This window comes from Bufo gargarizans, chromosome 3, assembly GCF_014858855.1.
Source record: "Bufo gargarizans isolate SCDJY-AF-19 chromosome 3, ASM1485885v1, whole genome shotgun sequence".
Lineage (NCBI taxonomy): Eukaryota > Metazoa > Chordata > Amphibia > Anura > Bufonidae > Bufo > Bufo gargarizans.
The window spans coordinates 159,342,583-159,593,332 of record NC_058082.1 but is presented as its reverse complement, the minus strand read 5'-3'; the positions used below and the strand labels follow the sequence as shown (position 1 = coordinate 159,593,332).

At 44.1% G+C, this 250,750-nt stretch overlaps 3 protein-coding genes across 5 annotated transcripts; 1 reads left to right on the top strand and 2 right to left on the bottom strand.

The window, feature by feature from the left end:
• Window positions 1–35,313: 35,313 nt before the first annotated feature.
• MCRS1 (microspherule protein 1) lies at window positions 35,314–50,523 on the bottom strand. The gene is made up of 13 exons (XM_044287031.1): window positions 50,268–50,523; window positions 49,050–49,188; window positions 47,794–47,955; window positions 47,596–47,705; window positions 46,164–46,272; window positions 45,520–45,658; window positions 45,340–45,415; window positions 44,032–44,060; window positions 42,550–42,642; window positions 41,682–41,764; window positions 37,953–38,040; window positions 37,094–37,221; window positions 35,314–35,703 (listed from the first exon to the last, which is right to left on the bottom strand). The coding sequence occupies exons 1-13, from the start codon at window positions 50,381–50,383 to the stop codon at window positions 35,617–35,619; spliced, it is 1,359 nt and encodes a 452-aa protein (XP_044142966.1). The 5' UTR covers window positions 50,384–50,523; the 3' UTR covers window positions 35,314–35,616.
• A 6,563-nt stretch (window positions 50,524–57,086) lies between these two features.
• On the top strand, window positions 57,087–71,507 carry LOC122931456 (protein S100-B-like). The gene is made up of 3 exons (XM_044285526.1): window positions 57,087–57,145; window positions 60,413–60,548; window positions 70,950–71,507. The coding sequence occupies exons 1-3, from the start codon at window positions 57,087–57,089 to the stop codon at window positions 71,091–71,093; spliced, it is 339 nt and encodes a 112-aa protein (XP_044141461.1). The 3' UTR covers window positions 71,094–71,507.
• Window positions 71,508–81,139: 9,632 nt separating this feature from the next.
• On the bottom strand, window positions 81,140–249,686 carry ITGA7 (integrin subunit alpha 7). 3 transcript variants are annotated; one of them, XM_044288288.1, is made up of 26 exons: window positions 249,300–249,686; window positions 167,293–167,420; window positions 163,197–163,276; window positions 136,862–137,117; window positions 134,113–134,244; window positions 124,935–125,142; window positions 122,967–123,160; window positions 120,941–121,029; window positions 118,742–118,869; window positions 116,303–116,398; window positions 114,951–115,012; window positions 112,174–112,343; window positions 110,740–110,889; window positions 108,087–108,202; window positions 104,163–104,352; window positions 103,864–103,947; window positions 99,850–99,929; window positions 98,772–98,849; window positions 98,511–98,613; window positions 94,800–94,982; window positions 94,589–94,693; window positions 89,932–90,045; window positions 89,745–89,843; window positions 86,336–86,461; window positions 84,706–84,822; window positions 82,936–83,038 (listed from the first exon to the last, which is right to left on the bottom strand). In XM_044288288.1, the coding sequence occupies exons 1-25, from the start codon at window positions 249,470–249,472 to the stop codon at window positions 84,709–84,711; spliced, it is 3,258 nt and encodes a 1,085-aa protein (XP_044144223.1). In that variant the 5' UTR covers window positions 249,473–249,686; the 3' UTR covers window positions 82,936–83,038; window positions 84,706–84,708. The 3 variants fall into 3 exon arrangements, with proteins under 3 accessions (XP_044144221.1, XP_044144220.1, XP_044144223.1); XM_044288286.1 differs by lacking the exons at window positions 84,706–84,822; window positions 134,113–134,244 and adding an exon at window positions 132,590–132,709 and having other exon boundaries at window positions 81,140–83,038; XM_044288285.1 differs by lacking the exon at window positions 84,706–84,822 and having other exon boundaries at window positions 81,140–83,038; window positions 249,300–249,684.
• Window positions 249,687–250,750: the final 1,064 nt, after the last annotated feature.

The following is a 250,750-nucleotide window of genomic DNA, read 5'->3' as shown; positions in this document are numbered from 1 at the left end:
TAGCCCTGACAATCTGATCTAGGGTGTCAACACCTGCCTTATGCCACTTTGAGAGGTTAATGTTCTCAATATTGTTTTCTAGAATTCGGAGAGGAATCAAGTTATATGGGAAAGCGTCCAGATCTCCATGGGAGCGGTGGAAGCGTTGCCATAGTGTCCCCGCATATGCTATAGTTAGGAGAGTGGATTTGGCAGGCGTGCGACACCATAAAAGCTGCACAAGGTAGTTTTTCAGTGAGTCAGGATCTATAGAAGCTGACTCAATTTGAATCCACTGTTTGCTGGTGGAATCATTCCACCATTCCCTCAGAAACGACAGACCAATTTCACAGTGGTAATCCTTTATGCTAGGAAGACCCAGACCCCCAACATTTCGCCTTCTAGTCATCAAATTGTGAGCTATTCAGGGTTTACCCAATTTCCATAAGTAGTTATTCAGGATTGTTTGCGCTTTCTTAAAGAAGGTTTCTGGGATAGGGATGGGAAGTGCTCTGAACTTATATATAAGTTTGGGTACGGTCATCAGTTGGAATGCAGCTATTATTCCCATCCAGGATATTTCTTTAATAGCAAAGCTGTTGAGGTCAAGCTCAAGGGTATTCAAAAGAGAGTCATAATTTTTCTTATACAGGAGGGAACAAGGGGTGGTAAGTTTGATGCCCAGATAAGTTAATTCTGACATTTGCCAGTCCAGAGGGTAAAGGGTTTTCAGTTGTCTTATTTCGGAAATAGGGAGTGAGAATAATGTCATCTGCATAAAGTGAGATGGTGTGGGTGGAGGGGCCCACAACAAAGCCCTCTATCTCATCTGTGTTGCGAATATGTTGGGCTAGGGGCTCCAAGGCTAAAATGAAAAGTAGGGGCGAAAGTGGACATCCCTGACGGGATCCGTTGGTGATTGTGAAACTATTAGATAACACCCTATTCACAACGACCTTTGCAGTAGGGTTAGAGTAGAGGCTGGAGATAGCATTCAGTATGGGGCCTGGAAAACCCATCACGTCTAGGACTGAGAAGGCAAAAGACCAGTGAAGGTGGTCAAATGCTTTCCCAGCATCCAGGGTCACCGCTAGGAGGGGGGATTTGTGGATTTCAGAATAATTAAAGAGATCTAATACTCTGCGGATATTATCGGAGGCTAACCTGCCCTTAAGGAAACCTGTTTGGTCAGATTTGATTAGTAGGGGGAGAATGGGGGCTAATCTAGAGGCAATTAGTTTAGCAAATAGTTTAATGTCGGAATTCAATAGGGAGAAAGGTCTGGAAATTTGTGGGGTGTCAGTGGATTTGCCCGGTTTGGGAAGTGTTATGATCAGGGCTTGCAGCATTTCTGTAGGGAAGGGTGAACCCGACAGATATTTTTTGAAAATAGCTGTTAATTGGGTTGAAAGCAATTTGTGGAACTGTTTATAATATTCATTTGAGAGACCGTCAGGTCCAGGGGATTTTACGTGAGGGAGGGACGATATTAATTTTTGAATCTCCAGGTCAGTTATAGGGGCATTTAAAGCTAGTTGGGTTGGTGAGACGGAGGGTAGGGAGGCTTTCACTAGATAGTCTGAAACTAGTTCACCATAATTCTCTGGCAAAGTGATTGTGTCCCTGAGATTGTACAAGTTCATGTAGAAGAGTCTAAATTGTTTGGCAATAGCTCTCGGATCTATTAATTTTGCTTTGGTGAGAGGGTGAGTAATATGTGGGATCTTGGATTTGGCTTGTTGGGATTTGAGTTGTCTGGCTAATAAACGTCCTGCCTTGTTACCTTACGCATAGTATTTAGATCTTAATCTAAGCAACCCCTTCTCATACTCCCATAGCAGCAGTGTTCTCAGTTTATCCCTCTCTAGTTTCAATTCTTCTGTTAGTGGGGTGGAAGGTTTTTGTTTATTCATCGACACCAGTTTAGTGATTTTTAAATTTGTGTCTTAACTATTAGTTCTCTTCCTTTCTTCTCTATGTGGTTTATCTTAATAAGTTAGCCACGGGTAAAGGCTTTGTGGGCTTGCCATATAATAAAAGGGTCTGCTACTGACCCTTCGTTGAAGAGAAAGAATTCTCACAGTGACTGAGAAATTTCTGCCTAATAATTTGGGAAGTGGTATAGTGATGTGTTATTTCTCCATACTGGTGCAATCTGATTTTGGTATTGGTCCTCCAAGGTAATTGTAATGGAGGCATGTTCTGACCCACTAATTACTCCAATTTCAGAATTCTTGGTGTGGAACAGAGTGGTGTGATCCACTAAAAATAAATCTGTGGGAGTATGAACCATGAAAGAGAGAGAAAAAGGAGTAATCTCTCTCGTGACTGTATTGAGGACACCAAATGTCAATTAGACCCTCAGAGTGGATGAAGGAAGCCAAGCCGCTTGTGGGTGGAGTGCCTGGAGGAATTAGTGGAATCTAAAGAGGGATCTATGATGGAGTTAAAGTCACCACATAGAATTAGTTTACCCTTTTTGATTTTTTGGATCTATCTATTTAATTTATAAAGGAATGACATTTGGCATTTGTTGGGGGCATAAATGTTGACCAATGTGTACACATTGTTATTGATAGGACAAACCTAAATAACGTATCTCCCTCCTTGGTCCACCTTTTGAGAAATGAGAGTAAAAGAGACCGAGTTTCTGATAGCTATGAGAACCCCCCTTGCCTTTTTAGAGTGGTGTGTGTGAGTTATTATAGGGAATAGGCGATATCTTACACTGCTAGCATCACTGTTTAGGAGGTGGGACTCCTGGATGCATAAGATGTCTGCATGTTGCGTCACTGCCTCCTTCCATAGAAAATTTCTCTTTTGAGGACAGTTTAAACCCTTCACATTCGATGACCTTATTTTAACACCCATGGTATATAATAAGATTTATGCTGGGAGTGAAATATTGCTTAAGAGAGTTGGTCTGGTGAATACTTGAGTGAATCAATGCGTTTAACATAAGAAAACAAAAATAGTATAACGTGTGGAATACGAACATATTAACCAGTACAGTGTTAGACGTTTGTAGGTAGGAAGGGTGGAAAGTCCTTTCAATGAAACCGAGAGTATAAAGGCTGACCGGTGGTGCAGGAGGGTGAGAGGACCGCACCTATGAAAAGAACATATTAAAGAGAGAAGAAACTCCATAAATGCAAGCTGTGTGACCCAATGGTTGTCACGCTCCCTAAAAGGGAGTACGGGAGCTTTGAACCTGTAATTTTTCTTTTTATGGCTTCTACCTCTTCTGCCATGTCGTTATGAGCATCTACAGACGTGGACAAAATTGTTGGTACCCTTTGGTCAATGAAAGAAAAAGTCACAATGGTCACAGAAATAACTTTAATCTGACAAAAGTAATAATAAATTAAAATTCTATAAATGTTAACCAATGAAAGTCAGACATTGTTTTTCAACCATGCTTCAACAGAATTATGTAAAAAAATAAACTCATGAAACAGGCATGGACAAAAATGATGGTACCCCTAGAAAACACAGAACATAATGTGACCAAAGGGACATGTTAATTCAAGGTGTGTCCACTAATTAGCATCACAGGTGTCTACAACCTTGTAATCAGCCATTGGGCCTATATATATGGCTCCAGGTAATCACTGTGTTGTTTGGTGATATGGTGTGTACCACACTCGACATGGACCAGAGGAAGCAAAGGAAAGAGCTGTCTCAAGAGATCAGAAAGAAAATTATAGACAAGCATGTTAAAGGTAAAGGCTATAAGACCATCTCCAAGCAACTAGATGTTCCTGTGAGTACAGTTGCACATATTATTCATAAGTTTAAGATCCATGGGACTGTAGCCAACCTCCCTGGACGTGGCCGCAGGAGGAAAATTGATGACAAATCTAAGAGACGGATAATCCGAATGGTAACAAAAGAGCCTAGAAAGACTTCTAAAGAGATTCAAGGTGAACTTCATGCTCAAGGAACATCAGTGTCAGATCGCACCATCCGTCGTTGTTTGAGCCAAAGTGGACTACATGGGAGACGACCAAGGAGGACACCATTGTTGAAAACGAATCATAAAAAAGCAAGACTGGAATATGCCAAACTACATGTTGACAAGCCACAAAGCTTCTGGGAGAATGTCCTGTGGACAGATGAGACAAAAATCGAAGTTTTTGCCAAGGCACATCAGCTGTATGTTCACAGACGAAAAAATGAAGCATATCAAGAAAAGAACACTGTCCCTACTGTGAAACATGGAGGAGGCTCTGTTATGTTCTGGGGCTGCTTTGCTGCGTCTGGCACAGGGTGTCTTGAATCTGTGCAGGGTACAATGAAATCTCAAGACTATCAAGGAATTCTAGAGAGAAATGTACTAGCCAGTGTCAGAAAGCTTGGTCTCAGTCGCAGGTCATGGGTCTTGCAACAGGACAATGACCCAAAACACACCGCTAAAAACACCCAAGAATGGCTAAGAGGAAAAAATTGGACTATTCTAAAGTGGCCTTCTATGAGCCCTGACCTCAATCCTATTGAGCATCTTTGGAAGGAGCTGAAACATGCAGTCTGGAAAAGGCACCCTTCAAACCGGACACAACTGGAGCAGTTTGCTCATGAGGAGTGGGCCAAAATACCTGCTGAGAGGTGCAGATGTCTCATTGACAGTTACAGGAAGCGTTTGATTGCAGTGATTGCCTCAAAAGGTTGCGCAACAAAATATTAAGTTAGGGGTACCATCATTTTTGTCCATGCCTGTTTCATGAGTTTATTTTTTTACATAATTCTGTTGAAGCATGGTTGAAAAACAATGTCTGACTTTCATTGGTTAACATTTATAGAATTTTAATTTATTATTACTTTTGTCAGATTAAAGTTATTTCTGTGACCATTGTGACTTTTTCTTTCATTGACCAAAGGGTACCAACAATTTTGTCCACGTCTGTATTACTGCATTTTGGGAGATAGCAAATTCACCCATTTTTGACTCCACATGTAGTACCCTGTCCTCCACCTCTTGAATTCTGGCGGACATCGGGTTAATCAAGGATACAATGTCCTTCTGCAGAGAGGTTTTAACATCTGTTTTAAAGTTTCCTCTGAGGGCGGTTTATCGGAGGTTGGGAAGCTGCTAAATTAATCTGTTTGTGAACTAGGGTACATACTGGGTCCTTGTGAGGCACTGACCTGAGTATTGTCAGAAACGTCCATCTGTGGCTTCTGTTTTTTTTAGGGATGGTGAGCGGAGACGCTGAGGGGTGGTCTTGTCTAGCACCATGATGGAAATCCGCTTCTGGTTGCGGCGGAGGTCTTGTGTCTTCTGGCGTAGGTGGGAGAGAAGGAGGGGTAATCTCTTGAGAAAGAGGGGAGTCAGCTCTCTCTGGTGGGGAGAGAGATCCAGGCACTTGTGCAGGGTACATGCTGCGGATGGAAGCCGGGGAAGCTGCCTTGCTGTCTGATACTGCGCCATCTTTGATTTTTCCCCTCTCAAAGAAAGAGTCCAAGTTCGCGCTGTTGAGCCTTGGAAGGGTATTTTTTATACTTCCCCATGCTGTCAGTGGGTATACTGGTTAGGACGGTCTAGATGAAGGTCCTGCTGTGTAGAAGTCGCTGTGGTGCAGGAGCAGATCTCTCACACAGCCATCATTCTTGGCTGCCAAGCCACGCCCCGTAGCAGCACATTATGGAAAACACAAGCCACTAAGTAGATGTGTGTGCAGCTGTGATTGGAATAGTAGTAGTGGAGACTGTGTAAGGGTTATAATAGGGACTAGAGGGGACTCAAGTTCATACATGCAGGTGGCAAATTGAGGCAAGCTGCATACACAGTGTATCCTGGTAATAAAATAATTTGACCTCCTTTTTATCAACAGGAAAACATTCCCACATTTTGCTTTGATAGAGAAGGTCGAAAAGGATGGGTATCCAGTAATCATCAGATTGCATGATGGTAAGGATACGCCTGTGTTGTAGAAAAGGGTCAGCACTGCCAGAGTGGTTGCGGTGCACGTCTCAATAGGCGGGCGTCCCAACTTGTGATATAGAGAAGGAAGACCGGCACTCGCGTTGATTTTCTTGGAAAATCAACGCGAAGGCCGGTCTTCCTTCTCTATATCGGTAAGGATACGCCTGTCAGTACGTAAGCAAGCAAACAGCTTGCCATGCTAGCCAGCATGCCTGAGGACCAAGTTCTTTCTAGCTCTGCCCCCAATCAGATAATTGGTCATCATGTCCAGTGTCCTCCTCCAGTGGTAGCTCCTCATCCTTGACTTCCTCCTCAATGGGACAGGTTTTTCTGAAGAGCTGCCACTGCCTGACTTCAGAACAACACACACTTTGGTCTGGTGCATGACAAAATCCTTTACTGCTTTATGCTACTCGTACAGATGCTCTAGCATATGCAGGGTGGAATTCCCACAAGTTGAAATGTGGAGGATCAAGTGGTACAATAGCAGACCATTCTCTCACTTCAAGTGCAGGAGGAAGTTCCTTGTCACATAAGAGCAGCTGAAATGAGAGGTCAGTCTCCTGGACATGGCTGGCACCCTCTGCAAGCCACCTTACTTTAGAAAAAAAACGTTGCATGACTAAAGTCATCATATGTGCCATGCAGGAAGCATGTGTTATTTCCCACAACTGCAGCGTGGCTATGATGTTCCTGCCATTATCACTAGCCACATTGCCCAGTTAGAGTTGGCATGGAGATAGCCAGCAGGATGCTTGCTGCTTGATGCAATTTAGCAACTTATCGGCTGTGTGGCTACTCTCAACCAGGCTGATCAGTTGTAACACAACACTGCATTGCCTCACTTTACACATATGATAGGAGGGAGGGGGAGCAACTCTCTGCCCTGGTTCTGTTGGAGACAGGAGGATGTCCATGGAGGAAAACGTGGAGGAGGTGGATAAGCCCCTGGTGACCGAAACAAACAAGGAGGTGTTAATAGAACTTGGCCTTGTTGCTGCAGTGCTGTGTCCGCTACCGCAGAAAACATCTCATTCTCATTGTCCTAAATAATCATGTGGTGCTGATCTGAAGTCAGGGAGAATTGTGGCCTACTACTACTACTAATATTGACCATATGGCTGGTGCTGCTGTTTGCATTACTACCCACATTCTGAATCTCGGATGATGAAGTATGGATCTTTCATTTCCCAGTCTTCCATTTACAATGTAGAATAAGCCACGGCACTCCAGAGGGATTCCAATCAATTTCTTTATTACACCTTATGTAGCAACGTTTCAACCTAATGGTCTTTGTCAAGCTTGACAAAGACCATTAGGTTGAAACGTTGCTACATAAGGTGTAATAAAGAAATTGATTGGAATCCCTCTGGAGTGCCGTGGCTTATTCTACATTGTTTAATACGGAAATCCTAGGACCAGGATTTAATGCTACAGGCACCACCACGTACTGGATTTGCTACAATAATAGTGAGTAGTGCTGGCCTATTTTTTATCTATGTAGTGTTCCATTTACAAGACATTTTATTATAAGGCCTATAAATGAAGCCACAGGTTTGGTACACATATTATTAAATAGTAGTAGCAAAATTGGCACTACTATTTTTTCTGTAATTTAAAGACAGACAAGCAATTAAATGTCCTTCCTCTTCTACAAACACACTGCACACTGCTATTGATAATTTACAAAAGTAATAACGCCGTTTTTTCAGTAAAATGTGTTTGCTGTAACTGAACGGTATCTTGCAGTAATAGTTCACTGAAACGGGTATAATAATGCCATTTTTGTAGTAAAAGGTGTTTGCTTTAACACTTAACGGTATCTTGCAGTAATATACAATGCATTTAATAACATGGGTATAATGGCATTATTGCAGTAATATGTGTTTGCTATAACACTGTACAGTATCTTGCAGTAATACACAAAGCATTCAATAATAATGGCATTACTGCCGTAAAATGCTTTTGCTATAACACTGAACGGTACCTTGCAGCAGTATCCAACGCATTCAAAAACACGGGAATAAGCATTGATGTTCTTGCAGTAAAATGCATTTGATATAACACTGAATGGTATCTTGTAGTGTTGATCGAGCACCATAGTGCTCGGGCCGAACACATTGGGATGCTCAGGTGCTCTACTAAGCACCCGAGTATAATGGAAGTCAATGGGAGAACCCGAGTATTAAACCAGGCATCCCCTGCTCTAAAGATGGGAGGGTGCATGGTTCATAGGAAAAGGTCAGAAATTGATGGAAACACCACCGAAATGGTTTGGGAACAGCATGGGGAGGATATATGGATGCATCTTGGACTCCAAGGTCGCTGCTGGAAAACAATGTTGTCCAAGTAGTACTCCTCTTTTACAGACTGACAATAATAAGCACAAAACCGAAGATAAAATCGTTTTTAGAGGAAAAATTGTTAGGAAACATTCTTTCCTAACAATTACAAGGAAGAGGCACTCCGATACAATCTGTATATCACATAAAGGAGGGCCTCATTAACATTGTGGTACAATTGTTCATGTAGTGGAACTCCTATACTCATAAAGCCTATGCACTAAGTGAAAGGGCTGCCAAAAATTACAAGGAACCGGCACTACAATACACCCTTTGTTACACATAAAGGAGGGCATCATACACAGCCTTGAAAAATTATGATTGTTGGCCTGCTGGTGACCATCAAAAACATTTGGAGCAAGGGCCTGCTGATCTGACCATCTAAAACATTATGGGTGATGACCTGCTGCCGCTTTGGTGACTCTAGATAACCTGGGGTCGATCGCACATCCCTGTGATGGCGACGATCCATTTAAATGTCTGGCCTATCAACTTTCGATGTTATTGTCAGCGCAAACCATGTTGACTACGGGTAACGGGGTATCAGGTTTCGATTCCGGAGAGGGAGCCTGAGAAACAGCTATGGCTACCATATCCAAGCAAGGCATCATGCGTGCAAATTACCTATTAGGTATAATTAGGTGAGGGCCTGCAGGTGAGCTGACCCTGTAAAAGATTTTAGATGTGGGCCTGCAGGTGAGCTGACCCTGTAAAAGATTTTAGGTTCTGGCCTGCTGGTGAGTTGAACCTCTAAAAAATTATATGCGAAGGCCTGCTGGTGAGCTGACCCTGTAAAACATTGTAGGTGAGGGTCTGCTGGTGAGCTGACCCTTTAAAAAATTATATGCGAGGGCCTTCAGGTGAGCTGACTCTGTAAACAATTATATGCAAGGGCCTGGTGGTGAGCTGACCCTGTAAAAAATTATATGTGAGGGCCTGCTGGTGAGCTGACCCTGTAGAACATTATATGCGAGGGCCTGCTGGTGAGCTGACCCTCTAAAAAATTATTTGCGAGGGCCTTCAGGTGAGCTGACCCTGTAAAAGATTATAGGTGAAGGTCTGTTGGTGAGCTGACCCTGTAAAAAATTATATGCGAGGCCTTGATGGTGAGCTGACACTGTAAAACATTATATGCGAGGGCATGCTGGTGAGCTGACCCTCTAAAAAATGATATGCGAGGGCCTGCTGGTGAGCTGACCCTCTAAAAAATGTAAATATATGCGAAGGCATTATATGCGACGAATAAGCATGTTGATATAATGAAAGAAGAGAAGGAGGATGAGAAAAGGAAGATTCAACCATATACCCTTGTTTTTGGTGGAAGGGGTGCATGGGAATACAGTGTATTCAGTGCATTAGAAACAACACATATAAAGTGCCTTTATGTTCATCAGCTTTCCCCTGGTGGAGTCGAGAAGTCATGGTCAATCCAGGCCTTGTTCATTTTTATAAGGCGGATACGCTTATCTGTTATAATGCCACCAGCAGCACTAAATACTCGCTCCGACAAAACACTGGCGGCAGGGCAGGCCAGCACCTCCAAGGCGTAGAGCGCCAGTTCGTGCCACGTGTCCAGCTTGGACACTTAGTAGCTGTAAGGCACTGAGGGATAATTGAGGACGATGACAAGGTCTGCTATGTACTCCTTCACCATCTTCCAAAATGTTTCCCTCCTTGTGACACTAGGCCGCACATCAGGTTGAGGGTGCTGGCGGGATGTCATGAAACTGTCCCATGCTTTGGAGGGTGTTGCCCTGCCTCTGTTGGAACTGCTGTGTGTTCCTCTTGTCTCCCCTCCTCGTTTGGCCAAGGAACTACGGACTCTGCCGCTAGCGTTGTCAGATGGAAAGTTTTGGAGCAATTTTTCAACAAGGATCTTCTGGTATTGCACCGTTTTGCTTGTCCTCTCCACCAGAGGAATGAGAGATGAGAAGTTCTCTTTGTAGCAGGGGTCGAGAAGGGTGAACAACCAGTAATCCGTGTTGTCTAAAATGCGTATAACGCACGTGTCGTGTGAAAGGCAGCCTAACATGAAGTCAGCCATGTGTGCCAGAGTACCAACAGGCAACACTTCGCTGTCGTCATCAGGAGGATCACTCTCAATCTCCTCATCCTCTTCTGCCCACCCACGCTGAACAGATGGAATTAAACTTCCATGGGTACTACCCTCTGTAGCGGAGACAACCGTCTCCTGATCCTCCTCCTCTTCATCATCCAATTCGCGCTGGCTATCACCCTGTGCAATGTCTTCCCCCATTTCCACCTCTTTCACATGCAAAGCGTCGTCCTTAATTGTGAGCAGCGAGCATTTGAGTAGATACAGAAGTGGGATGGTTACGCTGATAATAGCGGCATCGCCGCTCAGCATCTGTGTTGATTCCTCAAAGTTTCTTAAAACCTCACATCAGACATCCATGCCCACTCCTCGCTTGTGAATAGCAGAAGCTGACTGGAAAGGTGACGACCATGTTGCAGCTGGTATTCTACTACTGCCCTCTGCTGCTCACAAAGCCTGGCCAACATGTGGAACGTCGAGTTCCAGAGCGTGCTCACGTTGCACAACAGCCGGTGAGCTGGCAATTTCAAGCGCTGCTGCAGCATTGCCAGACCATCGGCAGCTGTAGATGACTTTTGGAAATGGGCACCCACGTGGCACACCTTCACCAGTAGCTCAGGAAAAATTGCGGTAGGTTTTGAGAAACCGCTGAACCACAAGGTTGAACACGTGGGCTAGGCATGGGATGTGTATGAGCCTGCTGAGCTCCAAAGCTGCCACCAAGTTACGGCCATTATACGACACAACTATGCCTGGTTGTAGGTTGAGTGGCGAGAGCTCAGTCTGGTCTCTTATCCCCTGCCACAGCTCTGCGGCGGTGTGCTGTTTGTCCCCTAAGCATATCAGCTTCAGCTCGGCCTGTTGGGCTTCCCTGCTTCCCCACTGCAGTGCTACACTGCTTCCAGCTACCGACTGATGACTGACTGGTGCTGCACATGGATAAATCAGAGGTGGAAGTGGAGGAGGAGAAGTGGGGTTTGGAGTCCCTAACGTAGGTGCTGGCGGAAACCCTGATTGACGTAGGGCCCGCAATCCTTGGCGTCGGTAGCACCTATGCCATCCCAGGGTACGACTCAATCCCGGCCTCCACAACATTCACCCAGTGTGCCGTCAGAGAAATATAGCATCCCTGGCCATATGCACTTGTCCATGTGTCCATGGTTAAGTGGACCTTCCCAGTAACTGCGTTGGTCAGGGCACATGTGATGTTACGGGACACATGTTGGTGTAAGGCGGGTATGGCACACCTTGAAAAATACTGCCGGCTGGGCACTGCGTAATGCGGGGCCAGTAATTTGGAAAGCTGTGCATTTAGTGTTATGGCCTGTGGATGGGTGTCTGGGTATTTTCGCATGCGTTAAAAGGCCTGAGGTAAGGATATTTGTACGCTGCGCTGGGACACGGAAGTGGATGTGGTCGCTGATGGTGCTTGCGAAGGTCCAGATGCAGGGCGGGAGGCATCCGGGCCTGCGCCTTTGACAGGGGATTGGCCAGCACGTAACATAGGGGAAGAGGAGGCAGTGGTGTGATCCGCAGACATAGATTGTGGACCCAGGCGTTCGTCCCACTTATTACGGTGTTTGGATGCCATGTGGCGGATCATGCTGGTGGTAGTGAGATTGCTAGTGATCACGCCCCTTCTCATGTTCGTATGGCACAGGTTGCAAACTTCCATTCTTTAGTCATCCGCACTTTCCTCAAAAAAGCACCATACTGCAGAACATCTACCCGTTGGCAAGGGAGATTTCCGCAAGGGGGTGCTCCATGGAACAGTTGCGGGCCTGTTTGGTGTGGCCCGCCTTCTCCCTTTTGCCACCCCACTGCCTCTTCCAGCCAGTTGCGGTGCTGCAGATCCCTCCCCCTCTGTACTGCTGTCCTCGCTCGGCTTTGCACCTCCCAGGTTGGGTCAGTGACCTCATCGTCCACCACCTCCTCTTCCACTTCCTCACTCTGATCATCCTCCTGATTTGTCGACCTAACCACAACCTCAGTAATTGACAACTGTCTCTCATCCTCTTCATCAACCTCTCGAGACAGTAATTGCAGTTAACTCATTGGCAACTGTGTCTCATCATCATCCACCTCATTAAACACTAATTGCCATCCCCATCGTCATGTTCTTGTGAATGTGGATGCTCATGAGTTTGGGAATCAGGGCACAAGATCTCAGGTGCCTCGTCAAGCGTGCTTGGTGAGAGGGCCAAATCAAGTAATGGCGATGAAAAGAGGTCCTCGGAATATCCAAGTGTGGGATTACTTGTTTGGCAAGACTGTACATGGTGGGAGGAAGGAGGATCAGGGTGAGGATTGTGTTGACCAGACTGTTGGCTACTCAGACTGGACTTGGTGGAAGACAGGGTGGTGCTTAAACGACTGGAACCATTATCTGCTGCAATCCAACCGACTACCTGGTCGCACTGGTCTGACTTCATGAGTGGTGTCCTGTGCCGCCCTGCAAACTGGGACATGAAGCTAGATATTGTGGATAATTGTTTTTCTTTTGCTCTGGCAGTAGGCACAGTTTCTCCGTGCCCAGGGCCACAGCCTCTGCGTGCACCATCAGCATCACAACTACTTCCCCGTCCCTTACTGCTCACCTTCTTCATATTAAATGTTATACATGCTTGAAAGTTTGTCACACGTACAGTAGAGTAGGATTTGAAAGTGTATGCTAAAAAAAAATTACAAAGGTATTTGTGATTAGGAAACGTTATACAGGACAGGTACCAAAAGTAATGTCACTGTTCGCAGTGTCTACGGAAAAAGGTAAACTGGATGTTACTGATATTTTAGGGATGCGTACACTTTAAACAGGAGATGTGGCGCAGATAAATTAACTGTCCTCAGTGGACACCGTCTATGGATAAAGTACACTGGATGTCACTGATATTTCAGGGATGCGCACACTTTACACAGGAGATGTGGCGCAAATAATTTAACTGCCCGCAGAGGCCTATTACACGGTATTTAGCGCCGGATGCGCTAAAAATATATATTGCTGCTGTCACACACAATAGTCCTTAAAAGGAGTCCTTACACTCCCTACACTGTCTGTCCCTTTGTATGCACAGCTCTCCCTAACACTGAGCAATTTAGTGCAGGTTGCGTTACAAACATATATTATTGCTGTCACACACAATAGTCCTTACAAGGACTTTTGGGTCTCTGAAACATTTTTGTACAAAAAAAATATTCAATTACACTCCCTACACTCTCTGTCCCTTCCTATGCTCAGCTCTCCCTGACTACGAATGAGCCGAACATGCGTCATCTGGTGCTATATAGCACCTGATGACACGTTCCGGCCAGCCAATCACTGTAATGCCAGTAGCCAACATGGCTACTGGCATTACAGTGAGAGTAGTACTTACCTGCACGTTTATTGGCTGCATAGCAGCCAAGAAACGTGCGGGGAGGAGACTTGAGCATGGCGCTCGAGCACATGCGGTACTCGGCCAAGTACCGCCATGTGCCGAGCATCAAGATGCTCGAGCCGAACAGGGGTTCGGCCAAGCATGCTCGATCATCACTAGTATCTTGCAGCAATATACGTGTTCAATAAAATGGGTATAATAATTGCGTTACTGCAGTAAAATACTCTTGCAGTAATACTAAATAGTATCTTACCATAATATACAACACATTCAATAACACTTGTATAATGCACTGAAATGTCCAATTACAAATAGTAAATAGAATTTTTATTTTTAGAAAAACTAAAGGGGCAATTCCACAGTGTTTGCAGCAGAGTGTATGCTATTGGGGTGCTGTCAATACGCCTATGAACTGTAGAAAAAAGAAGAGCTGGCTGGTTGTTGATGCAGAAGAATATGAGTTTCTTGCAGGATTAGGCTCAGACTGGCCCACAGGTTAACAGGTGAATTCCCCGGCCAGCCCCTAGTTGCCCAACCCCTGCACAAGTGGCACAGAAGACTGACTGCAACACATTCAGAGCACACAGCATCTCAACCAGCATATGTTCATATAAAAAAAAATTGGGTAGATTATTTAACAAACTACTCAGTTTATTGCTATATATGCATCAGGTCGCTGTGATAACTTCTAGGTACAAAGGCAGGTCAGCCAGTATGCATTTTACCCAGGGACCCACCTTCTCAAAGTCGCTGCATGGATCCCATAATTAGTGTTGAGCGAAGCAAGCTTCGGATGCTTCATCCAAAGTCGCTTCGTTCAAAACTTCGGAATAATACTGTACGGAGATCCGTATCCCTACAGTATTAGAATGTATGGGCTCCGATGAGCTGAAGTTAGTTATTCACGAAGTCGCATCTGACTTCGTTGAATAACTTCAGTAGATGATTTTTTAAGTGGAAAACCACTTTAAAACTGAACTCGGCTTCAGTTCCAACTAGTACCTCGGCAATGAAGCCAAGTACGGTTTCAAGTTTTAAAGTGGTTTTCCACTTTAAAAATCAATCACAGAAATTATTCAACGAAGTCACGGGCTGAATTTTACTGGTGGCCATAGGCACCACAGTCTGACACGGCAGGATTCTGTATTGCAGAACTTCCCAGCAGGCTGTATGAAACAACCAGGGCCGTATTTACAAATAGGCACCCGAGGGCACGTGCCTAGGCTGGGGCCGGAGCCAGAAAGAGTTTAACATTTAATTTTTTTTCACTTGTCCCTTTCCCCCTGTCAACTGGGGGGAGGGGGGCTCTGGTGCTCTGCAAAGACCTATCAGAATAGAATACTGACCAGGATTAGTTCTCTATTTGCAACACAGCAAGAACTGAAGGACTTGTGGTGATGTCACCATCATGTGATCAATGTAGGAGGGGCCAGAGTTCATCAGTGGAAGTAAAGGACCTGTGATGATGTCACTGTTATGCAATCGGTGAAGGAGGGGGTACATCCAAAGTCGATTCGCTAAAACTGACTAAAGTTCTAATACTGTACAGAGATCCCGGTACCAAGGTTTTTTATAATAATAATTAATTCACGAAGTTGAAGTTATTACACAAAGTCTTGCGCGACTTCACGAAGTAATAACTTCGGCTCATCGGAGGCAATACATTCTAATACTGTACGAAGTTTTTAGTGAATCGACTTCGGATGTACTCCCTAGTGGTGAGCCTGAGAAAAGATTGAAGTAATAGTCCTCCCCTATGATACACTCCTTGTAATATCCTCTGTCCCATAATAATGGCCTGGGCATGCTGGGACTTGTAGTCCTCTCTCCTTGTAATGTCATCTGTCCCATAATAACAACCTGGGCATGCTAAGAGTTGTAGTCCTCTCCTCTTATACACCCTCCCTAAAATATCCCATAATACTGGCCTGGGTGTGCTGGGAGTTATAGTCCTCTGCTCTTATACAACCTCCCTGAAATATGCTCTGATATCCTATAAAAATGACGTGGCCATTCGGGGTGTTGTAGTTCTCATTGTCTCCTCATATACCTCATCTTTTAATATTCCCTAATACACTATAACAGTTTAAGTTTTCTCCTCATGCCACCTCTCTGAAATATCCTCTGATATCCCATAATAATGGACATGCTGAGAGTTGCAGTCCTCTTCTATTACACCACCTCCATTCCTCTAAAATCACATAATATCAGCCTGGTTATGCTAGGAGTTGTAGTTCTCTCTACACCCCTCCCTTCCTCTGATATTCTATAATATCAGCTTGGGCATGCTGGGAGTTCTTATACTTCCTCCTTGTAATGTCCTCCTACGCTGTTATATAGATTACGGTTTCCATTCTGTGTATTTTATCGTCACCCACTGTCCCGGGTGTGATGTCCTCCTTTTGGGGGATATAAACTGGTCTCCTTGATTGCGGTGCTAAGTGTTAAGATGATTGGTGGAGCAGTGGTGAGCAAGAACTACTACACCACCAATCTTCTCAGTCATACATATCGGATGCAGTGCCTAAGAGAAAGCAGGAGCTATGTGACTACTGGCCCGCCCGCCTGTGAACACCACCGCCACCTCCTGCCCCTGACTGAGCAAGAACTTAAGTCTGAGCACTGCAGCAGCCACAATGCCCCGCCAAATCTGACTAATGCCTGAGATACGGTAAGAAATGATTTCTAATGATATCTATGAAAAACAGTGCCCACCCAATATAACCACAAAGGACACCCGTGATTTGTAACTCGGTACAAGCTCCCGAGTATAATAGCAAAAGAACAAGAAAATGGAGCTCATAGTACCAAAAAGTAAAAATATACTTTATTGTAACATGATTAAAAGATAAGTAAAGAAACAAGTAAATATTATGCCAATTAAAAAGTGAATGGGAGCAGAGAGAGCGCCACCCTGGGATAGCACACAGGTCAATTGTAAGGCATGTATATATGGATCAAGGGAATGCTAGGTACAATCAGTGGCGTTGCTAGGGCTGGTGTCACCCAGTGCGGTAGAAAATGGTGTCACCCCCGGAAGCAATAATTTTTTAGTCATATAACCAATAATTTAGTTATATAATGATTTAGTTATATAATGTGGTACAATAATTTAGGCTACTTTCACACTAGCGTTCGGGTGTCCGCTTGTGAGCTCCGTTTGAAGGCTCTCACAAGCGGACCCGAACGCATCCGTCCAGCCCTAATGCATTCTGAGTGGATGCGGATCCGCTCAGAATGCATCAGTCTGGCAGCGTTCAGCCTCTGCTCCGCTCAGCAGGCGGACACCTGAACGCTGCTTGCAGCGTTCGGGTGTCCGCCTGGCCGTGCGGAGGCGAGCGGATCCGTTCAGACTTACAATGTAAGTCAATGGGGACGGATCCGTTTGAAGATGACACAATATGGCTCAATCTTCAAACGGATCCGTCCCCCATTGACTTTACATTGAAAGTCTGAACGGATCCGTCTGAGGCCATTTTCACACTTAGAAATATTTTAACAATATAATTTAGACGGATCCGCTCTGAACGCAAGTGTGAAAGTAGCCTAAGTTAATAATAATTTAGTTATATAATGTGGTACATAATGTGGGCAAAATATACCTAATTACATACCATTCCCAATACATAAACTTATTTTTATGTGAAAAATGGCTATTTTTTATTTTTTTTTTTTAAAGTGATACACTTTGGTGCCAGGTGGTGTACCATAATAAAAATGCCAGGGTACACCCCCTGGCACCAGAGTATCACTAATAAAAATGTAAATAGCCTTTTTTCACATAAAAATAAGTTTATTTATTGGGAATGTTATGTAATTAGGTATATTTTGCCCACATTATGTACTGTGGGACTCTTTGTTTATTATATATAAATATAGGGGACACGTACTGTGCAGTAAAAATATTGCTATTGCCAAAGTCAGGAGGTAGGCAGGCTGGCAGCTCCAACAGCCCTCCGATGCGGCCCCACTGACGGACTCAGTCACACCTCCTTGGGCCTGAGCACCGCACGCACCGCACGGCACACACGTAGGCTGGCACGTAGGCTTACACAATTTAGAGATGGGAAGTTCGGATCGTTTTCATGAATCGGATTTTCGGTTCACTTCCTGAGCCGCCAGAAGCAAGTGAACTGAAGATCAATGCGCATGCGCAGCTCATCGAATCTTCGGTTCACTTGCTGAGTCGGCTCTCAAGTGAACCGAAGGTCTGGAGGGACTCGCTCCTGGCAAACACAGCTCTGCTGCAGTGAATGCAGTGGAGCAGACTGATGTAATTACACTGTATAGTTATTGCAGGGATTTAGATAATTGTCTAAGAGTTTATTAGTTAAAAGAATCCTGTCACCGAGTCCCTGCCAGGCTTCCTACTCTGCTACAAGCACCCTATACACACACAGTTACACACACAGCTCTGCTACATGCAATCTATACCCCCCTATAGCACCCTATACACACACAGCTCTGCTACATGCAATACACCCCCCTCCCTCTTCCTTGTCAGGGGACAGGGAGCCGCAGGAGCCTGGCAGGGACTCAGTGACACGATTCTTTTAACTAATAAACTGAGACGATTCTCTGAGTCCCTGCGACTCACCCTGTGCTGTGAGTCAGTGCTGGACTGCTGGCTGCCTCTGATTGGTTGGCGGGGAGGGGCGGGGCTAGCTTCCACTCTCGGCTCCTATTACACTGCCTGCTGCTGCCGGCTATCTGACTGAGCTGTTTCACTCGATCAGCTCAGTCAGAATACACATAGTAAGTCAGTTCGGCGGCAGGAGGGGGCGGGTGACACCCCATCAGACTGGTGTCACCCGGTGCGGCCCGCACCCCCCGCACCCCCCTTGCAACGCCACTGGGTACAATCAGGGGTGGGATTCAAATTTTTAACAACACGTTCCCTACTCAGCGGTGGATACGCAGCGCGTCACGAGTCATGACACATATATACATACACCATATATATGCAACACAGTCACGACATATTTACATACACCATATATACACTACACACAAATACACTATATATACACTACACACATACCACTCAACTTTTAAAAAGCCTTAGGCCCCCTCTTTGTTATTACTGTAATGGCCCCCTCTTTATTATTATTATAATGGCCCACTCTTTATTATTAATATAATGACCCCCTCTTTTTTATTAATATAATGGCCCCCTCTTTATTATTAATATAATGGCCCCCTCTTTATTATTAATATAATGGCCCCCTCTTTGTTATTACTGTAACGGCCCCCTCTTTGTTATTACTGTAACGGCCCCCTCTTTGTTATTACTGTAACGGCCCCCTCTTTGTTATTACTGTAACGGCCCCCTCTTTATTATTATTATAATGGCCCACTCTTTATTTTTAATGTAATGGCCCCCACTTTATTATTAATATAATGGCCCCCACTTTATTATTAATATAATGGCCCCCTCTTTATTATTAATATAATGGCCCCCACTTTATTATTAATATAATGGCCCCCACTTTATTATTAATATAATGGCCCCCTCTTTATTATTAATATAATGGCCCCCACTTTAATAACAAAGAGGGGCCATTACATTAATAACAAAGAGGGGGCCATTACATTAATAACAAAGAGGGGGCCATTACATTAATAATAAAGAGGGGGCCATTATATTAATAATAAAGAGGGGGCCATTACATAGTGGAGTACCGCTTAAAAAAGCTGCTCTTACTCTGTGGGCAAAATAGATGTGTTTCCCTGTGTGTGGCCACCTTAAATATTGTCATCAACCCCATCCATAACTCTTGTTTGGCTAAAAGAATCTAAACATTGGGTCAGGATGAGGGGAAGGTGGAGTAGGCACCTGCTTAGGAGAAATAATTAATACTTACCTCTCTCTCCTTCACAGCTTGTGGCATCCTGGTACAGGCGGTCACCAATGCCTCGCTCACTGTGCCTTCCCGCGCCGCGTCATCGCGTCATCTCGCGAGATCCGCCGCAGGAGGTCACAGTGAGGTACGTGACTAAGTCCTGCGTCGCACCTCAACTGAAGCCGCTCCCCCGGCCCCTCCTCACTTCGCCTGCCCAGCTGCCCTGCACAGTGCGCGTCACACAGGGCCTCTCCTCTCGGCTTCCGCTCCGCCCCCACCCCTATAGCTACGCCACTGGTGCAGGCGCAGCTGCAGGACCGGGTCGGGATCCCTGCTTCTCACCGGTCCTGCGAACCGCCTGTAATTTTAACAAACGGTTCGGCAGAACCGGCTGGATCCCATGCCTGGGTACAATGACCAACCGATGACCCAAAAGCAAGGTACAGACCTAAATATACAGGTGAGTCAGTAGTCAGAACCAGCAGAACTGCAGAACTGCACGGCAGTAAGACAGGGTTTGTTAGGCAAGTGCAGTATGGAAAATAAACAACAAACCACAGTAGAGACCAGGTGTGGTGAAAACACCTGAGTCATAAATGCCGTGCAGATGATAGAAGGGCAGAGACTCACCTAGAAAGAACCGTGTGCTATGTCAACCAGGATGGCGCTACCCCAACACGCGTTTCGGCGTGCCTTCGTCTGGGGGTAACGCCATCACTGTGAATCAAGGATTTACTGACTCTCTCAACCAATGAGAAGTTGATTGTACTCACTCGTCCCCAGCTGTGAATGTATGGTGGCACGCGATGCTCCAGTCAAACCGCGTCCGGCGTCCTGCCAACATGCCCACATCACGTGACAAAGTCACATGATCAGACGATTGCGGCGTGAGGACGCTCAGGCGCGAGGCGCCAGGGGCGGTGCTAGGCAACGCGCGCACACATCACAGGAGGGGAGGAGGAACAGGGCACCAACCTAACAACATGCGTTCCATCAAAGGACATGATTATCTCCTCGGAAAAGCATCATACATGAATGAAGAATAAAGCATGAAATACATAGAACATAATGCGCACCTATGTGTGCTGGACAATCCAGTTTTTGCTGAATACATATATGAACACAGGAGTACATGTACCAAAATAAAATATATATATACATATTACAAGGTGAAGAACAAGTACAAATATCACAATATATAAGATGGTACAAAAAATGAATAATAATAAGTAACTAAATAATAGTGAAACCACAATGAACGTGACATTGTACAGGCATACATATACAATCACAATGATAATTTCATACTATGAGTGTGTTAAGGTAAAGCCTACGGTGCAAGTGCTAGTGGAGCTATAGAAATGAAATACATCATTTATAATAAAAGCACTGTAAAGTGAAAATGTGCATAGAAAGAATACATGGAATATGCCATATTACCAGAAATCTGGGAAATAGGCTGTACAGTAAAAGGGTATATGAAAGTGCCCAAAGAGAAAAAACGCTGCGTGATACCGCAGGTCCAAAAAACCCCATTGGACATGCATATATGGTCTCATAATGTCTGGAATCAATCAAGGTATGTAAGGTGCCAATGTGCATTGGAAGGGTACAAAAAATATATATAAACCGTAATAATACAATGGGTGATGTGAGGTGTGCAGGGAGGGAAGTGGGGGGGGCGGGCGGGGGGCGCGGAGGGGGTGGAAGGCAAAGCGGAAGAGGAAATGGGGGGGCCTGGATAAAGAACGGGGGTGAATGGGTAATATGAAAGCCGGCACGCATTACGCATGTACAGACGTGGACAAAATTGTTGGTACCCTTTGGTCAATGAAAGAAAAAGTCACAATGGTCACAGAAATAACTTTAATCTGACAAAAGTAATAATAAATTAAAATTCTATAAATGTTAACCAATGAAAGTCAGACATTGTTTTTCAACCATGCTTCAACAGAATTATGTAAAAAAATAAACTCATGAAACAGGCATGGACAAAAATGATGGTACCCCTAACTTAATATTTTGTTGCGCAACCTTTTGAGGCAATCACTGCAATCAAACGCTTCCTGTAACTGTCAATGAGACATCTGCACCTCTCAGCAGGTATTTTGGCCCACTCCTCATGAGCAAACTGCTCCAGTTGTGTCCGGTTTGAAGGGTGCCTTTTCCAGACTGCATGTTTCAGCTCCTTCCAAAGATGCTCAATAGGATTGAGGTCAGGGCTCATAGAAGGCCACTTTAGAATAGTCCAATTTTTTCCTCTTAGCCATTCTTGGGTGTTTTTAGCGGTGTGTTTTGGGTCATTGTCCTGTTGCAAGACCCATGACCTGCGACTGAGACCAAGCTTTCTGACACTGGCTAGTACATTTCTCTCTAGAATTCCTTGATAGTCTTGAGATTTCATTGTACCCTGCACAGATTCAAGACACCCTGTGCCAGACGCAGCAAAGCAGCCCCAGAACATAACAGAGCCTCCTCCATGTTTCACAGTAGGGACAGTGTTCTTTTCTTGATATGCTTCATTTTTTCGTCTGTGAACATACAGCTGATGTGCCTTGGCAAAAACTTCGATTTTTGTCTCATCTGTCCACAGGACATTCTCCCAGAAGCTTTGTGGCTTGTCAACATGTAGTTTGGCATATTCCAGTCTTGCTTTTTTATGATTCGTTTTCAACAATGGTGTCCTCCTTGGTCGTCTCCCATGTAGTCCACTTTGGCTCAAACAACGACGGATGGTGCGATCTGACACTGATGTTCCTTGAGCATGAAGTTCACCTTGAATCTCTTTAGAAGTCTTTCTAGGCTCTTTTGTTACCATTCGGATTATCCGTCTCTTAGATTTGTCATCAATTTTCCTCCTGCGGCCACGTCCAGGGAGGTTGGCTACAGTCCCATGGATCTTAAACTTATGAATAATATGTGCAACTGTACTCACAGGAACATCTAGTTGCTTGGAGATGGTCTTATAGCCTTTACCTTTAACATGCTTGTCTATAATTTTCTTTCTGATCTCTTGAGACAGCTCTTTCCTTTGCTTCCTCTGGTCCATGTCGAGTGTGGTACACACCATATCACCAAACAACACAGTGATTACCTGGAGCCATATATATAGGCCCAATGGCTGATTACAAGGTTGTAGACACCTGTGATGCTAATTAGTGGACACACCTTGAATTAACATGTCCCTTTGGTCACATTATGTTCTGTGTTTTCTAGGGGTACCATCATTTTTGTCCATGCCTGTTTCATGAGTTTATTTTTTTACATAATTCTGTTGAAGCATGGTTGAAAAACAATGTCTGACTTTCATTGGTTAACATTTATAGAATTTTAATTTATTATTACTTTTGTCAGATTAAAGTTATTTCTGTGACCATTGTGACTTTTTCTTTCATTGACCAAAGGGTACCAACAATTTTGTCCACGTCTGTATTTATGCAGATGACAAAATCCGACAAGAGCTCAAGTAACAAAAATAACAATAACAAGCTGAAGAGAAGTCCAGTTGTAACAGATATAGGTCAATGGCAGGCATGGTGATATGGAAAGTCCCAAGGGTCCAAATCCAACGGCTCTCCATTTGGTCTAGCCTTTTGGATACATTGCCTGCATGTAAATCAACCTGGATACAGTCAATCCCTCTGACCTTAAGAAGTCTTGGGTTGCACAAGTGAAATTCTTTGAAGTGCCTCGCAATTGGTTTGAGGACCTCATCCTCCTTTGTTTCCTGTGCATTCAGAATGTCCTTTACATGTTCCCGTACGCTGACCTTTAATTTGCGTGTTGTCAAACCCACATATATCTTGGGGCATGGGCATAAAGCATAATATACCACCCGCGAAGTAGAGCATGTAAGGGACTGATGGATCTTAAAGGACCTAGTTCCAGAGGAATTCATGAAGTCGAATGATCACTCCATATTAGGGCATGCGGCGCATCTGCCGCAAGGTCTAAAACCAGTCTTTGGACTGCCTTGTCCAACAAAAAGTTGAGGAGATATTGGTTGTAGGTAGCTTCTAACTAACTTGTCTCGTAGAGTGTTGGCCCTACGTGCCGTAACAAGGGGTTGTATAGACAGGAGTTTCTCCAAGACGGGATCCGTTAGTAAAATGGGCCAATGCGAAGCTAAGCACTTCCTCATTTCGTCCCAATGTGAGTGGTACGTACTTATGAATCTATTTTTTTTGTCAGGTACCTTATCGGGTTTGTTCTTGTACCTTGGCTCGCCAATAAGCCTTTTTGATGGAGCGATGGCTATAGCCTCTCCTAAGGAAACGGTCCTTTAACTCACTGGCCTGTCTTTCAAAAGTCGCATTGTCGGAATATATCCGACGAATGCGTAAAAATTGGCCAACAGGGATGGCAGAGATGATAGTTTTGGGGTGCAGAGAGGTTGCATGCAAATAGGCATTACCAACCGTCTCTTTACGAAAAACGTCAGTCCTAAGATGGCCACCAGCATCCCTGAACACAGATACATCCAGAAAATCAACTCTCTGTTTGTGGTACGTATAGGTCAATTTAATATTTCTGGAGTTGGTGTTAAGTAACTTAAAGAAGTCATGAAGTTGTTCCTCAGTTCCCTGCCAAATCAAGAAAACGTAATCTATGTACCGCACCCATAAAATGCCGCAGTCCATGATGATGTGTCTGACAGGAAAAGGTCCCTTTCCCACAGCCCCAGGAACAGGTTTGCATACGAGGGCGCACATGCCGCCCCCATAGCTGTCCCCTTTAGAAGTTGTAAAAGAAAAGAAGAAAAATCCCCTGGCAAACTGCTGGCAGAGAGAAAAAACTCTACTGCCTGAAGACCATCCACGTGTTGGATACTGGTGTAGAGAGATTCTACATCACAGGTCACCATGATATGATCCTCATCAAGGTGGATCCCCTGTATCCTCTGCAGGAAGTCAGATGTATCCCTGACATGCGAAGGTAGAGTTTCCACAATTGGTTTAAGGTGGAAATCCAATAGTTTCCAAATATTTTCTACCACACTATTGCACCCAGATATGATGGGCCTACCTGGAGGTATAGAGGCGTTCTTAGGGACCTTGGGTATTAGGTACAAAGTTGGGATGGACGGTTCCTGAACAATAAGAGCTTCATACATCTATTTGGAGATGATATTCCTCTCCAGTCCAGTGTCCAAGATTTTCATTAGTTCACCTCTAAAGGAAATCGAGGGGTTAATGGTTAGTTTATGGTAGCAAGTTTGATTTTTTAATTGCCAGTATGCTTCTGCTAGATACATATTACGGGGCCAAACCACCAAATTTCCCCCTTTGTCGGAAGGTTTATAGATAACATCCGACATATTTTTGAGTTTGCAAAGACTTTGTCATTGGTCCCTGTCAAGATTGTCATGTCAAACAGACGTAGAGATTTGCTCGAAGTCCTTACTGACCATCTTGACAAAAAGGTCAATCGCAGGACACAACGACAAAGGGGGAAATTTCTTGGACTTCTTTCTTTCTATCTCCAATGGTATCTCATTGGCAATGCTGGTGGCAGGTCCCTCCTGTTCCAACAGCAAATCCTCCAAAATATGGAGAGCTTGCTGTTCATCCTCGGTGTTGAGGGCCCCAGAGAAGTCACCCCTGGTGTGCCACCTCTTCATCATCAAAGAGCGCCCAAAAAGGTGCAGCTCTTTGATGGCTGTAAAACAATCAAATCTAGAACTTGGTGCATACGATAGACCCTTTTCCAACAGAGAAGTATCTATACTGGAAAAAACATGACCAGATAAATTGATTACCTTAGGCTCATTATCTGGATGTTTGGCATTAGGGGTTGACTCCGGTTGCCTTTTTCTCCCAGGTCCATTCCCATGCTCCATCTTTCTCTTGTTACGAGTCAGGCGAGTTGGATTAGTGCCTTGTGGCTGGGAATGTCCTACTGACGATACAGAGGATACTGAGGAAGATCTGCTACGGGACCTATTTCTGTTGAATTCTCTGTTTTTCCATTTATAAACACGATTTTGCTGCGCATCATTGCTATCCCTAGCAAATTTCTTAATTTTTACATCCTGGATTTCTTTTTCCCAAATTGGATATTTTGTATCTAGTTGTTCCTGGAAGTTTTTCAAAAGTTCTGTGCTGCATTCACTAGACAGACGTGCCTGTAATTGGTCGATTTCTATGTCCATCTGTTCCAGACTTTTTTTGGTGTCAAAAGCTCCATAAACTTAAATGAGCCCTGATTGCAGGTCTCTTCCCATTTGGAGACAAAATTGTCATCCTCTATGGGAAAGGAGGGAAAAACTTGTATCCTCAGGCCATGGGGGATAAGGCCTCTCTGGAGATATTTTTCCAGGAAGGCGTTATTCCACCATGTGTGTGCTCTTTTGTGTAGCAATTGTTGCAATGAATTTTGGACTGTATCCAGGTTGATTTACGTGCAGGCAATGTATCCAAAAGGCTAGCCCAAATGGAGAGCCGTTGGATTTGGACCCTTGGGACTCTACGTCCCAGGGGCCTAAATGATAATTTGGCCTTCTCATCTTTTCTGTAACCGCTGGGCCCACGACTGTGGATCCCACTACTTTTCTTTTAACTTTTTAAATTACTTTTTATTAACTTTTCTTAATATGTTCTCTCTCTCCATTACTTTGTTCCTTTGCAGGACGCCAATATCACCATGCCTGCCATTGACCTATATCTGTTACAACTGGACTTCTCGTCAGCTTGTTATTGTTATTTTTGTTACTTGAGCTCTTGTCGGATATTGTCATCTGCATAGATACATGCGTAATGAGTGCCAGCTTTCATATTACCCATTCACCCCCGTTCTTTATTCCCCCCTCCCCTCCCTGCACACCTCACATCACCCATTGTATTATTCTTCATTCATGTATGATGCTTTTCCGCAGAGATAATCATGTCCCTTGATGGAACGCATGTTGTCTGTACCTTGCTTTTGGGTCATCGGTTGGTCATTGTACCTAGCATTCCCTTGATCCATATATACATGTTTTACAATTTACCTGTGTGCTATCCCAGGGTGGCGCTTTTTCTCTGCTCCCATCCACTTTTTAATTGGCATAATAGTTACTTGTTTCTTTATTCATACATATCTTTTAATCATGTTACAATAAAGTACATTTTTTACTTTTTGGTACTATGAGCTCCATTTTCTTGTTCTTTTGCTAATGATATCTATGGCATAATCAGAAGCACCTTAGCTGATTATTTATTGTCTGGATTTTTTGCAGAATATCATGGGTAGCAGTACACTACTTGTTAAAGGCGTTTTCTGAGATTTTGGTATCGATGAGCTCTACTCAGGATAGTTCATCAATATCGGATCAACGAGGGTCCGACGTCTGGCTGTTTGAAAACGCCAGAGCGCTGCGACCTCTTCCCAAGCCAGTGACATCATGTTCATTAGTCCCGTGGCCTAGGTGCAGCTCAGACCCATTCTTGGTAAGCTGTGAGGAATCTCTGGTGCTCACTGGAGAGCTGCAGCCTCCTCAGATAGCTGATCGTCAGGTGTCGCAGGTGTCAGACTCCCACCAATCTGATGATGACATATCCTGAGGAAAGATCATCAACGTCATAATCTCAGAAAATACCTTTAGGGTATCACATGACCATATCTGCAAAATACAGATGCAGTCCATGTATAGCCCACACTTTTTTCAGTGGACCCCATTGAAAAAATGCCTATCCTTGCCGGGAAAACACACAAAAATCCGACATATCCTATAATTTGCGGCTCGGCCACACAGATGCGGACTTAGATGACTTCCGTGTGCTGTCTGTAATTTTATACTGTATAGAAATTAATGGGTCCATGTTTGATCTGCACTTGTAGGTTGCAGAAGCTGGGTCCCAGTTGGTTCTATAAATGTTCGATTAGCGGTAAATCTGGTGAGGGAGCAGGCCAAGGAATTGTTGTAATCTGTGTGAGACATTCCTGAGAAGCCCCTGTGTAGCCTAACATTATCCTGCTGAAAAATGCCACATGGAAGCCCTGCCATGACAGGTAACACATGTGGCTGCAGGATGACCTGCACATATTGCTGAGCTGTTAGTTTCCCTTGTATCTCTACTTTTGCATGCAATGGCTCCCCAGATCATCACAGTAGGTTTCTTGATCATAACACCACTGCAAACTAAAGTGATGGTGGCTTTGGAAGTCAGGGCCAGACATGATCACATTTTTACTGCCTGGTCCTGTCAACCAAAATGCAGAAGGCGTGACAGTTGCAGAGACAGCAGAGCCTCTAGATGTAACAGCAATGCCCCCATAGCATCTAGAGGCTCATTTGCATATATTAAAACTTCATTTTTCTCAGCAATGCTGGCACATATGAACATGGTACCAACACAGATGCCTTCAGCTGCCAAGTGCACATGTAACAGGTCAGCCAGTGACATAGGGACAAATCTGCTGCCAGATGCCCTTTAAGAATTGGTGAAGGTCTCAGCACTGGAAAGGTTGACCTTCCAACAAGACAATGTCCCTTAAGCACACAGCCTAGACAACACAGTAGTGGCTTAGGGACAACTCTGTGAATGTCTTTGAGTGGCCCAATCGAACATCTCTGGTGAGACCTGAAAATGGCTGTCTACTGATGTCCCCATAAAGCCTGACAGAGCTTGTGAGGATCTGCAGAGAAGAATGGCAGAAAATCCACATATCAGGGTGTGCATCATACCCCAGAAGACTGAAAGCTATTACAACTGCCAACGGTGATTCAACTAAGTCCTGAGTAAAGGATCTGAATACTTATGTCAATGCAAGATTTTCATTTTAACTTTTCAATAAATTAACAAATATTTCAAACACTGTGTGTGGTATGTGATAACTGTGATAATGAGATGACTGCTGAAAAATGATCTGTACAGACCAAGAAGTGGCACCTATTTTAATTTTATTTAAAAACAAAATTACCAAAGAAAGTGACATGGAACTTTAAATATTGCCTTCAAAACAAATCTTTAAAAATATGGTTAACCCTTTCATGACCAAGGGTCATTGATGCCACTGTGACCACATCTAATTTTGCAAATCTGACATATGTCACTTTATGTGGTAATAGCTTTGGAACGCTTTTACTTATCCAAGACATTCAGAGATTGCTTTCTCGTGACATTGTACTTCATGACAGTCATACATTTTAGTCAATGTATTTCACCTTTATATATGAACAAATCCCAAATGTACCAAAATTTTTTAAAAATTTGCAATTTTCAAAATTTCTATTTCTCTGCTTTAAAAACAGAAAGTGATGCCTCATAAATATTTATTACTTAACATTCCCCATATGTCTACTTTATGTTGGCATCATTTAGTAAAAAAATTTTTTTTTTTTATAAGGCTTAGATTAGAAGTAATTCTTAACATTTTTAAGAAAATTTCCAAAACTCACTTTTTAAGGAACAGTTCAGTTCTGAAGTCACTTTGTGGGGCTTACATAATGGATACCCCCATAAATGACCCCATTGTAGAAACTACACCCCTCAAGTTACTCAAAACTGATTTTACAAACTTTGTTAACCCTTCAGGTGTTCCACAAGAATTAAAGGAAAATGCAGATGAAATGTGTAAATTTCACATTTTTTGCAGATTTTCAATTTTAATCAATTTTTTCTTTAACAAATCGAGGTTTAACATCCAAACAAAACATTATTTATGACCCTGATTCTGCGGTTTACAGAAACACCCCACATGTGGTCGTAAACTGATGTAAGGGCACACGGCAGGGCGCAGAAGGAAAGGAATGCCATATGGTTTTTGGAGGGCAGATTTTGCTGGACTGGTTTTTAGATGCCATGTCCCATTTGAAGCCCCAGTGATGCACCCCTACTGTAGAAACTCCCAAAAAGTGACCCCATTTTGGAAACTAGGGCATAAGGTGCCAGTTTTATTGGTACTATTTTGGGGCACATGATTTTTCATTGCTCTATATTAAGTTTTTTGTGAGGCACTGTTTTTATTTTAGATTTTTTACAACATTCATCTGACAGGGTAGATCATGTGCTATTTTTATAGACCAAATATGTCTACTTTACTTCGTTTGGTTGTTTCAGTTTAACATAATAAAGCATTTTTGAAAAACAATTCTGTTTTTGTTTCCATTTTCTGAACTAATTTTTTTATTATTTTTCTGCCGATCGTCTTGTGCAGGGGCTAGTTTTTTGCAGGAAGAGTCGACGTTTTTATTGATACCATCTTTGGGTACATAAGATTTTTTGATCATTAATTATTACACTTTATGGGGCAAGGTGACCCAAAAATTGGTTGTTTTGGAACAGTTTTTTATTTATTTATTTTTACAGTGTTCACCTGAGGGGTTAGGTCATGTGACATTTTTATAGAGCAGATCGTTACAGATGTGGTAATAGCTAATATGCATACTTTTTCTTATTTAAGTTTTACACAATAATAGCATTTTTGAAACAAAAACAATGATGTTTTAGTGTCTCCATGGTCTCAGAGCCATAGCTTTTTTATTTTTTGACTTGTCTTAGATAGGGTCTTATTTTTGGCGGATTGAGGTGACGGTTTGATTAGTACTACACTGCTCAAAAAAACAAAGGGAACACAAAAATAACACCTCCTAGATCTGAATAAATAAAATATTCTTCTGAAATACTTTGTTCTTTACATAGTTGAATGTGCTGACAACAAAATCACACAAAAATTAAAATTAGAAATTAAATTTTTCAACCCATGGAGGTCTGGATTTGGAGTCACACTCAAAATTAAAGTGGAAAAACACACTACAGGCTGATCCAACTTTGATGTAATGTCCTTAAAACAAGTCAAAATGAGGCTCAGTAGTGTGTGTGGCCTCCACGTGCCTGTGTGACCTCCCTACAACGACATTGCACAGGGTGGATGTCATATTTATAGACCCGGTTGTTGCAGACACAGTGTTACCTAATATGTGTAGTTTATTTTTCTTCATTTTTTAATCTCTTATAAATGAGAGGATATAGGAAAAGGCAATAAAAAAAAATAAAAAAAATGTATTTACATTTTATTTAAACTTTTTTTTATTTTCACACTTTTTTTTTTTTATCAAGTCCCACTTGGATCTTGAAGATCCAGTGGGGCTGATGACTGTACTGTACTTCGCAATGCTCTTACATTGCAAAGTATAGTACTATCCGGTTTCCTGATAGAAGGCAACACCAGACGCCTTTGCAAAGCGTCCAATTGCCATGGCAACCATCCGGCGCTGCCATGGCAGCGCAGCAGCCGGATGGTTGAGAGAGGGAGCCCCCTCCCTCTATTGACCCCATGGATGCCGCTGCATCTAAGGGGTTTTAGCAGAGTGCAAGCATAGAGCTGACACTCGCTGCTGATGGCGGCGGCTCCGGAACATAGCCACTCCCATCACATGCAGCAGGGTGCACAGGTGAGGGATAGGGACACCGATGGGGCAGAGGACACTCATGGGAGCAGACATCGTGGATTGGGGCAGGAGGGCACAGATGCTGGAAGTAAGAGCGCAGCACAGATGCCGGAAGGGAGAGCCCATAGCCGGTAAACTGGTTGAAGGCAGGGCGCCCTGGGTAAGGGGGTGCGCACAGATGGGGCCAACAGATCGGGGGCACGGAGCACACACTGCCTGATTTCAGTCTCATCTGCAGAGTGCAGGCACTTTTACACTGCCGCGATCCGATTGGTTAGTCTGCACAGACTAACCAATCGGACCGATCTCCGGCAAGGGACCACTCTGATTGGTCCCTTGCCAGCATTACTGGACTGTATGCTGTCCGTGAAGAGTGTACAGTCCAGGGGTAGAAGCTTTAATCCAAGCGTTTTGCAGCACTTGGATTAAAGGGCCATGACGTCTATACACATGCTAGCTGCACGGAGCATGATATAGCCATATTGCAGTTGGGAAGGGGTTAATGTAAATACTTGATTGAAATAATAGGTTATTTACTGATGATACATTCCCTTTAATCCCCTTAGGACTCAAGGAGCCTGTCATGAACCAGCAGGTGTGAACCCACTGTGCCATGTAACCAACCTTCTCTAAGGGCGTTGTCTAAGTGAACCCCTGATGGTGGGGATAGTTTCCCAAGAGGAACACCAGGTTGCTACCTCTTGAGGAGAATTGGCACACGAGGCAGCTGGTCCAGACGGACCAGGAGATACAAGACGTAGTCAGCAGGCTGAGTCGTAACCAGGAGCAACAGTGCTGGACCAAAGGATGAGGCAGAGGCAAAGTCAAATAAGCAATGCGTTAGGGCAGGCGGTAGAGGTCAGGCAATCCAGGTAAGCAGCAGGAGAGTCGAGGCAAAGTAGGCAGGGATCTAACAGGTAGCTGAGTTCAGAAACACAAGCACAGGTCAGGTCTACAGTAACACAAGCACAGGTAACAGCAACCTTCGCTGGACACAAGGACCTTTGACGCTCAGGCACCTGGGAATGGGGCTGGACCACTAAAACAGGTGCAGGATGACTGGGGTCGGTCACCCGTGAAAAACCCTTACATCACAGGAAGTGATGCACACCAGCCCTTACCAAGGTGCAACAGGAAACAGGCATGCTGTATCTAAAGCAGAAAGGAACCTGTGGAGTGGATTCCAGACGGTACAGCATCTGCAGGCAGAGTCCAGGACCAGAGCAGTGCATGAAGAAACACCGGCAACAGATCACCGCTGCTACCTGCCCTGCAATGCCGTTGGAAGCGGGCAAAAAGGGAAATGGCCAAGGAGAGCAGTGCTTGCCCGAGCACGGAGACTGTGTCTGTGGTGGCGAGTAGGCGAACACTGGCCATTCGCAACTGCTGGTACAGAGGCAATCTCATGGATCCAATACACTTCTCTCTGGAGAATTCACTTAGTAAGTTATTCTGTAGCGGACCCTTCTACCTCTGACATTACGCTTCAAAATAGAAAGTGCTTGGCTACAGCAGTCTCACAAATCTTCCTCCAATTGATATTTCTCATCTCTTACTTTTTGTTGGTTTTACCGTCTCGTCTTTCGTTTCTGTGTAAATGTGCAAACGACTGATCCATGCTCATTGAGCCTAATCCTCACTGCACAACTGCTCTATCTAATGTATACCTTACCACATGGGCATTTTAACATATATATCGTGTTTTGGGGATCACAAGTAGTGTTGAGCGGATCTGCCTCAAAAAACGGATTTGCTCTGGATACGTTGCGTGTGCATTGCGGGGAACCCGCACGAGTGCACACGCAATTTAGTCAGTTTTGACTGCAATTGCGTTGTTCAGTTTTTATCGTGCGGGTGCAATGCGTTTTGTACGCACGTGATAAAAAACTGAATGTGGTACCCAGACCCGAACCCGGACTTCTTCACTGAAGTTCGGGTTTGGGTTAGGTGTTCTTGTAGATTTTATTATTTTCCCTTATAACGTGGTTATAAGGGAAAATAATAGCATTCTTAATACAGAATGCTTACTAAAATGTCGATTGAGGGGGTTAAAAAATAAAAATAAATAACTCCCCTTATCCACTTGATCGTGCAGCCGGCATAGTCTTCTTTCAGGACCTGCAAAAGGACCTTTGATGACGTAATCACGCTCAGGTGACGTAAGCGCAGGTCCTGCAGAATGAAGATAGAAGATCCTTCTATCTTCATTCAGCAGGACATGCGCTGACATCATGCCGACTGCGCGATCAAGTGAATAAGGGGAGTTAATTATTTTTATTTTTTAACCCCTCAAATCGACATTTTAGCAAGCATTCTGTATAAAAAAAATCTATTATTTTCCCTTATAACCATGTTATAAGGGAAAATAATACAGTGAATCTACTTTAATGGGGTCCAGCGTTGCTCATCACTATCCTCTCCTAGCAACCACATGTGAAAATCGCACCACATCCGCACTTGCTTGCTATTTTCACGCAGACCCATTCATTTCTATGGGGCCTGCGTTGCATGAAAAACGCAGAATATAGAACATGCTGTGATTTTCACGCAACGCACAAGTGATGCGTGAAAAACATCGCTCATGTACACAGTCCCATTGAAATGAATGGGTCAGGATTCAGTGCGGGTGCAATGCGTTCACCTCACGCATTGCACCCGCGCGTAATTCTCGCCCGTGTGAAAGGTGCTTTAGGGTGCTTTCACACTTGCGTTTGAGGAATCCGGCAGGCAGTTCCGTTGCCGGAAATGCCTGCCGGATCCAGAAATCCGTATGCAAACGGATAGCATTTATTTCCGGCTCAGTCTGACAAATGCATTGAAATACCTGATCCGTCTCTCCGGGGTCATCCGGAAAAACGGATCTGGTATTTTTTTTCTTCTTCACGTTTAAAGGTCTGAGCATGCGCAGACCAGGAACCCAGATCCGGTTTTCCGGAACACTTGGTTACAGATCCAGCATTAATACATTTCAATGGAAATTAATACCGGATCCGGCATGTGTTCCGGAATTTTGGCCGGAGAAAATACTGCAACATGCTGCGGTATTTTCTTCTGCCAAATACCGTAAGAGGGACTGAACTGAAGACATCCTGATGCATACTGAACGGAATGCTTTCCATTCAGAATGCATTAGGATAAAACTGAAGGTTTTTTTTTCCGGTATTGAGCCCCTGTGACGGAACTCAATACCGGAAAACTGAACGCTAGTGTGAAAGTACCCTTATTTGTAACCCTGCACATTAAAGGAATTTTAGTTGACTTTCCGAGGAATGGGCTCCGTGTAGCAGGGTCACTTGGGTCCCCGGAGTTCTCCTTGCATCTTGAGTTTTTTTCTGCCTCCTCCGAGTCAGGTCAGGGCAGTGTGCAGCAGCTTGGATAATTCCATTACCCGCTCTAAGATGTGTTATGCTCTGTGCATAGCCTTTCCAGGTTATCAAATATAACCAGATACTACCCCCTTGTTTTTACGGTCCTTCCTGTGATGCCTCTCCCCTTTTCCATTTAAAGAGCCATACTTTCTATCCTACCCCAGTATTTGCTTATGGTACTTTTGATGCCGTTTGGGTGGGAAATCAGGTCTAATGTATATAAGGTGTGAAAAACTAATTGTTGCACAAACCATTTAGTGGAAATTTTGTATTCATATTATCCGTAAGGCCCCTTGACACATGAGCGAGTTTTCCGCTTGGGTGCAATGTGTGACGTGAATGCATAGCACCCGCACTGAATCCTGACCCATTCATTTCAATGGGTCTGTGTACATGAGCATTTTTATTTTTCACACATCAGGTCTGCGTTGCGTGAAAAACGCAGAATGTTCTATATTCTGCATTTCATGCAGCCCTGGCCCCATAGAATTGAATGGGGCGTCAGTAAAAAACACATTGCATTCGGAAGCAAGTGTAGATGCAATGTGTTTTTCACTGATGGTTGCTAGGAGATGTTGTTTGTAAACTTTCAGGTTTTTTTTATGACGAGCGTGAAAAGCGCATCAAAATGCATTGCACTCAAGAATTGAGCTAAATAGCTATGGGCTAATGGTCCTCTCTCTGTCTTACACTACTTTTTATACATTAGATCTATTCTGTTAACTATCTATTCCTAGTAGGATACTTCATAACTAGAACATGTAAGTATTTAGTACAGATCTAAATATTACATGGGCAGCATATAGAGCCAGCGTTCATACTACATACATATATTAGGAACTAGGGACATCACTACCTTTAAATGACCCAATAATATGCATATCTAGAAACCGTGTCAGGTTGCAGAGTTACTCGCCTGTATAAAAATTCACTGCGTAAATCTTAAAGCCTACGACCAAGACATGTTTTATGAAAATATTTAACAGCAAAGTTTGATAAATAAAAATTTCTTGTTAGTTATTTGCCCTTGAGAGTATACATTAAAACACACTTTTCCTTACAAAGCACATATCATTTAATATACGAGTGCAACTTCATTAAAAAAAAAAACTTATAACAAAAACATCCAAAAATATGAACAGAAAACCCCTAAGACTACGTACAGAATGGTGCATGAGGAATGAAGGATGGGGTGGAGTCCAGGCCTCAATAACAGTCTGTCTCTGGTTGCCCACTTAGTTGGCACAGACAATAGTTGAGGATCTACCTGAAGAGTATTCAGAGAAGGTCTTGGAGCACAGTGTAAGAGGACACATAAGTTATGTACAAACTCCTGAAACAGTTCATAAAGCGCCTTTCTTCAAGACTGAATCATCTTGGCAGCTTCCGCTTTAATGAGAGCTATGAGATCCTGATTGATGAGGAACACAAATCGAAGGCCAGAAATCTAAAAAGTGGAGACAGAAATTGTGAATGGTTGTTGCTCCCCATAAAAAGGCTAAGTTTAACCCATACACATCCTCCTCTCTAATAGTTTAATAGCACCAGCGCTTTAGTAGCAGCTCTAATAAAACAATATCGATCTAAAGTTAAAAAAAAAAAAAAAAGTCTGGGTCTGGATACAAACTACTTTATATACACACAGAAAATACCCTTTAAAAGGGCTGTGCAGTGTGATGATATTTATGACCTATCTTCAGAGTAGGTCTTAAATAACAGATTGGCAGGGGGTCCGACCTCCCGACTCAAGAGAATGGGACGAGCAGTTGCGAGTACACTGCCGCGCGCAGTTCAACATTAAAGAGAATGCAGCGCTCGCACGATTAACACGACTCCTTAAAGCAGCTGATCGGCAGGGGTGCTGGGAGTTGGACTCCCGACGATCTGATATTGATGACCTATCCTGAGGACAGGTAAATCGATATTACTCTACTACACAACCTCTTTAAAAGGGAATATATATATTTGTTTTTTATTAAAATAATTCCTGACATTTTCTAATCTTTATTTTCCCCAATTGTGGACATTTCTATTCTATTTTCTGTGCATGATTACGGGAGTGGCCATTTTGCCTGAGATGCTACTCTGTTAGACCAAATGCACACGGCCGTGAGCGGTCAGTGGTATCCCGGCCTGGAATCCTGCTAACAGCAGGAGCACACAGCGTCATTGGTTGCTATGATGCCGTGAGCTTCATGCCACCGCTGCACTACAGTAATACACTCGTGTGCATTCGGCCTTAAAGGGGTTTTCCGGGATTTTAATATTAATGACCTATCCTCAGTGAAAGGGACAGCTTCTTGTAATTACACTTGCTGCGATGTCAACGGTGAGCAGGTAAACAATGAAGGGAAGGCTGCTCTCACACTGAGCACAGCCTTCTCTTCAACCAGCTGATCAGCGGGGGTGCCGGGTGTTGGACCCCCGCCGATCTGATATTGATGACCTATCCTGAGGATAGGTCATCAATATTAAAATACTGACATATGCCACACAGCAGCTCCATGGACCATAGGGACCTGTACTGTGGAGAGGACTGTAACATCTATGGGAATGTTCTAGACATTCTTTATGACCTGTACAGAGGTCACCGTGTAGAGAGGGGCAGGAGGGGGCTGTGACCATCACATAATGTCAATGGTGGATTCAATGTCCCCTATACAGAGGTGATACCTTTCATAGAGATCCAGTCTGTGAGAGGCAAACATTGCAATTTCAGAATTATAGGCAGTGACATGGGGAAGGGGGGACTGGAAAAAAAACCCTTTAATTTTATTTCTGACCATGCATACATCCACACAGCCTCACAATAAAAATTGTCTGAAATCCAATTTTACCTCCACGACAGAGTTGTGACTTAGCTTCCACTTGCTCCCTGGCAATACAGGTCGACCATCAATATAAAGCGCTCTTCTTCCCTCATTCGCAATGAAAAAGTCACCATTGTTCTTCAGCTTTATAACACCTTCATGTGCAGAAAATACAAAACAGATTCAATGTGAAGTGGACTGCAATGTTGAGAAACTTTTCCTTTAGAAACTGCAAAAAGCAGTAAAGTACATCTAAAGTATATGGTTCAATATGCACTTAAAGAATACAAGTAGTGGCTATTCGAGCCTCAGTTCTGCCTACGTTTAGGGAAATAACCTCTCACTGGTCTCCTGGGACATCTACCAAAACCGTGGAACATGCAATCACCAAGTGGTATATTCAGGACTGAGCTAATGTCAAGAATGAAAGCTGTAGATCCAACAACTGGAGCGTCCATTTCTAGCAGCATTATGGTCTGTAAAGCCTCCAAAGCAGGACTACCTGGTCTTTCAGACTGTCCTTTCTACAATCAACCGGCCTCATTTAGCAAAGCTATCTAACAGGAAAAACAGGCATATAGCAACCAATCAGCGCTCACCTTTAATTAAAAAAATAAAAACTTTAAGAAATGAAAGGTGAGCTCTGATTGGTTGTGATGGGAAACTAAGAGAGTTTTCCTAATGGACAGTTTTGATAAATGCGGCCCAACGTGTTTTTAGTAGACAGAGAAACTGCCATAACATTGCATGCTTTGCAATGGCCATGTAGCCATAGCAAGATAGCAAAATTAATCACCTGAGACATACCATCTTTTAAATGTGGACATAGAGGCATTATACAAAATCCATGCAGATGACCTAGTAATAGTATCAGACCATAAATTACCTTGTTTGCGAGAAATCTTCCATGCTGGGCCCTCTAGCGACAGGTCCACGTCAATCTGGTTGTCCTTAGTGGCTCTACCTAGTGTTATCTAGGATAAAAGGAAACATGCTGCTATTCAGAGAACATGCACACTACAATAAAACCACTTCCACCACTCTAATCTAAAGTTAGTACTACCTGAATGTCATCAACAGGTCTCCTGCCATACCAGAGGGGATAAAACCTTGGACCACGTCTATACAAACAAGGTAACGCCCCTCCCCCACCTGGGACAGTCTGATCACCTTTCTTTGTTTCTCACCCCCAAGTATTCAACTCTTATCAACAGTGTGAAATCATCAGTGAAGACCATCAAAGTGTGGCCAGCGGGGGTAGATTCCTTACTCCAGGACAGGTGTAAAGACACGGACTGGAGCTTGTTTGCCTCTCAGGCCACCTGTGGTTCTCACACTAAGGCCTCTTTAACACGAACAATACGAATTGGCTCCGGATGCGTTCAGTGAAACTCGCACCATTTTGCAAGCAATTTCAGATCGTTTTGTCTGCGATTGTGTTCAGTTTAGTTTTTTCCGCCCCGGGTGCAATGCGTTTTGATGCGTTTTTCAAGCGTGTGATTAAAAAACAAAACGAAGATTTACAAACATCATCTTCTAGCAACCATCAGTGAAAAACGCATTGCATCCGCACTTGCTTCTGGATGAAATGCGTTTTTCACTGAAGACCCATTCACTTCTATGGGGCCAGGGCTGCGAGAAAAACACAGAATATAGAACATACTGGTGTTTTTCGAGCAACGCAGAACTGATGCATGAAAAAAAAGTTCATGTACACAGACCCATTTAAATGAATGGGTCAGGATTCAGTGCGGGTGCTGTGTGTTCATGTTAGGCATTGCACCCCCACGCAAAACTCGCTGGTGTGAAAGGGGCCTAAGGGTCCAGTCACACGTCCGTAGTGCATTGCGGATCCGCAATACACCCGGCCGGCACCCCCATAGAACTGCCTATTCTTGTCCGCAATTGCAGAAAAGAATAGAACATGTACTATTTTTTTCGGGAGCCGCGGACCGGAAGATCGGGCCCGCGCTCCGGAAATGCGGATGCAGACAGCACACTGTGTTGTCCGCATCTCTTCCGGCCCCATAGAAAATGAATGGGTCCGATTCATTCCGCAACGTTGCGGAACGGACCCGGACCCATTCTACGGACGTGTGAATGGACCCCAATATCGATTCTTATACGTACTTAGTACTGGAATACATCAAACACCACAATTGACAATCAGAAGCAATGGATGAACAAGGAAGTGCGGCTTCTACTAAAGGCACGTAACAATGCCTTCAGATCTGGTGACGCTCAGGCCTACAGCACGTCAAGGGCAGACCTGAAGAGGGGCCTCAAGAAGGCCAAGCACAGCTACAAGCTGAAGGAACACTTTGTTAACTCTGACCCACGACGCATGTGGCTGGGCATTCAGGCCATCTCAGACTATAAGCTCAGCAATTCCACACAGACAGCCATGACTGTGTCCTCCCTCAATGAGCTAAATGACTTTTACGCTTGTTTTGACAAGGACAACAAGGAAAAGTCTGCCAAAACCTCTGATGACTGCCATACCTTCACTCTCACTATTTTAGATGCCCAGAACGCACTGAGCAGCATCAACGCTCGCAGAGCTGCTGGCCCTGACTGCATTCCTGGACGGGTGCTTCGAGCATGTGCTGAGCAGCTCTGCGTGGGATATATTCCACCTCCATTGTACCAGTGCCAAAACACTCATCACCAACGTGCCTGAACGACTACCACCCTGTAGCACTCACGCCTATAGTTATGAAGTGCTTTGAGCGACTGGTCCTGGCACACCTCACGTTATGCTTGCCCCCCACACTGGATCCTCACAAATTTGCGTATTGAAGTAATAGGAGTACAGAGGATGCTGTATCTACAGCGCTTCACTGTGTACTCTCACAACTGGACAACAAGAATACTTATGCAAGAATGCTGTTTGTTGACTTCAGCTCAGCCTTCAATACAGTCATTCCTTCCAAGTTGCTCACTAAACTTGTGGATCTTGGAATCAGTAACTCTATTTGTAACTGGATCATGGACTTTCTGACCAACAGACCCAAGCATGTTAGGTCAGGAAATAACTGTTCCTCCTCCATCACACTCAACACTGGCACTCCACAGGGCTGTGTGCTGAGCCCGTTCCTCTACTCCCTTTTCACCTATGACTGCAGGCCTCGGTATGGATCCAACCCCATCATCAAGTTTGCAGAGGACACCACGGCGATCAGTCTCATCAGTGACAACGATGAGTCTGACTACAGGGAGGAGGAAAAGCACCCATCTGTGTGGTGCGCTGACAATAACCTGCTCCTGAATACCAGCAAAACAGAAGAGCTCATTGTGGACTTCAGGAAGGAGGAGAGACACCCATGACCCCATCCACCACATAAATGGCACGGCCGTTGAACGGATCTCCAGTTTCAAGTTCCTGGGAACCCACAGGTCTAAGAATCTGTCCTGGTCAACCAACATCTCGAGCCTGGGGAAGAAGTCACATCAGCGCCTCTTTTTCTTGAGGACACTGAAGAAAAACCACCTGTCTGCAGAAACATTGGGTAACTTCTACTGCTGTGCGATAGAAAGCATCCTGACCAATTGTGTAACAGTCTGGTATGGGAATTGCTCTGTGGCTGACCGTAAGGCACTGCAGCGGGTGGTGAAAACCGCCCAACGCATCATAGGGACTCCACTTCCCGCTATTGAGGATGTTCACAAGAAGAGATGTCTACGTCAGGCACGCATCATTCTTAGGGTCCATTCACACATCCGCAAAATGGATCCATTCCGCAATTTTGCGGAACGGGTGCAGACCCATTAATTTCCAATGGGGCCGGAATGTGCTGTCTGCATCCACATTTGCGGATCCGCACTTCCGCATCCGTGCTTCCGTTTCCGCAAAATAATAGAACATGTCCTATTCTTGTCCGCAATTGCAGACAAGGCATATTCCATTAGTGTCGGCAATGTGCGGTCCGCAAAATGCGGAACGCACATTGCCGCTTTCCGTGTTTTGCGGATCCGTGGCTCTGTGTATCCGCAAAACAGGTTGCGGACGTGTGAATGGAGCCTTAGGGACTCCACTCATCCTGCCAATAAACTCTTTCAGCTTCTTCCCTCTAGAAGGTGCTACAGGACCCTTCAGACTAAAACCAGCAGGTTTAGGAACAGCTTCTTTCCCACAGCTATCAACCTACTGAACTCAGTCCCCGATGAACCTTTCCATCCACAATCATTTAACCCTCTACACTCCTCCCCCCCTCCATCCATCCCATGACCATGACTGTCAGTCATTCTCAATATTCACTGTATGTTCCCATTGGTTACTGCTATAGTTTGGGAGACTGTCATAGCATAAGTCTCTGTTAGCACATCTGCATATACGTATACATCAGTACATCTGTATATTTGTCCATAGTACATTTGTATATTTGCTCTCTGTATAGCAATAAACACCTGTATACTTAACTTATTTGTACATAACTAGTCCTACCTTCTACACTATCCTTACCTGTATATAACCTGTTTTTATTGCACTTGCTGCTCTTTGCACTTCTGATTAGATGCACTCTGTATCTCTTTATTCTGTATTTATACATGTGTAAGGACCATAAAAGTTGAATCAAATCAAAAGCCATATTTCTGCACTAATTTTTTATATTACCTCTCGGGACCTCATCAGATATCGTACCATGCGCCCACGTAAAACCGCCAACGTCTGTGTATCAAAATCTGGAGAGCTCATTCCTATACAGGAGAAAGCACACAGCAGTCATGGAGATAGGTCTATTCAATCTATCGTTAGCACTGCTTTCTCATGAGGAGGACATTTTTACCACAATAAGGAGATCTAGTCCTGGAAATACTTTGTATCATACTGATAATTATCTGAGGGTGAAGACCATCACAGGACAAGGCAAATCAGCTGAAAATAATAGTACCCTGTATGTATAAACCAACAGTATATCAGTGGTAAACTAGGCTGGGTAACCATGGTCAGCCGAACAAGCTCTGACGAATACTATAGTATTCCGGCATGTGACAGGGTACTTCTATTTTCCCATCTCCTGGTCCTGTAACCATGTCACTCTTTTGAACATTTACTAATCTTGCAATTAATGGATAGTTCTAAGGGTACTTTCACACTAGCGTTTTTCTTTTCCGGCATAGAGTTCCGTCCGAGGGGCTCAATACCGGAAAAAAACCTCATCAGTTTTATCCCCATAGAATTGAATGGGTCTGGATTCAGTGCGGGTGCAATGCGTTCACCTCACGCATTGCACCCGTGCGGAAGTCTCGCCCGTGTGAAAGAGGCCTTAAGGCTTCTGTTTGACTGATACAGTGACTAACCAGACTACTCCATATACCTAATGCTGAGGTCTTATGGATAAATGTCACACAATCTCATGAAAAACACTGCAGAAAATGTGCTGCACTGCCTGCTGCAATATTCATAACTACAAACAGATTATCACTTCACTAAATTATATATAAAAAAGGTGACAGGGCTGAGGAATACATAAAATACTAACCTGTTATACTGTCCACCAGCACTTGCCAACGATGCAGCTCCTGCTCTAGTTGACGGATCTCACGTTTTTGTCGACGGTCAGCAACAGTAAGCTCTGTAAAAGGAATGTGATAAATATACAGCACTAGCTGAAGGACCCGGCTTCGCTCGGGTATATTTAATCTATTTCATTTAATGTTTGTGTGTCGTTAAAAGATATCAACACTATCCACTATAACAGTGACATCTAAAGCACCCCGCCCCCTTAACAGTGACCTCCGCTGACCCCCCCGTGGGCCTCCACAGAAGGCCACCCCCTTAACTTTGACCTTTACAGCAGTCTTCCCCTTTAACAGTGAGTTTCACAGCATACCACACCCTTAACAGTGACCTCCACAGAGGCCTGCCCCCTTAACAGTGGCCTTTACAGCAATCTGCCCCTTAACGCTGACCTCCATAGCAGACAATCCCCTTAACTGAGACCTCCACAGCAGCCTGCCCCTAGGGTGGCCAGAGGTCCAGTTTTACGCCGGACAGTCCGGCTTTCAGACTCCCTGTCCTCCTGGAGGGACACAAGGATGTTCTTTTGAACAGCTCACTCTTAGACAGCAGCACTGTGCTGTCTGAGTGTGAGCTGTAGGAAGAAAGTCACCATCCCTCCCACCCCTGTAGCTGACAGAAGTAGTTTTTTAACTTAATTTTTTCAATCCCTGTCGGCTGAGTTGGGGCGTGGCCTAATCAGATCAGGGCGTGGCTTAGCGGGACCTAGAAGTAGATTTTTAACTTTATTTTTTCAATCTGTCGGCTGAGGGCGAGTGGCCTAACTGGATCGGAGGTGTTGCTTAGTGGGGCGAGGTTTTAAGTTAGTCTTTTGAGGGTGGACACATTGTGGCAGGGGGCATGTCTGGGCTCCTTCCTGCAAGAGCGACGCCCCTCTGGGCACCTTACTGGCTCATTTGCATACCAAATAAACTGGATTTTCAGAGGATAAAAACATCTATTGCTGGAACAAAGGCACATCTTGAAATAAGGTACTAAGTGCTATTAGGCCATGGCTTTACTTCAATAGCGATTATCCCGGTGACAGACTTCCTTTAAAGCTCTCCTACAGCAGTGAACATAAATGGCTCGGTTGTTTTGGAAACCTGGAGTAAAACTGTGTGTATGTGGAGGCTAACAGCCTGCAAGCTTCAATTGGCTGATAAGGGTCATGTGACCAAGCTTCTATTGGCTAATGCATTTTTTGGGAATATCTCAGGAACGGTACATCCTAGAGAGCTGGTACACCTGATGTACCTATGTGCCAAATTTCGGGATTGTAAATGCGACAGTGCGGATTCCTTTAGCGGACACACACATACACTCAGCTTTATATATTAGATGGGATGATTTTTCAGGATAAGCATCAAAGCTACTTAAATACACAACAAATTGATCAAAATATGCACCAAGAACATCACATGTAAAATACCAAAATTATACATGTTTGCACAGGTTAACTTACCATGCTCCAGAACTTCATCGCGGGAGTCCCTACAAAAATAATCAGAATTCTAATTTATTTTATGCACTTATATAGCACTACTATATTCTGCAGCGCTTTACAGACCTTAGCATCACGCTGTCCCCAATGGGGTTCACAATCTAAGTTCCCTATCAGTATGCCTTTGGAGTGTGGGAGGAAACTGGCAAACCCGGAGGAAACCCACACAAACACGGGGAGAACATACAATCTCCATGGAATGTAAAGTACCCAGGACTAGGAGATGTCCTCTATGTCTACTCCAGGATTTTTTCCCCCCTGACATGAGGAAAGTTGGCTTCTACTACATGAGTGTTTTTTAGCTTCCTCTAAGTCAGCTTTATACTACAAAACCTATACGGAGATTGCTTATTTAGAAAAACTGATCACCAAATTCTCGTGGCTCAGAAATACTCTCCCAGCTCCTGGAGGTTTCGAAGTTACAGACTGAGGGTCCATTCACACGTCTGTTTGTGTTTTGTGAATCCGTAAAACACAGACACCGGCAACGCGTGTTCCGCATTTTGCGGACCACACATCGCCGGAACTCTCATAGAAAATGCCTTTTCTTGTCTGCAATTGCGGACAAGAATAGGACATGTTCTATTTTTTTTGCAGAACGGAAGTGCGGATCTGCAAATGCGGATACGTACAGCACATTCCGGCCCCATTGAGAATGAATGGGTCCACACCAGTTCCGCAAAATTGCGGAACGGATGCGGACGTGTGAATGGACCCTAATACTGTCCCTTTGTTAAATTCACAACATACTCCATAGTATTCAGTAGTGGGGGTAGTTCCAATGGGAATGTGTGTGTGTGGAGCTGGCTGAATTGAATGGGAGAAGCACTGCAGTAACCAGCTCCATCCACTGCATAGTGAACAGAGCCATGTAAGTCCCAGTGCCTACTTTCGGTACCGGAGGTCCTAAGAAACAGATTATCACAGGCATGCAGACCCCCTACCAACCAGACACTGATGACCTATCCTTAGGTTAGGCCATCAGTATTAAAATCCTGGATCCCTTTAATGTTCTTTGCGTTGAAAGTTTGGAAGCTTCAGTACCAATTACTGGTTTCATAACATTTAGCTATGGTCTCAGGTTACAGTATGTTAGACCTAGAACAGTTGTCCAGGGACCACTCAATATTGTAAGATGAGACAGCAATATATTTAATTCAGTATCCTCCACAGATTGTTTGAGAGTTACTTTTCCACTTCCTTCATCCAAATACACTGAAACTCAAACCCTACACATCAAATTATTAGTCTTTACAACCAATTCCTTACCTAAGTTTGGAGTCATCAAGCATGTCCTCCGCATCAGAGAAGTTTAGGACTTGATCCCCTTTGGGTAATGGCTGAACTAAATTATTGACAATAATAAATAAATAAATAAATAGGATTATTCATGAGTCAGCAATTAACTGCATGTGTGCAATACAAAGGTGAATGCCATGAGCTAGATACCTGTTTGGTCCTCCAGAAGATAGTACTGCTTCATAAGCTGCCAATGCACCTGAAGAGACTTGGCTGTGCGGGACATATAGAAAACCTCGGGATGTTTGCTGAGTAGATCTTGAAAAATCTCCAGTGTAGGCTGAGAGCTCTGTAAAGAAATCCCAATAGCACCGGCAATTATTTACTATGCTACTCTAGTTTTCAGCATCACCCCTCTACTAGAGTTGTTCTGGCACTTTTTTGGCGACTTAAAATAAAATAAAAAGTCCAATTCTTAAATCTGGAGTAAAACTCGTTCAGAGAGAACTACGTCCACCTTTCCAACTGCTTTTCAAAACTGGAGGGAAAATGTAGAAATGCAAAAAGTCGCAAACTGTTTGTGCAAGCGAGTGCAAAGCGAGCCCTATTTTTACGACTTTTTGAAGAAGATTTTGTCATAGTAAAAATATTTGGCACCTTTAGCTGTAGACATGGTGTATGCATCAGATGGTACAACCTCCAAAAATCTATTTTAATTTCAGACAAAACAAGAAAAACACCAAGTGGAGAATACTTTTGCAAGTCACTGTATGCCATGGTATTATCATGCATCTGCTTGATCACTTGAAAATGAAAGAGCAGAAATATGTTTTGTCAGGATGGCTCCTACTTACAGAGCTGATTGTACTGAGCAACTGTTCCTCCGCTTTACTGAACAGCACCTTGCTTTGGATCGCAGCGATGGCCTCTGGATGTAGCTGTCGGATTGCCTGGCATGCTAGCCTACCGAAAATCATACATTGCTTGAGTCATTTTGCCCATCCTACATTCCTCTGATGCTAAATTAATATAAAAACCTTAAAGTAGCACTCCCACAAAAATGTATATTCTCTGACCTTTTAGAAAGATCTATGATGTAAACTGCAGAGAGGGTAATCTTCTCATCGGTGACTGTATTTGTGAGTTATAGCCTCTCGTCTGATCTCCAACAGACAAGACAGTAAGGATCCATTCAGACGTCAGTAGAATGGGTCCGGATCCGTTCCGCAATTATGCAGAACGGGTGCGGACCCATTCATTTTCAATGGGGCCGGAAAAGATGTGGACAGCAAACAGTGTGCTGTCCACATCCGCATTTCCGGTCCGTGGCCCCGAACTTCCGGTCCGCAGCTCTGCAAAAAAATAGAGCATGTCCTATTCTTGTTCGCAGCTGCGGACAAGAATAGGAATCCTCTATTAAGTGCCGGCAATACGTGGACCGCAAAACACTACGGGCGTCTGAATGGACCCCAAGTCAGTTACTTCTCTATTCATGTCTATGGCACTGGCTTCCTGTCCACACATAAGATGCTGTGTTATTTGGAGAGTCAGAGTGATGGTCACATGACACAGCTGAGGATAAGAAGGGAGGTTATAACTCACAAATACAGTCACTGTTAAGAAGATAGTCTTTATAAAAATAACAGTATGGATCCTATCAAATTCATTTTGAAAAGGTACGCTTTTTTCCCCGAACTCCCTCTGTTCTAGTGCTGCTAACCTTTATTATCTGATGGCAGTGGTGACATAAGCATATGCCACATGTAACGGCAACCAATCACTGGCCGCATGCCATATAATGCTGAGGCTAGTCACTGAATCCAGCAGTCACTGCTGTGGCAGACGGGGTTCAGACATTAAAGGGAACCTGTCACCGGTATTTTGTGTATAGAGCTGAGGACATGGGTTGCTAGATGGTCGCTAGCACATCCGCAATACCCAGTCCCCATAGCTCTGTGTGCTTTTATTGTGTCAAAAAAACGATTTTATACATATGCAAATTACCGAGATGAGTCCTGTCCCTGAGATGTGTCACGTACAGGACTCATCTCAGGGTAATTTGCATGTGTATCAAATTGGTTTTTTTTTGACACAATAAAAGCACACAGAGCTATGGGGACTGGGTATTACGAATGTGCTAGCGGCCATCTAGCAACCCATGTCCTCAGCTCTATACACAAAATCCAGGTGACAGGTTCCCTTTAAGGTTTGATTCTTTTTCAATAGATAAATTAAGACATACACATAAATTAGATACATAGAAACATCAAATAAAATGTTGCTTACTTGGAGATGACAGGGTCATAGAGAAGCGCATACCACCGCTCCTGTATTTCATTGAGGGTGAAACGACAGCTGAACTTCACACCAAGATGTACAGCCTGCAGATCATTTGTCTGAAGATTAAAGCAACAACATAATGCAGGCTCTCCAGACACCATACTAAATTGGGGAACGACAGGAAAAAACTAAAGGGAGTCATACCTGTAGCACTGTGTTGATAAGAAGCAAGTCATCGGCCGGTTTCCATCTCCCCAAGTCCTTGGTAACCTGAAGTGGCTGCTTACTCTTTTTTATCCTTTTGGTGATGCTGGGGCTCGGGGCAGGGGATGGTGGCGCTGGCGCAGACACCGTTTTGCAGACTTGCTGCAATAAAACACACATTGCCGTGTTCCATCACATACGAATAAGGCTACTGTACACGTAAACCAGGGATCGGCAACCTCCGGCACTCCAGCTGTTCTGAAACTACAACTCCCAGAATCCTTCTTTCACTTCTATGGCAGTTACAAGAACAGCCAAGTCCTGGGAGTTGTAGTTTCACGGCAGCTGGAGTGCCGAAGGTTTCTGATCTCTGACCTATACAATTCAACTAAGGAAGAATTCATTTCTTCACAGTTTATTTCCACATAAACTATCATGTGCATTTACTGAAATATTTCTTCTTAGCTTTAAAAGGTAGTTTTTCTTAAATAGAGTCAAAACGGCAAACGATCCCCGACTCTTGTTCTGATGCGTTCTAGGTTCCTGCTGGTTTCTACTTCCTGGTCCCTCAACACACGGTAAAAGACCTCTCAGCCAATCACAGGCAGAAGGTGAGCCGCCGCAGCTAGTGAATGGCTGATCGGTCTTTCGTATGGGTGAAGAAAGAGCAGGAAGATCTGCCACTTATTCAAACTTACTTACTGGCATCCATACAGATGCCAAGCGCTGCAGACGCAGTTCTCTCTTCAGCACTGTTACACATGTATCTGTATGGACTGCCATAGCCTCTTCAGAATGGTCTGTAAGGAGAGGGATCCTATTTGAGCACCATGTTATCTATTCTGTACCAGAACCAGGGAAGCCTCAGAAAAGAGCGACGAGTGACAGGTCACTGCTTTATGACAGTCAGACCCTTTAAAAAAGGTTTAATGGCCAAATAACCACTTTAACCCTGATACAGTGGGGCAGATTAACTAATCCTAAGCCTTAAGGCTGGGTTCACATCATCGTTTAGCTTTCCATTCTTCTGATCCGTCAGAAGAATAGAAAAATAATAATAAAAAAAAATAATAAAAATTATCCGTTATTTTGAGCATCAGTTTGCATCACTTCTGTCAGAGATCAGGTACTTTGTGTCCTGTCAAAACTGCTGCTCAAGGTAACGGATCCGTTTTTCTGTTGGATCAGGAGAACGGAAAGCTAAATGGTTATATAAACCCGGCCAAAGAGTGATGGAGCACGAGTCGTTTGCTGACCTTCTTCTTCTCGCTGGACGAAGGTTCGCTGCCAGATAATCTCCCCGACTCTCCTCCACTGGGGCCTCGTGGACGACTGGAGGATTTGGCAAGGCTGCTCTCAACCAATTCGTCATCAAATTTCTTCCTTTTGATAAATCTATCAATTCAAGATACAAAACACTGTAACCATTATACTGAATATGTTCCTGTCACCACATAGTCTGTATTCATACAGCGCCAGCATATTCTGCAGCAGTTTACAATCAGAGGGGGGATCAGACAAATCACTACAGAACCAATCAACAATTCGAGTGAGGGCTCTGCGCACCAGAGCTTACAATCCACAGGAAAACAGGAGTGACATACTCTAACCGTCGCCAGCACAAGCAGCAAGGGAATACCGGCTGTTACTGGCACAGAGAGGGGGGGGGGGACGCCGCCCGTCACTGGCACAGAGAGGGAGGGGGGGACGCCGCCCGTCACTGGCACAGAGAGAGAGGGGGGGACGCCGCCCGTCACTGGCACAGAGAGAGAGGGGGGGACGCCGCCCGTCACTGGCACAGAGAGAGAGGGGGGGACGCCGCCCGTCACTGGCACAGAGAGAGAGGGGGGGACGCCGCCCGTCACTGGCACAGAGAGAGAGGGGGGGACGCCGCCCGTCACTGGCACAGAGAGAGAGGGGGGGACGCCGCCCGTCACTGGCACAGAGAGAGAGGGGGGGACGCCGCCCGTCACTGGCACAGAGAGAGAGGGGGGGACGCCGCCCGTCACTGGCACAGAGAGAGAGGGGGGGACGCCGCCCGTCACTGGCACAGAGAGGGGGGGACGCCGCCCGTCACTGGCACAGAGAGAGGGGGGGACGCCGCCCGTCACTGGCACAGAGAGAGAGGGGGGGGACGCCGCCCGTCACTGGCACAGAGAGAGAGGGGGGGGACGCCGCCCGTCACTGGCACAGAGAGAGAGGGGGGGGACGCCGCCCGTCACTGGCACAGAGAGAGAGGGGGGGACGCCGCCCGTCACTGGCACAGAGAGAGGGGGGGACGCTTGTCACTGGCACAGAGAGAGAGGGGGGGACGCTTGTCACTGGCACAGGCTGTATGATAAAAGGCAATAGGTCTCTGAGCTGAGCCCATGTCTCTAGTTTACTCAGAGGCTTCTAGACGCACAGCAGCTGCCAGGGCACATTCACACTATGTAGCAGAAGCGATGAGGAAACACCAGCGGCGCCTACGTCACCTGGACGAGCTCCTCCTCTTGGGTATCGGGCCAGACCCCTGGGAGAGGCTCCTCTTATGTCCGGCGGAGGAGTCCTCGTCCTCGGAGCGGCTGGCGCACGCCAGCAGGGACTCCATCCCCTCCGCTGCTCTCCTCAGAACATCCGGTGACCGGTCTACCGATTAATCCACCATTATCCTGCAGTGACCTGCACCGCTTCCCGGCCTGCGCTAGGATCTGCTCATTTCACCATGACATCACTTCCGGCGGCCGGAAATACAGCTGAGGGCGGGGATTATTCATTGTCCGCTGGTACGCGGCTTGTAATGCGCTAATGTCAGGGGTCTGGAGGGCTTCAGAGCTAGATGTGCGGGCTGGCCTGCCATACAGTGTTGCCGTATTGCATCTCTCGTGTATAACGGCAGTTTTACTAAATTAGTGGAGCCCTTTCTTCTATAGAAGCTGGAATTGTAGGACTTCAGCAAAATGGCGCTCAGATCTTATAATGCGCTTGCGCAAAAGACCTTAAAGCAGGGGTCAGCAACCTCAAGCACGCCAGCTGTTGTGAAACTACAATTCCCAGTATACTCTATTCACTTCTATGGGGTTTCAAGAATAGCCAAACAAGTGTGCATGCTGGGAGTTGTAGTTTCATCACAGCTGGAGTGTTAGAGGTTCTGATCTCTGACCTAAGGTGTAAATGACGTCCAGAACCTCAAATAGCCCTGCTGCAAGTGTTAGGTTTAACCCCTTAGACTATTTTGGATTTGTGGTTGTGACTTTTTTTTTATCTCCACATTTCAAACATCTTTGATTAACTTTTATATTTTCTGAGTTTATAGCCTTTCGAGGGATTGTTTTGTGGGACAGGTTGTATCAGTTTAGTGGCACCATTTTGGGTCACATCTTATGTATTGACACATTTTTTTGGGGGGTGATGGTATGAAGTAACACAGCTATTCCACCATTGTTTTTTGGGATTTTTTACAATGTTCACCCTATAGGATAAAATGTGATAATTTTATTGGACAGTCATCGCAGACGCAGCGATACCAATTTTATATTTATTTTTACGTAAATAAAGGCTTTCATAAGCAAAAAAGCTAATTTTTTGTTTACTTTTTCGAACACTTTTTCAGACTTTTTATTTTTCCCCAGTTCATCCTCTGATTACTGGTTAATACACAGGAATAATTCTGTACTGCAGTGTATGTCGGTTACTGAGAAAACTGAGATAATGCTTAGTCATCCCTGCCATATCTACCCCATATGAGATGAGAGAGGGAGCCCCCTCCCTCTATCTAACCCCTTAGATGTTGTGGTCAGCATTGACCACAGCATCTAAAGAGTTAAACTGCTGGGATTGGCATTAGCTCAGGTAGGCACTTGCTACTGGTGATGTCATCACAGCGCCATACTATTGTGGTAGCGAGCATTAAACAGGATTTGTCACCAGTAAAACTCACTGAGTTACACATAGCATAGAGGATGTGTGTCATCTCTGGGGGCCCCTTCTCCCCTCTTTGAATGAAGTGGCGGTCATGCATGCACACTGCCGCTCCGTTCAGCTCTATGGGGGGGCAGTTCTATATGGACAGTACTGGCAGCCTATTAGACTATTAGATCAGAACCTAATAGGCTTGCATGCATGACACACCGTGATGATACTGTTAGGTTTCCAACTACCATGGCAATCCCTCAGCACCCAGCAATCACTTCAGGGGTGAGAAAGGGAACGCCCTCCCTCTGAAACCACATTTAAAGGGAACCTGTCGCCTGGATTTTGTGTATAGAGCTGAGGCCATGGGTTGCTAGATCGCCGCTAGCACATCCACAATACCCAGACCCCATAGCTCTGTGTGCTTTTATTGTGGAAAAAAAACTATTTGATACATATGCAAATTAACCTGAGATGAGTCCTGTCCCTGACTCATCTCATGTGCAGGACTCATCTCAGGTTAATTTACATATGTATCAAATAGTTTTTTTTCCACAATAAAAGCACACGGAGCTATGGGGACTGGGTATTGCAGATGTGTTAGCGGCGATCTAGCAACCCATGTCCTCAGCTCTATACACAAAATCCCAGTGACAGGTTTCCTTTAACCTCCGCTCCACCTAGCATTGCACACTCATGTAACAATACATCTCTGTGATAGAAGGCACAGCAAAAGTGCATATTGGGGGTTGTTTTCTTTTTTAAAATGTACCTTAGGCCACCAGGACTTCTAGTCCCCAAAACTATGAGAAGCAGGTGTATATTCAGCAAGACAGACTCTAAAATGCTGCATACTGTATCTGTCCTGAGTGAGATCAATTTCTCCAGTGTCGATGCAAGACTGGTGCAGGAAGAGATATCAACCTGTGCATGTCTGCTGGTTGGTAAAGAGCACTGCAGGACCCTGGGGTTTCTATAATGTATGATAGGGACACTGCTGAAGCACTGGTTTGCAAGGAATGACCTGGGGGCGATGCTTGGATTGAGCTACTTATACACTGTAGTTTTCTGTGTCTTCTGGGCTTCCATGATTGAGAAGTATCTAACTAGTACTGTGGCTCCCAAAAGGCAGTCAGACAGCCATCCCTTATAACTTTTTTAGGCCTCATGCACTCGGCCACTGCTCGGCCGTTCTGTGCACTGTGGACCGCTCTTTGCACGGGCAACATACGCGCTGGATTCCGCAGACGGATCCAGTCCCATGTTGTTGGAACCATCTGATCAGATACTGATGATAAAAAGTCAGAAAAACCCTTAAATACTGATGACCTATCCTCAAGATAGCTCATCAGTATCTGATCGGTAGGGATCTGACACCTGGCAACCCTACTTGCAGCTTACCAAGCACAGTGCCGTCCATTGTATAGTGGCTGTGCTTGGTATTGCAGCTCAGCCCCATTCACTTGAATAGCACTGAGCTGTGCCTAGGCAATGTGACTGAAGAATGTGACTGTCACTGGCCTAGGGAAAGAACGCCGGGCTCACCGGAGTAGTCATGGCTTCTTAAAACAGCAGATTTTTAGGGGTGCTAAAAGCCAGACCCCCACCAATCAGATACTGATGATATATCCTGAGTATTAAACACTTGGACATCCCCTTTAATCACAAATATATGAATGTCCAGTAAAAGTATTAAAACCAGTTATTTCCTATCTCCAACAAACAATAAATGATTCAGCAAAGACATTAGTCAGAACAGTGCATTAGATAAGTCATGATAAAACAGGATGGGATCATTATTAATGCAAAGCTCTAAGACCATGCATTATTCTAATGACCAGGAGTGATTTCAGCTCTTGGGGCAGATTTACTAATCCTGTTAAAAAGGAAGACATTGTAAGCATGACCAGCCTAAGATGCCTGAAATTTATCCTAGTGGCTCATAAAGGGGTTGTGTTACTTTAGCAAGTGGCATTTATCATGTACAGAAAGTTACTATAAGGCCCTTACTAATGTATTGTGATTGTCCATATTGCTTCCTTTGATGGCTGGGTGCATTATACACTTCTTGTTTCCATGGTTACGACCACCATGCAATCCAGCAACAGTAGCCATGCTTGCACACTGTAGTTAAAAAGCGACGCCCTCTCTGGTGGCCGGGACCATGGGAGTGCACATAAGGATGGCGCTGTTTCCTATAGTGTGCAAGCATGGCCACCACTGATGGATTGCAGGGTGGTCATAACCATGGAAACGAGCAGTGTATAATGTGATGGAAAAATAAATCCAGCCAGCAAAGGAGACAATATGGACAATCACAATATATTAGTAAGTGCCTTGTATTAACTTGTCTACATAATAAATGCCATTTGCTGAAGAGAGACAACCCCTTTAAGCCTAGACAGGCAGATCAGCAAGCGATTGTCGGAAGGGAAGCGCTGCCTCCCAGCAATTGCTTGCTAGCTAGCAGAGGAGAACGCTACTATTTCCTCTGCAGCATGGGGAGGAGCGATTGCTATGCATTTGCTTGTCCCCATACTAGTGGTTTGCTGGCGGCAGATCACTACTAGACAGCTCAATCTGTCGCCAGCAAGCGCTGATTTTTAAGCATGCTTAAAAATCTGAATTGACCGATGAACGTTCCTCGTTCATCTGACAATTGGCGGCAGTATTACACTGCCAGATGATCGCTATCAAGCGCTCATGCGAACACTCGTTAACAATTACGCTGGGTTCAGACCTGAGCGTACTTGAACGTACGCTCTGTATGCGCGATTGTACGGGCGTTTGCAATCGCGCATACAGAGACAAGCGAACGCCCATTGTCGCGCGTTCCCGCTGAAGTCTGTGTACGGGAACGCACGACAAGACGCCCCAAAGAAGCTCCTGTACTTCTTGGGGCGTCGGGCGTTTTACAGCGCGATCGTACGCACTGTAAAACGCTCAGGTGAGAACCATTCCCATAGGGAATCATTGGTTCTTGCCTGTTGAGCGTTTTACAGCGCGTAGGAACGCGCTGTAAAACGCTCAGGTCTGAACCCAGCCTTATGAGCCAGTGTAATACAGCCTTTACTATAAGATAAATGGTGCACAGCTAGAAACTGTTGTCTAACTTTACACCAACTAGTGGTTGGTTTACCTTGCACCAAAAATTTGGCACAATGGGGGAAATTTATCAAAACTGGTGTAAAGGAAAACTGGCTTAGTTGCCCATAGCAACCAATCAGATTCCACCTTTCATTTTTCACAGCTCCTTTGGAAAATGAATGGTGGAATCTGATTGGTTGCTATGGGCAACTAAGCCAGTTCTACTTTACACCAGTTTTGATAAATCTCTGGTGCACTTACTTTATAAATAGGTCCGTCCAGTGAATGCAGTCTGCCAACATAAGCACTGCACAATGGGGGAGTCTTCTTCTGGCCATGTTAACTGTTTAGTTTTCTGCACCGGCTGATCCTGAGGATAGGTCTTCAGTAATGCCAGGCTGAACCATGAGATACTTTTTTTTATCCATAAAAACTGTTTAAGATGTTACATCTGTGGATAGGCATAATAATATGTACAGCCACCTGTTAGCACATATACAGTATAGCGGGGATCAGCAACCTCCGGAACTCCAGCTGTTCAGGAACTACTACTCCCAGAATGCTTAATTCACTTTTGGAGGAGTTAGAACAACCGAGCATGTTTGCATGCTGGGAGTTGTAGTTTCACAGCAGCTAGAGTGCCGGAGGTTGCTGATCCCTGCAGTATAGAATATGCTGTAACTGGCAGGTTCACAGTAACGTCAGAGAGGGAACAACCTTCTTTTTATTAACATCCTGCGAAGCATTGATTCTGGTATGTTAAAGGGGCTATTCCATTAGAATAAAAAGTTTGGCCATGGGCTATCCCCCTCTGCTACCGTTCTACTGGTGGATAGGATCTCGCTGTTCTCCATTTCCTGCTCCTGTCCTAACACGGCAGAAAGTGGCTCATCCAATCACCGGTTGAAGAGGGTCAATCACCAGTTGAGGAGGGTCAATCACCAGTTGAGGAGGGTCACTTGAATGGGAGCTGAGCTGCAGTATGCTGGAACGGCCGCTACTCAATGGACGGAGCCTTTTGCTTCCAGCTCGGTCTACTGTTTAGTTTCCCAGTGGCTGCGAAACAGCTGATCAGTGGCGGTGCAGGCTGTTGGATCCCCACAATCTGATATTGATGAGCTACTCAGAGGATAGGCGATAGGAAAAAAGTTAGCATACCCCTTTAACCCCTTAAGGACTGGGCCTATTCTCATTTTTTTATTTTACCTCCCCACATTCCAATAGCTATAACTTTTTTAATTTTCACATTACCATATGAGGGCTTATTTTTTGCATTTTATAATGGCACCATTTAATTCACCATGTCTTGTACTAGAAAATGGAGAAAAAAGTATTTGTGGGGAAAAAACAAACAAAAAAAAAAAACAATCCCTACAAGGTCTTTTGGGTTTTGATCACTGGTCAATACGATTGCGACAATACCAAATTTGTATAGTTTTTATTTTATTACATTTACAAAAAATAAAACCCTTTGGAATAAAAAATCGAAAATTTCTTTGCATTGCCATTTCTGACAGCCATAACTGCCTCACACTGTAAAACCAGCAACATAATGGGCACATCGGCCTCCATCAGGTAGGAGGATCCCAAGAACCAGAATCTGTCATGAAGGGAAGAAGCGGTGTCGGCCCAGGGAGCTTCAGAACCGTGAGTACAACTACTGCACCCATCCAGCCACCCACACTCACACTAACTATACAATATGCAGATATTTCTGGCTTTATAGTGTTCCTCCAGAATGGAGCTCTAGATAAAGAGCATGCTCAGGAGGAGCCAAGGCGTGTAGTCGTGATGGCCTAGCTTGTGCCATGAAACTTCCTGGCTCAAGCTGGTAATTTAAACCACTTATTATGGAACCTTGAATCTTATGAACAATTCGCTGATGCACTTTCTTAGAGCAGAACTGAAAAGTGAATTAGAGAAAACCTTGTATTTAAAGAAAAAAGACCTTGTAATGATGTATCGGCCAGTTCCAGCTTCTGCCAATGTTTGGATTCCCATCTGACCCACTTATGGCATATCACTATTAACATACCGTAATTGCTATGATTTATATGATACAGCTGTGGGAAAGTACCAAGCACCCGGCTCGGTGTGTACAAAGTCTTAATGCTAAGCCTCTCCCATATAGAAAAATACAAATTAGCCTTCCATTATGCACTCTGAGGTCCTGCGCCTGTTTATTGACAGGAAGGAATTACAGTTAAGTGGTTATTGATCAGGCAAAGAGCGTATAATGAACAGTTCGGGGTGGGCGTTCTGCTCAGTGCAAGGTGTGGTGAGCACGGCGAAGGGTCCACAGACCAGCTCCAAGGATGGATTCACTGAAGCCAGAAAGCACCTGCCCTTCAAGTTTTCCAAGTTTACCAGATGGGTAATTATTACAATGATTAATAATTGAATCTTTCAAATGCATAAATTATGTTTGTTACCCCCTTTAAGAAACAGCAGCCAGTGTTAGATGTTCTAGCTGCTTGTTTCATAATCCATGCCTTCTCTAACGCTGATCACTGAATTATGGATCTTTGGATCTTGACAGATGTCAGAGACAATAAGCTAAAGCCGGTGTCATTTTTCGATTTATTTCCACATATACAGGTTATGCACGTAAATACTGATAATCAGCATGACCACTGTCCTATAGACGGACGTACAGCTAGACGGTCACTAGTGGAAGGAGATCTGGTGAAGCTGTGGATCATCTAGAATAGGCAGTTCAGCTCTGAGCCTCCATCGGTTTATAGTAAGGATGTCCTGGCGTTAGGGTGCTGCCAAACGTTCAGGGGTTTTTTATGCAGTTTTTGAAGCCAGAAGTGGATTGAAAAAAGTGGAGAAGTTGTATCTGCCCTTAATGCTTTCTCTCCTGTTATAATGTAAACGCCTGAACGTGTGGCAGCAGCCTTGGGCTCCGGAGAACCTCAGCTGTTTACATTTATTTGGTCTTGGGGGCAGATGACTGATGCAGAACATAAATTGGCACAAATACATAAATCTAAAATGACATCTACTAACAGAAAGGAAAGCACAAAAGGGAGATAGGTAAATAGTAATGTAAGTACATAGGATTTTAGGATAGTATGATTTTTATATATTTTACTCTCACGCCAGCTACTATGGTAAATGACCTCAGTATTGCTAAGCTTGGTCTGAAATCACATATAGCCATTGTGCCCAGTCCTAGTTATTCACAGATTTAAATTAGCTTCTTGCAGATTAAAATAGCTTTTCTTTCACTTGTAGCGGGCATATGAGGTGGTTAACCTGCAAGTAACATACTAGACCCCTTGCAAAAGTAAGTTTGTTGTCTGCATTGTGACATGTTTAGGTGGTTAACGTATTGCATTGTTACTGCCATGTAACCAAAAAGGCGCCTCTGGCATGTTGCAGTAGGAGTTGGTGAGCCACTGATTCAAGATCACCCCATTTCTATGTTGGTTGATGACTCCGAGAGTGGTGTCCCTTGGTGCCATACCGCATGAGGAGGATCGTGTCAGTCAGCAGGGGCCATTATTTAGGGCCCTGTGTAGACTTGACAGTGGACATTGCATTACTATAAACATGTGTTTGGCGTCTATGGTGACTGTGCGTAACTGGCACCTTAGTGACAGGTGGAGGACTAGATAGCCACTAAAGAACACACTGGTGGGGTCTAAGAAATAGGCCAAAGGAGTGACTTTAAAGGCTATGTACACCTTTGAGGGCAATTGTTTATGATTGCATAATTGCAGAATCATTTTTTCAATTGATCTTTATTAAAAATATTGAAGCTGTTCTGTTTTTCTATCTGTGTGACTGGTGCTTTCACTTTGTTCCGGTCATCTAATAACCCTCATCTGTAAATGACAAAAAGGTCATAAACACTTATTTAAGCCACATTATTATCAGTAAGATAAGAATTGAGCTATAATGAGTGTTTATAAGGTAAGAGATAAGGAGCCCATCAGCTCCCTGCCTGACGGAGCAGAGAGCAAATTCAGAACCAGCTACTAGATATACTCGGAGCTGTGCAGGCAAACTGCTCAATATTTTTAATAAAGACCAATTGAAAAAAAGATTTTTAGCTCAAAATGAGTACAATGCAATAACAACAAAACATTCTCACCAAGCGTGTACATAGTCTTTAAGCCTAAGGAGGAGTGGGGTCTATGGAACTGCTGTGTGAGGATGGTATACACTTGAGTGTGAGTCAAGTCATAGAGCTGGTAGCCATCAGAGCTGCCATTTGGAGATTGTGGGATAGTCGCAAACACTGGCGAGTCTGAGAGATGGTTGCAAAGGAGGGGGTGGCTGCATATTATCTGGATCGTCGTTAAAAGGGGTTGTCTGGTTTTCTCATACTGATCTATGTCAGAATGGTGGGGGTCCGACTCCCGGCACTTATGCCGATCAGCTGTTTGAAGAGACTGCGGCACTCCTTCTCTTTACTGTATATCTGCTGTCAACACTGCAGCAGTGGAGCAGTGTAACTACAACAGCTGTAAACTGCTGATTGGCGGGAGTGCGGTGAGTCAGACCTCCACTAATCTGATAATAATGACCTATCCTGAGGATAGGTCATCAATATAAGAAAATGGATAACCCCTATAAGCCCCAACAAGTTGAGTATTGTGCTAGCACTGGTAAACCCGAAGCTGCAATGGGTCTGTGTACATGCGCGCTGTTTTTTACGCATCATCTTTGCATTCAGGAAAAAGAAATCACAGCATCTTCTATAGTGTGCAGTTTTTCAGTCAGCTCTGGCTCCATAGAAGTGAATGGCGCTTGCACGAAAAACGGAAGGCATCCGAATGCAGTGTGTTCTTTACTGATGGTAGATTGTAATTCTACAGTTTTTCTTCACGCGCTGAATATGGTATTGCTGGCCCTGTCTTCCATCAATTTGGACCCAACTGCAAAACGGGGCCACGTTTAGTATTTTTTCCAGGGCCACTTTAAGTTCCCAGTCCACCCCTGGACATAAGCCATATCGCTCGTGTGAAAGAGGCCTTAGTAAAAACCCAAGATTGGGAAAGAGTCAGTGTCAGTAATTACTCTCCTCCGGCAAGTAGAGAAAGGTTCAAGAGTCAAAGTGTCTCTCTGCAAGAGGCAGTAATCCTGTTTGGACTGTGTGACCTGTGGACTTGAACTGTGCTAGGGACCACCGTGGAAAAGCCTCAAGTGTTATTGGCATGCATTCTACATACATGAAGTTGGTCATGGTGATTCTGGAAGCAAGTAGTAAAGTAGCATTTACAGACACCCATGGAGATGCTGGAGCATTGTATACAATTGGCTGTGAAAAATGTCAAGCAGGGCATGCAGCCGTATGAAAAATGTAAGGCGGAGCATTTCGGCAATAACGGTCAGCCACCTTGGGTGCAATCTGACCAATAGACCTCACCAGAAGACTGTAATGGGCTGCAACTGTTCAATTGTTAAAGGGTCGATGCCCACCAACTGTGAGAGGAACTGTGTGCCTCTTCTAGAGACTGTGACCATCATGCGTATGTGCCACTACAAGTGACAGTAACCATGAAAAGTATTGTTCCTCTATGTGAGAAAATAACCGATTTCTGTTTGCACAAAGTGTCTGCAAGATTGCAGTCCTGATAATGTCACACGTGTTATCTGCATTTTATATGATTATCTCTCTACCTTGTAGACAAGCGCTGACAGAGCTGGAAAGCTCCATGGTAAATATCATACGGATCTTCCATTCTTATTCTAATGAACACTGCAAGCTGAGGAGGAAAAATCTGAAAGAACTGATCAACAACCAGATGTCAACATTTGTGAAGGTAAGCAATCACTTTGTAGACTTGTCCAACAGTCACTTCAAACAGCTGATCGGCAGAGGTGCTGGAAGTCGCCTATCGGAGGACAGGTCATCAATATGGGAAACTAGACAACGTCTCTTTCACGGGCAGAAAAAATTATAGGTGAAACGTCCCCTTTAAAGGGGGTTTCCATAAATGACATTTACTAATATCAACCTCCTCTGATCCCTAGAACACATTATAAAAGCAGTGGAAAACCTTTTAGGGTCCATTCACACGTCCGCAATTTCTTGCGGAACGGAATTGCGGACCCATTCATTCCTATGGGGCAGCACGATGTGCTGCCCAGACACGGAATTGCGGACCCGCACTTCCGGGTCCGCAATTCCATTACCCCAAAAAATAGAACATGTCCTATTCTTGTCCGCAATTGCGGACAAGAATAGGCATATTCTATAGTTCTGGCAATGTGCGGTCCGCAAAATGCGGAACACACATTGCCGCTGTCCGTGTTTTGCAGATCCGTGGATCCGCAAAACATGTTGCGGACGTGTGAATGGAGCTTTAGAGAGGGAAAGGCATACTGCCTACCCTCTTGGGGTTATCAAGTGCTTCTTCCTGTTGGCCTGTTCAATGCAATTTAAGATAAGACCAAAATTTCTATTATACATGCGGGGGTATTGGCTATGCCTCGTTCGCTTTCTCCACTTACCTTAATACCCTCCTTCGAATTCCCATTCCCCACCATTACACCTCCTCGCCACCATTCCCCAATACCAAAAAAGACTCGGACCACCAATTGGAAATGTAATGGCCACAGCAGCCGTTTATTAAATAACAATTATAAAATAACCACAACATAACACTGGTAATCCCCAATGGGGGGAGGTCCTTGAAGCCCCAAAACATCGAGCTGCCAAACCAGGGTGAGCCATTCTTACCTCCAGCCGTAACACCCAGCTCAAAGGCAACAACGAATGACCCCCCTCGATTCACCACAACCGCTCGGTACACCTGGGAGTCCAGCCCCAACCGTGGGGCCCCCCAATTGTCCTCAGATTCCACCGTGACCAACTCCAAGGTCCCCCACCCCACCGCCACAAGCCGCCGTGACATGATCACTCCCCACTGAACCCCTCCCCCAACCACAAAACAAAAAGGGAAGGGTGGGTGGGAGCTTTTCTTCTATCTAAAATGGCGCCCTGGCTTCTTCCTCCCTGCCTATTTAACCCCTTAACTGTCACGACTGAGGATGGGGGAAACCCTCAGCCGTGCGATGCTCAAAGATGGCCGGTCGCTACTCGGTCAGGGCAACAGAATTAGGGAGCAGGTCACCTCCTATTGCGTCCCTAACACTGACCCTGTCTCCTGTCCGTATGAGCCGACCCTGATGGTAGGAGGGCTCATACTCTGGAACCTAATAGTCCCTACAAGCCCTCAGGATGGCCCTGAACTAAGGAGCAGGGTAAGACGACCTACTCCTCCTAGACACGGAGGAACAGGAGTCTCACTGGCCAAGCAGCATGAAAGAAGGGGAACATGAACAGATCTATGAATATGACAGGTGAACCAAACAGTTCCACACTAACCTACCACAGCCTTGCTGACTGGAACCCGTGCTCAGAAAATGCTGTCCACATAAACATTAGACAAACAGCACACACATAAGAACACACAGGAACCAGGACATCCATAGCTGCAATAAAAACCAAAGGCATAGGACATCAACTAAACATCAGGGATTTGGATTTTGTGACCGGAATGGTGGCCTTTACTGGAAGGATGGTAACAGGATACCAGGCGGACGACTCCAGCAACATGCCTGGAGTACCCCTCAAGCTTCTGCCATCCAGCAGGAAGCTAAATAACCCAAGCGGCCACACCCACACACACACACTAGGAAAAGAGTTTAACCTTTCCATCACCAAACCAGGTAAGTGTCACTTAAAGGGGAAGTGAACACACAAGTATCACAGTGCAGCTGTTACCACTGGCAACGACATGCGTGGCAACCAAGTCCTGAAAACAGAGGGCCAAGACACTGCCATCACATGTACAGAGACAAACAACCGCAAGTGAAAGGAACAACACAGTGCACACACACACATATAAACCCCGTGCACACCAAAGGATAAAAGGCACACCTATAAAGAGAGGTTGCCAGGTGCAACCGCATGCACATTGCAGCAAGCTGCCTAGCACAGCTCAGGCTGCTTTGCTGCCACATAAACAATGTTGCCAGCGGCAACCACAGGTGAGGCAACATACTACAGCCCTCACCTGTGATTGACAACAAAACCAAGACCGCAGGCAACTGCTTGCGGTTACAGGAGTCACGACCATGACCATGGTCGTGACATTAACTTCACCCCCCTTACTCAAACTGACCTATCCTGACCCTTCTCCCTCCCTATAGCCCCCCCTCTCCCTCCACCCCAGCTTGCTAAACCCCGGCTCACTAACCCAAACCCCCATCATGGGGGCCTCCCCTAAAGGGGCTCCGCCCCCCCCTCAGTCCGGCCATTGCTGTATTTTGGAGGTCAGCAACAGAGTGCATCCAACCAGGTTTAAAGGCATAGAGCATAAGTAGATAATAGAGAGGTAGTTCTCACTTGAAGGCACTGATTCAAACATTATATATTATTATTATTTATTATTAAGGCACCATTTATACATACATAACACAGACAATTGCACTAAGCATAAACAAGACGTGTTAGGCTACTTTCACACTGGCGTTTTGGCTTTCAGTTTCTGAGATCCGTTCAGGGCTCTCACAAGCGGTCCAAAACGGATCGGTTTTGCCCTAATGCATTCTGAATAGAAAATGATCCACTCAGAATGCATCAGTTTGCCTCCGATCCGGTCTGGAGGCAGACACCAAAACGCTGCTTTAAGCGTTTTGCTGTATGCCTGACGAAGCGGAACCAAACACAATCTGACACAATCTGGCACAATAGAAAACGGATCCGTCCCCCGTTGACTTTCAATCGTGTTCAAGACGGATCCGTCATGGCTCTAGAAGACATAATAATACCGGATCCGTTCATGACGGATGCATGCAGTTGTATTATTGTAACGGAAGCGTTTTTGCAGATCCATGACGGATCCGCAAAAAACGCTAGTGTGAAAGTAGCCTTACAGACTGGTACAGAAGGAGAGAGGGCCCTGCCCGTGAGGGCTTACAATCTACAAGCTAAAGTTATCCACCACTCTGGAAACATTACACTGGCTACTGTGTGAACTGATCCATTATGCAGGCAACCTATGCCACATTAAAACGTTAGCAGTGCTATATAAGATCTCACAACAAAGGAGAAATGCTGTAATAAACTAACTACTTCATCCTCTACTCTGTTCATGTAATTAATTGCCATCTTTATGCATGTTACTAATTGGTGTCTTGCTGCATTTCACCTGCAGTATCCCCTGCGGGCAACTCACGGGACATGAATGATTGATCTGACCGGTCATAAGCTTTAGGCGGCCACAATAAGAGCAGCATATGGCGGCTAGGATGGCAAGCATTTATGGGCTAGAACCTAGCTCCAACCCTGGAGGGGATACTGGACGTGAAATGCCTTGAGACGTCAATTAATACAATGTATAGTGATGGCAATCAATGACATGAACCGCGTAGAGAGGCTAGAATTTTCAGGTAATTACAGATGAATCGCGTTGAGTGAATAGGCAAAGTATTTTCTTCTCTGAACTCTAGTTTTTAAGCTTTTTAAATCTATTTTTAAAGTTTTTCATCCACAAAAATTCTTTCTCCAAAGGGAAAATTCTTTTATCTGACTATCGGTCAAAAATTAACAAAGCTCACTTCTTTTTAGAGAATCACACCGAAGAAGGAGGCAACACAAAGGGTCAATTGCCAGAAATGAAGGGATTTTATTGGATCACATATCTAGTGATGCAAAGTTTCGACATAACACTGCCCTTTTCAAGCATGTGTGACAAAAATGGACTGTAGGCTGGAAACGCTGCGGTTTCTATCTAGATCAGATTTATAAGAAAATAAAGGCTAAGACCTAACAAGACCAAATTCACCTTTGTCAGACTTCTACCCCTTCACATACAATGGGGGCATATCGCTAGGGTATTACAAACAAAAGGGAGGGGGGTCAGCACATCCCAGCGCGTAGGTGCACGTTGCTGTGGCTGCAAATATATATCTGACAAACACATAGTGCAACAGCACTCTACAAACCAAATAGAGGACAAAAGTATATTACATCGCCTTGGCGTTCGGCAGACGGGCTCAAATGATTTTGTACAAAATTTATGTGCTAAGCATCTCTAAGTTAATAGCATAACATTTGCAATATAATATACTTTTGTACTATATTTGGTTTGTAGATCTATATTTTGTGTTTGTCAGATATTGCTAGGGTATGCCCCCATTGTTTCATAGGTGCGGGTCCCAATGAGAAAATTAATGGAAGGCGCACTGTGCATGGGCAGCCGCCCTCCATTCATTTCAATGGGGTCGTGGAAAACAGCAGAGCGTTGGCTTGGCTATTTCCGTCTGCCCCATAGAAATGAATGGGAGCAGGGGCCGCGCGTGTGCAGTGCGCTCACATTGCACTTGTATGAGAGAAGCGGAGAGCAGTGCTTGGTGGTGCTCCGTTCTCCTTGTCAGACAATGGCGGCATAGCCTAGCGATATGCCCCCATTGTATGTGATGGGAATACCCCTTTAAATACAGAATGGTCAGTGAAGGCTTCTTCAAGATGTACTGTAGTAGAGACAGAATAGGGTTACTAACTCTGCCTATATGTCTGATAGTTTTTTACAATAAAGTCTTCCCAGTACACAATACCTTCTCAGGGAGAGGCAGACCAGTAAATAATCCTACATAGGATTAGGCATACCCTCATGCTGACATACCCCCTCATAATGACAGCAGATTCTTCTCACCAAGCTGTTTCCCACCTGCCCAATTCACAATGTCCAGCAGAGTATTGACTAGAGATGAGCTAATCTATTCTACTCAAATCAATTTGTTATGAATTTCACAAAGCTTCGGTTTTCAGCGAATCTGAAACTTTTGGCCACCATTTCACAGATCAGAAGACGGAGAAGATGAAAAAGGATCACTTGACCCTAGGCAGCGGGCTTGCCCGTGATGCCTTACAGGCCGCCTCAGTCACTCATGAGAGACTATACAGGGAGTGCAGAATTATTAGGCAAGTTGTATTTTTGAGGATTCATTTTATTATTGAACAACAACCATGTTCTCAATGAACCCAAAAAACTCATTAATATCAAAGCTGAATATTTTTGGAAGTAGTTTTTAGTTTGTTTTTAGTTTTAGCTATTTTAGGGGGATATCTGTGTGTGCAGGTGACTATTACTGTGCATAATTATTAGGCCACTTAACAAAAAACAAATATATACCCATTTCAAATTTTTTTTTTTTACCAGTGAAACCAATATAACATCTCAACATTCACAAATATACATTTCTGACATTCAAAAACAAAACAAAAACAAATCAGTGACCAATATAGCCACCTTTCTTTGCAAGGACACTCAAAAGCCTGCCATCCATGGATTCTGTTTTGATCTGTTCACCATCAACATTGCGTGCAGCAGCAACCACAGCCTCCCAGACACTGTTCAGAGAGGTGTACTGTTTTCCCTCCTTGTAAATCTCACATTTGATGATGGACCACAGGTTCTCAATGGGGTTCAGATCAGGTGAACAAGGAGGCCATGTCATTAGATTTTCTTCTTTTATACCCTTTCTTGCCAGCCACATTGTGGAGTACTTGGACACGTGTGATGGAGCATTGTCCTGCATGAAAATCATGTTTTTCTTACCTTGCAGACTTCTTCCTGTATCACTGCTTGAAGAAGGTGTCTTCCAGAAACTGGCAGTAGGACTGGGAGTTGAGCTTGACTCCATCCTCAACCCAAAAAGGCCCCACAAGCTCATCTTTGATGATACCAGCCCAAACCAGTACTCCACCTCCACCTTGCTGGCGTCTGAGTCGGACTGGAGCTCTCTGCCCTTTACCAATCCAGCCATCTGGCCCATCAAGACTCACTCTCATTTCATCAGTCCATAAAACCTTAGAAAAATCAGTCTTGAGATATTTCTTGGCCCAGTCTTGACGTTTCAGCTTGTGTGTCTTGTTCAGTGGTGGTCGTGTTTCAGCCTTTCTTACCTTGGCCATGTCTCTGAGTATTGCACACCTTGTGCTTTTGGGCACTCCAGTGATGTTGCAGCTCTGAAATATGGCCAAACTGGTGGCAAGTGGCATCTTGGCAGCTGCACGCTTGACTTTTCTCAGTTCATGGGCAGTTATTTTGCGCCTTGGTTTTTCCACACGCTTCTTGCGACCCTGTTGACTATTTTGAATGAAACGCTTGATTGTTCGATGATCACGCTTCAGAAGCTTTGCAATTTTAAGAGTGCTGCATCCCTCTGCAAGATATCTCACTATTTTTGACTTTTCTGAGCCTGTCAAGTCCTTCTTTTGACCCATTTTGCCAAAGGAAAGGAAGTTGCCTAATAATTATGCACACCTGATATAGGGTGTTGATGTCATTAGACCACACCCCTTCTCATTACAGAGATGCACATCACCTATAATGCTTAATTGGTAGTAGGCTTTCGAGCCTATACAGCTTGGAGTAAGACAACATGCATAAAGAGGATGATGTGGTCAAAATACTCATTTGCCTAATAATTCTGCACGTAGTGTAGGTGTCAGTTATTGATTACTCAGAAAGCCCACTTGCAGGCTGTAAGGCGGCCTGCTCGCCTGACACACGGTCTTCAGACCTCAGCGCAGAGATCTTCACAGCTCCACTGTCAGAGGGAGGTAATCCACACCACCTGACAGTGCTGACTGCTTTTAAACTTGCCAAGACCCGGCCTGGAACGTGGGGAGAAGCCACCCACCCAGCACTTTGGCTACTCCCAGTAAAAGCCGTCCCAGGTACAGCTTTACAGCCATACTAAACAGCTGAAGTGTCAGACTGCAATCTGCAATACTGACACTTCAGGCCAGGAACCTCAGTAACACGTACCGACCATCAATGACGGCCCTTTGTTCCTTCCTACAATATATTATAATAGATGTGAGAGAGAGATAAGAGTCAGACAGGCTCAGCCAGTCAGTGTCAGTGTGTTAGTCAGGCAGGCTGGCAGCCATTTATACCATTCAATTTCTTATTAATGTGAATCACCCCGATCTTCATCACATCATTCACAATCACAAATCCTCTACAATAATAATTAGGCTTGGTGCTGATAGTGTGCCTGCTGATACTGATGTGAGTGACGTCATTGATTTGCATATATCTAATTGCCAATAGCACCACACAAAACCATTGTTTCTTCACCTTTCAGGATGATCAGGCACACTGCACATGTCGATACTGTATATATATATTTTTTTATAACACTATAAAGGTATTATTTTTGGACAGCTTGTTAACAGAAAGTCTCTGCTTCTTCCGATACTGTTGTGTGTGTAGAAACACCAGCAGGCATCTGCCCCCAAAAAGGCATCATTTTTGGACAGCTTGTTAAAAGCAAGCCACTGTATTTTCCAAAACTACTGTGTATATATAAACACCAGCAGGTATCAGCTCCCAAAAAGAGATCATTTTTGGGCTTCTTGTTAAGAAGCCTTTGCTTCTTTCAGTAACACCTGGAGGGAGATTTGTCCCCTGCAATGCACAACTCATCATAAACGAGGCGCATCATCAGTTCCTGTCCCTAGACTGAACTCTGTGGCAGGTCATAACTTTTTTTTTTTTTCATTGACATAGCCGTATGAGGGCATATTTTTTCAATACAAGATGCACTTTCTAATGGTACCATTTACGGTTGCATACAGTGTTGTGGGAATCAGGAAAAAAAATCCAAATGGGCTGGAATTATTAAAAAAACAGCATTCGGCCACAGTTCTATGTGTATATTTATTTTTTACACCGTTTACTATGCGGTAAAACTGACCTGTTATTTTTATTCTCTGAGTCAGTACAATTACAACGATACCAGGTATGTATAGTTTTTCTTGCATTTTGATACTGAAAAAAAAAATGTAACTTGAATATTAAAATAATTTTTTCTCTGCATTGCCATATTCTGACCCTCATAACTTTATTTTTTATTTTTATCTGTATGGAGCTCTGTTGGGGCGATCTGTACTTTTCATTGATCTTCTTGGGTGTGTGACTTTTTGATCAATTTTTGTGGGAGGTGAACTGACCCAAAAATTGCAAATCTCCAATTTATTTTATTTTTTTCTGTTTTGCTGTTTGCCATATGGGCTAAATATTTTTATATTTTGATAGTATGGCCATTTTTATGATATCACATTTTTTATTATTTATGTATTTTAATTTTGGGTATTTCAATTTTTTTTATATTTTTATTTTTTTATAGTTCCCCTATAACAAGCAATCATTAGATTGCCTTTATCATACACTCCAATACATAAAACAGCAGGCACCTGGCGACTATGGCGCCCGCTTGTGAGCGGGGGCCATGTTTCAATGGCCGACCGCCATCGTAAATTTACGTGGGACGGTCTGGAAGGGGTTAAAAAGCATAAAAAATTGGCTACCATTAGTTTACTCAGAGATATATATGTCTCTTTGACATTACTAATGCTGTCTTGTCATTAAAATAGCTTGAACGTTTTTGGATTCAGTCCTAGGAGACCCCAGAGTGTCATACATGGCTTTTTAGGGCATTTTCAATTTGTATCAAATTGATTCAGTGCAAATAAAATCTGACAGCTGATCATAAAATATGACATTTTTAGTTGGTTGAAGGACATCTCATGCTTCACCAAAGTGGGTAAATTTAACGAGAGTGATTACACCAAATGCTGGGATTTTGGTATTGATGAAAACGACTTACCCGATTTGCTTGCAGGAATACTGGCAGGTCAGTCAAAGGGAAATAGGCCCTGGTCCATTGACCACCCTGAATGCTAAGAGCACCAGCCGACCTCCAATCCACATTAATATTTTCACGCAGGTGGTTATTGTGTGGTTCTCCAATCTTCCTGGGTAGGAACAATTTATCTAAATCACTAATTTGGTCCAAATGTGCCTTGATACGATATCCTATCCAGCCAGGAGTACCACTGGATCCTAGCTAATGACCCCACAGACATTTCCCTCAGATAATCAGGTAAAAAGGAGCTAACATTTTGAAAAACTAAGCATCCTGCTTGACAAAAGTATATCATAGATATAATACAGGATATTTATGTAAAAATTAGGGATAAGTGAATTGATTTAAATGGATTCATCTCATTAGCATTCATTCTTCATCTGTGGGGGGCTGTCCCTACAGGTGAACAAGTGATGGTTGATTAACAGGGCTGGACATGTAGCCGGGCCTTACAGTCTGGGCCCTGAGACGCTGCTCTGAGTAACAACGCAGGCGCTGAAGCTCATATTCGGCTTCAGGAGCAGCGACTGCACATGCGCCGCTTCACTTCCAGAGAAGAGTATCTTCAGAGAAGGTATTGCCACTGGACCTGTAGCTTATTCTATTACTAGTGAAAACAGAAAAATACAGTCCAGTGAAACTACAACTCCCAGCATGCATACTGTTCTCAGAATTCCTCTAGAAATGAATGGAGCATGCTGGGAATCGTAGTTTCATAACAGCTGGAGTGTCCAAGTTTGCTGAACCCTGATCTAGCCTGTGGATAGGTCATCTGTATCTGATGGTTGGGGGACCGACACCCGAGACTCCCGCCGATCAGCTGTTTGAGAAGCCTCCTGTAAGCGCCGCTGCCTTGTCACTGCTTTCCCTATACCAGTCACATGGCCTAGGCACAGCTCAGCCCCATTAAAGTGAATGGGCTTGAGCTGCGATACCAGGCACAGGTGCCATACATTGTACAGCGCTGTGCTCGGTTTGCTGACGCTGGGTTAAGACCTGAGCGTTCGCGATGGAGCGCTCTGTATGCGCGATTGTACGGGCGTTTGCAATCACGCATACAGAGACAAGCGAACGCCCATTGTCGCGCGTTCCCGCTGAAGTCTATGTACGGGAACGCGCGATAAGACGCCCCAAAGAAGCTCATGTACTTCTTGGGGCGTCGGGCGTTTTACAGCGCGATCGTACGCGCTGTAAAACGCTCAGGCGAGAACCATTCCCATAGGGAATCATTGGTTCTTGCCTGTTGAGCGTTTTTAACAGCGCGTAGGAACGCGCTGTAAAACGCTCAGGTCTGAACCCAGCCTGAGAGAAGACCGCAGAGCTACTGCTAGCGCCAGTGCCTTCTCTAACAGCTGATCAGCTGGGGTCCCAGGTGTGGACCCCCGCCGATCACATACTGATGACCTATCCAGAAGATAGATCATCCATATACAACTCCTGGACAACCCCTTTAAGTTTCCATAACTAACTTTCTTGTCTCTTTTATTTCACAGCAAGTCCAAGACACAGACACACTCGATGTTATTTTCAGAGACTTGGACGCAAACCACGACCGGGAGATAGATTTTAGTGAATTTGCTGCGCTAATTGCCATGGTTACATCAGCATGTCACACCTCCTTCCATGAAGCACAGTGAAGGAGTCAAGACGCCATAGTCATAGCATGTAACAAGTACCAGCTTCTATCACTATTTTTGGATGGATCTGGATTTTCGTTATATTTCACATGCAGTACAGTGAATACTAGAGAGCTGTATGTATTATTTATGGAAAAATATGACGCGCCGTGTCTCGGTTACATTGCATTCAGGCCATTTGTGTGTGCATTACTGCCGTTGTTCTTTATGTTTTTTTGTTTGTACATGCATCTTTCTAGAGGACTCGCTGTATGTCTCCCTAAAATGAGCTTTACATTCTGTGTGGATAAGGGCCATGTAAAAACTGCACATTATGTGTCAGTTAAGCAGAAAAAGTATTTTGCATAGTGCATATCTCCCAACTTTTTGGACAGTCAACGAGGGACACGTTGGGTTCATTGTGTGAAAGATCCATTTTTCCTGCATATTTATTCACTTCAATTGTATTTTTACACAATAGTTCAAACATTTTTCTGAATACAGAAATGTCTAAAATCCAAATTGCATCAGATAATGAAATAATATACAAGGCAGGCTCTAATATACAGATAGGAACCAGGCAAACACTATTTGAATTAATACTGTAAATGTTATAATGCAAATCTGTGCCTCAGATCAAAAAGAGGGACATTTAAGGAGCTAAGAGGATTGGATTTTCAATGCAGATTTCACCCCTTGCAATCCTGAGATCCGAGGAAAATTCATGCCAAAATCTTCGACAAAATCTGCAAGTAACACAGCAACAAATGCACGAAAATCCACTTAAGGCCTCCTGCCGGCCCGCAATGCACGAACACTTTAATGGGTTCGCGATCCGGCCGTTCCACAAAAAGATAGGACTATCTTTTTGCGGAACGGAAGTACTGGACGAAACTCCACTGAAGCACTCTGTAGTGCTTCCGTAGGGTTCCGTTCCGTGCTTCCGTTCTGCACCATTCAAGTGAATGGGTCCGTATCCGTGATGCGGAATGCCCATGGAACGGCGCCCGTGTATTGGGGATCCGCAAATGCGGTCCGCAATACGGCAACAGGCAGCACACGTTCATGTGCAGGAGGCCTAAAGTACACTGCCATGTGTGTATGCCCTTCAGTTACAGTGCCTTGCAAAAGTATTCACCCCCCCTTGACTTTTTTTCGTATTTTGTTACATTACAGCCTTAAGTTCAATGTGTTTTTTAATCTGAATTTTATGTGGTGGATCAGAACACAATAGTCTAAGTTGGTGAAGTTAAATAAGAAAAGTATATAAATAAAACTATTGTTTAGAAATAGAAAACAGAAAATTGGTACGTGCGTATGTATTCACCCCTTTTGTTAGGAAACCCATAAAAAGCTCTGGTGCAACTAATTACCTGCAGAAGTCACATAATTAGAGAAATGATGTCCACCTGTGTGCAATCTAAGTGTCACATAATCTGTCATTACATATATACACCTTTTTTGAAAGGCCCCAAAGGCTGCAACACCTAAGCAAGAGGCATCACTAACCAAACACTGCCATGAAGACCAAGGAACTCTCCAAACAAGTAAGGGACAATGTTGTTGAGAAGTACAAGTCAGGGTAGGTTTTAAAAAAATATACAAATCTTTGATAATTCCCAGGAGCACCATCAAATCTATTATAACCAAGTGGAAAGAACATGGCACAACAGCAAACCTGCCAAGAGACGGCCACCCACCAAACCTCATGGACCGGACAAGGAGGGCATTAACCAGAGAGGCAGCACAGAGACCTAAGGTAACCCTGGAGGAGCTGCAGAGTTCCACAGCAGAGACTGGAATATCGACGACAATAAGCCGTACGCTCCATAGAGTTGGGCTTTATGGCAGAGTGGCCAGAAGAAAGCCATTACTTTCAGCTAAAAACAAAAAGGCACGTTGTGAGTTTGCGAAAAGGCATGTGGGAGACTCCCAAAATGTATGGAGGAAGGTTTTCTGGTCTGATGAGACTAAAATGGAACTTTTCAGCCATCAATGAAAGCGCTATGTCTGACGCAAACCCAACACATCACCCAAAGAACACCATCCCTACAGTGAAACATGGTGGTGGCAGCATCATGTTGTGGGGATTGGACTGGGAAACTGGTCAGAGTTGAGGGAAAGATGGATGGTGCGAAATCCAGGGATATTCTTCAGCAAAACCAGTACCACTCTGTGCGTGATTTGAGGCTAGGACGGAGGTTCACCTTCCAGCAGAACAATGACCCCAAACACACGGCTAAAGCAACACTTGACTGGTTCAAGGTGAAACATGTAAATGTGTTGGAATGGCCTAGTCAAAGCCCAGATCTCAATCCAATAGAAAATCTGTGGTCAGACTTAAAGATTGCGGTTCACAAGCGAAAACCATCCAACTTGAAGGAGCTGGAGCAGTTTTGCAAGGAGGAATGGGCAAAAATCCCAGTGGTAAAATGTGGCAAGCTCACAGAGACTTATCCAAAGCGACTTGGAGCTGTGATTGTCGCAAAAGATGGCTCTACAAAGTATTGACTTTAGGGGGTGAATAGTTATGCACATTGACTTTTTATGTTATTTTGTCCTATTTGTTGTTTGCTTCACAATAAAATAAAAAAAACATCTTCAAAGTTGTGGGCATATTCTGTAAATTAAATGATGCAAATCCTCAAAGAATCCATGTTAATTACAGGTTGTGAGGCACCAAAATTCAAAAAAAGTCAAAAAAATTGATCAACAAAAAATACGGATGACGTCCATGTGCATTCAGTTTTTTGCGGAACGAAACAGCTGACCCCTGATAGAACAGTCCTATCCTTGTCCGTATTGCGGACAATAATAGGACATGTTCTATCTTTGAATGGAAGGGAAAAATGGAAGGCATACTGAGTACCTTCCGTTTTTTTTTTGCGGATCCAATGAAATGATTTCGTATACGGTCTGTATGTGGAACGAAAAAAATAAGTTTGTGCGCAAGAGGCCTTAGCAGGATCTTAGACCATTATCTGCAGTACTTCATGAGTAGTGCTGCAGATAAAGCTACTTTCACGCTAGTGGCACGGACCTCCGGCAGGCTGTTCCGTCGGGTGAACAGCCTGTCGGATCCGTCCTGCCGCTAGGAAATGTGGGCCCCCGGACTGCCGCTCCATCCCCATTGACTATAATGGGGGCGGAGGCACGGCGGAGACACGGCAGCGTACGGCGACAGGCTGCCGTAATAAAACTACGAAATGTATTTATTCCGGCAGCCTCTCGCCGTGAGCTGCTGTGCCTCCACCGAAACTCTGTTCCGCCCCCATTATAGTCAATGGGGACAGAGCGGCAGTCCGGGAGCACACGGTCACTAGCGGCAGGACGGATCCAACATTCTATTCACCCGACGGAACAGCCTGCCGGAGGGCCGTTCCGCTAGTGTGAAAGTAGCCTTAGGAGTCGACATCACTATTTTTTATTTTCCAACTGTCCCCCATTCCCCCGCTGTCAGCTCTCAAAGCTTCATGGAAATACAGGACTATGGGGGTCATTTATTAAGCTGAAATGCGCCTATAATAGGCGTATTCAATGTGCAGATTGCGGCTCAATGGTTAATTGTGCCGCAATCTGCGACTTCTCCCCGCTCATGCCAAGGCTGGGAAGAGGACTGTCCGGCAGACGGATCCGTTATGCTTGCCCTTAGACTTCTACTAGGATGGAGCAAAACGCAATGCCTCTTAAAGGCTTCCGTTTTGCATTCCATTTGGGCATTCCATTATATTCCATTATAAACGGAACCTATAAGGCCCCTTTCACACGGGCGAGTTTTCCGTGCGGGTGCGATGCGTGCGGTGAACGCATTGCACCCGCACTGAATCCTGACCCATTCATTTCTATGGGGCTGTGCACACGAGCGGTGATTTTCACGCATCACTTATGCGTTGCGTGAAAATCGCAGCATGCTCCTCTTTGTGCGTTTTTCACGTAACGCAGGCCCTATAGAAATGAATGGGGTTGCGTGAAAATCGCAAGCATCCGCAAGCAAGTGCGGATGCGGTGCGATTTTCACGCATGGGTTCTAGGTGACAGTCTATTCACTGTATTATTTTCCCTTATAACATGGTTATAAGGGAAAATAATAGCATTCTGAATACAGAATGCATAGTATAATAGGGCTGGAAGGGTTAAAAATAATAAAAAAGTTAACTCACCTTCTCCTCTTGTTAGCGTAGATCCCGGTCTGTTCTTTAGCTGTGGCTGAAGGACCTTTGATGACGTCAGATCACATGCTCCATCACCATGGTGATGGACCATGTGATTGGAGCATGTGATCTGACGTCACCACAGGTCATTCAGTCCACAGCTAAAGAACAGACCGGGATCTACGCTAACAAGAGGAGAAGGTGAGTTAACTTTTTTATTATTTTTAACCCTTCCAGCACTATTATACTAAGCATTCTGTATTCAGAATGCTATTATTTTCCCTTATAACCATGTTATAAGGGAAAATAATACAATCTTCAGAACATCAATCCCAAGCCCGAACTTCTGTGAAGAAGTTCGGGTCTGGGTACCAAACATGCGTGATTTTTCTCACGCGAGTGCAAAACGCATGACAATGTTTTGCACTCGCGCGGAAAAATCGCGCATTTTCCCGCAACGGACCCGCCTCTTATCCGGGCAAAAAACATGACGCCCGTGTGAAAGAGGCCTAACGGAATGCCATAACGCTAGTGCAAACCCACCCTTACCTTGCATGATGGGTGGAGGGTGGTCTCGCTGTTAGGAATAAAGGATGTTAATATTTTGAACACGACAGTTTTGATCAAATGTAAAGTGATTTTGGTTTTATTCCTTGAGTTTGGAAAAAAAATTACAGAAATTACTTTTAATAAATGTTTTGGCTCGTTGTCCTTTCCCTTGCTTCGGCTTCACCTAAATGGATACTGTTAAGTGTTTAGTGAAATAAAATGCATCTCTTATCATAAACCTTTTCTACTGGCGCTTCACCAGGATACAGTACAGAAGACATTACCAAGTGCTGCTTGATGTTTTACAGAACGAGACCTGATGTTTCTTCTTAGACATCACTTGTCACTCACTGATATGTACATGTAATAGCCTTGTGTACATAGATTGCACTCAGAGATGAGCGAATTTCATATTTTGAAATTCGTTCACGCTTCGTTTGGTGGTAAAAGCAGAACTGTTTTATGGATTCCATTACCACGGACCATAACGCAATTCTATGATGGAATGCCTTCCGTTATTCATTCCGTCATAATAGAGGTCTATGGACTGCATAACGGAACCGTCCCGTTTCTGTTATGCAGGGGAGTCCTCTCCCAATGTTCAAAGGCAAGGAACCAAGCCGAAAAGCTGCCTGGCCCGTGCCAGATCTGTCTCCTATTGTTTTTAATGGGAGGCTGTGATTTATGACCAGGACCACGCCAAGAATGGACATGTCCAAACCGTGGCCATATGAATACCAACTAGGCTGAAAACAATTAGAGGCGGTTTCTGTGATTCCACCCGGCAGCTTTTTTAAATAAAATAAGTTATACTTAGTGATTTAAACCTCTGCTCCAGCACCGCCGCTCCGATCCTCCCAGCCATGCTTTGCACATAGGTGCAGGTCGTGTGACACAGGTCTTGTCTCATTACTACATTTTTAGCAAGCTGAATTTGGTGTGAACCCTGCACCAAAAATCCGCCTGCCGGGCGTGCTGGAACCGCCTCCCATTGTTTTATGACCATGACCCCTCCAAGAATGGACATGTCCAAACCGTGGCCATATGAATAGCAGCTAGCCTGAAAACAGTGGAAGGCAGTTTCCGTGATTCCACCCGGCAGCTTTTAGGCGTGGTATCTGTGCCAAGTTCAGCCTGCAGAAAACTCTTTGTGGACGGCCCTAAGGCTGGGTTCACACTTGAGCGTTGCGCAAACGCGCGTTTTACGCGCGTTTTTGACGCGCATTTTTATGCGCGTTTTTGTAATAGTAAACGCGCGTTTGATGCGCGTTTGTGTGATTCACTACAGTGTCCTATGGCCACAAACGCCCCAAAAGTCGCTCATGTACTTTTTGGAGCGTCGGGCGTTTTACAGCGCGATCGTACGCGCTGTAAAACGCCCAAGTGTGAACCATTCCCATAGGGAATCATTGGTTTCTCCTTGTTGAGCGTTTTACAGCGCGTAGGAACGCGCTGTAAAACGCTCAGGTGTGAACCCAGCCTAAGGGTAACTTCACATAGAGGCTTAAGTGCAGTTTAGGCTAGGTCTACACGACGACATGTGTCACGCGTCACATACGGCACAACTACACTGCAACATGTGTCGCACGACATTTTGTCGCACCAATGTCGCGCAACAATTTTTATAATGATAGTCTATGGTGTCGCACTGCGACATGCTGTGACTGCGACAGTCGCAGAAAAATCCATTTCAAATGGATTTATTGCGATTGTTGCAGTGCGACACCATAGATTATCATTATAAAAATTGTCACGCGAAAAATGTTGTTGTGTAGACCTAGCCTAAAGCTGCATCATTACTGCAACAGAAAAAATGTGATGTCATTTTGATGTGGTTGCGTTTTTACAGGTAAAACACATTATTTAATATGATTCACCCGCAAACACTTTGATAACCACTTAAAAAAAACATTGTTTTGATGCGGTCTGTGTCACCTGTAATTTTATTTCTGACCGTTAAAATCAAGTAGTGACACACATCCTTTTTTCTAATCAGTTTTTATTTTATAATTATAGATGGTTTTAGTCTATTTCCTGAACTTGATTATGGGGGCTGTCATCCTGCCTGAGCTGTTTTAAGCAATGGCTACATTGGTCGTGTGACACCTGTCGCGGCCAGGATCGCTGAGCAGCGGTGATCCCATAGAAATTAATGGGATCGCCGCAGCAGTCAGAAGAAATCCAGCTGTGTTGTTTTTTTTTCTATGGGATCACTGCTGCTCAGCAATCCTGGCCGAGACAGGTGTCGCGCGACCGGTGTAGCCTTGCCTTACAGCAGCCACCATGAGCCATAGACACAACAGATTTAAGATGACTCACTGACTTCTATGGGAGACTTTTCTAGGCATGCTCTGTGGCCTGTGCAGAAGTCATTGGACAAGTAAAGAATAGATAAGGTGTGACCATTACCTACTGTGAATGGTGGATCCTATGTTGTCTGTATAGGTGATATTTGTCATTGTAATCCTGCCTAGAATGATAATGATGAAAAGTGCTGTACAGACCAAGAAGTGGCGACTATTATTAGGCTTAGTGACCAGTGTAAAAAAATGCAGGATTTTAGGATTTATTTTTAAATATAGATAGTAACATGGAAAATGAAGAATAAGAACCTAGACATAAAAACTAGATTAGAAGAGGACCTGTCACCTCTCCTGACATTCCTGTTTTAATAGCGTCATGCATTCCCCATGTAATAACAATTCTGGATCCTCTAGTCTTATGGCTCTAAGTTGTGCCATTCCTTTATTATTTCTACTAGAAGTTATGAATGAATTGCTAGCAGTCTGCAGTAAGGGTACAGAGGGGAGGTAACCAGTTGGGGGCGTGTACCTGCACAGTCTCACTCCAATCAGTACTGCCATTTATAGACTGACAGGTGACAGGTCCTCTCTAAACAATAGGTCATTTTCTGATGGCATTCCCTCTAACTGCACCTCAGCCACTATGTGTGAGCATACCCTTAATATAGCTGTCCCATATTGCAAACTTGTTGCACAAATTTCTGTGACTGAATTAGAGTTCTATTTATATGAATGGGGTTGATTTGGCATCAAGTACATTAATTTCTCGGCCCCATTAAGATGAATGGGTCAGCCGCAATATTTCTATACCGATATCTCTTTAAAGGGGTTGTCTCACCTTAAACATTGGTGGCATATCACTAGGCTATGCCACCAATGTCAGATAGGTGAGGGTCCCACCTCTGGGACCCGCACCTATCTCTAGAATGGGACACCCAAAGCGGAGAAGAACGGACCGCATGTGTGGCTACCCTCTATTTATCTCTATGGGAGTGACGAAAATTGGCTATTTTCGGCACTCCCATAGAAATGGAGGGGGCTGCGCATGCGCAGTACACTCATATTCACTTTGGGAGGTCCGTTCTAGAGATAGTTGTGAGAACCGCACTAATCTGACATTGGTGGCATATTCTAGTGATGTCTGAGGTCCCATCTCTCCAACAGTTTCTGGCCTATATACAGTTTGGACTAGGAACTGAAAAAAAGACATGGTGAAATTACCGCACAGTCATTAGACAGGGTTCTCAGGTCAGCCACAGCCAAAGGCATATAAACAACAGAAAACATGGCACATATACTGGAGGTAACCTGTGCAGCTAGAAAAACGACTGAAAATGGTAACAAGAGTACACGGACAACACGTGCACAGAAAGAGCAATTCTTACTGCAGAAGTCCCCTCAGTAATAATGCTGATATTGGAGACCTCACTATACAGTATACACTCTACTTGTAGACATTTGTGTATTGTCAATCCAAAGAAACACCAATCTTATTGTAGAAATATATTTATTAAGGTAACCATTTTCTAAGAGCTTGCATTAGCCTCATTTGCCATGACAAAAATATTGAATATAAATTACAGTATGCACTGGTCATATATATCACATTCAGTGTAAAGGCACCAGCACCTTGTTAAGATGACATTTACATTGGGACATGAGAAGAGACCACAGTGATCATCAATGAGCAAAAGGATGCATTCAGTTCTATATTCAAGGCACAGTTGATTTCCAGTAGGCGTTTGCAGTTCCGCAGGTGGAAGGTCTTGTCTGATGTCGGGATCTTCTACTACCAAGTATAATATAAGTATAGAAACGTATCTGATCACATTGATCCTTTTCTTCTTGCATTGTGATGATCTAGGTGCTTTCAGGAAAGCTTAGCATTCCTAGTGGACATTCCTCCAAGGAGCTGTATGTACACAGCTACACGCCCAAAGCTCCTCATCATGCTCCTACCCTGATGCGCTATACTGCTTACTCATCGTACAGTATCTTAAAGTGGTTTCCGAGATTTTAACAAACAAAAAAACCTCTTCAAACGCCAATCCCAGTTGCTCCGGTCCCCACTGATCCTGCAGTGATGATGCCACATCTATTGTTTACGTGACCGCTGCAGGCAACCACTGGCCTCAGCAGTTACGTATGAAACCTGACTGCTGAGTCCAGTGACTGGCAGCAGTGGTCTTATGAATGGTGTATGTGACATCACCTTTGCAGGACCAGAGAGGACCAAAGCAACTAGGACCAGAATTTTGGTTCTAAAGTGGTAGGACTTTCAATAGGTAAGGGTTTATTTTTTGTTTATTTTCTACCTCCACCAACTCTGTTCTCCCTGTTTTTTTTATTTATTTTTTATTTTGGAAAACCCCTTTAACAGTCTCCACATGCATCCAGTTCGGCGTTCATATATTACTATGAAAATTCGATAAAATTTTAAGGGACTGCGGGACATTTTCTGAAATGGGCACTGGGCACTCTCTGGAATTTAGAACAACTTGTCACTTGCCAGTGTTTAGACTGATGCCTGCCTCAGTTTGTAGCAAGCTGCAGTACACATGGGCCTTAATCCATAAGGAGGTAAAATGCTGCAATAAAACAGTGGTAAAACAGTATTATAAGAGTGTTATACATCATTTCATTATCACAATTCTTGGGACAAATGATACACCTTATCTTCAGGACACTTTTGCATAATCAGTATTTGGTCAGTGTTTGATAAGTGCTTTCCATCAGCGATTGTTAGCCAGAATTAGGAGTGGAGCCTACACAGGAGTAATGTATAATGGAAAGATTTGCTCCTGGTCTTACTTTTGACCCTTCGCCTAGTTTTGGCTCACCAGAAATGATGGAAATCACTGATCAAACACTGACTACACGCCTTAAGCCTCATTCATTCTGTGTTTCACTGACACTGAACAGCTGAAAAATAATTTTAAAAGCATCTTTTCCTAATGATCCGTGAAACACAGATGCAACACGGATGGCATACGGACCCATAGACTATAATGGACGTGATGGATCCGTGAACACGGACAAAATAGAGCATGCATCCATGCTAAAAACACTGACCCACGGACCGTGCTAAAACACTGATGTCTGAATGCACACATTAAAATGAATGAGGACGTGAGCTGTCCGTGGAGAACACGTACCGCACACGTCCGTGAAACGTGTGAATGAGGCTTTGCTGTGCATGGTGTCATATAATACAGACATCCATTTGTCTACAAATTCTGTTATCATTCATTCTTGGGGAGAACTTAGATAGGCTCTGTAACAGGAGCGCATGTTCCATCAGTGATAACATAAACCTATTGAATGCACAAAACAATACGTTTCTGCTATCATTTCCATGTCACATAATGGAAGAGATTTAACAAAAAACTGCTATAAAGGAAAGCTGGCTTAGTTACCAAAAGCAACCAATCAGATTCCACCTTTCATTTTCCACAGAAGAGTTGAAAAATGAAAGGTGGAATCTGAATTGGTTACTTTGGGTAACTAAGCCAGTGTTCCTTCACACCAGTTTTGATAAATCTCCCCCAAACTGTTTGAACCACCACAGCTCTGTATCCCCCTTCTAATGAAGGCGTGCGGTAATGAATGCTATTTGTAGAAGAGATGAAAGTGTAGTATAGAGGAGTAAAGGCTATTTTGTGACACATGACAGCGCAAACATAAAATGTGAGTCCATTACTACAGTAACAGAAACAAGCTGAAATATGTTAATACACAGAACTGTACTCCATCAATGGCTGGCAGGCGGATCTTTTGCTCCACAGACACGTCCTAGAGTCCATCAGCCATCAATGTTGGTCCTTAGTATAGCAGTACATACAATCAAATCAAACATTATGCATCAATAGTGATATATTAAATAATCAGTGATTAGGATATAGATTTTTTTAAGAATGCAAAAATTTCCTGCTGCCATAAATAATAATAATAATTAGTAGGATTTCATGAACGATATAGATCAGCGTTTTCAAGTTGTTCCTCTCTAGCTGTTGTAGTACTACAACACCCAGGTAAACTTCCATAGCAAATGGAGACGCACAGGCTGAAGACCATTGATCTGATAAACTTACTCGTATATATATATATATTTTTTTTTTACTAGGTCAGCAATCGTACCATTATAGATAGCAGATACTGTATATTGCCCGAATTCATATGAGCTACCAATTTGCACTGCACTGTCGGCACTCAGTAATACGCAGTAATACCAGCTCTCATTCCCGTGACCAGTCTCTGCAGCTGGCGAGCTTTCATTAGGGTCAATTCATTCGGACGTGAAATGCTATATAAGTTGCTGTCCAGGCCGGGTGTGCTATAAGCTAATATTCACTCTCTCACATATATACATAGTGTCAAGTATTGTAATGTATTGTACAGTCTCCTTTATATAAATGTCTGGCTATTCATCTGTACAATCCTGAAAGTCTCCAGGGCAACCAGTGATGCTACAGTATCAGTGACAATGACTGCAGGAAAGAATATATCCACGCTGATCTCCATATCCACTTTTCATTTTCGTCTGTGGCTTTACAATGTGACGTATTTTCCTCGATTTCACTCCATAGGCTGTAATGTGCTGACGCCACAGATGTGACTGTCTGACAGAGCTTAACAATGTAAGCAGCAGAGATGTCTCCACATAGGTTCTCTATATACAAAACAGCATAAAACCAAATATATAAGAAACCACCCAAAACTAAAGGATCCAGCCTTCCTAGTACATGAATAGTTCACAGGAAGGGTCCCAGAAGAAAGATGGCAGAAAATGTTATGAAACGTTGTTTATAGACCCATCTTCAGTCCAATTTGTCACCCAGTCTTTCTTTTTAATGGTCCCTGTCTTCTCCTCTAGGACCATGGGTCGCTCTTCCCGGGGAATTTTCACAGCATGGTATTGTGGGAGCTTCTCATCCTGGTAATTCTTTCTCTTAAAAAACCCACACTAAGAAAAAAAAAAGAAAAAAAAAAGAAACATTATTTGAGAAGGGTGGGATGTAGGTTTCCTTGGCCATGGTTAGTAGTCATTTGGAAAAACATCTGATGCTGCCCATTTTTCCTATTCATTATGAAGGAATGGTTACCATGCCTCCATGCACATTAGATTATTGTGAGTTGAACCTAGAGAGGCTATTGAAGGGTTGTGGATGAATGGCGATAATATAAGGTGGGTAGTAGTTGTACGTAGTAGTAGACAGAAGCCTGCAGGTAAAAAGCTGTTGAGGAGGGCTAAATCCTCCCTGGGGTTTGGGCAGATATTGAGATGAGGTGTCCACAGAGAGAACACACAGCAACAATCACTTACTGGGAACAAACTGTTCCTTCTTGATAATTGTCTGTTCGTTACAGGTGGTGAACGCTAAATGTTTACCTGCAGCAATCACCTCCACTCACCCTCATACACATTTACTGTTTCTGGGCAGTAGATCAATGTTTACACAGCATGACCTGCTGCCCAGAAATGATCATTTAGGTGTCCGCACCAGCAATGCCTCCACCCGATGAATGAGCATTGGCTCGTTCATCGGGTGATCGGCTGTACCTTTAGGCCAAACAATGCGGCTCGGGTGCGAACCCATTCACTTCAATGGGGCCGCAAAAGATGCGGACAGCACTCCGTGGGCTTCCGATCCGTGCCTCCGTTTGCACCGCATCTCCCGGATTGTGGACCTATTCAAGTGAATGGGTCCGCATCCGTGATGCAGGGTGCACACAGCCGGTGCTCGTGTATTGTGGACCCGCTGTATGCGGGCCGCAATACGGCCATGGCCAGGCAACGGGCATGTGCATGAGCCCTAAAGGTGACCTTTTTTTAACTCACTATGACACTGTTTTTAAATTAAATGATTTGCCCAAAAAAAACTTTTAAAATAGCGTTAATATCATTGCTGTACTCACTACAGTATCTCAGGCAGTCCAATGGAGCAAGGATCCTCTACCTGCGGGCCTCCAGCTATTGCGAAACTACTAATCCCAGCATGCCCTAATAGCTGTAGACTGTCCAGGCATGCTGGGAGTTGTAGTTTTGCAACAGCTGGTGGGCCGCAGGTTGAGCATGCCTGCTATAGAGAATGAATGGAGTGGAAGCGCACATGCTAGATCTCCCACTCCATTTGGATGGGGGGAATGGGACCCACGTTCGCGAGATCTGTGGAGGTCCCAGCAGTCAGACCTGCACTTATCTAACAGTTTTCCCCAATACTGTGGATAGTAGATAACTTCCAACCAGAAGAAAAACAGTTTACATACAGCATGCTTCAAGTATAAAAACACACAAAAACAACATCTGTGCTAAGCCAGACTATACCGACAACATGCCCATACCAAAACAGAATGACCAAATAACCAAAAGAACATGAAGAACCCATGTTAACACTTTTTTCAAGAGTGAATTATCAAAATTAGAACTACAAAAAATAAAAATAAAATGCAATTGATAATAATATATATTTTTTTACTTTTTGTACAGTTTAGTCTAACTTATCCACTGGTCATTAAAGAGTTAACCAGTAAATGCTTATTCAACATGGTTAGTTGTCAGCCATCACAGTATTAGACTGGAAATATGGAGCACTATGCAAAAACTCATAACACGCGCGTGCCGGGTGTTACCAGCTAAGCCTCTTCTTTGGCTTGCCTATCTAGCTCAGAGGGCTGCACCCCCAGACGTGCTCGGTAGTAATTTGTGGTGAACTTGGATTCTGCCGATTCCCTCTTGAAGAAGCCACACTGAAAGGACCATTTGGAAAAAAATGTTGATATATACTGTCAAGGTTCATCAAGCGTGAAGACATGATGGAGTCAAATGGAGTATACAGCAGTGCTGATGGACTATGCATCAAAAGGAATAGATGCAGAATATTCAGCTACAGTATATCTCTGTAAAGCCACCAATGTAAAAAACTTGCAATGAGAAAATATATTCGGATAGGAGAAATATAGACCTGAGGCTATGATAGAACCCGCAATATTACATTATATCAGGGGTTCCGTATGGGGTTTGCATAATTTTTTTCAGCAAGAATAGTGCAGCATCCAAAGTCATTCTTGCTCTCAAAATGACAAGAACCTCAATGTAACCCCTCACTGAATGTGATAGCGCAGGGGGAGAATGTCTGTATGTGGGTAAGGCCTCATGCACACGACCGTTGTGTGTTTTGCGGTCCGCAAATTGCATAACGACACGGACAGCCATTGATATAACTGCTTATTCTTGTCCGCAAAACGGACGGCTCGGACCAAAACATCATGTGCATGGGGCCTAAGTAACTGGATCAATGATAGAAAACAGAGGGTGGTTATTAACGGTACACACTTAGATTGGGTCACTGTCACTAGTGGGGTACCTCGGGGGTCAGTATTGGGCCCTATACTCTTAAATATATTTATTAATGATCTTGTAGAAGGCATGCATAGTAAAATATCAATTTTTGCAGATGACACTAAGGCTACTTTTACACTAGCGTTCGGGTGTCCGCTTGTGAGCTCCGTTTGAAGGGGCTCACAAGCGGACCCGAACGCTTCCGTCCAGCACTAATGCATTCTGAGTGGACGCGGATCCGCTCAGAATGCATCAGTCTGGCAGCGTTCAGCCTCCGCTCCGCTCAGCAGGCGGACACCTGAACGCTGCTTGCAGCGTTCGGATGTCCGCCTGGCCGTGCGGAGGCGTGCGGATCCGTCCAGACTTACAATGTAAGTCAATGGGGACGGATCCGTTTGAAGATGACACACTATGGCTCAATCTTCAAACGGATCCGTCCCCCATTGACTTTACATTGAAAGTCTGGACGGATCCGTCTGAGGCTACTTTTACACTTAGAAATTTTTTAACAATATAATGCAGACGGATCCGTACTGAATGGAGCCACCGTCTGCATTATATGAGCGGATCCGTCTGAGACGGATCCGCTCTGAACGCAAGTGTGAAAGTAGCCCAAACTGTGTAAAGTAATTAACACGGAAGAGGACAGTATACTACTACAGAGGGATCTGGATAGATTGGAGTCTTGGGCAGAGAAGTGGCAGATGAGGTTATGCACCTTGGAAGGAATATGCAAGTCACCCGTACATACTAAATGGTAAAACACTGGGTAACACTGATATGTAAAAGGACTTAGGAATTTTAGTGGGCAGCAAACTAAGCTGTAGAAACCAGTGTCAGGCAGCTGCTAACAAAGCCAATAAGATAATGGGTTGCATCAAAAGGAGCATAGATGCCCGTGATGAGAAAAAATCATCCTACCTTCCAGAGGATTAAAACCAGCAGTAAGAGGAGCAGAATGCCAGCCAGAACTGCAATAAGGATAATCCACCAGGGAATGCCTCCGTGAACCACAACATCGAGATCTGAATACAGCATCATGGAAATCTGCAAAGGTCCAAAATTAGGGATCAGTTACATGGTTCCCACAAAAAACTGTCAATTTCCTTATGTTTGTATGTAACCTTAATTATATGGAATTAAAGGGCATCTGTCAGCAGATCTGTACCTAATGAAACTGGTTGACCTGTTGTATGTGCGCTTGGCAGCTGAAGGCATCTGTGTTGGTCCCATGTTCATATGTGTTCATATATTGCTGAGAAAAATGATGTTTTAATACAGTTGCAAGAAAAAGTATGTGAACCCTTTGGAATGATATGAATTTCTGCACAAATTGGTCATAAAATGTGATCTGATCTTCATCTAAATCACAACAATAGACAATCACAGTCTGCTTAAACTAATAACACACACAGAATTAAATGTTACCATGTTTTATTGAACACTTCATGTGAACATTCACAGTGCAGGTGGAAAAAGTATGTGAACCCCTAGACTAATGACATCTCCAAGAGCTAATTGGAGTGAGGTGTCAGCCAACTGGAGTCCAATCAATGAGATGAGATTGGAGGTGTTGGCTACAGCTGCCCTGCCCTATAAAAAAACACACACCAGTTCTGGATTTGCTTTTCACAAGAAGCATTGCCTGATGTGAATGATGCCTTGCACAAAAGAGCTCTCAGAAGACCTACGATTAAGAATTGTTGACTTGCATAAAGCTGGAATGGGTTATAAAAGTATCTCCAAAAGCCTTGCTGTTCATCAGTCCAGGGTAAGACAAATAGTCTATAAATGGAGAAAGTTCAGCACTGATGCTACTCTCCCTAGGAGTGGCCGTTCTGTAAAGATGACTGCAAGAGCACAGCGCAGACTGCTCAATGAGGTGAAGAAGAATCCTAGAGTGTCAGCTAAAGACTTACAAAAGTATCTGGCATATGCTAACATCCCTGTTAGCGAATCTACGATACGTAAAACACTAAACAAGAATGGATTTATTGTAAGGATACTACAGAGGAAGCCACTGCTGTCCAAAAAAACATTGCTGCACGTTTACTGTTTGCACAAGTGCACCTGGATGTTCCACAGCAGTACTGGCAAAATATTCTGTAGACAGATAAAACCAAAGTTTAGTTGTTTGGAAGAAACACACAACACTATGTGTGGAGAAAAAGAGGCACAGCACACCAATATCAAAACCTCATCCCAGCTGTGAAGTATGGTGGTGGGGGCATCATGGTTTGGGGCTGCTTGGCTGCGTCAGGGCCTGGACGGATTGCTATCATCGAAGGAAAAATGAATTCCCAAGTTTATCAAGGAGAACTTAAGGCCATCTGTCCACCAGCTGAAGCTCAACAGAAGATGGGTGTTGCAACAAGGCAATGACCCAAAGCATAGAAGAAAATCAACAACAGAATGGCTTAACCAAAAGAAAATACGCCTTCTGGAGTGGCCCAGTCAGAGTCCTGACCTCAACCTGATTGAGATGCTGTGGCAAGACCTCAAGAAAGCGATTCACACCAGATTTCCCAAGAATATTGGTGAACTGAAACAGTTCTGTAAAGAGGAATAGTCAAGAATTACTCCTGACCGTTGTGCACGTCTGATCTGCAACTACAGGAAACGTTTGGTTGAAGTTATTGCTGCCAAAGGAGGTTCAACCAGTTATTAAATACAAGGGTTCACATACTTTTTCCACCTGCGCTGTGAATGTTTACATGGTGTGTTCAATAAAAACATGGTAACATTTAATTCTTTGTGTGTTATTAGTTTAAGCAGACTGTGATTGTCTATTGTTGTGACTTAGATGAAGATCAGATCACATTTTATGACCAATTTGTGCAGAAATCCAATCATTCCAAAGGGTTCATATACTTTTTCTTGCAACTGTATATGCAAATGAGTCTCCAGGAGCAACGGGGGTGTTGCCATTACACCTAGAGGCTCAGCTCTCTCTGAAACTGCCACAGACTCTGCACTCTGACAGGACCAGGCAGTGATAACATTGTAACGCCTGGCCCTGTCAATCACACTGCAGAGGGTGCGGCAGTTACAGAGAGAGCAGAGCCTCTAGGTGTAATGGCAACACCCCCATTGCTCCTAGAGGCACATTTGCATATATTTAAAAGTGTAACTTTATTTTTATTTTTTGCTAATGTTTAGGGACAGGTATAGGGAACATTTTTCGAATATACTTTATTTAGGGAAAAACTTTATTTATACTAGAAAACTAGGGCTGAAATGTCCCTCAACTGCAATCTTTTTCAGAGCCACTGCTAAGGGATATCCATCTTCACAACAGCGCTGCTGAATGAAGTTTATATATCTATTTATATATTAATATATACTTTATTAGCCCTACTATATGAGGGAGCAGCACTGCGCTAGTAGGAAGATGGATGTCTCTTAGCAGCGGCTGCTGAGGGACATTTCAACCCTAGTTTTCTAGTATAAATAAAAGTTTTTCCTAAATAAAGAACATCACAAAAATGTTCCCTATCCCTGTCCCTAGCCATTAGCAAAAAAAAAAAAAAAAACAGTTACTCTTTAACCATCATTTTTCTCACCAATGTGGACACATATGAACATAGGACCGACACAGATGCCTTCAGCTGCCAAGCGCACATGTAACAGGTCAGCCAGTGTCATAGGGACAAATCTGCTGACAGATGCCCTTTATTGGCAGCAGACATTCCTAAGCTCTGTATAAAGAATACAATATAGGGCAGGAGTGCACAATATTTTCCAGTTAAGGTCCACATCGTCAGACAAAACCATCCTAAGGGCCCCAAAAAAACAAACCTTAAAGGGCTATTACCAAGTGAAACATTTATGGCACATTGAACGTATATAGCATAAATGTCTGATAGATGCTGGGCTCTCATCTTATAGGAGGATACGTGTGAGGCAGCATGTGTTTGCTCAGATGGTCGGGGGTTCCACACAATGGTACTGTGGGCCTTATGTGGCCCAGAGCTGCAGGTTGTCCAACCCTGCTACAGACATTAATAGAAAGACAATGGAAGAACGGACCGGCACTCGCTGTTAGTGCATAATCTTGTGATTTATTGTCACATTCCAGTGACTGCGTTTCGGCATACAATCTGCCTTTATCAAACTTTATCAACAGTTTGATAAAGGCAGATTGTATGCTGAAACGCCGTCACTGGAATGTGACAATAAATCACAAGATTATATACTAACAGCGAGTGCCGGTCCGTTCTTCCTTTGATCTACATGGGACTCCTGCCCTGGGACACGCGCACCGCCACTCTATCTCCCGCAGTGCCGATCGATATTTTGTACACATTAATAGAAAGACATCAGGGCGTACCTGTGTTGTAGCATCTCTTAGCACCAGGTTTTTAATACTAGACTTGACAGTAATGTTTGCCCTGATCACCACTTCTATGTTACTTCCAGATGGATAATCCTGTATATAACAAAATACACGAGAAGATTAGAAAAAAGGCTCAAAGCTGCAACGATTCAAGTAATACTGAAATAATAGATGTAGTCACCTCTAAGAAGCTGCTATTCCAAACCCGTCCGTGGACGTTGAGCACCACCTGCTGGTCAAAGCTGTATAGTGGACATCTAAATACTACACATTGTGCAGTTCCTCGTTCACAGTCCTTAAAAAGAGAGCAAACATTCAGTAGTGATATAAGGGATCATGCACACGACCGTTGGATGTTTTGCAGTCCGCAAATTGCGGATCCACAAAACATGGATACCAGACATGTGCATAGAGCTGGCCCCAATAGAACAGTCCTATCCTTGTCCGTAATGCGTACAATAATAGGGCATGTTCTATTTCTCTGTGGAACGGCCATGTGGACATATGGATACAGAATGCACACGTAGTCCTTTCTCTTTTTTTTGCGGCCCCATTGAAGTGAATGGTCCATGTACGGTCTGCAAAAAGTAACGGACATGAAAAAAAGCATGAGCCCTAAAGTGAAATTCTCTTCTTTGAATTGTGGGAAAGCTTAACTGCACATCTCCCTCTCCATATATGAACGGATATAAAGGATAGCTTCCAACTTCCGACTTGGTTCCAAACACCTACAAGGTGACCCTTCCATCTCCTAAGCAGTGATTGCCAGTTTAGATTTTGTTAGCAGCCCGCATATGTTCGTGGGCGATCTTTTTTCACAAGTCCGGCGAGGCACAGGTAAGCCCTTACCTGTGCCTGTGCGTGAGCCGGTCTGAAAACAAGTGCGGTCACCGGGAGCAGGCAGTTCCGAGAACAGCCCGATGAAGGCCCCCGGCGGCTGTTCTCGGAACTGCTTGCTCCCGCTGACCGCACTTGTTTTCAGACCGGCTCGCGCACAGGCACAGGTAAGGGCTTACCTGTGCCTCGCCGGACTTGTGAAAAAAGATGGCAGCCCGCATATGTTCGCGGGCGAACAATGCGAACTGGCCATCACTGCTCCTAAGCCTAGTAGCATCATGTTTACTGTTTGATTCACCATCAGACCTTGAGCTGGGACTCCCGTGCCATGTGGAGCTTTATTGGTTCCCCAAAGGGTTTCTTTTTCTCCACAGAGATAGATTGTTGACTTCATATGACAGAAATTGTTCTGGTTTAATGAATGATCTTTTCCCCATTTTTCCCTTATTTTCCTTCTCAGAGCCCTTTCCCTCAAACCCTCTTCCTCCTGCACCCTTCTTATTTTTGCCCTCTGGCCACTATATCGGGCCGACCTAGGCTTCGGCATAAAGCGTATGTATTCACCCTGCGCAACTGGACCAAACTATTGATGGACTCAGTCGTTACATCTGGGGTGACCAGTTTTGACTATAATATTAAGCACCATTGAGCCCTGAGACTGATCGTATGGTCATATGGGCCCAACCACATTGTCCAGAAAAGTTTCCCTTATGTTCTGTTTTTGTTCTTGTGCAAAATTTCAATTAAAACTTCCTAAAATATAGTGTAAAGCTACAGCCACATCGCATGTTCTTTAAAGACTGACTGTAAGGACCACAAATATGCATGGTGTATTAGCCCTACAGTCAACAGTGCGCCCCATCTCCCGTTTAGGCGGGATGTACAGGAAGCACTCTGAGGGTACATGTACACCTCTAAATTTGAAGTGTATTTCAATGTATAAAGCGCTCCTATTACAAGCCAAAATATCCGTCAGAACTGTTTGAAAACAGCCCATTTGGCGCTCGGCACTGTTTATATGGTGAATATTGGAGCCGTTTTTAAAAAAGCATTTCAAGCAGGGCATGTCACTTCTTGAAGCATTTTACGTGAATAAGAGGGTGTAGAATACTCTCTAAGGCCAGTTTCACACTGGCGTTAAGCTTTTCCGGCAGGCTGTTCCAGCTGGATCCGTACTACCGTGCTGCCAGAAGTCCAGAGATCCAGCCGCAGCACGGAAAACATGCTGAGAGGCGGCCGGACATAAACCTCGGCACGCTGCGTTATAGTGAATGGGGCCGGACGGACTTCCGGCAGAACACGTGTGCAAATGGTAGTACAGATCCGGCAGGCTGTTCCCCTGCCAGAACAGCCTGCTGGAAAAGTTTAACGCCAGAAGCCTTTATATGCTGGTGTGTTATTTGGAGCATATTTTGCTTGTTTTTTGCAGGCAAAATGTAAGGGTCAGCCCCTAGAATAACTGTTCTTTGCACAGATATCTACAATATGGTGCTACATAGACTGTAATGACTTATTTCAGCCACTAGAGGCCACTGTGGCTCTGAGAAAGAGGAAGCTGAACTGTTTCTGAGATACACAAGAGGTAGAAGGAGCCAGAAGTTCCCGGGGTTTGAGTCCTGGCTAGAGGTGGGAGTGCGCTGAGAGGATGGCTGCTATGTTAGGAGCCAAGTAAAGGCTAGTGATGGGACATGGAGCCTGACTGATGGAGTCCTGAGAAGCTGGCTGTGCTGGAGACAGGCCAAGATAGACTCTGAACTGAAGTGCTGCAGCTGTGACCCAGAGAAAGAGACTGCACAGTGTGTTACAGAGGAGTGGGACCGTGTGTCTGAGACCAGTACAATCCGGAGCCTTCCTGCCAGAGCTGAAGAAGATCTGCGTCTGCTGAAACCAGAGAGAGAGAGAGGGAAAGACAGACAAGCCAGGGACCGGACCTGGAGCCAGACTGCTTCTTATTGGATCAAGGAGAATCTGCGGAACTGTGAGTGGCACCGGTGCTTATCTGTGATAGGTTATAGCAGGCATGTCCAAAGTGCGGCCCTCCAGCTGTTGCAAAACTACAACTCCCAGCATGCCTGGATAGCTTACAGCTATTAGGGCATGCTGGGAGTTGTATTATTGCAACAGCTGGAGGGCCGCAGTTTGGACATGCCTGGGTTATAGGGTCAGGGACTTAGTCAAAGCGCTGTAGAAGCGAACCCTGAGTAGCAGGGGTAGATAGGAGCATATTAGCTGAGTGTAGCCTGGACTCTGATGTGTATACTGTGAATTTATTCTAATTCGTGTTCATGTAATCTGTGTAAACCTGTTTATACCGTTAATCTGATTTTCCGGCAGTTACATCTGGTTCTTTAATAAAGCCGGTTTTTGCTTCAGTCTCCTTGTCCGCTGTACTGTACTAGAATCCTGCCTTGCGGTCTCTCCCTCCTCTGACCGCTACAAAAACATGCATTCATTTTTTTATTTTTCCATTTAAACTATTTAAATCGTATATTTATATGTGGAGGTGTATAAACTCCAATCTAAATGTGCCTTGATTACCATCCATAGGCAGCATTTAGGTGCACCTGCAAAATATCAGCCAGCCATGGGTGGGACTCTAAGCATCCTCCCATTGTATGTGTGGTTAGTCACACTGGAGGGAACTGGGTGCTGTGAGTCGCACCTTACCCTGCTGTAATTTGCCCACTGGCTTTTGGTACTACTCATACGGTACAGGTAGGTTTAGAGTTAGGTCCTGTGCCACTTGAGAAACCTTGGCGTGGTGCGCGGGCTCAGGTATGTCCTTAATATAAGGATATACTGGCTAAAGTCTCATTTTTAACATCAGTGTGAGGGTTCAGTCAGATGTTACTGTTTGCATCCACCACAGTAGTGCACCTATTCTTGTAACTATTTAAAACATGCATTCAGAAATGAAAAAAAAAATCTGAAAGAGATAGTAAATGTTGGAGGCAGATTTCGCTTGAAATCAGCCTTGTATTTTTGAGCCAGCAGAAGTAACAGTAGGAACATTTCCTAACAGTGCTGACTGGCCATATGTTTTTTTTTTTTAAAGCCCATTTTTTTGGTGTGAACACATGACCAGAAGTTATATGTTGGCATTAGGAAATTATTTAAAAAAATGGCCTTACAAACACTGTGTCCCAGATTCACTAATCTCTTTAGATGGTGTAACCTTAGACAGGTTGTCTAGACCTGCTTCAGACTTATCACAGGGGCCTAGGGTTAATAATAAATCTGGTACAGGGATAGACACTTTTCTCTGGCTTACTCAGACAGATTTTTAAACCGGAATCGTGGTGCAATTTCGGTGCAAAATGCCACATCTTTGGCTCTGCTCCTTTCCTAGGAAGTCTCACCCTTTCCAATAGGCCACTGCTTTTTAGTGCAGGCACCATAGTAAATCCAGGACTCTGTGTCTTCTGTAGTGGCGTTTTAAGACAATGGGGGAGAATTATCAAACTGGTGTAAAGTAGAACTGGCTTAGTTGTCCATAGCAATCAATCAGATTCCACATTTCATTTTCCAAAGGAGCTGTCCAAAATGAAAGGTGGAATCTGATTGGTTGCTATGGGCAACTAAGCCAGTTCTACTTTATACCAATTTGATAAATCTCCCCCAAATACCCTTGTGTTTTTTGCTCTGTTGCCTTTTTTTTTATTTTATTTACCATGCATTGGTTTTTGTGTTCTTTTGACATCCCTATAGGAAAAAAAAAAGGCAGGAAAAAATCGTATGAATTTCATGGCACAAGCCAAATGCCATGAATATATATTAGTTGGGTTCTGGTACCAATCTCAAGAGAGTTGTAATCCAATTGCTATTTCAGAGATGCAAACTATATTTCAGCATAGAGGTGACAGCACATGTGTGGTTTATTCATATGGGTGGGAATCGTGGAATCGTAGACTTTTCACAACCCGCACTACATGAACGTCTTTCTATAGTCTATCCTGCACATGTAGGTTTTGCATGTCCCAAGGTATCATGGTAATACATACCAGAACAACATCCTTCTTTTTGGCAGGATACGTCAGCGACCATCGCCTTGCAGAACGCGGACTTGCAGTGGGTATCAATGAACTTGAATCTGATCTTACTGTATCCTAGAAAATAGTTGTGGGGCAAATAAAAAGGGTTTAAGGTAGATCATAAGTAATAATCTCCATATCAAGTATGATTACTTTCAATCCAAAAAGAACAGCTACTTACCAGTCTGAGGGGGTTGATTGCATTTATGGGGCTACACTCCAGGCTGCGGCCTGACTGATCTTTCTCTTTCAACTGAATCTTCATTGGGTACAGCAGCCATTTTCCATTGGCCATTTCATGTGGCCACATAAGGTTTAGGTATGCAGAACCCAGCGTGCGTAAGGACTTTCCTCTGTTTGATACCTAATGAAAAGATTATAAAGAATAGTGAACAAACTATTCACAGTAGCCATAAGTGTTTAATATGCAGGGGCATCGTTAGGCCAAAACATCTGGGGATAGAGCTTTGGATATTTTGCCCAGGGCCCCGAACATCATGAGCGCCGCACATTCAACTGTATCGCGGTCCTCAGGATAGCAATAGTGCTGAATACTGTGGTGGGCCACAGGTCACTAGGCCTGAAACCTATTAAAGGACCATCAACAGAACAGGCTGCGCAGTGACGTCATCACAACTGCCTGTGCCAATATGCAGGCAACTCAGGCTGCCGGACGGAAGAGACCCATGACCTGCATTGCATTATAAATACTGAGGAACTACAGGGGTGCATTATAATTACTGGGGCCGTACAGGTGGCATTATAACTACTAGGGCACTATAGGAGGACATTATAACTACCGGGGCACTATAGGGCGACATTTTGCCTAGTGGGCCAATATATGCAGGATTATAGCTACTGGGGCCATACAGGAGGACATTATAACTACTGGAGCACTACAGTAGGGTATTATAAATACTAGGGCACCATAGGTGGGCATTAACTACCTGGACGACTACAGTTGTATAGGGCACTACTGGGAGCATTATAACTACAGGGGGCATTGTAACTACAGGGGGCATTGTAACTACAGGGGCACTGTAGGGGGAATTTCTGTATATAACTTTATTGACTGTCCTTCATGTCTGTCAGTGTCATTGACATGATGATATTCTACAAAAAAAAACACCATTTGAGGGGTCAGTAATAATCTGAAGCTGCAAGGATAGGACAGGATATCCTTTAGCTGTACAGGCTCAGCTGAATGGCATATTTGCAGAGATATTCATTCCAAGAAGCAATGCTTGTAAGCGACAACGCCTTCATACATGAGCATCCACTGGAACAAAGAAGTACAGAAGACACCTCCATGGCAGCCTTATTGTGGCTTGTGTGGGGACTCGCTCTGGTAGACAGGATTAGCGGACGCAGTATACAGGTGAAATTCGAAAAATTAGAATATCGTGCAAAAGTCCATTTGTTTCAGTAATGCAAATGAAAATGAATTGCATTAATGCAGCTTAAAATTCGAATTTTTGTGAAAAGGTTCAATATTCTAGGCTCAAATTGTCGCACTCTAGTCAGCTAATTCATCCATACCCCCTGAGCAAAGGGGACCTGAGATTGTGACTTTGGGGTTTCATAAGCGGTAAGCCATAATCATCCAAGTTATAGCAAATAAAGGCTTGGAATATCTCGCTTTGCATGTAATGAGTCTATGTCATATGTTAGTTTCACCTTTAATTTGCATTTTTGAAATAAATGAACTTTGCATCATATTCAAATTTTTCAAGTTTCACCTGTAGATGCAACAACAAGTTCTTTGGATCAAACAGTTCAGTGTTTTATTCACACTTTAGGCAAGTGACAAAACAAGCAAGTCATAAACAAGCAAATAGTCACCTTGTGGTGTTGGTGGTAATTCACACCATGCGGCAATTCTGACTCAAAGAGTCCTTGCTGATAGCAGCACCAACCTGTTTTCACGCCAAACAGGTAGCAAGCCTTCATCCAGACACAAGGCTCCCAGATCCCAACACAGAGAGACCTGGCTTCTGAGCCCAGCTGCCTATTTAAGGACAGCTAGGTGCTGCCAAAACCCGGATCGGCATTTAAAATCCGGTCTGGTATTTGACCTCACCTAGCTGTAAATCAGACCAGCAGCACATGCTGGACGGAAAATACCTGTTTTCCCAGACCAAACCTCTCACTGTGTCACATTTGGTATAAAACACAGCAGTTATATGGCAGTGTGAATGAGCCCTAAATCTAAGTGTGGGCAACGTAGATGAGAATATGACATGATACCACTGCGTCTGTACCCACAGCTCCTGTCTCAGTAAACACAAAAAGAATGACACTAGATGACTACTGTCCTGGAGGGCAGGTCCACGTGGCATGTATACAATTCTGATTTGCCACTGCAGATTTATTTGTGGCAGATTCGCAGCGTTTTACGGTATCAGTGGATTTTAAAAGAAAACTGTGAGCCATACCATACTGCGCTTACTGAGGGCAGCATAGTATAGTGACAGACTGTATAATGGCGGTCTGTTGCTGCTGTGATGGCATTCAGTACTTTTATAGTACTGATCTGCTGGAGCCCACAGTGCACACTAGCGCTGTGATAGAGATGACTCACTTGCTGCTCGCTGCCTCCACCCTCCCCGCCTCTGGACGATGACTGACAGGTTTCCTTCTTATGCACAAGAGGAAACAAAACTCTTGGCAGGTCAGTTTTGTAAAAGTACTACAAAACTACCTCATTGAGGGCACCATAACGTAGGTGGCAGGACCCTTTAAGAATTCTCATACACACACTGCAGAAAAAAATCTGCAGGGTAAATTGATCAGCGGTGCAGTATGTCATTTTATGCTGAGGTTTTCCATTGTGGATTTCACCCTTTGCAATCAACTGCATATCCAAACCAAAACTGCTGACAAATCTGTATGTAAGACATATGGATTTTGCTATGGAACACAAAAATCTGCTGTGGAAAGTCTGCCCTGTCTGCAGGGTCAGACTGGCCAACAGGAGAACAAGTGAATCCCCCAGTAGGTCCCCAGCCCTCCAGCCCTTGCACAAGCGGCACATGGCACAGTAGACCGAGTGCACTACATATGAATAGACAGCGTACATCATCTCAACCAGTTTAGTGGTAGGCCCTAGGCCAGTTTGACACTGGACATACTCTCAAGGCAAGTTCATATACTTTAGAATGCTTTCCAAAGCCGTACACAAAAAATAAATAAAAAAAATCCACCTTTAAATCGGCATGTATTGCAATAGATGAAATATGTGGCAAATTCACACAAAACTTACACAGGATACCCTAAAATCTGTACTGCATTATACCCATTAAACTGCATGGGAATGGTATTTAAAGGGCACCTGTCAGCAGTTTTGTACACACAAAACTGGCTGACCTGTTACATGTGCGCTTGGCAGCTGAAGACAACTGTGTTGGTCCCATGTCCATATGTGTCCGCATTGCTGAGAAAAATTACGTTTTATTATATGTAAATGAGCCTCAAGGAGCAACAGGGGGCGTTGCCTTTACTCCTAAATGCTGAGCTCTCTTTGTAGATGAACTTTTGGCCAGGCATTGTAAACGTCATCACGTCTGGCTCTGAAATCTCCTAAAGTGCAAAAGGAAGTGGAGCCTCTAGGAGTAATGGCAAAGCCCCCGTTACTCCTTGAGGCTCATTTGCATATATTAAAACTACATTTTTCTTAGCGATGCGGGCACATATGAACATGGGACCAACACAGATGTCTTCAGCTGCCAAGCGCACATGCAACAGGTCAGCCAGTTTCTGCTGACAGATGCCCTCTAATTTGCATTGTACCACACTTTTGGTGCACACTTTTGGTGTACTGTACAACATACAACAGTTCCAGTATCCTAGATGAATTTACAGGTAAGAGCAATATAAAAATGAATAAACTTACAGTCACTTTAATGTCCACGGGGCTGCCAACATCTTCCTCGTTTCCCATTACAGACTCGCCCTTTACCTCCCCACTATAATACAATCTGTTAGGCGTGGCCTCCCTGCAAAAGAACACAGCATATCCCCTCTCAATATTACATGAGTTTTCTGCCAAACAATAGTGCACTTTATCTATAATTTATCTATAATAATTATATTACATAATTGATGCATGTCCAGGCAATAGGATTTTGGCTTTGTAAGCGCCGTGCTTACTTACCCGGAGACAGACAGAGGAAGTTCAATAATCACTTTGGCTTTGGCAAAGACAGAAGTAAGGTTTTTCTGCTCACTTATCCTACAAAGACACAAGTGTTTAATGCTACTCCTATATCAAAGCTGGGGTTGACGTGCTGCCACTAGTAGTCAATATCTTCTGTATATCAATATTAAATTTCACTATAATCAGAACTTTAATTGCATCTGGGAACTTGCATTATTCCTTTTTGGGGCTCACAGTCCGATTTTCATATCTCTCTCACGTACAACCTTTGTTTTTGTTTTTTAAATGGGGCAGGTAGATGGAGTACCCAGAGAAAACCTACGTAAACACTGGGAGGACATACTGCATATGGAGTCATTTACAAAGGGTGCAAAAAGTCACACATTTTTACACAAACTGCATTTTACACAAAAATCTGCAACTTTTAGCCTTTCTCCGCTGCTCTCACCACTTAAAAAAAAAAAAAAGAGAGGTCAGCAGAAGGGGACGGGGTCACTATTCCCCAACACATTTAGTATAATTTACACCAGAAAACTGCTGTAAATAACGGATATCTACGCCAGTCCTAACTGGCATAGGTTTCAGATCTCATCTGGCACTATGGTTAGTCATTATGTCATCCTCCCCGCTTCCCATTTTTGACGTAGAATCTATTCCATGAATTACTGATGATATATGACAAATTCACTGGTAAGGGCTCTTGCACACAGCGGGCATACAGCGGGTCCGCAATACATGGACACCAGCCGTGTGCACATCGCAATTCACTTGAATGGGTCCGCAATCCGGGAGATGCGGTGCGGAACGGAGGCATGGATCGGAAGCCCACTGAGTGCATGCACTACTTTTTTGCGATGCGGACCGTCGTATGCGGATCGCGGACCCCATTGAAGTGAATAGGTCCGCGATCCGCATGCGGCTGCTCCACGGTCGGTGCCGGTGCATTGCGGAGCGCAATTTGCGGTCCAGAGCATGGGCCCGGCCAGCACGCAGTCATGTGCATGAGCCCTAACACAGTGAAAACAAATCATTTCCTGGTGCTACCTACTGTATATTAGATCAGACAGTGACTTACGTAGCCAGCTCTAGCTTCACTTCCAACTCCGTGGTCTCTAGAGTTATTCCTTGGGTGCTGATAACCATGTAGAAAGTTACCTGAAACAAAAGATCAAACATTAAAAGAGGGGTCTTGGGACATTAAAGGGGTTCTCCGGGAATTAAGAAAATGAAAATACTTAAATATTACTTTATTATAAATATATTCCCAAATACTTTTCATTCTTTATAATGGCTTGTTTTGTCTAGGGAGCAAATCATTAGGAGAACAAAAATGGCCACCGTCCTATTAGTACACACAAAATCTGTCCTAATCACACAGGAGGACAAGTTACTTCACAACACTGAGCTAAAAAGCTGTCTCATCCTCCTCTCTGCTTGTCCGGGATTATGATGCTGAATACATCTGATAAGAACTTTAGCTGAATAGCTGCAGGAATGGAGTTCATGAGGAGACATAAAATACAGAGAGAATAGACAGGGCAGTCTGTGGTAATATGGGGCTGTGGTAATGGAGACTGCATATAAGTGCTGCTGCTCATTAGCCATCTCCTACAGAGATTCAGCTGAATATCATATTAGACTAAATTCAAAATCATAATCCCTGACAAGTAGGAGAAGAGGATGAGGCAGCTCTTTAGCTCAGTGTTGTGAAGTAACTTGTCCTGCTGTGTGATTAGGACAGGTTTTGTGTGTACTAATAGGATGGCTGCCATTTTATTTCTCCTGATGATTGCTCCCCAGACAAAAAGGACCATTTATAACTAATGAAAGGTATTTGGGAATATATTTATAATAAAGTAATATTTAAGTCTTTTCAGTAATTTTATTTTCTTAATTCTCAGAGAACCTGTTTAAAGTTTGCCATATATCTAAAGTGTATGGTGGCCTCCTGACTGATCCAACTGCAGAATGTTGGGGGAGAAGGATAGGGCATGTTGGATTTCAAAACCGAATTCATTTGTGAGAAGATAAGTCACTGACAGAGGTTCCGCTCTCCTGTTCATTACATATGAGCATATGTATATATATATATATATATATATATATATATTTTTTTTTTTTAGGAGGACCAGGACAGATAGCTGTCTGACAAGCAAGCATTTGTCTGATAGCTATCTCATGTGTATGTTTAATAAGAACAGAATGGCACTTGGATCTGATACAATTATATCTCATGTGTATGGCCAACCTAAAGCATCAGCTCACAATAGAAGCATGTAATATATGAGAGTGCGACCACACGGCTCATTGGTGCGGCACTGGTGACACTGCAGTACTGCGTTTGAGTACCGCAATACCACTCATTAACAATGCAGACAGACTAAACAATGTAATCTCATTAGTATAATTAGAGCCCACTAGGGCCTGTATGACCGCACGGTACTCAAACGCAGCATAAGTGCCACACAACCACGCTGTGTGGTCATACCCTAAGATAAAAAGGGATGACACAGCAAGGAAATTAAAGGGAACCTGTCACCAGGTGTTACCCATCACAATCTATGACATCAAATATAACCCTTTGTAAACTTATACCTATTGATCCCCATTGGCACCACATACCGTAGAAAATAAAGCATGAAAAATATGCCATATGCCAATTAGCAGTGAAGTATGTGCTGGACGTTCCCTGTTCTCCCAATTCACATTGGTTTAGGAATACTGGGGGTCATTTATCAAACTGGTGTAAAGTAGATCCCACCTTTCATTTTTTCAAAGGAGCTGTCCAAATTGAAAAGTGGAATCTGATTGGTTGCTATGGGCAACTATTTGACAAATCTCCCCCCAATACCCTTGTGTTTTTGCTCTGTTGCCTTTTTAAAAAATTTTTAGCATGCATTGGTTTTGGTGTTCTTTCAACATCCCTATAGGGGGAAAAAACGTACGAAAAATGTTTGCAAAAAAAAAACTAAGCCAGTTTTACTTTACACCAGTTTGATAAATGACCCCCAATGTGTTTCTGTTCCATCACAGGAACAGAAAATTGGAGTTCAAGATGTGACAAATGTCACATGAAGAACACCACTTAGTGATTATGACGTGTCAGGTTCCGTAATTTTATGGGGGGAAAATAGCACTGCATCCTGTGCTATATTTTCCCCGAAATATGGCAGAAAGCTCTATGGAGGCTCCCAATGCAGGTGTGAACAAAGCCTTTCACACTTCACAAGAAATCACATATACTGTACATACAGGTGAAACTCGAAAAATTAGAATATCGTGCAAAGTTCATTTATTTCAGTAATGCAACTTAAAAGGTGAAACTAACATATGAGATAGACTCATAACATGCAAAGCGAGATATTTTAAGCCTTAATTTGTTATAATTTGGGTGATTATGTGCCTTTGGGGTTTCATAAGCTGTAAGCCAATCTCAGGTCCCCTTTGCTCAGGGGGTATGGATGAATTAGCTGACTGGAGTGTGACACTTTGGGCCTAGAATATTGAACCTTTTCACAAAATTCTAATTTTAAGCTGCATTAATGCAATTCCTTTTAATTTGCATTACTGAAATAAATGGACTTTTGCACAATATTCTAGTTTTTCGAGTTTCACCTGTATACTCTGCACTCACACTTTTTTTTAAAGGCATTCCAGCAAACCTGACGTTTCGGCCCTTATTTCCAGGACCGTCCTCTGATTCTGATTGCTGCACTGCTATAGGAAAACACTAGTAAATAAAAATATAGCAGTAGAGCACAAAGGGCAGGCAAAGTGATGCAATGGAATAATTATCAGCTTTCTCCTATACCATAGAAGCAATCAGAATCTGAGGTCCCAGAAATAGGGACTGAAACAAGCAACAACATTTGAGTGCTGAGTTCTACTTTATGCGGAGCCTAAGGGCTCATGCACACAAACTTATTTTCTTTCCATTTCCGTTCATTATTTTTTTTTGCGAACCGTATGTGGAATCATTCACTTTAATGGGGCTGTAGAAAATACAGAAGTTACTCCGTGTGCATTACGTTTGTCCGTGTGGCCGTTCCGCAAAAAAGTAGTGCATGTCCTATTATTGTCCGCAAATCACGGTCCGAGGCCCCATTCAAGTCAATCGGAACGCACACGGAACACATCCGTATGTCATCCGTATTTTGCGGATCCATACTGTAGAAATGCTATGCCAAGCCCATATTGCTCATGTGTCTGGTGATTAATAAATTACTGCTTCTGTATACAATCCGTAACGGATCAAATACGGAAACCATATGGATATGTGTTGTGCAATAACGGAACGAAAGAGGACTTAAATCAAAGAAAAAAAAATCAGATCCGGAACAACGGACCAGTGAAAAACGGACTGCAAAACAACAATGGACGTGTGCATGAGCCCTAAGCCAGATCGTTTGCTTGACTAAGGCCTCATGCACACGACTGTTCAGTTTTTTGCGGTACGCAAATTGCGGATCCGCAAAATACGGAAGCCGCATGTGTGCCTTCCGCAATTTGCGGAACGGAACAGGCGGCCCATTGTAAAACGGACAAGAATAGGACCTGTTATATTTTTTTAGGGGGTCACGGGACGGAGCAACAGATGCGGAAAGCACACTGAGTGCTGTACGCATCTTTTGCGGCCCCATTGAAGTGAATGGATCCGCATCCGAGCCGCAAAAACTGCGGACCAGAACAACAGTCATGTGCATGAGGTCTAATGTGGATGATGTCTCCAACATCATTCTCAGGCTGCTCTAGCAGAAAACTGATACAAGTGCATTGGGTTTTCCCTTTCATGGACATTGTCCGTGCAAGTGGTGATCCCCATGTCATTCAAGGGAATACGGGCTGACTTAGAGAAGATTCTCCAGACCATTGAAAAAGCTGCACACAGTACCACTGAGGTTGAATAGCATAGCATATGCCTGACCACCACTCCATTCAAATGGGGACACTGTACCCCTTTTCTCATGATTGGTGGGGGTCCTATGCAATGTTGTTTGTGGGAAAATACACTAATAAATAATAGGTCTATATCAAAATTTAGAGTATACGGAATATCTAAAGCTTAATAACAATAGAAGACAACACTAACCTCAGCATTTCTCTTCAAAGGGTTGCCAAGTTCACATATTGCTTGGGATGCGTTATAATTGGAAAGGCAAAACACCGACTTGTCCTGGGGATGAAAAAGACTGTCTCAGCAACAGATAATAAGTAGTCTATTAAACACTTACTAGGACTATTCACAGACCCCCATCGATATTAAGAGCATCTGTGCGGTAAGAGGCACCGAACCAGACCGTGCTCTTCAGTCCTCCCACCAATCAATCATACATATTATTCATCTCAGGATGAAAATCAGTTCTTTCTAATGGTTGATATATTTCATACCATGGCTAAACCTGCCGGACGAACACCTGAGTAGGACATGGTTTCAGGGAAGGTGGCAATGAGCTGAGCCGCATGAGCATCATCTCCATCAAGGTGTGGAAGAAGTGGGTCTGATGGAAAATTATTAACTGTGATCTTCAGCACCACGTAAATCTGGTCGGTCAGTGAAAACACCGGAGTACTGTTCTCTCTACAAAAGCAAGGTTGGAACCATCAAGTTGGGTTATCGCAACAGAGTTCTGTTATCACACATGCCGAGTCAACACTAAGCTTATTACATATTCATTTGATTAAAGGAATTATTCAGATGAGTTATGACTGCTTGCGTATCTTCTCTGAATAGACAGGAAGTGCGCAGTAGACGTAGACATTGCTCCGCTTTACTTACATAGAATGGCACCACCTTGTGTTCAAAGTGTATAGCAATGTGTACGCCCACCTAATGAGCTGGGTGCTAATGAACACACATGCTCCGTCTCTAAGGGAGTGCATACTGTGGATGTCACGTTGTATAGACCATAAAGTGATGACATGCACTCCAAGTATGGTTGGTGGTGCCAGTGGTAGGCTGTTGCCCTTAGATATCACTACGACACGTCTTCTTTACTTTTGCTCTTTTATTTCTTAATATATTCAATTATCAGTATGGGTCTATAAAGTACAACAATTTTTATAATGGATACGGCTGACATTGTCAAGACGTTCGGTCCAAGAAGGGACCTTCCTCATAGTAAATGACCCCATAGTCTTAATTTTGTGTTCATGGACTGCTCATCTCTCACTACTTGCTCAGGCACTTAAACATTTTATTATTCAGATTGCACTAAAATTGTGTTTAATTACAAGGAAATATATTCATTTTGTTGTTAAAAAAACCCTCGGCATACGGGATATGTAACACCGAACTCTGCTTTGGTGACTTCACTGAGCAAAATGCAAAATCATTCATCCGTGTGAACCGTTACTTTTATATTAGGTAATTAGGGAACACGATTTATGAGATGGGGTGATTCTTGTTGTAAAAGAGAGCAGCAGGGATATTACAGTCAGAACGACCATAAACTCATTCGACAACCCTTCTGCTTCCCACATTCTGAGATTCAATGTGAGTAATAATCAGTGGAGCTGCTCCATCACTGTCCACCAATGGTCCAGTGCACTACAGCACAGCTCCATTCACACATACATTTCTATAAATACTAATAACTGCTGCAGTAAATTATGGAAGAAGGCACATGTGAACTGAGGAGATTCAGTGTGGTACCCAGAGTTCTACATACAGATGTACAAGAGCTGAATTTATTTATTTTTTTACATTATTTGGACCCAATGCAACATATCATGAATTGCACCAAATGACAAACTTAGCTTGCCTACATTTAAAGAACTGCAGGCAACCTATATGAGATAGATGAAAGAGATACACTATCTCACAGAAGTGAGTACACCCCTCACATTTTTGTAAATATTTTATTCTATCTTTTCATGGGACAACACTGAAGATCTGACACATTTCATACAATGTAAATTAGTCAGTGTATAGCTTGTATAACAAGTGTAAATTTGGTGCACCCTCAAAATAACTCTACACACAGCTATTAATGTCTAAACCGCTGGCAACAAAAGTGAGTACACCCCTAAATGTATAGATAAAACAAGAGAGAAAAAACAGGAGGCAGCGCCTCGTGTGTAAAACCGTGTGGTATTTTTATAAAAACCACCAAAGCACTGATTGCGCTTACCGTGTTTGGTTGTGAGAAGGCACAACTCCTCTGGATCACTTTAGCTGGTAGTAAGGCCCGTCCAGCTTGCGGGGGTGACTGCTGCTGCTGCCTAAGTTCTTGCCGGTAGCCGTGGAGTACGGTGTCCGGAATTGGATAGTGGTGGATGGTGATAAAAAATATATATATATATATATATATAGAACCTTAACGGCGCTGCTGCAGAAGACAGGACTCAGGTGGATAAAATAAAGTTGGTTCTTTATTAATAAAAGTCTACGCGTTTCTGGGGCGGACTGCCCCCTTCATCAGGACAATGGGTGAAGGGGGCAGTCCGCCCCAGAAACGCGTAGACTTTTATTAATAAAGAACCAACTTTATTTTATCCACCTGAGTCCTGTCTTCTGCAGCAGCGCCGTTAAGGTTATATATATATATATATATATATATATTTTTTTTTTATCACCATCCACCACTACACCCCTAAATGAACATGGCCAAATTGTGCCCAATTAGCCATTTTCCCTCCCCGGTGTCATGTGACTCGTTAGTGTTACAAGGTCTCAGGTGTGAACAGGGAGTTAAATTTGGGTTTTATCGCTCTCACACTCTCACACTGGTCACTGGAAGTCCAACTCTCTAAGAATCTGAAGAAAAATAAAGAATTGTTGCTCTACATAAAGATGGCCTAGGCTATAAGAAGATTGCCAACACCCTGAAACTGAGCTGGAGCACGGTGGCCAAGACCATACAATGATTTAACAAGACAGGTTCCACTCAAAACAGGCCTCGCCATGGTCAACCAAAGAAGTTGAGTGCATGTTCTCAGTGTCATATCCAGAGGTTGTCTTTTCAAAATAGACGTATGAGTGCTGCCAGCATTGCTGCAGAGGTTAAAGGGATGGGGGGGGCAACCTGTCTCAGCCAGTGCTAAGACCATACACTGCACACTGCTTAAAATGGGTCTGCATGGCTGTCGTCCCATAAAGAAGCAAGCCTCTTCTAAAGAATATGCACAAGAAAGCCTGCAAACTGTTTGCTGAAGACAAGCAGACTAAGGACATAGATTACTGGAACCATGTCCTGTGGTCTGATGATAAACTTATTTGGTTCAGATGGTGTCAAGCGTGTGTGGTGGCAAACAGGTGAGGAGTACAAAGACAAGTGTGTCTTGTCTACAGTCAAGCATGGTGGTGGGAGTGTCATGGTTTGCATGAGTGCTCCCGGCTGTGGGGAGCTACAGTTCATTGAGAGAACCATGAATGCCAACATGTACTGTGACATACTGAAGCAGAGCATGACCCCCTCACTTTGGAAACTGGGCAGTATCCCAACATGATAACAACCTCAAACACACCTCCAAGACGACCACTTGCTAAAGAAACTAGGGTAAAGGTACTGGACTAGCCAAGCATGTCTCCAGACCTAAACCCTATTGAGCATCTGTGGGGCATCCTCAAACGAAAGCTGGAGGAGCGCAAGGTCTCTAACGTCCACCAGCTCCATGATGTTGTCATGGAGAAGAGGATTCCAGTGGCAACCTGTGAAGCTCTAGTGAACTCCATGCCCAAGAGAGTTAAGGCAGTGCTGGAAAATAATGGTGGGCACACAAAATATTGACATTTTGGGCACAATTTGGCCATGTTCACTTAGGGGTGTACTCACTTTTGTTGCCAGCGGTTTAGACATTAATGGCTGTGTGTTATATCTTCAGTGTTGTCCCATGAAAAGATAGAATAAAATACTTGTGAGAGGTGTACTCACTTTTGTGAGCTAAAATGGATAGACTGGGGTTTCATACACCAATAATTGTAAAACGTCATTCAGAGCTCTCTGAAGTTATTATGGCCTCTTAAAGAATTTGTTGCATCTTCTGCTGTCCATGTGCTGAGATCTACTGCCGCTAGAAGCTGGCCTAGATGTATAGTGAATTATTGTAAATAACTCTGCTAAGTTGCAAATTTTTTTTAACGGGAACCTGTCACCTCCACTATGCTACCCTCACTGAGCGTTTCTAAATGTTCATTGTGTTACCCTAAACATATAAATTACACTTTTAATCTCATTTGCAGACGAATTCAATAAGTATTATGCATTTTTGTACTTCCCGCCTTTTATGCAAATTGACATAAAAGAGTCATATCTTACTTGTGTGACCAGAGAAGAGTCATATTTTCAAGACCCACCGTGTCTACATACTTACACAGGCAGTGGTACAAACTGGTCAACTTTGCCTACACGAGAGTAGAAAGTGTAATTCAGCTGCAGGTTACTTTGACAGATTTTGTCTTCTCCACATCCTTCTCTTATGAAGTGTACCTAAAGTAAAGACACCAGATAAGGTAGGTTACTTCACAATCTGCAGACACTCAGCACTGAATAAGTGGCTAGACCTGCATCTCGAGATACATGTCATTCACACAGAACAGTAATGATTCAGCAAAAGATGAAAGCCGTTTATGAATATAGTCCCCTTTTTTGTATTTTGTGTGCTTATCCTCTGCCATTATTACAGCTTCACATTGTAGTTCTCTTGGTCCAAAAACATTTAGGGGGAGACTTATCAAAATTTATGTAAAGTAGAACTGGCTTAGTTGCCCATAGCAACCAATCAGATTCCACCTTTCATTTTCCAAAGGAGCTCTGAAAAATGAAAGGTGGAATCTGATTGGTTGCTATGGGCAACTAAGTTAGTTTTCCTTTACTCCAGTTTTGATTAATCTCTCCCTTACCCTAAGTTCACACCTGAGCGTTTTACAGCGCGTTCAAACGCGCTGTAAAACGCTCAACACATGAAAACCAATGCTTCCCTATGGGAATGGTTCTCACCTGGGCGTTTTACAGCGCGTACGATCGCGCTGTAAAACGCCCAACGCATAATCAAGTACTTGAGCTTCTTTGGGGCGTTTTGACGCGCGTTTGTGGCCATAGGACACTGCAGTCAATCACACAAACGCGCGTCAAACGCGCGTTTACTATTACAAAAAACGCGCATAAAATTTGAGGTCTGGGTTCTGCTGTTGTTGGGTCATTGTACCAAAAACACCAGCAGCTTGTATGATTGTAGTACTGGTCTTGACCGTATTACACAATGTGTCATCATTAAAGGGCTATTCTGGTTAGAACAAGTTATCTCCTATCCACTTAGATTGGTGGGGGTCTGACTGGCGAGACCCTTATGATCACAAGAATGGCATTCCCATGTACCTTGTTACAATTGAGCACTGATCCATTCGTCCCATGGACAGCCAGAGATAGAGTACATTGCTCAGCTATCCCAGCATCTAACAGCTATTCCTTATCCAGTACATAGAGGATAGCTTGTTCTTGCTGGAATACACCTTTAAAAGGGTTTTAAGGACTTTAAAAAAAAAATAGTTTTTTCTTCTGTGAATGAAAGATAGGTTGGTTAATACTTAGGGTACTTTCACACTAGCGTTGTTCAGATCCGGCAGGCAGTTCCGGCAACGGCAAACCATATGTAAACAGAAATATGTTTTTTTCCGGATCCGTTAGACGGATTTGGCATTTAATTTTTTTTCAAAGATCAAAAGCAAAAATAGCTCCTCCTATGTCCCGGCGCATGCACAGACCGGAAAACCGAATCCGGCAACGAGGCAATATTCGGAACACTTGGTACCGGATCCGGCATTAATACATCTCTATGGAAATGAATGCCGAATCCGGCAAGTGCGGTAGTGTTCAGGGATTTTGGCCGGAAAGAATACTGCAGCTTTGTCCGGTCAAATACAGTACAAGGGACGGAACAGAAGACATCCTGATGCATTCTTAATGGAAAGCAATCCGTTCAGTATGCGTTTTTTTCCGGTATTGAGACCCTTTACTGGATTTCAATACCGGAAAAGAATAACGCTAGTATGAAAGTACCCTTACCTGTCCATTGTGCTGGGAAGAAAGGGCAGGTTTTGTAAAATTTCCCGGAGAACCCCTTTAATGATGCCTTCAATCAAAACAAGCCCCAGATTTGTCCAGATCAGTTCACACAGTCTCTTTGGCGGCTTTCACTCAGCAGTATTTTAATCATTATTTTGCTTCAGTATTTGTTAGCCAAAGTGAGGACTGAGCCCAGAACATGGAGGCAAATCTTTCCATTCTACTTTCCGCTGCACACCTAGTTTTGGCTTACAAATACTGATGCAACATGCTCACCAGAATACAAAAGCTTGAAAGAAGTCTACCTATCCGAGGGCAGGCTGTAAAGATTCTACTTTACCACACATCCAGGTGGACACCAGTACAAAAAAACACCTGCAGAATACTGTAGGAATATCTGGAGCACCCAGGGTCAGGCTTATTTCAATAACATTAGGGAGTTTGGACTCCAAATTACTGAAAGCGTCACTGACTTTTCAAATAACTATTGATATGTTATAGAGACATATCAAAAGTTTAAATCAGTGGGGGGTCTGAGCTCCGAGACCCCCACCCATCTCTAGATCAAGAAGTTTATGGGTCCCTCTAAATTCCGTCTTTACCAGCGAGGAGAGAGCCGTAAAATCATGCGCTTCTCTCACCTCTTTCTAGAGACTGGTGGAGGTCTCTATGACATACGATATTAAACGTTTTTTGAAAAGAGTGACCCTTTAAAGGAGTGCCCTTTAAGACAAACCTGCCCCCTATTCTCAGGGTTGAGAATGTGTCTGATGGGTGGGGGTCTATTCACTTGTGCTTGTACTGGCGATCTCTAACAGTACATAGGGGATATGTTGTCTTTAGGACAATCCCTTTAAACAAACTGGTGAGGTGTGACATCTGCAGAGTATATTTGAGCTCTGATCTCCCTCTCAATATTAATTATGGTCATTGTCTATGACGCACACAGAGCAAACTCTCACCTCTGTGTTGTAGACATTGGGCTCTTCTTCACTGAGAATAGGCATTAGAGAAGGCAAGGATTCCACTGAAGACTGTCTTCTGTTCCTTGCTTCTAATATATTGTAGGTCAGAGAGACTGGGATGGAACGAAGCTTGTCTTTAATATCCTCCTGCACAATTGTATAAAGCATGAGAAATTATGGTGTAATTAATGCTTCAATAAATAATTCACTTTTAGTGGAAAACATGCATGTTCTCCTTCCCTAGAAGAACTGGAAACTAGTGGGGAAATGGCACACAGGGCACTATGCTGTACAATCAAATCATAAGCCCAATACAAGAGTCATAGATAAAATTTATTGTAAGATTATATACAGTTGCTTTTTCTCTTTTTAAAGGGGTTGTCCACAAATTCCTGACCTGTGAAGGAAAGTATACCTACCTGCTCCCTGCCACTTGGTTCTGGCTCCATGGGTTCTAGGCTGTCTTCACGGCACTTCCGGTGCCAGCATGTAAAATTCCTGCACGGATGTGGTCCGGTGTACCACTACAGCCAATAAGTGGTGATGTGTCCCCATCACTGCTGTGTCACAAGCCTCTTGTGGACACTTCACTGCTGAGGCCTGTCATTGGCTGCAGCAGTGCACCTGAGCCTGTCCGTGCAGGAAGTTCACATACCGGGACCGGAAGGGCACTAAAGACAGCCCAGGACTGAGCGGCAGGGAAGCAAGTATACAGCAATGGCAGAGATGGGGGGTATTTTTTTTTTTTTAAAAGACAATTGTTAAAAACCCCTTTAAAGCAGAGTATTCCTACTTTCCAGCAGCACCATTCTGCACTCCCTCACCCATAAAGGATATACAGATATAATTGCAATCCACGCTGCCATTATCATAAACACCTGAAGACATTATACCATTACATTTTCAGCTTCATAAATTTTGGATCCATGCCAAAAAACACAAGCTGAAAATGCAGTTTTCTATTGAAAATCCATTGGTAAAAAACAAAACAAAAACAAAAAAAAAAAAACTGAACAAAAACCTGGGGGAAAAAAACGCTCTGAATTTTGTAGGTACATTTTCAAAATCTGTTGTGTGTGCTGCTTGTGGCCACATCACTGCTGAAGCCAGGCTGGAGCAGTGCATATGACCATGAAAACAGCGAGGGGACCAGAAGATGGAGAGATCGGGGGCAGCACGGAGGACCAGAGAGGCCATGAGCAGGTAAGTATGAATCGTCTGTTTCAGGCAGCATGCTTCTGGCACTTGCTAAAAAATAATTATCGGAAACCCCCTTTAAGCACCAGGACATGGGTGAAACAGCATATCTGAGTATGTGAGAACTATTATTATATATCATTCTAAATCCTGTCATGGCGAGATAATGTATACTCAGCCTGATACTGTTACAGCCCTATGAGCAGCGTCACATGGTTCTAGGAGTCCGGTCACCTGTAGTTGGAATACAGCAGTAGTGCAGCGGCTAGAGGACTGCTTGTGAAGCTCCACAGTGCTGGTGGACTGGTATTCTACATCGCTGGGGTGTCGCGATATGAATTGTAGGCGACTGGCCTTGCCTTGCTGTCTTCTGTCTGTCTCAGCTTCAAATACACACTTTAAAACTGAAAAAAAAAAAAGGAAATTTACCATCCACAATCTCCACTGTGAATCTATGGCGCTCCCTTCAGGGTTATTGTTGGTGTCTTCGAACCTCTGATCAATGTCCTCATCACACGGTCTGTGAGTTTTGGTGGGCGACCATCTCTTGTCAGGTTTGTGGCTGCACCATATTTTTTCCTCTTTGTTATAATGGACTTAATGGTTCTCCGTGGGATGTTCAAAGTTTCTGATATTATTTTTATAATCCAACCATGGTCTACAGTTCTCCTCAAATGTGTATGTTCCACCTGTTTGGAGAGCTCCTTGGTCTTCATGGCGCTTGCTCAGTAGTGTTAGAGACTCAGGGGCTTTCAGAACAGGTGTATTTAGGGTCCATTCACACGTCCATATAGTGGGTCCGCATCCGTTCCGCAAATTGCGGAACGGGTGCGGACCTATTCAATCTCTTTGGGGACGGAATGGCTGAGAGCACCCTATGTACTCTCCGCATCGCATTTCCGGAGCGCACCCCTGATCTTCCGGTCTGCGGCTCCGGAAAAAATAGAACATTTCTTATTATTATCCGCAATTACGGACAAGAATAGGCAGTTCAATGGGGGTGCCGGCCGGGTGTATTGCGAATCCGCAATTTACGGATCCGCAATGCACTACAGACGTCTGAATGGACCCTTATACTGACATCATGGGACACTTTGGTTGCACACAGGGGGAACTTAATCATATGACCTTAATCATATTACCTTATTTAGGGGTTTTATAGTAAAGGTATGAATATATATTCACTCATAACTTTTCATTATTTACAGTATTTATTTTTAAAACTATGCATTTTTCATTCCACTGTAATAATTTAAACTATTTTGTCAGGCCCATTACACAAAATCTAAATAGAAATCCATTTTATATCCAGGTTATAATGCAACAAAACAGGGAAAACACCAAGGGGTGAAAACTTTCACAAGGCACTGTATTTTATATTTAAAAGTCACATGGCGGTTTATTTTCATGGTATGAGCATCACTAAAATAAAGGGTAACTTTAAAAGGAAGTTGCTTATAAGCGACCGCAGACAATTATTCATTAGTTATAGTTACCACTGACTGTCTTCTGTGGGAATGAGCACAGATGGCTGTTATTTGCGCAGAGATATATTTTACTGTGACAAAGAAAACAACAAAATCTAAGTTCAAAAAGTATGAGACTGGCAATCAAATATGTGGGTCACACAGAACGTAGCAATTTATTGCAGCAATATTAATATAAATTAAAAACACATGTAAAAATAAAATACAATAATAAAAATACAATGGTAAAAATACAATTAAATCATGTGCAAAATTGCAGATGGTGTGTACACTGGTGCAACCTGCACGTGGTGTATAGATGTCTGTTCCTTCAACTAATTAGCTTGTAAAAGCACAATAAGTTCACGAAGCATGTGTCTAGGTATAAGGACACATGCTGTATGGGGGTGAACGTACAGAAGGATGACTTGGCCGAGCAATATAATCAGATGCAGGACCTTGGTCTGCCGGTTTATTATAATTGTTGTGTGTGGTTTGGTGGTAGGGCGTATAATAGTGATTTCCCCCTGTAATATAGGGGACGCCGCTGAAGTTTCCACTCACCACTCGATGCCGGCGTCTTCTCCTCCTGCTTGGCGTCCTCGACCGAGACTTCCGCGTCACGTGATGTGTGTCTCGCGGGACTTACTATTCAGTCCAGTCTTTCGTGCCGATGATATTTCAAAGCTTTGTATGGAGCGCTCCGTAGGTAAAATAGTCCTTTAATCCTGTGCACTAGGTCCGGATCTTTCTGTACGTTCACCCCCATACAGAAAGATCCGGACCTAGTGCACAGGATTAAAGGACTATTTTACCTACGGAGCGCTCCATACAAAGCTTTGAAATATCATCGGCACAAAAGACCGGACTGAATAGTAAGTCCCGCGAGACACACATTACGTGACGCGGAAGTCTCGGTCGAGGACGCCAAGCAGGAGGAGAAGACGCCGGCATCGAGTGGTGAGTGGAAACTTCAGCGGCGTCCCCTATATTACAGGGGGAAATCACTATTATACGCCCTACCACCAAACCACACACAACAATTATAATAAACCGGCAGACCAAGGTCCTGCATCTGATTATATTGCTCGGCCAAGTCATCCTTCTGTACGTTCACCCCCATACAGCATGTGTCCTTATACCTGGACACATGCTTCGTGAACTTATAGTGCTTTTACAAGCTAATTAGTTGAAGGAACAGACATCTATACACCACGTGCAGGTTGCACCAGTGTACACACCATCTGCAATTTTGCACATGATTTAATTGTATTTTTACCATTGTATTTTTATTATTGTATTTTATTTTTACATGTGTTTTTAATTTATATTAATATTGCTGCAATAAATTGCTACGTTCTGTGTGACCCACATATTTGATTGCCAGTCTCATACTTTTTCAATTTTAAAATCCCTTATACTGATTGGGTGATCAGTTTTTTGACTAGAGCACCAGTTCCATACCATAAAGAAGGTGAGCTATCCACTTCAGTGTTACTATAAAATCTAAGTTCAGTTTTAGGTTTTATGATAAAGTCAACTCACTGATTTTAGGGTTGTAGGTTGCTGGAAATGAGGTGTAGCTGAAGCAAACTCTAAATTCCACACTGAAATGACAAAAAGATACATCAAAGACATTGTGTATGACATAACAGTATAACAAACGTACATTTTAAGGGGTATATATCAAGTTTGTTAGCCAGGTGCAAATTTTGGCACAAGTGCCGATTAAGAAAAGTGGGCAGGAAAGTGAGCGTTGTTATAATTAGTGTGACACAGTGAGAGGTTTGGTCTGGGAAAACAGGTATTTTCCTCCCAGCATGTGCTGCTGGGCTGATTTACAGCCAGGTGAGGTCAAATACCGGACCGGATTTTAAGTGCCAATCCGGGTTTTGGCAACACCTGGCTGTCCTTAAGTAGGCAGCTGGGCTCAGAAACCAGGTCTCTGTGTTGGGATCTGGGAGCCTTGTGTCTGGATGAAGGATTGCTACCTGTTTGGCGTGAAAACAGGTTGGTGCTTCTATGATCAAGGACTCTTTGAGGCAGAATTGCCGCATGGTGTGAATTACCACCAACACCGCAAGGCGACTTTTTGCTTGTTTATGACTGCTTGTTTTGTCACTTGCCTAAAGTGTGAATAAAACACTGAACTGTTTGATCCAAAGAACTTGTTGTTGCCTCTATACTGCGTCCGCTAATCATGTCTACCAGAGTGAAACCCCACATTAGTTTAATGCCAGATTTATTACTGCAACGTTTTTTTAAATCAGTCCAATGGGGGGTGGCATAGGAAAACTGGGGCAGCATTTCCAGATGGTTTAAAGGTGCGTTAAATTTAACAAACATTATGAGACTTTTGATAAAATTGGCACACCTTAGCCAATGCAAACTCATAGCAAAACTAACTTCAAAAGCAACATCATGATACATGTTTACAATCAAGCCAACTGGATTTAACAGCTCCCACTCTTAAATTTTACCAAGTAAAAAAGTTTACTTAGCCACCAAAGTGTGACGTTTCAACTGATAACAAGGTTTTTTCAATTATCGGAAACATTTCACTATATTACAGCTTCAACCTGTGATCACTGGAAGGGTACAACCGCTGGACCAGTCGCAATTATCTGTCAACTGAGTGACAGCGTGGTGGAAGGGGGTGTCATTCAAATAGGGTAGCCCAATTGTTCCTTGATAGTTGACAGGTTAAACAAAGATTAGGCATGCTGGATTTCAATATGCTCTACCCTTTGTTCCCCCAGTAGATATGTGATGCCAGAGGTGTCTAGTAGTGGCCTTCTCCCCATCTTATGCCAGTAATAGAGTCATTCTGAACATGGGTTTTTATGGTGGAATCGGTTGGACTACCCGTCATGAAAATACCCCAGCACTTTACTCACCAGACCCCAGGTCCATTCTTGCAGGTTTGCTGTTCAAGATCAATGTTTTCTGGTGTTATGGTTACATCTTTAAAGACACGGATAACATTACGTGACCTGAGACAAATAAAGGAGACAGATACATATTTTAGCAGCCAAAGTAAATGCCTGAAGATTTAGACATATTTGTCAATGCCAGTGTGCCAGTTGTCATTCTTTGCAGTATGCCAACTGGAAGGAATACCAAGAGGAATCTGGTAGTTTGGATAACAGTTACACAACCTGTTTCTTTGGTTCATCTTTTTGCTAAAGTTGGAATGTTGCTTTGTAATAAAATTTTGCCTCCCTCCCAAGCTCTTCTGTTTTTGCATTTGTCACAATTGAAGGTTTTAGATCATCACACTACTTTTAATATTAAAAGATAACCCAAGTAAGAACAAAATGGCGTTTTAAAATAATGATTTCAATTACTGAAGATAAGGATTTATTTAAACCAATATCACCCACAAGGAAAAGTAATTACCCCCCCCCCCCCCCCTCCAATCTAATAACTGGTTGTTGCCATCTTTGCCAGTAACATCTGCAACCAAACATTTTACGGGTACATTGATGTTGAGGAATTTTCTTTGCAGAATTGTTTTACTCTGGCTACATTGGACGGTTTTGAACTTAAACTACCTGATGATGTCTAAGGTCTTGTTTCAGCATCTCTATGGGACTGAATTCAGGACTTAATTTTGATTTTTGAGCCATTCAAAGGTAGATTTGCTTGTGTTCTTAAGATCACTGTCCTGCTGCATAACCCAACTGTAGCTGGTGCTTTAGGTCATGAACACCTGACATTTTCCTTCAGGATTTTCTGAGACACAGCAGAATTCATTGTTCCATCAATTATGACAAGTCATCCAGGTTCTGCAGAAGCAAAGCACCATCATACTACCCCCGCTATATTTGACTTTTGGTATGATATTCTATGCAGTGTTAACTATACGCCAGATGTTATGGGGCTCATGTCTTCCAAAAAGTTTCTCCTTTGACTGATCATTCCACAGAATATTATCCCAAAAATTTGTGGGGGTCCTTTTTTGCAAATGCAAGATGAGCCTTTGTGTTGTGTTTTGGTGAACTCGGTTGGCACCTTGCAACTCTTTAATGGATTCCACTTTTGCCCAGAGTTTTTTTTATTATTGTGGAATCATGTACACTCACATTAACCGAGGCAAATGAGACCTGCAGTTTAGATGTTCATCTTTTGTGACTTCTTGTATGAGTTATCATTGTGCTCTTGGTAAATTTTGGTAGGATGAACGCTCCTGGAAATGTATTTGCCAGGAATCTCACATTTATACAATGAGCATAGCATTAGCAGTAGTACATTTTCTATTGTGAATATGACACTATTATATTATATTTTGTTATTTGTGTTTGTAGAGTGCTGTGGAATTGTGTTTGTTTTTGCTTTTGTGCTGTCAGCCATGGGATTTGCTGACTGAACCCTCTTTTTTTTTTTTTTTTTTTTTACATGCTGTGTAAACACGCTCTGCTACAGGCAAACATCGAGTCAGTATGGGGATGAGCGATTACAATAACGATGACTGCTTCCCATAGTGTGGAGGAGATCACTTAACAATGGACCCAACTTCTTGGTCTGTACAGATCACTTTGAAGCAGTCATCCTATTATCATCACAGGCATGATTAAAATGACAGATATTACCTGTATATAGATAACACAAGATCTGCCATTCACAATAGGTGATATCCAAGCGTATCAGCTCCCTCCTGACCCCTGCACAGGTCATAGAGCATGCCTAGAAAACGCTACCATAGAAGTGAATAAGTCCCCTCCCGACTATTTGTCTATGGCCCTGGATAGCTGCTGTAAAGCCTCTTTCTAAATACTGGTAAAAACAGCTCAGGCAAGATGACCACCCCCCACAATCATGTTCAGGTAATAGAATTAAAAAATCTACAATGTGAAAGTAGAAACAGAATAAAAAAAAGGATATGTATCACTATCTGGTTTTAATTAGCAGAAAAAGTTTAGGTGATACATTCCCTTTAAATGTATTCCCTTTAAATGTATTCCCTTTAAATTTAAAGGGTTTTCCATGACATTATCGGTCGTCAGTATCTGACCGTGACCCCCGCCGATCAGCTGGTGGAGAAGACACTAGTGCTCGCAGTAGCGCCGTGGCCTTCTCACTGCTTCTCCTAGCCAGTGGCGACATGTTCATCAGTCACGTGGTCTAGTCGCAGCTCAGCCCCATTGAAGTGAATGGGGCTGATTGCGATACCAAGCACAGGAGCTGTGTTTGGTAAGCTGCGAGAAGGCAGCGGCACTCACAGGAGCGCTGGTGCCTTCTTAAACTGCTGATCTGTGGGCGTCCCGGGTGTTGGGGGCCTGTAGGATAGGTCATCCTTATTAAAATCCTGGAAAACCCTTTTAAGTGTATCTCACCTGTAGAGGACCACAGTGTCTGCTAAAGATCCCACAACAAGGTCCGGATATGAGTTTCCATCCATGTCTAGACCTCCAGACAGTGAGTAGCCAAAGGTACTTACACCAACACTAACTCCATCCAGCACCTTTAATGCAATGGTAACATTTAAGGGAGAGTGAAAACATGGCAGAAATATCGAAGCAACATCAGTATACAGAATGTAGTGGAATAATGGAGAGAGTAACATTATTACACACTTTAGGAAATAAGAACTCTGTCTACAACACATCCTTCAGTCTAGTATCTCTTCCCCAGATACTGCAGTTTATCATAAGCAGTGACTGCTAAAGGAACTATCCTTTTACAAACAGCAAATTGACAGATTGACGTATTCTGTGGCTATAAAAATGCAAAATGGTGTATACAATGTACTATATACTTGTGTACATATATGGAATATACTGTAACTAGATTTTGCTAGTACATTGTAGGGTTTCCAACCGTCCAGAAATTCCTGGACAGTGCATAAAAATAGGGGACTTCTTTCAAGTGTCTATGAAAAATAATAGATGTGTCTGGGATTTTTGAGGCTGGTGGAACTTAAGAAGGTACAGTAATTGTGATTGTCATTATCATCATTTTACAACTCAAACTAAATGCTGGTAATATGTTCATGTCACTATACTGAGCTATAGACATGTATCACTTATAATCTTTATAATCTATTATGTTTTCAAATTTGTAAAATTTGTAGGATGTCTAAGATTTTTGGGATAAATGGTCCAGAAGAATTTTTTTTATCTGGTTGGCAAACTTGTTACATCTACAGAGGATACAGTAATTTATTTGGCAAAGTTAAAGGGAACCTGTTATGTTGAACGTGGTATCTGAGCTGAAGACAGCATGTTATAGAGCAGGAGGAGCTGAGCAGATTGATATACAGGTTTAATGGAAAAGATTCAGTAGAACCTGTGTTTATACATATATATCTCAGCTCATTCTGGGCTTTGAAGTCCAGGAGGTTGTCCTATCAGTGATTGACAGCTATCTCTGTACACAGTCATAGAGGGAAGGCTGTCAATCACTGATAGGACCGCCTCCTGGACCTCAAAGCCCAGAATGAGCAGAGATTGAAATGAATAAAATACAAGTTATAGTGAATATTATAATAATAAAATAAATAATATAATAAAACTATATATCAGTCTGCTCAGCTCCTCCTGCTCTAGAGCATGGTGCCTTCAGCTCAGACACTGTGTGCAATCCGACAGGTTCCCTTTAATTAATTAATTTAATGCTCATCTCCGTTAAACTTTATTTGATGGCTGTGGGTCATGGATCGGTAATGAACATGTGTATGAACATTTGTTGCCAGATTATTCACCATGTAAACATGCTGGCAATCCTTTATGCAGCATTATAAAATGCTCATTGGCATCACATCCCATTTATATGGGAGATCTGCTGTCGACAAATGGAAACTGTATATGGATGAATGATTGTATTACTGATTGTTTGTCCTCATATGAACAATAACTGCTTCATATAAATGAAGGTAACCATTACTGCCCATGTAAAAAAAAACTCTAAGCGGATATCTTCGGCAAGTAGGAAGAGAAAAAGGTTGAATATTGGTGTGCTTCCAATGGATCCAATATAGTACAAAAATGCTGTTGAAACTATTTGCATAAAATATAATGTTCATAGTAACATAGTTTGTAAGACAGAAAAAATACATCCGTCCATCCAGTTCGGCCTGTTATCCTTTAAGTTGATCCAGAGGAAGGCAAAAAAAAATATGTGAGGTAGAAACCAATTTTCTTCATTTTAGGGGGAAAAAATACCTCCCGACTCCAATCAGGCAATCAGAATAACTCCCTGGATCAACCCTCTCTAGTAGCTATAGCCTGTAATATTATTACGCTCCAGAAATACATCCAGGCCCCTCTTGAATTCCTTTATTGTACTCACCATCACCACCTCCTCAGGCAGAGAGTTCCATAGTCTCACTGCTCTTACCGTAAAGAATCCTTTTCTATGTCTGTGTGCAAACCCTCTTTCCTCCAGACTATATGTAAATATACCAGTCAGTCAGTATTGGAGTGGGTTAGTAGATAGTAAGGACAGCCCATCCCTGACCCCTTTAAATCAGTTTTCTACAATAATAATTAGAATGGACAGCCTTACATTAATACTTCTCACTATATTTATGTTACCTGTGCTGGTTTGGTCACTAATCCTGTTTTGCTTCCATGGTATATATAGACCTTCCCATTTCCATCAAATGGTGCTCCAACTGCAATGTCTGCGATAAGATAAACTGTGTCAGTATAAACTAAATAATAATCGCTTCTATGGACAGAGGTGGCTACACTTTTGGCATGGGGTCTAATTTTTGTGATCAACTAATGTATTGGAGCTAATCAAATTTGGAAAGACATTAAGGCCTCATGCACACGAACGTATTTGGTTCCGTGTCCGTTTCATTTATTTTGCGGATAAGATGTGTACCCATTCATTTCAATGGGTCCGCAAAAACCGCGGACAGCACACCGTGTGCTATCCTCACCCGTATGTCCATTCTGTAGCCCCGCAAAAAAATAGAACATGTCCTATTCTTGTCCGTTTTAGGCATTGTTACAATGGATCCGCAAAAAAAAAAAAAAGGGGTGGCATACGGATGTCATCATTTTTGTTGTTGTTGCATATCTGCAATTTGCAGACCGCAAAACACATACAGTCGTGTGCATGTAGCCTAAGGCTACTTTCACACTAGCGTTTTCCCTTTCCAATATTGAGATCCGTCATAGGGTCTCAATAGCGGAAGAAAACGCTTCAGCTTTGTCCTTATTCATTGTAAATGGGGACAAAACTGAACTAAACTAAACGGAATGTACCAAAATGCATTCCATTCCGTTTGGTTGCGTCCCCATCACGGACAGAATAACGCTACAAGCAGCGTTTTTCTGTCCGCAATGTGGACAACAGGATCCGTTCATCCGTTCAATAATACAACAGGATCCGTTCATGACGGATGCTTGCGGTTGTATTATTATCCACAAAAAACGCAAGTGTGAAAGTAGCCTATAAAACAGATCCTGTTTTTTTTCTCTCTCTCTCGTCTTCTGACAGATCAGAAGAACGGTAAGTTAAACTGTGGTGTGAACTCAGCCTCACCGATTTCTTTTGAATCTACACCTGGCTGCACCAAAAACTGCATGTGCAACTTCATCCTAAAAGTACAGTATGTTCACACTGACTTTTTTCCATATAAATTTAAGCACGGACGTATTTCACAGCGAAATCCTGATGGGGTCTGCCTTCCATAAATTTTGATGGGAAATCCATGCCATAGTTTATACAATGTGGATTTTTTCACAGAGAAAAAAGAAAACTATGGTCATCTTTTTGGGGAAAGGTTATCCCGGCACAGTTTAGCCCAAGTGAGTTATTTTAATATCGATCCCCCAGTGTGATGTTACACACTCACAAGCAGTGTGACCAACTCATGAATAAAGTTTAAGGTCATGTTCACAGAGCGAAAATGCACGTCAGAAACATCTGACATGTATTTGGTGTGGAATCCACAGCAGAAACCCTCAGATTTCAGCCACAGCTTTGCAGTTTGCAATGCTTTAGATCCGGCAGTTGATTTATCTCCATTTACTTAGGGTACATTCACATCACCGTATCTATGTTGCAGTCTGCAAAAAACGGATCCTCAAAAAATATGGATGGTGTCTGTATGACGTCCACGTTGCATCCTTTTTTTTTGCGGACCTTATTGTAACAATGGCTATTTTTGGCCGCAAACTGGACAAGAATAGGACATTTCTATCTTTTTTCCAGGGCTCCGGAACAGACATACGAGTGTATAATTCCATACCTGTGCCATATAGTCCAGTATCGTACATTGGCTTCTGCTTGCTCCGCAGTACAGATGACTACAGTGCATGTGCCGATGCTGCACTGTACGGCGCAGGCGTGGGATTAAAGATCAGAGGAGAGAATGCTGCTGTCAATCAAGGAGACGGCGAGAATGTCCAGCGCTGCAGAGTGGTGCAGCTAAGGTGTAATGATCGGCTAGGGCCCCCTTTGGTATATAGCAATACCAATTATTATGCCTGATTTAAAAGGGTTGATACTGCTGACAGATGCTCTTCAACATATCAAAAAGCACATTTCTTCAGATACTAAAGCTAGTACACACTAAAAGCTCAGTATATTGCATTTACTCCAGACCTTTAAATCCATCTTGGTTGATGTCTCCCAAACTCTCTATGGTTAATCCAAACATGGATCCATCAGTTCCATTCAGCCGAATCGGAGGAGAGCTGTCCAGTCTTCCACCTTTATTCATGTACACATAGACAGCTCCACCAATCTCCTCCTTGCGTGAGAAGAAATTAGGGGCTCCCACCAACAGATCTGTCCAACTAAATAAGGTAAAGAAGAATGAAAAAAACTATGAAAATCATAGAAGTAATAAAAAATTGATGATCACGATGCAGTGAGAAATAAAGGATATTATAAATACTTAAAATGACAAACATACCGAGCATGTTCATGTTAACACCTACAAAGGGCCACATTAATACATATCATCAATATATCATATATGCTTTCTATATAAATCAACAGACTTGGATATTAAAAAAAAACGTTGATTTACTAAACTGCAGAAGTACAATACTAAATTCTTGAGATTTTACATTCCTACTTTTGCACAAATGTGCTGCCCATTTTATACCTAATTTTTTTTCAAATAATTTTTTTAAGGTATACTTTTTTCAATTTTTACCTTTTAAAAAGGTGTGAATAGGGCTTAAGAACACACACACATCTTGATATAAAATATTAAAATACTGAAGAATTTCTAAAATGTTCACTGCCAATAGAAAGCTGACCTTAATGAGAACATATGAGGCATACAATTTGCTTTGGTCTTAAGGCGTCATGCACAGGTCCGATCCGCATTATTTGCGGATTGCACGCGGACCCATTCATATTTCAATGGGGCTACAAAAAATGCAGACATCACTTGGATGTCGTCCGTGTGCTGTCCGCATCCGCTTGGCCGTTCCACAAATTATACATGTCCTATAGCAGGGGTGCACAACCTGCGGCCCGGGGGCCACATGCGGCCCTTGATACCATTCTGTGCGGCCGCCAACCATCTGGTAACAGACATGTATGCCTATGTCTTGTGGCTGCTCACATGTATTTTTCATGTATTTCTCCCATTAGATGGGAGTCCTGGAAGTGTAACTAGACATTAATGGTATATAATGTGTGTTCAATATGCTATAAATACAATATTTCAGTTGTTAATACACCTTTAAATTTTAATTTCGGCCCTCGTCATTGGTTCAGTCTGGCATCGTGGCCCCCAACCAGGAAATGTTGTGCACCCCAGTCCTATAGGTATTTCTACAATAGGGACTGCAGAAAGTGCGGCATGCACACTGCCGGTTTCCGTATTTTGCGGATCTGTGCATCACAAAACGGCAATGGCCGTGTGCATGGACCCTAAAGAAGACAAAAATATTCTAATTTTATAGGAGAGACAATGAATAAAGTAGTAAAAGGGCTCCAACTTTATAGAACGCCACATAACCTCTTCCTTCTCATACAACTTGATTTCCACCAGATAATAGATTAAGCACATGGCAGCTCCGTACAGAAACCGTATGTATAGCACCACGGAAGAGCTAAAATTCCATCCTGGTAGATCACAAAAGCATTTTCATCTGATAGTGAGGTCTGATCATTACAAGTTCTCTCATATACACTTTGTGGTATATCTCTAGCTATAGTTGTGCCTGTGGGGGCCAAAGGCCCTTCCGTCACATAACAAGACACCTCTATTATAAAAGGCACATGACAGGTAATAGGCCTAGTACAGCTCTTGCACTGGGCCTATAAGCTATGTCTCTGAATCTAGAGCACATGAGTCTAGACCAGGCATCCTCAACCTGCGGCCCTCCAGCTGTTGTAAAACTACAACTCCCACTATGCCCTGCTGTAGGCTGATATCTGTAGGCTGTTCAGGCATGCTGGGAGTTGTAGTTTTGCAACAGCTGGAGGGCCGCAGTTTGAGGATGCCTGGTCTAGACAAAAGTGATTCTGAAACATTGAGCTATACAGCTGGTCAGTGAGGTTTTAAACGCAATGCAACGAAATTTCAAAAGAATAGGTCAAATGACTTACCTATCACTATTTAGATCCTCCATCAGTACAGAGTACCCAAAGGATGAGGCCAGCGTCTCTCCCCATAGAGTCAGTTCTGGAACAAGTTGGCTTCCCCCATCCCGACGCAGAATAACCACAGCACCTGTGTGATTGGCCCGGGGGGCTCCGCTTACAAAACTCAGCTTGTTACGCCCTGTCACCCCCCACCCCGAGTCCACTGAGAAACCTGGAGAATGCAGGTCAAGAGTCAGCAAATACTTTACTATGAACAATAATTATACATACGGAAGCATCACACATAGGAGGAGATGTTAGAGAAATGAAACAGCATTGAGGGTTAGAGATCAATGGGACACCCAGAAAAACAAGAAGCCAAGGTACAGATGAACGGTATTAAGGCCTGCATTAAGAGTGTGGTATTTCCTACTTGTTGTGTGGTAGACTGACAAATCTCTGAATCGCTAGGGGAATTTAATAAGGCTGTGTACTGGTCACTTAGTGCACAAAACATCCGTATTCATGTGTTACTGAACAGATAATATCCAGAAAATCTATTGCAAGTTCATTTGTAGTGTTTTTTCACAACATTATATCCAGATCAAATCTAGCTTTGTGCAAGAAGAAATAAATATAGCTGCATAGTTGCGTTACTGCACATTTTTGCCTGAATCATGATAAGGCCTCATGCACACGGCCATTGCTCACCCGTTCCGTGCATTGGGGACTGCAATTCAGCAAACGGATCCAAACCCATTCAACTTGAATGGGTCTGTGATCCGTCTGGACTGCAAAAAAGTAGTGCATGCGGTGTGAAGGCACGGAGAGAAACCCCACAGAAGCACTCCGTAGTGCTTCCGTGGGGTTTTGTGCCTCTCTTCCGCACCGGACCTTACAGATCATGCATTATGCGGTGCAAAAACGCCTAGTCTCGTATATTGCAGACCCGGTCGGCACACGGTTGCGTGCATGAGTCCTAAGAGATACATGTTGTAATTTTATCAATTGTTAATTTTAATCAAATTTGGCGAAAGCAATAAGTGAAAGAGAAATATGCATCATATCACAACTGGAGACATTAGTAATTCTCCCCGATATGTCCTACAAAGCATATTGAGTTATTGAGGTAAGCATTTTTAACTTGAAAATTGTCCAAAACCTATATTGCCCAAGAAATAAATATTTCACAAAGCAATGGCTACAGGTGAAACTCGAAAAATTAGAATATCGTTGAAAAGTCCATTTATTTCAGTAATGCAACTTAAAAGGAATTGCATTAATGCAGCTTAAAATTTTTATTTTGTAAAAAGGTTCAATATTTTAGGGTCAAAGTGTCACACTCTAGTCAGCTAATTAATCCATACCCCCCGAGCAAAGGGGACCTGAGATTGTGACTTTGGGGTTTCACAAGTGGTAAGCCATAATCATCCAAATTATAGCAAATAAAGGCTTGAAATATCTCGCTTTGCATGTAACGAGTCTCTCATATGTTAGTTTCCCCTTTTAAGTTGCATTACTGAAATAAATGAACTTTGCACGATATTCTAATTTTTCGGGTTTCACCTGTATAATGCTACAGCACAACTGAATTGTTATATTAAATGGGCCACAGTGAATATAGATGTGCACAAATGAGCCGAGCTATTACACTGCCTTATTAAATAGGTCTCAATGTCTTCTACACTCAGAAATAGGGGAATGAAGACAGCAAAGCACACCAAAGTTTTTCAACCTTGTCAGATAAATGGATAAAGTGCATCTAAACTTTCACATAACTTGCATTAAAACTATTTAATATGCTCTAAAAATCAGTTTTGTAAGGTACCGCATTAATCGATTTTACCTTCATCCTGCAAACATAGGCCCTTGTTCCAGACAGTCTATAGCTTTTTTTCATCCAAATGCATGCTTTCCATTTGCCATACAAAATCCATACACCAATGCCATGTACATGGTGTACGGATTCCAGTCTTTTGGAGTACGTGGATGAAGCTCTTGTTATTTGCATGCATTCTAGAGAAATAGGCACCACAGTCATCTCTGTACTGGTACAAACACACTGCTCTACTCCTGCCTATGCCTGCTACCCTTCACTACTCTCCACTAAAAGCCCAGCATAGCCTAACAGTGCAGGATAATTCTCCTGCACCAATTTGCTATGCCAGACTTCTACAGGAAGGTAGTGGGCACAGGCAGAAGCAGCACAGTGTGCTTGTACCAGTACAGAGATGACTGTGATGCCTATTTCTCTAGAACGGGTGCACAAAACAACAGCTTCAGCCACGTACTCTAAAAGACTAGAATTCATACACCACAAAGCTATAGACTGTCTGGAATTTTGAGGATCTATTTTTGCAGGACGACGGTACAATCAATTAATGAAATATATTATAAACTTGATTTTTAGGACATTTGGAATTGTTATAAAAGTTTAGGTATATTTTTTTTTTTCTTTTATATAAAGTAGTATACAAAGGCGTAGCTATAGGGGGTGCAGAGGTAGCAGTAGCTACCGGGCCCAGGAGCCTGAGGGGGCCCAAAGACTCTTACATAAGAAGACACCAGTTTTATAGAAAGTACATGCTGGTCAAGTTACACCTCTTGCTGGAGGGAAGGGGTTAGGTCAAGAATTTGGCATTGGAGGGGGTGCCATTTCAATTTTTGCCTGGAGGCTATTGCTTCCCTGCCCCTGGCCACAAAGGGGCCCAAGCTGAACTCTTGCACCAGGGCCCATGACCCTTTAGCTACGTCCCTGGTAGTATACTTTATACATACTATCTATATACCAACAATTATCTAGAGGGTATGCATCCCATAGACTGAAAAACTTGAATGTACACTTATTAGCACAGGAATTATAGATATTCCATACTAAATCCTATTTGCGGTGTCTAATTGGGAATTACCCAAAGTTAGCAGTGCTGACATGAAATACGTGGGTGGTCAGCACAGGACTCTGGATTTTCATTAGCCTTGGATCAGCTCCCCCTTGTAGTCTGGGCCATCATTAGCCTCCACTAGTTCTGGTTGTATCACCTCATTCCCTGTGTAGGACCCAGTGGGATACAGATAACCAAAACTAGCTGAGCCGATACACTAAGTTAGAAATGATAGACATGAGGTTATAAGTGACTTCATCCACCTTTTTAGTAAGGATTTATTTATTAGTACAAATGAAGTATGAAATAGGGACTTTATGATCATCATTAGTTTTATCTGCTGGATAATTTGTCTTATTAAGCTGATTCATTTAAGCCAAAATTTACATTGAACCTGTCTGGTGAACACCACCTGGGAGGAAAGGTGAGTATGACCCTCATTACACTGAAATTTTCCAAACATCTTGTGTAATATCAAGGTTTTCTTTGAAAAGTCACCACTGCACTTCTCGAGAGACCAATCTCTAGACACATTTCACTTACCAGAGGCCCCTGTTTTGTGATAATGTGAATATGATTTACTACTAAGTGATGCCAACATTATTGAAGGAACCTGCTACACAAGTGCCATCACAACATCTTCAATGACCAAGCCTTCAACCTCTCACATCTATCCACCTGGCCATGATAATAAGTACAGTCGTGGCCAAAAGTTTTGAGAATGACACAAATATTAGTTTTCACAAAGTTTGCTACTAAACTGCTTTTAGATCTTTGTTTCAGTTGTTTCTGTGATGTAGTGAAATATAATTACACGCACTTCATACGTTTCAAAGGCTTTTATCGACAATTGCATAACATTTATGCAAAGAGTCAGTATTTGCAGTGTTGGCCCTTCTTTTTCAGGACCTCTGCAATTCGACTGGGCATGCTCTCAATCAACTTCTGGGGCAATTCCTGACTGATAGCAACCCATTCTTTCATAATCACTTCTTGGAGTTTGTCAGAATTAGTGGGTTTTTGTTTGTCCACCCGCCTTTTGAGGATTGACCGCAAGTTCTCAATGGGATTAAGATTTGGGGAGTTTCCAGGCACGGACCCAAAATGTAAACGTTTTGGTCCCCGAGCCACTTAGTTATCACTTTTGCCTTATGGCACAGTGCTCCTTCGTGCTGGAAAATGCATTGTTCTTCACCAAACTGTTGTTGGATTGTTGGAAGAAGTTGCTGTTGGAGGGTGTTTTGGTACCATTCTTTATTCATGGCTGTGTTTTTGGGCAAATTATGAGTGAGCCCACTCCCTTGGATGAGAAGCAACCCCACACATGGATGCTTTACTGCTGGCATGACACAGGACTGATGGTAGCGCTCCCCTTTTTTTCTCCGGACAAGCCTTTTTCCTGATGCCCCAAACAATCGGAAAGAGGCTTCATCGGAGAATATGACTTTGCCCCAGTCCTCAGCAGTCCATTCACCATATTTTCTGCAGAAGATCAATCTGTCCCTGATCTTTTTTTTTTGGAGAGAAGTGGCTTCTTTGCTGCCCTTCTTGACACCAGGCCATCTTCCAAAAATCTTCGCCTCACTGTGCGTGCAGATGCGCTCACACCTGCCTGCTGCCATTCCTGAGCAAGCTCTGCACTGGTGGCACTCATATCCCGCAGCTGAATCCTCTTTAGGAGACAATCCTGGCGCTTGCTGGACTTTCTTGGACGCCCTGAAGCCTTCTTAACAAGAATTTAACCTCTTTCCTTGAAGTTCTTGATGATCCTATAAATTGTTGATTGAGGTGCAATCTTAGTAGCCACAATATCCTTGCCTGTGAAGCCATTTTTATGCAACGCAATGATGGCTGCACGCGTTTCTTTGCAGGTCACCATGGTTAACAATGGAAGAACAATGATTTCAAGCATCACCCTCCTTTTAACAGGTCAAGTCTGCCATTTTAACCCAATCAGCCTGACATAATGATCTCCAGCCTTGTGCTCGTCAACATTCTCACCTGAGTTAACAAGACAATTACTGAAATTATCTAAGCAGGTCCTTTAATGACAGCAATGAAGTGCAGTGGAAAGTTTTTTTGGGTATTAAGTTAATTTTCATGGCAAAGAAGGACTATGCAATTCATCTGATCACTCTTCATAATATTCTGGAGTATATGCAAATTGCTATTATAAAAACTTAAGCAGCAACTTTTCCAATATTTATGTAATTCTCAAAACTTTTGGCCACGACTGTACAGAAGACCCCTAGTAAAAAGCACTTGGAGTGTTTAAACTTTAGGACATTTAAAGGACTTGCGAGCACAAATCTATTCCAACCAATCCTCAAAAAAAGAAATATAACACTTATGCTTATAATTGTTTGATAGTTTATTACGTTTCATGCAGTCATTCTAAGTATTTTACTGATTTTTACAATATGGGGCCTGTTACCTGTACAGTGTGGGGTATGCAGCAAAAATGCTGAGTTGTTCATCTCTACTTATATAAAACTTCACTCCATCACTTAAACTTAGAAAAAGTCTAAACCAATTTTATTTAAAGCACCAATTGCATTTTAATGCCGTCCATACACTTGCCTTGTTCAGTCGACAGCTATTTCACCAGACGCCCCCATATACATGCTTTATTCCACTGAAACAAGGGACAGGAGCTCATCTACAGTGGCGACAAAGGATCAGCCATGTTGAACCTGAACATGCCCAATGCCTTTTTTATCCAGATTTTCTTTTGGAGGATAGTGAGTAATCACCATGTACACGATCCCGCTGACCTTTATCTAATGTGTATCCCCAGCTTTACAGACTGACTAGGTAGCTTACATTGTATTGTAATTGAGAGATAAACACTGATATTTCTATTTTTCTATATATCATATTTGCCAACTCTCCGGGAACATCTGGGAGAATGGGAAGACCTCCCTGACTCCCGGAAGAGCAGACAAATCTCCCGGGTGCCAAGAAATCCTACCGACACCATCTTTAGTTTGGCCACTAGTTGTGTGTGGTGCGAGGGCTGCATCATTAGACACAGCACCATGGCCAAATACAGAAGAAGGGGGCAGTGACACGAGACATAAAGGGTGTGGCACAGAAGAGGGTGTGGCTGAGGGGAAATGGGTGTGGCTAGCCCAGAAAAATTTACGGCAGCACAAGATGAGGGCTGTAAATCTTGATCTCACGGAACCGCCAGCAAGAAAGTTGGCAAGTAGGATATATATATATATATATATATAATTTTTTTTATTACTTCATACCGTAGTTGTTAGTTGTCAGATTACTGTGCTGTTACCAATAGAGTTGTTGATAGCTGTATTTGCATACATTTTAATAATTGTATATCCTATATATTTTCTATAAAGGTGGATGATGCTTAGCATACAATGTGTGATGTTAAAGCCAAAGCAAGCCAGCGGGGACGCTATAGAAACAGTAGCATTATGGAGCAAGCATATAGCTGAGAGCGGTAAGGTAAGAAAAGTAATTAATCTGTCATGGGTAGTCCATGATACTCAAATGAGCAATGGGAACAGGGTAGCTCTAGGACCACAATACATATTAGTGCTGAATATTTTCCATATGCTGAATGGAATGTACTGTATATCTAGTCAATAATACAATGAGATCATGGAGAATGATCCATAGTAAAAGTTACACAGTTTGAGTATCATTGGCTCATGCTGCATAGCCATTCTTGAAAAGACTAATGCTGCGTAGATTCCGATGCGGGCACAGAGAGCAGCCAGGACCTACTCTATGCCTGGCAGAGATTGTGGTATTGATTTTAGAAATGATGCAGAGATATGACAGATGACACATGCATAGACAAAGCCCATGGCTCTCACATGAGAGGAGCAGAAGATGGAATCAGATAAATCAACACCATAGATATATATCCTCATACAGGCTGCCAGAAATCAGTGAGATACAGTACTTGGCAAAAATAATTTTACAGAATAGCTGCCCCATTGTGTTATATAGTCTATACAGGGATACATGTTCTCAAAAAATTTTTGGGGAAATGTAACTGAGACAATATAGTACATGACAATCTCTTTCTAAAAAAAAGCTAGAACCAACCCTGTACCTCACATGATACAAAGCTCTCCCCATTAATTTCTCTAACTGCTCTGTAGGATTTTCTTCAATGGGACAGCTAAGGGAAGGGTGTGTGTCCTTTCTGCTGCAGCTCAGAATTCGGGGGGGGGGGGGGGGTGCTTTCTGCTGTAGTTCAAGAGATGTGTCCTTTCTGCTGCAGTTCTCTACCTGTAACTGTAAATGACACAGCTTCTAACAGCATATGTGGCTGGTGGCAGTTGAAGGATAGAACTGAGCATGTGCGACCACCTCAGTAGGTGGACGTGCGCATTACTATACTGATTAAACACAATGGGGCACCATTATAATGAAGTAAAGAGAATGTCTCACAACTGCATCATTTTTGTCACAAAGTAAAGTATTTTTCATGCTGAATTATATTATAATAACATTTAATGGTGGCACAACCCCTTTAAGGAACTGCAGAACTATTAACTCCACCATATAAAGTTATTGGCCATAGAATAGTTGGCAGATCTTTACAATCAAAATGGAGAGGGTTACTTTAATGTAGAAGATAACTGGGAATAAAAAGGACAAAAGGTAACCATGCTCAAGACACCATTGCAACACCATGCACATAAAATATGATATGCCATTCACCAGAGCAGATGAAAGGGCAGACAAGATATGGATGACATGGACATGCAGGAGGAACTAGCTGAGCCCGGCCCACACACACGTATGCAAGTTACAAACCTAAATAGCTATTGAGAGCTACATCAGGAACCAGCCTGGCTCCCTCTTCCCTGGGTTCCGGGGATTTATACACCAGCTGATCCGGGTCTGAACTATCAATGTTTGTGACAAACAAGAGTCCTGTGCCATGACCATGAATCCCCCAGGAAGAGTGACAGAGGTGTGAAAGAGAGAGAGAGAAGGGAAAACAAGTTAGAAGAGCTCAAACACGAGTGTGTCATGGCTGAGGATGCTGAGGGAGAAGATACGAGAGAGAAAGATGGCACAGCAATTAAGCTGAATTGTCACTGTAGCTTTTTTTTTTGGATCACCACTTCCATATGTGCTATTAGACCCACTTAGGACCTCCTCTATTAGCCTCAGTGGAGATCTGCTGCAAAATGTGGTTTCCAATATGGAGGCCTCAACATAACTATATATTACTTGTTTGCACATTTAGTTGAGCATTATTTTTTAACTTAAAAGGGTTTTCTAGGCTTTAGATATTGGTGACCCATCCAGGTAGGTTATCCTTATCATCTCACTGGGGTCTGACACCCAGCACCCCCACCGATCAGCAGTTTCAGGTAGAAGCTGGAACCAGAAACTATACAAAGGACAGAGACAGAAGTAGGGCTGGGTGATTTTGGCCCCAAAAAATTCTTGTTTATTTTCTAATTGAGGATGATCAGTTTTTCAAGATTCTTTTTTCCTAGCCATCATTTTTTTTATTTGTCGATGTAGCCACCCATGGATGTATATGGGATATAACAAGACATATACACCAGTATAGATCTGTACATTAGAACTAGGGTAGACTTGGACAGTTGGAAGTGTCAACTTGTGGGCTCTGCCAGTGTCAGGGTTGACAGCCATGTCAAGGAGAGGAGGCACACCACTCCTGACACCTGGGCCATGTCTCTACAGCAGGTGGGGGTGAGGACTGACACCTCACACACTCCGCTTACCAACCTGAGGTAATGTACAAGACAGGTAGTAGGACGAGGAGCATTCGGCCTGGCTATACTCACTGCACATACATCACCAAGTCTGGGAGCCACCACCGCCACCACATAACATTCTCCAGATCCACATTCTGGGAAAAGAGATCCGCTCACTGACCCTTAGCCGAATGCAGCCAATGTGATGAACCTCGGCATGGCCACTACACAGTGGATGGAAGTTCACTGACCCTTAGCAGAATGCAGCCAATGTGATGAACCTCGGCATGGCCACTACACAGTGGATGGAAGTTTGTGATCTCAGCTTTGCCCACTGTACAGTTTCCAGCACTAGTGGCTACGTGAAACAGCTAACTGGCAGAGGCGCTGGATGTCGGAGACCCACCAGTATACTGATGACCTATCCTGAGGATAGCTCATAAATATCTAAGTCCCAGAAAACCCCTTTAAGAAACATTGTAGAAATTATTTGTCTTGTAGGAAAATTACGCTATAGTGCAAACAGTGATAAAATAAAACATTATTTTTGGTCTGCTTCTTTCTCTCTCAGCCTCTCCCCAGCAGGCAGCCATGAACCCATACCAAGATAACTGTGGGATGGCAGAGGGATCAATTCGGGTTTCTGGCTGTTTTCCCCAGCAACTTCATAAGGCCCATCATCGTAAGTACCAAGCTCCAGAACGGTTTGATTAAAGAGCTCCACCCGCAGCTCACCTGGGAGGCAAAGTGAGCATGAGATGGAAGTAAAGGCGGAGATATTTCTATGTGACCAAATAAAGCTATAACGCTGGGTTCACACCTGAGCGTTCTGAAAGGAGCGCTCTGTATGCGCGATTGTACCGGCGTTTGCAATCGCGCATACAGAGACAAGCGAACGCCCGTTCCCGAAAGTCTATGTACGGGAACGCGCGACAAGACGCCCCAAAGAAACTCATGTACTTCTTGGGGGTTTGGGCGTTTTACAGCGCGATCGTACGCGCTGTAAAACGCCCAGGTGAGAACCATTCCCATAGGGAATCATTGGTTTCTCCTTGTTGAGCATTTTACAGCGCGTAGGAACTCGCTGTAAAACGCTCAGGTGTGAACCCAGCGTAAATCCCATCAACGCCTCTACAATAACCTACACATGAACATATCAGTTATAACACAAGCACTAGACAACATGAAACACTTTCATTGTCTTCATTCTTCTTCACTCCAAGCAACAGGTCATCATAAAGAATGAACCCTGGGGGAAAACAAGGTATTATATGAATAAGACACAAAGTATCATAAGAAAGCAATGCTTGATTACTGTGGGAGGTCTGTAGCTTAATATGGAATTTATGATAAAGTTGCCACCATACTAGTCCTTTAAATACTATACAGGGTATCTGTCACCAGCGACCTCCCCATCACACTGTTTGCATAGACACATACTGTAGCTGCAGTTCTCCTGATTAAAACAGTTTTTTGGTTTTTTTTTATCTGCGGCTCTGTTCTCGAGTTTCTTAATATGCAAATTAGGTCTTTGGTGCAATGAAGGTGTCACCATTTCTCTTGTTGCACCCAAGCTCCGCTCCTTTCTGTGGTAATCGCTCTCTGGATGCTTTGATTGACAGGGCCTGGTAGTGAAGAATGGGATGGCCACAGAAAGGAGCAGGGCTTGGGTGCAACAAGAGCAATGGTAATGCCCTTATTGCTCTAACGGTCTAATTAGCAAATTAAGAAAAAGTATCATAATCAGGTGAACTATAGCTATGTGTCTATAGGGAGGTCGCTGGTGACACATTCCCTTTAAGTAGAAGAGCGTGAGGATGCCAGATTGTTAGGATAAGAATAGGCAGCACTACCTAAACCCAATCCGTTCTCATGAAAATAATCTTCATCTCAGCAGATTACTGTGCGAAGTTGTTCACTGAAGTAATAATATAATATTAGATGAAAAAAGCTGAGGGAGGAGAAGGAGTTAATTAAAGAAAACAATATCTTACATTCCTACATCACAAGTAGTGTTACTGTATAGATCTGGCGTACACAACATAAATGCACCTGCTGTATGTTTCTTCTAGTCTTGTCAAAACAAACATTTTATTTCACAATTTAGTTCAGATTACATCCATTTATGTTTACATATAGAACTGCAGAGCTGCATTCACAATTCTGCTCATCTAGAAACAGAAAATACACAAATTATAAACTTTTTTCCTTTATCTCCTCTTATACTTTGATCCTATTTACCGTATTTTTAGGGCTATAAGATGCACTTTTTTTCACCCAAAAGTGAGGGGGAAATGGCAGTGTGTCTTATAGTCCGAATGCTAATGACTGCCTTCTATAATGGAAGTGGTCATTACTATGCAGGAGAACCAGGGAGTGGTGAGGGAAGCACTACGTGGCTGTATTCACTCTCCCTGTCTTCCTCCAGGCTCCGCTCTGCACTGTGTCCTGACTGCGTACAGCTTCAAGACGTAGTGCATGTGGGCGCGCACTATGATCTGACTCTGTGCGACTTCAGGTTACAGTGCAGTGTGGGCCAGAAAAAGTTTTTTTTTTTTATGTCTGATCTGAGAACTGATGGGTGTCTGACCTGAGGCTGATGGGGGTCCGATCTGAGGCTGACGGGGGGGGGGGGGGGGGGTGATCTGAGACTGATTGAGGTCTGATCTGAGGGTGTTGGAGCTGTGGGGGGTCTAATAGGTGTCTGATCTGAGGCTGATGGGGTCCAATCTAAGGCTGATGGGTGTCCGATCTGAGGCTAATAGGTGTCCGATCTGAGGCTCATAGGTGTCCGATCTGAAGCTGATGAGGGTCTGATCTGAGGCTGATGGGGTCTAATCTGCTAGTAGCTAGTGTAGATTTCAGTTATAATGCATGCCAGTCTTCCAGCATAAATTACTGTGCATGTGTCAGACTGTTATGACCCTCCTCTTCCAGTAAGCTCCACCCACATTTTTTTAAAGTGGCAAGAGCAGCAAAACAGTCACATTTTTGTGCAAAATGATATTTGCGCAAAAATTGGCAACTTCTGTATGCCAGAAAATTTAAGTACAAATTTTGAAAATTACCTCCATTGTGTCTTCTCTAGGAGGGCTTAGAAACAAAGAGAAATCTTTATACAGTCTAAGTACCTTAGATATACTTAATACATTCTAAGTACCAGTGCCAGGAAGATTTCAAGGCTTTGACTTCAAAAAAGCAGCATGGAGATGAAATGGCTAAATAACTAGTTGTTGGGAATGTTGCTCATAAGAGAACTATAATATTAGAAGCATTAACTCTTCAATCAACAGAACTTCCTTATAATATATTTCATGAGTCTAGGATGGTAACAGATCTAAGAGCTATATACCTTTCCAGTTGTAGGTTCCAGGTGCCCCAAACATGATATAATGGTTGTCTGAGGTGAATCCAGCTGACATCCCTTGTTGGCAGAACCCAAACATCTCATGGCCTTGTGGGCGACCTTCACAGAACTTCCATTCCCCTCCATCCAGATCATCACTGACAGTCAGATCTTCACTCAGTACAAAGCAGCGACCAATCACATCTCTTGTTTCTGAGGGCTGTTCCACTCTTTGACGGGACTCGTAGAGATGGGCACAAGTCTGATCAGATACAAGACAGAAAAATGGTAGCATTATAAGGCTGGTGACGCTGTTCCTACAGTCTACATTTATCACAGCTGTACAGCAGGGATATATAAAGGTTATATCATTTTTATCTTCATATTCACTTCTGTTCCGACGCTGTGCTCCCCCAAACCAGCAGTAAAATGCATTGAGAGGCCTCCTCTTTGAGTCCTCTCCATTATTACAAGCTAGTTTGCTGGAGCACAGAGTCAGAATGCAAGTGAGTATGAAGATAAAAATGATATAACTGGAATCAGAATCACCTACACTATACACCACTTACTCTAGTTTGGTAGGTGTTTTGGAGCTGACAGATTCCCCTTAACCCCTTAAGGACACAGCCTTTTTACACCTTAGGACCAGGCCATTTTTTGCAAATCTGACCAGTGTCACTTTAAGTGCTCATAACTTTAAAACGCTTTGACTTATCCAGGCCGTTCTGAGATTGTTTTTTCGTCACATATTGTACTTCATGACACTGGTGAAATGAAGTCAAAAAAATATTTTTTTTTGCACCAAAAAATACCTAATTTAACAAATTTTGGGAAAAATTAGCAAATTTCAAAGTTTCAGTTTCTCTACTTCTGTAATACATAGTAATACCCCCAAAAATTGTGATGACTTTACATTCCCCATATGTCTACTTTATGTTTGAATTGTTTTGGGAATGATATTTTATTTTTTGGGGATGTTATAAGGCTTAGAAGTTTAGAAGCAAATCTTGAAATTTTTCAGCAATTTACAAAAACGACATTTTTAGGGACCAGTTCAGGTCTGAAGTCACTTTGCGAGGCTTACATAATAGAAACCACCCAAAAATGACCCCATCTAAGAAATTACACCCCTCAAGGTATTCAAAACTGATTTTACATACGTTGTTAACCCTTTAGGTGTTGCACAAGAGTTATTGGCAAATGGGGATGAAATTTCTTTTTTTTGTCAAATTTTTTATTTTAACCCATTTTTTCCACTAACAAAGCAAGGGTTAACAGCCAAACAAGACTGTATCTTTATTACCCTGACTCTGCCGTTTACAGAAACACCCAATATGTGGCCGTAAACTACTGTACGGCCACACAGCGGGGCATAGAGTGAAAGGTGCGCCGTTTGGTTTTTGGAGGGCTGATTTTTATGGACTGGTTTATTTACACCATGTCCCATTTGAAGACCCCTGATGCACCCCTAGAGTAGAAACTCCCTAAAAGTGACCCCATCTAAGAAACTACACCCTCAAGGTATTCAAAACTGATTTTACATACGTCGTTAACCCTTTAGGTGTTGCACAAGAGTTATTGGCAAATGGGGATGAAATTAGCAAATTTCATTTTTTTGTCTAATTTTCCATTTTAACACATTTTTTCCACTAACAAATCAAGGGTTAACAGCCAAACAAGACTGTATCTTTATTGCCCTGACTCTGCCGTTTACAGAAACACCCAATATGTGGCCGTAAACTACTGTACGGCCACACAGCGGGGCGTAGAGGGAAAGGTGCGCCGTTTGGTTTTTGGAGGGCTGATTTTTATGGACTGGTTTATTTACACCATGTCCCATTTGAAGCCCCCTGATGCACCCCTGGAGTAGAAACTCCCTAAAAGTGACCCCATCTAAGAAACTACACCCCTCAAGGTATTCAAAACTGGTTTTACATACGTCGTTAACCCTTTAGGTGTTGCACAAGAGTTATTGACAAATGGGGATGAAATTTGAAAATTTCATTTTTTTGCCTTATTTTCCATTTTAACCCATGTTTTCCACTAACAAAGCAAGGGTTAACAGCCAAACAAGACTGTATCTTTATTACCCTGACTCTGCCGTTTACAGAAATACCCAATATGTGGCCGTACACTACTGTACGGCCACACAGCGGGGCATAGAGTGAAAGGTGCGCCGTTTGGTTTTTGGAGGGCTGATTTTTATGGACCGGTTTATTTACACCGTGTCCTGTTTCAACCCCCCTGATGCACCCCTGGAGTCGAAACTCCCTAAAAGTGACCCCATCTAAGAAACTACACCCCTCAAGGTATTCAAAACTGATTTTACATACGTCGTTAACCCTTTAGGTGTTGCACAAGAGTTATTGGCAAATGGGGATGAAATTGGAAAATTTCATTTTTTTGCCTTATTTTCCATTTTAACCCATGTTTTCTACTAACAAAGCAAGGGTTAACAGCCAAACAAGACTGTATCTTTATTACCCTGACTCTGCCGTTTACAGAAACACCCAATATGTGGCCGTACACTACTGTACGGCCACACAGCGGGGCGTAGATTGAAAGGTGCGCCGTTTGGTTTTTGGAGGGCTGATTTTTATGGACCGGTTTATTTACACCGTGTCCTGTTTCAACCCCCCTGATGCACCCCTGGAGTCGAAACTCCCTAAAAGTGACCCCATTTTGGAAACTACGGGATAAGGTGGCATTTTTTGGGGGAGTATTTTTAGGGTAAATATAATTTTTGGTTGCTCTATATTACATTTTTGTGAGGTAAGGTTACCAAAAATTGAAATTCTGATATTTCATCTCCATTTGCCATTAACTGTTGAGGAACACCTAAAGGGTTAATAAAGTTTGTATAATCATTTTTGAATACCTTGAGGGGTGTAGTTTCTTAGATGGGGTCAATTTTAGGGAGTTTTTACTCTAGGGGGGCATCAGGGGGGCTTCAAAAGGGATATGGTGTCAATAAAAAAGGCCATCAAAATCGGCCTTCCAGAAACCATGTCGGTCCTTTCCTTTTGCAGCCTCGCTTTTACGGATACAGCAGTTTACGACCACAAATGTGGCGTTTCTGTAAACTGCAGTATCAGGGTAATAAATTTTAACTTTTGTTTGGTTGTTAACCCTTGTTTTGTTACCGGAAAAAACGGACTGAAATGGAAAAGTGCCAAAAATAGCGGTTTTGGCACCGTTTTTTTTTTTTTTTTTTTAACCGTGTTAATCTGGGTAGTTAGGTCATGGGATATTGTTATAGAGGAGATTCTTACGGACGCGGCAATATCTAATAAGTCTACTTTTTTTTTACAATTATTTAGGTTTTTGACTATATTATCTTTTTTGATACAACTTTTTTTTTTGGGTATCTCTAAAGTCTAAGTGTCATTTTTTTATTTTCTTTTAGCCAATTATCTTATGTGGGGGCTCATTTTTTGCGGGATGAGCGGACGGTTTTATTGGCACTATTTTGGGGGCTATATGACTTTTTGATTGCTTGCTATTAAACTTTTTGTTATGTAAGGTGACAAAAAAAATATTTTTTTGCACCCATTTTTTTTTTTTTTTTTTTTACTGTGTTAATCTGGGGGGTTGGGTCATGGGGTATTTTTATAGAGGAGATTCTTACGGACGTGGCGATACCTAATAAGTCAACTTTTTTTTTACAATTATTTAGGTTTTAGACTATATTATCCTTTTTGATACCCTAAAAAAAAAATTGTATCTCTAAAGTCTAAGAGTCATTTTCTATTTTTTTTTTTATCTGATTATCTTATGTGGGGGCTCATTTTTTGCGGGATGAGATGACGGTTTTATTGGCACTAATTTGGGGGCTATATGACTTTTTGATCGCTTGCTATTAAACTTTTTATTATGTAAGGTGACAAAAAAAACCTTTTTTTGCACCTTTTTTTTTTTTTCTGGACCGTGTTAATCTGGGGGGTTAGGTCATGGGGCATTTTTATAGAGGAGATTATTACCGACGCGGCAATACCTATGTCTACTTTTAATAAATTATTTTAGTTTTTTTGGGTGTCTCAAGTCTGAGAACCATTTTTTTTTATCCGATGTCAGTGCTAAATTGGGATATAAATTTAGTACTCCATGGAAGTGTGATACTCCCTGAAGCAACCGTCAATGCAGAGGCCCGGATGATCGGGGCATGTGTCGCACTGAGTAGTCGTGTCCTTCCGTATCCCCCTCCTGCGACACACTCTGCACTTTTTTTGGGTTCGTCCCTTCTTTCCAGTATGGGGGACCACACCTGGAAAGTGTTGGCCAGGGACGATCCGGGCGCCTACAGTTCCCGAGGTACTCCGGCCTGCTCTTTCCCGGTCCGAAAAGATCAGGGCCTTGAGGACTGCCTCATAGAACTGGAGGAATGTCCCTGTGCTGCCAGCGCTTCGGGATAGTACAAAAGAGTTGTACATGGCAACCTGTACCAAGTAGACCGCAACTTTTTTGTACCATGCCCGGGTTTTGCGCATGGCGTTATATGGCTTGAGGACTTGATCCGAGAGATCAACTCCTCCCATATACCGATTGTAGGCGACGATACAATCGGGCTTGAGGACCGTTGCCGCGGTACCTCGCACAGGGACAGGGGTGATGCCGTTACCATGAATTGTGGACAGCATAAGGACATCCCTCTTCTCCTTATACCTGACCAGCAACAGGTTTCCAGTGGTAAGGGCACGGGTCTCACCCCTGGGGATAGGTACCTGGAGGGGGTGGGCAGGGAGGCCGCGTTGATTTTTCCGCACGGTCCCACAAGCGGACGTGGATCTGGCGGCAAGGGACTGGAACAAGGGGATACTGGTATAAAAGTTATCCACGTACAAGTGGTAACCCTTATCCAGCAGTGGGTGCATAAGGTCCCACACAAGTTTCCCGGTAACACCCAGAGTGGGGGGACATTCTGGGGGTTGAATCCGGGAATCTCGCCCCTCGTATACACGAAATTTGTAAGTGTACCCTGAGGTACTCTCACAAATTTTGTATAGCTTCACGCCATACCTCGCCCGCTTGGAAGGCACATACTGGCGGAAAATGAGTCTCCCCTTGAACGCAATGAGAGACTCATCAACCACGACCTCCCTTCCAGGTACATAGGCCTCCATGAATTTGGCCCCAAAGTGATCGATGACCGGCCGTATCTTGTACAGACGGTCATGGGCAGGATCACCTCGGGGTGGACATGCTGCATTATCGGAATAATGCAGACATTTCCGGATGGCCTCAAACCGGGAGCGTGTCATAACCGTACTGTAAAGTGGGGTCTGATATAGGACGTCCCCACTCCAGTACAGCCTGGCACTGGGTTTCTTGACCAGGCCCATATGCAGCACGAGGCCCCAAAATGTCCTCATTTCGGCTGCACTGACCGGCGTCCAGCCACCGGGCCTGGCCAAAAAGGAGCCCGGGTGTTGAGCGACGAACTGTTGGGCGTACAGATTCGTCTGCTCCACCATCAGATTTACCAGTGGGTCACTGAAAAAATGACAAAAAAAGTCATATTCAGTGTAGCCCACGGTGGAAATCTGGATTCCTGATTGGCCTACGAAATCAGGAATCACGGGCCTGGGGTCTAGGGTCACACAGCTGTGCTGTGGACCCCAGACACCCTAACTGGGGTGATGCAATAAAAGTTCAAAAAAACTACCTTTCCCTTTTTTTTCCCTGCCTATCCCAAACTTTCCCTAGCTGTCCCTATGTACCTGATGGGGTGCTGGGGGCAGAGATCGGGTCCTGGGGGGCACAGATCGGGGTGCAGGCAGCGGTGGCAGACACGTGCAGGCAGCTCCTCTCTCCTCCGGCGCCGGAACACAAAAGGAGGAGGAGAGGGGCGCCTGCCTCTTTTGAATCTGCCGCCGGACCGCCCACAGACCAATCAGAAAGCGATCCTGAGTGGTGATGTCACCATCACCACTCAGGATCGCTGGATGGTGATTGGTGGAGTGAAATCACACCACCATCACCATCCTGTTCCGGGTTATCGGGTCTTCAGAGACCCGAATAACCCGGAAACGCAGAAAACCGCAGGTCTGAATTGACCTGCGGTTTTCTGCGATCGCATACATGGGGGGGTCACCGGACCCCCCGACGCATTTGCCCCAAGTGCCTGCTCAATGATTTGAGCAGGCACGGGGTTCCGATCGCCGCCGGCCACGCGGCGGTGATTGAAAATGCACAGGGCGTACATGTACGCCCTGTGTCCTTAAGTACCAGGGCACAAGGGCGTACCTGTACGCCCTGTGTCCTTAAGGGGTTAAGGGAGCATGCTGGGAGTTGTAGTTTCACAAGAGTTGGAACGATGGAGGCTGCTGACCCCTGACATAGAGGAACATTTGCAACTGATTTTAATTGCGTTATGTGCTTTCAACTGGCATTCACGTTCGCATTCAAGCATTTCGGATGGGTGCATGATGCATTATTCTTGTCATCAAAAATGATGGAAATACCAGCAGAGCATAAAATGCATCCTAAACACTAAGGCTACTTTCACACTTGCGTTCAGAGCGGATCAGTCTGGGGTCTGCCCAGACGGATCCACTCATATAATGCAGACAATGGGATCCGTTCAGACCGGATCCGTCTGCATTATATTGTAGAAAAAATTCTAAGTGTGAAAGTAGCTTCAGACAGATCTGTCCAGACTTTACTTTGAAAGTCAATGGGGGATGGATCCGTTTGAAAATTGAGCCATATTGTGTCAAATTCAAAGGGATCCGTCCCCATTGACTTACATTGTAAGTCTGGACGGATCCGTTTGCCTCTGCACGGCCAGGCGGACACCCAAACGCTGTCCGCCTGCTGAGCAGAGCGGAGGCCAAACGCTGCCAGACTGAAAGCATTCTGAGCGGATCCGCATCCACTCAGAATGCATTGGGGCCGTACGGATGCGTTCGGGGCAGCTTGTGAGAGCCTTCAAACTGAACTCACAAGCGGAGCCCCGAACGCTAATGTGAAAGTAGCCTAAGATTTCCATATGAACAGAAGCCATTGCTCAGAACCTTAAAAATAGGGACGTGGACAAGTCAAGGTACAAGAAGACTGGCAAAGTTTTTTGGGGTTCTGAGTAGATTATAGTTCTAATTTTTACCTGCATCATAAAAGGCAGAAAGGAAATGTAAGCTTCCTAAAAAGCTATTTTCATGGCACGATTCCATTTTAAGGAAGGGCAGAAAGTAGTCTATTAAAATGAAATCCTTGTCGTGCAAGCACGGCCACCACTGATGGATTGCAGGGTGGTTGTAACCATGGAAACGAGCAGTGTATAATGTGATGGAAAAATGAATCCAGCCAGCAAAGGAAGCAATATGGACAATCACAATACATTAGTAATTGCTTTGTATTAACTTTCTGTACATGATAAATGCCATTTGCTGAAGCAAGACAAGTTTTTTAAGTGGTAGAAATTGCTAATTATGGCACAACTATGTAAATGCCCCACAATGTGTTTATGTATACATTAATGACTTTCCACTGACCGTCGGTCATTGGAAAAACCATGGAGACATCACTACTTTGATCCGTGATGCAGGCGAAACATGCCCATTAAAGCCTATGGATCTGTAAAAATCACTGACACAACACACATGGCATCCGTGTTCTGTCAGTGATTTCCACAGACCTATGGAAGGAGATTTTCAGCCTAGCAGTGTTCAGCCCAGCATGGAATACAGATGACACATGGAGAGCAAAAAACAGACGCACGGACCAAACGTAGATCTTTCATGGATGAACCATTGATCATCTTGTCATGGATGTCATCGCAGACACAGACGTGTGAAAGAGCACATGTACTTCTATAGACTATTTTTTGACTGTGAACAGGATGATGCTCTGCCCATCCACTGATAAAGCAAGTAGCACAGAATAATTTCAGCAATCTTGGACTTACACCTACTCATCTTCTAAGTGCAGGAAAAATAGGCTATATTAAAGTGAGAAGGTCAAGTAAGATGGAATCACACATTATTGCAGCAGAGCAGATGTTACTGAAAAATGCTTATGTGTTCACAAAGTTATTACTATACTTAGAGCCAGTTCCTTTTTACATTGACGACCAAAGTTCAATACGTAAACATAGCAACTTGTTCCATATACATCATACCTTCTTAAATATTTCTTCTAATACATTTAGTTCTGCAGCTTAAACAATTAAGGCTGGGTTCACTTCATATTTTTCCTGTCTATTTAACGTATACAAAAAACGTATACGTTAAACAGAAGCCATACAGTGGTATACGTTCCCCCATAGAGTTCCCTTGTATACTTTTTTTTTTTTACCAGACTCTGCAGGATACAAGAACGTGGTGTGCTGCGTTTTTGTATCCTTTTTTTCCTAACATGTTCGCCAAATGGAGGCATAAAACGTGATGCGAACCCACCCTAACCTGTGCTTCACTGCTCTGTTCAAACTGGGATTCCCAGCAGTGTGGCCCCCAACGATCAGACATTTATTGCCTATTCAGCATTTGATCTCCAGTGTCTGCTACCTGCAATAATGGAGTTTGTCTCAGTATCCAAAGTCATAGTTCCTTAGTCACTGTCATCAGTGAATACCAATTATTCACACTAAATGATTGAATTATTGAAAACCCCACAGCACAATATATGACATAAATTACTTTAAGGATGCAAGTCAAGTGACTTTCTCCATTTCTGAGGGTGGGCAGCAGCATGAATTTCCCAGGGTGCACTACAAATAGCTGTTAACCCCTTTCTCCCCTGCTTAGAAAATAGTCCCTCACACAGAGCCCCCCCCCCCCCCCCACAATTTCCTTCTTCACTGTCTAGAGAGATATATAGCTATATGTATCTATTAATATAGATAATATGAAAGGTTTTTGGTCCGTTTCACTATGAGATCACCACAGGACAGAGGAGGAAGGGAACAGGGCAGCCACTGAATACAGGAGATACAGGAGAAGGTGAACCAGTAGGATAGACAGCAGGGGACGCTACCAAAGAGGAGAATGTAATAAAACATAAACATTACATAAAAAACTTTACAATATTGTACACTAGCAGAAGGACCCTGCTTTGCACGGTTATTTTTCATCTATTTCACTTAATATTTGTGTGTGTCGTTAAAAGATATCAACAGTATCCCCCATAACAGTGACATCTACAGCACCCACCCCTTCACACTGACCCCCCCCCCCCCCACAGTGCCCAGCCTTCATAAAATGGGATCTCCACAGCAGCCCATCCCCTTAACTTTGACCTTTACAGCACCCCACTCCCTTTACCAGTGACCTCTACAGTGACCGCCCTTTTAACAGTGACCTCCAGAGTGTCTATCCTTTTAACAGTGACCTCTGCAGTGCCTGCCCCTTTAACAGTGACCTCCACAGTACCTGCCCCCTTAACAGTGACCTCCACAGTGCCCACCCCTTTAACAGTGACCTCCACAGCAGCTGCTCTTTCAATAGTGGCACCTGCCCCATTAACAGTGTCATCCACAGCACCCTGCCCCTTTAAAGCTGACCTGCAGCAGTAAAGAAAAATGGCTGGGTTGTTATGGAAACCTGGAGTAAAACTGTGTATATGTGGAGACTAAGAGGCTGCGAGCTTCTATTGGCTGATAAGGGACATGTGACCGTGTGTATGGCAGGAACGGTACGTGCTAGAGATCTGTGACCCCCACAAGATTTCTTTCCAGGTAGCAAGGGATGTGTATACCAAGTTTCGTTGAAATAGATGGTTGCGTTTTTGAGTGATTGCGGAACGTACATGCATACATACATAAAGTATATACGTCCTTTATATACCGTATATAGATTGTAATAATACTTCATTTTAAATGCCCTATTCATTGCATAGTAATAGTTGTCCTGGGACAACCCCTTCAAATGAGATTTCAGAGATTTGTTTGTAGCATAATACACTCGTTCAGTAATAGTCACCAGAAAGTTTTAAAAGGTTTATTTGTGTGGACTGCGGCTGAGCACTGTGAAAAAGAACTGAGCTTATTGGAAGACTTTGTAACTTTTTTTTGTATAATTTGTCATTCAAAGGCAGAAGTGAAGCCTACATTGTGAAGAAGTGTAAGTGAGATTTTTAGGAGTCCTCTTTTTTGTATCTACAATGTGAACTGACCCTTAGATTGTAATATGACTACGATGCTGGTACTATGGTCCAAATGTGTAGACCTCGCGTGGTTTCACTGAATCAAACATAGATCACCATCGAATCCTGGATCCATTCTGTATATTCAACTTTACATTGGAAGAAACTGATTTCTAATCATAAAAATAGGGTTATGTTCCAATGGACCGCAACAGCTGTTGTGGGTATTTACCCCCTAGTTCCTTGGGACAGGATACAAGCACTTTGTCATGTATGGGGACGAGCGATGGCATTAGCGATCTCTCCTCCCCATACTGTGGAGGAGATCGCTGCATGTAAATCCAATGATTAACAAAATGATTCTTAGGAAGGAACGCTTCCTTCCCAACAATCGCTTGCTACATTGGGCTATGTAAAGGAACCTTTATTATCCCTGATCATGTAGTTATGGTACATTTGTTATATGTGATATACAAGTGGCTTGTATCATGGCTGTTTTGTAGTATTACCCTGAAATTGTATCAATGCATTGTATTGAGACCAAGAGAAGTTTTCTTTTGACTTATCCAATAAACAGTAATATATATATATATATATATATATATATATATATATATACACACACACACACACACACACACACTGTATATATCAAATCTGTTGAAGTAAAATGCTGCATCTGCACATTGAGGAAGGAGCTATATTGTCTGTCTGTACCAGCATGCTTGTAGTGGTGGATCTATAAGGATATGGGCTGTCACCTCATGGGAGACATTAAGACAGATGCTTGCCCATCATGGTTATATAATGGCCAAATAATAGAAGGCAATTTTACAAGACCAGATGCAACCTAAAGTGTAAATGCTCTCCCTTTGTAAGGTCATTACTGATGATGTCATACATAAATTCAATACAGGCTTCCTGACAGCAGGACCTCACCAGATCTAAGCATCATTGAGCCATAAAGTATGTGGCTGTATTGCTTGCAGGTGAAAGGTTTCCTATAAACTAGGCGGTTTATATACCGGCTGAGCCTAGATGACAGCAGATCATTTCTAGAAACTTACTATAGGAGCTGTAGATGGGGGATGATCATTATGACTACATAAAAACCTAGCAATCCACAGAGGACGGAAGCAGTCACCACTGACAGATGAAATGATGCGTGAGTCACAGTCTATTGATGGACAATTAAAGGGAGGCAGAACCAGCCTTTAACTGGTTTTTGTTTTCATATGCCATCACTTTAGGTCTTGATAAATAAGTATGATGGACCTTATTGATCACCATCATCTAACCTGGAGCACCTTCCATCTTGTGCACAGCGGCTCCCTGTAGAGAAGACCGATTCCTAGTCAGAGATCGACATACACTGAGCTCAGAGGTCAAGGGAAAAGTGAGATAGTAAAACAGGGAATTACAACAATAAGGAATGGTCAGATGTTTTAGGATCAGACGAGTTTGCAGCTTTCATACACAAGACTGCTGTTCATTCAGTATATACAGGTGAAACTCGAAAAATGAGAATATCGGGCAAAAGTCCATTTATTTCAGTAATGCAAATTAAAAGGAATTGCATTAATGCAGCTTAAAATTAGAATTTTGTGAAAAGGTTAAATATTCTAGGCTCAAAGTGTCACACTCTGGTCTGCTAATTCATCCATACCCCCTGAGCAAAGGGTACCTCAAAATTGTGACTTTGAGGTTTCATAAACTGTAAGCCATAATCATCCAAATTATAACAAATAAAGAAATATCTCGCTTTGCATGTAATAAGTCTCTCTCATATGTTAGTTTCACCTTTTAAGTTGCATTACTGAAATAAATTAACTTTGCACGATATTAAAATTTTTCAAGTTTCACCTGTAATACCTTTTTCTGTGTTTCCTATCAAATATGCACTGATGGGGAAAACATGGCTGGTTATACGCTCTTTTGCCCATTTATAAAGGGGTTTTCTGGGCTCCTGATACTAATGACCTATCCTTAGAATAGGCCATTAACATCTAATTGGTGAGGGCTTAACAACCGACCTTCCAACAATCAGTTGTTCCTTGCAGCCTCCAGCGTTGGACGTAGCACTTTGAATGGAGCAGAAAGCACATGTCAGCACGGTGTCACGGATCAGCGGGTGTGAACCCACTTGTGCCACCGACCTCATGCTGTTTCCAGGGCTGAGTGGAAGCTGTGAAGTGGAATCCTCAAAAGCAATACCACCTACAGATACAGAGGCCAGGACCGCAGCTGTGAAGTGGAAAGCACCGACCACAAGTCACCGCTGAGCGCGGCGATAAGCGGGGGAACAGCGGCGTACAGCTGCTGTAGGCATGAATACACTGTAGGCAGGAATACACAATGAGCCCTAACTGGAACCCCTCCCACTTTCCCTGCCTACTTGCAGTGCAAGCCCTAGACAGCAAATCCGCAACTGGTCAATGTTCCCTACTCTGCTAAAGTGCAAGACAGACACACAGAGAAAAAACAACAAAGAAATGGAGTCGTACAGGAATGGATCAGAACCAGGCGGACAATACAGTACCAAATCACAAGACAGAGGGTAGTCAGAACCAGGTGAGAAACACAGTACTGAAACACGATAGAGTGGTCAAAGGCAAGCCGAGGTCAATAATAAGGCAATCCAAATGCACACAGAACTGGACCCAGAAGCACAGCTAGGGAGTCAATGACTATCACTGGCAAGAAAGTAAGACCAGACGGGGACTTAAATAGAGCGTTGAGTCCCTGGATCAGAACCTGATAGGTCATTAGGCTCACAGGAAAAGAATACACACTACATAGTGAATGGCCACCTGGGCTGTCAATCAGCCCGCAACTAATTACACCACCAGCCAGCTAATACACATCTGAGCATTGCGCTCTGTTTCGGAGGACGTGAGAGCGTCACTAGGGTGTGGCCAGGCAGTGCATCACAGGGGGCACGGCTCTGCAGCATGTCTCACTTGGCGAGGCTGCTCCAAAGCCAGAGACCGCAGCGCTGGAGCCTGGACAGGTAAGTTCATGACAGCAAGGCTCCCTCCAAAGTGTAATGGCCGTGTTACGGCAGCTCGCTGAAGTGAATGGGTGTTAAACTGCAGTAACCCAGCACGGCCACTACACTTTGAGCGGAGTTCTATTTCCTGTTCCATTCTGGTTTGGCAGTTTGCAGCACTTTTTGCATGATCCTAACACAGTCTAGTAGAAATCCAGCAGATAAAAAAAAGAGTTAATCTCGTGCTTATCATTGGCTGGAGACGTGTTAAGGGGTGAGGCATAGCCAAGGGGGTGGGCGTAACATTTTTTTCCCTCTGTTGCAGACAGGGCACAGCAGGGAGGCTCCTGCTCCAGCCATTTGTCTTACAACCAGAGACAGTACATTGAGCAGGTAAAGGATGCAGACTAAACACACAAAGCCAAGACTTATAGCAGACTGAGCTGTAGATTCTTTAACAGCTGTGCTAGCATTGTAACTCAGTCCCATTCACTTAAATAGAACTGATTTGCAGAAAAGCCATGTGACTAATGGACATGATGTCACTGGTCCAGGAAGAGGTTGTGGAGCTTGGTCAAGCACTAAAGACCACTGATTAGGAAGTGGGGGCGGGAGGTGTTAGGAGCTGGATCACCACCAATCAGATATTGATGACCTATCCTGAGTATAGGCATTTGAAGTCCCGGAAAACCCCATTTAAACTATATTTTCTTTTTGAGTCAGACATAAGAAGCTGCTGGATTAGATGAATGGGACCTGGTTATATTTTATATTTAGACCTTCAATAAATGCTGCAAGATCTAATCTGCTTTATGATCCTCTAGTAACTATAGTAATATATTTCCACATAATACTCAGAAGCCAATGTGCTACAATTACAGTGTAAAATTTTTACATTGATCGTAATTACAAAATATTGAGAAGAAAAACAGCTAATAAAATTAAAGGCAATCATTCCGGACGTCATTCATCCAAGTCAGGAAAATTAAGTTAAAAGGATGCTGGGAGCAGACCGCACTTGTAAACTATGCAATACAGTTGGTCTAAAAATATCCTAGGGCCGGACCGGGTTATGACTGCACATGGAGAAAAACTGTGGACTGACGAGAATGGAAATATGTGTTTCAAATCTCAGGCTCATTTGGCTTCTCCTCCCTGCTATAAATAATAAAATCCTGCAATAAAATGCCAAGATGTTTATACAGTAAGAAATTGCAGCTCCTTCCCTCTGATTTCAGCAGAGCGGACGGGTCATTGTTTACATTCATTAACTTAACTTTAGCTCGGCAATTCTTAGAAATAACACATGACCGACTTACGGAAAGGACAGATTAATACGGCGGCTTGTAAGAATAATGACATTTATAGCTCCTCGGTAGTATCTTTATCTTATCTTACTAATGAAGGATTTGGCCACTTCGAAGGATATATAATAAAGTGTAACACGGTGTCTGGTAAAGTAATGGAGGGATGAGAATGCTTAGATGGGTGAGATAAAAAGAATACTGTAAAGCTGGGTTACTTCAGCAAAGTAGTTTGTAGTTTACTGAAGTCCTTTTTCTCAAATTAGTTTATGGAATGGCAGGTAGGTTTAGTAGTGGGAATTGCCATTCCCTCTTAACTCCAGTACAAAATTTTCCCCAAGCCTGAGGCAAACCCGATGTAGCTGCTAGGTTTGTTACTGGGGGAATAAAGACAAGGCTGGAAGGCTCATTCAGAGTCAGAGGCTAGAAGCTGCATGACCCGCTGGCTATATAAAGCCTGATCTTACGTGTTTTTTCTGAGTATGTAGGTGAGAAAATCTATGCTCACTGAGCGTCCAGACGGGCAGGTACTGTATTTTTTTTGTTTCTGGTTCCTGTGGATTGCTCAAAGTCAGTACTTAAAGGGAGTCTGTCAGCACATTTACCCCTTTTTAACAGTTCCCATAGTGCTGTAGCCGCAACACAGATGATTAAAACGGTACCTTTATATGCTTTTGTGGACTTGTAAAACTGCCAAAAAACGAACTTTGATGCATATGTAAATGAGGGCTCGCAAGTGCCCAGGGACGGCGTCCACCGCATTGGTGCCTAGGCAGCTCTGCCTCTTTGGCTTTTATCCCCGCCCAGCCTCTTCCTCTGCCCGCCTATCTGTTTTCTCTCCCCCTCAGCGAGATCCTGCGCCTGCGCGCTGACTTCCTTGGCCGGGGCATGCGCACTACGATGCCTATTGCTGGCATGGCATCGCAGTAGCTTATGCACATGCGCCGGCTAACGGCGCGAAAACTGCAGAAAGTAGGCGATCCATTGGCGCAGGAGAAGAGGATGAAAGCCAAGCGAGCAGCTGTCACTGCAGACACAGAGAGCCAAGAGAGGTAAATGTATCTGTTTGCTCCGTTAGCCAGCGCATAAGCTACTGCTGAAGGTTTCTGTTATCAGAAGTAACGTTATGTACTGCTGACATTAGCGATGGGCTAATATCAGCAGTACATAACAGTGGGCTTTATAAGTCTCTGCCTGCCACCGTTTTCTTAAAATACACTTTTAAAATATGCTAATGAGCCTCTAGGTGCTTCAGCACCTAGAGGCTCGGTCCACTCACCCTTTGGCACGCCCAGGTCCCGTTGATTGAATAGCCCCCCAGAGCGTTTAGCTTGGGGGGCACAGGGAACTCAGTTATATATGTAGGCTAGGTATATATAGGTACGTTTGTATGTGTGTATATGTGTAGGTATATATGTATATATATACACACTAACTGTATATGTGTGGGATATATGTATGTATATACATATATAGTGCCTTCTCCCCCCCCCCCCCTTCTCTCTCTTTTCCCGCTCTTTTGTTTTAGGGTACCTGTAAAGGTGTTCTGAGGTAACCGTTTTTTTCCTGTTCTGGGATGTTGGCTGGCTGAAGAATTCTGGAAGCTGATTGGTGGAGAGCGGTTGCTGGGGGAGAATTCCGGAGATTTGATTTGTTCTGGTGATTGCGGCGGGAATCTTGTACCCTTTATATTGCAGCTGCCCCGGTGGTTCGTGGCCAGTCTGAAGAGTGAAGAGGAGCATCACCCCCCCCCCCCCCCCAATAAAATAATAAAAGAGAGGTTTTGTCGCTTTGCTGAGTTAGTGGGGCAGAATCACTCAGTGTAGCTGGGTGGATGTAGTTCTAATTAATTGATTATGCTTATGGGTAATTGAATTCATTATTTATTGGCGAAGTATTTATAATTATTTAATTAATTACGATAATTTATTCTGGTGTTAATTTAATTGAGGTAACCCATAATAAAGTATTGCGGCCATTGTTTATCCAACCCAGATTGTGGTGTCTTATTTATTGTCAGTACGTTCTTATGAGGAGGGTGCGATGTGCCTCCATGACTGGCGAGTTCTCCTCTTCATCCAGTAAATACTGCGCCTGTGCCGCCCCGTTTACTATTCGGCACAGGCACAGTGAGTGAAGGACCCTAAATATGTAGTCCTCGAGGGGGTTATCTTTTTTATACTGATAACCTATCCTCAGGATAGGACATCAATATCAGATCAGTGGGGGGATGGGGGCAGCTGTTGGAGAGTGCAGCCAATCCCCATTTGCTTCAATAGGAAGGCTCATTCCTGTTCAAGCATCCCATTGAAGCGAATGGGGACAGAGGAGTTGTAATTACACCTGCTCGCCACTGCAACTGCGGTGGCAAGCAGGTAAACTGTGAAAAGAAGGCAGCACTTGTACAAGCATTGCGTTCTCTTCAAACAGCTGATCGGCAGGGGTGCCGGGAGTTGGACCCCTGCCGATGTGATATTGACGACCTAGCCTGAGGAGGTGAGAAGCCATCAATATTATAAAAGTGAACAACCCCTTTAAAGGGAATCTGTCACCACGATTCTGGACTATTATCTGTAGTAATACATGAGTAGTATGCACATAAAAATCCAGATCTTCATTTTTCCCCTACTGCCCTACACATGGTCTTTGACCTGTGCAGAAGTTATTGTGCAGGGAGGGGGAGTATATAAGCTATTTCCATTGTCATTCTGGCTGTGATGATAATGAGGTGACTACTGAGAAGTGATTTCTACAGAACAGGAAGGGCCATGCTATTATAAGGTTTAGTGGCCAGTGTGAACCCTGCAGGACTTCAAATATATATATATATATGTATATATATATATACATATATATTTTTTTTTATATATGACATGGAAAATTAAAAATAACACAACCAATTAAATTCTGAGGAAATCGGTCAATACCTTTGACCATGCTAAACTGCTAACAGCACTAGGCAGGGGCTGGAGATAACAGGAAAAACACACCTTTTCTGGAGTTTTTATTTTTATCAGGAGTAGTGACAATATGAACTTTTATTCTGCCAGATACTACTCCTGTTAGTATCCAGGAGGTGGAGCTTTACTATGAAGTCCACTCTGCTCTCTGCATAGAGCTGCTTCACAACCCTTCCCCACTGCTCTGAAAGACAGCTCTCATGGTTTCCTGGTTGGCTGCTACAGCAGTCACTCATAGCAGAGAGGTGGGGGTGTGAAGCAGTTCAATTTCAGGAACTGAGTCTGTCCAAGTAAAAGTTCATATTCTCACTACTCCTGATGATAAAAATTCGACAAAACATATGTTTGTACGGCTCTCTTCAGGCCCTTTTCAGTGCTGTCAGCAATTTAGTATGGTCAAAACTACTGACAGACTCCCTTTAAACAATTAGTCATTTTCGGAATACATACTGCCTTTACAGGCGTTGTCCCATCAGGACAACCAAGATGCTTGTCACGAACTTACCTGCCGGCTCGAGTGATGCTCTCTGGGGCTGCAGCACGTTCACAACGGGTGAGACACGCTACATGGCCACGCCCCCCAAGTCACGCGGCTCAGCCATGCCCCATTGTGGCATCCATTTTAACAGAGCGTTCATTCTGTTCCTCCCCACAGCGGAGGCAAGTTGGGGAGATTAACTGTTATTTTGTTTAGGTGCGTTGAGCTATTATGCAGGCTCAGTGACAGCTCAGTTTTCCTATTCTGGGCAGTTTGTGTTCTGGTGCAATGGGGAGCCAAGTCCCTGGACCTATCAGGTTCTGATCCAGAGACACTGTTGCCAGTTATGGATTTTACTCCCTAGCTGTGCTCCCCGTTCCATTCCGTGCATGTTTGGATTACTTGTTATATTGACCTTGGCTTGCCTTTGACCACTCTGTTTCATGATTTAGTACTGTGATTCCCGTCTGGTTCTGACTTCAGCTTGGCTATTTTGACTTCCCTCTCTGGTCTGATTTGGCACTGTATCATCCGGTTCCGACCCATTCCCGTACGACCACATTTCTATGTTGTTTTGTCTCTGTGTGTGTTTGTCTTGCACTTAGCAGGTATGTAATCTATTGTCATGCTCAAGTTCTCAAGTGGAGGAGCTACTCTTTGCACAGGATCTCCACTGTGACCAATAGAGTTGTAATCTATATATATATATATAAAGAAGGATATATGTATGTTCCGGGATCAGTCAAAAACGCAACCATCAATTTCACCTAAACTTGAAATACACATCCTTTGCTACCTGGAAAGAAGTCTTGTGGGGGGTCACAGCTCTCTAGGACGTACTGTTCCTGAGATATTCCCCAAAAATTACCTGCATTAGCCAATACAAGTCTGCAAGTCTCTCTCTTCATATCCCAACTACCATACACATGGTCACATGTCCCTTATCAGCCAATAGAAGCTCGCAGGCTCTTAGTCTCCACAAACACACAGTTTTACTCCAGGTTTCCATAACAACCCAGCCATTTTTCTTCACTGCTGTAGGTCAGCTTTAGGCTAGGGCTACACGACGACATGTGTTGCGCGACAATGAGTAGATCAATAAGTAGTAGATGTCGCATCAATGTAACGCAACAATTTTTATAATGACAGTCTATGGTGTTGCATTGCGACATGTGACATGCTACGACTGCGATGCCACAGTCGCAGAAAAATCCATCTTGGATGGATTTTTTTGCAACTGTTGTGTTGCAACTGTCGTGTCGGAGCATGTCACATGTCGCAGTGTGACACAGCCTATCATTATAAAAATTGTTGAGACAAAATGTTGCGTGACCCATGTCGTCATGTAGCCCTAGCATTAAAGGGGCAGGCCATTGTGGAGGTCATTGTTAAAGGGGCAGACACTGTGGAGTCACTGTTAAGGGGGCAAGGGCCACTATTAAAGGGGCAACTGCTGTGGAGGTCACTGTTAAGGCAGCAGAGTACTGTGAGGTCACTGTTAAGAAAATGGCGTACTGTGGAGGTCACTGTTAAGGGGACGGGCCCCTGAGAAGGTCACTGTCAAGGGAGTGGGGTGCTGTGAAACTCACTGTTAAAGGGGCGGGCTGCTGTGAAGGTCAAAGTTAAGGATATGGGCTTCTAGGGAGGTCACATTTTAAAATGGCGGGGCACTGTGGGGGGGGGGGTCAGTGTTAGGGGGTGGGGGACTGTGGAGGTCACTGTTAAAGGAGCGGGGTGCTGTAGATGTTACTGTTATGGGGGATACTGTCAATATCTTTTAATGACACACACAAACATTAAATGAAATATACCCGTGCGAAGCCAGGTCCTTCTGCTAGTAAAGACTAAATAAAGTCCATATAGGTCTCCATATTATCATACAACACACAAAAAAATACAGTATTTCCTATCAAGTCACCCTTTTTCCGTTCTTTACCACTGCTGGTAACTGAATGAACTTTCCTTCAGCTTTGATCTATACTGCCCTATAGGTCACCATGCAGACAGACCAGTGAGCACCACACAGCATCACATTTCCAGCAGATAAAAATTCAACCAGCATCCAACTCCTTCCTGCTGCGCTGACAATGCTGAGGTCACCGCATCACCAGGGCAACGCGGATCCCAACACTTTCCATCTAAACGTTGGCTCTGCAGTGTAAGCATTATGTATATACAATGTTCCCCAGGAGACAGAAGGGTATGTGTGTGTACATTTAACCTACTGCATCACACCCCCAACCATTTTTCCTCTTGCCGTTGATATAGATTACCCTAACAAAGTGTGAGAATGCATTCCAAGTATCTGGCAGGATCTAGTATGTTATTCATCACATCTCCAGCCCTTTCAGAAGCTGGGCTTGGTGCTGTTAGGTACCAGCAGCTGGTGAGACTGGTATGTGTGCAAAGAAGAGGTAGATCACGCTCCTCCAGCCCAACGGAAACATGCAGATTTCTAATAGACCATTTTGCTTTATGGAGTGCGGGTTATTATAAGCGCTCATTACTCTGAGTGTCATCCATTCCCATATAACCAGCCTTGTAAATGCAGACTGTCGGCTCCGTCCTGGAATGCAGCCCTGGGATGGAATGTCAGAGTTATGGTGGATCTGACTCATGTCAGCAGCACAGGGCAATAACACCACTTACTGTGACTCACTGCTCTATGCAAGGACCAGCAGGTACAGTACATGTGTCTGGGCTTCTTCATATAGTACATCACTGAGGAAAATAGACACAGATATTTCCATACACATACACCAGGCATACTACCAGCCAAATAAGTACAAAAACTTCATGCAAGGTGTTTGGTCGGCACTAGTAATTTCATTTCCCTATTAAGGGTCCATTCACACGTCCGCATTTTGCGGACCGCACATTGCCGGCACTAATAGAATATGTCTGTTCTTGTCCGCAATTGCAGACGGATCCGTTATGCAGCCCATACACTTCTATTATGACGGAATGAATAAAGGAATACTTCTAAACACATTCCGTCATATAATTGCGTTATGGCCCGTGGTAACAGAATTCATAACGCAATTCACCTGTTTGCTCATCTCTAATCATTATGTGTACGTGTTGCACAGTCTGGGGATCAATCTGTGTATTTTTTGCAATTTTGGTGTAATTGATAATCTTGAACGCTGCAGTCAGATACAGTGAATTTACTATTTATTATACAACCATTTTATGCCAAAAATTATTCTAAGTAACACATCCCTACAAGTGTTTCTTTACAAAACATTTGATTAGTATGTTAAATTACAGTGAGATGACAGATAACAATGTAAAGTGCTAGAAAGTATACAAAGTATATACACTGGTTGAATTTTTTTTCTAATCCAGTACCAGATTGCTGCGATTCAGGCTCGATTTATAGTGTGTCATAGTCTTGAGTCGTGATACCGATCCACTAACTGACATCTGTTATAGAAATCAGTTCGCCTGGTGCCTGCTTTCAACGGTAATTGATTATAAGTTTTGTAATTGACCCTAATCATTTTGCTAATATTTGAACTAAATACTGAAAATCTGTATCAAATAATAACTGAAGAAAAAAGAGCAGCGCTCACGTGCATCCAGCTATCAAGAAGCACAGACACAGCCTGGACTCGGCTGTTACAACTTGCAGGAAGAAAAGGGAGGAGAAGTCCAGCTTCTAAAATGTCAACTTGTATTCCAAGCGGTAAAATTTCCATACACAGGAAGAACTGTACACAGTCTACGCGTTTCGGACCTAACAATTATGGTTCTTACTCATGAGTAAGGCCCGTAATTGTTAGGTCCAAAACACGTAGACCGTGTACCGTTTGTCCTGAGTATAGAAATGTAACCGCTTGGAATAAAAGTTTGACATTTTAGAAGCTGGACTTCGGTTCCCTTTTCTTCCTACTTTATCAAATATATTGCCAGGATATGACCCCATAGGATGATAGGTGTGGTTTTGATGGCTTGTGCGGATGCCACCGCCATGTACTTTGGTGCGGCCCACGTACATAGTTTGCCTATTTTCAGTGCCCTCACTGCTGCATAAGCAGAGTCCGCTGTTTACCAGATGGATGTGTGGTTCCATAGGTGCAAAAAGCAGACCTATGGTCTACTGGGGGCATATGTGATCAAGATGCCACCCGTATCTGAGATTGAAATACATATCAATTTTTTGATCATTCTAATATTTAAAAAATTAAATTAAATTTACAAATTGATTTTTATCTTTTTCCGTTATAGATAACTAATTTCTGAATTGTGAACATGCCCTCGTGCATTATAAAGGGACGAACCCACACCTGGAGGGGCAAAGGGAAAAATATCATAATGCACATTTTTCCAAAAAATTTACGTCCCACTCCTAACGCAAAGACTGAATTCTCAGTGTGATGTCATAAAGAGGGGTGGCAGGCCTTCCCTCAAACTGCCTTAGAAGCAGGAAACCAGGGAGTGAACAGCAGAGCTGGCTGCGGGTGAGGATGAAATAGCAAGATGGGAATACCGCTTTAAGAAGAAAGAGAAAGAGTAGCTACTAGACAACCACTACAGGTGTTTTACTAGAGAAGTGGCCATGTTAATTGGCTGGATCTGAGTCTGAGGCATTGTACTTTCAGTCTAGTTTCAACGTCCAGTGGCCCAGGAAAGACCATTGTAAGTTGAAAATATTTTATCCTGAGGATATTTTATCCCTGTATCTTGAGGGACCTCTGTATATATTCCAGCAATATATAGTCATGTCATTAAACAGATTCTTTGAGGGTTTAACTAAAATCTCCAATTCAGACAACCAGTTGAAGGAAGAGAGTTCCACCACTACTTACTATTCCGTCATGCTGACGATTCCCAGATCTGGGCTGTGCTCCCATGACCGCCTGAGTGGATGCAGGCTCCTATGCTGCGTAATGTGCATGCAGCTGAACAGGAAGACTTAGGGTCCATTCACACGTCCGCAAAATGGGTCCGCATCCGTTCCGCATCCATTCCGCAATAGGGCCGGAATGTGATGTCCACATCCGTATTCGCGGATCCGCACTTCCGCATCCGTGCTTCCGTTTCCGGAAAAAAAATTAACATGTCCTATTCTTGACCGCAATAGCGGACAAGATTAGGCATTTCTATTATAGTGCCGGCGATGTGCGGTCCACAAATTGCGGAATATACATTGCCAGTGTCCATGTTTTGCGGATTCGCAAAACACTTGCGGACGTGTGAATGGACCCTTAAGAAGACATCCGGTCAAGAAATCAGAAGAAGAGCCCATAGCCAGTCAGCTGGTAATGTGTGCACAGCCCAAATTGCAGAATCGTCGTGAAGGAATGGTAACCTTCCACAGGTCGTCTGAACTGGAGATTTTAGTCAAACCCCCAAAGAACCTCTTTAAGTGGTCATGCACATGACCATAATTTTTAGTGTGCTTTTAAAACGGGTAACAAACACCCATACAAGTGGATGGGGCTCATCACACATCAGTTTTTTTCATGGACTCATGTGCCCTATCTGAAAATCTCAGCACAGTTTTTTTGCAGATGAGAATAAAAAACAGAGGCGCTATATGTTTTTTGGTGAACTGAAAATCAGACACGATCATATGCATGAGCCGTAAGGTTAATTAGAGCATTCTGTGATTCATGAAAGAAAAAAACACTCACTGAAACCTGTGAATCACAAAAGTCACTTGGAATTTCCTGACCACTGTGGTAAAATAGGACAGCTGCACAGCCACCATGAAAAAGCCCCATCTCCTTGGAAAGGTCCATATGCACATGAAATTGTACTGGCATTTTTTACCATAAAAATATCTGCCAAATTAAACTATTACGAGTAACATTTTCTTCATGTTGTTTTTCCCCTACAGAGAAGGTAAAATAACTGAAAAAAACACCCAGAACGACAGCCTGCTGTTTTTTTGAAAAGAAGAAAAAAGTAACCTAATAAAAAAATGTTTGTGCTTCCTGTGTTTCATATTTCCCATAGACTTTCAACTAACATTTGGAGATGGCTTTAAAAAAAAATAAAAAATACTGTAAAAAATGGCAGCAAAACCTGTGTGAAACTATCCTTAAGCTGAGCATGGACTTCCTATATGTCTGTACTACATAAGTACTATATATATTTTGGTTTAAGGATACTTTCACACTAGCGGCACGGACCTTCGGCAGGCTGTTCCGTCGGGTGAACAGCCTGTCGGATCTGTCCTGCTGCTAGTGAACATGTGCCCCCGGACTGCAGCTCCGTCCCCATTGACTATAATGGGGGCTGGGTGGAGATCCGGCGGAGGCACGGCAGCGCACAGCGAGAGGCTGCCGGAATAAATGTCGGACATGTCAGTTTTATTCCGGCAGCCTCTCATCAATGGAGACGGAGGGCACACGTTCACTAGCGGCAGGACGGATCCAACAGGCTGTTCACCCGACGGAACAGCCTGCCAGAGGTCCGTGCCGCTAGTGTGAAAGTAGCCTTAGACCCATTTATGAATCAAATGCAAAAAGGATAATGATCCACTGTGCACACCATGGGGACATGGCTTATGATTTGACAATATGCACCGAAATTGTGTAACAATTCTGACGTTAAGTTGCAATAGCAATAGTTGGTGTAAATTTGGCGCAAAGTTAGACAACCGTGTCTAACCATGCACCAAACATATCATCCAACATGAACCACTATGATAAATTTGGCACCTCAACAAACTATGCATTAATAAATAGCACAGTGTATGTACATGAGGAATAAGACTAGTTGCAGCTACTACAGTATATGACTTGTATCTGTCATGTTTTAGTAGTTTGGGTCTAGCATGAACAGTCAGGTCCATAAATATTGTGACATCTACGCTATTCTACGAATTTTGGCTCTATACACCACCACAATGGATTTGAAATGAAACAAACAAGATGTGCTTTAACTGCAGACTGTCAGCTTTAATTTGAGGGTATTTACATCCAAATCAGGTGAATGGTGTAGGGATTACAACAGTTTGCATATGTGCCTCCCACTTGTTAGGGGGCCAAAAGTAATGGGACAATTGTCTTCTCAGCTGTTCCATGGCCAGGTGTGTGTTATTCCCTCATTATCCCAATTACAATGAGCAGATAAAAGGTCCAGACTTCATTTCCAGTGTGCTATTTGCATTTGGAATCTGTTGCTGTCAACTTGAGATCCAAAGAGCTGTCACTATCAGTGAAGCAAGCCATCATTAGGCTGAAAAAAACTAAACAAACCGATCAGAGAGATAGCAAAAACATTAGGTGTGGCCAAAACAACTGTTTGGAACATTCTTAAAAAGAAGGAACGCATCGGTGAGCTCAGCAACACCAAAAGACCCGAAGACCACGGAAAACAACTGTGGTGGATGACCGAAGAATTCTTTCACAACAGTTGGCCAGATCAAGAACACTCTCCAGGAGGTAGGTATATGTGTGTCAAAGTCAACAATCAAGAGAAGACTTCACCAGAGTGAATACAGAGGGTTCACCACAAGATGTAAACCATTAATGAGCCTCAAAAACAGGGAGGCCAGATTAGAGTTTGCCAAACGACATCTAAAAGAGCCTTTACAGTTCTGGAACAACATCCTATGGACAGATGAGACCAAGATCAACTTGTACCAGAGTGATGGGAAGAAAAGAGTATGGAGAAGGAAAGGAACTGCTCATGATCCTATGCATACCACCTCATCAGTGAAGCATGGTGGTGGTAGTGTCATGGCGTGGGCATGTATGGCTGCCAATGAAACTGGTTCTCTTGTATTTATTGATGATGTGACTGGTGACAAGAGCAGAAGGATGAATTCTGAAGTGTTTCGGGCAATATTATCTGCTCATATTCAGCCAAATGCTTCAGAACTCATTGGGCGGCGCTTCACAGTGCAGATGGACAATGACCCAAAGCATACTGCAAAAGCAACCAAAGAGTTTTTTAAGGGAAAGAAGTGGAATGTTATGCAATGGCCAAGTCAATCACCTGACCTGAATCCGATTGAGCATGCATTTCACTTGCTGAAGGCAAAACTGAAGAGAAAATGCTCCAAGAACAAGCAGGAACTGAAGGCAGCTGCAGTAGAGGCCTGGCAGAGCATCACCATGGATGAAACCCAGCGTCTGGTGATGTATATGCGTTCCAGACTTCAGGCTGTAATTGACTGCAAAGGATTTGCAACCAAGTATCAAAAAGTGAAAGTTTGATTTATGATTATTATTCTGTCCCATTACTTTTGGTCTTCTAACAAGTGGGAGGCACATATGCAAACTGTTGTAATTCCTACACCGTTCACCTGGTTTGGATGTAAATACCCTCAAATTAAAGCTGAAAGTCTGCAGTTAAAGCACATCTTGTTTGTTTAATTTTAAATCCATTGTTCCTTCACTTCTGCACCATCATTTGTCAGGAAAGAGTTGGGAGCTCCCCATACACATTAGATAGTTGGACAATCCCGCTGTTATTTGGATTGTCAGCTGACAATATGCTAATGTGAGTGGAGACCTAAATACTGAGTGATCTAATTTTAACCAATGTGAAACAAAACAACGTAAATACAACTTACCACAATCTTCCCCCCAGGACCTTGGCTTTTTACTGTGACTCCAAGCCACTGGTTTTCCTTACTCTCCCGATTCTGATCAACTAATAAGAAGAAAAAGGTTTACGTTACACACACAACGTAAATGAATGAAAACTATAAAGGTATATAAAGAGTGGACTTTGTAACGAGTTTTAAAGAAGCACTCCCACAAAATGTTTTATTCTCTGACCTAGGTACATGATCTAAACTGCCGTGAAGTTAATCTTCTTGCCAGTGACTGTATTTGTGAGTTATCCCCTCCTTTCTGAGCCTCAGCGGTGTCATGTGACCAGTACTGTGACTCTCCAAATAACACAGCATCTCAGGTGTGGACAGGAAACTGGTTTCGTTATGTATTCCTATGGGAGCCTCAATGTCAGTCTCGTAGGAATGAGTAGAGAACTAACTGACTTCCTGTCATGTGTCAGTTGGAGATCAGAGGGCTGGTCACATGGCACAGCTGAGGATCAGAAGGGAGGTTTTAACTCACAAATAGTCACTGGTAAGAAGATTACCTCCACTACAGTTTACATCATGTACCTTTCTAGCAGGTCAGAGAATACAAATTTCTGTGGGAGTGCTTCTTTAACTGCATAAGCTGTAAATTTATTGGGGATGTTTAGGTTTTTCTTCCTTAATTTTAATGGTGATGAGTTGCAAGTGACAAAGTGGGATGGATTTACTGATACTAAGATTTACACAATGCAAATTAGGGCTCATGCACATGACAGTATGTATTTTGGATCGGCCCAAAAAAAAAACGGATGATGTCCCTGTGCATTCCGTATTTTGCGGAAAGGAACAGCTGACCCCTAATAGAACAGTACTATCCTTGTCTGTAACGCGGACAATAATAGGACATGTTCTATTTTTTTGCGGAACGGACATGCAGACATACGGAAATGGAATGCACATGGAATAACTTCTGTTTTTTTTGCGGACCCATTGAAATAAACTGTTCCATATACAGTCCACATAAAAAACGGAACTGGCACAGAAAGAAAATACGTTCGTGCGCATGAGCCCTTAGAGTAGAAAGTCTGATGGTGCACCAGATTTATCATAGTGGCTGATGCTGGATGATAAATCTGTAACACCTTTAGATGGTCTTATCTAACCCTAAGTTCACACCTGAGCGTTTTACAGCGCTTTCCTACGCGCTGTAAAACGCTCAACAAGGAGAAACCAATGCTTCCCTATGGGAATGGTTCTCACCTGGGTGTTTTACAGCGCGTACGATCGCGCTGTAAAACGCCCGACGCTCAAAAAAGTTCTTGAGCTTCTTTGGGGCGTTTTGTCGCGCGTTCCCGTACATAGACCTTCGGGAACGCGCGACAATGGGCGTTTGCTTGTCTCTGTATGCGCGATTGTAAACGCCCGTACAATCGCGCATACAGAGCGCTCCTTTCGGAATGCTCAGGTGTGAACCCAGGGTAAGGGCTCTTTCACACTTGCGTTGTCCGGATCCGGCGTGTACTCCACTTGCCGGAATTACACGCCGGATCCGGAAAAACGCAAGTGTACTGAAAGCATTTGAAGACGGATCCGTCTTCATAATGCTTTCAGTGTTACTATGGCAGCCAGGACGCTATTAAAGTCCTGGTTGCCATAGTAGGAGCGGGGAGCGGTATACTTACTGTCCGTGCGGCTCCCGGGGCGCTCCAGAGTGACGTCAGAGCGCCCCATGCGCATGGATGACGTGCCATGCGATCACGTGATCCATGCGCTTGGGGCGCCCTGACGTCACTCTGGAGCGCCCCGGGAGCCGCACGGATGGTAAGTATGCTGCTCTTCCCCGCTCCCCGCTACACTTTACCATGGCTGCCAGGACTTTAGCGTCCCGACAGCCATGGTAACCATTCAGAAAAAGCTAAACGTCGTATCCGGCAATGCGCCGAAACGACGTTTAGCTTAAGGCCGGATCCGGATCAATGCCTTTCAATGGGCATTAATTCCGGATCCGGCCTTGCGGCAAGTCTTTAGGATTTTTGGCCGGAGCAAAAAGCGCAGCATGCTGCGGTATTTTCTCCGGCCAAAAAACGTTCCGGTCCTGAACTGAAGACATCCTGATGCATCCTGAACGGATTTCTCTCCATTCAGAATGCATGGGGATATAACTGATCAGGATTCTTCCGGCATAGAGCCCCGACGACGGAACTCTATGCCGGAAGAAAAGAACGCAGGTGTGAAAGAGCCCTTACCCTGGGTTCACACCTGAGCGTTCCGAAAGGAGTGCTCTGTATGCGCGATTGTACGGGCGTTTACAATCGCACATACAGAGACAAGCGAACGCCCGTTGTCGCGCGTTCCCAAATGTCTATGTACAGGAACGCGCGACAAAACGCCCCAAAGAAGCTCAAGAACTTTTTTGAGCGTCGGGCGTTTTACAGCGCGATCGTACACGCTGTAAAACGCCCAGGTGAGAACCATTCCCATAGGGAAGCATTGGTTTCTCCTTATAGAATTTTGATGTCAAAATCTGTCACAAAGTAACCCTAAGTTCACACCTGAGCGTTTTACAGCGCGTAGGAACGCGCTGTAAAACGCTCAGGTGTGAACTTAGGGTTACTTTGTGACAGATTTTGACATCAAAATTCAATAGCAGTTTTAGCCACATTCCCACTATGCCATGCCCACTTTCCATTAAACCACACCTTGTTGGGCATGGTAGGAAAAGGATTTAAAAACCCTTAATAAATGTGGTGTAAGGCTCAATCAGAGAATTCTGGTGCATTTGCAATATCAAATTTGCCTCATTGCTTTTTATTGGACAGAAACACTGAACAATGTAGCCCTAACCCTGGGTTCACACCTGAGCGTTCTGAAAGGAGCGCTCTGTATGCGCGATTGTACCGGCGTTTGCAATCGTGCGTACAGAGACAAGCGAACGCCCATTGTCGCGCGTTCCCGAATGTCTATGTACGGGAACGCGTGACAAAACGCCCCAAAGAAGCTCATGTACTTTTTTGAGCGTCGGGCGTTTTACAGCGCGATCGTACGCGCTGTAAAACGCCCAGGTGAGAACCATTCCCATAGGGAAGCATTGGTTTCTCCTTGTTGAGCGTTTTACAGCGCGTAGGAACGCGCTGTAAAACGCTCAGGTGTGAACTTAGGGTTAGGGTAAGGGTAATGCCACATGGACAGGTTTTTGCATGCAGTCTTGGAAACAAAAGCCAGGAGTAAATTCAAAAGCCAGGAGTAAATTCAAAAAAGAGGAGAAGTTGTATACTTTCTATAAATTCATGAACCACACCTGATTTTGAGTTCTAGACCAGTGATCTGTAACTTGGGACTCTCCAGTTATTAAAACTACAACTTCCAGCATATTCTGACAGCATGCTGGGAATTGTATTTTTGCAGTAGCTGAAGAGCCAGAGGTTGCAAATCACTGCTCTATAACAAGGCCTCATGTACTGTGTGTGTATTTCGGTCCACAAACCACGGACTGCAAAATACAGATACTCTCCGAGCACTCAGCATTTTTCTTATTCCTGTCAATAGAAAGGCCTATTCTAGCCCGCAATGTGGACTGCTTTAGCCCCTTTTCTGCACTTTTTCTGCCTCTTCCAACAAGGGGCAAGGCTTAGAAGAAAGGGCCACTGCTTAAATGCACCAATTTGCACCCAAAATTTGATGCCTTTTTTAAGTAAACTAAAACCACAAATAGGTGGTGTAAAGGTGGACTAGACAGTGTAAAGATGTGCCAGATTTATCATCCAGCATCAAGCCCTGTGATAAATCTGGCGCACTGTCTGTCTTCATTTTAGATGGGGCTAGTAAATCTGCTCCAGTGTTTGGTAAAAATCCTGGGGTGCGATGTGCCTAATTTATTAAGACACAGATGCCTCTTAATAAATAATTCGCATCTATGGCACTCTAGTGTAAATGATAGTAAACCTAGCGAGCAACTGAGTCTCACCCCTTTTCCTCCCCACTCTAGAAAAGTGTAAGAAGCTCCAAAGTTCCCAAATTAGGGTGCAAATATGGCATGCTGCATAATTTGCAACTTTTTAAGGCAAGAAAAGCAATGGCATTAAAGCAATGATAAATTTCACTCGGTGTGTCTAATACACTGTACCTTCATCATCAATGTCAATCCGTTCACAGTCTCTGGCCTCTGCAGTCAGCGGACATCCATAAAGCCCACCTGTTCTATTCGAAAACTGGTTTGGTAATGCCGATGCCCGTGGAGCTCCAACCAAAATCCTGTAAAACAACAAAAAGAAGAAACACGCTATAGTGTGCATTGTTTTCTACTGACAACTGGTGCAGAGGCTCTTTTCATAGTGCAACCCAAATGTAATAAAAGAAACAAAATGTAACATGAAGGAGCAGAGATAGCTGCTATATTAAATCACTCCCTACAATACTAGAAATCCAGTGTGGAATAACACTAAAAATGCCCAAACGTAGCACAAACTTGCCAAGCAACAGAGTGTAATAAACGGCTTGTCAATGCCACCATCAAGAATAGTGCCATAGGACACCGGATTCCTGGTACTTAAAGGGGTTGGCCACTTTCTGGCTAATGTTGACCAATGTGTATGTAAGATGACTATATGGCACCATACTTAGATATCCTGTGCCGTTTCCTCAATTTCATTAGCCGTGTTCCCTTGTCTATAAGATGGCGCTGATGGAGGGTCATGTGACCAGACACATCACTCAGCCTCCTCCATTTAAACACACTGCGCCTGCAATAAACTACCAACAAGGCGAGAGAGCAGCGCGCGCCATGTTCTGTGATACTAGACTGTGCAGTAGTGCAGCCTAGTATCGGTAAATGGCAAATCCCGGTATCGAATCGATACAGGTACAAAAGTATTGATTGGGTATCGATAATTCCGGTGCAACCATAGTCATAATACCAAAATTTTGATTCGACTTCAATACCATAAAAAAGTATTGTGATACTCGGTACCATTCGATAACACAAGAAAAAAGTAAAACACCAAAAAAGCTGCGTGCATTCCGCATTTTATGGAACATCTGGCCCATAATCAAACTGTCTGATCCTATTTTTGGGGGGGACAAGGTGACCAAAAAAAAATGGCAAATTGCGCAGCTTTTATTTTATTTTTTTTCTGTTACGGCGTACACCACATAGGAGATTTTTTTAATATTTTAATAGTTTGGACTTTTCGGACATGGTGATATGTAATATGTTTATTTATTGTTTATATATTTTATATGTAAAATTGGGAAAAGGGGTGATTTATACCTAATATTTTGGTGGGGTTTTTATTTAATAACTATAAGCCCCCTTAGGGATAAGAACCTGGGATCTTTTAATCCCTTGTCCTATTCACCCTGATAGAGCTCTATCAGGGTGAATAGGACTTCACACTCTCCCTGCTGCCGTGTGCATAGTGCACACGGCAGCAGGGAGCTTACTGTGGCAGCCAGGGCTTCAGTAGTGTCCTGCGATTTCAGTATTGGAGCTTCAATCGGAATTGCCACTGCCACCAATGAATGAAGAGGAGGGGAGGAGACCCTAGGGCCACTGCCACCAATGAATGAAGAGGAGGGGAGGAGACCCTAGGGCCACTGCCTCCAATTACTTTAATACTGGGGGGGTGGGAGGGGGGCGCCACAAATGATAATTAACGTTTAATACAGATACAGAAGGCAGGTGTTGGCTACAGCCATAAATAGCCGGCACCCGGCCTCTATGACAGGGAGCTGTGATCAGCGGCAATTAATCCCTCAGGTGCTGAAAAATGTACCCCTTACTGCGGTAAAAGGCAAATCCCGGAATAGATTCAATACCGGTACAAAAGCATCGATTGGGTGCGATCCTACACCCATATTACCAAACAGTAAGTCTGAGCTTACTGTCTGTTGAGGTGGTACCGCAACTGTCTTCAGTTCTACCTACCTACCTAGCAACATAGCAATTTACTATGGGAAGCCCATACCTCTTTGTAGTGATTAAGGGTGAAGAACACATAATTCCTCATATTCTTATCCCTGGTTTAGCAACCCAGTGGGTCCCGATCTCCTCTTGGCCTCATTACTTGTCTTACACCAGGCGATTGGCAGGCAGATCATCGTTGACAAGCATTCGTATGAACGCTCGTTCGTGATGATCTGGCAGTGTATACTGCCACCAATTACCCGATGAAAAAGCAAACATGTTTTCATCGGACAGTTGCAACTTTTAAGCAGGCTAAAAAAATCATTGTTTTCCGGTGGTAGATTGTAGTGTCTAATCACGATCTGCGGCCCCATTGAAAATGAATGGGTCCGCACCTGTTCCGCATAATTGCGGAACGGATCCGGACCCATTCTGCGGACGTCTGAATGGACCCTAAGTGTGCTGTGAGTGTATCTAGATTGTGCAATTTGGTGTATCTATATTGAGACAAATTATCTGCACCTAGCCCAACAAGGGGATATTACTTATTGGGGAGGGGTGCATTTTATTGGAAAAGTGGCATGGCCTAATGTGCCATTCAGCGCCAATACTGTGCCACATCTCTGGCATAAAAATCTGTGTCAAAGTAAGCCAACCAATAGTTGGTACAGAGTTAAAGAAAAGTGTCTATCCCTGCACCACATTTATCATCCACCCTGAGCCCTGTGATAAATATGGAGCAGGTCTAGACAGTCTAAGTTTACGCCATCTTTATAATTAGTAAATCCGTCTCATTGTGTTTCAAACCTGCTCAGAAATAGAAGAGTTAAACTGTCTTCCAAACATAAAGTAACAGACATTTTCCTATATACAATACCAGCATAACTTGGCAACGGGCGGCTTTCGTGCTGAGAACATTGAACACACACTAACACGTCTCACACATAGCCCAGCTGGGCACACACACCCAGTGACACGTAAGATCTGCTCCTGGAAAGGGTGTACCAACGTAGAGATGTCTCAGACTGGCAACCAATACTTTGGATCAGGAAAAAAATCTGTTAAATCAGTTAACAGGGTTTTCCCAAATTTTTTAACTGATGACCTATCCTTTAAATAGGTCATCAGTATTTGATTGGTGAGGCTCTGACAACTGGGACCCCTGCCTATCAGCTGTTTGACAAGGTACCAGTGTTCCTGTGAGCGTCGTGGCCTTCTTGCAGCTTTCCCTAGGCCGGTGATGTCACATTCATCGGTCACATGGCCTAGGCGCAGCTCAGCCTCATTCAAGTGTATGGGGCTTGGCTGTGATACCAAGCTCAGCCGCTATACAATGTAAGGAGTTGTGCTTGTTGAGCTGCGAGAAAGCCGTGGCACTTAAAGGAGCGCTGGTGTCTTCTCAAACACTTGATTAGCGGGGGTCCTGGGTGTCGAACCCTCACCGATGAGATAGTGATGACCTATCCAGAGGATAGGTCATCAGTTAAAAAGTCTCGGAAGACCCATTTAATAACCTGACTGCAAGTGTCCATCCTTATACGAAACACATTTGTACTATAAATGGTCTTGGAGCTGGAAAATGATTGAACCTACTAAAAAACACTGCAGGAAGATCATCTAATATGTACGTGAGAGGCCCACTGGAACTGGAATATCTCTCAGGGGCACAATTGGTGGGCGTACCAGCAAACAGACCCTAACATATACAAAGCTTCATAAAATAAGGGCAGCAGCTTGGATCCATTTACATCTCCTTGGGCACCTTATTTTTATGAATGACAGGTTAGTAATAGCGTATTTTTAGCAAAATGAGCCTACAGATTACATTTATAAGACCACATTAGGAATGGTTAAAGCTCCCTGAACATAACCATATTTTTATCTGGAGGGGGTGAAACCTGGTGACAGAATCCCTTTAATATACTGATGAGAGAAAAGCAAATACAAAGCATTTGTCAGTCTGAATAGATTTCTGTAAACTATGGAGGAGGGGACCGTAGTTTGTGAAAAGGGTAGGGTACAGGGGGTGATTATCCAAAGCACTGACTAACTAGAATAGTGCACTTAAAAACTAGATACCAAACATCTGCTATCAAGGGTAATAGCAGTTGTATAATAAAAAGATTAGTTATTTTACAAGTATATAAAAACTATGAGTGAGTGCATGTGATATCTTCGGTGACCACTACCAACCATCCAAGTGACTCAAGCCTGACACCCACCTATAGCACCTCGAGGACACAGGAGCACCATTATGTACTGTTATAGGGCAAATTAGGCATGGATGCCACTGTACTGAGCCAGTGCTGACGCACAGAGCAAGAATGCTGACATGAAGACAGCTACCAACAGCTGTCCAACTGCAAGCCATGCCACAATGTTAACCTTTTACACGTTGGTTCCACTACAATAGTTGTTTCTTATATCAGCAGACATATGCCCAATTTCAAGCTTTCCTAATCCAACAGATGCTGTTATAAGGGTGACAACCCCAAAGAGTAACCATTAAAATTTTCAAAAGGGTTGTCACACAGCTTTACATGAATTCTGCACTATTTTTCATTGCGCCATCTTTCTCTGCTCCCTCTCTCTCTCCGTTCCCCTGCCCTGACTTACTTATTGTGCCCGCACACAGCCCTAGCCCAGGTACTTAAACTGCCTGAATTTTTCAATATGACTGGGACACGCCTTGTTTATAATTATACAGTATATGTACTGTCAGCTGGCCTAGTATATAGTGATATGCACCATGCTGGTATAACCAGGTTATTTCAGCATGGTCCATATCACTGTATACAAGGAGGTGTATAAGTTATATATTTTCTTGTATACCGTGATACAGAGCATGCTGGTATGACCTGGGTATCTCCTGTATATAATTATATATATATGTACGGCTGGTATAAGTTATGCATCTTCTTGTATATAGTGATATGGACCATGCTGGTATAACCTGGGTATCTCCTGTATATAATTATATATGTACAGCTGGTATAAGTTATACAGTACATCTTCTTGTATATAATGTAATGATATGGACCATGTTGGTATAACCTGGGTATCTCCTGTATATAATTATATATATATATGTACGGCTGGTGTAAGTTATACATCTTCTTGTATATAATGATATGGACCGTACTGGTATAACCTGGGCATCTCCTGTATATAATTATATATGTACGGCTGGTATAAGTTATACATCTTCTTGTATATAGTGATATGGACCATGCTGGTATAACCTGGGTATCTCCTGTATATAATTATATATGTACGGCTGGTATAAGTTATATATCTTCTTGTATATAGTGATATGGACCGTGCTGGTATAACTTGAGCATCTAGTATGTATTATTGAACTATTGTGCGCCACTGTTCCGGGTACGATGTCCTCCTTTTCGGGGGTTCTGCAAGTGGCCACCCTACAGCACACATAACGTCTGTTCACATATCAGTAAATCATGGACACAGGCACTACTTTGGTCCGTGATGTGGACCAAACACGTCCAAAACCACTGACACAACATGGTTGTCATTCATGTTTGGTCCATTTTTTACTGACCACTGATAGAGAATGCTCTGGAAATGAATCGTCAGCTCAGCAGCGTCAGTGGACATGTGGACCAAACATGGATCCTTCATGGACATCTTCACAGAAGATACACAGACTGATTTTGTCAGGGACGTCAAACAGACACGGAAATGTGAACGAGGTCTTAGGTGCAGCATATTAGTATACACTATGCAAGAAGCGTGAGCCATAAAACCTGGAGCGATGGCCAACAGATTCTAGGCTCAAATACTATCATATATCTGCACCTATATACCTAGTAGATCCATGCCGCCTCCTATAGAGATGACCAGCAAACAAATAAAATATCTCTTTGTTTGTAGTCTTTGCTGAGACCAGAAAATAGCGAGCGTGCTGAAGGACTTAGTAGGAGATCCAGCTCTGTCTCAGTGATCGTGGGAAAGGCGGGAGGTTGGAGGAGCCAGAGATTGATGTGCACAGCGGTGTGCAGCTGTAATGAAGCATCAGCTCCTATGACAGGAGGGGAAGTGCCCAGAGATGTTTGCTGCCTCATGCAGCATTACAGACTTCATGTCTAAAATGTCACCAAAATGATGGAGAACATCAAAGAGCTTCCCCAGCATTAACACATATGTCATGTCAATCAGATATGTCAAATGACTGTGGTCTGACAGCTGAGATCGGCAGTCTCTAAAGCAATGGGGTTCCAGTCTGTTTTCTGCTGGTCACACTGGAGACTGGGATCCTCTCTTAGGATTCTTTCACATCCATACTTCCGTTCTTCAGCCCCGCAAAAATAAAAAGAGCATGTCCTATTCCTGTCCGCAATCGCAGACAAGAATAGTCATCATAGGATTGGTCGAAAAATGCAGAACACACACGGCAGTTATCTGTGTTTTGCGGATCCACAATTTGCGGACCGCAAAACACATACAGTCGTCTGAAAGTACCCTTATGCTATTGATTTCTACTCCAGAACAAGAAAATTAACGGAAGTAACAGATTCTGTCCATAACTGACCCGAACTGAGTCAAACAGATCCCAATGACTATAATGGCGTCTGTTCGGTTTCTGTTCGAGGAGGAAAAAGTCCTACAGGCAGAACTTTTCTCTCTGCTGTTTTTGATGGAATCAACGACCAAAGTCCTGAACAGAGGGGGGAGGAGTTCCTCCTAAACGTAGCTTCATGCGGGCTGCGTGCTAATCCCATCTAGACAAAGTGTCTCTAAGCTCCACCACTTGGGATTTTAAAAGCACTTTTATGGACTTATCTTGGATATGTGATGTAAGTCATCATTATATTCAAATTATTTTCTATGAAGATTAAAGTGAACACTCGCAAGTAAATGGTTGCGTTTTTGATGCGTCTTTTCTGGAAAGATTTAATGGATCGCTTTTTGTGGCACGGAGAGAGCCCATACAAGACGCATAAAAAATGCCAGTGGTAAAAGGTGTTCGACCACTTTGTATATTTATCACCTCTGAAAAAGACTCCGAAACATCATTGGAAACAAATACTTTACCAAATCCATCAAGAACTAGTTGATGTATAATATTCATAATCATTCCTACTTAAGGGGTTATCTGGTTTCATCAAAACTGATGGCCTATCTTTAGAATAGGCCATCCATATTAGATTGGTGGTGGTCCAACTCTCTGCACCCCTAGCAATCAGCCACTTCCTTATGTACCATTCACATTTACATACTTTGTCTGGGATTACAGTTTCATCTCTTTTAAGTGAATGAGACTGAGATGCAATACCAATCACAGACACTACTAAAAGTGAGGGGCTGGGCTGATCAGGGCACTGTAATCAATGAACAGCGGACTGGCGAGGGGGTTGGACTAAGTTGGAGCCCACCGATTTAATATGCTGATGAGAGAAAAGCAAATACAAAGCATTTGTCACTCTGAATGGATTTCTGTAAATTATGGAGGAGGGGACTGTAGTTTGTGAAAAGGGTAGGGTACAGGGGGTGATTATCCAAAGCGCTGACCAGAACTCCTAACTAGAATAGTGCACTTGAACCGACCCCCGAGTTGGCACTTGAATTATAAATTGTCATGGTCTTACCTTCTTGCTGTTCTCCTTCGTTTGACATGTGCTGGCGGCCATCTTGGTTTCTGGGTTTCTTGTAGCCTCCCACCCTGCGGCTTCTCCTTCCCACTGGGAGGAGCTGGATGCCTAGCTCATATATATAGGAGGTCTGTGGCTTCAGTTCCTTGCTTGGTCCTCCTGTGTTCACATGCTTCTAAGACTGCTGCTGCTTCTGGTTCCTGATCCTGGCTTCGTCTGACTACCCTGCTGGTTCCTGATCCAGGCTTCGTCTGACTACCCTGCTGGTTCCTGATCCAGGCTTCATCTGACTACCCTGCTGGTTCCTGATCCAGGCTTCGTCTGACTACCCTTCTGGTTCCTGACCTCTGGCTTCGCAAGACCCTGCTTCGGTTTAGCCATCCGTTTGGACTTTTGCCCTACAGCTTGATTTTCAATAAAGCCTTCTTTTTCCACTTATCTCTTGTTGTACGTCTGGTTCATGGTTCCATGACATTAGGACCAAGCCATGAATTCTGACGGTACAGGGCCATCCTCGCTACCTACGCTGGTTGCCAGACTTGATCAGCAGGATCACCTGTTGGGTCGGTTCGCTGTGGCGTTGCAAACCCTGCTTGAACGCACGGCTCATTTAGCTTCCGTTGCCGATGGGTCGGTTGTCGCTCCTGGGCCCGCTCCTACTGCCGCTCCGGTTGTTGCGCCAGAGTCTACCCCTACACCTGTTGCTGCGCCTGCGGTGTTTCAGGGTATGACCGGTTCTGCCCCCCTTCCACAGCGCTTTGGGGGAGAGCCAACTCAGTGCCGAGGTTTCCTTAACCAGGTGGGCATTTATTTCGAGTTGCTGCCACATGCCTTTCCTACTGAGAGATCAAAGGTGGGCTTCTTGATCTCGCTGCTCTCGGACAAGGCCTTGGCCTGGGCCAGCCCTTTATGGGAGAACACCAATCCGGTGGTTGCCGAGTTTTCCGGTTTTGTTGCTTCTCTTCGGAAGGTATTCGATGTGCCAGCTCGTGCTGCCTCTGCTGCGAAGCTCCTTATGTCCATCAGACAGGGTTCACGATCCGTAGCTGAATACGCCATTGAGTTTCGTACCCTGGCAGCAGAGGTGGGCTGGAATAATGAGGCTCTGGTCGCTGCTTTCTCTCATGGTCTCTCGGATGCCTTGAAGGATGAGGTTGCAGCTAAGGACCTACCAGTGGAGCTCGAGTCTCTTATTTCTTTCCTGATTTTGATTGACACCAGACTCAGGGAGAGACCTTCCTTTAAGGAGAGCCTGCGGAGGTCTTCTAACAGATTGGCGCCTACGTTTGCTGTCCCACCCGTGCCTCCCTCTCCTCCCACGCCTCCTGGGGATGACTTGTCTGGGGGTGAACCCATGCAGCTGGGGTTTGCTCGCCTGTCCGAGGGGGAGAGGGTACTCCGGAGACGCGAGGGCCGATGCATGTACTGTGGTCTCGGTGGGCATTTTCGGTTGGCATGCCCGAACCGTCCGGGAAACGATCGCACCTGAGATCCTGTCGGGGGCAGATCTTGGGTGGAGTCTCCTCGTCCCCGGTTTCCCGTGTTGACAAACCACTGATTACTGTTGTCCTCTCCTGGGTCGGGGGCTCGGTGACGACCCAGGCGTTGGTGGACTCTGGTGCTGGTGGTTTGTTCATTGATAGTGTGTTCGCTGCCGCCAATTCCATTCCTCTGCAGCCTCGAGGTTCCCCACTGGCTCTTGAGGCGATAGACGGCAGACCCCTTCTGCCGCCACACGTGACTCAGGAGACCCTTCCAGTGGGGATGGTCATTGGTGCCGTTCACAGAGAGTCGGTCTGTCTCCAGGTTATTTTGTCTCCACACTACTCGGTGGTCTTGGGGTACCCCTGGCTCCAGAAGCATAATCCGACTTTCGATTGGAGATCGGCCGAGATCCTCTCGTGGTCACCGCAGTGTGGGGCTAGTTGCATCTATGGGCCTGTCAAGTTGCTGTGTACTTCCTCGGACTCTCTGTTGCCTCCTGAATACGAGGAGTACCGGGATGTATTCGATAAGGTGCGTGCGGTTGCCCTACCTCCGCACCGCCCATACGATTGTGCCATAGAGTTACAATCTTGTGCCGTTCCTCCTCGTGGCAAAGTCTATCCACTGTCGGTAGCGGAGAATGAGGCCATGGAGGAGTACGTGAGGGAGGCGCTTTCACGCGGACACATTCGCAAATCCTCGTCCCCGGCAGGGGCTGGATTTTTCTTTGTGAAAAAGAAGGGCGGTAAGTTGAGGCCTTGCATCGATTACAGGGGTCTCAATCGCATCACGATCAAGAACGCTTACCCGATACCTTTGATTTCCGAGCTGTTCGATCGCCTCAAAGGGGCCACGGTCTTTACCAAACTCGACCTGAGGGCTGCATATAACCTGGTAAGGATCAAGGCGGGCGATGAGTGGAAGACCGCGTTTAACACCAGGACCGGTTATTATGAATCCTTGGTTATGCCCTTTGGGTTGTGCAATGCGCCCGCAGTCTTCCAGGAATTCATCAACGATGTTTTCCGTGACCTGTTGCAGCAGTGTGTGGTGGTCTATTTGGATGACATCTTGGTATATTCTGAATCCATGGAGGCCCACATTCTGGATGTCAGACGAGTGTTGCAGCGGTTACGAGAGAACAAGCTGTTCGGTAAGCTTGAGAAATGCGAATTTCACCGATCCCAGGTAACCTTCTTAGGTTACATCATTTCTGCTGAGGGGTTCTCCATGGATCCTGAGAAGGTTTCGGCTGTCTTACAGTGGCCCCAGCCCAGTGGTCTTCGTGCCCTGCAGCGCTTTTTGGGCTTCGCCAATTATTATCGGAAGTTCATCAGGGACTTTTCCATGCTAGCCAAGCCTCTCACGGATCTGACCAGGAAGGGCAGTAATCCCCAGGTCTGGCCGCTCGAGGCCATCCAAGCTTTTGAGGCTCTAAAGTCCGCCTTTGTGTCGGCTCCGATTCTGTCGCATCCCAACCCTGGGTTGCCTTTTGTCCTCGAGGTGGACGCGTCTGAGACGGGAGTAGGCGCCATTCTGTCTCAGCGTAGAACACCAGAGGGTCCTCTGCTTCCTTGTGGGTTTTACTCCCGGAAACTGTCTTCCGCGGAGTGCAACTATCAGATTGGTGACAGGGAGTTATTGGCCATCATGCAGGCCCTTAAAGAATGGAGGCACTTGCTCGAGGGCTCGGTGGTTCCGGTTCTCATCCTGACGGACCACAAGAATCTGACCTACCTCTCTGAGGCCAAGAGATTGACACCACGTCAGGCCAGATGGGCTCTGTTCTTGTCACGTTTTAATTACGTGGTCTCCTACCTACCCGGTTCCAAGAACATCAGAGCGGATGCCTTATGACGGCAGTACTCCGAGCTGTCCGGGGAGGAGTCGATTCCGACTTCGGTCATACCTCCGAATCAGATCCTGGCCGCCATTCGCACCAGCCTGACCTCTCCCCTGGGTGAGCAGATTTTGGCGGCTCAATCTGGTGCTCCCACTGGGAGACCCAACGGCAGATGTTTTGTGCCTGAGGAGTTGCGCACTCGGTTGTTGCGAACCTACCATAACTCCAAGGCCGCGGGGCATCCTGGAAAGAATCAGCTGTCCTGGGCTGTTTCACGTCTGTTCTGGTGGCCTTCTCTACGTTCCGACATCGCCGCATATGTAGCGGCATGCTCCGTTTGTGCCCAGAGTAAGTCCCCTCGGCACCTTCCGTTGGGCCTTTTGCAACCCATAGCCACCGGGGAGCGTCCACGGTCACACCTGGGGATGGATTTCATTGTGGACCTCCCTGCATCCCGAGGCCATACGGTCATTCTCATGATTGTGGATCGGTTTTCCAAAATGTGCCACTGTGTTCCTCTCAAGAAGTTACCCTCTGCACAAGAGTTGGCCTCGATTTTTGCCAGGGAGGTCTTCCGGTTGCACGGTTTGCCCAAGGAGATTGTGTCGGATCGGGGGAGTCAGTTTGTGTCCAGGTTCTGGCGCGCCTTTTGCTCCCAGTTGGGGATTCATCTCTCTTTCTCCTCGGCCTACCACCCTCAGTCCAATGGGGCCGCAGAACGATCCAATCAGGCCTTGGAGCAATTCCTTCGTTGCTATGTCTCCGATCACCAAGACAATTGGGTTGACCTCCTGCCTTGGGCTGAGTTTGCCAGGAACACGGCGGTGAACTCTTCCTCTGGGAAGTCTCCCTTCATGGCCAATTATGGGTTCCAACCTGCCGTGTTACCGGAGGTATTCTCTCCCCAGGATATTCCGGCTGTGGAGGATCACCTTTCCGTCCTACGTGCTTCTTGGGTACAGATCCAGAGGTCCCTTGAGGGACGCCAGGCTGATCGCAGACGAGCGCCCGCTCCTTCCTACCAGGTCGGAGACCGCGTATGGTTGTCCACCCGCAACCTCAACCTTCGAGTGCCCACTCCCAAGCTGGCGCCTCGCTTTGTTGGTCCCTTCCGAGTGCTTCGCAGGGTAAACCCGGTAGCCTATGCCCTTGCACTTCCTCCTGGCATGCGGATCTCCAACGTGTTTCATGTCTCCCTGTTGAAGCCACTGGTGTGTAATCGTTTCACTTCCTCGGTTCCTCGGCCTCGTCCGGTCCAAGTGGGCAATCGTGAGGAGTATGAGGTGAGCAATATCCTGGACTCACGCCTGGTCCGCGGTCGGGTGCAGTTTTTGGTCCATTGGCGTTGTTATGGTCCAGAGGAGCGTTCCTGGGTTCCCTACGCAGATGTCCATGCTCCTGCCTTGCTCCGAGCCTTCCACGCACGCTTCCCTCAGAAACCGTTCTTTACTCCGCGGAGGAGGGGCCCTTGAGGGGGAGGTACTGTCATGGTCTTACCTTCTTGCTGTTCTCCTTCGTTTGACATGTGCTGGCGGCCATCTTGGTTTCTGGGTTTCTTGTAGCCTCCCACCCTGCGGCTTCTCCTTCCCACTGGGAGGAGCTGGATGCCTAGCTCATATATATAGGAGGTCTGTGGCTTCAGTTCCTTGCTTGGTCCTCCTGTGTTCACATGCTTCTAAGACTGCTGCTGCTTCTGGTTCCTGATCCTGGCTTCGTCTGACTACCCTGCTGGTTCCTGATCCAGGCTTCGTCTGACTACCCTGCTGGTTCCTGATCCAGGCTTCGTCTGACTACCCTTCTGGTTCCTGACCTCTGGCTTCGCAAGACCCTGCTTCGGTTTAGCCATCCGTTTGGACTTTTGCCCTACAGCTTGATTTTCAATAAAGCCTTCTTATTTCCACTTATCTCTTGTTGTACGTCTGGTTCATGGTTCCATGACATAAATACGCCAGTAAATCTAACTGGACACCAATGCTAAAATGTAGCAGAGAAGCAAAGTGGATCTGTAGAGAGTGAAGCCCTGCCAGCGTATTGTACGTGACTAAAGAGGTGTAGGCCTTAAAGGGGTTGTAGGCCCTAAAGGTTGTCCGCTTTATTTATATTGATGACTATCCTCAGGATAGGTCATTAATATCAGATCGACACTTGGCACCCCCGCCAATCAGCTGTTTGAAGAGAAGGCTGCGGTCATCAATATAAATTAAGCGGACAACACCTTTAGGAATCCTGCTGACCGTAGGAGAAGACCCTGTGTACCCTGGAAATGGTTGAAGACCACTTCCAGTATGTTCCTATAGCAAGAAAGGTGGTATCTGTGCCATCTCAGCCTGTGTGTGTTTGGTGACCCAAGAGGAGCTGGAGTAGAGAGTGGGAGTAGTAGTGGCTCTGACTGTTACAGTCAATCACAGTGGCTTTTCTCACACCGTTGCTCCCTAGGGCCATGCAGTGGAAGGAGGACGCAACCTTTCTTCTTCCAGGGCACACACTGAGGTTGGGGCTTCTGCCTGATGGTAGTCAGGGTGCCCATGATGTTGAGTGTTTGTTTGGGTGCATGGCAGGGCATGTGGAGTACAATGGTCAGTGTATGGTATAGGACAGCTAGGCGAGATGTACAAGAATATACATCTCTCTTTGCTCAAGTGCAAAATGGGACTTGTAGTACATCCAACTATAGCAGACACAGTTCCAACTGTACATAGTGAAATTGTGTACTTCAGTGTCTCTCCAGGTAAGGCTGTCATGTTAGGTAGGGACGATCTGGATGACTTGGACGATCCGTCCTAAACGGCGACCCCCAACTGGGTGACGGTCCCTGACCTGAATAAGGACCAACTTAGGGAATGTAAAAAACAGAGAATACCGTCAGAAGGAAGAAACAAATGCAGAGTAACACACCAAGCAGGTAAAAACCAGGAGGTAATGTCAGAATCAGCAGTCAGAGGCAAAGTCACTCACAGGAAGAAGGTTAGAATACCCCGCCATCAGGAAGCACATGATGCTATGCTGACAATGATTGGCCCGGCATCCTTGCTCCCTGATAGGCCTACCAGATCCACTGTTAGCAGGCATGTTTTCCACAGTAATAGAGCAATGCCTGAGGCACAGTGATATAGCAATGCCTGAGGCACAGTAAAAGCGCAGCAGATTCGTCGCAAGAGAGCGACCGCATACGTACATGAGAAAGGCCACACAGTTTTGGAAGCCAAATTGAGAAGTAGATCATAAAAGGAGAAAACTATAAAGGACAGATTGTATCCTTTTTCAATTTACTTCTGGTTGTGGCTTCCAAAATTGCATCAGGAAACCTGAACATGTGGCCTTTCCCGTAATTCAATCTTGCAGATAATAACTGAGGAGTAGGGAGGACCAGAGCCAGTAGTGATACATGAACAATACCCAGGGGAATCAGATAGAACGGTTCTAATGAAAGACACTGGAGAGGCCACAATCAGTGATCAGCCGCCACTTGCTTCATGAATTAAGTAGCTGTAATGAAAACATTAGAATACACCAGTGGGCGGCACACAGGGCTCATTAGTCATTATGGTGTGCACACTACTCGCCCTCTGCTTCCTGTCTGACTCCCACCAGAAAACAGGCATGGGTGACAGCAGATGGCAGGAAGAAGCTCGTGCCTTCTTATGGGGCAGAGAACAGTGTCATAGGGACAACACTAGAGCTTCCCAAATAAGTGAGCTTTAAGGCTACTTTCACACTGGCGTTTTGGCTTTCCGTGAGATCCGTTCAGGGCTCCCACAAGCGGTCCAAAACGGATCAGTTTGCATTCTAATGCATTCTGAATGGAAAAGGATCCTGCTCAGAATGCATCAGTTTGTCTCCGTTCCATCTCCATTTCGCTTTGGGGACGGACACCAAATGGTGTGTGTCTGATGAAACTAAGCCAAACGGATCCGTCCTGACACACAATGTAAGTCAATGGGGACAGATCCATCCTGACACACAATGTAAGTCAATGGGGACGGATCTGTTTTCACTGACACAATCTGGCACAATAGAAAACGGAATTCAACAAATTTTACTTCTTCTTAGCAAAGCCCCGACAAATCTGTGTTCTAGCTCTCATTTGTGGACACTGGTTTAGTTATGATTTTTTGATTGTCTTTCTAGGTTTACCATTAAAGGGGTTGTCTCATGGAAATATATTCTACATTTTTCAAAACAACATCCTGGATCTGAATAGTTTTGTAATTGCATATAATCAAAAATGTATTATAGCTTCTCAGTTATTCAATATAAAAACATCTGTATTGTACCACCTGCTGTTTGTTTTGTTTTTTTTCTAATTCCTCTGCCCACCTCCTGATGTGGACACACATGCTCAATTCCATCCTTCAACTGCGGCCAGCTGCAGCAAAAAGGACATGCCCCCATGAGAAGGGACACTCCCACTGAGCTGCCAGCTTGCAATAGATCTAGGAGAGCAATGAATGGGGAGAGCCCTGGATCCATGTGAGGTACAGGACTGGTGCTAGCTTTATTAAAGATTGTCAAGCACTACGTGCGATCTGATTTTCACTTTTTACATTAATCACGGGATAACCCCTTTAAATGATACTTCTAAAACTCACTGGCGCTGATAAAGGAACAAGAAACACCTTGGTACTGCTCAGTCCTGGTGCCAATCCCAGCACAGATATAAAACTAGGGAACCAATTTCCAACATAAGCTGGAGAAACCTTTGGGCCACATTTACAAAGGTGAGGGCCCCTAGATTTTGGAGTAAATTGCATATATAGGGTCAGAGGAATTATCTGAAGCCTGAAAAGGGAGGGTGGTTTACTGGAAAGGGGTATGATTTTGCAAGAAAGGGGACGTCGCCCAAGATGCAATGTTTTACTGGCAAAATTGCACCACAATTCTGGTGTAGAATTTCGACTCAAACTAAGGGCTCATTCAGACGGCCGTATGCTGTCTACAAAAATGAGGATCCGTTCACTTCTATGGGGCCCTTTTCTTCCATTGCACGGCTCAGCAAAAAAATGAAACATGTCCTATACTTGTCAGTGAAAATCAGGACATGGCCCTATTGAAGTCTATGGGTCAGCAAAAAAACTGAATGCAATCCGTTTTTTTTGCGGGCATGCTGAACTGTCCGCAAAAAAATGGATCTGCATTTTTGCGGACAGCATACGGCCGCCTGAATGAGCCCTTAGTCTACCAATAGTTGACTTAAAGTGAGACTGAAGAGTCTATCCCTGCGAGCCCCTGTGATAAGTCTGGTGCAGGTCTAGACAGTTTAAATTAAGAAACATTATTGGAGGAATTTATGAATGTTTCTATTCCAGGTCGCCCTACAATGTCTCCTTCACCCTGGGCATGCAGCATCATTTAAAGTAAAAAATAATAAATGTATGCCCTCACTAGGGATAAGCGAATCGACTTCAGATGAAACATTTGCTCCGCTTTTTCTCAGATAATATAAAAAAACACATTAAAGGGGTTGTCTCATCATGGACAATAGGGACCCGCACCAATATCGAGAACGGAGCCCCGCAAGGTGGTGGCTGGAGGACTCCGGTCCGGCCACCACAGAAGTGAATGGGAGCGTACCGTGCATGCGCGGCCCCCGCTCCCATTAATTTCTATGGGGCCGACGGAAATAGCCGAGCCAGCGCTTGGCCATTTTCGCCGGCCCCATAGAAAATTAATGGAGGGTGGCTGCGCATGCGCAGTGCCCCCTCTTTCACTTGCAAGGCTTCGTTCTCGATATAGGTGCGGGTCCTATAAGACAATGTGCGGGCACCTATAAGACAATGGGGGCATATCCTAGCGATATGCCCCCATTGTCCATGATGAGACAACCCCTTTAATGTGCTTTTATATATTATCTGAGGAAAAGCGGAGCAAATAATAGCAATAGTTAAACTGGTTTATTGAAGTCAGTGGTCGCTATCTTTTTTTTCTGACAAAACCTTGACTTCTCAGAAAGGCAGAGAAGGATGTGACTGTGAATACTAATGTCTTATCCCCTTGACATATACAAAATGAAGAAATTATAAAGTGATGGCCTCAGGCAACAACCACAGCATAAAGAAAATGCAGAAATGATGACCGTCTATCTATAGTCTCTGGCACCGCTATAGTAATAGGAGGAGAACAGACCATATGTAAAGATTGGTCACTTAGCTATATATGCTTACAATATCAAGGAATTGCAATTAAAGGGGTGATTCAGGAAATAATAATGATGACCTATCCTCAGGATAGGTCATCATTATCACATCTGCAGGGGTCGGCACCCCCACTAATCAGCTGTTTCAGGGAGCCGCCGCACTCACCGAAGCTCTGGTAAGCGTGGCGTCTCCAGGCATCTCACCAAGCACAGTGCTATACATTGTATAGTGGCTGTTCTTGGTATTGCAATCACCATTTACTTCAATGAGACTGAGCTGCAACTAGGCCATGTGACCGATGTACGGTGACGTCACATGACCTAGGAAGAGGATGTGGCGCTAACTGCACACCTACAGCTGATCGGTGGGGGTACCAGGTGTCAGACCCCCGCCAATCTGGTATTGATGACCTATCCTGAGGATAGATGATCAATATTATTTCCAGGATAACCCCTTTAAACACTTATCACCTATCCACACAATAGGTGGTTAAGCTGGCCATACACTATCTCTCCCAACCCCACAATACACATGCATGCTCATCTGAGTGGGCAGAGGGCAGTAATCCACTGCCAGACCCCTTCCCGAGAGCGAGCATGTTGAAATACACCCTATCCTTCTCTTCCCCCCAACACCTGGAAGACCCTATATACATTACATGGTGAGCCAGTCACACCAAAATCGTTTGCCGTCTTGTGCCATTTGTCTTCTGGAAGTATGACTGGAAGTATGCTAGCCAAGTACTTCTTCTACAGATCTTTTGGCATTACTTTTCTGGTACAGGGGGCACAATGACACTAAAAGTCTATTGGGGCCACACTGTGTAATAAAATTAATAAGTAAAAATCACCACTAAACCTGTGGATACTAAAAATTGCTCAAGAAGGTGTATTCAGTAACCCCTTAGTGACCAGCCTTTTTTTAGGCCTTAGTGACCAGACAATTTTTTTCTTTTTTCCCTCACATTCCAAGAGCTATAACTTTTTTATTTTCATCAATGTAGCCGTATGAGAGCTTGTTTTTTGTGTGGGGCAAGTTGTAGTTTTTAATGGCACCATTTTGGGGTACACAAAACTTAACTTTTTTTGGGGGGGGTTGGGAAAAAAGCCATAATGGTTGTTCTAAATTTAGCAGCGTTCATTTTTCACCATAATTTCAGCCGGATAGGGATACACCGCAGGCAGGCCTGCAAGCTTTCATTAGCCCCAGGCTGCCATGCGAAGAGATCAGTACCTCGCAATCTCATTTTTGAGGTGTCAATGGAAGACAGAGGGAGCTCCCTCCCTCTAAACCACTTAGAAGCCACAGTTGCTTTTGGCCACAGCATCTAAGGGGGTAAACGACCCAGATTGGCGCTTCTGCTGTAAAAGGGCATATTAGCGGTCACTGATGGATTACATGCAGTCTGCAGTATTGACCATGCTAAACTGTGGAGTATGGAATTGTATTCTGCTATCTTCTGCTCCTACAAGTGCACTTGAGGTGGAGCGTCACTGTGAAGCTCTCTGCATCAAGCTGCTTCACAACCTCTTGTCTCTGTTCTGAGTGACAGCTGTAGCATCCAACCATAAGACCACTACAGCTGTCACTCAGAGTAGAGGGGATATGAAGCAGCTCAAAGCAGAGAGCACTTCACAGTCCGCCTTCAGTGCACTTAAAAAGATATTTCACATCACATCCGCATATTACAGATCTGCCTTTATCGTGATCGGTGTAGGTCCTAGAAGTCAGATGCCCACTAATCTAATAGTTATACCCTATCCTGTGGAAAGGGCACAAGTTGATAAAACTGGAATACCCCTTTAAGGAGCAGAATCTGGCAGAATAAGTCCATATTCTTATTACTCCTGACCATAAAAACTCCACGTAAGTTATGTTTGTCTATCCCCAGCCCTACTTAATGCTGTCAGCAGTTTAGCATGGTTAAAACGGCTGACAGATTCCCTTTAACTAGTGATAATACCCTGGCATGGAATCTGCATGAAATCCCTTGCCATCTATAATATAATGTCTAGTAACAATAAAATAATAACTGGAGAAACAACAGAGGATGCATGATTGCCACTCCACAGCCAGTGTTATGGTAGAAGAGGTTTTTAAAAATGGACTTTTTGTTCCTATCTTGAAATCTCCGACTTTGTTTTGTCTCTTTACCCACTGCAGGGCAATTAAAGGAAGGAAGCCGAAGCAGAATGGGACATCCTGGTGCGACTGGCACACATGTAATCCTGGACACTTTCTTCAGGAAAGCTTGCTATATTTATCCCTGGGAAATATTACACAAAGAATAACTTTTTACTCCTTACAACTTCCTGGTTAATAAGATCCTGCTCCGCCTTCCCAGAATTTTTAGAGTTTCTTAAATACAGGTTCACAAATGGGAAGATTTAGTATGGACACATTCCGTGGTAAGTTTTCATGCATCTACCATAACAAAGTAGTAATGAAATCACAGAAAAAATTCCTTGTTTCACCAGGTTACCTTCTCAACCATCAATGGTCAATAGATATATCTATCATGATCTGTGCTAGTTCCTGCATCATGACCAGTGACGGTCTTGACCACCATGCAATTGTGTGTGGCCCCCGCCAGGATGCAGCCATGTCGTTCACTCTCATAGGCCTCAGGCCGCTAGGCCTAAAACCTAGGGTGGACGGACAGTCCGGTTTTCTGGCTCCCTGTCCTCTGTCCGGCACAGGGTCTGGACGGACACAGGGACAGCAGCATTGCGCTGTCTGATCGTGAGCTGCAGCAACATATTAACTGACTGAGGCTTCTCTCACCTCAAGTCAGTCCCTAGAGTCGGCAGACTTGGCTCTCTTTAGCTGATTGAGGGGAAGAGAAGCACTCCAGGCCCCAGTGCAGCTCACCTCACCATCTTCCAGCATAAAGCTGGAGTCAGATGAGTACTTCGTTTTTTATGTTTTTTTTTTATCTTTACCGAAACTACTGGGGGCAGTACAGAGGATGGGGGCATCTTAAATGTTAGAGACACTACATAGGGGCAATTATAAATTCTGGGGACATAAAATTCTGGGGGCACTAAATATTGGGGACACTACTGGGGGACATTAAACATACTAGGGGCATTATAAAAACTGAGGGCACTACATGTAGGCATTAAACATACTGAGGGCACTACAGAGGGCATTAAACATACTGAGGGCACTACAGGGGTCCATTATAAATACTGGGGGCATAACGTACTGGGGCATAAAATATACTAGGAGGTATTCATATTTGGGGGGCATTATAACTGCATTGTTACTACAGGGGGTTTTGTGGGGGCATTATTATTGATCAGATTTTGGAGGGCACTACTAGTAACAGGGGCACTCTCGAGGAGCATTAGCGCTGTAGGGGACACTTAGTAAAAGGGCACTTTGGGAAATAATTATTACTATTGGTGGGACAATTGGGAGAACTTTGGAGACTGTATGTCACCACCAGACATCTGAGAAGCTCTGACAGACGTTCTTAAGAACCTCCTCCTTGAGGTTCCTTTTGTTTTGCTTTCGTTTTCTCATCTTGTTAGCCTCTCTCAGCTGCCATGTAGTTGCACTGATTGCATCCCTTTAAATCCCTTCCCATACTGCATCACTTTGCGGTTTATACAACTTCCTGGAGTGTGTGCATGCTGGATGCTACTACTGAGTCTTCTACAGATAAGTTTTGTTCATTCATTTGTGTTTTCCTGTTTGCTGGATCCCAGGTGACCCTGACTCCCTCCGTATCAAGTGTAGGGAGCCGGTGGTCGTGTCCCCTCACTATTATAGGGTGTTCAGGTGTTATACAGTCGAGGAACGAGGATATGCGATCATCTACCATTGAGATTTTTGCATAGGCTGAGCAGTTAGAGAGAGAGCCAGGTCTGTTGCAGGGCTCTCCCTTTGGTTCCTTAGTTTTGGATCCAGTCAGTCGGATCTTCATTTTGTGTCTTCTAGTTTTCTGTACACCTTCCGTGACACTGTATGGCACTTTTATTTCATAAGTCTAGTATCAGGCACAATATTGGGGGTAGCAGCAGGATAACATTGTTGGGGCACCAAGAGAGGGAGGATGATGGAAAAGTGAGGACTCTAAGGTGTCTGTGTGGCAAACTCTGCATTGACGAGACTTGGCTGAAATAATTTGTCATGGTGGTCTGGTCCAAATGGAGATGATGAGGAACGATAACTTCTCTATAAGAAGAGACTTAACTGCATGTAAGAGGTATGTAGTGCTGTATTTAATGTACAATTCAAATATGTCTTTAGCAGTAGGGCTGGGGTAGGGGTTGGATTGAGATTTTGGCATGTTGGGGGCACCATTTCAATTTTCACCTCAGGCAGCAGAAAGCTAGAATCTGCCTCCTTGGACACAACGTTCAAATGTATCTGCATCCTAAGAACACAAATACAGTTGTGGACAAACAGGGAACCACTGCCGGAAATAGTGATTCCTGGCTGGCTATCTTGATTAGGGCCCCAGACATAACTCTGCTTGTGGCCCCAAAAATTCCAAGCATATCCATCATGACTATCTTGTAGGCACAGCCAAGTTACTGCCCCAAAAGCATGGTTCGGAGCTAGCATTTTAACCCCATGGCATCTAAGCTGTTTGACAGAGAGAGGGCTTTACTCTGTCTGGCCAATGGCACCCCACGATACAATCATAGGGGGCTGATGCGTCACCATGATAGCCAGGGGCCTTACAAAACATATAAAAAGTGTAACATACTGAATGAAACCTGATGGACCCAATATAAGGTAATACTATCTGTCAGGAACCAAAGGACCTGTTGCAAAAGAGATCACAATCGATCTGTCAGTTTTGTCATGGATCCTGTAAAATCAGAAGCAATGGTGCTAGTGTGCGCAAACCATGTCAAATCAATGTAAATGCAATAAAAAGACCTCTCAAGAACATGCGATCATACGGTAATATTTATGACAAGAATAATGTTCCCTGTCTTGTCATGTAGAAAATCACAACCACAATTATATTTGTCAGCCCTATGATCGCAGCATCATCTTCCCGCTCTAGAAATGATAACAAAATGAAAAGCTTAACATATTCAATTACTGTGAAAATGAGCTGCGCATGAGAAGAGCTCAATAAAGCACCTCCAGGGACAGGCAGCGCTTCCTCCACGGCCACACTCCATTCCCAGACTCTCCCAGATGTTTCCACAAGTAGAAGGGAAATGCACACGGCTTCCCATCTGCACAGTAATGCATCACATAGTAATGTGTTCACAGAGATTTGAGGTTTGGGCCTATAATGCACGCTGGGGCAGATTTACTAATCCTGTAGATGGCGTAAACTAAGGTAGGTTTAAAATTAGCGGCACAGCATTCCGACTGTTCTGGAAGGGAACATTCTGCCGGAGTTCTCTGGATCTGGCATTGCCGGATGTTATAATGGGGTCTGGAAAATATGCCGGGATTCAGCTGGAAAAAAAGACGTTGAACGCAATGTTTTTGTCCAGGCGATTCTATCCCGAACGAGCCTGCCGAAGGCTGTACTGCAAATCTAAAAGGAGCTTTAGGCTGTCTAGACCTGCACCAGATGTAGACCTGGCTCTGGCTATATGAGAAATGTGGTGCAAGGATAGACATTTTTGTCTCATTTTATACCAACTATTGGTTGTCTTACTTTAAGGGTCCATTCAGACGTCCGTTGTTTCTTTCCTGATCTGTTCCATTTTTTGCGGAACAGATCTGGACCAGTTCTGTACCCATTCATTTTCAATGGGTCCTGAAATTGTGCTGTCCGATTTTTTTCAGGACCCATTGAAAATGAATGGGTACAGAACTGGTCCAGATCTGTTCCGCAAAAAACGAAACAGATCAGGAAAGAAACAACGGACGTGTGAATGGACCCTAAGGCAGAACTTTATGTCAGAGTTGTGATGTGCTTAATGTTATTAAGCCACTCCCCTTTTCCAATAAAGTCACACCCATTTTCTGTAAAGCCATATTTATTGTCCAGCTAGTCGTAGATTATTTCTTGAAACTTAGATGAGTGAAATGTCACCACATTTTGCCAGGTCACAAGTTTCTTGGGGACACGTCACCCCTGAGCCCAGTCATCGGCTTCAGTGGCTCATATGACCCCAGCTATCCGGAAATTTACAAGCCAGGGACCGTAAGACTGCTGAACAGAAGAAGGGAATCAGAACAGAGCGGTGTGGAGCAGAGGAGTATGATTTTTGTTTCAACAGCTACAACATGCTGCAGGGGACAGGCAAAAAATGCCCAAAAGCTGGACAACCTGTTTAAAGCCTCGTTCACATCTCCATCAAGCAGACCCGGCTGCCTGATACAGTACAAATACCGTCTGTCAGCCGAACAAAAAATGCAGAGGGTACAGATGGATACTGTCACGAGGGTGTCAAGAGCCACGTCTGACTCCGTTATACCCGGGGTCAGGAAGTCGCAGCGGGTGGCTGCGCGCTCTATGTCTAAAGATCACGGTGTTTCTTAGTGTTTGTTTTCTGTGTTTGCCTTGCTATCCTTTTTGTCTCACTCAGGGATCCGTAGCTTCTCCTCCTCAGCTGTTTCTTGTCTGCCACTCCCAAACTCCTTATATTCTCCTCTCACACTTCTCTTGTTGCCAGTTATAGAGCTTCCTGCCTGGACATCTATGCTGACCCACTGGAGCTGAGAATCTGGTTGTTGTTCCAGAGTGCTACCCTCCGGATCCCTGTTGGGCTTTTGTTGTCTCCTGTTGTTGCCCACCTGGGATTATATGTTTAGTTTGTATTGTCTGTCCTCCCCTTGGTGTTTTCCTTTAGAGCTAGTGGTGCGGACTAGTGTTCCCACCGCCCTGTTCACTATCTAGGGCTCATCCTAGGGAAAGCCAGGGTTTTAGGCACGTGATCGGCGTACGGGTGAGGAACCCGTCTAGGGACGACAGGGCAGCCAGGTGCCAGCCGCAAGGTGAGTCAGGGGTCACCACCTTCCCTCTCACTAGGGCAGGGCCTCCCTCTTTTCCTCCCTCCGTGTCACGTATGTGACAGTTACGCCGATCGTGATATTATAACTGGCCCTTATTTATTTTTTTTAGAAAAAATAAAAAATTTTTTTTTTTTTTTTTTTTTTTTTTTCTCTACTTAGAATCCAATATGGATCCTATTGCTGCTTTGGCAAAACAGCTTCAAGGCCTGTCTTTGGAGGTGGCAGGATTGAAGGCGTCTGTCCTCCAACAGCAGCAGCAAATGTAGCAGACCGTAAGCCCAGCGGTTGCTATGGGTAACCAGGTTGTTACAGAACCCAAGGTTGTTCTTCCTGACAGATTTTCTGGGGGAAGGGACAAATTTGTGTTGTTCCGTGAGGCCTGCAAATGATATTTTAAGCTGCGCCCTTACTCCTCAGGTAATGAAGAACAGCGGGTGGGGATTGTTATTTCCCTGCTTCAGGGGGACCCGCAATCCTGGGCGTTCTCGTTACCCCCTGGTTCCCAGGCTCTCCGGTCAGTGGAGGGATTTTTTGGGGCTTTGGGTCTCATATATGATGACCCTGACCGTGTCGCCCTGGCTGAGTCGAAGTTACGGAGACTCCTACAGGGAGATCGGCCAGCAGAGGAATATTGCTCAGAGTTCCGCAGGTGGGCTACGGATACTCAGTGGAACGACCCGGCTCTCAGGAGTCAGTTCTGCTCTGGGTTATCTGAAAGGGTTAAGGATGCGCTGGCGCTGTATGAGACCCCCCTTTCCCTTGATGCTGTTATGTCCCTCTCTATCAGGATAGATAGACGTCTTAGGGAGAGATCGAAAATTCCTGAGCAATCGGTAACCTCTCCCAAGCAGCAGTTAGTCTGTACTGACTTGGATGAGCCTATGCAGCTAGGAGGAACTTCTCGTCAGGTCCGTCCTCCTGAGGTTCGCCGTAGGTGGGGGGCTTGTTTTTTCTGTGGGGGGAAGGGTCATTTCATTAATGTCTGTCCCTCCTTTCCCAAAAACAAAAGACCGTCGGAAAACTACTAACCCCAGGCTGTGCGGAGGATGTCAGCCGGGGGGTATACGTTTCCTCCATACGAACATCTCAATTTGTGTTGCCAGCGGTTATTGTTTTTGGTGTTAAGACGGAGTCTATTTCTTTTTTTCTAGACAGTGGTGCAGGGGTAAATTTGATAGATGCCCATTTTGCCCGCACTATGGGTTTGTCTCTCTGTACGCTGCAGAGACCCATTCCCATATTCGCTATTGACTCTGCTCCTCTGTCTCAGAGAAACCTCACTCACGTTGTCCATAACTTACATCTTCGGGTAGGGGATCACCATAAGGAGCGTCTTTCATGTTACGTTCTGGAGGGCCTTCCCTCTCCTGTGGTATTGGGTCTTCCCTGGTTGGTAGCGCACAATCCAGTGGTGGATTGGCAGGCCAGGGAGATATTGGAGTGGAGTGAGCATTGCAGAGAGAATTGCTTAAATAACAATTGCTTAATCGCCTCCATAGCTTCCCTACCTACATTTATTTCGGACTTTGAGGACGTTTTTTCTGAAAAGGGTTGTCAGAAGCTACCACCTCATCGTCCTTATGATTGCCCGGTTAACCTGATTCCCGGTGCAAAATTACCCAAGTCCAGGTTGTATAATCTTTCGGGTCCCGAGAGACAAGCCATGAAAGATTATATCTCCGAGAGTCTGGCCAAGGGACACATCAGACCCTCTTCTTCACCCGTGGCTGCAGGGTTTTTCTTTGTTAAAAAGAAAGATGGGGGCCTGCGTCCTTGCCTAGATTTCCGTGAGCTAAACCGGATAACCGTCCGAGACCCATACCCTCTTCCTCTCATTCCTGACCTTTTTAATCAGATTGCGGGTGCTAGGTGGTTCTCCAAACTTGATCTTAGGGGGGCCTACAATCTGATTCGTATCAAGGAAGGGGATGAGTGGAAGACAGCTTTTAACACCCCTGAGGGGCATTACGAAAATTTAGTCATGCCTTTCGGTCTGACCAATGCCCCTGCTGTCTTCCAACATTTCGTTAATGATATTTTTAGTCATCTCATCGGCAGGTTTGTAGTCATATACCTAGATGATATCTTAATTTATTCGGCTGATCTGAAAACACATGAAGTACATGTCAGGCAAGTACTGCAGGTCCTACGGACGAATAAATTATATGCGAAAATTGAAAAATGTGTCTTCGCCGTTCAGGAAATACAATTCCTGGGATATCTATTATCTGCTTCAGGTTTCCGTATGGATCCTGGGAAGGTCCAGGCAATTTTAGATTGGGATCTTCCTGAGAACCTTAAAGCTCTACAACGGTTTTTGGGTTTCGCAAATTTCTACAGAAAGTTTATTAAAAATTATTCAGTGATCGTTAAACCCCTTACTGACATGACTAAGAAGGGGACTGATTTTTCTAAATGGTCTGACGCCGCTAAAATTGAATTTTCCTCTCTAAAAGAGAGATTTACCTCGGCACCTGTTCTAATTCAACCTGATGTCTCCCAGCCTTTTATTGTTGAAGTTGATGCGTCGGAGGTGGGAGTGGGGGCTGTATTGTCTCAGGGTCCGTCTCCTGGCAAATGGCGTCCTTGCTCTTTCTTTTCCAAAAAATTATCTGCAGCAGAAAAGAACTATGATATTGGAAATAGGGAACTGTTGGCGATTAAACTGGCGTTTGAAGAGTGGCGTCACTTCTTAGAGGGAGCCATCCACCCCGTCACGGTAATTACGGATCACAAAAACCTTCTGTACCTAGAATCGGCTAAGCGTCTCACCCCTAGACAAGCTAGGTGGTCGCTATTCTTTACCAGATTTAACTTTGTAATCACCTATCGTCCTGGGGCAAAAAATACCAAGGCAGACGCATTGTCTCGTAGTTTCCCTGGAGGGGGTAATGTTAGTGATCCGGTACCTATTTTACAAAGAGGAGTGGTTGTCTCTGCTGTACACTCTGTTCTAGAGGGAAAGGTGTTAGAGGCCCAGGGGGACGCCCCGGCCTCTTGCCCCTCAGAGAAATTGTTTGTACCGTTAAACCTGCGTCTTGAGTTATTGAAGGAACATCATAATTCGGCACTTGCTGGGCACCCGGGTAGTAAAGCAACCTTGGAGCTATTGTCTCGTCGTTTTTGGTGGCCAAGGTTGCGTCAGGATGTAATAGATTTCGTGTCTACTTGTTCTACTTGTGCACGCGCGAAAGTCTCTCATACACGTCCAGCAGGGTCTTTATTGCCACTTTTCATCCCCAATAGACCATGGACACATCTATCAATGGATTTCATCACTGACTTACCTTTGTCTGCGGGTAAAACAGTTATCTTGGTAGTAGTAGACAGGTTTAGCAAAATGGTACACTTTATTGCGCTACCCGCACTTCCTAATGCTAAGACTCTTGCTCAGGTGTTTATCAGTGAAATCGTGAAGCTTCACGGGGTCCCTTCCGATGTGGTTTCGGATCGGGGAACCCAGTTTATTTCTAAGTTTTGGAAAGCTTTTTGTACCCGTTTAGGGGTACACTTATCCTTTTCCTCAGCTTTCCATCCTCAGTCGAATGGACAGACTGAGCGTACCAACCAAAACCTAGAAACATATTTAAGGTGTTTTGCGTCTGAAAACCAAGAGGTGTGGTCATCATATTTACCGTTAGCCGAGTTTGCCATAAATAATCGCCGTCAGGAATCAACTGGCAAGTCACCATTTCTTGGTGCATATGGTTTTCATCCCCAATTTTGTACTTTCAAAGAGGGGGGGTCTTCTGGGATTCCCGAAGAGGAACGGTTTTCTTCATCTCTTTCATCGGTATGGCAGAAGGTGCAAGCTAACTTGAAAAATATGAGTGGTAAATACAAATGCATGGCCGATAAGAAACGGTCGCCAGGTCCGGACCTAGGAGTGAATGACTGTGTGGTTGTCTACTAGGAATTTTAAGTTGAAGGTTCCCTCTTGGAAACTGGGTCCTAGGTTCATTGGTCCTTATAAAATTGTAGCCGTCATTAACCCTGTGGCTTTTCGCCTGGAGCTACCTCAGACTTTTAAGATCCATAACGTCTTCCATAAGTCGTTGCTCAAGAAGTATGTTCCACCTCTAGAACCATCACCGCTGCCACCTCCTCCTGTTGTTGTGGATGGTAATCTGGAGTTTCAAATATCCAGAATTGTTGATTCTCGTCGGGTCCGCCGCTCTCTTCAGTATCTGGTGCATTGGAGGGGTTACGGTCCCGAGGAAAGAATGTGGGTTCCAGGGTCAGAGGTAAACGCCAACAGGTTGATTCAGGCTTTCCATGTCTCTCATCCGGAGAGACCTGGTCCTGAGTGTCCGGAGGCCCCTCGTGAAAGGGGGGGTACTGTCACGAGGGTGTCAAGAGCCACGTCTGACTCCGTTATACCCGGGGTCAGGAAGTCGCAGCGGGTGGCTGCGCGCTCTATGTCTAAAGATCACGGTGTTTCTTAGTGTTTGTTTTCTGTGTTTGCCTTGCTATCCTTTTTGTCTCACTCAGGGATCCGTAGCTTCTCCTCCTCAGCTGTTTCTTGTCTGCCACTCCCAAACTCCTTATATTCTCCTCTCACACTTCTCTTGTTGCCAGTTATAGAGCTTCCTGCCTGGACATCTATGCTGACCCACTGGAGCTGAGAATCTGGTTGTTGTTCCAGAGTGCTACCCTCCGGATCCCTGTTGGGCTTTTGTTGTCTCCTGTTGTTGCCCACCTGGGATTATATGTTTAGTTTGTATTGTCTGTCCTCCCCTTGGTGTTTTCCTTTAGAGCTAGTGGTGCGGACTAGTGTTCCCACCGCCCTGTTCACTATCTAGGGCTCATCCTAGGGAAAGCCAGGGTTTTAGGCACGTGATCGGCGTACGGGTGAGGAACCCGTCTAGGGACGACAGGGCAGCCAGATGCCAGCCGCAAGGTGAGTCAGGGGTCACCACCTTCCCTCTCACTAGGGCAGGGCCTCCCTCTTTTTCTCCCTCCGTGTCACGTATGTGACAATTACGCCGATCGTGATAGATACATGCGGAGGGTGTCCATAAAAGGTAGAAACATAGCTAAAATCTAAATGCTCCCTCTTTTGCTCTTAGGTCAGATTAACCTCCTCCACCTCAAGGATAGGTGAGGTGCTTTTATGCCTTCATGTTCTGATCTCTGCATCAAAACTTAAAAGAAATGCGAATTGCAACTGCAAGTAGAACTGCAATATTCATAGAACAGGTTCTTTAGAAAACTTTAAAGGGGTTGTCCCATCTTTGACACTGGGGCATATCGTTAGGTTATGCCCCCAATGTCTGATAAGTGCAGATCCCACCTCTGGGACCTGCACCTAACCTTAGAATGGAGCCGGCAAAGTGTAGGAGGGCACATCGCAAATTCATTTCTATAGGACTGCCGAAAATAGCTGAGCTCTACAGCTATTTCCGTAAGCTCCATAAAAAATGGAGCGGTGGCCGAGCTTGTGCGGTGTGCTTACCATTCCATTCAATGGGACTTCCGAAAATAGCCAAGCGCCCCCTCCTGCACTTTGCGGGCCCCATTGTAAGGATAGGTGCAGATCCCAAAGGTAAGACCCGCACCTATTAGACATATAGCGATATGCCCAGTGTCCAAGATGGGATAACCCCTTTAAGTGGTGCTGTACTTTGGGAAAACTTTTGGTATATCATAGTGACAAATCAAAGGTTTGGATCAGTGAGGGTCTGAGCGCTGAGACCCCAACCGATCATTAGAACAAGGAGAGAGAAGTGCTGATATATCACATAGTGCACTCTCTGAGACTGGCACATAGACTCTATTGAGTCTGTCTCGCTTCTGTCTCCTGCAGTGAGGAGAGAGAGTGCAATATGTGAGCACTTCTCTCTCCTCATTATAGTGATCGTGGTGGTCTCAGTGCTCAGGCTCCACAGGATAAAACCTTTGATATGTCACCATGACATACCTGAGTACAGTGCCATTTTAAAGAGGACCTGTCACCACAAAGCACAATGCAGTCTGCAGGCATCTATGTATACACACAATCACTGATAACACCTCCTTCATGTACTGAGATCTGTTCATGGATATAAATGTATAAGTTACATGGGGGAGATTTGCCAAAACTGGTGTAAAGGGAAACTATCTTAGTTCCCCTTAGCAACCAATCAGATTCCACCTTTCATTTTTCAGCGCTCCTTTGGAAAATGAAAGGTGGAATCTAATAGGTTGATATGGGCAACTAAGGCAGTTTTCCTTTACACCGCTTTTGATAAATCTGCCCCTGTATATCAGTCTGCTCAGCTCCTCCTCCTGGTCTATAACATGCAGACTGCTCCCCATTTTGAGGTGACAGGTCATCTTTAAATATAATGGGTCAAATTTACTAATGCGATTGCGCCTAGATCATATTTATCATTATCCCTTGTGCCAGAATAGTGGATTTAAAAAGTCGCAAGCTGTGTGTAACTTTTTGAGAAAAAAAAGTCGCAACTTTTTATGCTGCCCTCTCCCTTTTCCCAGAAGGGGGCGTGGCATGGATGGTAAAGGGACGCGGCCAACAGCCGAGACAAATTTATCTTCATTTATACTAGTTTTCTGAAACAAATGAAGCCATTAATCTACGGCACCTCAAAGCTGTCGTACATTTCTGTATAGGCACACGGACTGCCAGAGTATGTGCCTAACTTATGATGAGGAGTGTGCCTCATCATAAATTAGGCATCCCAGGGGATATCAAGACCGGCGCAAAAAACAACAGTCTTGATAACTCTCCCCCATGATGTCACTTTAAGTTGGAGATCTCTTTATGAAGCATATTCACCAAAAATAAAAGGCCTAGTTCACACGAACGTGTCTGATCCGTGGCCGTATCACGGCTCACAAATTGCGGGCCGCAATACACGGCCACAGTTCTGTGTGCATTCCGCATAACGGGTGCGGACCCATTCACTTCAATGGGTCAGCAAATCCGGAATTGTGGAACAGGACCCCTCGGAAGCACTACGGAGTGCTTCCATGGGGCTGCGTCCCGTACTTCGGTTCCGCAAAAAGATAGAACATGTCCGATCTTTTTGCAGAGCGGGCGGATCGCTGACCCATTAAAGTGAATAGGTCCGCGATCCGATGCGGCTGACCTACGGCCGGCGATCGTGAATTGCGGCCCGTTCGTGTAAACTCGGCCTTAATATGCAACAACATGCGTCACAATTTTGCCGCCAAGTAAGACAACACATAGTTGGTGTTAGACAAAAGTGTCTAGTAGTCTTGATCATCGATCCGAAGTCGATTTGTTCAAAAACTTTAATTTTAATGCTGTCTCCTTACAGCATGAAAATGTATTTGCTCCGCGGAGCCCAACTTCGTTTCAACCAAAGTTGCGCGATACTTCGGTGAAGTCTGGTACCTCGGTACCAAACCCAACTTCAGATTCCTAATTTTAAATGTTTTTAAAGTTGCAGAAACGATTACCGAATTAATTCACCGAAGCCTTGCGCAACTTGGCTCCACGGAGTCAATACATTTTAATGCTGTACCGAGACAGCATTAAAATCAAAGTTTTTGAAAAAAATCTACTTCTCGATTTGCTCTAGACTAGTGTCTAGCCATGCGCTAAATTTATCATCCGGCCTGAGCCATTGAGAGAAATGTGGCACATCTTCAGACTAGACGGGATTAGTAAATCTGCTCCAATATCTACTACATAATCGAGAAGTAAGGCTGCGTTCACACGGGCGAGATTTCCGCGCGGGTGCAATGCAGCAGGTGAACGCATTGCACCTGCACTGAATCCTGACCCATTCATTTCAATGGGGCTGTGTACATGAGCGTTTTTTTTCACGCATCACTTCTGCAATGCTTTAAAATCGCAGCATGTTCTATATTCTGCGTTTTTCACGCAGCCCTGGCTCCATAGAAGTGAATGGGGCTGCGTGAATAACGCATTGCATCTGCAAGCAAGTGCGGTTGCGATGCGTTTTTCACTGATGGTTGCTAGGAGATGTTGTTTGTAAACCTTCAGTTTTTTATCACGCGCGTGAAAAACGCATCAAAACGCATTGCACCCGCGCGGAAAAAACTGAACAACTAAACGCAATTGCAGCCAAAACTGACTGAACTTGCTTGCAAAATGGTGCGAGTTTAACTGAACGCACCCTGAACGCATCCGGACCTAATCTGTCACGCTCGTGTGAACTCAGCCTATTAATAGGGGCAAAATCAAGACGTGCGTTATAAAATATGGAACGATTTCTGCCCAAACCTTTGTTAACAAACCTGCAGATACATGTCTGTCACTGACAGTGCCAACCACTGATGGCATATAATAGCACTTCTGTAAAGATGTGTCTGCCAGGAATAAAAGGAGACAATGAAGGACTTACTGAAGGTAATCAAATGTGGCTTTGTTTTAAGACAAATCACTTGAAAAATACACTCAAGACATCTGTGTCCCATTATCAAGCAGGTCCTGAGAAAGATCCGGGGTCAAGCACAAATTTAATCAAAATGATTGTACGATGTTTGTCTGAAAAAGGGAGCAGTATAAAATATAGCAGCTGATAACTTTAGTACAGTGCGACCAGACTGAAAGGGGGTGTCCCATTAGGATGGATGAATGTCATAGGTGGGGTTGCAGGATATGTAAAAATATAAAAAATAAATAAATAAATACAGAATACGGTTAAACTCCATAATTACCTCTACTGCAGGATACTAAAAATGGGGAAATATATTGTATATATCTAGGAAGCACGTGAGGGAATTGGGCAACTGCCCCTTTTGTCACCCCCTTCCCTTTAATCCTGTACTGGCTGGAAATGTGTGATAAGAGGATGCCAGCTCGTTTGGTATGCCATTTCTAGATGCAATAGGTGGCTCAAATTAAGGCTTAGTTCACACGAACGTGTGTGATCTGTGGCCGTATTGCGGCCCGCAAATCGCGGGCCGCAATACACGGCCACAGTTCCGTGTGCATTCCACATAACGGATGCAAACTTATTCACTTCATCGGGTCCGCAAATCCAGAATCGCGGAACGGCCGCACAGGACGGGACCCCTCGGAAGCACTACGGAGTGCTTCCGTGGGGTTACGTCCCGTACCTCCGTTCCGCAAAAAGATAGAACATGTCCTATCTTTTAGCAGAACGGGCGGATCGCGGACCCATTAAAGTGAATGGGTCCGCGATCCGATGCGGCTGACCTACGGACGGCGATCGTGCATTGCGGCCCGCTATTTGCGGGCCGCAGCACGAGCACGGGTCACACACGTTCGTGTGAACTCGGCCTAAGACTGAATCCTGAAGCACTTGCCCTGCACCACAATAAAGGGGTTATGTCATGATTGATGTAAAAACTAAAAATAAGACATCATATAGTACATGACAATACCAAAGCTACAACCAGCCCTGTACCTTACATGGAACCATTCATTGCCCGAATTGTTTGGCTAAATTAATTTTAGCCTGACAGCTCAGGGGACGTGTCCTTTCTCAGGGGTGTGTCCTTTCTGCTTTAGCTTTTTCCCTGTAACTGCCACATCTTCTGACCAACGATATGACTTAAACTAAGTGCATGAGCCCACCTCAGTAAGACAGATACATTTTATTGAATAACTCAGTGGCTATCCAAAATTTTTTATTACATGCAATTACAAAAGTTTTCACATCCAGATGCTGGATTGAAAAATGTAGAATATTTTTCGTGGCACAACCCCTTTAAGTGCCTTAGACACTTTTGGCACCTCGGTCAAAAAGGAGCATGGCTTACCAAAACAGGGGCTGGCTTAAGATGCAACAATGTGTGCCAAAATTTTAATGAGTATGCGGGCCTCCCAACTCTCCCTCGGCGACAGATGTCAGGGGAGGAAAGGATAGGGCAGATGGATTTGACCCGTCTGATCCTTTTTACTCTCTGAGAGATAAGAACACATGCTTGCTTGGCCGAGCCGAACTGGGTGATTCAGAGGATGTGTATGGATGGACTTAGGCTACTTTCACACTAGTGTTTTTGTTGGATCCGGCAGGGATCAGCAAAAACGCTTCCGTTACTGATAAGACAACCATCTGCATCCGTTATGAACGGATCCGGTTGTATTATCTTTAACACAGCCAAGACGTATCCGTCATGAACTCCATTGTAAGTCAATGGGGGACAGATCCATTTTCTATCGTGTCTGAACCGTTCTGTTCAGTTAAGTTTTGTCCCCATTGACAATGAATGGGGACAAAACAGAAGCGTTTTTTTTCCGGTATTGAGACCCTATCACAGATCTCAATAGAAACGCTAGTGTGGAAGTAGCCTTAAAGGAGTTGTCCAGTACAATCAAAACCCAGGCTGTTGGCCGGACTATGTTAAAAAAAACACCTATGAAAGCGTCCTCCATTCCAGAGCCACGGCTTCTGGTAGTACCTGCTGGACCACATGTGATGAGGACCCATTCTATGTCATGACACCACTGCAGCCACTAACTGGCCTCAACAGTCATGTGTACAAGAATGGCACATCTTTAGACTGTTTAGTCTGAATTTACATGTATGTTATTATAATAGATGATTGTCATATTCTCGTGCATATATACCTTGCATCAAAATTACATGTATATATATATATATATATATATATATATATATTTGCATAGGCCAATATATGTGAGTGCCTTGTCTGAACTTCGCAACTTTCTATAAACAGTGATAGTGTAAGTTGGACCAGACACCATATAATGCTATAATTTTTAGGCACTGTATAACATTGTTACTATGGCACTGTTTTGTGGTAATATATAAAGAGGCTATTCCATGTTTAATGTAGAAAATAAATATCAGACATCATATAGTACATGCCAATCTCTTTCAAACAAAGCAAGAACCAGCCCTGTACCTCACGTGTATCCAGAGCATGCCTTTCCGGCCGTTCCGCAAAAAGATAGGACATGTTCTTTTTTTTTTGCGGAACAGAGGTACGGGACGAAACCCCACGGAAGCACTCCGTAATGCTTCCGTAGGGTTCCGTTCCGTTCCGCACCATTCCACATCTCCGGATTTGCGGACCCATTGAAGGGAATGGGTCCGCATCCGTGATGTGGAGTGCCCACAGAATAGCACACGTGTATTGCGGATCCGCAAATGCGGTCCACAATATGGCAACGGGGCGAACACGCCCGTGGGAAAGAGGCTTTATTCTTGTCAATTTTACGGACAAGGATAGGACAGTTCTATAGAGGGCAGAACGTTCCATTCCGCAAAATGCGGAAAACACGCGGTCGGTATTTCCGTGTTTTGCGGATCTGCAATTTTGGGCCCATAAAAGGCAAACGTCCATGTGCACTGTGACAACTTCTAATAGAAAATAGGGCAGAGGGCAGTTGAAAGATGGAACTGAGCATGTGCGACCACCTCAGTGAAGTAGAAAGAGAAATAAGGTAAAGAACAGTAGGTGGCGCTATAATGATACTGTTTATTTATGAGCTCAGTGACTACAGTAAATATTTACATACATTCAATTACAAAAGTATTCAGAGCCAGGTGTTAGTTTCAAAAATACTGAATGTTTTTATGGGACAACCCCTTTAAGCTTCCACTATTGCATTGTTATTTCTGCATTGAATTGCGGCATTGTTTATTGTAGAATGGTAATGCTGAATTGATTTATTATTCATTCACCAATATGTTGGTGGACTCCAGACCCTAAAAAATGCAGAATATGGTAAAGCACAATAATGCAAAAGACTGCTATTTGTTAACATTAACTGGACATAAATTTACCTACTAAACGACTATTTTTTATTAGAAATTACTCATTTGCCACTGTAAACTCTAAATAATAGACGTGAGTAGTAAGTAATATAAGATATGTATTATATTGCCAGTTTCAATGCAGTGAAACCTTGCTTTTCCAAAATGGCCATTGGATACCTGTGTCTATGAGTTCAGACTGTCAAGTGGTTAAGGCACCATTCCAGAGATGGATGAAGGGGGATGTGAGATGCACCGAGATAGAGGGATGGTAAAAATAACCTGGAATCCTCTACAAATAACTCACAGGGTAGCTTTACCAAAAAAGGAGGACACTGAGTATTTATCTTACTCACTACTGTACCCCAGAGAGGACAAAACAAGCACAGAAGAGGCCAAAGCGGATGCCATGCAGATATGATCTCAACTCAAGGAGCTAGAAGAGAAATTCCCTAGAAAACAGAGGAAAGTGACAAATCACCATCTTGAAAACACACTAAGGGATTCTCCGATCATTTCGTCTAATCAGCGCCTGGTAATAACCTGTGGAAGGAAGATCTTTTACATAGTACTTACCGTCTCCACTCCTCCAATGGCGCTGTCTGCACTGCACTCGCACATATTGCGGGCTCTTCCTCTCAGATTTATTATAACGCAGCTGAACAGGAAAACAAGTGGCCACATCTGGTTGGAAAGAGGGCAGAATGTGCAGGTGCAGTGCAGGGAGGGAAGGGTAACTGCTACACACAGTGCTGCCCATAATTATTCATACCCCTGGCAGATTTTGACTTAGTTACTTTTATTCAACCAGCAAGAAATTTTTTGACGGGAAATGACATAGGTGTCTCCCAAAAGATAATAAGACGATGTACAACAGGCATTATTGTGGGGAAAAAACATTTCTCAGCTTTTATTTACATTTGAGCAAAAAGTGTCCAGTCCAAAATTATTGATACCCTTTACAAACTGTCACAGTCTGTGGGAAAATCAAAAGTTCTATACCATTCCAAATAGTCCAAGCTGTTCTAAAACATCCTAATTACCCTGATTAATTGGGAACAGCTGTTTTAATCAACTCAACAGGTGAAAAACAGCAGCTCTCTGCAGTTGGTTTGTGGACAGTCATGGCTAAGACAAAGGAGCTCAGTGTGGACCTGCGGCTGCGCATTGTGGCTGCTCACAAGTCAGGAAAGGGCTACAAGGCCATTTCTAAATGCTTTCAAGTTCCAGGGGCTACAGTGCAAACTATCATTAAAAAATACAAGATGTTCCGCACTGTGGAAAATCTCAGAGGACGTGGTCGGAAGCCAAAAGTGACACGTGCTGGCCAGGAGGATAGTTAGAGAGGTAAATCCAAGGATCACCACCAAGGCCATCCTGGTGAATCTGGGCTCTGCTGGTGGCAATGTCTTAAGGCAGACAATCCAACGGACACTGCACACTGTTGGGTTCCACGGATGCAGACCAAGGAGGACGCACCTTCTCCAGATAAGCCACACAAAAGCTCGCTTGGCCTTTGCAAAAGCTCATCTGGACAAAGAAGAAGGCTTCTGGTCGTCTGTGTCATGGTCAGATGAAACAAAAATGTAATTGTTTAGTCACAATGATGTTTCCTTCATTTGGCGTAAAAAAGGAGAAGCCTTCAACCCAAAGAACACCATCCCCACTGTCAAACATGGTGGTGGGAACCTAATGCTTTGGTGGTGTTTTTCAGCCAATGGACCAGGGAACCTTAACGGCACCATGAAAAAACAGAGCAATACATGAGGATTCTCAACGACAACATCAGGCAGTCTGCAGAGAAACTTGGCCTTGGAGACCAGTGGACATTTCAGCATGACAATGACCCAAAACACACAGAAAAAGTGGTGAAGAAATGGTTAGCAGACAACAACAGTAACATTTTGGAGTGGCCCGGCCAGAGTCCAGACTTGAATCCAATTGAGAATCTGTGGAGGGAGCTAAAGATCAGGGTGATGGCAAGAAGACCCTCCAAGCTGAAAGATTTGGAGCTCATTGCTAAAGATGAATGGGCAAAAATACCTGTGGAGACATGCAAAAAGCTGGTCTGCAATTATAGGAAGCGTTTGATTGCTGTAATAGCCAATAAAGGCGTTTCTTTTGATTATTGAGAAAGGTATGAATAATTTTGGACTGGACACTTTTTGCTTAAATGTAAATAAAAGCTGAGAAATGTTTTTTTTCCACAATAATGCCTCTTGTACATCGTCTTATTATCTTTTGGGAGACACCTATGTAATTTCCCGTAAAAAAATTACTTGCTGTTAAATAAAAGTAACTTTTAAGGGGTTATCCCATTTAAACAATGGGGGCATATCGCTTGGATATGCCCCCATTGTCTGATATGTATGAGTCCCACCTCTGGGACCCGCACCTACAAGGAGAACGGAGCGGAGAAACTTTAGGAGGGCGCACTGCGCATGCGCGGCCGCCCTCCATTCATTTCTATGGAGCCGCCGAAAATAGTCGAGCGCTGGCTTAGCTATTTCCGTCTGCCCCATAGAAATGAATGAGAGCGGTGGCCGCGCATGCGCGGTGCGCTCCCATTCACTTCAATAGGAGAGGCAGGGAGCTGCGCCTGGTGGTGGACGGACCCCGGGAAACCCAGCCACACAACTCTCCCCGGCTCCGTTCTCCTTGTAGGTGCAGGTCCCAGAGGTGGGACCCGCACCTATCAGACCATGGGGGCATGTCCTAGTGATATACCCCCATTGTCTAAGATGGGATAACCCCTTAAAGTCAGAATTTGCCAGGGGTATGAATAATTATGGGCAGCACTGTAGATATTCCACACACAGATTGTTTGTTGCCAAGTGCCGGCTAGATAAAATGACCGGAGAACAGACTGCCTGACTGAGCACGCCATTATCAGGAAGCATTTTGCTCGTTTATGCCTTAGGCCTCATGCACACAACCGTTCATTTTTTTGCGATCCGCAAAACACAGATCCACAAAACGCAGAAGCCGTCCGTGTGCCTTCCGCAATTTGCGGAACGGAACAGGCGGCCCATTGTAGAAACGCAAAACGGACAAGAATAGGACATGTTATATTTTATTTTGCAGGGCTACGTAATGGAGCAACGGATGTGAACTCGCTCTGCGATCCCCATGCGCCTGCCCTACGGAGCTTGTTCGCACGAACGTATGGGTTCCGTTCCGTGCATTGTGGCCGCAATTTGCGGTCCGCAATGCACGTAGAACGTTCATGAGGCCTCAGGGACGGATCCAGACCTATTCAACTTGAATGGGTCCGCATCCCTCCGTTACGCAAAAAGATAGGACATGTTCTATCTTTGTGCGGAACGGAAGTACGGAACGAAACCCCACAGAAGCACTCCGTAGTGCACTACGTGGTCTGCAATACGGCAACAGAACCCATACGTTTGTGTGAACAAACGTATTTTCTTTCCGCTTCCGTTCCGTTTTTTTGCGGACCGTATGCGGAACCATTTACTTCAATGGGTCTGCAAAAACAACGGAAGGTACACCGTGTCCATTCCGTTTCCGTATATCCGTATTTCTGTTCTGCAAAAAAGTAGTGCATGTCCTATTATTGTCCGCAAATCACGGTCTGAGGCCCTATTCAAGTCAATGGGTCCACAAAAAAACTGAACGCACACGGAACACATCTGTATGTCATCCGTACTGTAGAAATTGTATGCCCAGCCCATAATGCTCATGTGTTTGGTGATTAATAAGTTACTGTTTCCATTTCCGATACGCAAAAAACGGATCAAATACGGAAACCATATGGAGAGGTTTTGTGGACTAACGGAACAGAAGGGGACTTTACTCAGAGAAAAAAAAAACTCAGATACGGAACGACTGTGCTGTACACGAGCGAGTCCATTACGGGAATCAAACTTCATGTGTGAACGCGATCCTCCGTTCTGGACCTGCAGGGGCACATGGCAACGGTATTATAATGATTTATAATGCTGTGCGCCTCTGCTTGACCATACTGCTACAGAATCATACTGACGACTTTATGTCACTATGATCCTGTAGAAGTAAAGTCAAGCAGAGGCGCATACAGTATAAATCCTGATAATGCCGGGCGCTCCTGGAGGTCCAGATTGGAGGATCGCGCTCACACACTGAGCGCGATGGACTCGATGGTGAGAAACAGTCCTACGACTTCCCCAGTAGAACATGCCGCTGATGTGTTAGAGGTGATGCTAGACTGCCTGCTGTGCCACGGGGTGACCTGTGCCATTTAGTGTCCAGAATAAGAGCTGGCCATATGGCTGCTCCAGAGACCCCCACATACATTCGGTCACATGCTGTACACTGCATAGCTTTTTATTTTTTACTTTTCTTTTAGGAGGACAAAATCCTTCAATATATCTACTAATCTTCACAAAAATCTACTTAAAAATCAGAAGATTCCAGAATACAAAAGCAGAAAATTGATTGTATTCTCACCCAGTCATATCTGATATGTACTGACCATTTAAGGATATGAACTACTGTACATAATCTCCTGTCTAGCAGCTCAGACACGAAAATCACACAGCTCGGTATTGCTGGCTCACTGGACTTTAGCGGGGTAGGAGGAAAATCTGAATGAAGACAAAGAAGAAATGTGACCTTAAGAGCTCGTTCACACGACCGTATGAAGCCCGTGCCCGTATTGCGGACCGCATTTACGAATCCGCAATACACGGATGCGGAACCATTCATTTCAATGGGTCTGCAAATCCGGAGATGCGGAATGGAACACTACGGAAGCACTACAGAGGGATTTCTAAGATAGAGCTTTCTCTATCTTTTTGCGGAACAGAAGGATCGCAGACACATTTAAGTGAAAGGGGCCACGATCCCTATGCGGCTGCCACACGGCAGGTGCCCGTGCTTAGCGGATCGCAATTTGCGGTCCACAGCACGGGCACGGACTTTACACAGTCGTGTGAACAAGCCCTAAAGAGGACCTATCCCTTCTCCTGACCTGTCCATTTTAGTAACTTCTTACATTCTCCATGTAATAATTCTGGAGCATCTATTCTTATGGCTCTATGTTGTATCATTGCTTTATTATTTATACTCAAAGTGTATGAATGACTTGCCAACAGCCTGCGATTATGGTCCTTGTACAGTCTGAGACTGGCAGCACTGATTGGATAATGTCACACTGTGTTGGGACACACCCTCAACTGGTAACAACCATCTTGACCTTTATTGCAAACTGCTAGCACTTCATTCATAAACTTCTAGCAGAAATAGTAAAGGAATTGTACAACATAAAGTCATGGGAATAGATGCTGCAGAATTATTACAAGGGGCGTGCAAGCAGTTGCCAAAATGTCAGGAGAGGCGATAGGTCCTTTTTTAAATAAAAAGGTGACAATACTGAATTTTACAGGATGTTCTATGCCGTAATAAGGGTACTTTCACACTTGCGTTGTTGGATTCCGGCAGGCAGTTCCGTCGCCTAAACTGCCTGCCAGATCCGGCAATCTGTATGTAAACAGATACCATTTGCAAATGCATTGCAATACCGGAACCGTCTCTCCGGTTGTCATCCGTAAAAACAGATCCAGTAGTTATCCTTTTCACATTTTTAAAGGTCTGCGCATGCGCAAAACCGGTTCTGTTTTTCCGGAACACTTGGGGCCGGATCCGGCATTAATGCATTTCAATTTCCGGCATTCCGGCAAGTGTTGTGGAATTTTGGATGGAGAAAATACTGCAGCATGCTGCGATGTTTTCTCCGTCCAAAAACCGTACAGTGACTGAACTGAAGACATCCTGATACATACCGAATGGATAGCTCTCCATTCAGAATGCATTAGGATAAAACTAAGCCCCTAGGATGGAACTCAATACCAGAAAAGAATAACACCAGTGTGAAAGTACCCTAAGAAGTCATTCTATTGCACGTTCCAGTATTAAGGCCCCATACACATTGGTGTGCTGTCAGCCAAACCTGCTGTTTTTGGCAGGCTCAGCCGACAACCTAATGCAGGGATCAGCAACCTCTGGCACTCCAGCTGTGGTGGAACTGCGACTCCCAGCATGCACACTTGCTTGCTTGTTCTCGGAATTCCCATAGAAGTGAATATAGCATACAGCTGGAGTGCCGGAGGTTGCTGACCACGGATGTAATGCATACGGGGAGCTTCCGATTCTCCCCCGACAGATGAGAAAGCCGCTAGCTGAATCATAGTCTGGCCCAGAGCTACTGTAGATGTATGGACACCCTTACTTACAGTACAGGTCACTAGACATTACAAAAGCAGAAATAGGGAGATCTAATAACTATGTATAAATATATCAGGGGGCAGTACAGAGATCTCTCCCATCATCTATGTATCCCCAGGACTGTGACGAGAGGACACCCCCTGCGTCTGGAGGAAAGAAGGTTTGTACACAAACATAGAAGAGGATTCTTTACGGTAAGAGCAGTGAGACTATGGAACTCTCTGCCTGAGGAGGTGGTGATGGTGAGTACAATAAAGGAATTCAAGAGGGGCCTGGATGTATTTCTGGAGCGTAATAATATTACAGGCTATAGCTACTAGAGATAAATTTTGGTAAAAAAATGGCAGTACTACTGGGGCGCTAGGATTTAACCACACTTTATTTTACCCACCAAATTTAAACACCGGGTCGTAAAGACACGTAATGCTGAGATAAGCCTACACGAATTAAAGCTCCACGAAAAATTGGACTATGGCTCCTCCATATAGAAACATAGAAAATTCTTTAATAAATATACATTAGACAGTAATTGTAACATATAAAATCAGCAGTAAGAAGGCATACTTCAGTGGGGCAGAGGGGTCGGCACACAGGAGTACCCAGGATACCAAGAAGGAGCCACACAGAGGGCCAACTAAGAACATATTAACCCCGGACATAAAGGTCCACAGAAGAATAGGACAGGTTATTTTTTTTTTTTGCGGGGCCACGGAACGGAGTAACGGATGCGGACAGCACACGGAGTGCTGTCCGCATCTTTTGTGGTCCCATTGAAGTGAATGGGTCCGCATCCGAGCCGCAAAAACTGCGGGGGGGGGGATTGGCTTCTACCTCACATTTTTTTTTTTTGCCTTCCTCTGGATCAACTTGCAGGATAACAGGCCAAACTGGATGGACAAATGTCTTTTTTCGGCCTTATAAGGCTACTTACACACTTGCGGCAGAGGATTACGGCAGTCAGCTCCGTCGCCGGAACTGCGTGCCGGATCCGTCAAAACGTATACCAACTGATGGCATTTGTAAGACTGATCAGGATCCTGATCCGTCTTACAAATGCATTGAAATGCCAGATCCATCTTTTCCTAAACTATGTTACTATATGTAACATGATGTAAAAAATGTGTAAAATGTCTGCTCTAAGTGAAGGTAACGTAAAGGCTGGGTTCACATCAGCGTTCAGCCTTTACGTTTAATCGGAGACAAAAGTCCTGCGCGCACAACTTTTGTCTCTGCTCCAAAATCATCCAAATCCGTCCTTTCCATTCTCCTGCTCCTATAACGGAAAGGCTGAACGCTGATGTGAACTCAGCCTAAACAAGTCCAGACTGGTCAAGGTCCACATCCAATTACCTCGATAATGTCACGTTTCCTGGTACCAGTTAATGATTATTAAAAGGACTAGATCTGTTTAAAGTAGAAAAAGTGCTATTTTACACAAAAAACAAGCTCATCTATTAATCTGCGTGGCTGTGTTCTGTACCTCTCAGACCCAATACATTCCCTCTGTGGTAGGGCTCATGCACACAAATGTATTTTGTTTCCATGTCCGTTCCATTTTTTTTGTAGAACATATGCGGAACCATTCACTTCAATGGGTCCGCAAAAAAACGGAAGTTACTCCGTGTGCATTCCGTTTCCGTATGTCCGCATTTCCGAATCTCAAAAAAATACAACATGTCCTATTATTGTCCGCATTACAGACAACGATAGTACTGTTCTATTAGGGGCCAGCTGTTCCGTTCTGCAAAATACGGAATGCACACGGACGTCAACCGTATTTTTTGCGGATTCGTTTTTTTGCGGACCGCAAAATACATATGGTCGTGTGCATGAGCCCTTACTGAGCCATTGATGTATCCGCACCGCAGCCCAGCCAATCAGTACCATTTACGAAGACTGACGCTTGGAGATACAGTATAGGGCAGGTTTCACACACAGCATTTTGCAATTATTTTCTGCTGTATTTTTGTTGACATTTTAAAAGGTTTTCAAAACACTTCAGCCAGGAGTTACTTAAAAGATACGTCGTTTTTGTTTTCGGGGAAGTTGTTGTTTTTGGGGGGTTTTTTGTTCAAAATGCAGCATGTTCTGGGTATGTTTTCCTTCTGTCATTTTTACCACAGGCTTCTCTAGAGGACTTGAAATACACAAGAAATGTTTCACATGTCACAAATAAATAACGCCACCAAAACACTTGTCCAAAAAAATACCATAAAAAAAACTTGAAACTCATGACAAGCATTTAAAAACGTTTTTAAAATTGTGTGTGTGAAGGAGGCCTAAGGTCTCATGCACATAGGAAAGGTATGTGCATGCATGGCTGCGTACAGAGAACAGCCTGATGAAGGCCCCCGGCGGCTGTTCTTGGAACTGCCTGCTCCCGGTGACTGCATTTGATTTCAGACCTGCTCCCGGCACAGGTAAGGGCTTACCTGTCCATCGCCAGACGGGTGAGTCTACCTTACTAAAGATGGCAGCCTGCATGTGTTCGAACTGACCATCGCTGCTCCCTAGTACGTAGCTTCACGGGCTCCAAAAAATGGGGTAAGCAGCACTCCAGGTCCCAATTTAGGGACAAACGCAGATAAAAATATGGTGAGATGGCGCCCGCAGATGGGGATCCTGGCTAGGGGTCCCGTCAAGTAGCAAGATATAGAGAAATCCACAGCACACTTCAATTCAGGTGAAAAGTCTGGTTACTTTATTAGTAACAGCAGCATACAGATAGCATTCACGGGCTCAGTCATAAGTCATAAAGAGGAGGCCACCTCTATGGCCCTAGGATGATATCATACAAAACCAGTGATGCCATGTCACCTGGTGGCATTAACATCCCTATGGATGAAACATCAGTGTGGAAAATGTCACTTAGGCCTCTTGCACACGACCGTATGTATTTTGCGATCTGCAAAAAACTGATCCACAAAAAAAATGGATGGCATCCGTGTGCATTCTGTATTTTGTGGAAAAGCTGGCCCCTAATAGAACAGTACTATCCTTGTCCAGGATGTGGACAAAAATAGGACGTGTTCTATCTGTTTGCGGAACGGAAATACGTAAACGGAATGCACACGGAGTACCTTCCGTTTATTTTGCAGACCCATTGAAATAAATGGTTCCACATACGGTCCGCCCAAAAAACGGAATGGACACGGAAAGGAAATACGTTTGTGTGCAAGAGGCCTAAGGCCTACAACCATTGGATGAGCCATGTGTAAGGCCTCTTGCACACGATCGTATGGCTTTTTCAGTATTTTGAACGGAACGGAAAAACAGAAATACGAAAAACGAAAGGCATATGGTGTACCTTCTGTTTTTTTTTTGTGGATCCATTGAAATGAATCGTTCTGTATACGGTCTGTATAAGGAACACGGAAAACGTACATTTTTAAAAAAACTTTGTGTGCAAGAGGCCTAAAGGTCCCCCTTCAGAGCACGTAGCTGGGGGAAACATGAAATCGTGTCACTCCCGCCTCCCTCCACATATTCATAGACTTTGGTTTCTTTTATAGACTTTCCTCCCTCTTTTGTGTATTAAAGTGGTGAGGATAGCGGATTGTTCTGCACCTCCCTTCCCCCCTTTGGTCTAGCTTCTTCTCTAGGTATCACGTGTGAGGGAAAAGTTGGACAAAAGTGTCTGGCTTGGTTGAGAGGGTTGTATGGGGGGAATCCAGGTGTAGATGGAGGTCCACTCTGGTCAGCTGCTCGTCTAATGAAGAGGATCTTAAAGCCTCCCCTTTAGGCCTCTTTCACACGAGCGTGACTGATTAGGTCCGGATGCGTTCAGTGAAACTCATACCATTTTGAAAGCAAGTTGAGTCTTTTTTGTCTGCGATTGCGTTCAGTTGTTCAGTTTATTCCACGCGGGTGCAATGCATTTTGATGTGTTTTTCACGCGCGGGATAAAAAACGGAAGGTTTACAAACAACATCTTCTAGCAACCATCGGTGAAAAACGCATTGCATCCGCACTTGCTTCCGGATGCAATGCGTTTATCACTGAGGCCCCATTCACTTCTATGGGGCCAGGGCTGCGTGCAAAACGCTGAATATAGAACATGCTGCGAATTTTCACTCAACGCAGAACTGATGCGTGAAAAAAAAAACCATCGCTCATATACACAAACCAAAATGAATGAATGGGTCAGTATTCAGTGCGGGTGCTATGCGTTCACGTCACGCATTGCACCCGCGTGGAAAACTCGCTCGTGTGAAAGGGGCCTTATATGGCTGTTGCAGTATGTTTTTTTAGTGGGTTATTGGCCAGCTAATGCTGAGTGGACAAGGTCTCAGTTTTTAGGGCTCATGCACACAACTGTATGTATTTTGCTTTCCGCAAAAAACGGATCTACAAAAAATACGGATGATGTCTGTGTGCATTCCGCATTTTGCGGAACGGAACAGCCCCTAATAGAACAGTACTATCCTTGTCCGTAATGCGGACAATAATAGGACATGTTCTATTTTTTTGCGGAATGGAAATATGGACATACAGAAACGGAATGCACACGGAGTAACTTCCTTTTTTTTGCAAACCCATTGAAATGAATGGTTCTGCATACGGTCCGCAAAAAAGCCCAGAATTGACACAGATAGAAAATACGTTTGTGTGCATGAGCTTATGCGGGTATATTGATTTCATGGAGCCTAGCCTACTTCATTGGAGGCTGACATTATTCAGGTTTAAAATAATGTATTTATTCCTTCAGTAATTGTGTAACCCATAATAAACACCACGGTCAATGGACTTGTCTCTTTACTTCTTGGCTGGTTTAGCATCTGTGATCCCATGACGTCAGTATGGACACCACATCACTGTGGCTGCATCAGGGCATGGAGGATCTGCAAGTAATTTAGGCAGTCTGTACTCTGCAGACTTTTCCTTGACGTGATTTTTGTATCCCTAGAAGATTTTGGAACTACAAATTTCCAGCTTGCCTTCAAAAGGGTGCATTCACACAATCGAAATGCGGATGCACAAAAAATATGGATAACGTCCGTGTGACAACCATGTCGCAAAACGGCCAAGAATAGGACATGTTCTATCTTTATCTTTGCGGAGATGCAAATGAGTCCGCATCCGTTCCGCAAAAAATGCAGATCGGATGCAGAGCAAAAATACGGTTGTGTAAATGGGGCCTAAAAAATAGTTAGGGCTCATTCACACGAACGTATTTTTTTTTTCGTGTCTGTTCCATTTTTTTGCGGACCGTATGTGGAACCATTCATTTCAATAGGTTCACAAAAAAAACGGAAGTTACTCTGTTTGCATTGCGTTTCCATATGTCCTTTCCGCAAAAAAAATAGGGCATGTCCTATTATTGCCCGCATATCATCATCTGTATTTTTTGCGGCTACGTTTTTTGCGGACCGCAAAATACATACGGTCGTGTGCATGAGCCCTTAAAGTGTTTTTCTCATCTTGACACCCTCCCCCCATTCATATTCCTTACCAGGGCATACGGACATCATAGAGGGGGTTCCCCACTTGACCAGCTCTCATTCTGGGGGACATGGTCCATCCATGAATTCGCATTGTCAACCAATATTACTTCAAATGATATTGTTTTAGAGAACGACATCCCCCAACAGCTGGCTGGGTCTATATAGTGTCACTTTTCAGACACTTCTATTTTTACCAGCATTACAAAGAAAACGAATATGTCCCACTACCAACATACATGTTCCCCACAGAGGTTCTACTGAACACATAAAATCCTTCCATGGCCAATTTATAACTTTACCAAAAGTGACAGGGGGAGATTTATCAAAACTGGTGTGAAGGAAAACTGGCTTAGTTGCCCATACTAACCAATCAGATTCCACCTTTCATTTTTCAGAGCTGAATTGGAAAATGAAAGGCAGAATCTGATTGGTTGCTATGGGTAACTAAGCCAGTTTTTATTTGCACCCAGTTTTGATAAGTCTCCCCCCACAGGCTCTAAAAGTTTGACTTCCATCCATCCGAAAATCGTCAGCTACTATGTGTATTGTTAGTCGTAAACTGCCAATAAATCAATCTTGAATTGTAGACCTACATTTAGTGACCTGTGGCCCAGTAATCAGTTCTACACTCTGGATTTTGATGGGCTCGGTGACAGTCCCAGGCTTTCAGCACATACACGCGCTCACACGATTCTGGCACATCACAATGGAAACATTCTCGGTGTAGGTGTCTCATATAACAAAGAATCATTCTGGAGCCCTAAGTGCCTTCAAACCAGCAGAATGAGGAGCTAGATGCCCCGGCAGTGCCATGGATTCCCTACATTCTTTGTGCTGCCAGCCTCATATTTGTACACCCTCAAGGGCTGTTTGGAGGGGGGTGATGGAACACAATGTGCAGGGCGAGAGGCTCCATAATTAACAAGGCAAGGTCTTCTGTCTGCACTGATGTTAAACTTAAAAAGTGCAGCTTTCTATATAGCCTAGACAGAGACGAGGAGACTGATGACAGTGACAGATCAGATCTCCTCAGCTTCACCTCTATTAAATATAAACCAGATACGTCAGATACAAATCAGATACGTCAGGTTTTTGGTGTAAAAACGTCACGGGACATGCCGATTGTGGCGTTTTCTGCAACATTTAGGAGACACGCCACTTTTCAAAGTGGTCTATGTTTAATGGGGTTGGCCCATCTCATATAGGCTAGGACATGCCCCCAATGTCTGATAGCTGCAGGTCCCACCTCTAGAACAGAGCCCACAAAGTAAGGCCTCTTTCACACGACCGTGTGTCCTCCGTGGCCGTATTGTGGCCCACATACAGCGGGTTCCGCAAATACACGGGGCACTGGCCGTGTGCATTGCGCATCGTGGATGCGGACCAATTCAAAGTAAATTCCAGAGATGCGGTGCGGTGCTACGGAGTGCTTCTTTAGTTTTCCGTTCCGCAAAAAGATAAAACTTGTTCTATCTTTTTGCAGAACGGACGGATCGCGGACCCTATTCTAGTGAATGGGTCTGCGATCTGCATGCAGCTTCCCCGCGGTCGGTGCCCGTGCAATGTGGGCCGCAATTTGCGGTCCGCAGCACGGGCACGGAGCCCTTACATTTGGCGGCAAGAGGCCTAAAGGAGAGCAGACCGCGCATGCACGGCCACCCCCTATTTTTTTTTATGGGAGTGCCGAAAATATCTGAGCTCTGGCTCTGGTTTTTTCATCGGCCCCACAGCAGTAAATGGACTGTTAGCCGAACTTGCTCAGCGCGCTTCCCATTAATTTCTATGGGACTTCTGAAAAATAGAGCTATTTTCGGCACTCCCATAGAAATAAAAGGAGGGTGGTCGTGCATGCATGGTCTGCTCTCCTTCACTTTGCATCCACCGTTCTAGAGATAGGTGGGGGTCCAGGGGTGGGACCTGCACCTAACAGACATTGGGGGCATATCCTAGCTATATGCCCCTAAACTACGAGATGGGCCAACCCCTTTAAGGCTGAAAAGTGAGATTAGACCTGGATTATGGAACATTTATTATCTGAGACATTTGGAAATGTTGCAAAAAAAGTTGCATTCTATTTCCAGGCAGCCCCTTGGTGTATTTGTCACAACACAACACAATGCAGTTGCACCAAATACAAAAAAACTGTGTACCATATCAAAAATGCAAAACCAGACTTAAAAGTGACATGAAAACCAAAAGTTCTTACACTGCCAAGGCAAAAACTGAAATTGTATTCATAATTCATCCCATTATAGCCCACAAGATGAAGAAGATGCATCTGTTCACAAGATAACATGTTTCTAACCTTAAAAGAATTGTCAGGGTATTGAATATTAATTACCTATCCTCAGGATATGTTCTCAGTATGTGCTCAGTGGGGGTCCGACGCCTGGGAACCCCACTGATTAGCTGTTCTCAGAACAGAAATTGCGTCTATGTATACATCAGTGAGGATTATTGGGCACTCGGGCTTGGTATATAGATGACATTCCCATCTGGGGGCTGGGGGTCTCCCATAGGTACAAATACATAAACTACTGTGATAGTTCCCTCCTCTATTGAGAGTTCTTTCCTTATCTACTCTCTCACAGGGTCTTCTAATTATTCCTTTCTTTGTTCAACTGTTTGATAGGAGCCACCTTTGCCATTCACTAGAGAACAGATAGCATTATCAACAATTCCCTAACACATATATCTGGTAGGACAGAAGCAGCCACAGGAGATTACAATGTCCTGCACTTTCCCTGGAACAGAATATAGACATAGTAGGAGAGATTAAGTAATGCTGTTTATTAGACAGTATAAATTTACACCTGGCAGATGCACCAGATTTGCCACAGTGACAGTTTTCCCTCACTTCTCAGTATGTGCAAGCGTTGGGTGATGGCTTCAGTCTAAGTGAAGATGGAAAGGCTGTAGGACGTGGATGTAGGTCATGTGGCCTGCCATGGGTTTGCCATGCCATGGTTTGGTGCCAGTTATCCCCTTTTACATCTCTTTAAGGGTCTGAAGGACATGTTTAAGTGAACAGGTAATAACTTGTAAATGTGGAGGTCTTGTTGGCCCAAATACTGCAGGTCCAGAAGATGCAGAAGGCTTTTGTAAGCCACAGTGACATGTGGCAGCTCCACAAGGGCTTGGAAAAATGTGTGAATGATAAGAATATCTAAAATAACAGCACAATAGCCAGTAGAGGCTACAGTACTATGATAATAAATGGTCTTTAAAAAAAAAAAAAACAAAGATGATTTGCTTCATAGTCTGCATAATGAAGATTATATGGCTGTGGCACTTGCCATATGGAGAAAGAAATGGCTGAGGAGGTGAGATTAAGCTGCTTCTTCCTCACGAGCAGGTTCTTCTGTTAAACCTCCCAATCCTATTGATCGGTTTCCAATTTCAGCAAACCGTGAATCATTTATCATGTCCCAGACCAGCTGAGACGAAATCCTCACTCATCAAGGTAATAATCCGCCAATATACACAGAGGAGATTTGTACTTCGCATGCCTCCTGCAGATGTGACATCCAGACTGTATTTCATGCTTTGTCCAATTTCAGGTTGTTTTCAGGTTGACATTTGGATAAAGGAGAGAACGTGAGATCTGTAATGTTTTAGAGATGTGATTTTCTAAATGAAGGGTTTATCTGCGACTTCTCCCCGCTCACGCCAGGTCTAAAAAAGGGGGTAATGCTGTCTAGTAGACTTCTCAGTATGTGCCAGCGTTGGGTGATGGCTTAGGTCTGGGTGAAGATGGAAAGGCTGTAGAACGTGGATATAGGTCATGTGGTCTGACATGGGTGCAGTTGTTTGGTGCCAGTTTTAGGCGTAGAAAATGGTAGAAGGCCATCGTACATTTAGAAGTGGCGGTGGATCAGTTATGTAGAGGTCGACCACGTTTCCATCTTCTGGTCCGTGGCTTGCTTGCTTCCTCCCGAGACTATCTTCAAAGGTGACGTGTACATACCATACAGGCAGTTCTTTGTTTGCTGTGTGGACCATAAAAGTGAGGACCACGGCTGAAGTTGATTTTTATCCACTTCTTCCATGGATGTTCCTTATTTACAGGCACTGAAGCATTTCAAAGACAGACCAATGAAACATACCATCCTTCTTCCATTCAATGGTGGCTGTAGGTTGGACATGCCCAGGGAGGTGGTGTGAACCAGAAGTAGTTAATAAAGGGCCACCTTTCCTCTATGTAAATGCCAGTGTAGGATATAGGAAACACCACGCTGGTGCACAGCTAATTACCATTGCTGTACGATTATCACCTCTATATAGTAATAAGCTGGGCACCCATGTGCCCTTCACATGACCAGTACAAATTTTCATCTTTGGAGGTAAACGACGATGGTTAGATTACATGAGGTCCTGAACACCCTACAGAAATGATCCAGAAGAACATTTATGTTTTCTATGTTCAACCTTCATTTTTCAACTCCAGCTCCAATCCCTTGGCCATGACATGGACCTCACTGCCGGTTCTACTTTCACACTTTCAGTTTTTGTAACTTGCACACTTTTCTTGCCGTGGTGAAAGGGAATAGCAGGGAATTCAAGTATAAATATTCATAAAGTGGAGGGTAGCAGCGTTTAGTGGCTCATGCAATATTCACTGGCAGAGCAGCAGACACTGAGCAATAGAGAGACAGAAACCATCCTCCATCATCCGCTCTCCTGGGAGATAGGAGTGACGCGGTCACTTGACAACCTATTGTTCTTTGCTGTGTGACAACTATTGATTCTCGCATAATTACTTTTCAATATGAATGCAAGAATCAAGAACATTCCAGTCTGTGTAGATTACCAGCAGATTAAACTATTCATTCCATTCCATTTTTTACATGGATACAAGGGAAGGGATTTTCTTTCTTCACTATTGTAAAGAAAAAATAACAGATCGAGAAAAAATTGTGGGAATCGAATGAATGCAATGATGGTACATCCACGAGATTAAAATGTTGGAGCAAAAAAATAAGTTTATTGGGGAAAACTTTACAATTGAAACGAAGCTTGAGTACCCTGTTGGGCCGCCCCTGGCCTAGATACAAAATGCATGGAGGGATACATGTTCCGTATGGTATCCTGCAGCACATTTGCCCACTGTAGATTGTAGACTGTAGATCCTGCACACTCTCAGGTCGCCGGAGCTGGTATCCCAGCAGATCCAATAAATGCTAGACTGGCAATACATCTGGAGACTGGGCAGGCCATGATGCTGGGAGTGTTGGGTCCTTCCAGTTCCCTCCAGTGCAGAGGTTTTTATATTTATTTTTTGTACCCAGTAAAATTGGAGCCACTATGGGTTTGGGTCTAATTTATACTGGGGGCACTACTGGGGGGTCTTTTTTATACTAGAAGACCACTCTTGTGGGCATTTTATATACAAAGTTACACTATTGGAAGGTATTTTATACTAGGGGAACACTATCAGGAGCATTTTTTATACTGGGGGCACTATTGGGAGGATTTTATATACAGGGTGGCACTGTGGGGGGCCTTATATATACTGGGACTACTATGGGGGCATTATAGACACTGGGGGCACTACAGAGGTCCATTATATATACTGGTGGCACTGTGGGGGTGTACTGAGTGCAAAACAATGAAATTCATCCGTTTCTCTTGGCTGTTTTTAACGGCCATGAAAAAGGCTGCAAAACGGCCATTAAAAACGGACAAACAGCCTCAAAATGGGTGCACACATGGATGAAGAATGGACATGAAAAACTGACAGCGAGTCTGTTTTTAATGGTCATTTTTTTCACCGTTGTGTGAATGTAACTTAACTTGTTATTATGTTTTTTGTTTTGTTTTTACTGAGGAAGGAAATTACATAGAAAAACATTGTTCACTTGAATAAAGGGGTTGTCCAGCTTTCAAACATTTTTGATCAGCGCCCCCCCCCCCCCCCCCCCCTGTAGAGGGAAGCATGGTCAGGAGACATGTCGATGTTGCGTCCAGCAGCGCATGTGACGCCCATCAGCGCTGGAAGTTTACAAGCTGGGACCAGAGCAAGGCGAACTCAGAGGAGGACAGAAGGAGCTAGGACCGAGCACTGGGGAGCAGGTAAGTATGCTTCCTCCTTGGCAGGGAGGGGAGCTGCCCAAAAGTATTTCAAAGCAGGACAACCTCTTTAGATCAATCTTCTCCCTTCCTTGAGTGTATTAAACTATAGACCAGTTATGAATTGGTTAAAAATCTCATTTCCATTTATTCATTGTTTGTAAGAATCTGACATTCCAAGAGCAGTGTGTCCGCAGCAAAGTCTCAGCTCAACCTCAAAGACGGGAGAGTCAAAGCCGCTCCCCTAAAGAATGTTTCTGGAAATTATTGTACTCGCAATAATTAAAAAAGATGAACCAAAAGCTTGTTTCCCGGAACACCACTCCCCGCCAGCACCTGCAAAGTCTTAGAAGATATACAGTAGGAAGTGAATAGAAAAGATCAACTCCAAGATTGTGTAAATCAGCAGGAAAATGAGCCTACAAGGCAATAATAAGTCATGAGTAACATTCCCAAACCCCAGCAGTAGACACGCCACTCATGAAATGGCATAGGTTTTATACAACATAGGATTCAACCATGGCAAATCTCCTGAAAGCTTATGGGAGCTCCATAAAGGCTCTGTTCACACTGGTGCTCGTTTCAATTCATTTGTGACAGAATACCATGTGGCACTATTCTATAACATGGCAAAATGCAAACCTGAGAATCCAACTATGATGGAAAAATAATGGAGTATAACAGATCATGACCAATGTATCAATGAGATAACAACATGTATTGTGTACATAATGTCAGTGTGTACTACACAGGCAATTATCAGGAACGAACTGAACTTTCCCGATAAATGCCCGATTGTTGAGCGGCGGTGTGAGCTGCATTCACACACCCTGTTTGGAAACAAATGATTGCTACAGCAGCACATTCCAGCTTAGAGGCCCAATGAACTGCCAGAAAATGATGGCTTTAGGTGTCCCATAAAAGATGTGATCACCTACTGAGCGAGCGTTTGATAATTCGCAAGAATGCAAATGCAACCCCCTAATGGGCTAGTGATTGTCTCGGGAGACTTTGACCATGGAGACCAGCAGGATAGCACTACCAAAATTTCATCTACATGTGAACTGTGCGACACGTGTGAACAAGGTCCTTGACCTGCTGTTTGTCAATGTTAAAAATGCCTAAATCCCAATGCAAATGCCCCCGTTGGGTAGATCTGATCATAACCTGATCTACCTTAACCCACCTAAGACCAGCTGATGTCCAGGGCCCAGTTGAAAACAAACATGTGAGACGATGGTCCAATGAAGCATCGAGGAACTACAGTCCTGCTTTGACACCACGGACTGGACAATACTGTGTGAACGGTGAGCGTGAGGTGTAAATGGGTCGGTGGAGGTGACAACAGACTACATCAACTTCTGCAATGATAGTGTAGTCACAGTTAGAAGAGTAAGATACCTCCCCCACAACAAGCTATGGATCACTAAGGAGCTGAAGCTGCTACTGGATAAAATGAAACCAGCCTTCAAGGAGGAAGACAAAAGTTCTAATGAAAGTGGCCCAAAGAGAACTAAAGGCACAGCTGAGGCGGAGCAAGATGCAATACAGAAGGAAATTAGAGGAGAAGCTGGGAAAGAAGGATATTAGAGGAGTCTGTGCTAGAATAAGAGAAATCACAGGCCTCAAAGCCATGCAGGATATGGGTGAAGGTAACTTGGAGAAAGCAAACAAATTTCTTCAATAGATTTCATAATGCTAACTTACAGAAAGACAATGCATCCCAAGGCCACAAGTGGACGAGACCGCAGACCAGGGTGGTCTGAATGTTACCCCCAATGCAGTGAGTTATCCCTACTGTGGCTTGGTCTATTCGTGTCTCCAGGTTTTTGACCCTGGTAGACCTGCTTCTAGCAAGCTCACACCAGTACTCCACTACCTTACTCCCCAGACGTAACCTGAGTCCCAAGCAGCCAAGTTCATCCTGCCTTGCAATTGGCTCTGGTGAGTACCCAGGGGTAGCCTTAACTTCGTACCAACCGGAGGGGTTTAGGAAGACTGGTAGCTGCTTCTGAGTTCACTGGCTGTGTTTCCAGACTGTGACCATAGTATATCATTATAGTATTCATTGGAATGCTTGTCACCGGTAATTGCCCCTATCCTCAGCCAATGCATCCTTGTCTCCAATGCAATATATGTAACAGGGTCCCTACCTACTGTGTGCCATTTATAATAATGCTGTCTTCTTATGCAAAAGAGTGGCTTTTGGGTCCTCTCAGACACATGAGAGGATATGACTGCTAACTGTGCGCTTACACCCCGGTGCTCTAACCAGTGATACGGCTATACATTTGCTCTAGTGTGAAGCTGTGTTCACACCAGGTATGTGTCATAGATAAAATGAAAGAAAAATGTATACTGCAAAAAGCTGCATATCAACAGTGGACTTTTTGATGGATCCATTTCTAAAATATTATTTTTTTGCCTTTTTTTAAGATGGATCCAAAGTTATACTGTGCGAATATAGGCATACATGCCATATCCATCTGCTACGGACTTCCATTATAAAAAAAAAAAAAAAAAAAAGATACTTAAAGAGGACCCGTCACGTCTTCTGACACGTATTCCCCATGTACTAACAATGATGGATCATCTATTCTTAGGACTCCATGTTGTGCCATCCCTTTATTGTTCCTGCTAGATGTTATAAATGAATTGCTAGCAGTCCGCAATGAAGGTCCAGATGGGTGTTACAAGTTGGGGGGGGGGGGTCCCTGCACAGTCTGACACTGGCAGCTCTGACTTTATAATATCAGTCTCTGCAGGGACACACCCAACTGGTAACACCCATGTGGACCTTCATTGTAAACTGCTAGTAAGTCATTTAGAACTTCTACCAGGAATAATAGAGGATTGACACAACATATGTCAGCAGAGGTTACTAATGTCAGCAGAGGTTACAGGTCCTCCTCAAACGCTTTATGTGTCTACATATCACATGCTGGATCAATGTATAGTGGAGCCACAAACTGACAATAGGGAGCTACAATGCTGCCGTATATATAGTGGAACTGTGCTTTTGCTTTTCGCAACATACAATATGGTGAAAAGGTAGCTGTTTATACCCACCGTCTGAACAGTCAGTTGTGTGTTCACTCAGCTGCTTCCACCAGATCTTAAGAAGAGATCAAGAAAGTGCAAATAATACAGAAAGCTGCATAGTGAAGCAGAAACACAAACCTGATTCTAGGTTAAACGTCAGTCTGTCCCACGAAGGGCACACTTTTTGTGCCAAAATATTTTTATTGCATTCTTGTGATACACAACATATTCGTCTTAAGCTACTTTCACACTGGCGTTTTGGCTTTCCGTTTGTGAGATCCGATCAGGGCTCTCACAATTGGTCCAAAACGGATCAGTTTTGCCCTAATGCATTCTGAATGGAAAAGGATCCGCTCAGAATGCATCGGTTTTCCTCCGATCAGTCACAATTCCGCTCTGGAGGCAGACACCAAAACGTTGCCTGCAGCGTTTTGCTATCCGCTTGACGAAACTGAGCCAAACGGATCCGTCCTGGCACACAATGTAAGTCAATGGGGACGGATCCGTTTTCTCTGACACAACTCGACACAATAGAAAACTGATCCGTCTCCCATTGATTTTCAATGGAGTTCATGACGGATCCGTCTTGGCTATGTTACAGATAATACAAACAGATCTGTTCATGACGGATGCATGCGGTTGTATTATTGTAAGGGATCAGTTTTTGCAGATTCATGACAGATCTGCCTCCAAACGCAAATGTGAAAGTAGCCTTAAGCCTGTCCTCTGTAACATCACAGACGCTATCCTCTTTCTTCTGTCCTGCAAGTTCCGCACGCTCATATGCTGCTGCTGCTGCTGACGGCCAGCTATTTTACCGGCACTACATTAAAGGGGTTGTGTCACCTCATACATTAGTGGCATATCTCTAGGATATGCCACCAATGTCTGATAGGTGTGGGTCTCAGAGGTGGGACCTGCACCTATCTGTAGAACGGAACCCAAAAAGTAAAGGAGGGAGGACCGAACATGCGCAGCTGCCCTCCATTCATTTCATAGGGAGTGATAAAAATAGCAGAGCACTAGCTCGGCTATTTCCATCGGCCACACAGAAGTGAATGATGCGGTGGCCGCACTTGCGCAGTGCGCTTCCCATTTATTTCTAAGGGACTTACGAAAATAGCCGAGTGCGCCACTGGACTAAGGCTACTTTGACACTTGCGCTGTTATTTCCGGTATTGAGATCCAGCAGAGGATCTCAATACCAGAAATAAACGGATACATATTGATTTTGCACATCAGGATGCATCCGTTCCGTTAGGACGCGGTTGTGTGAAATCAAAACGGGGGGAAAAAACGGATCGGTCACTAAATACATTAAAAGTCAATGGGTGACCATTTTTTTAGGCTCCTAAACAAATAGATCTGTGCTGTTTTTTTTTTTTTTTTTCATTTTTATGACCGGACACAAAGCTGAGGCGGTTTTGTGTCCGGTCCCAAAACGGAATTCTGACGGAACGTAAGACATCCTGATGCATCCTGAACGGATCTCTTTGCATTCAGAATGCATGAGGACTAAACAGAAACGTTTTTTTTTCCAGTATTAAGATCCTCTGCCGGATCTCAATACCAGAAAACAACAACGCAATTATGAAAGTAGCCTAATTTCAGCACTCCCATAGAAATAAACGGAGACGAGTGATAAATGCACAGAAACAGGATACTGAGGTGGTCTTACAAGTGGAGTTAAGCTGTCAGCTGAAAACCTCACTTTGGTTTGTGTAATAAAGAGTGGCGCTAGGGGTGATCGGACCCGCTGAGGGACAGTGAGGGTGTTATAGCCCAGGTACGAGGACAGAGAGTCCCCACCATTAGGGGTCGTCTCTGGGCTGAGCTGTATCATAGGGTGATCTTTAAGGAAAGGTCTCCTCACCCCACAGTAATTTATATGTATTTGTGTATCTCTTGGTAGGGAATTGCGCATCAGGTATTTTGTATTGTATTGTCTGATGAACTGATCATTCATCATCATTTACACTAGAGGGTTAAAACTTTCTAACTGACTGAAATAAAGTATAATGTTTTTAAAGGTCTTATATTTAGCTGGAATTGGATTTATGATTTAAGACTTGGATATCATTTGATAAGATATATGAATTTGCTGGGGGGGGGTTTATATAGAAAGAGGAATAAGCCGCTGCCAGGCTCCTCAGACAGTCTCGTATAATCTGCATGAACAAAGGATGTCGAACGCGCCTAATCCTTGTTTTCCTAGAATCTGTCATCGGTGTAGACGCCGTCTCCTTCTGATAGACTTGAGCATAGTCTGCCATACAATGCTACCTCCCCAGGACTCGCCACAAACAGCAGCATCCATCTAAATAAGGGTTATATATTAGTGTATTGTGTACATAGTGTTTAGTTACCCAGTATTACAAAATAGGCTCCTTCCAGAAATGACATAAGAAGTTTAGGACCAAACACATAAAGCCACATCTACACCATGACCACTTCCGAATGCGGAAAGCTAATGCTTCTAGGTAACACGTGGGCAACCACTGGTAAAATGCCAGTAAAACTATGTAGAACGATGGTGGTCACAATCTAACACTCAGGACACACGAGGCACTTGAGCCAGACACTAGGTTAGTGTTTCAGGGGAGAAAAACAGTTCATCCCCTCCAGAGACATTGGCTTCATTCCCTGTGGTCTTCAGAACTGCACTCGCTGAACACTACTGCCATTGTACACTGCTTATACTGGATGTGAGAGGGCGAGGCACGTTGGTACATACAGTATGTGTAACTGTACTTCTGCAAGTACATGCGAGAAAATACTTCCCTACAGTGAGTCCTGTCCTGAACAAAGTGCTTTTTTCCTGAGCCATATTAAACACAAACCACAATTTACATCCAAACCCACCTATATATTTTCATTTAACAAAGACACAGTATTATAGAATTGGCTCTGGCCTAGGAAATGATATCATGTAGGTGTGACTGATCCTCCAGGCGTACATTGCTCCAGTGTTCATATGTCTATGTGAATGGTATTTAGTATAGAATGAGAAGCATTCAATACCATCCACTAGGGCACGGAGTGAGTTAATGTCAGTATACCTTTGGTCTAGGACAGTGAAAGGGTTAATATCAGTATAGCTGGTGGTCTAGTGCAGTGAGCAGGCTAATGTCAGAATTCCTGATGGTCTTGGACTGTGCAGGGATTAATGTTACAACCTGTGGTGGTCTAGGGCAGTTAGGGGGTTAATGACAGTATACCCAGTGATCTAGAATAGTGAGGGAATTAATGTAATGATTCTTAGTGGTCTAGGGCAGTGTACCTGTGGTCTAGGGCAGTGAGGGGTTTAATGTAAGGATCCCTGATGGTCTAAAGCAATGAAAGAGCTAATGTCAGACTCCCTGGTGGTTTAGGGCAGTAAAGGGGGTCTAAGACAGTGTTATATAAATGTACTATAATATCTTGATGCTTTATTAAATTTGTTAAAACACTGGGTAGGTTGCTTCAACAGTGATATAGTTAATGTAAGGATCTCTGGTGGTCTACGGCAGTGAAGATTTACTTTCAGTGTACCTGGTGGTCTAGGGCAGTGAAGAGATTCATTCCATTATCACTGGGTCTAGGGCAGTTAGGCGATTCATTCCATTATCCCTAGGTCTAATGAAATACACACCTGAAGTTCAGGTGCCACTGTAAAATCCATACTCCCATGGAAGTACGGAATCCTTACATCAGTACAAAGCCGTGTACGGGAGTACGGACTGTATAGGTGTGATAGGCACCTGAACTTCAGGTGTGTATTTCATTAGGAAGAGTAAAAAAAATATATAAAGTACATTAGAAAAATCATTTTCATCAAATTTAGAATATTTTAATAAAGTGTATTTGAAGGTTTAGGTACACTTTAATGCTGCATACTTGAGGTCCAATAGTAACTTAACTGTCCATGCGCCGGCTTTTCTGTTTTCTTTGTGTACTCATATTTATGATCAGGGTAGGGAGAACACCGTGCGACTGGACCTAGACAGCTGCCCTGTTCTCCCTATGATTGGTCTGAGCAATTCAGGAGCACACAATCATTAGTTCAGTTGCATCTGCAAGCACTGTGACTCCCATTGCTTCACCAACCTCCTCCTGCAGTGGAGGTCCCCAAGTTTAGCACCTAGAGACTAAAATTCACTACATGCATAAAGGTCAGGAGGCAAGACAACTAAATATTAATGGTCACATTTCTAAAAACATGCTCATCATTCAAGGGGTTGTTCACCCCTGGGGACCTTTTCTACAGACCTCCTCCCAGAGTGACCAGACCTGTAGTGGTAATCATACTTACCTGATCCCCGCTGCTGTGTTTCAGCTCATGGATGCCACGCTGGCTCTGCAGGTCCCAGGTCTCCCCGTGTTAATAGTCGGTTAGATGTGAGGTCACTTGACCTCTGCAACCAATGACTGGCCACAGTGATGGTGCAGCACGTGATCCAGTGACATGACTCATGGTTGACACGACACCTCTGCAACCAGTCATTGGCTGCAGGTGTCAACCCACATCTGGATGCAGTCACACCCGCGATCTGCGAAGTCAATGGGCAGCAATGGAGACGGAACCAGGGGGGTGAACATGCTAGAGGATCTGTAGATGTAGGTGTTAGGTCTGCTCTCTGATAAATTATGATAATGTATGGAAAATGTAAGAAAAAGGAAATGCAAAAAAAAATGATTTGCAATACCAGGAAGGATTATCCACCCCCACAAATATCCCCAGCTACAGCATACTTATGGATATACTTATAGGTCTTTCATTTAATATCTCCCAAAGCAAAAAATAAATAAATTGCATTTATAAACTATGAAATAAACGCATTCTAATTAAGAAAATTACGGAGACAAGCTGAATAATGCCACGTGAATAATGAAGATGCATTCATACAGCAAAAAGGCCACCATGGGCAATCAGGAATCCTATGAACCAACGGCGCTTAATGATCTGTAACATACGGCACACAATAAATACTGCTCCATTATCCAGGACAGAAGCATTGCTCAGAGTAAATTGTGAATCAGAGAAGCAGCGCACAGAGCCACAAACACACTGTCCGGGGCAGAATCATTGCCTGCATTACCGTCCCATATCTCATATTACATGCTCAGCTAGGTTCTCAGGCACAGCCGTTCTCACACACTCACAGAAATTAGTGGCGGCGCATACTGCATGTCATATTTCCATCCTGCTGGGAATAGTAAATGTTCAGTGGGAAGGAAGACTTTGCCTCAGGGACCCCAAGTAAAGATCTTCACAGCACGGGAGAGTCTGACCTCTTGGCATCAATCTCATATTGGAGAGGAGGGGATCTCCTTTATCTAGACGTGCACATGATACACAATGCATTCTGATTGTAGGTTTGTCACCAACCTCCTTGAACATTTGTGAGATGCCCTAATAAATATACACGAAAGCGGGCAATGACACTGGGTAATCACCACCCAAAGTGCCAATTTGAGAGGTTGAAATGAAAGCACCCCATTAACTCCCCCCGCCCTTTCTTGGGTTCTTGATTCTCAGATAGACAAGCTTTGTGTAGAACAATACCTCACATTTCATAGGAATTCGTTGAGTCTTGTGTTGATGCAACTCTGTGCGAAAAATGAGAAACATAGTCAAAAACGCTGATCTCGAAGCCGTCTCGTGTAAGTAGCGCAGCACGTGAAAACTGGACCAGTTGCACTGCAAAAGTCTGTGCATAGCCATAGCCTAAAGGTGGCCATATACCTCCGATTGCTGTCTTCCAACAGCTATTCTTATTGAGCGCTCCCCGTTACACATGCACTTGTGTTCTCAATAGAGAGAAGGGAACAAACTGCTGCTTCTGTGTCCCCTCCATACCCCCCTGGTAGCGACGTATACCCCAGGAAAACAAAAGTTTTGGCATATCTGCTGTCAGCGGAAAGTTGGAGCAGTCCCATACATATTAGATGGTGGCCGGTTTCACATTCATCTAATAAGGGGATGTACAATTTTCTCTGGTCTGAGGTACATATTGTCAGACTGAACCAGACCAAAGAGCCACCATAAAACTTAAAAGAGGTATTTACATCTGAATAATGAATGGCATATTGAAAGTATTGGTCACAAATGCCTGATAGATGCAGGTTCTACTTCCAGGATTGAGGAGAATGGGGGTCTCCTTCTTCCTCGTTCACACTCCAAAAGCAAAGAGAACGTGCATGTAGGTGGCTTTTTCAATTGTACTTTGAGTTACTGAAACAGCCAAGTGTTTTATTACTCCCATAAACTACATTGAAGACTGCCGTACTCATGTAGAGTCACCTCTCCATCACATCTACTCCTTTCTGGAGACCCACACAGGGTTCAGGAGATTTTAAATTTGCTGATCTATGGGACAGCCAGAGACGGCTGCACAGTGTTGCATTACTTCTTGACTGTCCCTGCTCTCATGCTACATGCTGCTTCTCTGTGACATACGAATTACATGTGACGAGCTACTGAGAAACAGTCATTGGCCTTGGCCGGGGACATAAAGATCCGTCACTCTTTGTGGAGCATCAGGTATTTACGTACCTCGCAGGCGGCCACAGGCGCCCTCCTCGACTCAACTGAATGGTCATCAGGACAGTGATACAACTAAATACTGCAGCAGGGCACGGGAACCCATAACTCTGTGCCCCGCCATTCAGAAATGGCGCAGGTTTGCAGGTGTCTTAGGCCTGTGGTCTGCACTATAGACAGCAGCTTGGATTGAGACTCTTTTTTTTCTATTCTCGGCCACTTGAAGAGCATACTACTGGGGGCCCTATATTATTTATTACTAGGGCAGCATGCTGAAGGTAGGGCTTGGGGGGTACTATCTCTCTTTGGGGAGAGAGCGCCTTAATCGGCATAAAGGTAGGCTGGCTTGGGGCTGTGGCCCACATATCACTTCCTAAGCCCCCTCTCCAGACAAATGGAGGAGGAGAGCAAAACATGGCAACCGGTGCTGGTCACCACAGAAGAACAGCTTCTGGGACAGTATTTGGTGCTGTGATATTCGGTTCTGCTGAGGCTGCATTTTGTGGAGCACTATGGTATTGCTGACCCACTTGCTGACTCTAATTGTGTTGCACTGCCTTCTGTCAAGTTGGAGCCAACTACAACACTTTTAAATGTTTTTTTTTCCAGGGCCACTTCAAGTTCCCAGTCTTATCCTGGTTAAGGACACGTTCCTGTGTGGCCTGTATAAACAGGAATCTGCTGCCCAGAAACAATGATTCTCTGTCGGGACATACAATCGCAGTAGTGATCACTCATCCCCATACAGAGGAGATGATTGCCGCCTCTAAATGCAGCTTCTTCTCTGCTGACGATGAGGTAATTATTTGGAACATCTGTCTTATTCCTCAAGATAGGTCATCAATATCAGATTGGTGGGGGTCCAACTCCCAGCACCCCCACCAATCAGCTGTGCCAAGAAGGCTGCTGCACTCACTGGAGCACCGTGGCCTCCTCCCAACTTCCACAGCTCCATTCATTGTATAGCGGCTGTGTTTGGTATCACACATCAATGGGACTGAGCTGCTCCTAGGCCACGTGACTGATGAACGTGACATCACTGGACTAATAAGAGGCTTCTTCAAACACTGATCTAATATTGATGACCTACCCTGAGAATGGCTCATGAATATCAAACTCCGGGAAAACACTTTTAAGCAAAGAAATAGATAAGATGTTCTGAAACAAGTCATCAGCCATTATAACCAATGTCTGAGCGCTGCTATTATGTTCAGCTCTCTGTTTTTGCTTCACTGTAGGATCACCCAGAGTGAGACAGGACCAAGCAGGTTCACATAACATCACAGTAACCCCTATCATCAGCAAAAAGGAAGACACATGCTGCTGCTGATCAAACCAGTCTCCTACATTTGCCATTTTATTATGTCTATTACAAAGGTATGTCCACAAGCTTCCAGCTGCACATTTCTACTGTATAGTCTCAATTCACAACAGAAAGTCTTATTGTCTACATACAAAACATTGATTACAAAAAAAATATCTTATCACATCCTTTAGCCATAAAAATTCACACTAACCCAGAAAATCTTAATGTGCTAGTCATTGCACTGGTTGCCCATACAGTACAGGATTCAATTTTAACTTCTCACTCTTACCCACAAAGCTCTCCAAAGTGCTGCACCCCCTACATCTCCTCACTCATCTCTGTCTACCATCCTAACCATGCTCACTGATCAGCCAATGACTTATGACTAACATCCACCATAATCCGAACCTCTCACTCCCGTCTCCAAGACTTCTCCACCAGTTCTCTGGAATGACCTACCCTAGATAACAGGGTTAACTCCCAACAACCACAATTTTAGGTGCTCCCTAAAAACTCATCTTTTTAGGGTGGCCTATCACATCCCCTAATGTAACTCTTCTCCACTCACCCCCATCATCACCATTCTTCTGAAGCTGACCCATCATCATACACTATACACCCCACCCCATGCACTCAGAAGCATTACCGTTATCGGCTTGTGCAGCTTTATATCCACCCCTCTATTTTGTGTCACCTCATCTCCTCATAGACTGTAAGCTCTCCGGAGCAGGACTCTCACTCTTCTTGTTTGAATTATCGATTAGTTTACTTTGGAATACTTGATGTTGATTTTTGTTTCCAGAACCGTTGTCACAAAAAATGGAGATCATGTCATCAATGGCAGTTCTCTTTCCCGGAGAAAATAGTTGTTCTTCAGAACTTGTCTCAACATTGACAGTTTTTGCAAGGGCTATTGCTAAGCAGCAATGACACTACTAACCGGACTGCAAGGACCTTTTTGATCCTTTCCATCAGATCCTCGACAATAACTTTTATTTTTTTTGTAATTGAACCTAAACTCTGGCTTTTATGTAGGAAGCTTCCCTTCATGAGCTCAGAATCATTCATGACAATGCACTTCATGGGTATCATGGGTTCTGTAGACATGTCTCACTTCCATGATTAGCTACATGTAAACTAGGCCTCATGCACACTACAGTATTTTTTTGCGGTCCGCAAAAAGGAGTTCCGTTGTTCCGTGATCCGTTTTTGTCTTCCTTGATTTTTGGAGGATCACCAGACAAGAAAAGTGAAGTTTGCCTTGAAAATGATAGGAAAAAAACGGACACGGATCACGGACGCGGATGATAATCTTGTGTGCCTCCGTGTTTTTTCGCGGACCCATTGACTTGAATGGGTCCGCAAACCCTTGTCAGTCCAAAAAATAGGACAGGTCATATTTTTTTGACGGACTGGAAACATGGATCACGGACGTGGATGACAAACGGTGCATTTTCCGATTTTTTTAACTGACCCATTGAAAGTCAATGGGTCAGTGGAAAACGGAACAACGGACACGGATACACACAACGTTTGTGTGCAAGAGGCCTAACACTTGTGCCCTCTGCAGTCGAGATCCATAAGTTCAGCACCCAGAGACTAAACTTCAGCAGAAAACGGTCATATCCAGTTTTCCACTCTTGATATTAATGTCAAAGTGTTTTCCGGCACTGAAGAACTATCCTCAGAATAGGTCATCAATATCAGATCCATTGGGATCCTACACCTGACACCACCAGATACTATGTAGGCTCCATCCATTGTGTAGTTTCTAGTATCAGCATACTGAAGCTCAGCTCTCATTCGCCTGAATAGGAGCCGAGTGGCAGTACCCCAGCACGGCCACTACAGAACCTTGTGCTTCCAGTTCTGTCCACTGTATCGTTTCTGGTGCCTGCAGAAAACAGCTGATCATTTAGGATTTCAGGTGTTTGCATGTATTTCAGGGCAGAAACCTCTCTAATTTCTACAGCAGTTTTCACATTTGAATGTGGTGGACCTGCTCTCCATTTGGCCCAATTCAATAGAGTAAGGGTACGGCCATGCAGTCAGGTTTCTGTATGCAATTTTTAAAGCCAAAATCAGGAGTGAATGATAAAAAAAAGTAAAAGTATACCACTTCTCTTTTTTGCATTCACTCCTGGTTTTCACTTCCAAGCCCGCATCAGGAAACCTGACCATGTGGTCATCCCCTTAAATCGCAGGCAGACACATGTCGTGGTTTTCAGCTGCGTCTGTGCAGACACTGCGTCAAGAACAGACATGTCAAGTCTTGGCGCGGTCATTAAAATAAATTGCAGCTGCATGAACAGTAGTGTAGCCCCTCAGGAGGCTTTCCGGCATGGAGTGCACACCAAAATCTGCCTGAAAAAGACTCTGTGTGAACAGGGCCTAAGTGGGTACAATATAGTTTCACTCAATGCACGTTATCTCAGCCACATGCAGTCGCCAAATCCCTGGGGTGCAGTGTTTGCTTACATGCTACCGTCTGCTCGAGATAATTATATTACACTTTATTTTTATGCTTGTGACACTTGTTGGTCCGACTTCCTCACGTGACGTTTTAAGAACCAAAAGGGAACACCCAAGGAAGCGCAGCTGCTCAAGGAAGCGTGAGCAGCATCGGAGGTGGGAGAAAGGTCAATGTTCTCCGGCTTTGTTATTATCCAGCACGTTTACTGATGAAACGACCTTCATCAAGAAAATACCAAGTCAGCAAACGATGGAGCTTCATACCAGACAAGCTGCCTAAAGCAGGCATGCTCAACCTGCGGCCCTCCAGCTGTTGTATGACTACAACTCCCACAATGCCCCGCTGTAGGCTGATAGCTGTAGGCTGTTTGGGCATGCTGGGAGTTGTAGTTTTGCAACAGCTGGAGGGCCGTAGGTTGAGCATGCCTGGCCTAAAGCATATGTCCAGAGTTTTGAACAAATATCCCATATCTTACTTTTTTCTATTATACATAACTCCTAGCATTCTGAAATCCAGAGATGGAACTACAACACTGAAGAACCCATGGGGAGCCAAATTCTGATAGACTATAAGAGTAAAAACTCTTTACGTCTATATTTTCCAACCTGTGACCATCAGCTACTGCAAAACTACAATTCCCTGCAGCAGTCCGGGCATATTGGGGGTAATAGTTTTGCAACAGATGAGAATCACTGTCAGGCAGATTTGTCCGATCCATGGAAAGCAAACCATTCATTGATCTCCATTCAATTGCTGCACACTGTTATATACAGCAATAATGTATCAAATATGAATGATAATCGCTCATCTAATAGGCCCTTCAGGTCCTCCATGATAAACAAATACACATTTAGTTACTGATACCAATCTTCTACCCTCTGTATACAAATGTGTCACTAACCAGTGAGAAGGATGGTAGCGTTCTCTGACTGCCTAGAAGAGCTGGGTGACCATATGGCAGAGACGTTAGCCCCATGAGAGCTAATATGGCTGATATAAGACAAGTCAGCTGCTTTCTAAGAAATTATAGGCAGGAAAAGCACAAAGGCTGCAGAGCGACAATAGCTAATTATGGTCATTTTGGTTGGATGGAAAATGTCAAAATTTTTATAAAAATGGTTGGAAGGGGACACAGCGGATAAGAACTGATAAGAACTTTAGCTGAATCTCTGTGGAGAAATTATCTGACCCAAGAGAGAGTCAAGAAGAGCCACCCCATAAATGCACATCCAACCATAAAGGGATACAAAAATATATATAAAGTTTATATCTGTGGAGTTCATGAAGAGCAGAGGACGGACAGGACAGACTGTGGTAATGTGGGGCTGTGGTAATGGAGACTGCATACAGGAGCTGCTGCTCATTAATCACATCCCCACCTCCTCTCTGTACTTCATGTCTCCTCATGAGCTCCAATCCTACAGAGATTCGGCAGAGATCTTATCAGATGTATTCAGGATCATAATCCCTGACAATTAGGCTGGGTTCACACTTGAGCGTTGCGCAAACGCGCGTTTTACGCGCGTTTTTGACGCACATTTTTATGCGCGTTTTTGTAATAGTTTTACGCGCGTTTGTGTGATTCACTACAGTGTCCTATGGCCACAAACGCCCCAAAAGTCGCTCATGTACTTTTTGGAGCGTCGGGCGTTTTACAACGCGATCGTACGCGCTGTAAAACGCCCAAGTGTGAACCATTCCCATAGGGAATCATTGTTTTCTCCTTGTTGAGCGTTTTACAGCGCGTAGGAACGCGCTGTAAAACGCTCAGGTGTGAACCCAGCCTTAGGGAGCAGGAGGAGGCAGCTCTTTACCTCAGTGTTGTGAAGTAACTTGTCCTGCTGGGTGATTAGGACAGGTTTTGCGTGTACTAATAGGGCGGCAGCCATTTCATTTCTCCCAATGATTGCTCCCTAGACAAAACGAGCCATTATAACTAATGAAAGATATTTGGGAATATATTTATAATAAAGTAAGATGTAATTATTTTCATTTTCTCAATTCCCGGAAAAACCCTTTAAATAGGTTGTCCGAGTTCAGCTCCATTTTGACCCAGGCATCCCCCTGTTATGAGCATCAGAGCATTTCATGCTCCAATGCTCTCCTTCACCCTGCGCTGGATCGTGCAGGGCAAAAGCATTTTATGAAGTTCTGGTGAAGTACCAGGCTCTCCATAAGGACTGCTAAGTGGGGGCTTCTGCTCAGCAATGAGCCCGGTGACATCACCGGCAATAATGGGCAGGCTTTAGCGCTGCCCTAGCCTAAACCACGCCCCCTGGAAGAAGCTTTGGGCAAATCGTACGTCGGGGTGACGATACTGTGACCTTATGGATCCTTTGGTCTGGTATAATTTTAATACTCTATATGCATGGTAATTTGGGGCAATATAATGTATTAGGTGTTTTCCCCGCAATGTTTTGTATTATACCATTTGGGTACAATAATGGATACTGATTTCAGCATTAACTGTAGGATTAGAAGTGGGGGCTCACCTCCACCTATGAATTGTGCTTTAGGCTTTAGACCATGACTCAGGTAGTGAGGGCTTTTTGAAGAGATGTGGGTTCCATTCAGGACTGTGAATTTTTAATGCATCATTGTTGTGATTGTTTTATCGATTATGTTTAAATAAAGATGTGATATTTATATATACTCTGTGTGGTATACTGTTTGGTGTTAGTTACCCTGCCCTAGCCTGTAAAACGGCTAGGGCAGCGCTAAAGGCTGCCCATCAGAGGCAAACGCTGCTGGGTGGAAGCCAAATTGTAAACCAAAAAGCCCTTTCCCTGCGCGATCCTCATATCACAGGGTCTGCCTGGGTGAAAATGTGGGTATGTACGGGTTCAGCTCTAAACCTGGACAACCCCTTTAAGAAAGTGCTGCCACTATGGACATACTCACACGGTCAGTACGCCACCTATTCTGGGCTCTATTTCCATCAGAGATATTTATATTGTTCAGCTAAAAGGTATACTGTAGTCAGCAAGCGGCATGTACGGCTTAGTTCACATCACCATGAGTAATATTAATAGAAAACACTGCACCATTTACTAAATTTGGCTCTGATTCATTTAGTGAAAAGCATGGTCATCATCATGAATCTGTACATAGAAATGATAAGCACTCCAAAATCTGATGACACCCCAGTCAGACCAGAGCTCCTAGCTACTGTACGTCTGTAGCATACAGTATATGTACATGACTCATGATTTAGCGGCTAATTGGTTCCGGGATGGTGAGAAATCAATTCATCACAACAGAGAGCGTAAAGTGGAGCAAGAACCATTATTACAGTAAACGTATAGATGGAAAAAAATCAATCTGCTTAAAAAACATCACCAAGCGCATCTGTAGTATAGTAACCAAACACTGATACAAGAGGTATTTGGTGTAATACACCTCTAAACAAAAGATTTAAAAAAAACTCTTGTCTTTAAAGGGGTATTCAGGTTAGAACAAGTTATATCTTATCCACTGGATAGAGCAGGGGTACTCAAGTACTTTTTGTTAAGGTCCACGTACCTGGGTCTGCCGTCGGGTGAAGGTCCGAGCCAGAAATAAAAATTTAAGGAGGACAAAACCAGTGACGTGTAGCGCTCTGATAAGCCACGCCTTAAAACCCACCCAATCCCTGATCGGTCGCGACACAATAAGTAGTGCGACCTCACAGTAGTGATGAACCTTAGTGCCAGCCAGACTGTAATGATTCCCCTTTAGTGCCCTCCACAGAATATGATGCCACCTTAATGCTTCCCCATCCAGTGTGATGCCCCTTTAATGCCTCCCTTCATGGTATGATGCCACCTTAGTGCCTCCCCTCACAGTATGATGTTCCCTTAGTGCCTCCCCTAACAGTTTGATGCCACCATAGTGCTTCCCCTCACAGTACGATGCCCCCTTAATGCCTCTTCATACAGTATAACGCCCCTTTAGTGCCTCCCCTCACAGGTTGATGCCCCCTTAGTGCCTCCCCTCAAAGTATGATGCCCCCTTAGTACCTTCCCTCACAGTTTGATGCCGCCATAGTGATTCCCCTCACAGTACGATGCCCCCTTAATGCCTCTCCATACAGTATAATGCCCCTTTAGTGCCTCCCCTCACAGGGTGATGCCCCCTTAGTGCCTACCCTCACAGTATGATGCAGCTTAATGCCCCCCATGCAGTATAAGGGTGTCTTCACACAGTGCAGATTTTATTGGACTGTGACTGAAAATCTGTTCCATTCACCTTATTGGGGCTTGCAGAAATCTATGTGCGTGCTGCCTCAGTCAAATGAATGGAACTGATTTTCGGTTGCGGAAAATTCTCCAACAAAATCAGCAGCGTGGGAAGGCGCCCTGGTGCTTCCAGTGGATAACTAGAATTCTTATATCTGTGAAGGTTCTCATTTATCCAGGTCATGGTATATCTGTAAAGAATAAATCAAGGCAACTGGACGTACTGTAGATTTCTTGAAAACGTTTCACTCGTTCTTCCAACGAGCTTTCTCAATTCTGAGTGACTGTACAAAAATTCTGGGAATAAATATGTAACTGAATCAACAACTGGTAATTATACCCAGCATGCGGTCAAAGGTGTTGATTCCATTATCCTAATTGGAGTCAGTAGGTGATAAAGACTTCCCAGAAAAAGGTGTCAAGACAGCATTGTATGTGGCAGACAATAGATGCTCAGAACTGTATATCGGCGAAACAAAACAACAATTACATCAGCGTATGGCTCAGCATAGAAGAGCCAAAACCTCTGGTCAAGATTCAGCCGTGTACTTACATCTAAAAGAAACAGGTCACACGTTTGAAGAAAGTCAAGTACGTGTTTTGGATAAGGAGGCTGATTGGTACAAACGAGGCGTGAAGGAGGCCGTCTACGTAAAAATGGAGAAGCCAAGCTTGAATAGAGTTGGGGGGGGTTAGACATCTATTCTCTGCCACATACAATGCTGTCTTGACACCTACTGACTCCAATTAGGATAATGGAATCAACACCTTTGATCCCATGCTGGGTATAATTATCAGTTGTTGATTCCGTTACATATTTATTCCCAGAATTCTTGTACAGTCACTCAGAATTGAAAAAGCTCGTTGGAAGAACAAGTGTAACCTTTTTTAAGAAATTTACAGTACGTCCAGTTGCCTTGATTTTATTCTTTACAGATACAGAATTCTTATAGTATGTTTGGTGGTGTTTTTACTGTTGTGGTTGCAACAGAAAAAATATTATATACATGATGTATAAATGCATAAGAAAGGACACTAAAACATACCAGTGACCCCCCCCCCCCCCCCCCCATCAGTGTATTTAAAGTGTTTCACAGACTAGGCCAGCGCTAAAGGCAACACTGCAAGGCAGAAGCAGCTCAGCTCCCATTAAAGTGTATTGCGAACTGAGCTGCAGTACACCAGTGCTGGAAAATACACAGTGGATGGAGACTTCTGTCACTGCCCGAAACAGCTGATCGATGGGTGTCTCCACCGATGTGATATTGATGATCAATATATATATATAAGTACCAAAAACTGGTTGGTCAAACTCCCAAGGTCAAATCAGTTATTGCCCAGAAAATGTTTAACATAAAAAAGCCACTCACCTATTCACCAGTGCTCTATTCTCCCACTGAGGGGCCCATCCCCACTGCTTCCAGCAGAAGTGTGACATCCCATCTGCAGTCATGTGCAGTGCTGCAGCCATTGACTGGCCTCAGCAGTGACGTGTCCCCAAACTTCAAATGAGCTCTCACTGAAATGGAGCACCGGTGAACAGGTGTGTGGCTTCCGTTTTTTTATGTTAAAATAACTGATTTGAGCTTTAAATATATTTTTTTTTCTTGTAGTGGTGTTTGTTCACCCTGGAGAGGTGTTTTTTTTTATGTCAGTGGCATTTTATTTATTTTTTTTAAATCATAGCATGGCATTTTTCCCTGATTTCATTCCTTTTTTCTTTGCTTTGTAAAAAAATATGCATGTGCAATGTGTGTTGGTGTTTTTTAATGGCACTTTTTATCAACTTTTTTTTTTTCCCCCCATACAGCTCTACCGATAATGTGACATCACAGGGGGGCATATGCTTTCCTCTACAAAAAACCTAGGCATACAAAAAATGCCATAAAAAAAAATCACCACATTATATAAGCAAAAATGCCTCAAAAGAAGCTCCAATAAAAAACAAGGAGGAAGTCGGGCATCTTTGAAAAAAAAAGCGCCAAGGAGAAAACTGCATGAAGGAAGCCTTACACACCCATGTGTGACTCTAAGACCAATAAACCGTAGAGTGTATGAATGAATCTGGAAAAGTTGAAGTCCTCGGGTGGAGCAATACAGCCGCCTTCACACGTACTGCCTGCCAGGTCTCATTCCAACTGAAAAAACGTCAGAAACAGACTTTTAGTTGTAAAACACTTCTCAGACTTCTGCTGGCAAATAACTGCGTTACCAGAATCAGAGGTATAGCTTAGAAAGCTGTACAGTTAGGCTACAAGCACATGACCGTATGTGTTTTACGGTCCGCAAATTGCGGATCCACAAAAAAAAAAAAATCGGATGACATCCATATGCCATCCTTTTTTTTGCAGATCCATTGTAACAATGCCTAAAACAGACAAGAATGGGACATGTTCTATTTTTTTTTGCAGGGCTACAGAACAGATATATGGATGCGGATAGCACACAATGTATTGTCCGCATTTTTTGCGGACCCATTGAAATGAATGGGTGCGCATCCTATCCGCAAAAAAAAAACCAGAACAGACACGGAAACAAAATACGTTCGTGTGCATAAGGCCTTACTTTTTCAAACTTTTATATCCACAGCACATGGTTCATCAGTAAAATGTGATATAGAAATTCTAGATTATTCAGATTACCGTATATACTCGAGTATAAGCCGACCCGAGTATAAGCCGAGGCCCCTAAATTATTGACTCGAGTATAAGACTAGGGTGGGAAATGCAGCTATAATGCAGAGTGTATGTGTATATAATGCACACACTCTACATTATATACACACATCTGCAAGAGGGTGACTCAGATTGATGGGAGTCTGACTCTGACTCCCTGTATTTAATGCAGAGTGTGTGCATTATATACACACACACTCTGCATTAAATACAGGGAGCCATCCACAGATCTCCCCCCTAAACAGTGCCATCCACAGATCTCCCCCCTAAACAGTGCCACCCACAGATCTCCCCCCTAAACAGTGCCATCCACAGATCTCCCCCCTAAACAGTGCCATCCACAGATCTCCCCCCTAAACAGTGCCACCCACAGATCTCCCCCCTAAACAGTGCCATCCACAGATCTCCCCCCTAAACAGTGCCATCCACAGATCTCCCCCCTAAACAGTGCCATCCAGAGATCTCCCCCCTAAACAGTGCCATCCACAGATTTCCCCCCTAAACAGTGCCATCCACAGATCTCCCCCCTAAACAGTGCCATCCACAGAACTCCCCCCTAAACAGTGCCATCCACAGATCCCCCCTAAACAGTGCCATCCACAGATCCCCCCTCCCCTAAACAGTGCCATGATGGCACTGTTTAGGGGAGGGGGGATCTGTGGATCCCCCTACAGTGCCATCCACAGATCCCCCTCCCCGACGCTCACAGCAGTATATTTATAAACTACCGTAATCAGTAACTACTTTAACTTTAATCATCGCTCATTGCTGAGCTCTTTACTCTGATTATTTGGATATCTTACCGGTACTTTGTCTTAGCTCCGGTAATAGCAGGCAGTGCGGGGGGCGGCGCTCACTTACCAACGTCACGCGCCTGCTCCCACTAGGCGGCGCAGGCGCGTGACGTCAGTGAGTGAGCGCCGCCCCCCGCACTGCCTGCTATTACCGGAGATAAGACAGACCTAGACTCGAGTATAAGACGAGGGGGCTTTTTGAGCACAAAAATATGTGCCAAAAAACTTGTCTTATACTCGAGTATATACGGTAGATCAGATGACTATGAAGATGATCACAGTCTTCCAACTCTTCAGGCTGTATTCACAAACGCCAAAACTGTTGAAGAAAATCTTGTGAAATTCATACGTCTGAATGGGATTGTTGAGGCAGGATGCTCATGAACTTCTACAGCCCCAACTGAGAGGAAAGGGACAGTCGCTGAAATTTCTACATGTCAGTGTCTGTCATTACATGAGTGACAAGATGGTCAGCGGTTTATCCGTGAAGGATCCGTGTGTTCGTATTTTGCCCTCCGTGTGTCATTCGTATTCAACAGACAAAGCTCAGCTGAAAATTAATTTCAAAGTATTTCCTAGCAACGATCTGTGAAACACGGATGCCATCCTTTTTGTGCCTCTGTTTTTTTTTACCGACCCATAGACTGTAATGGGCATGATGGACAGACAAAAATAGGGCAATAGGGCATGCCTCCGAGAAGTAACCATGGAACCGCAGACCGTGGTAAATAACGGATGTGTGAATACGCACATTAAAATGAATGGGTACGTGTGCTGTCCGTGGAGAAGACGTGATTCCAATAGAAAGAGAAAAATAGATCCACGCCAATCACCAGGCCATAGAAGTTTCTTTTATTTCAATACATTAAAGGGAGTCTGTCACCACATTTTGACATTATAGACCGCTTACATAGCGCTGTACCATAACTGTAGATTCAAATGGTACCTTTGTTGTGTTCTTGTGAAGTTCACCCGAGGCAAAAACTGACTTTTATTCGTATGTAAATGAGGGCTCGCAAGTGCCCAGGGGCAGCGTTCACTTCGTTGGAGCCCAGGCTGCTCTGCCTCTTTTGCTTATATCCCCGCCCCCGCCTGTGCCTCTGCCCGCCCTTCTCTTGTGTCCTCCTTCTCTCCTAATGAGATCCCGCGCCTGCGCTCTCCCTCGCTGGATCGGGGCATGCGCACTGCGATGCCCATTGTGGGCACGGCATCACTGTAGCTACTGCGCCTCTGGTCCGCCTCCTTGCCGCTGGTTTCGCACATTGGCTACAGTGATGCCGTGCCCACAATGGGCATCGCAGTGCGCATGCCCCGATCCAGCAAGGGAGAGCGCAGGATCTCGCTGGGAGAGAAGGAGGACACAAGGGAAGAGAAGGGCGGGCAGAGGCGGGGCGGGGATATAAGCAAAAGAGGAAGAGCAGCCTGGGCTCCAACAAAGTGAACGCCACCCCTGGGCACTTGCGAACCCTCATTTACATACGAATAAAAGTCAGTTTCTGCCTCGGGTGAACTTCACGAGAACACAACAAAGGTACCATTTGAATCATCTACAGTTATGGTACAGCGCTATGTAAGCGGTTTATAATGTCAAAATGTGATGACAGACTCCCTTTAAAAAAGCGCTAAGGAGTAGCTCAAGCAGGACAGTCAGTTACAGCCTATGGATGTTTCGGGTACACAGACGCTTTTTCAAGGCATGATGGGATAGCGGGCGAATCCACTTAAACCCCCAGTACCTAATTAGCTCAAAATGCAAAATAGCTCCACACATGACACATTGAAAAACACACATTGTGCACGCGACACATAGGGCACAACTGCTCTGCAACGTGTGTCGCGTGACATTGATTTTCATTTTTATAATGATAGTCTATGGTGTCGCACTGCGACATACTGCGACATGCGACATACTGCGACAGTCGCATAAAAATCCATCTTGGATGGATTTTTTGCTACTGTCGTGTCACAGTCGCAGCATGTCGCAGTGCGACACCATAGACCAGTGGTGGCGAACCTATGGCACGGGTGCCAGAGGCGGCACTCAGAGCCCTCTTTGTGGGCACCCGCACCCTGGAAAAAGTCTCTAAGGTGTACCAATATGCCTTAGACATTTCCGGAGATTCATCAGCTCAGGGCGCACTATGAACAGCACAGGCAGCTCATTGAATTGAAAATATACTATATTGGACTGTAGTATTCAGATTAAAGGGGTTATTCCCATTTTCACCAAGGCAGCCCCCCTGACTTGAGCATCGGAGCAGTTCATGCTCCTCTGCTCTCCTTTGCCCTGCGCTCAATCGCGCAGGGAAAAGGCATTTTGTGGAGTTCCAGTGACGAACCGAGCTCTCCATAGGGCTGCCAGGCGGAGGCTTCCACCCAGCAGTCAGCCTGGTGATGTAACCGGCACTGATGGGCTGGCTTAAGCGCTGCCCTAGCCTGTAAAACGGTTAGGGCAGCGCTAAAGCCCGCCCATCAGAGCCGGTGACATCACCAAACACACTGCTGGGCAGAAGCCTCCGCGATCTAGCGCAGGGCAAGGGAGAGCATCGGAGCATGAACTGCTCCAATGCTCAAGTCAGGGGGGCTGCCTTGGTGAAATTATGGGTATGTCCAGGTTCAGCTCTGAATCCGGACAACCCCTTTAAATTGCCGTGTTGGCACTTTGTGATAAATAAGGGGGTTTTGGGTTGCAGTTTTGGCACTCAGTCTCTAAAAGGTTCGCCACCACTGCCATAGACTATCATTACAAAAATTGACGCGCGACACATGTCATCGTGTAGCCCAAGCCTAAGTCATTCCTCTCATTAAGACCACATGGTCCTAGTACTCCTGTTGGAATCATCCGCTCTGCTTCACAGCGGAGGAGACATTTATGTCTATCCATATCGCTAGCGGGTTGCAAGCAGAGTGGATCATTCGGACAGGAGCACTCGGACCATGTGGTCTTAGGGCTCATGCACACGAACGTATTTTGTTTCCGTGTTGGGTCAATTTTTTTTGCGGACTGTATGTGGAGCCATTACCTCAATGGGTCGGCAAAAAAAACGGAAGTTACTCCGTGTACATTCCGTTTTCGCATGTCCGTTCCGCAAAAGCATAGAACATGGATAGGAGTGTTCTATTAGGGACCAGCTGTTCTGTTGCACGGAATGCACACAGACATCAGATTTTTTCCAGATCCGTTTTTTGCGGACCACAAAATACATAGGGTCGTGTGCATGAGCCCATAATGTGAGGAAAGACTTATCCTCCTTTTTAGGGCTCATGCACATGAGCATAATGGCATATTGCAGACCATAAACGTCCGGTCCGCAATATACAAGCACTCCATTTGCGGATGCAGACCCACTGACTTCAATGGGTCCTCAATCCGCAAGATATGACCGAAGATAGGAATTCACCTATCTTGTGCGGAGCGGAAGCATAGATCGGAAGCCCACAGAAGCACAAGAAAGAAGTTCGTTGGGCTTTCACGTCCGTGCCTCCGCACCGCAAAAAGATAGAACATGTTCTATCTTTGCCCGTATCTTGCGGATCGCGGACCCATTCAAGTCAATAGGTCCACAAATGGAATGCACACATCCAGTGCCCGTGCATTACGGACCGCTATTTGCAGTCGGCACTGGACCATTTTGCTCGTGTGCGTGAGCCCATAACCCTGTATCCCATCATGCCTTGAAAAAGCATCTGCCTACGCGAAACGGCCGTAGGCGGATTGTACCACTTGAGCTACCCCTTAGCCTTGCTTTAATGGACTGAAATAAAAGAAACTTTCACGGACTGGTGAGTGCCGTGAATCTATTTTTCTCCCCCAGAGTAAAAACTAAACATAGCTCTGCTGCTCCACCTGACATCTGGTGGTACCAACCGCGTTGTTTTGATTGGACGCGTCCGTCACTCACTGATGTGTGAATAAGGGCTCATGCACACCGCCTTAGCAATTTTTGCGATACGCAAAATTGTGGATACGCAAAACATGGATACCAGCCGTGTGCGTTCTGCATTTTGCGGAATGGAATGTCCTGCTGTCTATAGAACAGTCCTATCCTTGTTCATAAAACGGAGAAGAATAGGACATGTTCTATTTTTTTTTGCAGGGCCGGGGGATGTACATACGGATGCAGAGAGCACACATCTTTCGCAGCCCCATTGAAGTGAATGAGTCCATACGGACAAAAAACACGGTCGAGTGCATGAGCCCTAACATTTCGGCATCCACTGTATATCCTGCCTATAGACTCAAATTGTAATTTCCTATCATATTATAGGCGGCAACACGTGTCCGAATAGACTCATTATAACCATTTCCACCCAATACCGCACTGCAGTTTTACATTATAAGAGATATAAAAGGCATACTGTATGAACAAACCGCAGCACACATTAAAAAAACTGAGCACACCAGGTAAACAATAATTAAATATTAATGCCATCAAAGACAAAAAAAATCATTAAAAACACTTAAAATACACAGAATTCATAAGAAGTGTCAATTGATAAGCAACTACCCCAAAATGAAAGGCATACTGCACATCGTCCCAGGGATAGGACCGCAGAAATATCCACTTCTCTGGATAACGTGACATGCCAAGTCTTGTAAAAGCTAAATAGATATCTACATAACTTCTGATATCCAGACGTGCCTTCCACTCCATGGAGATGTTATGCATTCCACCGGGAGATCTGGGCATGTTATTCATTCCACATTGAAGTTGGCTAAATTACCAGGGTCTGTTCATACTCAAGAGATAAAGAGGTAGGTGCCCAAAGGAGGGTCTATCCATGGTGAAATATCCTACAAAGGAAGTGGAGGTCTTAAAGAAACCTGTCACCATGAAAATGCACTGGAATCTGCAGGCAGCGCATTATAGATCAGGAAGAGCTGAGCAGATCGACATATTGTTTTATGGGAGAAGATTCAGTAAAACTTGTAATTTATTCATTTATATCTCTGCTCGTTCTGGGCTGTGAAGTCCAGGAGGCGGTCCTATCAGTGATTGACAGCTATCTCTGTATACACAGTCATAGAGGGGAGGCTGTCACTCACTGATAGGACCGCCTCCTTGACGTCAAAGCCCAGAATGAGCAAAAATGACACGTTATACTGAACCTTTTCCTGTAAAACTATATATCAATCTCCTCCTGCTCTATAACATGCTGCCTACAGACTGGACTGCATTTTCATGGTAGGTTCCCTTTAAATTGGTGTCTGACCATTTAATATGGAAGACCAATCCTCAGGATAGGTCAACAGTATCTGATCGGTGGAGGACCGACTCCCGGCACTGTAGCCTCTCCCTAGGACAGTGAGGTCACGTACATCGTTCACATGGCCTAGGTCAGGGCTGGCCAACCTGTGGCTCTCCAGCAGTTGTAAAACTACAACTCCCACCATGCTTTTCTGTAGGCTGATACCTGTAGGCAGTCTGGGCATGCTGGGAGTTGTAGTTTTGCAACAGCTGGAGAGCCTCAGGTTGGCCATCCCTGGCCTAGGCGCAGCTCTGTCCCATTGAAGTCAATAGGGCTGTAATACCAAGCACAGCCACTATACAATGTATGGCGCTCTGCTTTTTGAGCTTCGAAGACACCACAGTGCTCACCGCAGCCACTTCAAAGAGCTGAACGTCTGGCATGGGAGCAGAGGCGTCCCCGGTGCGCTCCAATTCACTTCTATGGGAGCAGCACTTGGTGGTGGACGGACCCTGGGAAATCCGGGGTCCTCCACCCACAGCTCCAGTCACAGCCTCCTAGCAATATGCCCCCATTGTTTGAGATGGGAAAACCCCTTTAAGGGGTAGTCCAATTTAAAGGGGTTGTGCTGCTTTTGGACATTTTTTACCAGTCCCCCCGCAGCATGTTGGAAGTGTTGAATAATTCATACTCACAGCTCCCTACCCCTCCATTTCAGCCCCCGACAACATTCAGTGGTCCTCCAGTCTCATGACCCTGAATGGAAAGGGTCATGTGTGCCATTGCAACCAATGACTTGCTTCAGCAATGACGTGTCTCCAAGTGACATGCCATTGCTGGGTCAAGTGCTGCTTGGGGACACGTCACCTTAGGGGCCAGTTGTTGGCTGCGGCATCACATATGACTCTGGTCTACAGACTAGGACGGGAAGACCGCTGAATGGAGGTAGAGAGCTGGAACGGAGTGGTGAGGAGCAGGCGAGTATAATTTTTTCAACAGGTCCAACACGCTGCGGGAGACAATTTAAAAAATTGCCCAAAAGGTAGCGAACCCCTTTAAATAAATATTTCCCCAGCAGCGGTAAATGTAATAAACAGGGGCGTAGCTAAAGGCTCATGGGCCTTGGTGCAAGAGTTTAGCTTGGGCCCCCCATCCCTCATTGCTTTGTGGCCAGGGGCAGGAAAGCGCATAGCCTTCCTGCTGCCTGAGGCAAAAATGTAAACTGCACCCCCCACCATGCCAAATTCTTGACCTAACACCTTCCCTCCAGCCAGAGGTGTAACTTGACCAGCATGGACCTTCTATAAAACAGGTGTCTTCTCATGTGGTACAAGGGTCTTTGGGCCCCCCAGGCTCCTGGGCCCGGTAGCGACTGCTACCTCTGCACCCCCTATAGCTACGCCCCTGGTAATAAAATAACAAGTTGCAGGTCACAAGGCTGCAAAAAACTTTAGAGATACTTCAATACAACTATAATAAGCTTGTGTGGACGCCAGTGGGACCCCATCATTTGTTGAAATTTAGGTCACACCCGTCAAACTGGCTAGTACAACTACCCTCACTATGACCCGGCATATTTTCTGGACTACAGACGGTAATAAGCACTGAGGCCATATACACAGACAGCGCATTGACCCTGAGTGCATTATAACGTTTGACGCAATTTGCGGAATGGATGCGGACCCATTATTATGGATATGTGAATGGAGCCTTATTCTGTATGAAATTGCTTGCAAAGATGGGACATATGCTATACTGCACATTATCTATCATCTCTCTATCTACTGTGTATCTATTTCTATAGCTATTATCTATCTCTTATTTATCTATTACCTATCGATGTGCATCTAAAATGTCAATTTTATCGTAGAAAGTGAAGAGGCGCAGCTACAAATCATCCCCTAATTGAGTATAATAAGACTAAACCATCAACTACAAGCCCTATAAACACTGCTGCCACTGGAATCTGGAGGAGTCTCCAGTCTGTCAATTGTGATTGGGAATTTCTTGCTGGGATGAGGCTGCGCCCCATGTGGAGGGTCATGTGGCTGACATGGACGACTATACCCATGGCCAGATTCACTACGATCTATAAAAATCTATCAGGATCTGATCTGCTGACAAAACGTCCCGTTCAACCACTGATGCCCACTGTGGGTAATAGCTGGCATCTGGAAAAGATTTTATATGGAAACATCATGCCAGGGTCCAGATAACGGTCTCTGAACTGATCCCTGATGGCCATACCCATCGCCATCAGGGGTGCCAACCAGTCCCAAATTCATGGACAGGTGACATGGTTGTGTCCCTGGAGGGTGGTGTATAGGTAATGGAGATTGTAACCCTCATCATGTACTTCCATGGTGAACGCTGCCTTCATTATAAATATTTCTAATTAAAAATATTATATATATATAATTCGTTTGGTTTTCCATTCAGGCTGTATACTGATCGCCTTCTGTGATTTTTGGAGAAATTACCCATAAAAAAGTAAAAATCGGGTTGGCAACCCTGGCCAGTGAAGGTCCCGGGCACCTCTGGTAACTTCAGTGTGGCACAGGCAGGGTACTCACCAGTTTATGGGTTCCGGTCTCAGCTGCTTGTGCAGGGCTACAGAAAATCCAAATAGGGTGTCGTTGTCCCCATCCTTCACCAGGGTGTGTGTGACATCCAGATTGAAGCCGCTGACCATGCCCCCGGACAGGAGATGGCACAGGGTGACGAGCGCTGCCCATGCTGCAGTCATGCTGCAGGCTGAATGGAGGAGAACTAGCGGAGGGACCGGAGCGGGGCTTCCCCTCCTGCCAGCCGAGCTGTGGGCAAGGTCACTTGGGCAGCTGCAGTCGTGCCCGCTGCTGTCACCCAGGCGGAGATAAGGCTGTGAAGGGGCTGTGAGCGGGCGGAGCGCGGCTTCACACAGGACATGCCCCCTGGTAGCGGGCGGGACAGGAGCAGGTGGATGAGGAGGACCCTGGAGCCGCCTCACTGCTGTCACCTCACCACATGCCACACCGTGACGTCACCGGGCTCTAGTCATACCTGCAGCAGTGATGTCACCGTGCTGAAGAGGCTGAGGGTTCCTGCCTGGGGATTGTGCCTGTAACCTGCCCAGATGATGGGGGGGATGTCCGTGGCACAGAGAGAGTGGAGATGGAAAGAGACAGATAAAGAAAGGGATGTTTTAGATGAATAGGCAGTGATAGACAGACCGAGATAGATAGATATAGAAAGAGAGATAACAGAGATAGATAATTAGATAGATAGATAGATAGATAGATAATTAGATAGATAATTAGATAGATAGATAGATAATTAGATAGATAATTAGATAGATAGATAGATAGATAGATAGATAGATAGATGATAAAATTGACATTTTAGATGCACATCGATAGGTAATAGATAAATAAGAGATAGATAATAGCTATAGAAATAGATACACAGTAGATAGAGAGATGATAGATAATGTGCAGTATAGCATATGTCCCATCTTTGCAAGCAATTTCATACAGAATAAGGCTCCATTCACATATCCATAATAATGGGTCCGCATCCATTCCGCAAATTGCGGAACGGGTGCGGACCCATTCATTCTCTATGGGGACAGAACGGTTGCGGAGAGCACACTATGTGCGCACCGCCGATCTTCCAGTCCGCAGCTCACGAAAAAAATAGAACATGTTCTATTCTTGTCCGCAATTGCAGACAATATTAGGCATTTTCTATTATAGTGCCGGCGATGTGCGGTCCGCAAAATGCGGAACGCACATTGCCGTGTCCGTGTTTTGCGGATGCGTGGATCCGCAAAACACATAGGGATGTGTGAATGGACCCTAAGGGCTCATGCACACAAACGTATTTTCTTTCCTTGTCCGTTCTGGGTTTTTTATGACCTTATGCGGAACCATTCATTTCAATGGGTCCGCAAAAAAACCCTGAAGTTAGGGTCCATTCACACGTCCGCAAAATGGATCCGCATCCGTTCCGCAATTTTGCGGAACGGGTGCAGACCCATTCATTTTCA

Excerpts from the sequence above, each read along its gene's own strand:
- MCRS1 (XM_044287031.1), bottom strand. The coding sequence starts at position 50,383 with ATGGAGTCCCTGCTGGCGTGCGCCAGCCGCTCCGAGGACGAGGACTCC. Across the intron at positions 45,416-45,519 it reads TCTTCTGGAGGACCAAACAG|TTCAGCCATTACCCAAAGGG; the intron begins GTATCTAGCTCA and ends TCAATAATTTAG. Across the intron at positions 41,765-42,549 it reads GCTGGTGGACAGTATAACAG|GAATGAGCTCTCCAGATTTT; the intron begins GTTAGTATTTTA and ends TCTCCTGTATAG.
- LOC122931456 (XM_044285526.1), top strand. The coding sequence starts at position 57,087 with ATGGATTCACTGAAGCCAGAAAGCACCTGCCCTTCAAGTTTTCCAAGT. Across the intron at positions 57,146-60,412 it reads TTTCCAAGTTTACCAGATGG|ACAAGCGCTGACAGAGCTGG; the intron begins GTAATTATTACA and ends TCTACCTTGTAG. Across the intron at positions 60,549-70,949 it reads AGATGTCAACATTTGTGAAG|CAAGTCCAAGACACAGACAC; the intron begins GTAAGCAATCAC and ends TTTATTTCACAG.
- ITGA7 (XM_044288285.1), bottom strand. The coding sequence starts at position 249,472 with ATGACTGCAGCATGGGCAGCGCTCGTCACCCTGTGCCATCTCCTGTCC. Across the intron at positions 99,930-103,863 it reads CTTTGAAGAGAAATGCTGAG|GTAACTTTCTACATGGTTAT; the intron begins GTTAGTGTTGTC and ends CTTTTGTTTCAG. Across the intron at positions 90,046-94,588 it reads AAAAGAAGGATGTTGTTCTG|GACTGTGAACGAGGAACTGC; the intron begins GTATGTATTACC and ends TCTCTTTTTAAG.